The sequence below is a fragment of the Zalophus californianus genome, chromosome 7 (genome assembly GCF_009762305.2).
Source record: "Zalophus californianus isolate mZalCal1 chromosome 7, mZalCal1.pri.v2, whole genome shotgun sequence".
In the NCBI taxonomy this organism is placed as follows: Eukaryota; Metazoa; Chordata; class Mammalia; order Carnivora; family Otariidae; genus Zalophus; species Zalophus californianus.
Genome location: NC_045601.1, coordinates 14,090,715 through 14,379,072, shown reverse-complemented (window position 1 = coordinate 14,379,072; position 288,358 = coordinate 14,090,715). Strand labels below are relative to the sequence as shown.

Genomic DNA, 288,358 nt, shown 5'->3' with positions numbered 1-288,358 from the left:
ATAGGAATGTAGTGCCATTGTATTTCCTGTAAGGTGACTGTGACTGTATATTGTCTGTGTTCCTTTCTGATCTATGCTGCTTTTAGGCTCTCTCTTTGCTTAGAGGACCCCTTTCAATATTTCTTTTAGGGCTGGTTTTGTGTTTGCAAATTCCTTTAGTTTTTGTTTGTCCTGGAAGCTTTTTACCTCTCCTTCTATTTTCAATGACCGCCTAGCTGGATATAATATTCTTGGCTGCATATTTTTCTCATTTAGTGATCTGAAGATATCATGCCAGTCCTTTCTGGCCTGCCAGGTCTCTGTGGATAGGTCTGTTGCCAATCTAATGTTTCTACCATTGTAGGTTACATATCTCTTCTCCCGAGCTACTTTCAGGATTTTCTCTTTGTCTCTGAGACTCGTAAGTTTTACTATTAGATGTCAGGGTGTTGACCTATTTTTGTTGATTTTGAGAGGGGTTCTCTGTGCCTCCTGGATTTTGATGCCTGTTTCCTTCCCCACATGAGGGAAGTTCTCTGCTCTAATTTGCTCCAATATACCTGCTGCCCCTCTCTCTTTCTTCTTCTTCTGGGATCCCAATTATTCTAATGTTGTTTTGTCTTATCGTATCACTTATCTCTCGAATTCTGCCCTCGTGATCCTGTAGTTGTTTATCTCTCTTTTTCTCAGCCTCTTTATTTTCCATCATTTGGTCTTCTATATCACTGATTCTCTCTTCTGCCTCATTTATCCTAGCAGTTAGTGTCCCCATTTTTGATTGCACCTCATTAATGGCCTTTTTGATTTCAACTTGGTTAGATTTTCCTTCTTTTATTTCTCCAGAAAGCGTTTCTCTAATAACTTCCACGCTTTTTTCAAGCCCAGCTAGTATCTTTAAAGTCATGATTCTGAACTCTAGATCCGACATCGTACTAATGTCTGTATTGAGTAGGTCCCTGGCAGACGGTACTACCTCTTGTTCTTTTTGCTGAGGTGATTTCTTTCGTCTTGTCATTTTGTCCAGAGGAGAATAGATGAATGAGAGAACAAAATGCTAACAGGTTAACAACGTCCCCAGCAAATATGCTCTATACAAATCAGAAAAGACCTGAAAGCAGGGGAAAAGAAAGGGAAAGAAAGAAAAAAGAAAGAGAAAAAAAGATAAAGAAAAAGATAAAAACAAACAAAAACAGAACAAAACAAAAAAAAACAGAATATGATCAAATATGATCAGGCTAGTGCATAGATCAGTGCCACACACTAGATTTTGGGTGTATTTTGGTCTGTTAGAAGAAAGTGCCTCCTAAAATTTAAAGGAAGAAAGACTTATATATGTACAAAATTAGGGTTGATACAATGAAGGGATGGAAGATGACTGTAAAGATGAAAATTATAAAAGGTTTTATAAACGGAATTGATAAGATAAGAAGTTGTTTGAAAGAAGAAAGAAGAAGATTTAAAAAAAAAGAAAAGAAAAAAAATGGGAGAGAATGTGATCAGGCAGGAGACTAGAACAAAGCCATACACTAGTGATTTAGGGTATATTTTGATCTGTTAGAAGAAACTGTATATCAAAATTTTAAAGAGAGAAGAACTTATATATATATGCCAAAAATAAGGGTAACTACTATGAAGGGATAAAATATGACTCTAAAAATGAAAAATAAAAAATGTTTTTTTAAAAAAGGGATTGATAAGATGTTGGTTGAAAAAGGGAAAAGGAAAAATTAAAAAAAAAACACAAAAAACAGTTAAAAAATTAACTTTGAAAAACTAATGAATCATGGTAAAAAAGCCATCAATTCTATGTGCAGTATTCCCCTAGCGCTGGAGTTCTCCCGTTCTCCTTGATCGGTAAACTTGGTCTTGGCTTGCTGGCTGTTGGTGCTGATCTTCTGGGGGAGGGGCCTGTTGCCGTGGTTCCCAAATGTCTTTGCCGGAGGCAGAATTGCCGCGCCCTTGCCGGTGTGGGCTACACAATCTCTTGGGTTTGCTGTCAGGGGCTTTTGTTCCCCGCAAGCTCTCGGTACAGCTTTGGAGGACCAGGGTGAAAATGGTGGCCTCCCAATCTCCACCCGGAGGAGCTGAGAACTCGGGGCCCCGCTCCTCAGTGCGCCCCCAGAGAAAAGCAGTCAATCACTCCCGTGTCCCCAGTCTCCAGCCACACTCCGTGCTTACCCGGCCTGTGACCGAGCGTTTCTATCTCTGGCACCCGACTCGGTGTGGAGTCTCCCAACCCAGCAGATCCCTGAGATGCGCTCCCGCGCTGCTCCTCCCGGGGGAGGAAGGGGAGTCTCCCGGGATCTCTCACTTGTTGGGTCCCTGATGGAGGAGCAGTGGCCCGACTGTGTCGCCGATCACAGTTTATGGCAACCCCGAGCTGAGAGCCCGCGCCTCGGCTCCGTCTCTGCAGCCGGCTTCCCCGCTCCGATACCTGGGAGCTCTGCCACACTCAGGCACCCCCAGTCTTCCTGGGACCCCCAGGGTCCTGAGTCCACACTGTCCCGCGAGGTTTTCACCCCCCGCTTAGCCACTGGAGCAACGTAACCTCAGCGGAGCCGACTTCTAAAAGGTCCGATTTTGTGCTCCGCGGCTCTAGCACTTGCCAGAAGCGGCCGACGGAGGCCCCCTCCCCCGCCATCTATCCTCCCAAATATCACCTCGGATTCACTTCTCCGCACATCCTACCTTCTAATAAGTGGTCGCTTCTTTGTTCAGAGAGTTGTTGCTACTCTCTTCTTCGATCTCCTGTTGAGTTCGTAGATGTTCAGAATGGTTTGATCCCTATTCAGCTGACTTCCTGAGACCAGACGAAATCCAGGTCTCCTACTCCTCCACCATCTTGTTCCGCCCAGCAATTACCAAGGCTTCTTGATTTCCCAGTCCTGGCAGCTCTTCTCCTACTAAATTGAAAAATCTGAAAATCTCCAGAAGGAATTACAATCACACCACCTTAGAGGCATTGTGTCAAGACTAATGAAGTAATAGACTCCGAAGTGCTTTGAACTTTCATGAGAAAGATGCTATAATAATGCAAAATTGTAGTCACACACAAAAGTGGCATCATTTTACACTTTGTCAGAAGTAAAAATGTGGTATAAAATTTTCTCATGAAATCCAGCTGATTGCTTTGAAAAGAATAAGTAGTGAGTTCATTTCTTACGACTGGGATAGATCCACATACTGTGCAAGTTTTAACAACTGAAAATTTTCCTTTGGTCACAGAAGATACTAGCATGTGTCATAACAGAGACATTCTAGGTATATGTAATTAGATGGGGTATTATTCATTCAGAAACATATGCCCACGTCTAATGTTGGCTATTGGACAGACATTATCAATGACCTATGATGCCCATCTCTACAACCCATGGGAAGTTTAAGGAAGTACATTATGTAGATAAAGATTTAGAAGGTGGTCAGGCCCGTGGTGGCTCAGTCGTTAAGGGTCTGCCTTTGGCTCAGGTCATGATCCCAGGGTCCTCGGATCGATTCCCACATCGGGCTCCCTGCTCTGCAGGAAGCCTGCTTCTCCCTCTCCCACTCCCCCTGCTTGTGTTCCTGCTCTCGCTGTGTCTGTCTCTGTCAAATAAATAAATAAAATCTTTTAAAAAAAGATTTAGAAGGTGGTCATTTACCCCAACAGTCAACCTTGACCATTTAAGGATGCTCCTTGACAATGAAAAGTTCCAAGTTTCCTCTTGTGGCACAGAAACACCTGCAGAGAATTTTAAACAGTTTAATGATTCACTTATTCGTCTCAATACACCCAAGGTCAGCACTTTATCACTGCTTCTTGGTCTTGCAATGCCTTAAATAAAAAAAAAATATATACTTAAAAAGTGGTGGTTTCCCTCATTTATTTAGAAAGACAAATTCTCTGGATTAAGTTACCAAAAGCTCGATCTTCAAAGGGGAAATTTTACTGACCTATCTGGCAAAAACCAATTAGTGGAAGAATGGTGCATAATTGCAAAGTGTATTGCATAGATAATAGTCTTTTTTTTTTTTTTTTTTTTTTTAGTAACACCCAGGGCTTATTACAAGGATAATAGTCTTAAATGGCTGTTTTCAAATGACCACTTGAGGGCGCCAAAGCAGAAGCAAAGAGAGCCCTAAACCTAGCACTTCTAAGACAGGTTTTTTTCTCCACCTCTAAAGAGATGGTCCTTGCTTCAAACACCGCAGCAGGGTAAAGAATGTCTTTTTAAAAAGGCAGTTATAATGAGAGATTCATGCTTTCACATTTCTATATTTGGTTACTGCGAAATTCTACAACAAACCTAAGAGTCTCTGCATCACATCCTTCATTCTTAACGTGAACTTCATGTGAAACAAAGAATTCCCTCCAAGCCCGTTGGACATAACTTAATTCCTTTTCTTTCACAGTTCTTACTTCACCTTCCATTCTATATCAGTATTCTTTCCCACTAGCATTTTCCCCACTGTTCTGACTCCATTCTACACTCAAAAGTTTGAATTCCGTTTATGACATTAGTCTCAAATCCATTTAACTAAGGATTTTCTGTGCTTGCTGGAGCGCTGGAGTGGGTAGGTCAGTCATTCCCTCTGCTATAGAACAGAGGGTTCCTTTGTTTCTTTTTTTTATTTTTTTTTCCTGATTTTACTTATTTATTTAAGAGAGAGAGAGAGAGAGAGCACAGAAGCAGGAGGTTTAGCAGAGGCAGAGGGAGAAGCAGGTTCCCCGCTAAGCAGGGAGCCCATGAAGACCCTAGGATCATGACCTGAGCCAAAGGCAGATGCTTAACCGACTGAGCCACCCAGGCGCCCCCAGAGGGGTCCTTTGAACTCATATCTTTTACTCTTTTGTATCTGTATTTTGATTATTTGTTTATACATGTTTTCCCATACAACTGTAAGTTCCTTGTGCACAGGAACATGGATTAATTGTACCTTCTTTCCTCTGGGCAAGCTCTCAATAAAAGGTGCATAAATGAAAAGAGAAAAAAACCTCAATCCCTAATTTGAAGTAGAATGTAATTTGGTAGGGAACATGAATGAGGCACCTTAAAAAGCTAACTAGGGGCGCCTGGGTGGCTCAGTTGGTTAAGCGTCTGCCTTTGGCTCAGATCATGGTCCCAGGGTCCTGGGATGGAGTCCTGCATCAGGCACCCTGCTCAGTGGGGAGCCTGCTTCTCCCTCTGACTCTGCCCCTCGCCTGGGCTCTCTCTCTCTTATTCTCTCTCTCTCAAATAAATAAATAAAAAAGCTAACTAATACTAAGGAGTTAATAGTAATACAATGTCACAATATGAGTTGTCTATAGCAATACTGTCCAGTAGAAATTAGGTAATTTAAAATTCTTTTAGAAGCAGAAAACTAGTGGAAATTAATTTTAATAACATATTTACTTAACCCAATATAGCCAGAATGTTATCACTTCAACATGTGATATATATAAAATATTTATATATTTTATATATATAAAATTAACAGGAAACTAGTGGAATTAATTTTAATAACATATTTACTTAACCCAATATAGCCAGAATGTTATCACTTCAACATGTGATATATATAAAATATTTACTATGAGGTATTTTACATGCTCTTTTTGTCTTTGAAATCCAACATGTATTTTACATTTATAAGACATCTCAATACAGTTGCAAAATTTTCATCAGAAATACTTAATCTGCATTTAGATTTCATAACATTTACAGTTGAAAAGGTAGATTCACATACTCCAGTTATTCTAAACATATGCAAAAGTTTCCAATAATTAAATGGAGGACCAAAATTTATTTTCCTTTAATATTCATATCCTTGTTAACAAAACTGGTTCATCTTTTTTTAAAAAATTGGTTTGACTTTGAAGAAAAGCCTATTCGTTAAGTACATTCACTAACTTTTATGTCAACTCAGGATTGCTAACATTGAATGCAAGGACTGTTGCTTAAATTAAAAATCAACTCTAAGTTAATATCAACAAAGCATTCTTCAATTTTTCTTATGTTTCTGCAGTCAATTTATATAACATTGTCAGTTATAGCTAAAATGTTTTGACACTGGTTCATAAAGATGTGTAAAGTCTTTATTGTTGTTTTGTATTATGTACAGTTTTAATTTTGATGTAAGTTATCACATATGTCTACCTAGTCACAAATAAGCTTTCCCTCTCCTTGGAGCTTCAATTTTATATTATTCATTTATAGTGTAATGTCAGTGAAAGAATAAACCATACTGCCATTTTTGTCTTTATTTATTAAATATTTGGCAGGCATTTCTTAGTTTCAAAAAAATTTTTGAATTGGAAGTAACAGTACAATAAATCTTTTTAAAACTGCTCCACAGCTCAGCTCATCACCGTAGGCGAAGAACTCAAGATCATTAGATTTCCTCATCTTGCATTTCTTCAATAGTTCCCCAAACTGGCAGTAATTCATAGTCTACCCCCACATACTCGGAGCAGGTGTACTCATGAGACATTTTGAAGAATCATAGAATGGAATCAAAGAAGAAGGAAACAAAATCTCTTGTAAAATCCCAACATGCTAGAGAACTTTCATCATGGTAGAAATTAATTTTTTCAACTTTGCTTAAATTCTTCTTTGGAGATATAGAAGATTCAGAAGTATCTATCCCATGCAGCTGTGAACTGACATTTCTTTGTATCTTTGGAAGTCCTTAGACAAAAGATACCCACAGTGCTAATTGTACTGTATCTCCTTTATTGTAACACTCAACTAAAGGGAAAGAAAAGGACATCCAGTTTAGTTCCAACTGATCGCTGATGCTGTTAAAAAGCTCTTATATTATGGCTGTTTGCTGGCTTAATTGTGGATATTTCATTTTCCATAAAATATTTTTTCAGATGTTCTAACAAAAACCATCCATCTGAAATAATAACTCCTTTTACATATTTCCATTCAAAATAATTTTCTCTTTGCATACAAAAATCCAAGTCATTTAACAGCTTCTTTAATAGGCTACAGTTACAAGCTCAGATTCTGTTAAAGTTTTAATATTTTGTTGTGACTGGACTATTTTTTAAAGATATTTATTTATTTATTTGAGAGAGAAGAGAGAGCACAAGTGGGGGCAGAGGCAAAGGGAGAAGCAGACTCCCTGCTGAGCAGGGATCCTGATGCGGGACTTGATCCCAGGATCCTGGGATCATGACCTGAGCTGAAGGCAGATGCTTAACCTACTGAGCCACCTAGGAATCCTTAAACACGTGTTTGTAAATGCTACAAGTTCATAAAGAAGACTTCCCCCGAAATTGAAACTTTACCTAGTATGAAATATTTAAAGGTAAAAAGGGATGGAGAAAGGGCATCCCAAGCATAAGTAACGAGCCAAAACAAAGCGCAGACGGGAAATAGTGCGACAAAAAAAAAATGAATGAAAGAAAATTCCAGAAAATTAAATTGAAGCCAGGAGCAGAAGGCCTTCAGGGCCAGAAGTAGACATTATGTAATAAGTAATGTGGAACCTTTGAGGATTGTAAACAGGAAAGTTACTATGAAGGAAGTATTTTAGGAAAACTCACCTGGCAACAGAATAAACAGCACATGGGAGAAGAAGAAATTAGAAGACACTATAATTAACTAAGAGTCAGGTGATAAGGATCTGGATTGTGGCAGCTGGAACAGAAATGAAGGAGAAATGTGAGCAAAGCATGACAAAGGAAGTCTCCTTGGAGGTTGGTTGAATATAAACACAGGGAGTAAGTGAAATGCATTCTGAATTTTCAACACGGTATTAAGAAATTAGTGTACAGGGCACCTGGGTGGCTAAGTGGATCAAGCATCCGACTCCTGATTTTAGCTCAGGACACGATCTCTTGGGTTGTGGGATCCAGCCCTGTGGGGCTCTGTGCTCACTGGGGAGTCAGCTTGAAACATTCTCTCCCTCTGCCCCTCCCCCGCTCCTGGGAGCTCACGCGCACGCTCTCTCTCTCTCTCTCTCTCTCTTTCTTTCAAAAAAATAATAATTAATAAATATTGAAAAAAAGAGAGAGATTAGTTTACAATAGTCTTTGTAATTCCTGCTAAAGAAGTATCATAATTATTTTTCTTTTCCTTCCTACCAAGTTGAGAATTCTAATCTGAAGAACAATGATGGTTCTAAGCATATTTGGAGGAGACATCTGAACAGTAGTGCAACTACAAGGAGGTAAAAGATGAAGGAAAGTAAGAAAAGCAAAAGAACCAGAAAAATGCTGTGCCATGGCAGCCCAACCAGGAAAATAATTTTAAAAGCAATGAATTGTCAACAGTTTCAAAAGGGCTTTGGTAATACCAAATCGGAGTTTACAACTTCATTTCCTTTGACTCTAGTTCTGGTGTTTTCTCTTTTAGTGGCATTTGCTGATACTTTCTGCCCTGGCCAATCTTTCCAAATGTAATCTTGAGTACTTATCAATTTATCAATATACATTGTACTCTCTCTTAATGAGTAAAAAGTAATCTCTCTAATTCCAGTGATAAGTCCTTAAGTAAAATAAAAAATTTATATATGCTATGAAAAAAATTCTATATTTTTACTGTTTATTCTCCTAAGGTAAAAATACCTCAAGAATAGAAAATATTGATTTTCTTCTTAACACATCTTAGACTAGACCATATAATTACAAAGGAATTAGTAAGCATATAAACTAAACAAAAATGATTTGGATATGAGAGCCAATATTTAAATACATGCATTCTAGAAAAATAAACATTACCATTAACTACTGAAGAAGAATATGTAAATTGGCCAATAATTCAGGTCTACTTTTTTTATTCTTAATTATACCACATGAGATTAAGCACATAAAATATGGCAATTAGTTTTCTTAGTCAATTTATCCGCTATTTAAAATTTTAATTGTACTTTCCTCCCTTCTCTAGCTATTCCCACAAATATTTAAAGATTCAAATGAAAAGATTGCATTTAATTAAAAAGTGAATTCAATTTAAAATATTGAAAAAAAACAGAAATGTTATGTGTTATTTTACATCTGGTGAAATAAAATATATAGTATTATAAATGAATAAACATAAAGCAGGATACACATGTATAGAAAAATACATGTGTGAAAAATCTCTCATTACATATGGACTAATAGATAAGAAGCCCTACCAAAATGACAACACCCTCTGTGTTTAATTATGTTGGAACCAGGGGGATATTTTTCATCCTTTTCTTTTTTTCCAAAATGTCTATAATAACAGTGGTTATATTTTGGAATCAAATATAAAGATGTACATTTAAAAAGAAAGTTCTAAATAATTTTTCTAAGTTCACCTGATCTTCCAGGATTAGTTTTATTCAACTTTTCTACTCATGCTGATACTCTCACAGATCCAAGTATTTAACATGGAATTTAAAAATTTAGGCACAGGGTGCCTGGGTGCCTCAGATGGTTAAGCGTCTGCTTTTTCATCTCAGGTCATGATCTCCAGGTCCTGGGATCAGGCTCCCCGCTCAGCAAGGAATCTGCCTCTCCCCCTGCTTACGCTTTCTCTGTCTCTCTCTCTCTCTCTCTCTAATGAATAAATAAAATCTTTTAAAAAATTTAGGCACAAAGCTCTATTATATTAACTAAGTTTTTATGGCATTTTTTGTGTTTAGGTAATTAATTGGTAAATCAAAAGAGCACAGAAAGGAATTCACGAAATTACTTAGATGAAGCCATAACATACATTAAAAATTGTCAAGAGAATGACAGAGGAAAGGAAACTAGTTTCATTAAATCCATCTTTTGTGAAAAACCACTGTTCTGATGGCAATGAATATTGTCTTTATACCTGCATACTTGTAGGTACAAATATCCAATGCATTGCATAGTTTTTAAGGGCTCAACCATATTCCTAAAATATTTTTTAATAAAAAATAAATGACGTAGTAATGAAACACATTTGTGTTTGCTACAAAAAATTCAATGAAACAATTTAATAATCTTCACAAAATATTTATTTACTTGAGTGAATTAACTTAAGTAATCAATGGAAATTGCTTTAGATCTCTACGGCCATGTACTCACATGATGTGTTCTCTGCCCAGAATTCAAAAATACTCCTCTGAGGTGCAGACAGCATTCTAGACACATTGAATGAAAACTCTGTTATAGCAACTGAACTTTATAGATGAATATAAAAATAACAAGCAAGGAAAAATAAAAAACCAAAATGCCTTGATTGCATCTCTCTTTGGGTCACAGTTATATATTTTCCTTGGGGAGTAACTCTGGACAGAATTTGAGAGCCAAACTGAAGTTCAAGATACATGGCAATAGTAAATAAATAAATAGTACATAGCAAAACAAAAACAAAAATAGGAAAAGCAAAGTCAAGACAGATGACAAACTGCAAGAACCAATCTGTAAGTTACGATACAAATACTTAATACATAAATAACTTAAAATATGAGGAAAATGTATAAAAATCAGATAAAGAAAATGGACAAAGTATGTAAGTAGTTCTCTCTCTCACACAAACACACACACAAGGAGATATATAAATGGTCTGTAAACATATGAAAAGATGTTCAACCTCACTCTTAGTAAGAGAAATGCAAATTAAAAAATAAACAGGTACCATGTGTCATGGTATTATAGTCTCAAAATTAAAAAACTTTATTACGTACTGTTAGCAAAAGTATGGGAAACAGGTTCTATCATACATTATTGGTAGGTGTTCAAAATGGTAAAATCTATATAGAGCAGAATTTGGCAATAACTCATAAAACAGCAAATAATTTACCCTTTGCTTCAATAATCTTATTCCTAGGAATTTATGCTAAAGATGTATCTCAACAATACCCAAATATATGGACAAGTTTATTCACTGTGGCGTTATGTCTAATTGCAAAACAGTGGAAACAGTCTCACTGCTCATAAATAGAATAGTTTAATAAAGTAAATTATGTCCATATTATGGAGTACTTTGCAACTGAAAAAAAATTAGAAAGAGCTCTATGAAATGGAGTGACTTTTAAAAATACATGAAGTGAAAAAATCAAGATGGAAGATATATTTGGATATATATATTTTATCCAAAATATATTCTTCTGTATATATTTTGTATGCATTTACAATACATATATTTTGTATATCTTGTATGAAATCGCATAAAAAGGAGAGGAGGGAGATATGTATGATTTGCTTTTTGTATGAAAAGAAACCCAGGAAGGAAGGATTATATCCAAAATGAATTGTATCACTTAAGACAAAAGGGTAGTGGGATAAGAAAAGAGATCAGGGAGAGAGATTTCTCTGGTATATCTTTTTATATAATCTTTACTTTTCAATAATGTTAGTACTTTCGCAGTCAAAAAATAAAAGCAAATCCATAAGGACCAGAGAAAAAAGGAAAATAGAACACAATCAGAAAAAAATGAAACTATATCTATATCAAATTAATAGTATAACTATACAGAATAAAATTAAATCAAGTAACTTTTTAAAAAAGATTTTATTTATTTATTTATTTGAGAGAGAGCACAAGCAAGGGGAGGGGCAAAGGGAGAGGAAGAGAGAGAATCTCAAGCAGACTCCACCCTCCACCCTCCACCCCCCCCAGCCCCGCCCCACCCGCCCCTGGCGCTGAGAACGGAGTCTGTCGCAGGGCTCATCTTAGGACACTGAGATCATGACCTGAGCCAAAATCAAGAGTCAGTCACTTCATCAACTGAGCCAAGCAGGTGTCCCCCAAGTAACTTTTAAATACAGTATTTTGATGGTACCCTAAATAGAATATATTTTAAGGATAGAAATAACTGCCAAGAAATTGTGAAGTTTATTTGATCTGTTTGTTGCTAAAGCGGTATCACTGGAGCAATTCTGAAATTTTTTTGTATTATAAAATAGGGTCAGTGGATAAGTGTGTTGACATTGTTGAGCAAGATACAAATACGAAATTGAGGATGGAGAGGAAGAATCTTATATGTTGAGTTAGTGTGGACTCTTATTCTCTATTCTTTCTCTATAGATAGAGAGACATAGATATATACATATATACATATATACACACACATATATACACTTACATATATATTTGTCTGTCTGTGTATACACACACACACACACACACACACCCCACATATAGTCTAGAGGTAGTGAGGACTCCAGTAGCAATAAACATATCCTTGTAAATTGGAGCAAGGAAATTATGAGAAGAGGATAGAACATTTTGTTTCGCCACAAAATTAGAAAATTCATTAAAACTCATAGGCACAAGATCCAGGGGCTATTACAGTTAAAATATGGATGGATTTGAATTAAAAAAAATAATCAAAAGAATTTATTATAAGATTTTAAATTTTTAAAATAATGTAAGTTCCTAATTTTTTTTAAGTGGGGAAGGAAAGAAGGAATGGTCTTCTTTAGAGAAGAATACCAGCTAATAAATCTAGAAGGAATTATAGCATTAGGAAATCACTGTTTTGGAACTCTCAGTGTAATAATTCATTCAGGCAAGAATTACCAACTGATGCTAAAACCATTGGGTAAAATGTTTTTGTTTAACAAGATATTCTTGAAGTCTTAAGTTATTGCCCCAGACATTACCAACTGCAAAGTGTAGAAAGACACCTTTTCCTAAGAGAAAACCCAGAGATCAAATTTCACAGTAATAGGACAAACACACTATTTGCTTCCTAAGGTGATGCATTGGAAAGAACACCATTTCACCTATGGAGTATTTTTGCCAGGAAAAAAAAATACTTCAAACAGAATCTAATCATGAGGAAACAGTCATATAAATCCTAATTATGGGTACATACAAATTGTGGGACATCATGCAAAACAACTTGCCTGGATAATTCAAAAATATCAATGTCACAAAGGAAATATGAAGAATAATTATTCTAGCTTAAAAGAATCTAAAAAGACAGTCAGTCAGTGATAGAATTAACACATCTATGCAGAGAGTACATAACGAGGTTTGGGAGAAACATCTGATTGCTCATTTTTCTAATGCATCGCAAGGATGTTTAACTTTGAAGTAAAGAAACTGTCTCTACTGTGACCACACCTGTACTTAGCTAAATTTAGCATTTAAAGTTTATCCTTTTTAACACCAACACTAGAGAACAAATTGCTGTTAGTCAGAGAACTCTTTCTTGCAAAGGATGGGCAAAAAAGCTCAAAATGGCTCAAAGCTACTTGTTGGTTCACATGACTGGAAAGTCAAGGGTAGCTCTGGCTTGAATTCTGGAACTGAAATAAAATCATCAGCTCTGTCTTATCTCTGCTTCCCTCTGCAGTGATGTCTCATTCAATGGGGCCAAGCAAGATAGCCATCGACTCCTTAAGATTCACAATATCTCAGTTTAACAACAACCATAGAAACAGCTTCCTATCCAGGAGTGCAAATGCAAATACCAGTGCCACAGGACACTACCTGGTCATCAGTCAGGTACCTGGTCATCAGTCAGGTGCCTGATCATCAGATGGATCAGTGTTTTTCCGTATGTCTGGGTGTATGTGTATGCCGGTGGAAGGAGTTCTTTGGTCAAATAGAAGCTACTTTATATCCATCTCTATGATAAAGGGGAACTGTGATTGACAGCCCCACCAGCACCAGACAGAATTGGAAGGGGGTGGTTCCCCGAAAGAAGAGGTGTTAGGCAGTCAAAAACCTTGCAAATTTTCACTTCCTGATACTGAATTTTCAAGCACTACTCACATTATATAGGACTGGAAGTTTTTTGGTTTTGTTTCTAATTCTGACTCAAAAGACTGTTCAAGTTACTCCTTTTCTGAATTTCAGACTCCACTTTCCAATTATTTTTACATATGTCTTATTTCATGTTTCCTTTCCAACTCAAGTTTACTTCTGAAAACATTTGGGGTCAGAAACACCTGGCCTTGAATTTTGGCTCTCCCATGTACTAACTGGATATCTTCTAGTGATTTACTTAACCCCTCTAAACCTTAGTTTTTCTCATCTATAATAGGAATAACAATAGGATCTTACTTATAACCATGTTTAATGAAGTGAAGTTGATCATGTAAAGATCTTAGCACATTATTGGTCACATAGGAAAGACTCCAAAAGGTTTATTATTAAGTATTACTATTATTAATCATAAAATTGCTCTTGGGAAGATGAAAATAATTGCAAAAAGACCATAAATACTTTAAATATGACTATCTGTATAATTTATAACTTCTGGTGAGTCATCTCATTAAGTTTCACAAGTAATTTCCTTGCCATTTATTTATAGTTTTAAATATAAGAATGAGAAGTCCAGAGAGGTCCTATGTCTGAGACGTATTGTTGAGTAATATATCACAGTGGCATAAAGTGTCACATCCGTGTTTTAATTATAACATTATTCAATACATCAAACAAAACTTTGTAAGTGCTATGTCCTAGGCAATGTGCTTTATTTTACAAAAGGTCTGGATTAAGGATCCAGCTTTTGTTAAATGGTAGGAGCGCCATTGCACATTCTGCTAACAATGAAATATTATGCAATTAGTGTAAAGGACGATTTGAGTGGATTGAAGGGTGAGCTGCATAATGAGAAGCTAATTACAGGGATTGATCCTGGCTGCAGATATTTGCAGAATATTTCTTTGTTGACAAAATGCAGAGTATTTATGTAACATTTATGTGAATCATCTCATTTATAGAATGAAATGGTGAAGCAAAAGATTGTTACCTTAAATCAAGAGCAAGTATTCTCTGTGCCCATTATTTCATACTCAGATTTCATGTTCTTTCATAATCAACCAAAATACAAATGTTGATTTTGCCACCTGTGTACAAGTAGAGCTGAGAAAGGTTGATAGGAAATTATTTTCTCCCTATAAGTATATGTAATACGTGGACCCTTGATGTGTTTTCTGACTCTTAAAGTTTTTGTAATAAACCACTTCTTGCCCATGAGACAAAATATAGAATCACAAACAGTAAGACAGCTTACACTGTCTACTCTGTATTTGATGACTCAATCCTTGCTCAGTGTGCCTATAATATCTCAAAAGGTATGACAAAGCAACACTCTCCCTCCCCTCCCAACTCCTCCCGGTCCAACCTCCAAGAAGCTAATGTAGTCGCTAGAACCATCTGAACTCAACTCAGGAAAGCTAGACTAGAATAAACAGATCTTGAATACCAACAATGGAGGGACTATGAAACTTTGATGTTACTTTTGAAAAGTCTAGGTCCTCATCAGATAGACTTAGAAGTTGATTGCTATGTGTAGGATTATAGCAGATTATTGTATATTCCAAACCAAAAATCAAGTCCCACATTTAACAATGGGACAGAAGATATGTAATCCAGGTTGCCCCAGAATATCTGATTTGAATGATCATGATAAATATACATAGGAAATGTAATAACTATAATAGAAATTTACTTTTTTGCAGTACTTTGCAGTTTGCAAATTGCCTTCACATATATTATTACCTTCCCCATTACCTGGGGAACATCTCAAGAGCAGAGATTTTCATTCATTCGTGTTGTAACCTTCAGGCCTCACCGCACATTCCATGGGTGCCTTCTCGCAAGTTCTGAGGCTATAGGAAGAGAGCCCCCTTCCTCACAGGTCTGGGTCTTAACTCCACAATCCCTACTGTTAACTTCTAAATTTAATAATCCTAGTGTTTTCCCTTTTATTTCAGACATAGGGATGAACCTACTTCCTGCAGTTACCACCTCTGTGAATCACAAGTTCTACCTATTTAAATTTTCAGTTCCTTAACTGACAATTCTTTATATTAAACCCTGTTATATTAACTGGTGTGGTTTTTCTTTCTTGCCTGGATTCTGACTAGTAGAGGAAAGAGGATTGAAATAGTGCCTGCAAGACTGGGTAAGTGTACTGGCTGAGTTCATCATGTTGAAAGCTTACCTGGAGGGGGTGGCTGGGGGGTTCAGTCAGTTAAGCATCTTCCTTCGGCTCAGGTCATGACCTCAGGGTCCTGGGGTAGAGCCCCATGGCTTGTGCTCTCTCTCTCTCTCAAATAAATAAATAAAATCTTAAAAAAAAAGAAAAAAAAAGCTTACCTATATACTTTATATCCAGATCTTTTTACAAACAAATGCTTTTTTTTTTTTTTTTAAATAAACTCTTCTGGGGTCTTGCTAGCATCAGCTTCTGCTTCCACTCCTCCAGCTGGTGAATGCATGAGGGCTTCTTATAATCATAACTAGGAATTTTCCAATGCTGGCTTATTTTCTTAGAAATAGATGCCTTTGGCTTCAGTTTTTCCCATCTCATTTTATGAGTGACATGTCAAAGTGTTCTTGTTTTTGTGGTTGCTAGGAGAAAGAGAAATAAGTGAAAAACTAAGACAAACTTATATCCTTTAGTCCAGTCCCTTGATGGAAAGGAAAAGAAATACATAAAACCGAAAGTCCAAGTCTGGTTATCAGCTGCGTTGTAGGAGAAATGATCAGGTGAATTGGTTCTTAGCTTCTTAGTTTATTGGGCATTCTGAAGAAACTTAGGTCTCTTTGTGTTGAAATGGAACAATAATGTCCAACACTGGGGACTCTTTTAAAGAAAGTATTTCACAAATTCTGAAAAAAATCTTTCTGAGGAGTCTATTTCTAAAGCTAGCTGATTTCATTTGTTTTGACTTAAAAACAGGGAACTACTATAGAGACTAAGATAATGCACACCCTGTCTTTAAGAATCCAGTTTGGTTGCCATCTAAGTCATATTTACTGAATAATTCCCAAATCCCATCTATCGACAATCTCCTTGTCAAACCTGTGACCAGATGGAAAGATGGTGTAGTCATTTTTTATAGTCCTTCCTACAATATCCCTTCTTTCACCATTACAACCAATCGTTCTTTTCGGCAAGATTTTCCTTTTTACTGACATTTTCAAATAAAGTCTTAAAATTCTTTCAAATCACTACCTTCTAAAAAGAGAATAAACCTCTGGAAATCACGTAAATCCTTCATACCTCCATTTCCAAGTCTAGCACTCTCTTGCTTTCATCCAAAAAGTTTTTCAATCGCCTGCTAGGTGCCAGGCCCTGTGTCACTGTGCCAAGCACTGGAAAGAGAGACAACCCAGATCCAGAGGCTGTGCTGGAGGACATCACAGTTTCTTAAGATGGATAAAAATGTATAATACAAGATGGGATATGGTGACTAGCAAAAGAAGGAAACAAATAAAGAGCAATGAAAGTTCAGAAAAGGACAAGATTCATCTCCATTATGGAAGAGGTGACATTTGGATCTAATTCAATGCTGGTGTATTTCATCATACAGCCAGGTGGCTGGCATGTTACCAGCAGCAGGATGGATTAGACCTAAATGAGTTAAGACTTGAATAAGATTTACCTGCTAAATAGGAACCAAAACTTAGGAAATGAAACTAGCCATAGGTTCTTTTTTTTTCTTTAAAGATTTTATTTATTTATTTGTCAGAAAGGGAGAGAGAGAGAGAGAGAGAGAGATCACAAGCACAGGGAGCAGCAGAGGCAGAGGGAGAAGCAGACTCCCTGCTGAGCAAGGAGCCAGATGCAGGATTCCATCCCAGGACCCTGGAACCATGGCCTCAGCCGAAGGCAGATGCTTAACTGAGCCACCCAGGCATCCCTGGTTTTTTTTCTTAAAGTGTCGTTCAGCAGTAACTCCATCAGAATTATCTGGATACTTCTAAAAATCTAGATTCCTAAGATCAATTCCCAGGGTTTCTGAATTTATTAGCAGGTAAATGAGTGCAAAAATCTATTTAACATACGCCACAGATGATCCATATGAATGTCTAAATCTGAGAATCCTGATGCAGGAACTTGATGTCGGGCAACAGGCGTTAGTGTCGAGGAGTAGCTGAAGTTAGGATCATCCACTACGGCAGGAGGACAACAGAGCACAGCACAGTGTCAGGAAACCCGGGAGCAGACAAGACTGTAGATCCAGATAGGTCTGCAACAAGGCATTCTGTCCCCTTTTATATGGCCCCGGTTTTGGGGATGTAGGGTTTAGGACCCTGTTCTAGGTGAGAATATGGGGAGAAAGTCAACTGGAAAGAGCAAAGTAAAGCCCACAGTTTGTTCTAGGTAGTGTAGAAAAAACGGATTTGGGCATGGGAGCAGATACGCAGGATTTAGTTCCTGGAAATGGGGAACAAGTTAAGAAAGGCAAAAGCCGAGTTACTACAAATACAACCAGAAGCACATTTCCTTAAGTAAGTTTTAAATTCTGGGTTCATGAGCAGAATCACCTAAGGAATTTTATGATATGTGCTCCTAAGCCCCACCCTGAACCCTAGAAAATCAGAATCTCTTGGCATGGAGCCCAGAAATATGCCTTTTAATAGAAGCTCTTCTAGGTCATTCTGCTATTATTCGGGCTTGAGGAGCACTAAACAAAGACACCTCAAGCTTCTCTTTTTTTACCACAACCATCACAGCTACCACCACCAAGGTTCATGGCTGAGCTATCTTTGGACTCTAGCGGTCGATACTGAGAAGGAAAGAATCTGTGGACTCGTTGGCTGACATAGTGACTTCATGGTGGAGAAAATGTCAGCTTGCAAGTTCTGTGGGTTTTACAGCCAATAAGAGATTTCCAGCACAGAAAGTCATCAAAGCTTGTTGTTGTTGTTTCATTTTGTAACAACATTTAAGATAGTTCTTTGGCACATCAATACTTAAAACAGTAAAATAAAAAAAAAAATACTCTTTGGCCTGTTCTCCTGCTCCCTCTCAACAAAGATCATTTTCAGGTATTACTGAGCCTTCTCCCTGTTTGAGATTTTTTTTCATAGAGTGACAATTGACAAAACACAGTGTTGAGTATGATGTTAACTTAAACCAAATGGCATTGACATTAGAATATTTGTTTGTTCCAAGGCTTCACACCACATGCTATTTTTTAAATGAATTTTACCTTTAATTTTAGTTTTAATTTTATCTCTACCAGAGACACAAATGGCATTGATAAACCACCCAGAAGCAAAGTATGAACTAGGAAGGAGGTAACCACGCTATGCTTCCTAGCAGATGAAACCTCTCTTCGTAAGGAAAAGAACAGTAAAATCACAAGACAATCTGTTTCAAAAATCTGTAAATTTATGCTAAATAGTGTCCAATTCCATGAGGTGCCACCCAGTTGAAATGGAGCCAGGCCACCTGATTCCTTCTTCCACTGGTAAAGACCATGTTACAGAAACCAGCTGCCATGGATGTTGTTCAGAAAGCTGTCCCTGAAAAGAACTCTGGGCCATCTGTGCTTGCGGTTCTATTAATAGGATGTTCTCCAAACCATAGACCTTCATCCAGTAACCTCACATCAAGACCTTTTCCAACATGAGATTTGGAGAACATCACTGATGGGCATTTCTTGTGATCCACTGGGAGGGCATTTTTTGAAGCAATCCTTTGAAGGAAAGAGGTGCCTGGGGTGTGGTGAGAAGCAAACAAGACTATGAACTTGCCAAGTACAGAAGCCTATCTTTGCACCTTCATCTTGCTAGGGTCGGGCACCATGCCTGATAAAAAAGTGTGTGTCGAATTGTACCAAAGCACCTTGGAACTGCCAAGTACAGTGCAACAAATTTTACGGGGTTGTTTCATAATGGAAAAAAAATGTAATTTTTATTGTCCTAATGAAAGATGAGAAATCTTAGGCTCATCTGCTTAGTAACTTACTCAAGGTGATACAAATAGTGAGTGGCAAATCCAAGATATACACACAGCTACTGACTCCACACCTCTATTTGGCAGTTGTCAGCATTTTATGTTTTTTCTTTATCTTTTCTTTCTTCCCTGTTTTGTTTTTTGTTTTTGTTTTGGTTGTACTCTGGAACTTCAGCTGTCATTGTGATTTCTTTCTCCTAAGCAAAGCTTTGACACACGTTTTCCATGGCTCTTGAGAGAAAGGTGAAATGACTAACACAATGAGACTGAAGTAGCAATGAGATGACTTTCTAAATTTATTTTTAGGAAATAAAGAGACTTAAAACCTGTGGAAATAATAACAGAGGATATGAGGCATCAGAGACAGTCAAATCAGGCAAAAAAATATGTTTCACAAACTTAAGAGAAATTGTGGAATACACTAAAGGAAAGAATATTTATTATATTTAAATCTTTTTTTAAGACTTTTGCTATTGCCATTATTTTCTTTTCAAGACTCTAGTTAGTGGCTGCCAGAAACATTGAAAGGTTACCTAAAGACACTGATGTGAAAAGTGGGAGTAGCATCACCAGATGTAATGTGCTGGTGAGGAAAGAAGTGTAAGTAAGTGAAGGCACCCCCTGACCACTTGTCCCTTATGCTACTGGTCCGTTATGGCTCCACTCTTAAGAACATTTTCAGAGATGCCTGGGTGGCTCAGTCCATTGAGCTTCTGACTTTTGATTTCAGCTCAAGTCATGATCTCGTGGTTGTGGGATTGAGCCCCCTGTCAGGCTCCCTGCTCTGTGCAGAGTCTGCTTGAGATTCTCTGCCTCTCCCTCCGCCCCTCCCTCTAATCAGTTCTTTCTCTCTCTCAAATATGTAAATAAAATATTTAAAATAATAGAACAGCATCAAATATGAGACATGACTAATGGAGATAGAACTTGCGAAGATAGAATTAATGAAGATATATATATATATATATATATAATGGAAACCAGACTTGAAAATCTCCTAAGCAGACAAAAGCATTCAAGCCACATAAAATTAATCTAGCTTATTTCAAGAATGTAAGCTAAACTCAACTTAGATTATTTCTTGTGAATGCCTCTACTACTCATAAATGAAACAAGTCATCATCCTAAATTGGCATAAGATAATCACTCTTAACCAGTCCCCTGCCATCTGGAAACCAGCATTGTAATCACCATTCATTGTAAAGATTAAACAATGTCTCCATTTCCACTTCATAAGCCATCCCCTGACATCATGCCTCTGAACTTCACAACAGACTGGATGTGAAGTCTCCCTGTGTGAGTTTTTTTCTTTCTCACTCAGTAAAATATGCATATCAAGTAAAGTTTTCTGAATTTTCATTTGCCTATATATAATGTATATATATCTCATAACATAATACTTTAATACCATATATAACATAATATATATTATATTTATAATATTTTATATACAATTATATATTTATATGTAACATATAACAATACTGCTAAGAACAGGAGAAGTAGGAGAGGAGGTTATTAAAATATGTATAAAAAATCTGATACAGAAGCTGGGATACAAATCAAGTGAACAAATAGTCTAAAAACACAGTTTATTCAATCATGTATTCATCTGCCAGATAGTGATAAATGTTAGAGGCAAAATGAGGTTCAGTATCTTTTCAACCCTAGATATGCTTCTGGTTCAGTGAAGAAGATGTAAGTGTTCAACATGCCTTATATTGGGAGAAGAATCAGAAAAGACTCCTAACAATAGGTAAATGAATATGTAAAATTGGAACTTTGACAAATGAGAATCATTGATGTACATTTTGAAGAGTAAACACACACATATGCAAATACACAAAATACACAAAAAAGGAGAAATTAGGAAACATGGAGAAAATAAAGGATTTAAAATTTTATTTTAAAACACAGGATAAGAGTGGTCAAACTGGGGCCAAATTTCGGTTTAGTACCTACGCATTACCACCCCAACACAAGGAGCACTGTGGTCCACTGAGGAAAGCCATTCCATGGCCCTCTAGAGGCAATTTAGAACCTCGTTCCATGCTACTGTGGTCAGTACAAGATGAATTTGTGGTTTTGCTTTGTTTTATTTGTCAATATTAAAATTGAGAACAGCAATTGAGGTACATGCTTCTAATTCCTTTTTTTGTGTAGAAATATTGTGTAGAAGAGAAAAACTTTCCAAAAATGGCAAAGAGACCCTGCAAAGACAGCATTGCAAAGTAACAGCCAAGGGGAGAATAATGTCCTCAGATGTTAAAAGAATTAAGAAATAACAGAGGAAATTTTCACTTAACAACCACATCAAAAAAGGAGACATTGTATCAGTGACATGGAGGGTAGAGGAAAGAGGGAAAATGCCTCCAAATCATCTGGGTGGTTTTACAACACCACACACACACACACACACACACACACACACACACTCAGGCACAGAGAATCTGATGTGTTCACTAGAGTGACATCTCCCGGGATTGAGAATCAGGGCCCTAATGAGCCACTGTTGTAACTAACGGGAAGTGTGCAAAGGACTATATACAGACGTTAAAAAAATCATAAAAAGAGTGCAAGTAACAGAAAAATCAAGGCAAACAGACATGCTAGGATGGGGAGGTCAGGCTAGGATTGCCTTTTGCCCCAGCAAAGTGTCAACATCAAGGAAGTTGAGTCTCTAGAGGAATGTCATTCTGCCTGTTTCAAGGACTTGTCAATGGGCTGTAGGTAGTAAGGAAATTTAGTAATTTTTCTTCTGCCTTTGTTTCCCACATCAGGGGTTAATTTTTATTTACTGGTGGAAACCATAAACTAGAGGAACCTGTTTGTTTTAGCATGTTGTTAGGAAAAAGAAATTCAACCAAGTAAATTTGAAGATCTAATTGGCTTTATTAAGCAATTCATGGATCAGCACCATCCCATCTAGCAAGTAGAGAGATGCTCCAAGGCATCCTAGGAAATGGAAGGTTTTTATTGGAAGAAGGTTGGAGCAAGAAGTTATTAGCAAAACAAAAGAAAGGATGGCTTCAGGCCAGGACATCTTTTGTCTAGGAAGGAAAGGCAGAGTTTTTATCATGAAGATGACCTCACTAGTGCTGATCAGGAAATTCAGATTGACTTTTACAAGGTTACATTCCTGGAATAGGATGAAACAGTAATTAAGCCTGGGTTTGTTGTTGGGGAAAAATGATGCCAATTTGGGCTTGTTTGTTCTCTTTTAACAATGTCTACACTATGGGCTTATTTCTTTACCACCTGAAATATTCCAAATGTGTGTCTTTCATTAGGTCCTGTTCCTTCAAAGTAAAAACAAGTTGAGTGTTAATACTTCATAATAGGAAAAAAAGAACACCAAATTTTTAATGAACAGCATACTCATCTTTGGTCTCTGCTGAAATCACCTGCATGTATTCTTTTTAAACTGCCAACATTGCTTTAGGTTTTATTCTCCCAACTACTGTTCCCTCCTCCCCCCTTGAAGAAATCATTTAGGGAGAATGGATAGTTTCATGTTTAAGGCTTAGTGGATCCTTTGATAACTCATGAGGATGACAGAACCTTGCTTCCAGTTCACTTCTGACCTCCTGGCCTCCCCAAATTTGCACAAACACACCCTTCAGTGACCTTCGGAATTGGGAAAGTGCATGAATCATCACTGTAAGGAGATTGGACTAAGGCAGCTCTGCACACTAGTTTCAGAGGTTCCACTCCTCTTGGCTCACACTTAAGCACTAAAGGTATGTATAGATCGAGATAATTTATCAAGTCAAGTAAAACGTTCCTGTGATTTAGCAGCTAGAGTAAGCAATGATTTAAAACTCTATGCAGCTCACAAATATCAAGAGTATGACTTATTTGAAATTGCTTGTATAAAAAAAAATCAGTTTCCAAAATCTATTGTACCTTTGCCACTCAAAATGAAGATTTATATGATATATTGCACTCCTACACAGATGAATACTTCAAGATTGCCTTTCCATAATTACTTCTTTGGCCTCCATCATTAATTATAGATGTCTTTTCCTAGATGGCATCTGTCCATTACTTTAGCCTGCAAAGACAGGGATTACCTGACCCTCCATGGGAAATGACTTATGTAATTTGAATCAGTTGGGAAAATAGTTGGGCTTTAGGTTAATGAAGATGATGGTTCTGAAAAAAAATTGAGAAAAATGCCTCTGTTACTCAAGTATATTTTATCCCATATAAAGTAACAATATTATTTGTTCATAAATAAGAGAAGCAACCTAGAAGTTTTTCCAAATTACTGATATATTAACTGATATAAGAAATAAGATGAATACTGATGTGGAAATGTTGGGATTTGGAGCAAATGGTCATGAAAGAATTCTTGAGATGTCTTTGGTGCAAAAAGGTGGATTTATTAAAGCACAGGAACAGGACCTATGGGCAGAAAAAGCTGCACTGGGGTTGTGATGGGTGACTGATTATATACTTTCAAGTGGGGGGGGTTAGGGACAGCACAACCCTCCAGGGTATTTTAGAAACAAGGTTTTGAGGGGGTCAGCTATTTTTAGGAAAAGGTCCTTTATTACTGTTAAGTAAAACCTCAGTCATGAGACCCCTCAGATGTGTTATCAGTGGGCTCGGTGCTTGGGGGATGATTGCCCACATATATCTTGAGGAGGGATAGAGACAAAGCAAGTTTCCAAAGGAATTTCTGTATGTTTAAAGTAGACTCATAGGATCCTGGGGGGTTCGGCACAATGTTAAGATTGTCTTTTGCTCTTAGCAAAGTGTCAACGTTGAGATAGCTGAGTTCCCAGAGGAAGGTCACTCTGCCTGTTTCAAGGACTTGTCAATAGGCTGTAAGTAATAAGGAAATTTAATTTTTTCTATTGCCTTTTTTCCCCACATCAAATACCTTAAAATGTCAGTTCAGAAATTTTCTATAGTTTTCTCTGCATATAAATAGCATCCCTCAAGTAACTACTTCAGTATCACCTCTGTGAGGGCATTGTAAATGTCAGAGCATCCTCTGCACATGGATGTGGAGTCCCCTCTGCACAGGGGGCTCTCTCCTCTGAGCCTCACTGGACGCATATGTTAAAAGAAACAACAGGCCCTCAAATGGAGTCATTTGTGCTAAGCTCCATCAAGACTTAATGCCTAAACTAATTGCAGTTTCAGCTTCTCCTAGGAGTGCAGTTCTAAACCAATCAGTCTTGAATTTCTTGATCAGCCCTTAGTGAAGTAATCTTCATGATGAGACCTCCTGTCCTTCCCCCTAAGGGAAGGACTGAAACTATCCTTTCTTTTCTTTTTCTAATAACTTCCTTGTCCCATTTTCCATCTGTCTATAAAGACCTTTCATTTGTACGACTCCCCGGGAGCTCCCTCCTATTTGCTAGATGGGATGTTGTTGCCCAGTTCATGAATCATCGATAAAGCCAATTTGATCTTTAAATTTACTCAGCTGAATTTTGTTTTTTTTTAACACCTCTAAGCCAATCTTGTTGCATTTAGTTTGTAGAATGGCAAATTTAGGATCCATGTCAGTAGCAGAAACTGGACCCCTAAATCCTGGAGGATGACAGTTGTGCTGGACCTATCACTTCACAGGTCCTAGTATAGGAGCCAGATAGGGTAGGTGTAGAGGCTGCTTTTAGGCAACAGGCATGAGCAATGTAAACCTGGAAAGTAAAAAGGCCCACAGTGACCACCAGGGCTGAATGCAAACAGGCTCATTAGGCGACCCACCTCAAAATATCCATAAACCCTAGCTGACCAATGGGCTACTTACAAGCAGGCACAGGTACCAAAAAAGGAAAATTCCATATGTTCTCATACCTCCTCACCTTCCCCTCTTAACAACAGCGCCCCCACCCTGCCCACCCCACCACTGCCTCCTGGCAGACAGTCTCTCCTTTGCTGCCCTACCCACTGCTCCCTTGCAGTGTATTCAATAAATTTCTATCTCCCTTTGTTCTGTCTTGGGTGAATCCTTTCACTGCCCACGCTACTGGCCTCCACCCAATCAGGGATGGTAGGTAGGTGCACGGTAGGTGCTCAATATTTTCTTATAATAAATCAAGTGTACTAAATTTGTGACTTGCCATTAGATAAAAAGACTTGCTTTTTTTTCATACAAAACACCCATTAATGGTGAAGTTGAAGTCAAAAAGAAGTCCTAAATTTAGAAAATTATTCTAATGGATCATTTGCTGAATAAAGTATGAAGAATGTTATGAGTGTTTTTTGTCAATGTTCAAGTAGGGGAATGGTCCTATGCCTGAGGAAAATGCCATTGAGAAGTTTCTTAAAGGCTTTGGGTTCCTGAGTTGCCTCTCCCTTAGACTTCCCAGAATCCTCAGGACAAGAAGATGTACTCTCTGCTAGCATCATTAGAGTTAACAGAACATTGTGCTGGGATTGATGTGACAAGTGCATTCTAAACTGCCCTAAGTTTCAGTTATGTTAGTGGAAAAACTTCATAGAACATTGGAGACTATGGAGTAAAATTCAAAAGATTACTTCTCTCAGTAAAATGTAAATTATATTATTGTCCCTTTCCCTGAACTCATCCTTGCTTAAGACATGTTACACATTGTGATGTTAGTATTCACAAGACTGTCAGCTGGTAACTTCTGCATGAGTTGTTTGCATCAAGTACAATGACAAATGCAATGTCACTGTCTTTTTTGTTAAAAAGCTAATGCACAGGGGGCACCTGGGTGGCTCAGGTGGTTGGAATGCTGACACTTGACTTCAGCTCCAGGTCATGATTTCAGGGTCCTGAGACATAGTTATGTGGGGCTCCATATTCAGCAGTGCCTTAGGATTCTCTCTCCCTCTGCCCCTTCCCCCCTCTAAAATAAATAAATAAATCTTAAAAAAAAAAGCTGATGCCCAGGCAATCAGGCAATAAATCAAACAAATCACTGCATTATCAGCATCAGACCAAATTGTTCATATGTGGATGGAATAAATTCTTTCATTATTCCAAATATTTTACCATTATTTAATTCTGGATAGTAAAAAAAAATGAGTATGTTCAACTTATTCTTATTCTTTCATTCTTGATTCTGTCATTCGGACCAAGTTCAGAAAAGCAGAAAAGCAATTTTCTATCACATTTCAAATAGCCCACAGGATTCAGTTCTCCAACAAAAACTCCCAAATCATTGTTAAAACTATATCCAACAGAAACAGACAAAATTAGTTAGAGAAACAATAGTCAAACCTATAATCTAACAAACTTTTCTTTATTCTTAGATACCTCTTTATTAAGTGAATTGTTCTGTTTGTGACGTATCGGTCTACACTCTAAATCTGTTTAGAAGGAAGCTGGGATTTTACCTCCAAGAATGGACTAATTAGATGTTAGATAATACAATGGAAATTATTATCACCAGGGTCTCTGGAGACAGTAAATATACCTGTTTAAGGATTTCCAGCTTTGTAATGGAGGCAAGGATGCTGCAGTTGTGGGAAGAAGAAACTCCACTCTCTGTCCTTCCCCCATCCAAAAAAATATATGCAGTAAGAAATAATGGTGAATAAAAGGAAGGAAGAGTTAAGTAAAAGAAGGATTCCTTCACCTTAATGGATTTACATGGTCTTCATATGGGGTTAAATCTATTCAATATATTGCTTGTTAAGAAACTAATGTTTAGAGTGGATAAACTTGTTTTAGACTTTCCTATATATTATTTTAAGACATCTCAGAAAAGAAAACGACAAATCCTAATTCAGCCGAGTTAATAAACATCAAATTTACAAGTCACTCCTGTGGGGACCTTGAGTAGTCACAGTTCCAAAGTCTGTCCAAACGGAAGGACAGAATATATGCAAGACAGCATAGTCAAAAAAATTTCTCTCTAGGAAACAAAGCTGAAGAGGAGAAAATGGAATTTCCAGAGGGGCATCTGATTAAATGAAAGGAGCCAGGGCAGACAGAAGCACACAGAAGAACATAAAGGTTATTTTGATCCAGTGAGTATTGACCACAGAGAGAAAAGGTCTTTACATTGTTACGCTTACTCCTATGCAACAAAGTCTAAAGGTTTCTAGGTCACCATGTACCTAGTTTTATCAAAGTCACTTTCAGATGTCACATAACTATATAATTTGTCTTTTGGCTGAAGTTAATCAAATAAACTAGGAGGTCTTTGAGGACCAAGTTGACTGTGACCTGGATGTATTCATTCTCCAAAGCTTGTTCAATGAGGGAACTATTCAGTCTTGGGCAGTCTTAAAAATAACAGAAGGAACATTTTTGCCAGAACCTATACATTAGTTGGGGGTGGGAGGGAATAACCATTTTCAGATGGCTTTTCTTTCCAACACTCGATTACACTCATTATGTTTTGACGTTAGATTTTCAAGCTGGCCAACATTTATAGGGACGAGAAGAGAAAAGCTACAATGACTGGATACAAACCCCACTGATTGAGAGGGGAGAATAATGTATAAAAATATGGTGAAATTCACACATCTATATTAGGGTATTAGGGATATCCAACTCCGATCTGGAGGATCAAAGATAAATTGTCCTGGGTGTCAAGATTTATGGGGAAGCCCTCCCCATCAGACTACAACAAATGATGATATCTGGAAAAATCATTCCCTGCATAATTTGACCAAAAAAAATAGATGAATGACTTAAAAAACAAGCTCTTCCTTTTTTAGTGTCATCTGTGCATTATTAATGATTCACTCAAACCACTGAGTTTAAGATGAGTAACATTTAGATTAAGTCATATGAACCATAATATATTTGATTACAATTATCCACTCATTTATCTTGGTTTGTGCTTAATCTCCTAAGACTTCATTTGGACAGGATCAGAAATGTTTAATCATTCATGAATAAATTGTGTTTTTAATTTTTAAACTTTTCTCAAAGCTATACATGCACCTACTGAGTCAAACAGCCCTACAAAGTTATTCAAGCACATATTTTAAGCAGTCAAATAGTTCCACATGGCTTACCAATAAAACAGTTCCCTTACACTGCTCACCTCCATCTCACCCTCCAGGCAACAATTTTAATTCTTTTGGTTTTTACCTCTGTGTAATCTATTGAGACCAGTCATCCCTAAATTTTCCATCTTAGGCATAATCTATGAATTTGGCACTATGAAAGCTGAGGACTTACTTCTTTTTCTCTACCACTACCTGCAGGCATCTTCTTATTTCTCCATTCTCCCAATATTGTACATCAACATTGTGGCTGGTTAGCTATTTAGTACCAAGCCATGGAGTATACTATGGTGGCTTGTAATTTTTTTCTCCCTGGAATCTTCTACTATTTGGTTGCTTTGTTTTCTATGTACTTATAATTAATTCAACTCTCATATGTCCCCTATTTGTGTAATTCTTGTGTCATTAAGTTGAAACACTTAGATATATTCTATCAATCTCATTTTTTGGAGGAAATTTCCTGAAGTCTCTTGACCTAGTCCCATATGAACTGCTTTCCCTCTGGGTCCGCTGCCCAGGTCATCATCCTAAGAGCTTTTGGACCATAATCCTGGGGACTCCCTGAATGTCTCTTGTGTATTTCATGTCTCTTTTTCTTCCTCTCTGGATGTCTTCTCATTTTAGTGGAACCTATCTTCCAGTAGCTTCTATATAAAGGATGCGTGGACCTTGATTCATTGTTGCCTTGCTTCAAGTATTTCTATGAGAAATCAATTCCATTTCATCTCATCATTTTAAACTTTCTTTTTTCTTGTTAGTGACTAGAATTTCTTCTAAATGTTCTAAAATACCACAATGATATACTCCTGTGGTTTTGTTTCATTTATTTTATAGGGCATCTCTGTGAATATTTTGAATATGGAAACTTAGGTTATTCAGGTCTGGAAATTTTTCTTGAATTGTGTTTGACAATTTCTCCTTTTGTTTTCTTTATTCTCTCTTTCTAATTTCCTATTTTATGGAAGTTTGTCCTCCAGAGCTAATCCTCTAGTTTTTGCATCCTTTTGTTCCTATTTAACATATTTGCCTTTTTATCTATTTTGTGGGATATTACTTCATCTTTTAAAATATTTTACTGTTTATCATCTTTGCTATTATATATTTAATTCCCATGAAAGCGTCTTATTCTCTGACTGTTCTTTGTGTAGAACTCCATTTTTGCTCCATGGATACATTATCTTTCTTTTTGTTTTCCTCCTCTTTTCCATCATTTGTTTTTGTTTTTTTTTTCAAATTGTTTAGCTTATGTTCTACTTTTGTTGCTAATGTTGGTTTTGAGACAGTGGTTTCCTATTGTTTGTTTAGTTTTGTCTTTATCACACGGGGTTTCAAAGCTGTCTGGTGAGTCTGGGTTGTCAAGTCATACATAAATGTAGAACAAAAAGAGCTGCTTGGAAGTTTGCACAAGAATGGAGCTTTCCCTAGTGAATTTCACTTGGAGATCTGTGCTGTGGTGGAAGGAAGTCTTGAGGGGAATTAGAAGTCTGTGCAAGACACCTACCTCACAGGAGACCTGTACAGTCTCTACAGGTAAGGGTACACTAACTTTCTAAAACAGGAGAGAAGAGGATGCTCCTACTGGCAATGGTGGCTTGCCAGAATTTAGGGTTTGATTATCTCAGCTTCATCAGAATCTGCTCTCATTTTCGGAAATCCAGTCTTTCATAATCGATGCCCTAATATTAACCTAAAAGACTCAGTGAGAGTGGGGATTCATCTTGCATTATTATTTAATCAACTCCAGGATTAGATTTGGAGTTTGGTTTTCAGAAATCCTGATCCTGCATATAAACAGGTTTGGGGGAAGGAGAACTCAGGTTCCCTTTCAAGTGGTATAGTTTAGGGGATCGTAGAGAAAGTGAATAAATGGGTAATATAAGGACATAACAGCAAAGATTACAGGGTGTTTGCCTCATGGTTAGAATACATGTTACATTTGTTTCAGAAACTTTTAAGGACATTCATATTTATATGAATTTACACCTGGATCTTACAGTTTTTGTATAACTGATAAAGACGATGGCTTCAGTTAATATAGGAAGTGCATTTAAATTCTGAACAAATTTTGCCACATTTTGATGAACTGCTGTATAGTCTGTGTTTCCAAACAAAATTTAAATTTCTTCTTAGTAGTGATCCAGTAACTTCTTATTCTTCTGAAAATCTTCTTCCTGCTTGATTTAAACTCTGATCCTTTTCCATTTGCTTCATTATTTCATTTATTTTACCTGTCATAATCCCTGGATAGACACATTGGCCTCTACTACCCACCCTCCCACAGTGTCTCCTAAAAAGATTTTGAAGACAGTTAATTATTTAGGTAAATGCATCTGTAATAAAGTCCTTGAGATCTTTTAATGAGTTTGAATCAAATGTTGAAATTTTGGGGGGCGTCTGCGTGGCTCAGTCATTTAAGCATCTGACTCTTGATTTCAGCTCAGGTTATGACCTCAGGGTCATGAGGTCTGGCTCCAAGCTCAGCAGGGAGTCTGCTTGAGATTCTTTCCCTCTCTCTCTCTCTGTCCCTCTCCCTGCTCATTCTCTCTCTCTGTCTCTCTCTCTCCCTCTAAAATAAATAAATAAATCTTTAAAAACAAAAAACCCAAATACTGAAATTTTCTATTCTGGCCAAACAAATGTTTGGTGAGATGGGAGATAAGATCTGCATGTATAATTCTTAAATAGTTTAAAATTAAAATTTCTGATTTTTATTAGTTAATTAATTCTAATTAATGTTAATTTCTTCTTTGGGGAAATGAAATACAGAATTATCAGACACCAGAACCATAATAAAATTCATTCAGCATCTATTACTGTGCTCCTTAAGTTTCACTTGAAAGCTCATTTAAAAGTCATGATAGATTGCTTTTTTTCTTTTTTGATAAATTGCTTTCTAATGCATCTGTGAGAAAATTAAAATTCAATCAGTGTTTAAATTGTACGTGACCATTAAACTATGGGTTCAGCTCTAGAGAGATTTATCTGAGTTTATCATTATGCATGGCTTCTGTTGTGGTCGTTATCCTTGGAGCAAGGACTTTTCCTGCACTTGTCTGTTGTTGAACGCTAAGTGCCTGCCCCAGCTTCACCACTCCCTGAACACATATGAAAGGAAGGAAGGCAGGAAGGTATTTCCCTCTTACACAGATTTTTCTCAGAATATGGTGAGTTTTTGCCAACATAATAGTGAACATTCATAAAGTGCTTTGAAGTTTATCAGTGTATTCCCATGCACATTTTTAAATATAAATTTTATAACTTTTTTAACAAAATAGAACACTGATTTATTAATTTATTCTTAAAATATAACTATTACATGGGCCGAAATATTTAGATTCAGTCAGTGCATTCTCTTTACAGCACAGTTACCATGGGAATGGAGATTATAATCAGAAGGTGATTAAATAAACCTGGGGATAGAACAAGGGGCATGAACTGGATGGTTTCCTTCCTATTGCCAGCCAGCCGGGAAAGAGGTGCATCCACTTCCGCTGGAGGATGGAGCTACTGAGCCAACATCCAAGTTGGTCCACAGGCACATTTTCTCCTGGATTGTGCCTCTGTCATACCTCTTCCCAATATTCCGATTTCAAAATTGACCACCCCCCTTCTGTTATCAGAATCTTTAACTTTAGTGCGCTGTGAATTGTGTAAGACTGATGAATTACAGACCTGTACCCCTGAAACAAATAATACATTATATGTTAATAAAAAAAAATAATACTATTGATTAGGCTGCAGTCTAGTACTCTCTTCAAACTTTTACCCTGGAAGACACTTCTTCTCTTGTGATATCTGTCTATATCTGAGCTCATCCATTGTGTGTTGCTTTTATTAGTGTAACTCAGTTGTGAAGGGTCCTCTCTGCTACTTCTAAGAGCACTTGCATTATAGTATCTGTGGTGGTTTGTACCCAAGAATACCTGCATTTTAAATATATTAACACATATTTCAACAAGGACTTATTGTCTGGCACTGTGCTGAGCACTTCATGTGTATTTTCTTTCTTTCTTCTTTTTTTTTTTTTTTTTTTGGAGAGCGTGGGAGAGAGGGGGGGTGGGATGGGAAGAGGCAGAGGGAGAGGAAGAGAGAGAATCTTAAGCAGGCTCCATGCCCAATGCTGAGCCTGATGCAGGGCTTAATCCCATGACCCTGAGATCATGACCTGAGCCGAAGTCAAGAGTCAGATGCCCAAACGACTGAGCCACCCAGGCGCCCCTTCACATGCATTTTCTCATGACAACCTATGTGACAGGCAGTTATTTATTCTCATTATTATGGATGAGGAACCTGAAACACAGTGAGTTAAGAAACCTCCCTAATGTCACACAGCTGGTAAATTTAGGTGCTAACTCCTGCCTTTCTAATACCAGGCACTGCGGTGTCATTCCTCTTTCATTCTTACATATATGTATGTGTATACACACACACACACACACACACACACATACACACACATAACTTAACCCAATACATTACATACATTACAGCATTCAATTCAGGAATCTTTCTCTAGAAATTTATCTAAAGTAAATTATGCAGGATAAGTAGAAGGATTTACTTAGAAGGATATTCGCCACAGTATTGTTTTGATTTAAAAAAATGAAGATTAACTAAATGTACAAGAAGTTTGAATAAATTGTGGTACCTTCATACAATGAAGTACTATGTATCTTAAAAATAGTAATGAATCCTAAGTTTATTGAACTAGGAAGATGTTCAAAATTATGTATTAAGTGAAAAATTCAAGTTTAAATCAGTATATGGAAGGGTGCCTGGCTGGCTCAGTAAGTAGAGTGCGCAGCTCTTAATCTCAGAGTCATGAGTTTGAGCCCCATGTTGGGCGTAGAGATTGCTTAAAAAAAATTAAAACTAAATTAGTACATGGAGTTGGATCTTTTCTTCTTTAGTCTCTTCTGCAGCCAACTTTATTGAGATATAATTGCATCATAACATTGTATGAGTTTAAGGTGTGCAAAGTTATGATTTGATACACATATATATTATGAGAGGACTACCTCAATAAGCTTAGTTTTTACACCTCCATCACCTCACATAGTTACTTTGTGTGTGTGTGTTGAGAATATGTAAGGTCTACTCTCTTAGCCACTTTCAAGTGTATAATACAATCTTGCTCACTGTACTCACCATGTTGTACAGCAGATCCCCAGAACTTATTCATCTTATAACCCGGAAGTTTGTCCTCTTTAACATCTCTCCATGTCTTCCACCCCCTCCTTCAGCCCCTAGCAACCACCATTCTACCATCTACTTTTTGAATTCAACATTTTAAGATTCCACCTATAATTGAACAAATACAAGGAGTATTTGTCTTTCTCTGACTTGTTTCACTTAGCATAATGCGTTCAGGGTGAATCCAGTTCCTGCAAATTGCAGGATTCTCTTCTTTTTCACTGCCAAATAATATTCCATTGCATCCATATACCACATTTTATTTATCCATTCATCCATCAATGGACTCTTAGGTTATTTCCATGTCTCAGCTACTGTGAATAATGCTGCAATCAACAATGAATGTGGGAGTGCAGAAATCTCTTTGAGATAGTGATTTCATCTCCTTCAGATATATACCTCAGCAGTGAGATTGCTGGATAGTATGGTAGTTCTACTTTTAATTTGTTTGAATAATCTCCAAAATGTTTTCCACAGTGGCTGAGCCAATTTACAATCCCACCATCAGTGCACAGGGGTTCCCTTTTCTCCATATCCTCACTAACACTTGTTATTTCTTATCTTTTTGATAACCATGTTAATCCAAATGACCCCCTCTTCATTTCCAATCCTGAAGGGGCCCTGTTTGACTCCAAGTCCAGAGAATCTTTTTACAAAGGACTCTCCCTAATTATAGGGCAGTTCTATTACATTTCATCGGAACTGCCAAACCCATTCAAAAGTACTGGAGGGCATTGATATGGTTGCTAGATGTGGAAGAAATTCCCGCCTAAATACCCAGATACTCCACTTAGGCCCCTCTGCCTCTGTTGCCCCACGGGGGTTACCCTCACACAAACTTGCCCTAATAAAGGGGGTCCCCACTCCCTTTCTAACAAATCCCTGATCTACTTTTGCCCCTCGTGAGAATACATCGGCAAACCTCTGCTGAGAGTTAAGAGTTCCTGGGCACTTGATCTCTGGACAGCCCATCTCTAAACTGCAGGCCCTAGAACTAGCATTCTCCCAGCTACAGCCCCCTTCTACAGGCCATCCACTTCCCATGGAACTGCCCTCTAACTGCTCTGGCCCCAACTCAGTCCCTGATACTCCCTCTGCCCCCTTCCTGACCTGCCAGACCTGCCCTCCTCCCGTCCCCACCCACTTGGCCGCTCTGCTCCCTGGCGCGACTCGGCACTGAGAGTCCCGGAGACGGCTCTGCGGTCGGCACCTCCTGTGTTCAGGCTTGGGCCTTTCCGAAACTCTCCCCTTCCTCTCCTGAGTCTCCTCCTTCAGTTTTGAAGCCGGTGGCGTCGCGGCCGCCCTGCCGGGCTGAGAATGCTGGGAGTGAAGCCGGTCGGGAGCGACCCAGGTTTCCAGCCGGAGCTGAGCGGCGCGGGCTCCAGACTCGCCGTAGTCAAGCTCACCATGCGAGGGTGTGGACCGTCTTTAAGGATTGCCCCAGCATTCAGTTCTATGAGTAATAAGTATCCACAGGCAGTTTTCTTGGAAGTTGATGTACATCAGTGTGAGGGGACCGCTGCCACCAACAATATATCAGCAACACCTACATTTCTGTTTTTTCGAAACAAAGTGAGACTTGATCAATATCAAGGAGCAGATGCTGTTGGATTAGAAGAGAAAATCGAGCAGCACTTGGAAAATGACCCTGGAAGCAATGAGGACACAGATATTTCAAAAGGCTATATGGATTTAATGCCTTTTATTGAAAAAGCTGGTTGTGAATGTCTTAATGAAAGTGATGAGCATGGATTTGACAACTGTTTGGGAAAAGATATGACCTTGGAATCTGATTGTGATGAACAGCTGCTTATTACTGTGGCATTTAATCAACCTGTTACGCTTTATTCAATGAAATTTCAAGGACCAGATAATGGTCAGCGTCCTAAATATGTAAAAATTTTTATCAATCTGCCCTGATCTATGGATTTTGAAGAAGCAGAAAGAAGTGAACCAACTCAAGCTCTGGAACTAACAGAGGATGATATTAAAGAAGATGGCATTGTCCCACTTTGTTAAGTTTCAGAATGTTAACAGTGTAACTATATTTGTTCAGTCCAATCAAGGTGAAGAAGAAACAACAAGAATTTCGGATTTTACTTTTATTGGTACCCCAGTCCAGGCAACAAATATGAATGACTTCAAACGAGTAGTTGGCAAAAAGGGAGAAAGCCACTAAGGTACAAAAGACACTGGAAGACCATATCGCAATCCGACCTACAGCTCCTGGATAATTGCTTGATTCTCATCCCAGACCGTCAATGTTCCATTCATTGCCATTACCAATAAATCATTGCTTTTGTTCGGATGGTATCACTAGTGTTTTTGTTGTAATCTTGATACATGCAATTGTAAATAAAAGTCACTACTTTTGCCAAGCTTAAAAAAAAAAAAATGCGGTCCAGGACTGGCAGCCATCTCAGCCCCTACCCTAGGAAATTGGTGGCCCCCAGGGCTTATCCTACCTCCTGGTAATAGTCTCTCCTATACCACTCTGGTGGTCCACTGGGACAATAAAAATACACGGTCTCTTCGGCCCGATTAGATTTGGGGGTCCAAGTCACTGCCATTCCAGGCAGTCCCTCTAAATTCATTCCCAAAGAGGGAGCTCTTCGCCACACTGGGCATTGCCAGTAAAATAACCAGAAGTGTACAAATCCATTTTGATGCAAATATTGGTACCACTTGCCTCAAACAGCTCCCTCTGGTGGTGGCCCCCTTGACTCTTTCTTTCCTATTACAGGCATGGATGCATTGACATGGCACCGTATGGAACAAGCCCAAGTTCTTGGCCTTCCTGGTAGAACCCACCAAATGGACACTGATGCCTCTTTCTCCTCCAGTCAGGATGGTAAACACCCTCCAATACCAACTTAAACAGAGCACTGAGGACCTACACCCTGTTGTTCAAAATATGCTTGAGACAGAATCATTAAGCCCACAGTCTCCCCTTTCAACAGCCCCATTTAGCCTGTACTTAAGCCAGTACCACTGATTATGGAAACCTCAGTGCTGTGTCCTCCCTATTAACAATCCAGTTCCTCTTGCTATAGAATTCTGATGGAAGACCTGCAACCGACCCAGGGAGTGTCCGGTGCAGTCATTGTTCTAGCTAATGTGGTCGATTCTGTTTTCATCACAGAGAAATCCCAATCTGATTTCACTTTTGAAGGGGCTTAATACACATTTATGCAGCTCGCAATGAGATAAATAGCCCTGCCATAGCATGTCACTTCTGCTGCCAGGATTTCAATACCTTATGATTGGGAAATGGCCCTTTGGAGCATTATATAGATGACATTATGCTGAGTTGTCCCTCTGATGGAGTGGTATGGGCAGTGTGGCTGGGAAACCACGCCCCACAAGATCCAAGGCACAGACTCACCTGTCAAGTTTCTGAGCATCATTTGGTCGTCTAGGTGCTGAGGTTCCCCTGGTCATCAAACATCAATTGCTCACTACTGAACCACTCGCTACACTCAGATGACACAACACATACTAGGCCTTTTCATGTTCTTTCCTAATTCTTTGCCCTGTATATGAAATCATCCACAATTCTTCCAGCTTCCATGGGGGTGAGGCCCAACAGTGCACTTTAGAAGCTGCCTCGTGGGCATTCCAGCAAGCCTCAACTTTACTCCCACCTGGCTCTACATCCTGAGTTGAGTCCTTGGTCACACTTGACCATACCTCCTGGAGTCTCTGGACCAAACATGAGTCTATCTGACTTCCTATGGGGTTTTAGACTAAACGCCCACCTCAGTGGCAGCCCAGTATATCCTTCTTGAGTGCCAACTTTTGGCATCCTGTTGGGTTCTTTTGGAAACCAAGCTCCTACCCAGCCCCCACTCATTACTACTCTGTATTCAAGTTCCTACAATGCCCTGGGCTAGACATGCCTCCCAGCAGAAGCTCAGCAAAGCCTCTGATGCCTCCTTGGTAAAATGGAAATTTTACCTTCAGGACAGGGCTCAACCTGACAACAAAGGTCTTTCCAAATTACAGGAGGATGTGACTTCTACCATGCTCAGCCCCTTGCCTGAGAGCCTTGTGGAATTGGGAATGGTACCCCCACTTCTTCCTCTTCTGGCTACTTGGTGAGCCCCTCGGAACCAACTGTCTGAGATGGGAGTCAGTGTTCTTCACTGATGGCATCATAAGCAATGCAATTCACCTCAGGCACCTCTCTGGTAGAGCAGGGCACTCCCAGCTCAGTCCAACTGGTGGAATTTGTGGCTGTTCAACTAGCCCTTAAGAGGGTGGCCTTTTGTAGACCCACATTTTCACAGACTCCTGGGCTTTTGTTAATGGCTTTGAAGTTTGGTCTGGCCATTCCATCTGTTTTCAGAAATGCATAATTAACACACAGTCCAGACACAGATTCAGATGACATGTAAGCCATTCATCATTCTACTCTTCCAGGATATTTTTCAAAATGCTCTGCTGAATCTTACATCCTACTGGAGTTCCATCTAGCTGCATTATGAAAGAAAATTTGTAAATAGCTGAAAAAAGAACCCCAAAGACTTCTTGATTTGCATCACAGCTAAAATATGTAATTAGAACTCAATGATCTGATACTCTAATGCAGCTACAGGGGAAATGACAAAATCCAGATGTGTGCCTCCAAGTGCTATCTTGGGGGTGAATAAGACTATCTTCAAGATCTTGGCGGAAATCATGAAGAATAAGTACAACCCCGCTAATGACTATTTACTCTCTTCAGCAGCTGCTCTTTAGAACTGGATGTTTCATGTTGCCAAAAGACGACAGACATTGGAGTGGAGATAAACAATTCTATGTCTACTTATTTTTCCCAGCACATAGAATTAGGGAAAATGACCCAGAAAATCATGGAATTAGCAATTCTCATTGTTCAAATGTTAACAAAAGTATTGTTATAATTATTTTACATGTTATTGTAGAAAATTTAGAAAACAAGAACATTAAAAAAAATTGTCTATAATCCCACCATCTACTGATAACCACACTTTCTATACTTTCCTGCTACTCTCCTTTTATGCATAATTCAAATCATTTAAAAAAAATGTTTACTGTGTTTGCACAAGTATCCGGTTCCAGGAAAAAAAAATGTGTACCTTCACCTGCTTCTTGACATTCTTTGTTACTGTGACCAAAGCAGCATGGCCTTTGGAGAATGGAATGCTGGAGAAATTCGGAGCTTATCTGAGGCAGCAGTAGTTACATAGGTACTTTATCAATGTGATGATTTACCTACATAATTCCTTGTTTTCCTTCCTCTTGTTTTTACAGGAAAGAAGAGGTTAGTAATGCACATTTTAAATGAATTCTAATGACAAAGACCACAACTTCTTCTTTCCTTTTTTTATTTTGATCGTTTTTAGTAGTTCTCAAGTACAATACCATGGAGTAGTTTAAAAGGGCAAGGCAAGTAAACTGTTGCTATTAATGGTTAAATGATGAATGTATGTGAACGTCTCCCATTTTAATAAGTCAGAATGGATGAACTATACTTGCCATAACTAAAGTTCTGTTGTACTCTCTGAACAGGAGTGATGGGAGAACGGAGTTGAAATGACCACCGTGGATTTGAATGGACCGTGAGCATACCCGTGGATGGTGACATGTGTACAAATTTCCCACTTCATGAGTATCCCCTCAGAAAAGAAAAGGAAATGTCTGGTGTCCGATACCTCCCCTTTCTGTCTTTGTAAGGGCAAGTACAAGTTAAAAATAAAAGGTTTAATTCTACCTGTTGAACATAAGGGAAGAGACTCCCCCCTCCTCCCTTTTCTTTCAGCACTTACTTTAGAAATTTTACTGTCAATTCTTTTTTTGCCCCTTTGAGATGTACATAAATCTTTTTAAAAGGCTAAATAAGCCTCTGTCCAGTGTTACAGCACAGGGATGTTTTCTTATGGACCTGAAAGATGTCTCTTCAAAATAGAACCATCATGGAAGATGGAATGCTCCCATGTCTCAGTTGCTGTGGGAGGAGGAGCCTAACTTCCAATGGGTGCCTTATTCCAAGTTGCAAAACTACCTCCTGTTGTAAAGATTAGGGAAATGTATCTTTGCTTTAGAAAAAGCAGTTAGTAAACACAGATGGCCACCTCACCAAGGGGATTTAGGATGAACTCTGTTGCCAAATGGTGCGGCCACCCCTCCCAGCTGACGGCTAGTTATCATTCCTCTTAAGAACTTGTATGGGATGTGTTCTATCTGCTTGACCATTTAAAAGGGGGAAATTTCTTCTGTCTTTGCCATCGCTATAGTGGATTATGTGCGATGTGCATCACATTCTAATTTAACGTGTGTTCAGTAATAAAGCTGCTTTCTTTGTCTTTCTCTGCTAACTTCATGGAGGTAGACAGGTGTTATCAGCTGAATTATGTCCCCCTAAAATTCATATGTTGAAGTCCCAACCCTCAGTACTTCCCATTGTGACTGTTTTGGAGATAGGGTTTTTTTAAGTGGTAATTTAAGATGATGCCATTTAGCCACAATTGGGTGGCTGTAATCCAATTTGCCTGGTGTCCTTGTAAGGAGAGGATATCTGGACACAGACACACACAGAGGGAAGACCAAGTAAAGATACAGGGAGAAAATAGCTATCTACAAGCCAAGGAGAAAAGCCTCAGAAAATACCAACCCTGCTAGTAACTTGATCTCAGATTTCCAACCTCCAAGAACTGAGAGACGATAAATTTCTATTGCTTGAGTCACCCGGGCTGTGGTACTTTGTTACAGCAGCCCTAGCAAACTAATACAGCATGAGAGTTTGTTCTCAACTCTAGTTCCCCAACACCTTCCATTCTTACTTCCTGCCCTCATTAATTCTTGCCTTCCACAAATATTTACTGAACATGGAGTATTAATTACTACACAACATATTCTGAGCTAGGTTCTAGAGACATGATGTTTAATAAAACATAGCCTTTCTCTCATGGAACTAAAGATGACAGGAAGAGACAAGCAGCGAAATGAACAACTATTAAGTGTGACAAATGAAACTGCGAGCTTCATTCACCCCGTTTTCCACCACATCTTCAGTGCCTCGATCCTAGAATGATCCACAGTGGGCACTAAATTCCCTCGTAAATGTTCCTTTCTCCTAGAGGTGATTTTTGTTATCCTAGCCCTGAGCTTTTCAACCGGTAGCATGAACAGCCTAGTGGAGCTGAGGGAAGGAGGAGAAAAAAATTAACATTTTCCTGGAACTTGTGCTGCCTATTTCCTGGAACAGTGGGTTCCTTTTCCTCTTAGTGAAAGGTCAGTTGGCAAATGACAAGGCAACTAGCAAGGAAGAAGGGAGAAGTAAAAGAATTTTCGTATCTCAGTAATTGTATTAGGCATTTTTTCAGGTTCTCTAATTTAATTTATTTTTTTTAAAGATTTTATTTATTTATTTGCCAGAGAGAGACACAGTAAGAGAGAGAGAGAGAGAGAGGGAACACAAGCAGGGGGAGTGGGAGAGGGAGAAGCAGGCCTCCTGCAGAGCAGGGAGCCCGATGCAGGGCTCGATCCCAGGACCCTGGGATCATGACCTGAGCAGAAGGCAGATGCTTAAGGACAAGCCACCCAGGCGCCCCTCTCTAATTTAATTTAAATTGCTATCACAACAATTGAGGCAAATTATCTTCCTCAACCAACCTTCCTTGCTTAGGGACTCAATTATCTAAATTTAAAAAAAAAAAATGGGTCCTCACTTTTTTTTCTAAGATGTATCTAGTTCATTGTTCTAACCAGGGATAATTTTACACTTTGAGAAATTAATGTAAATGTCTCAAAGGTGTGCTGAGTTATTTTAGTCCATTTCTGTACTTTGGGTTTCATTCTCTAAACAAGTTTAAATAAACTTAAGAGAAAAATTGTATCTCCCTTCTCCTACGTATTCTTGAGGTCTTAAATTATTCTGGTTATGATTTTGCCCATCTTGAGGATAAAGTCATCTCCTCACCCTGAGACACACAGAGGGACTGAGAATGTTCCTCTCCCATGGCCTTGCCCCCACAGCCACTTCCCTCCAGCCCTCTAGCCCTAAACCTAACTGTCCCTCTCTACTCCTTCTGGCCAAATCCAAATTGTGCAAACAGTGGCTTTGAATTTGGAAGAAAAAAAATCTCTTACTCTACAAGAGAACCATCCTTGGCCGACTGCGGTGGTCCTCCCCGCCCCTGCTCCCTTACCGGGTTTTTGCTTTCCCTGGTTTCAGTTACTTGCCGTCAACCTCACTCTGGAAGCAGATGGTCCTCCCCCTGACATAGTGTCAGGTCAGTGGGAGCCTCACGTGATGTTCCAACGTCCTCATCTTTCCCTTCACTTCACCTCCCCCCCACAGGCATTTTGTCAGCCTCGTCATCACAAGAAGGCTGAGTCCGGTATGCCAAGGTATTTTGAGAGGGACCACATTCGCATAACTTTTATTGCGGCATATCATTATAATTGTTCTCTTTTATTATTAGTTATTGCTGTTGATCTCTTACTGTGCCTAATTTATAAACCAAGCTTTATCATAGGTATGTATGTATAGGAAAAAACAATCTATATAGGGTTCGGTAGTGTCTGGTGTTAGGGATTCCTGAAAACGCATCCACCCACAGATAAGGGGGCCTTCTGTATTCCCCAAACCAGCTGAACTTTGGCTGACCCCTTCGGGTAAGATCCTATTAAAAATTCTGCCATCCTTCCCCATGTTCGAGTGCTCCTTCGGAGCCTACTCATGTCCAACATTGTGTAATAAAGGCTTATGCTAATGATGAACTGGTTTCAAAACATCTTTTGTGTTCTGTTGTACAAGAGGTTGATATGTGCTGTATGGCAGTTTTTAAACCTTATGTTGTTGAATGGTTGATGATAGAAATTAGAACCAGTAAATTAAGAATGATGTTTTCAAAAATGTCTTCAGTTGGGGGCCCGGGAAGAAACAGCCAGTACACTTAAAAACTAAATGGAAAAAAATTTAGTAATGAAACGACTACAGAGATGTGGGCAGAGGAAGGTATTAAACTAGCAATAAGAGGAAGCCATTACTAACCAAAGGCCTGGAGCCACAGAAAAGAGGCTGACAAAATCTTGACCATGGAGGAACCCAGTTACTATCAGAACCATGAAGCAGTGAAGAGGATGGAGGTTAAGTACCCAGATCCCACTGTCCTTCTACCCTCTGATCTCCTGCCTTCATCTATTGATGGCTAAAGACAACAGGATCCTAGAAGGCAAGGTCACCCAATGAAGCAGGATTGAGAGGCAAGCCTCCCAGGGCAGAGACTGGCAGAGCAGAGCAAAGAGATTGGTTCCTGGGGAAGAGATTTCTACATAAAGATATGAGTGCAGGAAAAATAGGAAGGTACTCTTTGAGAACACCTGGATGAGGGAACCATGATTGGACGGAGCAAAAGGTAAACTGCGATCCAGTTGCAACAAATGCCTCAGTTGATTTCTGCAAGCGTCTGAGGCTGAGGTAGGTCTTCAGAGATATCCTGAATTGGGACAAGTGGCCTGGGCTGTTGTTCTCAGTTTAACCAGTCAGCGGATGCGGTCTGCCCCCCGGGGTGGGGGCGGGGAGGGAGGGCATCTCAGGTGAAGCAGTTCCTTTCAGCCAGGGGCAATTCTCAGGCAGAGATTTGGCTATGAGCACCCTCTCAGCCACCACACCTGGCCTCTGAGCGGTGAGGACCTGATCGTGAAGGGGGATCTGAGTGGTGATAACAGTGTCTACTAACACATCTACTGGAATAAAGGCAATCCAGAAAAACAGCTATTTGAGGCACTAGGGAATTAAATATTCTATTTTTTAAATGTTTTTAATAATTATATGTAAAAATAATTTTAATTGTTTTTAAATAATTTTAACTCTATGAAACACCTTGAGAAAAGATTATCCTTAGTCTCAGTTAAAGTGCATCAAGACTGACACGCGTTTCTGTGAAGTTGCGCTTCTGAGGATTCACCAATAACTTCCAAACAAAACCTGTCAGCCAACGAAAGACAAAGCCGCAAAATAAAATGTCTGCCTCTGTTTGGGGTCTTAGGGATTGCAGTCCAGGAGACGCAGGTTGACCAAAATTGAAAGTTTGCTCTGGAGAGATAAAAGGGGTTAGAATTTTTACAATTTTGATCAATATTTTGAACAAAATGGGATTGGGGCTCTATAGCTACAGTTACACGGATCTACATATGATTGGTTGCTAGGGCTATGTTGGGTGTAAAGTCCATTTATGTCCATTTTAACACAGAGTGGAAGCCTTAAGTTCTAGCTGAATTCAGCACAAATTTTGAGAATTTGAGATGGAAGATGGACATAAGCCCCGCTTACCCAGTGTCCTGCTGGCTTTTAAGTAATCCCGTTAGCAGGGCTTACCCCATTTTATTCTCTCCATTATCAAACCTAATCAGAAAATAGGCATCCAAACTCATGAGGATTCTTTCTCCAGGAGGGCAGAGCTATGCCCTCTCACTCTCCACCCCCATTTCTATCTTTATTTCTTATTTTTCAAAAATTATTTTAGGGGCACCTGGGTGCACAGTCAGTTAAGTGTCCAACTCTTGATTTTGGCTCAGGTCATGATCTCAGGGTCATGGAATTGAGCCCTGTGTCAGGCTCTGTGCTCAGTGTGGAGTCTGCTTGAGACTCCCCTTCCCTCTCCCTCCCCCTCTGCCCCTTCCGCTGCTCATGCTCTCTCTCTCTTTCTCTCTCTCTCTCTCAAATAAATAAATAAAATCCTTAAAAGAATTGTTTTAGACACTACAACTCCTAGTCCATGACCTGGGCAGAGTACAATGTGGCAGAAGTAATACCTTGCTTCTTGGAATGTATATGCAGACAAGTTATGTAGGTGAAAGCAGAGGTAACCACATAAGAAAATAAAAGAACCAAATGAATTACCCTTAAAGAAACCAGCCAGCCATGTAGCTGACATTCTCTAGAGCTGTACACTGACCCCCAAATAAAGGCATATAAGATATCAGTTAGCTAGATTAATTAATTTGCATACTCAACCTGCAATTCTGGGACAGATCTGAGTAAGAAGTCTGACCAGCAATCGGGGGGTAGTGAGAAAACCAAGGACATTTCTCACACATTATTTAAAAGCTGAGCAAAGCACTGGGCAGATCTTCGTGTTGTAGACAGAAAGGTCTTTCCTCATTACATTCCCTAAAAACACAGAGAAAAGTATCTCTAAATACACTTTTCAGTAAGAACCAGGGGAACATTTTAGGAAAGATTTCCTTGGCGAGCTCAAGAACAATGCGATGAAACAGAAGCAGAAAATCATAAAAAGAAGGCAGTGTGAGATCAAGTAAAAAATGAAGAGTGAGCTGACTGAAGAGCATTTCAGAAAATCCAAACTTATGTAAGAGAAGAAGTAAAGCCGTAATATTTACAACGACCCTGCAAAAGTGAAATCAGTGATCAGGGAAACAAAGAACTATGCTCTTTAAGAACATATAGAAAAAGGGGCAAAACTGATGAAAGACACAGTGATAGATACCTGAGAATGGAAATATTGGATGAAGAAAACACAAGAATACTAGAAATAGCAATAATGACCTAAATAATAAAAGCAAATTTGTCTAAATTTAAAAAAAAAATCCTCAGATGAAACCTATAGAATATAGATAGAGAAGCTCCTCTCAGAGGTAGCCTTGTATTTATTTAAGTTATTCTGGCTACAAGTAACAGAAGAGTACATTAGTTGGAAGAAATAGAAGGAAATTTTGACCATCCAGACCTCTCAATGAACTGGAAGATTTATTTATATACACACAATAGCTTAGTGTATAGATTCCGAGATTCTTCCTGATTTGGAAACCAGTTTAGTCAATTTTTAGCACTGTAACATTTTAAAAGTTTATTGCTGGAGACTTCTGGTTTCCATTCTGACATGTAAAGAGTTTGGAGGTCATCATTCTCTTTCAACAACAACAAAAAAACTTGGAATGAAAAAAATGTTTAAAAAAATTTTAAAAAAACCCTTTTCTTAGATCCATGAGAGAATTGAGGTCACCAGCAATGCCCTTGCCCTGAAAACTGGAGAGAGATGAACACAGAGAATCACAGGTTACCTAGAACAGCATGGAACACTAGACTGTGGTGGACGGATTGCCAGAAGGATAGTATAGCCTAGCTTGAGAGCTAAAGACTCCCAGTGGCCTGTCTTAAGAAAGTCTCCATCCTTTCATGAGTTTTGGCTCTAGGAGCACTACCAGATTCTCCTTGTGAAAATTGGAAGAAAAATCCCCTGTGTTTCCAGCAGGTGGAGAAGTAAAGTGACCATTTTGAAATATGCCCAGAGCATTCTCTCCTCCTTAACAAAAGACTGCCCTCCAGGGAAACTATTTTACTGGAGCCTAACCAATGTGGGAGAAGGAAAGTGTCCAAGTCTGGTCCCTTCCAGCCTTCCTGTCTCACTTGAGGGATAGGAAGAGGGGAAAGCTGAGAAGCATTTGTGAAGGTCCAAATCACTAAAGTCACAATTTCACTGAAGAACTGAGACCTAATCATCGGCCTATGGATAGCTTCCCCAACCCCACCCTATGTTATCACCAAATCAATAGGGCACCTGCATAATAATGGGATGACAACTGAAAGAACTTCAAAGCTCAGAGCCTATGTAAGAAAAAGTCTCTAGGGAAACCTAAAGGCAACAGAGGAAGCAAACACAAGAACGCCAGAGGAAATTTTAGCTTCCAATAGCCGCAACAAACAGTAAACACAAGCTAAGTTCTAACCAGATAAATGTAAAAACTCACACTAAAGACCTACTTATCTCAGTTCCTTTGGCCTACTATGTCACGTCTAGCTTTCAACAAAAAGTTACAAGGCATGATAAAAAGGCAAAGAACGCAGTCTGGAGAAAGAGACCAAGAGTCAGAACCAGTTTCAAATGTGGCAGAGATTTTAGAATTATTTAGACAGGGAATTTAAAGTAACTACGATTAGGGGGACCTGAGTGGCTCCGTCAGTTAAGCAAGCAACTGACTTTTGATTTCAGCTCAGATCTTTATCTCACCGTCATGAGTTCAGGCCCTGTGTTGGGTTCCAAGCTGGGTGTGGAGCCTACTTAAAAAATAATGATAAAATAAAATAAAATAAATAAAGTAACTATGATTAATATGCTAAGGACTCTAAAGGAAAAAATAACAACATTTAAGAAAAGATGAGCAGTGATATACAGAGATAGAAACTCTAAGAAAGTTTATTGCCTTTTTTCCCTTTAGTTTTTTAAGTAAAGGGAGAACTGAAAGTGTTTATTTCAAAGGGATAGTACTTCTAGAGCTCTGATACTTCATGCCTTATACTTATGATTATTAGTCAAAACATAACAGCTATTATTACTATTACAAAATTTATAGCTCTTCTAGATAGCACCAATATGTCATGTACAATGTTCCATTTATTATAACAGTAAGAATATATAAAATTACGGATATAATCTCACAAGATATAAAGGGCTGCTAAATGAAAAAAAGTACAAAATTGTATTAAGAGATATTTTCTTTAGCCACTTTACTGAGTAGAAGGAGATCTCCTATGATCATAAATTGGAAGACCTAGATGTGATTTTCTTTCATCTGTTTAATTTATATAATTATTGAAATTTTAATATTTTAATGATTAATATGAAATTGACAAAATGATTATAAAAATTCATCTGGAATAAGTAGAGGAATAGCTTTAAAATGTTGGAATTGAAAAATAAGAGCTCTAAAAGAATGCTTTAAAGTTATAATAATTAAATTCTAAATGCATAAATGGATATATCAGTGGCACTGAATAGATAATCCTAGATAATAAAATAATTTGTAACATACCCTCTGTTTCAGCAATGATTTTGTTGCTTCTTTTATCAAATACTATACATTCACATTAAATGTTACAAACCTTGGGGCACCTGGGTGGCTTAGTCGGTTACCCATCTGACTCTTGATTTAGGCTTGGGTGGTGGTCTCAGGTGGTGAGATCCATCCCTGTGCTGGGCTCCATGCTGAGCATGGAGCCTGCTTGGGATTCTCTCTCTCTCCCTCTCCCTCTTCCCCTCCCCTCCCGACTTGCATGTGTGTTCTCTCTCAAAAAAAAAAAAAAGTTACAAATTAAAGAAGAAAATTCCACTGGGATTTGAACTATAATTACATTCTATCTGTATATTAACTGGATTTAATCGATGTTTTAAAATATGGTGTGGGTTTCTCCAGATATTTAAGGGTTCTTTAGTGACCCTCAGAAGAGTTTTATAGTTTTTTGTCAAATAGGTTTTATAATTAAACAGAAAATTCTCAAATAAAATTTAAAAATATTATTTCATTCTATAAATTATATATAATTATAGGTATATAGATATAGATAAATTACTATACATTATAGGTATATAGATATATCTACATGTATATCTGGATATATATGAAGAGAATCATACTATTTGCATGTGTTTATAATTTAATTATACTGATTAGATTTGTCTCCCTTGCTTAAATTTTTGAAAATTTGACTCATATCTCTATTTACAAATTCTATTTTGATATTTCTGAATTCATGATATCTTGGGTTTTTTTGTTTGTGTTAGTTTTATTTTATATATTTTATTTTGTGTCTTCCTTTTCCTTTTTTAGTCACCATCTATTATGTCCTGTCTTACACCTCTCCCTTCTTCGGAAAACACATTGCTCCTTCACATATCTTATGGAAAATTCTTCTTCCTTCACTCTAATTTCTTCATTCAAAGGGGAGATGTTACATTGCCTCAGACCCACACCATAGGTGATAGTTGACTGACCCGGGGTTACTGAAGAGGTGTCTGCAAAAATTTTCATTCCTGGCTTGCTTTTCCTTTGACAATAGTGTCGATGAATTGTGCAACATTTCTCCAGAATTCTGTGCATATTAAATAAAAGTTATTTTTCCTGGGGTGCCTGGCTCAGTCGGTTAAGCTTCTGACTCTTGATTTTGGCTCAGGTCATGATCTCAGGGTCTTGAGTTCAAGCCCCACATCGGGCATGGAGCCTGCTTGGGATTCTCTCTCTCTCCCTCTCCCTCTGCCCCTTTACACCCCCATCCCAACTCTCGCTCTCTCTAAAAAAAAAAAAAAAGTTATTGTTCATGAATAACATCACAGCATGTACAGGGTATTTCTATGGCTATATGCAGCCTGCAATAGGTAGTAAATAGGCTCAACTTGGAATTTATTTGAAAGATAAAAAGTATTCACTAATCTTCAAAGCTGCTTCCCTGAAGATCCAAAAAAAAGTTATGGCAACAAATTTTTCAACCAATGAAAAACTTTGGATCTCTGAAAACTTCTGTGGAGAAGGAAGTTTTCACATCCACACACAATGATTATGTTCTTTGCTAAAGTAATAATATATCATAAGATTTAAAATCATACAATGGCTTCTCAGACAATAAAGAGTCATCAATTTATAACAAAAGGAGATTCAATATTCCTCCCTACCTTCCGGCATTATTCCTTTCAACAAGAATCAGTTTACAATAGACTTGTAGTTTTTGTAGTGGGCAGGTTTTATGTGAATAACAAATTCTAATTATGTGCATGGAATTACCAGAAGAGCTTATACAGAGAAATCATAGTTCTGTATTTTTTTAATATGGAAATAACAACTATGATGGGACCAGCTATCCTAACAGTGTGGGAAGCTTTTCAAAAGCAATAAATATTCAGAATTTCAGAATAAGGGATTTTTAACTCTATTAGACTAAGAACTCAAGAACTGTTATTTGAAAGTTTAAATATTCAGACTGTGGAATACTTCTATTTCCAATCATAATGCAGTCGTAAAGTTTGGATTTACCCTTACACACTAAACAAATAGAAGACTGGACAAAATATATTACACAAGTGCTTCTGAACATTGGCCAACAGGGAACAAAGGACGCTGATCCATAAGGGATGCAGAACATTGAGAACAGAGCTGTACCACTGACGATTTTTGTCTAGGAGCTGATTATTGACCACAGAACCCTCACACACTCACTGGTTTTGCTGAGCTGAGGAGACAGAAATATTTTGCTAATTTTTTGACAAAATTTTTTTGAGGTGGTCATTTAACTCACTATGTTTCAGCTTTCCTTCTTTTCTAGTAGAAACAGTGAAGGCAAAATACTTCCTCTTGAATATTGCATTAGCTGATATGTGGTGTCTTTGTTACCATTCAGAGCAAAATCACGTCTAATTCTCCATGGACTATTTACAAATATGTTTTCAAATTTTGAAACAAATAGATTTTTGTAATTATCATTTTAGTGTTGATGTCTAAATTAGTTGCACTCTGGTGAGTTAGAACATAATCTATGTAATTTCAGACTTTTAAAATTTGTTGAAATTTGCCTTATGGACCAATAGTTTCATAAATATGCCACATGTACTTAAAAATAATGTATATATTCTGAAGTTTTTAGGTGCAGTGTCCATTGTGTTAACTTTGTTAACCATGTTCAAATCTTCTTTATCTTTTTTTCTAGGCTTGTTCGATCACTGACTGAAAAATACATTAAATTTCCTATTATAAATATGGATTTTGCCAATCTTCCTTCCAATTTTGTCAATGTTTGCTATGTAAAGTTTGAGATTGTTACTAGATGCATTTGATTTCATTTTTTATTTTTTATTTTTTAAAAGATTTTATTTATTTATTTGAGGCAGGCAGTGAGAGAGAGAAAGCACACAAACCAGGGAAGGGGCAGAGGGAGGGGGAAGGAGCAGACTCCCCACCGAACAGGGACCCCCATGTGGGACTCGATGTGGGACTCGATCCCAGGACCCTGGGATCATGATTCGGGCCGAATGTAGACCCCCCAACTGACTGAGCCACCCAGGTGTCCCTAGATGCATTTGATTTTAAAACAACTGTGTCTTCCTTGCAAACTGAATCTTCTAATGTTAGGCTAGATTATGTTATAACTTTCATCTCAAATGATTTTTTGCTTTAAAATTTATTTTGGCTGATTTTAATAAACCTCTATTAGGTTTTTGTTTTAGAATAGAATATGCCTTAGATTTTTTCATTTATTTTGGAAACCTGAAGTTTTGTATACACAATCCTGGACATGTATTTCAGTAAATTTGGTTTAGATTATTTCTAATACAGACATCTTTTCTTCCCAACCAGATTATACCTGCTTTCAATGGCTTTTCAAAAAAAAATATGACATACTTTCCTTGTTAAATTATTATTATATTTTGAATTTGAATGCTTTCAAATATCAAAAGGAATAATTTGCACTTTCTAAATGAAAAAATGATATGATATTGCCAGATTCATCACAATTCTCAACATTTGAAAAGATAAATAATTCATCATAGCATTAAAAAAATCAGGTTAGAACTAGGAGACAGAATTTTTAAAGGATAGTAGTGTGCTTAATATTAAGTCAAGAACTAAAAATAAGCTATTAAAAATATACAAATTAAGAGCATTGAAAAGAAATTATCTAGACTTGCTTACTATGAAAGTGTACTTGATAAACGCTTATTATCATAATAAAACATTCAAAATTTATGGAAAATTATTCCTTGAAGTTTTGTAAAATTTGTATGAACTATTTTGTTCAACTACTTACTAAATAATATATACAACCAAATCTTGTTTGAATATAAACATGGAAACATACATGCAAATTCTTTTAAAACAGCAAAGGAAAGTTTAGTTATTACTGCTGCTTAACCAGACCAGACAGGATCAAGTTACAAGTCAGAATTGTTTATCCAGGACACCTGGGTGGCTCAGAAGGTTAAGCGTCTGCCTTCAGCTCAGGTCATGATCTTCAGGTCCTGGGATAGAGCTCCACATCAGGCTCCCAGCTCACCGGGGAGTCTGCTTCTCCCTCTCCCTCTGCCTCTCCCTCTCCCTCTGTCTTTCCTCCTGCTTGTACTCTCTCTGTCTCTGTCTCTCTCTCTCAAATAAATAAATCTTTAAAAAAATAAAAAAAAAGAATTGTTTATCCAATGGCTCTACAGGTATGGGGGGAAAGTAAAGAATCCTGAGAGGAGGTTAAATCAGAAGACAAGAAACCACTTTGTTGTGTATTTCCATAGTCACAAATAGATCTGGTGGGTCTCCTAACTCTTCACATACTTAATTTAATTAATTGAGCTTAAGTGACTCATAAGATGCATCAAACTGTATTTCATCCAACTTCTGCATCATGAGATCTGTATTAGTTATTAAAAAGCCCTGGAGAATATATCTTCCTCTAGTCCATTTCAAATTCTTAACCTTAGATAATAACTAAAGTATTTTCCATAACTTTCATAAACTTCTGTTTATTGCTACTTCTTAAGCAATGGAAAAATCTCTGAGGTTGGTTCTTTGTAAAAAAAAAAAAAAAAAAGAGGGGTGCGTGCCTGGGTGGCTCAGTTGGTTAAGGGTCAAACTCTGGTCATGATCTCAGGGTGGTGAGATCAAGCCCCGATTCGGGCTCCTCACTGGGCATGGAGCCTGCTTAAGATTCTTTCTCTCCCTCTCCCTCTGCCTCTGCCCTCCTTAAAAAAATTCATTGTTTCGGGTGCCTGGGCCGCTCAGTTGTTAAGCGTTTGCCTTCGGCTCAGATCATGATCCCAGGGTCCTGGGATCGAGCCCCGCATCGGGCTCCCTGCTCAGCAGGGAACCTGCTTCTCCCTCCCCCACTCCCCCTGCTTGTGTGCCCTCTCTCGCTGTCTCTCTGTCAAATAAATAGAATCTTAAAAAAAAAAAAATTCATTGTTTCGTAAATGAGCCAAAAGTGGCCTCTGTGTATCGGCCCCAAATTTTGTCTTTACTGCAGGCTGCAACCTGTCCAAAAGTTCACAAAGCACCAAATGCAAACTTTTACACATTCAATTATTTTTAAAATGGCAGGAACAAAAGCAGATTTTGAGCCATTTAGAACCTTCCTACTTCATAATGCTGCAAAACTTCCCTGGGCATCTGCTGGCCATTAAGATCTAGCCTTGTGGTTATAAGACCTCAACATCGCTATAGCTCTTCTGACGCTCGGGCTCCCCATGGTGCTGCTGAGTGATATCACCTAAAAGCACCAAGTCCTTTCTCTCACCCCTAGGAGTTCCCTTACCCCCTCTCTCCTTGATGGTGGCCCCCTCCGTGAGCTTCTGGACAGCCTCCTATGGTGAGGTGCTTTCCCCTCTCATGCTACCTTGTCCAAGCACTGCTCAATTTTGTTGTGTAGGAAAATCTTTTTCTTTGGATTAGTCCACAGGTCCCTGACACTCATTATCAATCTAGTGCTGTCCAAATCTTACTTGCAAGAAACCTAATTTCTGCTTTACAGACCTGTCTTTTAGTTGGGTGGAGAGTTTAAGGAGCCAGCCTCTGAAGAAGAAATTGCTGACGTTGCTGGAAAGTGATTCGGCATTTATCAGGAAGACAGTATAAATGTTCTGTGCTACACCTGGAGGAGGAAGTACCTGGTGTGTGACAAAAGCGGGTACAGTAGTCGGTCCACCTGGGATATGGAATACACTCTTGTCTATAACTTTTAGGTTAAACTCTCATATCAAACCAGATAACCAAAATACTCTCAGCCTGACTATACTTCTTTATTTCCTTCAGGAATATCCTCATGGAGGTACGATACAATCCATGATTGCATTATCAGCTATTGTCAAGTATTGATTTTAGAAAAATATACTCTTTTTAAAATTCTCTGTATTTGTATAACTGCAGAAGTAGTGTCAACCTTGTTTTGCATTGCACTCTGAAAAAGACAAGCATGATAAATTTAGTGCCATAAAAGTAATTCTAAGAAAGTCTTATGATTCCCCTTACTAGAGGACAACTCATTTATACCAGGGTTTTATTAGCCCAGGTTTTTTTTTTTTGTTTTTTTTTTTTTATATATATATCTGCCGCCACCCAGTGCAGGACTCTTGTTCCTTCGTCAGAATGGTAATGATTTTTATGGTCTTACTGCATTTGTCTTTTCTTATTGCATTAGAGTACTTTGCTAGGGTTACCTCTGCAGTCTTGAGTGCTTGAGTTCTAGTTAATTGCTAGCCTCTAGAAGGCAGTGAACTTCTTGGGTGCAGAGAACACACCACATCCATTCTCGTATCCCCGTCACATCCTGATGTGCCAGGCACAGAGAAAATACCAATACATTTTGACTGATTTGCTTCATTGAATTATTGTCAAGCTTCCTCAAGTCCTTTTTGGTAGTAAGTTACGTAAAACATAAAGTCATTTTAAGTCAGATATTACAAAGAATGTCAGTGCCTCTCAACATTGAAATAGAATAAATATTTTCTTGTCATGCCTCTGGTAGAAAATAAGAGCCTATACTAATTTTATGACTAAGAATTTCATAAAGAATCCTAAATGTCAGCACATATTCATTTCCTCAACAAAATGTGCTGAAAATCTACTATGTATAAGTGACTATTGTAAGCACTGTGGGGAAATGGTGGCTTGGACAAAAGCTTAAAGAATAGTGAGAAAGAAATAATTTATCATACCAGGCGTCTGTTAATTGGCCCCGACTTTCCTGTACTTACTTCCACAGAGTATGAGAACTTAGAAGAACAGTATTGAATGTGGTCACATTCTTTGTCCTTTAACTGAATCTCTTCAAGCACCCAAAGGAGGCTTTAAATTAGTGTTATTTAGATAAATGGAGGTGAAGGTGGGGGCAGAGGCACAAATCTAGTTCCCATAATTTTTTAAAGATTTATTTATTTATTCTAGATAGAGAGCACGCATGTGTGTGTGAGGGGAGGGGCAGAGGGAGAGAGGGTCTCAAGCAGACTCCCTGCTGAGCTTGGAGCCAAAGGTGGACTCGATTCCCCTGAGATCATGACCTGAGCTGAAATCAGGAGTTGGTCACTCAACCGACTGAGCCACCCAGGCGCCCCTATTTCCTATAATTAAAGAAAACCAAAAAACCAAGACTCATTTTGATAATAAGAGTCTTATGGAACTAAAAGCCAACGTTATCATGGAATTTTAAAGGCTGGCATATGTAGAAAGTCTTTATTCAGACACTAGGTTTGACTTTCTCTAGAAAGTTGTAGAAGGTAACAGGGAATTCAGGATTCCAGTCCATAGTCCATCTGTGACCTCAGGACAGTCACTCTTTCTGGGTATTTAGTGGTAGGTAGTGTGCAAGTGATAGAAGTAGTAATACTTCCTAAGCCCCTTCTTCTTTCTCCAGCTGACTAAACATTAAATGATTATTTCGTATCTATACTTGCCTACATAGGAAGTATGGATTCAATACCATGAAGCTAGGAAACAAAATAAAACAAATGCAGTAGTTTTATCTAATTTAATGGTGAATATTATTCATAAGGGCAAATTTCATGTCCAAGATCCAAATCGTATCCTTTCTTATCTTAAAGCAATGGGAAATACAGTGAGAATGTTGTCTTGGCACGGTAGTTAGAAAGGATGAGATCTCAATAGGCTCACAAGAGGACCAGATTCCTGTAGTCTTTTCAGACACATTTCTTCGATAGACTGAGACATTATTTTGAGGATATTGAAGTTAGTTGGAAAACTAAATGCTTTTATGTCTAAATTTAGAACAAACTCTTTTCTATGGAAGCAATCAAAAAAAAAAAAAAAATACCAGCATTTGGCGTGCTATTGTCAAATCCCAGTGGTGAAGCAAACTGAGAAATCTACTTATCCTATCTCTCTGCCCCACTGGCAGCCACTCCGTAGCTTCCCACTGGACTCGGAATAGCCCACAGAGCTTGCAGAATCAGCATCAACCATCTGATCTTTCGCTCCTTTCCTCTTCCTTACCTGTTCTCTGCACACGCAGGCCTTCCGCCTCCCAGGAGTCTCTGGGGTTCAGACCCACTCTAGGGCCTTTGCATTTGCCATTCACCCTGCCTACAGTGCTTTTCTCCTAGATTTTCCATGGCTGTTTCCCTGTTTCATCAAGTTCCAGTGCCAGTGTTGCCACCTCCAAAGAGACATCCCTAACTCACCAGTCTGAAGTATAAACTCCCAACTTGGCCACTTTCTTTCCCATTGCTTTATTTTGTTCTCTTCATAACACTTCTTAATATCTGAAACTCTTAACATATTGGTTTCTTTACTGTCCATTCCTCCTCCTATAATATTAGATCTAAGAAACCAGGGATCTTGTATATTTTGTACATTAGTTGCTGCTCAGGAAATACTTGTTGAATGAGTGAATGAATGAATGAATGAATGAACATGATTCTCTCCTAAAAGGATAATATTTTAACTGTCTAGTTGAATTAATTGTAAGGAAGGTTTTGTTTTGTTTTGTTTTCTTCTAATACCTATTTCAAAATCTTCATCTTTTAGCTAGTGTTTTGGGTTTTTTTCTTACTCTGTTCTTAGAGAAGATATCACATATTTGAATTTGTTTTCCTAGATTAAGTAACTTTAGTTTCTTTAGTCTCTTCTCTTGGGATTTATGCATTAATATTCTAACAGTGTGGATGTCTGGTTCTCCCCTGAATCCTATTCAAGTTTTCTACTTTGCTTTAAAATTTAGAGGCTTAGAAAAGTAGCCATTATATGAATAATGTTCTGACCAGTGTTGAATGCATATGAATCATCATTTAGTATACAAAAGGGGTAGACTGATGGCCTATAGCAATTTATTTCCTTCATCTTTTTCTAGTAAAAATTAGAATTTTATTACTACAGTACACATGCATGTCAAAATATTAAATTAAAGTTATATTCCTTATAGTTGTAATTTCCTATTTCCAGCATTTTTGAAAAGAAATAAGGGGGACTTAATGTTTCCAGACTTTTAAAATGTAGCTAAATAACCTTTAAAAATGTGAGTAACCATAAACAAATGTTCTCCTCAGATCCTAATTGACAATTAATCCCCTTTTGTCCTTCCTTCTTTGTCATCAGTTTCAACAATATTACATTCAATTTGTTGAGTGGTGTCTGATATCTGGGCTGCACAAATCCAATCAATGGCATTTAACATTATAGAATTGCTCATGGCATGCCAGATTCCACATCACCTTTGAAGCACAGTCTCTTAAAGAATCCAAAAGAGATTAAGGTCTTATTTCATGAATATGGTTAGAAGGTTGTTTACTCCGTAAGTAGAAAGAATATCATGTAGTAATAAGACCTCTGACATTAGCCATATTCTTTCTAATACTAAATAGATTGCCTAGAAAAGAGTGAAGGGTTTTCTGAGAATGATATTTCATTTGTCCCACTTTTTTTGCCAAAAATAAACATCTGTCCTGCCTTTTGTCTTTTTACTGGAGTCTTTACTATGTAACACTTTTTAAGTGACCAGAATCTGGAGATTTATGGATATAAGATGCATAAGGCAGAGAGAGAAATCTTTCCATTATGCAAATATATGATAGTCATTGATACACCTGATTATTATTTGATGATATCTTACTGGTGTTTTTGCTCTTTTTCTTTGTTTACATGGAGGGTGTGGGTACATAGGATTTCTAAGCAGATTCAAGTGAGAAAAGAGAATGGTTTCCAAACCCAGTCTTCCTGGTTCTATTTATTTGGAACACCTGCATGATCCACCTTGTTTGAACACAGCCATCAACATCAATCTGCCTCACTCCCTCTGTGTCTACCTAAACTATTTGCTTGGTTTTTCAGAGTCTTTCATAATTTGGCTTTAAAGTATCCAATGTAATTTTCCAATAACTCACAATACATACTCTCCAGTAATGTGCTACACTCTAAGGTTGTAATTCCTGTGAACATACTTCTTACTCCTTTCTCCCCTGCTCTCATCCATACTCTTCCCTCTCTTGCCCAAAGAATGTCCCCTTCCCACCACAGTGCCCATCCTTCAGATTCCAGACCATGTTACATCTCTTCCCTGATCTGCATCCTTCTCACTCCCAGTAACCCAACATCCTCCACCCAGATCAAGTCTCTGTTAGGTTTCCTCTTCCTGGAATCTCAAATATAGTTGAGAATAGTTCAAAATTCAGCATTTAAATACATGTGTACTATTTGTTATTTCATACATATTACTCATATCCCTCAAATTTTTCCATAAGTCTATAAGAAAATCAAAATACCATGTCTTCAACTTTTTCTCTCCCCACACAACACAGGGTGGCTCTTGGCTTGGAATGTGTAGAAGGGGGATTCCAAGCATCTCTCAAGTCCATTAGCACCATTCATAGAGTTGGTGGTAAATCAGTGCATCTGTTGGTTATAAGTAAATTTTAAATTACTATCTTTTAAGTGGTGAAAAGAAGTGACAAACAATGGTGTGGACAGAAAGGAAACAGTACCTTGGACAAAGACATGGCAAAAGTACAGAAGTCCAAAGTCGCAGTTTTGGGGGCTTAATAATTTTTGAAAGCATTTTCAAGTATAATGCACTCTGTTATTATCTGTTTAGAAAAGATTTAGTGAATGGTATAAATCACCTCCACAAGCCGTTTATAAACCTTCAAGCCAATGGTGCATGGTTTATCTGGTCATCACAAGTGAAATGTTGGATGTTAGTCCTCACCAGAGGGACTAGCATCTCCTGAACACAGCCCAGTCAGTGCCCATCACACAGTAATTGTCCAGTAAGTAGTTATTGACTGAATTAATCAACTAATGAGTTTCTAAATATCTAAACTAGGAGCATTGATACTGAATTGGTGCTAGCTACTTAGTCTTTTTTTTTTTTAGATTTTATTTATTTATTTGAGAGAGAGAATGAGAGAGAGAGAGAGAGAGGACATCAGAGGGGATAGGGTCACAGGGAGAAGCAGACTCCCCGCCGAGCAGGGAGCCCGATGCGGGACCTGATCCTGGGACTCCAGGATCATGACCTGAGCCGAAGGCAGCCGCTCAACCAACTGAGCCACCCAGGCGCCCTAGCTACTTAGTCTTAATTTTCTTACTAAAATGTGCTGAAATTTTAAAACCTTAGCAACTGTGAAATTACAAAAATAACTATTTCCAATTCCACTAATAAAAATTTTTAAATGTTCACATTTTAGAAATGCTTGAAACTAAGCCAAAACAAACTTTCCATCAGAAGAAAAAATAACTGAAGCTATTATTTAACACCAGTCAATAACTAGAGCTTATGGTACTATTACTTCAGGATGGACACGTCAATCCATAAACCTGGAAGGCAGAACAAATATTAAGAGATGTGTTCAAGGATAAAATGTTAAACTGAAAGTTATATGGGCCAAGTGATATGAATGAAGGTAATAGCAGCTGATAAGTATAAGCTTGTATTATAATTGCTATTGCAGGGGAACCTGGGTGGTACAGTTGGCTAAGCCTCCAACTCTTGGTTTCAGCTCAGGTCATGATCTCAGGGCGGTGAAACTGAGCCCCGAGATGAGCCCTGCATCAGGCTCCGTGCTCAGCATGGAGTCTGCTTGAGACTCTCTCTCCCTCTCTGTCTGCCCCTCACCCCTAAGATAAATAAATAAATCTTTAAAAGAAATCGTTGCTATTGCAGCCACCACCATCATTGATACCATCATCACCATTGTTATCATCCACAGTGTCTGTCTAAGTGGTGGGGGACAGACCACTGACAGAGAGTCAAGGCATTGGGAAGTTTTGGCAGGATAGGTGAGGTTCAGGGTCCAATCCTTCAAGTATAAACCAGGAAATCACTTCAAGGGGACTCATGGTACCAAGGACAGAGCAAGAGCCACAGCAAGGCATACTTGAGCCAGCGTCCCCGGGATCCTCGATGCCCAGTCACTCCTATAACACATGACAAGATTGGCCCTGTAGGAAGAAGAGAATGCGGGCATAGAGTTGGAGGTTAAATGGGCTCAGTGGCTAAAGATTTTAGGACTGTGAAGAATGGCAGGCTGGGCAGGCCATGGCAATAAGCGAAGTTATACAGCTTAAGTTTAAGATTTTTAAATTGTAAGCCTCTAGATTCAGAATATATAGTCTACAGATTCCATGAAGGCAGATACCACATTTTGTTCACTGTGTCTCCCATGTCTAGAACAATGCTAGGTACAGAGAAGATATTAAATAAATATTTGCTGGGGCGCCTGAGTGGCTCAGTCATTAAGCGTCTGCCTTCGGCTCGAGTCATGATCCCAGGGTCCTGGAATCAAGACCTGCACTGGGCTCCCTGCTCAGCAGGAAGCCTGCTTCTCCCTCTCCCACTCCCCCTGCTTGTGTTCCTGCTCTCGCTACCTCTCTCTCTCTGTCAAATAAATAAATAAAATCTTTAAAAATAAATAAATAAATATTTGTTAAAGAAGTAAAAAATCATCAGCTGTCAATAATCACTGATTAATCCAACTCTAGTTTTCTTTGTTCTCATTGTGCATTGGGTGTCAAAAAAGGTTTAAGTGTAGTATATGGTTACTGGTTACATACAATATCTACTTGTTTCTCTAAGGTGAGGCCTATTCTAACATCTCAAGTGAAAAAAATCTAACTCCAACTTTTTAAAAAACGATTTATTTATTTATTTGAGAGAGAGAGAGAGAGAGCAGGAGCAGGGGGAGGGGCAGATGGACAGGGAGAGAATCCTCAAGCAGAATCCCCACTGAGCCAAAATTAAGAGTTGGATGCTTAACCAACTGAGCCACCCAGGCGCACCTGCTAAATCCAACTTCTAATTATCCTAGAGACATATGTTCTTGGCATCTTTTCTTCTTGGAAGAGAAAAAAAAAAATTGGGGGGTGTGTTCTTTTGGTTTCTTTTTATTCTCATTTTTACAAAATAAAAAAATCTAATCTACTCTACATAAAGCAGTCAGTGCAATGTACCAAAAGAAAAATCTGACCTCACCATTTTTCTGTTTAAACCCTTCTTGTTAAAAGTCACCATCAGCATTTGAATGTACTCCTTTATGGCAGCTTACCAGAACTGCCAGGAACTTGAGAATGAAAACCCAGGCTTACCCCCCACCACTCTTTTAGTTCCTCTTACGATCATGCTCTTTCTTTCCTCTGACCTTTGAACATACTCTGACTGTCCAGAAAATCTTTCCTTTCTTTTCCATCTACTTAGCTCCAGTACACTCTTCAATCTCAACCGAAGGGAAGGCCTTTGCTGACTCTTCCCCTACGCTAGGTTAGGTCTCCGTCTTAGTCCGTTATGACTGCTGTAACAAAAATACCATAGACTGGGTGGCTTATAAACAAGAGAAATTTATTTCTCACATTTCCTGTGATTGGAAGGTCCAAGATCAAGGAGGTGGCGGATTTGGAGTCTTGTGAGAGCCTGCTTCCTGGTCCACAGATGCCCCCTTCTCACTGTTCTGTGTCTCACGTGGTGGAAGGGCAAGGGAGCGCCCTGGGGCCTCTTTTATAAGGGCACTAAACCTGTTCACAAGGGCTCTGCTCTCCTGGTCTAATCATTTGCAAAGGCCCCATGTCCAAATATCATCACATTGAGGATTGGATTCCAATATATGAGTTAGGAGACACAAATATTCAGTCAATGGTCGTCTCCATGATGTATCTACTCATGGTCAGGTATGGTGGGGATAAAGATCTATAAAATGCATCACACTTGATTATTATTGTTTAATTTTGTTTTCCCCACCAGACTTGGTGCTGTAGGTGCCAAAAGAGCAAAGCTCCTTTCTGACATCTTCTTAGATGAGTCCTCTGTGCCTAACAGAATCTGGCACCCTGTATAAAAATAAACCCCAGTGTGAATGAATGATTGATGTGTGTATCACTGGGGCTGCCTTTTTTCAACCTCTATTCTGCCCCCTTTTCCCACAGCCCTCTGTATTTTGAAACCAAATATTTTTGTAAAGGTCAATTTACATCAAATTTATAATCTTTCTGGTAACCATCTAACCAGCACACTCTGGTGCTTATAAATGAAAGCTTTTTATGGCCTTTATCTTTCAAACTCATTTTAATATTCTAAGAACATTTTAAAACAGAAATATGTAGTCACTTTTAACAATTAGAAACGTGTACTTATTATTTTCCAATTCTGACTTTAGTGATTAATTATATGATCTTAGTGAACATTTAAAAATAATAAATGGAAGTATTTAATTAATGCATTTTGATATTACATTATGATAAGAGAAAGGCTCATTAAGAGTATTCTAGGATTTTAAAATAATTTTATTTTTCTTTTGACTTTAATGATAACTAAGGTCTGAATTATTGAAAGTTATATTATCTCATAGTAATATGCACAGATCTCATTCATGCTTGCATTATTCAATCTGCCTGAATAAACCTGTCACTTTTAATAATATGCTTAATATTTCAGCATCATCAATTATTTCCACCTGGTAGTCTTTTGCCCTGTAAAAGTTATTAAATCAATGATGTCTCACAGCAAAAGATTATGCTAAACCCATTTCAAATGAATTTAAAGAACAACTGGTAAAGCACTTAAAAATATAATATAGACTTGTTATAAAATGGAAACTACAGAAAAAATGAAAAATAGATGTAATCATCATCTCCTAAATTGACACATAGTGCTTATGTGTAAATATGCGAAAGAGAATTATCAGTATGGAAACCAATTACATGATGCTAAATCACATTTTAAAACATCATTTTATCTGTCTGACATGTCTATTTCTCTTAAAATCTTGTTAAAAACTATTGTAAAAAATTTTTGAAGTACGTTATAAAGTATTTTGCAAAAGGAATAAAAAAATAACTCTGTCTGCTCCCTGTCTTTGATGAAAGGTTGATTATCCTAAATATAATTGTTGTCTGGGAATAGATACTTTATCATTTTCTTCCTATGACTCACTTCTACATCATATATAGCCTGAGGTTTTTTTTTTTTTTTCTTTCTCTTTTTACATCTGAGATGGCACTCATAGCCCCAGGAGAGGAGAGCAAAGAAACCAGTAGTCTCTGAAAGGTCAGGCTTAGTCATAGATAAAGGAGATAGACGTCTGTGGGGTATGATTTCAGAGGCATCTAGCAAGGTTCATTTTCCCAAAATATCTTCCCATCAATACCAAAATTTATTCCACAAGATATATTACTTTACTTCACTTAGGGATAAGGCCAAAAATAGGGGTTCTTTCAAGACATGACACTTTGACTTAAATTTAGAGTGATGTTTACTGTCAAAGTAAACCCCTCTAGATAGACGCAGATTGTTTTGTATAGGGAAAGGCAGAGAGGAGAGCGAGCAAAATACAAAGATCCTGAATACCCAAAATGGATGGAGTTGGTGGGAGGGTATCAAACCTAAGGCTCCTGTGACGGGAGACAGATACACCTGGGCTTAGGTTACCTAGCCTCTGTGAGTCTCGTGAGAAACGTTTTTAAAATGAGAGTCAAAAAAGTGCCAGTTTGGGGGGAGGGCTTCTTGGAGAAGAAAAGGGGTTACATCGTTCAAATTAGTCCACACCATGTAAAAGCTTAGCTTAGTGCCTAACACATAGAAGGCACTCAATTATGTTAGTTGCCATAATTATTCTCATTTCTGAAAGTAAAATAGAAAAATTCTCGTGGCAAATACATCAAGTATACATGGCTGTATACCTGGAAAAATCATGAAGGAAGGTTAATCAGATTAGAGTCCATTAATGATTGCATCCGCTGGTCCTACGATGATTGTTCGAGTTGTGCACTTACTCCTGCCAGTGTTCACAGATCCACTCCACATCTAGTCTGTGGAGAAGGCAAAAAACATTTTGCTCTGACTTTTTATATAAACCTGAAGAAAGTTTTATTCTCAGAGCAATTCAATTCACTGAAAGTTATGTTTGACACCTGCTAGAGACTGCCAGGCAGAATATGCTAGATTTAAATAAGTGGTGCTTTTATTAATGAGTCCACAGGAATAAAGCTTTTAATTAAATAAATCATAAATTATGGTTAGGATTGGGGGATAAATCCTCACATAACATACGTAAACAGGATACTGAAAGACAGAAAAATAATCTACTCTTAGAGATGCTAGTACATGTGTAACTAATGTGACAGAAGCCCCCTCAGAGAGCCAAAGGAAGGGAATTACCATGAGGCAAACTGTGATATATAATGCCACTTAGCTCAGGAAGAAGCCTGCATGAATTACAGGAAAATGTCCAAACAATAAGAATTAGACCATTAGGTATTTTGAGCCATGTCCATGGAAAAGGCACCCTACTTTGCAACAGTGGAGAAGCATGAATCATGCCCTCACAGCTGAATACCAAACTTAGAATAACCATAAGCCCCTCTGCCTTCTTTTAACCAAGCTCTATGCTCAACAAGGGGCTTAAACTCACAACCCTAGGATCAAGAGAAACACACTCTACCAACTGAGCCAGCCAGATGCTCCCACCAGCACACTTTTGATAATAAATTTGGTTTCTCTATAAGGTTTTCCCACCTAGGAGAAATGTACTGGTTAAGGAAAAAGAGTATTTAATTCAGTTGACAGTTTATTTTTTAAGTGAAGTGAAAATATTCATACCCAACTCATCTCAAGGAAACAGTATGTGAAAGGAAAGCAAACCACAATTTGTCTTTAGTTGAATTTTGATTCCCCAAAACCAGACATCTATTAAGTTAACAAGACCACATGGAAAGTACATGATTGCTATGTCAGGAAGCCCACATACTTGAAACTGAAACAGAAGAGTCTGTTCTCTCACTCCCTTCTCCAGCCTAAATTCCAAACCCAAGTCTTGAAATTACCACTTTCCTACACTAAATAAACAAACAGGAGGAAAAGAATAAGAGGAAGTTACTGCTGAGAAAGAATTGTAATTTATATAGAATTTTTGGTTAACTTTAAGGTAAACTAGATTATGGTATTCACTTGGATAATCAATTTTTTGTTCTCTTCCTCTTGGGTACAATTTAATTGAATCATATGATACAGTGGATTATGGTAATATCTGAAGTATTGCTTTTTTGCTTCTTGGATATCCGACTCCCCAGGCAGACATTTCACAGTTTTCCTCATCCTTAGCCCTTCCTGACTTGCCTACAGGGCAGGCTCCCTCTTCTTGTGTCCTCCTGTACTTACTCAAAATTAAGGGGAGACATCTTTAGGAATAGTATCCCAGGGACTTACTTAGAGGAGGAGTCTTTCTAAAAACTTGTCATTAGAACTATGTATTTTAACTATCTTGGAACTATATATTAGAACTAGTATTAGTAATATACATATGCACAAGATTTCTGTTTACACATCTCATACTTATTAGTAGCACTTCCCACCTTTTCTTGAGGTGACATATATTTTTAAAACTATTCTATAAGCCTTATTTAAATATCAAAAGATTCTCAACTATGGAGGTTTTCTTTTTTACCCCAAGGAATGTAGTAAACAAAGAACTGGTCCATTTGTGAGGATTGAAGAAATGCACTTTTAAAATCACAATATCTGGATACTATCCCTGCACATACAGAATTTTCCAATGTTTGAATATAATTCAATATCAAGATAAGGCAACTTTCATATTGGGAACAAACACATTTTAACCTTTGAGATTTTCAAAGGGCTTCAGGGCATCATGAATACCTGGACGTTCATGATTTGATTCCAATATTATTTACTGGTTCCAGAAGAGGCTACTGAGAGGTTGAAGGCTCACCAGAGACTTGGGCAAACTTAAAGAGGTAAGGGTCTGTAGCTGGTGTTCAGGGTCTGCCAAAGAAGTTTGGGACTCGTAGAGTCAAGAGACCTATATCCTAGGCATAAAAATAAACAAAAAATAGACTGGAATTAGGAGAAACTAACACCCTGCTTCTAATCCTGTCAATCACTACGTGATAAAAATAGAAACAATTGAAAATAAAAGAGACTCACAAGGAATATAGATGAGTTATACAATTGGATTACATACTAGTCCCCAAAGCAAATCTCAAAAAATCAATCTCATGTATGGACCTTCTCACTGTATTTTCTATGTAAAATAAAGTTAAAAGTCAAGAGCAAAAGGGTAGACTCAAAATTCTATTCATTTAGAAATGTTAATGTATTTACTTGTAAATAATTTGTGGGATCGAAAAATAAATAGTATTGGGAATAATAAAACATTGAGAATGAAACAAGAGTGAAAATAATACATATTAAAACTTTTGGCCTACTGCAGATATGGTATCGAGAAGGAAATATATTGCCCTCATTGTATATGTTAATAAAAGCACGATTGAAATTTATTTATTTATTTCACTCAAGAATATAGAATCAGAACAGTGGCAGAGATGCAAAAACATAAAAGGAAGGAAACTGCCAAGGACAGGAGCAAAAATAAGATAGAAATCAAAGGAAAATCACTCCAAAAGTTAAAAGCTGATTATTTGAAATTGGTGATTAAAATTTATTTTTTCAACAGGATTCATAAAGACAAAGGGAATTCTCAAATAAATTATATCAGGACTGAAAAAGAAAAAAAGAACTGTAGATAAAGCTTAAAAGAATTAGAAGAGCACATCATTACTCCCTTTATGACAATGAATTTTAAACCAAATGAAATACATGTTAATAAAAATTGGTTCAAAAAAAGTAAATTAGAACAAATAAATAAGCACTACTGAAACCAAATGTGAGCTCAAATATCTATCCGGCAGGACTCTGATGGCAGGGAATGGCAAACTAGTAATTCAAATATTCTTGCCCACTGAAAACAACTAAAAAAGTTGCGGAAGATATTTTTTAACCCGTTTAAGGAAATAACAAGGCAGGGTTGTCCCATTAGACTTCATTTACAAAAAAGTAAGTTCAAAGGCAAAATTATTAAGGATTTCAAGAGACTGAAAACAGAGCATTAAGACATTCTGGACCTCCTGAGTGTTGAGCCCTACATGCAGGTCAACACCCATGAAGATGGCCTCCACTACAGAGTCCCTCCCAAGACCATCCTTGAGGATGGGACCACTTTTATCCTAAGGTTTTTGGTTCCTTGGGAGAATATAGCACATAATCTGATTTGCTTTTTATAAATACCACTTTTATACTTGGTAGAAATTTGATGGAAGTGGAAGTAGGGAGACCAATTAAGAAGCTCTTGAAATGGTCTTACCATTAGTGAAAATTTTCTCTGCCATTGATTCCAATATCACGAAAAATTTGTCACTAGAAATCCCTTGAGAATGCTTTGATTGTCAGTCCTCAGAGATCAAATTCCCATGGAACATACTTCACTGGCAAAAATAACATCAAAGTATGCCTTTCGTTTTATTCCATATTCCTTTTTCTTATGGCTATTGAATAGTAACATCAGGCCCCTGACTATGAATTCCATAATACACTGAAACCATTTTCAACTAAAATAAAACAGGAATAGGTTAAAAATTTCTATAACAGAGATTTTACTTCATAAATATTTTCCATTGCTATTGAGGCAATTCTTCAAATCGACTACATCTCCAAACAGCTTCGATAGTCACTACAACACTGCCAAAGATCCGTTTTAGTTTCTATGGACTCAGCATCTATAATAGTATACAAGAGGGAGAGAGAAAGAGCAAGAGGGCACAGCTGTCTTCATAAACGAGTACAGAACTACTTTCTGCAGAATAAAGCCCCAGCTATACGGAAGTAAATATGAAATAGAAAGTTAAAGCCAGTATTTTTCAGGTGAATACACTGCAGTAGATGTCACTCTGTTTCTTTCCCTTTTCTTTTGGTAGAAAGGAAAGAGTCCTCAAGCAAACAACGAGCTAACTAATGCTGGTGTTTTATTCAAGTGGATTTTGAAGGGAGGACAGAACACTAGAGATGTAAAATCTATGATTTTACAAAATTTATGATTCTGTGCAGGTTCACAGAGATTGAAAGGGAAAGAAACACTACCATTTCGGTTTTGAATTCATGGTAATTTCAGAGATAATCTAATCAAAACATTCTATATTACAGATGAGTTCAAGTCACAGAGGCACAAGTGACTTATCCAAGGATAGTAATCAAGTCCATTTCTTAAAAAGAAAGACTTCAGGGCGCCTGGGTGGCTCAGTTGGTTAGGCGGCTGCCTTCGGCTCAGGTCATGATCCCAGGGTCCTGGGATCGAGTCCCACATCGGGCTCCCAGCTCAGTGGGGAGCCTGCTTCTCCCTCTGACTCTCTCCCCTCTCATGCTGTTTCTCTCTCGCTCGCTCTCAAATAAATAAAATCTTTAAAAAAAAAAGAGAAAGACTTCAATTTTGCATATGCGAAATACAGGTGTAGACGATTTAATGAAAGAATTTTTTTTAACATTTATTTATTTCTATTTTAGAGAGAGAGAGAGAGAGAGCAAGTAGGGGGAGGGACAGAAAGAGAGGGAGAGAGAAAAATCTCAAGCAGACTCTGCACTGAGTGTGGAGCCTGACACAGGGCTCAATCCCAGGACCCGGAGATCATGACCTAAGCTGAAATGAAGAGTCAGGTGCTTAACTGACTGAGCCACCCAGGCGCCCCTAATGAAAGAATTTGTTAACCAGGCTTTATTCTTATTCCTAGTTTATTATCAATTCTTAATAGTACTGGACTATACAGATGGTTAAATACTAAAAAGGAAAAAAAAATCTACTAAAGTATTTCAGGGCTGTTACTGTGTTATAATTTTTTTAAGGATTTACAAAGACAAAAATCTCTGTTTTTACTATAACAATTATTGTGCCTACAAACTTTTGAAAAGATCTAAGATGATATTACAAATTTTATAAAAACTGTCCACATTTAGTGGTGCTACATATAAAATACATTATATATATTAAATATCACTGAAGTGATATCTATAGATGTATACATGTATAATATATATAATATGTGCATAGGTGTATTATATAGTATACTAGGCAGAGATGATTTTATATGTTTACATATAGCTGAAATCTATATATATCACTGCAGATTTGCCTTTTCATAGGCAGAGAAGTTTTATAATTTACCATGAGATATCTATTACAAAGAATGACAGTTCCATGAATTTAAGCTTGGCTATCCAACTCTACCTTGGATTTAAGAAACACATTTTGGTGATTCATCCATATAGTGAAGAGTAATATTGACAATAAAGTGACTTCAGGCTACATAAACCCATAAATAAGGGGAAATCAAACCTTTCATACAAGTAATCCACATAAGAAATCATTTTATAAAATTGGAGAAACCTATCCTAAATTGGTATGAAGGGTACAAGTTCTAAAAAAAGGAAAAATAAATGTTTGTAGTTTCCATTTTTTGACACATTCACACGGAGTTCTCCCTCCTTGCCTCAAAAAATATTTTGGAGTTTTATAGTGCCTGGCATAAATTTTCTTCCAGTTCCTTGTTTTTTGAAACATACTCAGTAAAATGTGATTAATTGATTAGGTTAATGGGAATCAAGCAATTGTTTTCCACAATTAACCATACTAGCAAGAGCAGCACTTCTCAAAACTTAATGTGCATATAAATCACCTGGGGATCTTATTAAACTATTGATTCTGATTCAGTAGGTCTGAGCGAAGACTTCACATTTCTAACCAGTTTCTGGGTCCTGCCGGCCAGCAGACCACACATGTTGTACAGAGGGACTAGAATACTTACCCATAGTTATTGGTTTCTGTTTCCTCTCTCACACAGGCACTCAACAAACACAGACTGAGCATGAACTGTGAACCAGTCACTGTGTCCTCCAACAAGTACATTTAAGTGTAAATTCAGCATTTGCAAATTTATCGCAGCGTTGTTAACAATAGCCAAGGCATGGAAGCAACCAAAGTGTTCATCAATGAATATATTTCTTTATAAAGAAATATAAAGAATATAAAGAGAAATATAAAGAAATTATATATATACATAATGCGATATATATAAAAAACAGAATGTTATTCAGCCATAAAAAGAAAAAAGTCTTGCCATTTGCCACACGACATGGGTGAAACTTGAGGGCATTGTGCTAAGCCAGGGAGAGAAAGATGAATATTGCGTGATCTCACTATGTGGAATCTAAACAAAACAAAACAAAATAAAACAAAAAACAAAAACAAGAAACAAGCTCATAGATACGGAGAATAGATTGGTGTCGCCAGACATGGAGGGTAGGGAGTGGGCAAAATAAGTGAAATGGGTCAAAAAAGTACAAACTTCCAGTTATAAAAAAATAAGTCATGGGGATTTAATGCACAGCATGGTAGCTATAGTTAACAATACCGTGTTGTATATTTAAAAGTTGCTAAGAAGAAAAGCAAACTCAAGGGTATATTAAAAAGATAATTACTATAATAAAAAATAAAAGTTGCTAAGAGGGTAAATCTTAAAAGTTCTCATACAAGAAAAAAAAAATTGTAACCGTGTGGTGATGGATGTTACTGAGGTGATCATTTTGCAATACACACAAATATCGAATCATGTTGTATACCTGAAACTAATATAATGTCATATGTCACTTATATCTCAATAAAAATAAATTAAAACTTTTTAAATAAATTTAAGTGTAAGTGGGCTTTTGAAGTTCTTCTTCCTCTATGTTGTACTTATTTCATTTCAGTTATGGAAACTCGGTTGCAAAATGCCTTAGGGAAAATGTGAGTTAGGAGTATTTGCTAGACTTGCTTGAGAATAAGTAATTCATCATTAAGTTGACTAAGCACCATTTAAATTCTGGAGGAAACAATCCTCATAAAGTATTACTAAAAGGAACGTCTTCCATTCTCCCTGCGAACAGTATAAAAACACAGCCCAGCCTGGCAGTTCAGTCAACCAAAGTTCATTTTCTTCAACCCTTTGAACCCTCCCAACTTTTCTTAAAGTAAGAAAACCCTATGGAAAGAAGATAGGCTTTGGAGAGAATTTGGGTTTATATACAACATATTCCACTTACTTGTGTGATCCTAGGAGATGTACATCAACTCCCTGAACCTTGTTTATCTGTGAACGTGGGTTAATAAAAATAGTTTACATTCATTTAAAACATACCTGTTGAACAATTCCAATGTGCAGGCACTGTTCTGGCCCTTGGGATGGATCTGTGAACACATAAGCATGGACTTCACCCTCATATGTCTGTTGCGTGGTAATAATGCATATCACTAGGGCCTGGCACATACCCAACACTCAAAAATGGCAGTAATTAGCTTTATTTAGTAGTTATCAACTCTTCAATGCTCTCCAGGTAATTCCTAGATAAGTAGAAGTGCCATTTTCATACACTTTCAGAGAGCTCTCACCTACACAGTACTTAACCATGAGCCAGGCAGGGTTCTAAGTGCTCTAGGCAGGGGTCTATACTCCTGTAATCCTCACCAAAGTCTGAGGCAGGCTATTATTCTCCGTTTACAAGGATGAGAACCCTGGTGTTTAGAGAGGAAATGGAGGCATTTCCCAGGCCTTGGAACTGCTAAATAGAGCTGGGATCTGAACTCAGAGAGTTTGGCTCCAGAGACCCTACTTTTCACCACAACACCTTAGGGTAATGAAATTAGAACCATTTTAAACAAATTCAAAAAGTTTGGCTTCGTGATTGGAAGCATCCATGCCAAACAGTGTATTAGATAGGTTTATTATGCCCTCTGGTGGAAAACCAAAGAAAAGGAGCATTACGTGAAGCAGGAAGAGAAAGCTGCAGGTTGACTGACGTTCTTGGCTCTTGGAGAGTTTATAGGCTTATGAAAGTGGCAGGAAATCTTCCAGGAACAAGACATAAGAAAGCTGAGTAAGACTCTAAACAGTGAACGTGATGCAGAGCCCTCGCATACTGGCTACACACAGCAAAGTCTCCAGAGGGACAACTGTACCAAAAAAATTGTAAATCAAAATTTCAAGTGATAAAGAGCAGCATCAGAAGTTTTACTAGAAATAATTTCAGTTAAACAAGTATTTGTCAACATGTCACAAAGCATGAGCATGATGCTATGACAACATCTTGTCAGGAATGACTTGCTAATGAGCATTGTGGCATTTCTTTCTTCGTTGTGCTAGAATTTTCAGGATTCATGAATTCTTGGGTCATGCTCTCCTAAGGTACAGGCTTCCTCTGCACCCCGTACCCTGCATCCCCCCCAGCAAATGCAGGTGCAGAATAAGACAATATTTGTTTATCAGGCTATACTCTCAAGTGGTTAAAGCCTATAGGCCTTAAATGTAAGCCAACTGGTACAATATGACCACCGCATGGCATTTTATAGGAAGTTAGATACTGATGCTTTTCCTGTGCTCAAGTAGCAGAGGAGGGTGGCAAGTGTTACCCTTTTAATCTTCTCTTCTCTCTTTCCCTCAGTTCCAGCAGTGATAAGCACCTTGTTCCCTGGAGGCCGGGAGGTGTCTAGAAAGACTATTAATTCCTAGTGTTCCCTGGAATGGTAAGAAATTACTGCCCCCAACCATGCTCTCTGCTCCTTTTGGGGTCTCTCAGAAAGAAGGTGATGGCATTAAATGAGTAATTGGGCATGTATTTTTTTTTTCTTTGAGAGAGAGATATGCAGGGCTCGATTTCATGACCCTGAGATCATGACCCGAGCTGAAATCAGGAGTTGGGCGCCCAACCGAGCCACCCAGGCACGCCTAGTGCATCCACATTCTGAGAATCTGGGACTTCATGTGAAAATAATTTATCTACAGAGAAAGAACATGATCTAATATGCTCTAAAGCTAGAAAATTGATCCTTCAGTAGGCTGACCCAGGGACGTTACTGTTATCTACACTTTTATCTACGCATAACCCATTAACCTTTTAGAGTGTTTTTAACTCCTCCTCTGGAAAGAAAAAATTCGTCCTTAAAAATACTCAAATTTTTTTTAAAAAGTAAGTTTACTTTTTAAAAACTTAGTGGTAGTCCTTAAAAATAAATGTATCCTGAAGTTAGGTCAACAATGCACGTTCTTCTTCGGGTTGTCACAGTCTCTAATACCACTTCGTACTCTCCTCTTCTGCCACCTTGTTCTGAAGACTTTAAAAACAACTTCCAGTGGATTTTTCCTAAGTCTTGGCATGAAATAGATACCACTTTTTCCTACTGTGCAAAGAAAGTGGGTAACGAGAATTTCTTTTCTTCACAGTAGTGAAGGGACTTCTGAGGCTGTCTGCATTCTCACCTGGAATTCACACAGTGATTGGCTAGTGTTAACTCTCCTACAGAGCTTACCATTGCTTCAGAAACCATACAAGCTCCTTGACCAGTTCTTTTCTGAATTAATCACAGGGCATAGTAAAATATTTGCACATTTGGAAAAAAACAAGGGAAGGGGAGGGAACAAGAAAAAAGGTGATTCTTATCATTGCCCAAGATTTTTTCCGTATTTCCTTTGTTCTCATTCTCTCATTAGAATTTTCCTTCCATTCTCTTACTATATTTTGCTTACTCTGTGTTTTATTTTGTTGCAATTATAGCGAATTTAGTATTTTTTTCCTCTTTCTCCTTACCCCCTAGACTTTTTCAACTGGACTTCATATCAGATCCACAGAATATGAATTATTTGAGTGATTATTTTCTTAATTACTACAAGGAAGATTCATAACTAGTGCCAGTCTAAATGCCTAAGAGAAATGTTAATTTATTACATATAATAGATGCCTTATGTCATTAAAGCTCAATTCTCTCCTGGAACCCTGGTTGAGAAAGACTGCACTTGACATCACCCAGCATACTGCCTTGCACAGAGAAGGCACTCAATAAATGCTTTTTAATAAACAGATAAATAAATAATAGTAAAATTCTGTAAGCTTTGAAGTCATACAAACGTTTATTCAATCTATGCTTTAACAAAATTATTTTCTAGTAATAAGGTGACTTTCTCTACTTACATACTGAGGACAAAAACAGCTAAATTCTTAAGAGTAAAAACTATAGGTGATGGAAAACTTAACATGAGATTATTCTCACCTTATCAAAATTATAGACTTATTTAGGAAGCACCTTCTTTATTTAGACTATCAAAAACATCCAGATATTTGTGAGCATTAATATTTTGGCCAAAATAAAAAAAAATACAACAGCTGCATTTATTTATTATGTACCGGATATTGCATTAAGTCTTCACCTATATTCCCTAATGTAATCATTGTTACTATCAGGTAGTCATTATTACCTTCTCTATAAATATGAAAACTAAAGCTCATAGACATTAAGAACTTGCCCAATGTTAATAGTACGTGGAAAGTCAGAATTCCAAAACAAAAATGTCTGTTACTGTTCTTTCCATTTTGGGACACAGATATTCTCCAGGTGCTTTGGACAAATAAAAGTTCAGGTTTATCTAATATATGACAATGTGGCCTCTTCTGTTTATGGGTGCAGTTCTCGTCTGCATATTGGCAACATACAAGAACTACATTAACAAAATGCAATGGATGTTTAACCATCAGTGCTTAAAAGAAAGAAGGGGATGGTTCCTTCCTCTTCCCTTTTACCTGAATGACAGTAACTTCTTTTCACTGTCTATTCTATAATCCTTTTGAATCCAAATGACAAGTTACAGCTGGACTCTTGTACTCTTCATTCTCATCTATGTCCAATATATAAAAGGATGTTGGACCAAAAAATAAACCTTCGTAACAAAAACAAAAAGGGTATTGGCAAAATAGTATTTTACAAACCTCCAACTGTAGGTTCTCTCAAAGCTTAGGAAGAAAGGAAAATCTTCTTGAGGAAAGTGAGCAGAGAAGCTTTTTGAAAAGGGTCACAGCAGGTTCTACTGGGGATGTGGAGGCAAAGCCCAAGTTCACTGGCACTTCATTGACTTCCCAGAGAAGTCACCTTGAATCCATATAGTTGTTCCTGCCTTCATCCATGCCACAAATATGTATTAAGCATTTCCTGAGTGATGGGAACACAAAGACCTGATAACAGCAGTTACCTGTCAATTTGGGAGTAAGCATGGGGCAAAGGTCAGATGAAGAGCAACTTACTGCAAAACCATAAGTAGTAGGAGTTCCGAAAAAAATTATCCAAGTTGATTTAGACCTCTATTCTTTCAAATTCTAGCAATGCCCTCTCATCTCCATACCTAGAACTTGACTTATTTTTAGAATGTATGGTAGATCTCAGTATTCAGGTACTATACTGTGACCTGTTTAGGTTATGGGGCCCGAAAAGACTCCTCTGATACTTATTTGTTATGTGATCATAGACGAACACTGTCCAATCGAAATGTAATGAGAGCCACATATGTAATTTAAAATTTTCTAGATGCCACACTAGAGATTAATTTTCATAAGACTTTTATTTAATCCAGTATATCCAATATATCATTATTTCAACAAGTAGTCAAAATAAAAATTATTAGAGATTTTGCTTCTCCTCATACCAAGTCTTCACTATCTGGTGCCTATTTTACATTTACAGTAAGTCTCCATTTGGATTTAGATAAGCCACATTTCAAATGTTCAGTAGCCACATGTTGCTACTGCATTGAACAGTACAGATCTAGACTTTAATATCAACAATGGATAAGAATGTTGAAGATAAGCAAGACCCGTTCTTGATACTTGAGACCAAAAAGTAAATAGTTTACATCTACCTATCCTAGCTTAACACTATGTTGCGGACTTTATTTTATAATCTGACAACACAAATTTCATAGAACAGTAATACTGTTTCATCCATTCTTAGATTAAACTTCACATGAATGAACAAACTCAAAAGTATGGTGTTATAAGAGCACCATCTTGTGGTGGTGTGTTGTTTACATTGCCGAAGCCGAATTTGGGGAAAAGGGAACATGCCTAATGATCTGGATAAGATTATGAGTTTAAGAAACTACTTAATGATAGTAAAGGAACTATCATTGTTTTTTTGTGTGTGTGCAGTCTTCTTGTCAGGTCCTCAAGATGTATTATTAACTGCGCATGACAAACTTCCCAGTTAGAAGACTTGGAAATGCTAAACTTCGGGTGCCAAATCAGTCCAGCATGAACCCTGGCTAAAGGCAAGCTAAGATTCAGTGCTAATATGCTAACAGTATTTGCTTCAGTGAAATGTATGGCTGACACTGAGAATATCCACAAGAGACGAATGTATACAAACATATTGAGATTTTAACAGAAACGCTGAAATAAAAGCTTCCTTAAGGGACCACAGAACAGCTGCTACAGGACTGCCAAACCTGAACTTTCTTCATTAGAATAAAGGCCTCTGGGAGACAGCATTGGCCACTAAATGGTGGCTCCCACTGATCAGATATACTCAGTCAGACCACATTTGACCAAGGTCAGCTGATTAAGGGCCCTTCTGAATGTAGTCATGTATTCTTGTCACAATATGAACTGTGTGAGGAATCTACTTCATTTATATTCAATCCATAAAACACAGAGTGTCTCTTTGGATGCCAGAATACAAAGATATTCCAGTAGGCTTTAAGCCAGTACTGCGAATTTCTGTAAAAAAAATGAGTAATTTTTAAAGATACCATATATATCACAGTAACCACAAAAATACTAACATCTTAAAATTTATTCACTCTCCCTTATGTAGCAGACTTAAAATTAAAATCGTCCATTTTTTGTGATCATACCAGTCCCAAACCTATTTTGGTCTGAGAGCATGACTTTTTTCCTTAGAGAACATTCTACATAGCTGCAAGATGGCTTATCATCCTATACGTATGCCAGTATTGATTCCAGACCAAGTGATTACATGTCTCAAGAGTCCTGGGGAAGACATAATCTTCTTCTTTTTTTTTAAATTTTTTATTGTTATGTTAATCACCATATATTATATCATTTGTTTTGGTGTAGTGTTCCATGATTCATTGTTTGTTCATAACACCGAGTGCTCCATGCAGAACGTGCCCTCTTTAATACCCATCACCAGGCTAACCCATCCCCCTACCCCCTTCCCCTCTAGAACCCTCAGTTTGTTTTTCAGAGTCCATCGTCTCTCATGGTTCGTCTCCCCCTTCGATTTACTCCCCTTCATTCTTCCCCTCCTGCTATCTTCTTCTTCTTTTTTTTTTCTTAACATATATTGCATTATTTGTTTCAGAGGTACAGATCTGTGATTCAACAGTCTTGCACAATTCACAGCACTCACCATAGCACACACCCTCCCCAATGTCTATCACCCAGCCACCCCATCCCTCCCACCCCCCACCACTCCAGCAACCCTCAGTTTGTTCCTGAGATTAAGAATTCCTCATATCAGTGAGGTCATATGATACAAGGACATAATCTTCTTAATATTAATATAGCTAATCAAAGGGTGTGAGGAAAGACTTCTTTTTATCTTTCTCTTGCCCAGTGCTCCTAGAAGGGTTTGGCCACTTTGTATTAGTTATCTATGACTCTGTAACAAACCACCCCCAAATGTACAGGCTTAAAACACCAAACATTTATTACCTCACAGTTTCAAGAATTTGGGAGTTTAGCTGCATGATTCAGGTTGCACTCAGCATGTTGGCAGGGACTATAGTTGTCTGAAGGCTTGATTGGAACTGGAGGACTTGCTTTCAAGAAGACTCAGCCTTAGCAATTGGCAGGAAGCCTCAATTCTTCACTTGGCACTTTTCAAAGACCTAAGTGACCTGCGATGTGGGCCTTTACAGAAGCTGCTCACAATTGACCTTCCCTTAGTGAGTGACATGAGAGAGAAAGAGAGGTAAAACTCACGTCTTTTATAACCTAGTCTCAGAAGTGACATGCCATCTCTTCTGCTGTTTTCTATTAGTTACATAGATCAAACCTGAGTAAAATTTACAGTACAGTAAAGCAAAGATGCAAATATATTAGTTACATAGACCAAACCTGAGTAAAGTTTACAGTACAGTAAAGCAAAGATGCAAATATCAAAAAGCTAGAATCACTGTGGGGGCATTTTAGAGGCTGACTAAAATGGTCTGCCTTCTGGTCCCCAATAATTCACATCCTTCTTACATGAAAATTACATTTACCCTCCCCTCAAACTCTCAAAAAAGTCTATTATAGCTTCAGCTGAAAATCCATCATCACCTAAATCTGATCTTGGTGTAGATGAGGCTCCTTAGACATATTCCTGAAATACAATTCCTCAAGTACAGTTTTTTTTTTTTTCAATCTAAGGATCTGTGAGCTAAAGGGATAATTTATCTGTCTCCCAAACACCCAAATACAGAATGATGGCACAGGCAGAGGAATGTCTTAAGTTCAAGAAAAAGTCCAAGAGGTCCACTCTTGTTATTTCTATTCAACCCTGTACTGGAGGTTCTAGCCATGGCAATTAGACAAGAAAAATAAATAGGAATCATCCAGATTATAAAGGAATTATATATTGCAATCATACATTGCTGGTGAGAATTTATAACAAAGGAGCTGCTGTGAAAAATAGTTTGGCAGTTCCTTAAAAAAATTAGACACATAATTACCACATGATTCAGCAATTCCACTCCCAGGTAAACCCAAGGTAATCAAAAACATACGTTCAGACAAAATCTTGTATATAAAATGTTCATAGAAGCACTATTCATAATAGCCAAAAAGTAGAAACAACTCAAACGTCTATCAAGTGGTGAATAAACAAAATGTGGTATATCCTTATAGTGGAATATCAAACAAAATAGAATTATAGCTAGTTAAATAACAAGTTGGAATGAAATCATAAAAATAATCCAAAAGAAAGCAGAAAAAGAGAAAAATGTAAAGAGAACAGATGAGAGAAATGGAAAACAAATATCAAGATGGTAAAATCTAATCATATTAATAATCATATTAAATGAAAATGGCCTAATTATCGCAATTAAAAGGTAGAGATTATTGAGTTATTAAAAAGTAATACTCAACTATATGATGTCTACAAGAAACACACTTCAAATACAAGATAAAAAATAAGTTAACAGTGGATGAAAGGGATATATACACAGTGCCAACATTAATTAAAACAACAACAAAAAGCTGGAGTGCTTATTTTAATATTAGACAATGTAGATTCCATAGCAAAGATATTACCAAGAATTTAAAAATTCATTTTAAAATGACAAAGGGAGTATTTTACTAAGAAGGCATAACCATCTTAAATGTTTATGTACCTAATAACAAAGCTACAAAATACATAAAGCAAAAACTGATAATTTGCAATAGACAAATCCATAATTACAGTTGGACATTTCAATACCCATCTCTCAATAATAGTAGACAGAAATCAGAAAATATAAAATATGAAAACACTCTTAGCCAAGTTGACCTAATTGGTTGACATTTATAAGGCATTACACCAAAGAACAGCAAAATTTATCATCTTTTCAAGTAGACATGAGACATTTACCTAAATAGGTCATATTCTAGGCCATAAAATATTTGTCAATAAACTAAGGATTCAAGTCACATAAAGTATCTTCTTTGACAACAATGAAATTAGAAATCAATAAAAGAAAGGTACCTGGGAAATTCTAAAATATTGAGAAACTAAATAGCACACTTTTAAATAACCTGTGGATCAAAAAATAAATCAGAAAGAAAATTATTAAGCATTTGTAAATTAATAAAATTAAAATATCAGAATTTGTGATATTTTACTGCTCAGACAAAACTTGGAGGGAAATTTATAGCACTAAACACCTATAGAAGAAACGATCATATCACTGACCTCAGCGGCCATCTTAAGAATCTAGCAAAAGAAGAGCAAATTAAACTCCAAGTAAACAGAAGAAAGTAAACAAAAACAAAAAAAAAATGATATGGAAAAGAGAGAAAACTTATGAAATCAAAAACTGATTATTTGAAAAGATCAATCTAAGTGATAAACTTCTCATCAGTAAAAGGAATAAGACACAATCAACCAATATCATCAATGAGAGAAATGGACATCACTACAGATTTTACAAATAGTAGAAGGATAATATGGTAATATTGTGACCAATTCATTCCAATAAATTAAGTAAATTAGATTAATAGAAACATTCCTTGAAAGACGTAAACTACTAAAGCTCATCCAAGAAGAAACAGATAACTGAATAATGCTATATTTACTGAAAAGAGTATATTTTAAACACCTTCCTACAAAAAAACAAAAATACCTCCAGACTCAGATGGTTTTCTTGGAGAATTCTAACAAACAGTAAAAGAAGAAATAATATCAATTTGACACAAATATTCAGAAAACTGAAAAGCAGAAAATATGTCCCAAAGACATTGTAAGAAAACTACAGCTTAATATCCCTCATGAATATAATGAAAAAATTGTTAGTATGAAGCAAATTGATTCCAACAATACCTATAAAGGACAATACATCATGAACAAGTGGAGTTAATCGCAGGAATGCAGGGTTGCTTTAACATTTGAAAATCAATCAATTAAATTCATATTAAAAAACTCAAAAAGATTAACTATATGAGCATATAGATCAATGGAGGAAAAACATGACAAAACCCAACATCTAATCTTTATAAAAACTTTCAACAAACTAGGAATAGAAACTTTCTCAACTTGATAAGGAAGATCTATAAAAAACTAACAACTATCGTCATTCTGAATGTTTTTCCCCTAACATCTGGAACAAGACAAAGATGTCTTTTTATTTCTATTGAACATTTTCCTGGAGGTCTTAGCCAGTATAATGTGGCAAGAAAAAGAAATAAAAGACACATAGACTACAATGGAAGAAATAAAACTGTCTTTATATCCAGAAGACAAAAATCATCTACATTGAAAATCTGATGGGCTTCTCAATTATAAGTGAGTTTAGCAAGATTGTAGGATACAAAATCAACCAATTGCATTTCAATATACTAATAAGAAAAAATTGAAATTAAAAATGCCACTTAAAATATAAACTACTTAGGGTTAAATCTGACACAAGATGTAAAAGCCATGTACAACTAAAAGATAAAATATTGTTAAGAGAAACTTTGTAAAGATGTAAATAATAGAACTATGTTCAAGGGTTGAAAAACTCAAGATGTCAATTCTCTAATATAATCTAATAGATTAATGGATTCATTACAATCCCAATCAAAATTCCATCATGTATTGTAAAGACTAGCAAGATAATTAAAAAATATATGTAGAAATGCGAAGGACCGAGGATAAGCAACTCAAAAAAATTTTTTTGAAAGAAAAGAATTATGTCGCTACCTGATTTCAAGACTTATTTTAAAGATAGTTATCAAGGTAGTGTGGATTGGAGCTTGAGAGACAAATGGATCAATTAAACAGAATAGAGTCGTGAAATATTTCATATTTATGTAAAACTGATTTTTACCAAGATGCAAAGTCATTTCAATAAAGAAAGGGTAGTCTTGTCAACAAATGGTGCTGGAACAAGCAGATACTTATTTTGGCCCATACCTCTTATACTATATTCAAAATTTAACAAGTGGATCACAGACCTAAATGTGAAATTGAGAACTATAAAACTTCTAGAAGTATGAAGATCTGTATGCTTTAGATTAGGCACATTTTAGATATAACACCAAAACCATGATCCATAAAAGAAAAATAGATAATTTGGACTTCATCAAAAATAAAAACTCTAAGGCACAGCTAAAAAAATGAGATAAGCCACACCTTGATAACCACTCTTATCTAAAATATGTATCTTCAAATACCACTAATAAAACAAATCATTTGACTATACACTTTACCAAAGAAAATTTATGGATAGCAAGCACAAAAAGATGTTAAACATGTTACTAGGGAGATGTAAATTAAAACAATGATATACTACTACACACCTCTTAGAATGATTAAAATTACAAAAACTGACTATGCCAAGTGTTGTTGAGAACATGAAGTAAATGCAACTCCCTTCACTGCTGGTAAATGTAAAATGTGTAACTACTTTGGAAAGCATTTTGGTATTTTCTTAAAAAGTTAAATATACATTTACCTATATAATCCAAACATTCCACTACTATTTTTAAGAGAAAGGAAAGCACACCGCTTATCTTACAAAGACTTGTACACGGTTTACAGCATTTTCATTTCTAATAGCAAAAAATGGGGTGGCGGGTGGGAGGCAAATGTTCATTAAGAGGTGAATGTATGAACAAACTGGTATATCCAACAGGATACTGCTTAGTAAGAAAGAGGAATTATAAATACTGGCACACACAAAATGGATGAATCTCAAAATAATAAAGTATGTACTCTGACTAATCTATTTATATAAAATTCTAGAAAAGGCAAACTAATCAACAGTGACAGATCAGTGATTACACCTGGGAACTGAGGTGGGATTACAAATGGACAGGAAGAAATTTCGGGGATACTTACATTCATTACCTTAATTGCAGCGATGGCTTCATGTATGTATATACATCAAAACGCCAAATTATACTTTTGAATGTTGTCCATTTTGTCAATCTTACCTCAAGTTGCTTACATCACCGATGATAATTTCATGGGCAGTTTTACTGGATGACACACCCATTAATCCATTTAAGATAAATCCTCTACCTCAAGCGTCCACTGAGATGAGAGGCAAAGGCCTTGAGAGTCTTTGAAGCTCTATTGAGAGGATCTGAGGCCCACCCTTAAACCTTTAGGACTTTTGAGTTCAAACTCTTAGAATTTCTCCATATTCATACACAATCAACTCTAGAATTAAAGAATAAAAAAGTATGTACCCTTGTCTTGGGCTCTTATTAACACAGATGTTCTGAATGCAGTCAAAGATAACATTCTATTTTACATATTTTTAATCTTTCTAGTATTTTTATGTAGCTATTTAACCAATAGTTTTAATTAGTTTAGTAATAGATGAATTAATACATTAGTATTTCTCAAAGTGTTCCTTGGTCTCGCATTGCATCATCTTGGGATGCCTCTTTCAAGACCCAACTCCACAACTACTAAATACTGGGAGTGGGAGAATACTGGGATCAGAATGGAACCTGGGAACGTCACAAGATTCCCAGATGAACAGGCACAAATGGAACCAACCCAACACCTTCACACATACAAATGCAGTCTCTTAGTTTTGTAATTTAGTTGTTTCTAAGATTAAGATGTTTATCAAAGTAAAAAGTTCACATTACTTATTAAGCTTGTAACAATTTTATTCATAAGAGGTACAAAATTTACATGTATATATATACACACAAGAGATCTTTATTTTACTTTGACATAAAAAAATACAGAAATATTTACATATGTACAAAAATATTAAAACATACAGACTTTACAAATAGGAAAAAGATTTCACAAAGAGTACTTTTTGGGAAATATACACACTGAAAAAGAGGTTAAAGAAAGATGACAAAACATTTAAATTAAGAGACTCCAGAAGATTATTTCGATAGGTATTAATTTGGTAAGGCAAATAAAATGTCTCAAATGTTAATAGATGGTAAACAAGATATATATTTAAGATTATCTAGGTAAAATTGCATGGCTTTCCTTTAGCATAAAAATTGAATCAGTTTTATTCTATCCCTGAATCACAAATATCAGAGTTTTCCTTTTTCCTTAAAATATTTTAATTTTCTGATTTATACCAAATTTTAAACTTTTTCACATTAAATTGTAAAATATTTAAGAGGCTGTATACTCTCTTTATTCACCAGGGCAAAAAATCCCATGTACTACATTGATTTCAACACAAAATTGGAAATGAAAATACATTTACGTTTTTTAAATTAAAACCTAACATTTTCTAACCTTCATGATCAGGTACAATTGATTTCAAGACATCACAATCGTCGTAAATTCTTCTTGCTCTTTTTAGTACCAGGTAGAGGACCTATTTTATAACTGGCTTTTAGGGGTTTGCTATTCGAACATTCTTTGGTGGTATGATAATTACACAAACACCTTGTACAATAATCAAACCCACAGCCTTCTCTTTTACAGATCGCCCGCTGTAAATAGCAATCATATTTTGCTGGTGAATTACAGCGAATACAGGCTTTAAGGCTTTCATTCCCTTTCAAAGTCTTGGCAACCTAGAAAGAAGAAAATCCATAAACAAATTTTAGTGAGGACTGAATGTAATTTAGGTAGAAAAAAACAAGGAAGGTACCTCTGAACCTTCCCCAATATATGAATAAAGGACCCATGCCACACATAAGACAACTCCTGCCCTTAAGGAGCTCACTGTTCAGTGAGATAATTATCACTTGTCAACTGATCTAGTGGCTATTTCCTAATGCTTTTAAATATGTTCTCTTTTATTCCATGAATGCTACTTACACATCAATGCCCTAACTTAAATGTCACCTTTACTGTGAAGCCTTCCTAGTGTCACTTGGGAGTTGGTTGCTCTTTAACCTCTAGTTCTTTTTTTTAGAAGCACCTATCACATTATATGGCATTTAATTTTATGTAGCCATTGTCCATTCTAGATTGCAAGGCTATGAAGGGTGCCATGTTTTCTTATCCATGAATTACCTGACAGCAGATGCTCAATATGTTTTCTGAATAAAGTTACATGTTGTATTAGTAATTACATCATCAACACTTAAGACAGAAAATTAAACTTCACTATATATAATTCATACTTAACTGACCAACATGAAGGTAGTCAGCAGTCAACATTTTATTTCAAATATGCACTCTTAGGTAAGATTATGGTTTCTTAAATTAAGCTTGCCAAATTATCCATGTGCTGAGTAGAACTTATAATACACATTATCCAATGATTTGAAAGTACAATAGGAAGGCTTCAATTTCTGAAAGCTGGCCCTTTTTCTGTTTAGTTCTGTTCCTCAGATATCAAAGGCAGCAACTGTAAAAATGTATATCGAACAGTTTGGTAAGAAATTTTAAAATCAAGGTTCTCTTAGTATTTCTGAATTAGATCTTAACATCACTGAACCGTCAAAAGCAATGTCAAATGGTATCTATTTTCTACATAGAAAGACATCTTTGTGTACTTTCCTAATTTGATTACTTGAATTAGGAAATCAATTACTTGAAATGGTTTCTTGGTGGCCAACATTTCTGAGAGTAGAATGAAGGGGCTATAAGATAAAATCCCCATTAACAATTCCCTAGTAGTTCTAATTATGCTACAATTAAATTTAAAGTTCTCTGTTTCTTACTCTAAATCCTTTTAACAATAAGTGTCCCGTAAGTTTCTAATTTATTGACAAACAAAAAATTACCTCAGAGAATTCATTGTGTCGGCTGTAAGTAGAACCTTTCTGATCACCTGGATCGGATAACTTGGTTTGAGCACCTTTTTGGGTGTAAGTCTGGGCTGCTGATTTTTGAACAGAAGCTAATGCGGTTCTGAACATAACATATTCTCTTGTTGAAGCATGTGGTGAAAGCTTAATGTTCTTTTCCTAATTAAAAGAAATGTTTTAACAGGACTTAAAAATATTCTGTTTTATTCTCAACAATCAGGCATTTTTATTGTTTGTACATGTAAAAAAGGGCAAATGAGAATGTAAAAATTTATCTGTACATCCAATTTATCTGCATATGCTTTAAATACAGCCACACACTATACACAGACAATACAGAAATTGCAAACCAGAAATTGAGAAAGCACTTTAAATACTTAGCCTATATAGCATTAAGTACATCATTTATAAAGTACTAATGCCAAAACAAAGTCATCCTTTTCACCACCAGTAAATGGCAAGTCATGTTTAAGTGTCACATCAGTGTGATGAATGGATTCCAAACCTTTTAGATTAGAAAATTTTCCGTTAATACCACCTTATCAATAAAGACTCTGAACTCGGATAACTTAAGCAATACTTGACTTTAAAGTTATACAGCATATAAGTAGCAGCACCAAAATTTAGACCCAAGTCTGCCAACCCTAGGCCTGAAATTTCAAACATGTATTGATACCCTCAGAAACATCTCCAAATTTACCAAGTTCATTTTGGAAGGCAAATGAATTCCCTTCTGCACTAAAAATCTTCAATATGTTGAAAATTTAACTGAAAAAATACAAATGGCAGTGAAGATTAGCTATATGGTCAACTCCTATTATATTATTGGAGAACTGAGCAATTTTCCCTTTTGGACATTCCATTTCTAGGAAGAACTCAAGAAATAAATGACTTAGGTGGGATTCCTTTATCTTTGAATTTTGTTTAAGGAGTTCTAGTGAAAAGCAAAAATGCTTTGTGAATGTAAAGGATTTCCAGATTACCTGTTATCTGTCCCAGTTTTCACTATTTGTAAAGGTAAAGAGCACTAGCTGTTATATTTTAAAATGAAAACATCAACTGCAAAGACTTACAGTAACTCTCTGTATTGCCTTATTGTACAACTGAAATGCCCCTTTATCATCTTCTAGAATCTTCTTCCAAGTTGTGCTCACTTTAGACATACTGGAAAAGTAAAAGATTATAAAGGAAACAGTTAAAGCATCACAAAGAGCTAAAAGGAATAAATATACTACAAAACATTAACAGGGCAAAAAAGAAATTTCTATTAGTAGTGCTTCTCAAACCTGTTTATTACATCAGAATTGCCTGAGGTACTTAAGATTTTAGAATGCCCCAGGCCTAGTCATCTGGGTTTATGGGTTTAAAAAGAGGACCAGGGTTATTGTTAAAAGCTCCCTATCAAGTCATTCTAAGAGCATTCAGGCTTAAGAACCATTGCTTTGTACTTCATTTTTTCACAACATCTGCAAACACCAAATAAGTAGCCCCCATTGTACATACGACACCATGTTAGCTGTTCAATATCAATAAAAGTTGTAGCCAAATTTCAAAGTACTGTAGGACACACTGCTATCAGTAGACATCAATTTCAAAAACGCATTGTTAACAAAAGAAGTACAACCTAGATGTCAATCATCCCCCAAGAAGCTAGCCAACAATAAAAATCCATACTCACTTTTGTTTTGCTTTAGCTATATTTCGTAAAGACCAGTGTAAAGTAACACTCGCAGAGTACCTCTAAATTTTTTTTCAAAAAGCTAAAAAATGAATCTGATTGATCAGGCTCTAATCCAGTGGTCTGTATAATTAACTTAATTCTGTTACTTCATCCTAACTGATCTTTGGTGGAATGAGGAATGATAAGGTTTCTAAGAAATAGTCAAAATCAGATCATTTGTGGGTTTCCATATTTTCAGTCAAACCAAGGAGAGCCTACATTAAAAATGGCCTACAAACATCAGCAACTATTTCTTACTTTCAGTCATAAACCCTACTGGTCCTATATACCAGAACTAGGATGTTGTTTCATAGTTAAGCATGTATGATATAGCTGAAAATTTCTTATATTTTAGAAATTTTCAGAAAAGGAACAAAAATCCCAATTTAACAAAAACAGTTTCCTAATATTGCATAAATATGAAATGTGAAATAACTGGATTAAATGTTTACTTAAAAAATTATCTTTCTTTCATCTTAGTGGCATATAAATGGTCAGATACCAGCCATCAGGCAGTCATTACCTCAATTAAACAATGCAAAAAGACTACCCTATTTTGTGTCTTTGTATGAGTTGGTAGTCCCAAGTCATCCAACAAAAATGTTCAATGGATTATACTAACACTCAAAAGTAATCATACTTACTTGATTAAGTCCATATCATTGAGCTGTGTTAAAATATTTGCTAAGAGATGTCTGAGTCCCCTTCGAAAGAGTTCACTGAGAATATCTACACATTCTAGGCCCATCTTCCTGCCAATTATATTCTGTAGTTTAAAATTTTCACTGGATATAAATTCCTTTAGTTTCTCCCCATCTATTTTAGGATTTTGCTTGGCATTCTTTTTTAATGTTGAACAAACCATTTTTGCAAAATGAAGAGCCGGCAGCAAGTTTTTGCTGGGATATTGGTCTGGGCTTTGCATCTGTAGGCAGGATTGTGGACTGTCACTGAAATTTTCCAAGGGAAGGCTACCCTCTTCATGTTCATTGAAGCCACTTTGCTGAGAAAATGAAGAATAGCCACTGTCTTCATAAGGTCTACTGGTCTCTAGTTCTTCTATTTCATTTGAACTATTAAGTATTTGTTGCACATGTTGATTTTCTTTGTTATGGAAGGGCTTGTTTTCATTTTCAGTTTCAAGTTCTACAATCCTGGGGCTCACAATTGGTGACCCAATATCTGATAACCTTACATAGTCCTTAATACAGTCTTCATAAGAACTTTCCAAATATGCAGGACAGGAACCTAGTCTTCCAGTGTCATCAGGCTTTACCAATTTAAGTCCAGAATGAATATGGTCATAGTTAAAATCACATTTCATTTTGACAGAAAGAGTAGAATTTTCTTCTTTACAACCTACAAAACAACAAAAAACCATTTACTTAATGACAAAATTTTCATACATCTCTACTTCTTAAATTGGGATATACAGAGATAAAATTACTTTCCATTCTCTCAGTATTATGTATTACCTATGTAGCTATGAAATTATTCAAGTTTATTTACTGAGATGTGACAATGAGGAAATAGTACTTAAATCTTAGTTAAGTACATACATCTTATTCTTTTAAGATTTTATTTATTTATTTGACAGAGAGCGAGCGGAGAGGGAACACAAGCGGGGGAGAGGGAGAGGGAGAAGCAGGCCTCCCACAGAGCAGGGAGCCTGATGTGGGGCTCGATCCCAGGACCCTGGGATCATGACCTGAGCAGAAGGCAGATGCTTAACAACTGAGCCACCCAGGCACCCCAGTACCTCTTATTCTTTTTTTTTTTTTAAGATTTTATTTATTTGAGAGAGAGAGTGAGAGAGAGAGAGCACACGAGGGGGGGAGGGTCAGAGGGAGAAGCAGACTCCCTGCTGAGCAGGGAGCCCGATGTGGGACTTGATGCCGGGACTCCAGGATCATGACCTGAGCCGAAGGCAGTCCTTAACCAACTGAGCCACCCAGGCGCCCAGTACATCTTATTCTTAACAAAAGATTGCTTTTAGTGCATAATTGTAACATTTGACTTTTAGAGTCTCCAGATGATTGAGTAAAAAATATTGGAAAAAGGTACTATTTAACACCTATCTGTACTTATGGAACAAATAAGGAAATGTGATGCATTCAGTGGGGTCTGGAGTCAGAGAAATCCTTAAAGTAATAAATGTTTAAGATTTAGACATTAGCCGTTTATTATAAGCCTTACAATAATTAATCAAGAAATCTGTAAGTAAGCTTAGAGAAAGAACTCAAAGTCAGTAAATTTAAACACCGATCAGTTAAAATCTACCTGAACCCCCACAACTTTCTAAGTTTTATCTGGATCAGTGGTATGGGTGAGTCTGATATAACTAAGGTGTTTGTCTACTCTGCTGGATAGTGAACTCAAGCAGAGGGACATCTCCCTTTATCTCCTCTATTACGTGCTAGAAATAGAAACTCTGAGATCTTCAATTACTGAACGAAGATTTCTCATGACTAATTAACCAAAGAGCCAGAGGAATTAATAGTTCAGGTACCAATCAGAAGATTTCGTAAATAAGAACAATACTATAATCAGTATAAGATACAAGAATGTGAGGGTGGTTGGGCAGCAAGTGTGCATTACTGTTCAGTTGTTTTAAATAACTAGAGAAGATAATGTACTTGCTATTTATGATAAGTAGCATAAAAGGGAAGAACCAATAATAATGATACTATTAGCAAACCATGCAGTTATTTCTGGTTATTATTCATTAGAATTCACACTTCACAGAATTCAAATTTAAGCTTAAAAAAGCCAAAGACTTGTTTATTAGGATTGTATCACCACCCCCATGGCCTAAAGAAATCAGTCAAGCTACAATTAACAGGCAGCACTTAAAAATATATTACAGCCATGTTTCTCAATCTCTGCATTACTAACATTTTAGACTGGACAATTCTTTGTTGTTGGGGGCTGTTCTGGGCATTTTAGGATGTTCAGCAGGCTTTACCCATTTGATGTCATTAGCAACCCCTACCGCCTGAAGCACAATAAAAAATGTCTCCAGTCACCAGTCATTGACAAATGATGGGTTGGGGAGGCAGTGGTGTCAAAATCTCTGCCATTCCTCAGTTGAGAACCACTGCTTTAAAGGATGACTAGGATTTTGTCAGGAAGTAGAGGTTGGAAAAAGCATTCACTGAAGGTTAACTTGAGCAAAAGCACAATTCTGAGAAGGAATATAGTAGATGGGTTCAGGAAAATTACTTAGTATTACTGAAGGCAGAGTATATGAACTGCAGATGCTTCAAATGTCTTCCATACCTACTATTCCCCCTGCAAGCCAATCATAGGTAGTTAACAATTTATCCTGTCAGTGTATGTACCAGTCAGTGTGGTTAGTCTGTACTAAGTATTGGTAATCTGTGTCCATGTTAATTTTACAGTTTTTATTTAGAGCAAAACCTTTAAGTACTAAAAGGACTTCTGTAGGTAGGTAGTCTCTTTAAATTCCCAATGTTTAACACAGCAAAAGACAGAGTATATGCTCCAGGACTCCATTAAACCTTGGAGTAGTCCTAAAAACTAGTTTCAAACTAAGTTCAAGGACATAAAAAGCAAATAAGGAATATACATTTTCTAACACCAACATTAACCATAATTCTAGAACAAATTATTCTGAGTGGTTCTCTTCCACCCAGGAGATTAAAAAATTCCAAGAGATTGTTTTAATTTTTGCCTCAAGAATTAAGTACAACTTACATACAGCCACATTCTATTTGAGGATAAAAAAGTAGAAGCTACCTACAAAGACATATTTTACTGTTTAGTTGCCTAAAGGGAAGAGGCCTGAAACTGTACTTCAGAAACTTAATTCTTTTCAAAGGCCTTCTTCCTCTGCTCCTTTTTTTTTTTTTTTTTTTAAAGATTTTACTTCTTTATTTGAGAGAGAGAGAGGGAGAGAACACAAGTGGGAGGAGCGGCAGGCAGCAGTAGGAGAAGGAGGCTCCCAGCTGAGCAGGGAGCCCAAGGTGGGGCTTGATCCAGGACCCTGTGATCATGACCTGAGCCGCAGGCAGGCGCTTTAACTGACTGAGCCACCTAGTCGCCCCTCTTCTGCTCATTTTTAGAACCCAGTTACTGGGAAACTATGTTTGTTGTAGAACCCTTTCATTCAACACCACACTTTGAATATGAACAGCTCTTTAAAACTTAGACTTAATGATGATTCAAACATCTTATAATTGTTTAGAAGTTTACAATTCCAATTTGTTTTCAAACACTTGCTCACAACCTTCTGATGTAGGATGAAGAGGTATTATTACCTTCTTTTTACAAATGAGGACACTGAAGCTCAGTTAAGTAGCTTGCCCACATTTTGACACGTAGTTAAGAGAGACAGATTACCCTTATTGACTATAAATTCAGTGTTCATTCCACTACCTCACTTGGAAAGTGAGATAAAAGTATATAAAAAAGTAGACAAGTATAGATTCACAGACTTTGGGTTATAATCCAATATTGCCTTATTAATGTTGCTGATCAAATTGTTTCAGCTTTCACCACTGTTAAGTTCATGTCCACTTGAAATACTTCCATTATTTTGTTTTTGGAGCATTTCTTACTTTCTGGCATGAAAAGATGCTCTAGGCTCATCTTGTATTTTTCCTGTTCCAGCCCTAGAATTACTTATTTCTCCAAGAACTCTGGTTCCTTTTATTGGTTCCAAAATCTGGATCCTGGTTGTAGGTTTAGTTTTAAAATGTGAAATTATGTAACATACTTTATTATTATTTTTTAATTATGTAATATACTTTAAAATTGGAGAGGTAGAATGGTCTGTAGAATTTCAGGGTATGATGGATTTATTCACTGTGTAATAAAGAGCCTTGAGGGGTTGAGTTGAGATATCCGGTTTACATTTTCAAAAGATCATTGGCAACTGTAGAGAATGGACTGTAGGAAGGTACAAGTGGAAAGAGGAAGACTAGTTAGTAGTGTGTATCACAGGCGTCCAGAGACTGGGTAACTGATACCAGGATGACTGCAGTGGAAATGGAAGATAATTGGGTGGATCTGAGATCTACTTAGGAGAGTCAACAGAACCTGCTGATGCTCTGGATGCTGAATGAGAGAAAGTGAAATGAAAAAAATACCCTGGGGTTTAAGTCTTCAGCATCTAAGGTATAAAGTGTTATTTGCTGAGTCAGGAAAAACTGAGGCAGTTAACTTTTAAAGTCTGTTTTCTCATCTCCAAAATGGGGTTAAGAACATAAAACTGGACTAAATGTACGGCAGAGTCCCATCACATATGGTATTTTTATCACATTTTTAAACCAAATCCTTTCATAATGCTTTTATTGCAAATCACAAACATCTTAAAAGTAGCAAAATACATCCCACACTGTATTCCAGATTATACACTTTTTCTAGGAATCAGATCCAACTTCAAGTAAAAATATTTGCTTAGTCGTTTGACTAGCTTTGTGACATAAAATATTCAGTTAGTTCATTTTTTCTTTAAAATGGAGATACTAATATCTACCTCATGTTGTAGGGTGAAGATTCAACATGCTGCATTTTAAAAATCTCATTTACCAACACACTGTCCAATCATGAAAAGGTGGTATTAGAGTTAACTGTACCAAGTTGGACTTCCATTTAACTTTCCAAGTCAGAGCAAACACTCCATATTAAAATACCCGTAGTTAAATAGGTTACAAGGCTTAAAAATGTTTATAACTATCCCAATGTTAAATGACTAAGTTCTACAATCTGCAATACCTACTATAAGATTATCACCATGTGCCCAATGTTAGGCATGGCTATTCCTTAAAAGTCTGAGACCCCCAAGGCTTGCAGCCATAAACTGCAAATCAGCCATCTCTAAGAGAAATTTTAGGAAAGCCCGCCTTCAAAAATACTTGGAGGCAATAAACTTTTAATCTCATTTTCTCAAATTTGTAAAATGGGAACAAAATTCATTGAGATAGCAAATATTCTGAGGAGCAAGGTGGTAATACCAGACGACTGGATTAAATAATCAAAATACTACTTCTTAAAACCATCAACCTTCAGAACTTCATGGGGAGGCTTCTGACTGAGGATCATCTAGAAATAGATTTAACCTGTTAAAATTATTTTTTCCTCGAGTTTTCTAGACTCCTTTTCTAATGAAAGGAGCATCTTTCAGTGACTGCCAAATATCACAAAATCGAATCGCTAATTAAAAAAAAAAATTTTTGGTGCTTTCCGAGGCAAAATAAATGCATTTGGATCTCTTTTCAGATAGCAACAAAGAGGATAAAAATATCCATTTGAGTGCCTTCCACGCTAACCGAGTTTGGGAATAAAGGACTACCTAGTTCTTCAGGAGCGCAGGAAAAAAAATAATTCTTCAATTCTCAGAAAATCAGCTTACATAAGGGCAAGTTCATCGTTTTGTATTAAAAAGTGCTTCCACCCGCCCCCCGCCCCCAGCCTTCCTCCTTTTGACCCCAGGCCTTGAAAACGAGTTACTGGGCAAAGGGAAAAATGGAGAGGGGGGGTTTAAAAAAAAGAATGTTTTTGTTTGGACCTCCTTGTACAGCTTGGCCCGATGAGGGGGTCCCTCCACTTGGCGGGAGTGGGTAGGGGTAAGACCATGGAAATCCTAAGGGGTCGAAGAGGTGGCCCCTTAGGGCGCGGGCCGGGTGGAGGAGGCGGGAGATAAGCCAGCAGGATCTCCCGCGCCCGCCAGCAAGAGTGAGGCGGCGAAAACCCGGGGAAATTGCCGGCGGACCTGCGGGTGCGGGGTAAATACGGCAAAGGGGCGCAGGGAGTGGGGCTCAGGCACCTGGCCAGACCCCGGGGGCCGGCGGCTCGCGAGCCCTGTCAGAGCCCAGGCCCCAAGGTGGGGGAGGGGAGGGGGCATTTGGCGCCTCTTCAAGCGGGGTGGCGACAAGGAGAGGTAGATCCTGAAAGGGGAGAAGGGCGCCCTGAAAGGCCGACACCGTCACCTCCTTCGGAGCTGGCGTCCAGGTTCCGCGTGGAGGGAGGGACCCGGGCCCGCCACTCGCCTCGCACCCATGGCCTCCCCTCCCTGAGCCCCAGCCTTCTTTCCCCCCCTACCCCAGGAACCGCCGCCGACGCCCGCTCGGCCCGGCCCGGCGTGGGGCGCACGCCCGGACTCGGGAGGGGGTCGGGCTCGGTCGTAGCTGCTCCCCAACCCCGCACCCCTTCCTGGAACGCGTGCTCCCCGCACCCTCTCCTCCTCACTCACCGTCTGAGGGGCGAGGGCGCCCGGCGGCTGTCAGGGCGCTGCAGCGGCAGGAGCTGGAGGGGGGCCGTGGGGAGCAGAGGCAAGCGCGCTGGCTCATGCCGGTGGAAGTGGGGGTCCGCCTCAGGTGAGGAAACAGCCACCACAGCAGAGGACCCGGTCGTCCGATTCACAGACCTGTATCTCCCAAAAGGCGCCAGCTGGTACTTTTAAAATCTTTGAATTTGGTGCCCAAATCCGTACGACCCAATGGGGTGCGTGGCTCGCACGCGCGCCCCAATAGGAAGGCGGCGGGAGGGGGGCGTCCTCACCCACGCCCAATTGGAGGCTGCCGGGGCGGGGCCGAGCTGTGAGGCCCAACCTCCCTCCTTCTCCCCGGCCCCGCGCGTCCGGAAAGATGCAGAGAGAGGGGGCGGGCCTAGGGGCGAGGCCTCCCAGCGCGGGGAGGCCGCGGCCAGGCCGCACGTGGAGGTAGCCTACCACGCATGCGTGAACCCGCCAAGCTTCCTTCCGTCTTGGGAAGAGGTGTCCTGCAAGTCCTAATTTCATCCTGAAGGCAGCTCCGGCTTCTGTCTGAAGATCTCCAGTGGGTACAAAGGGTAGCCGACTTTCTTCGATCAGCACACAAGCGGGTGTTTGGTGAGCGGCGACTCCGATCGTCCGGGAATCCAAACTTTCCGGAAGACGAGCCCACCCCCCAGCCCTTCTTAGCCCGCCTCTCTAGGATTTAGGCGCGCTCCTCTCTCCCTCTCCGTTTCGCCCCTCCTTCTGCCCTCTGCGTTTGCGCAGGCGTCTGTGGCGGGCCGTGGCTTCAGAGTTGGCGGGGTGGCGCTTGCGCGCTGGGGACCCCTGCGTTTCTCTCGGGCAAAGGAGCGGGTTGCGGTGGGTGGATGAGCGTGGCTTCCTGCGCGTATGGCGGGTCTAGCGGCTGGTACGGCTGCAGACCTGGGGCTGCGTTTCCCAAGGGCCTTCCCGCGGGGGTGATGGCGGGAGTCACTTCTTGTAAGCATATTTATTTGTATTTTCAACCACAGTTCTCCAGTCACCACTGCTTTATACGGACGTTAAGTTTATTAAATTTGTATCTACGCTTTTCTGGGTTTTTATTTACTTCAAGGTCCAAGCGCAAGAGACAGTAGTCCTGCAACAAAATAAATTTATAAAACGTCCTGCCGTAAGAGTTCCGGTTCCCACACCCTAGGGCTGGAGGCCTCAAGGCAAGGGAATGATTTTTTTAGTGATGGCAGGGGAATGGGTCGAAGTATTTATTAAGTCTTCGATGACAACTGGCACCATATTATTAGTCATGCTGAACTTTTCAGAGTATGCACTTAAGTGGTGAGAGTACATTCCTTGCATTCAGCTTTTTGGCCACAGCCCAGTGCAGCCACGGGGTGTAAGCTCCAAAAAGCCCAATCTCCGTCTTTGCGGCTCTCCCTCTTGCTTTTCTGCAGCCTTAGGGACAGTTAATACTTGACTTACGGCTAAGTGTTGAGTTAAATTGGTGGCAAGTCCCGGTGAGGCAGGGCTGAGATGGGGTGAGTTCTGCAAGCGCTGGGTGGATCCGCTTTGTGCAGAATTGTGATAATGAATTCATCATGGTGTTCTGCATTACTTTTCATCTTTTAGAATGTTGCTTTAAATTAGTATCTTTCTGGATTACTGAAATTTGGGCATCCCCTAAAGTTTTGCGCCTCAGTGATGGTGTCCCACTCGCCTGCCTTAGCCTGGCCTTGGAGCTAGGTCTGGGAGATAGAGGGTTGAAAAGACAAAAGTCCTATCCTTCAAGTTTACATACTAAGGGAAAAGAAATTGAAGTTACCAATTTCAGTGCAGGAAAAAGCAATATAAAACAAGATAATGGGGTAGAAAGTGGGCAGTAAGGGCATTGAGTAATGACTTCGGGTGGTCAAGAGGGCTTGGGAGCTTTGAACCAAGATCTGACTATTGAGTGGGCAGTGCAGAGATCTGTATAATAAGCAGAGGGCAGAGATGGAAAGTGCTTGGCTTGTTTCGGGGCTACAAGGATGTCTAGAGCGCATTGAGCAAGTTCAAGAGTGGGAGATTAGGTCAGAGAGAGAGAGAAGCCAGATCCTGAAGGATTTTGTATGTTTACATGTGGAGTTTTGAGTTCTTCTGATTACTGTGGTAGTTGGAGGGATTTCAGCCAGGGAGTGATTTGTTGAATGAATGTTAAAACTATAGTAGCTTTTTGTCTTCTAGGCATTTTTTTTTTTAAAGATTTTTTTTTTATTTATTTGACAGAGAGAGACAGCGAGAGAGGGAACACAAGCAGGGGGAGTGGGAGAGGGAGAAGCAGGCTTCCCGCGGAGCAAGGAGCCCGATGTGGGGCTCCATCCCAGGACCCTGGGACCATGACCTGAGCCGAAGGCAGGCACTTAATGACTGAGCCACCCAGGCGCCCCTTCTAGGTATTTAGTAGATGTTAGCCTTTAAGTCTCACAATAACCTTGGCATTATTTTCATTTTTGATTGTGCTTAGAAGTGTAAGTTAATTCTCACAGAACTACACAGCTACTAAGCAGAAATTCCAATCCCATTCTGCTTGTTAAGTCTATGTACTTCCCTTTGTGTTATACTGAGGAATGGTGGTATTTGCTGGAGGCCTAATCGTTTATAGTACATTTTCACATTACTTCCCCATTTGGCCTTAGAGATCATCTTTATTTCTCTTTTATTTTCAGATGTAGACAAATGTATGAAATTTGAGGGGAGGAAGGGTTTTCATTAAATTAATTGAGCACCTGGACTATATTGGCTCTTACCCACTGTTTAAAAGATATTCTCCAGCAGTTATTTATTTTTTCAGGAAAAGGCTAAGATATATTATTGGAAAAACTAAAATTATTGTACCAATATAAGGTAATATACATAGCTAAGCATATTTTATGGCATACTAGAATAGTTTATGAAAGTCTTTTTCAGGCTATTAAGTTATTTAATGTTGATTTTAATTGTTAGAGGTTTAATTGATTATTATGAAAAAAAATTTTTTTAAAGATTTTATTTATTTACTTGACAGAGACACAGTGAGAGAGGGAACACAAGCAGGGGGCGTGGGGGAGGGAGAAGCAGGCTTCCCGCCAGGCAGGGAGCCCAATGCAGGGCTCAGTCCTAGGACTCTGGGATCATGACCTGAGCTGAAGGCAGATGCTTAACGACTGAGGCACCCAGGTGCCCCTATTATGAAATATTTTTAACTGACAACTTGTTAAGTGGGTTCATGACTCCCTGTTAATTCATTTTTATTTTTTATTTTTTTAATTTATTTTCTTTTTTTAAAGATTTTATTTATTCATTTGACAGAGAGGGAACGCAAGCGGGGGAGTGGCAGAGGGAGAAGCAGGCTTCCCGCCAAGCAGGGAGCCAGATGCTGGGCTCGATCCCAGGACCCTGGGATCATGACCCGAGCCGAAGGCAGACGCTTAACGACTGAGCCACCCAGGTGCCCCTCTCTTAATTTCATTTTTAGTGAGAAACGTAGAAATGGCCATTTTGAATTTTAGTAGATGTCAATAGATGTATGTAACCTCTTTCTTCCTGTACATTAATATCATTCCTGTACAACAATATCATTGTTGAGTTTTTAGGTACAAAATGAAGCACAGAGAGAGTTGCCCTCTTTCAGCAAATTCTTATTGCAGACCTTCGGCATGCAAGACATCATAGGGTATCTGGAAATAATTGGGATATGGTACCTGTGCTTGTGCTTACCATCTGGGACTGCCATCTAATAGACATAACAGATGCTCAGTAAATAATCTTTGAATAAAAGCATCATGAGCATAGAGGGGAGGAGAATAAGGGGTGTAAGATTTAGCAATAATGCAACGCTGGATAAATACATCACGTTACATTGGGAATTTTTAGAGAACAGAGACATTACTTTTATATGCCAGGATAAGGGAATAATCTGCTGGGCAGGGTTTCTTAACTTCAGCACTGTTGACATTTTTAGTCAGATAATTTTTTGTTGTGGGGGGCTGTCCTGTGCATTGTAGGGAGTTTAACAGCATCCTTAGCCTCCAACTCCTGCTGTCTCCAAACATTGCCAAATGTCCCCTCCAAACATTGCCAAATGCCCCTAGGGGCAAACCCCTAGATGAAAACCAGTGCTGTTGGGGATGTCTTTTAAGGGACCAGGGAGGAGGGTAGCATGGCATAAGGAACATAATGGGGGAAAGCTTAAATGCAAGTGCAGTTATCAGAAAAAATGAATTTGATGTGACAACGGGGGTGGTGAGTAAAATGGGCCGATAATGGAATGATGCAGGATATGGATATGGATGTATTGTATGCACACTTAGGAGTTGGAGCTTTATTTGGAACACAGTAGGAACCTATTAAGTTGTGGAGTAAAAGAGTGACAAGATCAGAGCCTTGGTTTTTAGGAAAATGAAACTGGCGGCTATGCATGTGTAACCTGAATTAGCAGATAGAGAGGATGCCTGGAGAGGTCAGGGGCCCATAAAAGTAGTCCAAGAGAGAAGTAATTCTGGACAAGAGTAGTGGTAATAGAATCAGTGAGGATTATTAGTGTTTGGGAGAGTAGGATTTAGCAAAAAACTGCATGTGAGGAAGAGGAATCAAATATGACTTTTTTTTTTTTTTTTAAGATGACTACATTTCAAATTTGAAAGAGAGGGAAAATGGTAGTGCCATTAAGGAAACGGAGATTACACAGTGAGAAATGGGTTATGGAGGAATATGACAAGTCAAATTTTAAACATAGTGACTGTTTATGCCCCTTCAAAATTGCCATTCCAGCTGAGTTTTGATTAACTGCTTTTGTAGGCCACTTTGAAATTCAGTTCTGTTGTTTTTTTCTGAACAATATATCAGATTTGTAGACAAATACTTTAGATATAATTGCCTTTTAGGCGTCTGTTTAGTGCCTATTGTAACATAATGTTAGGTCCTGAGGAAACAAGAACGAGGAAAACACATTTTTGTCCATTAATGAGACAATGTGAGAGGTCTGGCAGTACATGCTTATTCTGCTCCCTGACCTAGGAATAACTTATTTAGTGAAGTGGAAGCCAATGTCACTTCACAGACCAGAATCTGCCAGTTAACTCTGCATGTGTTCATAAAACACCTACTGATACATGTCTTATATTGTTAGAATTATCTAGGTACTATGATGATTTCTAACCAGCTGTGATGTTCTAACGGACAGGAAGTTTAAAAATTGATCAAAAGCTCTTTTTCACCTTCATTAGTATAGCTCTCACACCTTTTCCCATGGGACCGGGAAAGCGGGCGTCGAGACGGATAAGGGGGGAAATAACTTTTAATAGCTTCTGTTGTTTACAGAACGAAATCCAACATTCGAGACTCTTCATAATCTCAATCCAACTTTTCTAATTATTACCTATGAGAGGAGGTCAAGAGAAATTAAGTAATAGTATGTGGTAATATTAGTAACATGTAGATACGTCCTTTTCATTCAAAAAGGAAGCCAAAAGAAACTGGAAGATGCAGGCTTGCATGGGCCTTTTGCAGGACGGAATATGGTCTAATGAACAGGTCTTGCTGTATTCTTGAGTTGTGTAGGTCACTGAAAGCCATTTTCATCAAATGTTCTGGTGAAGGTCGAGTGCCTTTCATGAGCAGAGTGTTACAAGGGAGGGATTTTTCTTAAAATTCTGACGTATTTGATAATCTTTGGCCAGCTTTAAAATTCTAAGAATAAATTAGCAAGATAAAATTACTCTGAAAGTTAGCACAAAGCTCTAAAGGAAATTTGGCTAATTTATACAGGTTGACTTATGAAAAGAAACACATTAGCCCACAATAATAGTCTTAAATTTATGTAGTATATATGCTAACAAGGATTCATATTACTGTAGATTCCAACAAATAGAGAAAGGCATGCAGTTTGGGGGGTTAACTAAATGTCTTGTAGTTCTTTAACACTTGAGTCATATAGCCTTAATAATTAAATCACTTTTTTTCCTCTGGAAAGCCTACCTTGTTGTAACTACTATAAATTTAACATATATTCATTTTCTACCAGGTAGAGCTCATCTCATAATTGTAGTCCTTCGTGTATCTCATATTTTCAAAAACTTGAGTCAGCATTTCCAACTTTTCTTACTTCTTTATGGGATAACGGACTTTTCCTACAGTTTTCTTTCTTCTTTTCCTATCCCCTTTCCTTCCCCCCCCTTCCCTTCCCTAGTTAAACTAGTTGAATTTACTACTCTTCCTTGTAATGAAGCACACACACCCAGGGAGAACAATGGGGTGTCTCCTGTTTATCAAGTACAGTAAGTACTTAAGTACTCAGTGTTCCTGTCAACACCAAGAGGTCTTTTACAGCTGTGCAGCCTCAAGCAGACATTCCCATGCTTCCTTCCTCTTTAGGCCCTAATTCTCTGGAGTCTGTCTTCTCACAGAAATGCTAATCATAACCAGGAATCCCATGGTAAATAAGAGCCACTAAACTTCTTTTAAATCTTCTGATGAAAAAATACTGAAGATCATGCCGATTCAGCTCTAAGCACACTTTAAACAATAATTCTTCTCCTTTCACAAAGGTGAAGTCATTTCTTTCATCTGTCAGTGTATTTTAGAGAACCTAGTACATCTCAGCACATCAGCATTCAAACCTGACTTACTTTATATATATTTTAATGAGGAAAGGGAGTATGCAAAACTAGCTGAGTCTTAAGCTCTAACTTCCAGTTTGTAGGAAATACTGTGACTTGAGGAACAAGTTAAATGACACCATAGTAGCCTGATTTGAAATGAAAATTCAGTGCAAGGTCATGAAAAAAAGGGGTAGCAGTTGGCAGAGCTGTTCTAGACTTAAACAATGTAACCACCAGATGCCATGTGTGATCCTTAGTTGGATCCTGGTCTGAAGAAGCCAGTTAAGGCAGCTGGGGGGAATTGAAGACATCTGAATTGGGTACTTGAAGATATTAGGGAAATACTGTGAATTTTGTTATGTGTGATAGTGAATGATTAAGGAGGAGAATGTCCTTATTTTTAACAATGCAAATGGAAATATTTAATATTTGTAACTTCTAACACCAAGAAAATATGAAAACATACCAGTTTTTTAAATTAGGTAACATATATGGGTGTTTGTGCCAGTTACCAAATTGTTGCCTCTTGGCAACAGATTTACCCATCGTTGCCCTACTTTGTGCTACCCCAGCTGGACCTGTGTCCTTTGGTACCATGTTGCTTTGTCAGTAGGGGGTGGTGGAAGGACATGTAGGAGGAAGGGGCTTCTCTTCTTGTTTCTGATCTGGGGCACAGCTGCCCAGGGTGCTCTTGGACCACGTGTTAACAGGGTGCCAAGATATTTAGTCCACATTACTCTGGATGTTTCTGTAAGGGGTTTTTGGATAAAATTAACATTTAGGTCAATGAACTTTGAGTAAAGCAGAATGCCCTTCGTAATGTGGATGGCTTCATCCAAACAGCTGAAGGCCTGAAAAAAGACCGGCCTCCCCTGAGCAAGAGAGAATTCTCCAAGCAGACTGCTTTTGGACTGGAACTGCAGCCTCAGTTCCCTGGGCTCTCTCCAGCCTGCTCGCTCACATTGCAGATTTTGAACTTGTCAGCCTCCGTACGTCATACCTGCCAATTCCTCCTAGTAAGTCTCACACATCTTATTGGTTCTGTTCCTCTGGAGAATCCTCACTAATGCAGATACAAACTGATGCTTAACCCAATAGCAAGTTTTGCTGACATCCTGGGTGGGAGGCTGCTTGCTTACCATTCCAGAGGGTTTTCTGTTTGCAAGACCTGATCCACCACCACCTGCAGACCAGCTCTGGCCCAGGGCAGCCCAGGAAACCTTTCTGTTAAGTGGGCCAAAGCCACGCTCTCTCCAGTAGGCTTGATTCCACCTTTGGGGGAAGGGAAGCCCCTTCCAAAGGTGTTCTTCCCTTGGGTACTCTTTTCAATCTTAGTGTATGAGTTCACTCTTATCCCCTAATAGCTTATCCTATTATCAGTTAAAAATTCTTTGTTATCAAAATTAGCCCTGTTCAAATTCATGGTATGGTTTCTGTCTCTTAATTGGACTTTGACTAATACAGTATTTATTATCATATTACTGTTATTTTATGTTTGAGGTTTTTCATTAGTTAAACCAAATTTGTGATCAGTTATTAAACATTTTACATAAAACAAAGTACTGTTTTTGTTTGTGTACTTCTCATAGGAAGAGTCCAAAATATATAACCAGAGTCATGATTGTATTGTGTATTTTTTTACTAATACCCTAAGAGAAGATTTATATAAATTATCTGTCTTAAAAATACACACATTACTTCCAGCTGAGTTAACTCACTTTTTTTAAGAGAATACTAGTATTTACACACCATATAATTTGCTGTGAATTTTCATAAGCTATAAAAGTCTTTAATAATAAATCAATTTAAGCTTTTTTGGAAATAATTTCTACTAAAGATTCATAATCAGCATAATCCTTCAAGGATTGTACAAGTTCATCCAGCAGAAACTCCCCTTGCATAAAACTTTCAAGATCATGAAGTGATTTGTTTATTCTGTGATCTGTGACCCGGTTCTGTGGAAAATTATATGTTCTTATTTTCTCTGACCTTCCTTTAGTTCCAACCTATATAAAAAGATATGAGATACAGTTAGATTCAGGGCAACTAAACCTATAAATTTAACTTATCTGGAGATTAAGCTCTTGACTTATAATTTGAAACACAATGTAAGAACCAAGTTTTAAACATTTTGAATCCTCAAATAACATAGAAACATAATAGAAAAAAAAGGAATACTGGCTTTAAAGGCCGACAAATTTGTAGCATTTGATCTTCTCTCTGCCATTTCAGTGCTCTATGACTTCAGGCATTTATTTCAACTTTAAACTTAGTTTCCCTATCCATAAAATACAAACAAATAATACCTACTACACCATGATGATGTATACATATAGCCTAGCACAGAGATGGTATTCAAATGGTAGCTAAATATATATCTATATCTATATTTAAAATCTGTGAATTAATCTGATCATTTTCAGTGATGACACAGTGATAAATTCCCATAAATTAATAAAGGGCTCTGTAATTATAAAAGTAAATACCAAATAGGAAGAAAGTAGTTCAGTTTGCTTTCCAACTTTCTTCCATAATTTTCAAAGGATTCAAAAATGGGAATTCCATATATCCTTTTTTAGTAACTTTGATTAAAAGTCTGAGAAAAGGGGGCGCCTGGGTGGCTCAGTCGTTAAGCGTCTGCCTCTGGCTCAGGTCATGATCGAGCCCTGCATTGGGTTCCCTGCTCGACGGGAAGCCTGTTTCTCCCTCTCCCACTCCCCCTGCTTGTGTTCCCTCTCTCGCTGTGTCTCTCTCTCTCTCAAATAAATAAATAAAATCTTTAAAAAAAAAAAATAAAAGTCTGAGAAAAGCCCTTGAATATAGAAACCAGGGTAGGGATTTAAAATTACTATGAAACAAAGATAACCCTAGGTTGAGCTACTTGAATTGTTTCCTTATTTTAACAAATAAATTGAAATAACTTTAACATGTATAAAAACTGAGTTATCTAAAAATACTTTTATCCTTCAGAGCATCTTTTTTATTTTTTATTTTTTAAAGATTGTATTTATTTATTTGACAGAGAGAGACACAGCAAGAGAAGGATCACAAGCAGGGGGAGTGGGAGAGGGAGAAGCAGGCTTCCCGCCGAGCAGGGAGCCCGATGCGGGGCTCGATCCCGGAACCCCGGGATCACAACCCGAGCTGAAGGCAGACGCCTAACGCCTGAGCCACCCAGGCTCCCCCAGAGCGTCTTTTAAATACAGTTCTACCTGAATCTTTCTAGCGCTGTATCTTTTACTTGTCTCCTCTTCCAGATGCATGCTGTACAGTTTCGCACGCAGCTTCTTCATAGCCATCTCTCTGTTTTTCAGTTGAGATCTCTCTTGTTGGCATTCAGAAACAACACCTGAATAGTGTTATGAGAATTATTAAAGAGTTTTAATAGGAAAATCTTCATTTATTTTCAAGGAATACTCTTTTTCCTTCTTTTTTTTCTACCTTTATAAGGAGAAAAAACAGAACTCTAATAAAAAAGGAAGACTATTAACAAATGACTTTTATAGAGGTCTTAGAAAACTGAAAATATATTCATCTTGGAGGCAGACATACTGAACAATAAGCACTAATCATTTAATATGGATTGTTTTCCCATGCCCTTAGCTAGCCACCATAATTTTTTTAAAATAATAATTACTCATCACTGAACAAAAATAAAGTTAATCCTACTACTAGAGGGTCACTATTCATATTTTTATGAGGATTTTCATCCATTTTTTTCCTATTCCTGTTTACATACTATGTATTACATAGACATCATAAAGTTTAACTCAAGGATATCCTCATATTTTAAAAAACAAAAACCTATCAGTCTGCTCCTATAAACCAGGGCTGATCCATGGGAATTATGCCTATTTGAGACTGGTCACGGTAAGAGATTCCTGTATTCTTTCTAGGTAACTGAGGTTTGCTATCCATATGCTTTATCTCATGTAAATCACTGCAGTAATGACTGTAAAGCACATTTAGTGCTCCCTGATAGTAGACGGAAGACTTAAGAAATACTTAGATATTGCTCCACTGCCTATCTACAGTCAGAACTGCTGGAGGTTTGTGGGCGGACTTCATGGAGAAGCAGGCCTGGAAGTTAAGTGCAGCACTTTGCAGGTGAGCATGTTTCTAGGTGGCGAGTCCAAGCTTTCATTTTCTCAAAGGAGTCTATGTCTCCTCCCTTCAAAGAAGGCTAAGAAATAGTGATTTAGAGCACTTTCTGATAAAGAAGAACCTATGATAATGACTTCATTCTGAGGATTTTCTTTTATTTATTTTATTAAATTTTTTAAATTATTTTTTAAAGATTTTATTTATTTGCCAGAGAGAGAGAGAGGGAGAGTACAAGCCACCTAGGTGCTCCTCTATTTTTTTTTTTTTTTTTTATTTTAAATAGGCTCCACACCAACGTGGGGCTTGAACTCACAACTCTGAGATCAAAAGTCACATGTTGTACCGGACTGAGCCAGCCAGGTGCCCCGGATTTTCTTTTAATAGTGATATTTACTAAGTATAAGCTTCAGGAAGCTACCTGGAAGCACTATCCACACCTTTTCTTCATGGTCACCAGTATGGAAATTCTCTGGGCTTAGATCCCTCCGTCTTCCTGGCTTTGCAATTATCCTGCAGAGTTTCATCTAAGGATTCTAAATAAAGTATTTAATAATAATATATTATATACTTTAATAATAGTATATATTCTGGTAATTAAGGATCTATTACAGTGGAGAATTAGTCAAGTTATTCAGAATTTGATTTCTTTCTTCAAAGTTTTATGCTGAAGGGATAAGTACATACCTGTTGGAAGATGAACTATCCGGACAGCACTGTCCGTGGTATTTACATGCTGTCCTCCAGCTCCACTGGCTCGCTTAGTATCAATTCGCAAATCTTTCGGGTTAATCACCAGATTAATCTATACACAAGAGGAAATACTGGGACTTAAAAATATCACATGTATACGAACTGTTCAAAGGCAAGAACTATCCATTTATAAATATAAATACATGTCATGTATAAAATAGAAGATTAAGAAGGTTTTCATTTTAAGAATATAAAGTAGTTGGAATAATACCATTTTTAAAACATCTATTTTTTAGAAGAGTGGTGGATCAAAATATAATACAAAACAAAAACAAGGCCTCCAAATCCTCAAAAACTAGACTTCTCTGTAAAATTACCCTCTCCTTACCACATGAACAGAAGAACTTAGTTAATATTAGAAATGGGAATGCAGGAACTAATGTGAGCTTTTGTGGATTATTTCTGAGTTTAAAAAGACAACACGGGAAAAAAACAATGCCAGTTTAAGAACAGTGGGAAGGCTTATTTTGTTTAATTTTAAATAAAGGAGGACTTAAACATATTTGGAGGCAGGGGAGAGGCACATGGGAACAGCACAGGGCAAAGCCAAGAAGTCATACATACACTGGGATCCAGCATCAGCCTAATGCTCATGTTGGGAGTCACCATCTAGAGCACTAGCTTTAAAAAGCTCTGTTTCATTAACAGCTGTGGACCCTCTGCGACATGTCCACAACTCTGGCAGCAGGTCTCCTACCATTCATAGGCCCTCAGTGTCTCCCTACGTGGCTTTGTACGGTTGCTAGAAGCATTAAATACGGACTTCAGCCCATCTTCTCCTGTAAACTACTTCCATCTCCAACATGCTTAAACCAAACTGACTAGGATCTAGATGTGGCTCCTGCCATTTATTCTACTGCATGCTCTTCCTTAACTGTTCTGTGCCACATCTAGGATTTACACAAAAAATAGATCTAAAGAAAGGAACTTAGAGTCAAATAGCACCTTTCCCCCAAATTACTAGAAACCCTCAATTAAACTCCTTTTCCACCAGTCATTCATACTTCATCCTGGAAAAACAAGTCATATATTTCTTATCACTTTCAGCAGAAGGGATGGAAGCAAAACAACTTTTTTTTTACAAATACACAGACTGAGAATTTGCTTGTAAGAATGAAGTGTATTCATTATGAGCACTGTAACAATATATTTCCATTTTAGTGTGATTGGGTTATGATGCAGCAATTCTGTTAAGTAGTTACCCTTGTTAAAACATGACTCTTACTATTAACACTCTGGGAAAGTCAGACAAAGCAAAAATCGTTATGAAAAGTAATCAGTAAACCCTATTTAAAGTAGATTAATAATGTTTCTTCTATAGAGATGATCTCAGAATAACTAATTTAAGCTTAGTGGTGGAGAAAAATTAATAAATAGTGCAACATTAGGTCCTTTATACATCTTTATAAATTGTTACCATCTGTTATGAAATCATACTTTTTGGACCGAGGTAAAAGAGTCTCCAGAAAACCCAAAATATGTGATGAAGGCCAAATGAAAAGAAAAGGAATTTAGTACTGAATATCAGTTTCGTAAAATGAGTTGTTACTATGGGGGCAGTGCTGGGCCCAGGACTCCAAGGAGAGACTGTGATGCCTTACCTCAGTTGGCTGGGGTAATATTGCTACAGTCATGGTGCTAGTATGGATGCGGCCTTGCTTCTCTGTCTTTGGCACTCTTTGTACTCTGTGCACACCTCCTTCAAATTTCATGTGCTTATAGGCTTCTAAACCCCCAATGCTGGCAGATGCATGTCTAAGGCCGCCTTGAAAATATTGGGAAAACAGAATTATTATTCTTGTGATTTATAAACAAGTGACCATCACTTCCACCATCTTGAAATACATTGAAAAGAGCTACGAAACAAAAGAAGCATACAGAATGTAAAACACATTGAAAAACCTTAGCAAATCCATGATATTCAGTGTTTTAATATTTAATACCTTTATTGCTAATAACCAGTAAACATAAAGCATTTATGGTATTAATGAACTGATTGAATAACATGTCTAAAAGGCCCCTTTTAAAAGACCATTAATCATTCAATGGCAAGTAGTGAATGACTAACATTTTATAGACCACTTCAAAACTGACATATCTGTACTCAAAATTATTAAGTAAATGATGAGCATAAAATCAGGTAAGCTTCCTTATCAATAAATTCTAAAGCTTATTCATGGTCTTTCCAACCCTTATCCTAGTACACATGTAGATAAACTAAATCCGTACTCTTCCCAAAACGACTTAAACAGTTTACTGACCTATTTCACTTGGAAAGTATTCCAGGGTTTCAAAATGCCATCTTTTAAATGCAGCATATTGCTGATACATATCAAACATCTCTGAAGTAAACAACATTGCCTCCTGACCCCCAACTCCTGCAGTTACCTCCAAGATCAAATCATTTTCATCTGTTTCTTCTGAGGGAACCAAAAGTAAAATAATCTGTAAATACAAAAATATCACCCCTCCTATAATTAGGAATTATTTAAAACTTAACAAAAAATAAAGCTAAATGATTAGATGCAAGATTTTAAATATTAAAGTTTCTCTAAGCAAACAGTATTGCTGATTGCTCAACTTTCTTGCCAATAAGAACCATCTAGTAATGCATAACTTCTATAAAATATTAGTGTAACAACTATATTATAAATGCTATAAGGTCCAGCTGAAACTTATGTTGCATTGCATTGTTTTGTTTCTTTTTGATGTTCATGTATAATTTTATGTCAGTTCTCTATTCAGTTAATTAACCCAGAACTGTACATTTAAATATGTAGTCACTACTAATAGTTTTCAGACTTAGAGCATACATAGTCCTTTTATGTTTCTGTCATTGTATTTTATAAGATACTCTGTAATGTTACATTTCTACTTATAGTTTAAGAATTTTATTTCCCACACAACTTTTTGTAAAGTGTCCTGCTCCTGTTTTAAATCTTTTGAAACATGCTAAATATTCTTTCCTAATTATTTTATCAATTATATTGCCTTTTTATAGCTTCAATTAAATAATTGGTTTATGACTAAAAAAAAAAGAGTTTGTTGTGACTAGGACACTATATTGTGTAGAATGCAAAAGAAGATTCTAACTCTGTCCTGAAATCTATAGCTTACTACAGCAGAAAAGAAAAAAAAAAACCCTCACATTGTATCTTTTAAAGCTTCTTTAATTTGGAAGAGAACGTATGTCCTTTTATTTCACAAAATTAGAAAATGGGTAGAAGACAAGTTACATGAGACTTTTCAAAGTGGAACTTTCCCTCTGGAATGGGTGGTAAGGACATTAACTTTTGATGAGTCCATTATGTGATTAAAGACAGAATTTTTAAATTCAGCTCCCCCTTTTCTGGGCTCCTTCCTCACCGTGCCACGTCCTTTTACTTATATGCTCAGAGATAACTATTGTAAATCTTTAAGCTCTGGTTTCCAGAATGAGCAAAGAGTGGTTCTTATTTAATATAATGATTACTATTCATCTAATGCCTATAGATTCTCCTAGATATAAAACCAAAGCACTACAATTCAGTTCTAAAAGCCCAAGGGCCCACTCTAGGCCTGGCACACTAACAGTGCCAGAGACACAAACGGAAAGAAATATTCCTGCTGCCAAGGAGCTCACTCTCTACCACTGCTCCATAACCTCTTCTACCCATGGTCTACCCTCCCCCACCTCCCTTAAATAACCTAAAGAGGGGGCAAATATAATACTGATATTTATTTCATTGCTTTTCCAAAAAATCCTATCAACGTGACAGTCACCTTTTTTCCCATGGCTCTCCAATCTTTGGGGTATGATAAAAATAGGACCACATGGAGTATGCTTCTTCCTGCTTTAAAAAAGTTTATAATTCTAAATATTAACAAGCTACTTGGTTCTTGAGTTGTTTTTATAAACTTCTAATAAAATTCATTAGAAGTAATAGCACAAATGCTCTATTCTTTGCACAGATACCATACCTGATGCTTCAACTGAGTTACTTCCTTTTGACATGAGCTTATTTCATTCTCTGCAAGTTTCCTTAAGTCTTCATTTTCATCTGCGAAAATAAAGCAGTATCTTAAGTTTTCCTTAATGTCAAACTGCCAACAGAATTCAAAGTCATTATTTTATTATTACTGTAGCTGAAGGGAAAAATAAAATGTCTTTCTTGTCCTTTAATAACTGCCATTAATTACAAGTGGCATTTTATGCATTAGTTTTTATTTTATTTTATTAAAACAAAAAACATTTTTCCTGATGATAGAAGTATAAGTAAAATAAAAAATAAGAATCTACAGAAAAATAAAGAAGCTATTAAACTATTCTATAATTCTACCTCCATGAAATATTCATATTAAAAAATGCTTTTAGTTTTCCAACTTAGACTACTAACAAATACATCGAGTAGTTAAACCAGAAGGGGACTAGAAGGTTCCATCAGTTAAACCACAATGGAATTAAAAAATAGAAATTTATTGTCTCTTTAACAAACATTTCATGAATATAAAATAAATATCCACCCAAGTATTTAGATCCTGCCTCATGGTCACAGAATGTTTACATGAAGTACTTCCCCCCTCAACTCGCTTTACTCTTATTGCATCTTTTGAATTTTCATTTTTATCTTACAAAATATACCTTCTCATCCCTCTATCCTATGGACAACATGCAACCTTCAGAAAGGAGAGAAGAGAAATTTTTTTAGCTCTTACACATAGCTCTCTTTGAGCACCTCACTCTGGTGAAAGATCGGACTGTTCCAAAGTATCAGTTTGTGTGTTTGTTCATTTATGAAGATCCAACTATGCTGGGAATTAGAGATAATAATATGTAAGACCTGCTCTCAAGGCAGGGTCTTAGATAATTTTAGTTTCTTTATAATTTTCTAGGGGAGAAAAACTCACAAAGAATAACAACCTAAAACACCAGCTGATTAAATATTAAAATGGTAGCACACTAAAAGACTGTTTTTGTGTTTATTTGGGGGATGGGCAGAAAATGGAAAGAAGCATTAACTCAAGGAGAGGTAACAACAACACAAACCCTGGGATAAGCGATGATGGGAAGTGTTGGTGGAAAGGCAGGAAATTATTCTGGCAAGAATCTGGCATGGAAGAAATTTGGTGAAATGGCAAATGGGTTGAAATAGAAAAAGGAAAAAGGAATTCTAGTCCTAGTTCAACCACTAAGGTTCTCTTAGGCCAGCATTTACAATTTCTCTGAGTCTCTATTATCGTGAGAAAAATGAAGGAGCTGGGCTGGGTGACCTCTAAGGTGCCTTTCAGTTCTGAAGTGCAGTTCTTCTGTAAGGCTAAGCAGATTGGAATTAAAGTCTAGAAGTAATTTAATACTACATTTTATTTATTAACCCAGTATACCCAAACCATTATCATTTCAACATGTACTTTAAAAATATTAAAAATTATTTTTTATATGAGGTCTTTGAAATCTGTTGTGTTATTTTATCCTTACAGTACATCTCAATTCAGACTATAGGTGCTCATCAGCCATATATGGTTATTGGCTCTAGAGGGTTTAAACTGAGTAGTTATTTCTAGGCAATGGAAATACACTAGTTCTTTCTCATTCAGTATTATTAATCAACATGTTTACTGGGCACCTATCACAGGTAAAAGGGTCTTTTTCTCTTCAACCTTCCAAGTACCCACTTGTTGTCACCCCCTCTTTTCCTATCCAAACTTCAGGAGATTAAATGCCATGTTTATTATTTCTCTTGTTAATTGTCATTTACTTCTCAAGTTCTTACACTGGATTTCATACTCATATCAATATACCATTTTTATTAAAATCACCCATGACAAAATTGCCAAATCTAAAGGCTTATTTCAATGTGAGCTGAAAAGATGAGCCCTTTTTAAGTCAGGTATCAACAATCCCTAATTTGAAATTTTAGCTGGTTTTCATACCTTCATTTATCTTGTTCAAGGTCCCAAAGGTCTGCTTGTTCTTTCTTGATCTTTTATAACTTCCTCCTCTGCCTGCTCCTCAAATACTATGTATTTCTGTCTTTGTTAGCATCTTATTTGTATCTCTACAAATTCTTCCTGAGTACTCTCATCTGCTTCCAAGCTTTACCTTATCAAGTATATGCTGAGAGTTCTCATATGATTATTCAGGCTCAGTTTTTCTCCTGTGCCAGTAGTTTTTTCTCCTAGACCATGATCTTTATCTGAATGTCCTTACAGGTACTCCTAGTTAAATATGGCTGCCTGTTCAGGGCAAAACATCTTTCTCCTAAAATTTACCCAACTTTTATATTCTCATCTTAATTAACAGTATCACTCATGTTCTGAACCCAGAAGCTTAAGATTTTTCTTAGAATTCTGGCTCTTCACCCTTCCCAGGACATAAGCCTCCAAATGCAGACTATTGTTAGAATGTCTTGTTGGTGAGGTTCCTGCTTACCACCACCTCTTCCTTGGACCGTTTTAACAGCCTCCTCACTGGCCTGTCAGCCACTGGGGTCCCTGGCAAATACTCCCAATCCATCTTCAGCACTGAGGCCAATATTAATCCTTCTTTAAAAAGATGTCACTTCTCTGCTTAAAAACATGTGCTAACTTCCCACAGTCTGTAAGAACAAATCCAGTTTCTTTGTCGGGAAGCCAGATTTTGCTTTTTATAACATTGCTCTTTATTGCAGAAATTAAAACAAGCACTTATCCACTTATATTTTTACTTCTTAAACATTGCTCTTCTTCACTAGGCTGTAAGCTAAAAAGTAGTTCCCTATTTTTTTGGTAATTAGAGGTGTCTGACATAAAGTAACTCAGGAGTTGCTCAGTGATGTTTTCTATCGTTATATAAAGGTGAGTTGTGTTCTGCCAGTAACAATTTTCTAACATTGTTTCTCTATAGCTTGATTTTTAAAATATTTAAACCTTAAATCCACTTGATTTTTAAGCTTGGTTTAAGCTATGAAACCAATTTAATTTTCCCCCAAAAGTATTTTTCCCAATATGGTTAATTTTTTTCCACTTTGGGGCATCTACTTTTTATCTTAAATCACTTAATTTAGATGCTCCTTACCTCTCACCTAGACTATTGCATTAGTCTTCTGTTTTCCATGGCATCTGCAATCTCATTCCAGGTTGACTTTGAAACTACCTCAAATCAAGCTTTCTAAGCAAGAAAGCCATTTCTAACATTCACTCCCTCAATCTAAAAGCTTCCGCTGGCTCCCTTCTGCCAACAGGATAAAATCAACCTTTTTAGATTAGTATTTCACACCCTCACCCTTACAAAATGTTTCAACCTGCCTGTTCCTTGGTTAACAAAGAGTACAGTGATTGAAAGCATAAGATTTGGAGTCTGTCCAATCCAAACTCCATTCCTTAAAAGCTGTTTCGCCTGAGCTGTTATTTTACATCTATGCCTCATGTTCCTCTTCTCGTGCGCGAGCTAATAGTACCTAGTTCATAGTTTGGTATGTGAACTGGATGAGTTAATACATAAAAATAGTTAAGCAAAACTGAGCCTGAATAATAGAGTATGGTAAAAGATCAGTAAAGGTTAAACTATTCTTAGTATTCTCTAAGGGTGGACCTTTATCCCTGCACAAGGCCTCTTCCCAACAAGTTCTCCTTGCTTTCCCTAGGTGTCTTTTCAGGTATCTGTTCTCACGTTTCAGCTGTGGTATTAATTTTCTCTCCCTGAATACACTGTGACCCTCTCTAGAGCCATGCTAGCCAAGAGGAGGTGTAGAAATGCAGAAACTTAGGACCCATCCATGTTTGAATGCACACCAGATCACTGAGGAAACTTGCTAAAAACGCCAATTTCTAGGTCTCGGATTCTGAGTCCAAAGTCTGGCTATGCACCTCTCTTGGCACTATCGCAGGTGGTCTCTTTACTACTCTTTGAGAAACACTGCTCTCAAGCCCATAACAGAGACAGTCCCTCACTTGTCCTTGGTGAGCTAAAGATCCGCCAGACAGCAGGCAATCAGTAAACTTAAATTCTGTAAAAGGGGGCGGAGCATTGTGTCAAGGGACTATAAGGGCTCAAACAGGAAAGGATGGGATGAGAACGCACACAACGATGCCTTGACCTCTGATCCAAACCAGAAAGGGCTGCAACTGAGTAAAGAACTTCTAACGCGGGGAGGTGTGAACACCTGACCAACGGCATAGTGGGAAAAGCAAACGAAGAGTCAAGAATCGGCTTTGAATCCCGTTCCCCTGGGCCCGGCCCTCACCGTGTAGCAAGTGCTCGGTCTCCTGCAGCTCCTGCTCCTTTTCGCTCAGCAGTTTGGCCGCCGCCAGCAGCTCAGACCCCCTGACCTGCAACTGGGCTTCAGATCCCGCCTGACGCTCCAGGAAGGCCCGCAAGGGCCCGCCGCGAGCGAACAGCTCCTCCAGCGGCAGGCTTCCGCAGTTTAGGTGCCGGCGGGCCGGGCTGACAACCTTGCCAGCCCACAGACACCGAGCAGCACTCCGAAGAAGCTGAGACCTCATAGCTGAATTGCAACCCCCGAGCTCGACCAGAGCCGGAAGTTTCGGATAGTGAATCTCGCGACACCGCGCGGAGTTTGGAATCCGGCGAGAACTGACCGTGCCCAGCCCGGCGCACGCGCCAGTTTTAAAGGGCCTCCCGAAAGCCTCGGTGGGAAATTAGTGGCGAACATTTAAACGCCTTATTATTCGCGGAGGCCGGAAGGGGGCGGGGCGGGAAGTGATCCGAGTGGGTCCCGGAGATCCCCGGCTCGTTCAGAAGCTGAGTCGGAAACGCCTCCTTGAATGTACCAGGGCCGTGTGTTGGGCAGGAAGGGGGATGCTGAAGTTGGCCACTCGGTTTTCCGATCTCGAGCATTTATTTCCCAAGCACTGAATGAGGATCTCGAGTACCGCAGTGGAGAGTAGTGTAGTCCGCTAGCGGGGCTGAGGACACAGCCACGAAAGTCCTTTCCAGTACCAGCCTGGCTTTTCGTCTCCAAGAGTGATTTGTAGGATGGGCATCGCTGTGTGTATGTGTGTTTACTCCTCTTCCTCTTTTTCTGCTTATGTCTCTTCGACCGTGGGTAAGGACGGGACTAGTCTACTCGAAGGCAACAAGGAGGGTGATTTCCCCAAATCTGCTTTCCTGCCTTTATGTGCCACGAAATTTACTTGCTTTCAAACGACTTCCGTCCTCACCGAGTCTCTTGCCCTTCCAGTCTCACTCCGAGTTATCGTTAGCTACTTTTAAAAGTGACTGAGTGATTCCGTGTTCTAGTAAACCACAGCGCAGCAAAACCTTCAGAGTCCCGCCTTCGGTAGCCCAACCTCCACCTGCCTCCAAAAACCTTGAGATAGCGGATTGGTGCCAGGGATACTGAGGTTTATTGGTATAACGCTTTGAATTTTTCAAAAGAGCTTTTCACAACCCACCAGAGGGATGGATAGGAGGGTGTAAATATAACCAAGACAGTCCTGGGGATCCAAGGGCTGACTCAATCTGGGAATTCCCATCACCTGACTGGTTTGCGCAGTGTACTAAATGTTTTCACTGTTGGGAGAGCTGAAATACTGAACACTCTTGCAGTTTGTTTTTTTAAAAAATCAAATGGTAAATACGGGAGCCCTTGGCAAGGTTAAGTCATCCTGAAGTCGTCTAATCAAAACTACTGAGGTTAGGTATAAAATTCTTGTAAGATGAGCTTGCATTCTCTCTATTCACTCCTTAGCTCTACATACAAATGCAAAGTGAAGTGGAGGAATGAGATGACTCTCCAAATTATATAAAGCAAAAATAGATTTTGCTACTTAAAAGCTCCAACTGATTACCTCAACTATTCGTTTCACTTTATGAATTAAAGCCACACTGCTTTATAAAATTGTTTTTCTTTAAGATAGTGGTTGAAACCCATTTTAATTCTGATCCAAGTATAGAACAGGACTGATCAGGTCGTTTTTTATCTTTATTAGAATCAGCTATTTCCCAAGTCTAAACTCTGAATTTTTTTTAAACCATAGAACTGGTGGGAGTCATTTGAACGCAGTAAATTTCTCAGCTGAATTCTCAAGTCATTTCAAGAATATTATTTATAAAAGGGAAAAAACCTGATGGAACGCTGTGAAGAATCCAGCCAGAAATTATATTCCCTAAGATGTATAAGCAATTTAAGTAATATAAATAAGTGTACCTTTTACTCCTATAGTGTTACACCAATGAGGAAACAGTAACTTGTCTAAGGATACATTGGTGAATTCTTTATTAATTCAAAACATTTTTAAAAAGTGTAATGCATGTGCATTTTACAGTAATATCCATAGGTTTCCACAATATAGTTAAATGAAAACAACTGTAGTTTGATTTACTTTGAAAACTCAAAAAAAAAAAATAGTTGGAGACTTCTGAATTTCCTTACATTATTGTCATGCTCAAATTCTATTATTACATATTGAAGATTCTAGCATTTTCAGGAAGTCTATTATCTCTACATAGGTAAAATAATAAAATAGATTCAAGGATGGGGAAATAAAAACCCAAAACAACTTAAATTGGAAGAAAAGTAATCTAGATTATCTATTCAATTTATAAGCACCTACAGTTATTCTGACACTGCAAAATAACCAAGCATGTGTCTCAAGTTGCATTCATGCATTCAAAATTCCTTTATGGTCCACTATTATGAGTGGACTACAAAATATGGATATAGATTATTAAGTACAATGAACATGGTAGCAAAAAACTGCACACATTCAATATGATAAATTTTACAGAACCAACACATTGAAATTATTTTTCTGTATTTAGCAAACACCCTAAAATCATATACAAGAAGCTGTATTTATGACAAATAGGTTAAAGCAAGGGGGAAAAATCAAGTCTTTTACATTATTTCAATAATCAGTACTCATTGTTCTGTTGAGGGCAATATGGAAAAGCACTCAGCAAAATGATTACTGATTTAAATTACCTCTTATGACAATTAAACTAAAGTCTTTACTATCCAAGGAATGTAAAGGATAAAGTAAAGATAGTTCAAGGGAAAAATTTCACTTTCACCTCCATTAAGTGAATATTCAAGCTAACATAGTGTTGGAGCTTTATTTTCCCATTGCACTTTCCAGCTTATTGTATTTTCTCCATGGTATTTGTTAGCAGTCATTTAATGGAACCTAATAGCAGTACTGAGGAATCTGCTCAGAATTTCTTTAGCTCAGCTTTAATGTCCAGTACATTTACCTCTAATATGATCTAATAATGTATTGCTTTACAGTGGTGAAACCTAATAAACACTACCTCAACCAGATTGACCAAGGTCAATATTAACAGTGATAAGTCATGATGGTGGTATGTACCTCTGATATCATGTGATATAAGTGGCACTTCACTTCTGTGGTCTTCCAAAAACTGGTAATACCTTTCTAGTCATGGGGAAAACATCAGACAAATTCCAATTAAGGGACATTTTACAAACTAGACCAGTCCTCTTCAATACTGTCAAGGTCCTCAAAATCAAAAAAAGTTTGAGAAACTGTTGCAACTAAGAGGAACTTAAGAAGACAGGATGACTAAATATTATGTGTATCTTGGATGAAATCCTGTAATAGAAAAAAGACACTAGGTAAAAGCTAAGGAAATCTGAATAAAGTGTGAACTTAATGCATCAATATTGGTTCATTAGTTGTGACAAATGTCACAATGGGTGTACGGTATATGGAACCTTTCTGCGGTATCTTCACAATTTTTCTGTGAATCTAAAACTATTCTAAACTAAAAGGTTTAATGAAAAATTTTATGAACACACAACCACCTTTTATTCTTTTATTTTCATATTTTCATGGTAAAATTAAAAAAAAAAACACACCAGAATGTTTCTATTCCATGCCAATTTCAGTGTTTTCTCATGGGCAGTCTCTCATAACTTAGTTTTAGCTTTATTTCCCATATTTATTTGGCAAATTATTTGACGTTTATATTCTTCCTGTCCTTGGGAATGTTGTTTTATTTCCTTTGGAAATAAAATTTTTCAATGACTTATTTATCTTATTTAAACATTTATTTTAAACCTACAATATTATACACACATGCATACACGCATCTATATACATATATCTGTGTATGTGTGTCATGGAAAGAAACATACTTCCCGGTTGTAGGTTCAGTGTGATGTTCATGAACTGAAAACTGAATTTGAATCATATTGAGCAAAGCAGTAACAGATTCACATAGTCCTCCATCTTAAAATAACCGTGGATGAATAATTAAATCAGATTTTTAAAGTATGCTTTTCTAAAGAATTGGGGAAAAGTGCATTAAAGTGGCATTTAACTCATACATTCTTGAAAAGGGAATAATTATTGAGCTGGAAAAGTTTGATAAAGTAGTAATAATATATGTAACACTTTATTCTTTCCATGTTGACTTTTAATTCTCACGCCCACCGTGTAAATAAGGGTATTCTATTCCCCATTTGAAGATGAGGAAACAGGCTCAGAGAGGTTCAATATAATATTTGCCCAAAGTCCCATGAGATAGAAATGTAACTTGAATTCAAATTTGTAAGTAAAGCCTGGTATTGGGGAACAACTGTATCAACCTACGCACTACCATGTGTTGCAAGGATACTATGAAGAACGTTGCAGGGAAGATCAGAAGCCAAGTTTTTGGTATCAGTTTTATTGATAAATATTTGCAGTTGTAACAAGTGAGGAATAACTAAAACTTTTACAGATTTAATACTGTTTTCTCAGGAGAACAAGCATTTTATATTGGTCAGAAATTTAAAAAGAACTCAAAAAAGCATGCAAATATAAATGTTTGCATAATATATTTTGAAAAATAGGGTCAGCAGCTGTCAATATAAATACACAGGCAAGAAAGTTTTGTGGAACTGTCTTTACCACCTTTCAAAATAATATGCCATTGTATCCAGAGCAACGTTTTTAAAATTCATGTTTGATAGGGTTCTATCTATAGGCATTTTAGACCTAAGAAGTTTTAGGTGGCTTTTGAAAGAGTTCTTATTTTCCTATTTTCTGATTGTATTTAAATTTTCTTTCTTCTGTATTTATTCCTCAAAGCATCTGACATGTTGTATTTTTTGCAAATGTAACTTGTCACAATTACGATATGACATTTTTTCAGTATGTTAAAAGTGTATAGAAAAAATGGATACGTTCAAAGTTAAGAATCAGGTATTATTTTAAGTCAGCTTAATGGGGTGAAAATGTATTTTTGCCCCTAATATAGAAACATTATTTACCTATTTCTATAGTCCTTTTGCAAAACTGAACTATCAGGTAAATATATGATATGCATTTCATTCTGTAAGTAAGAACCTAGGCAGCATTAAAGGATACTAATAAACACCCCATGCACCATGACCAAATATCAGAACTGGTCATCCTATGTACATATTTTAAGACTTTTTTTTTTTTAAAAGACCACATTATGGTCTTGATTTTTGCACTCCATAACATTGATATCAAAATTGTGTTTTGCTATTTTTGTTCATATGCCAGTGCACCCATTGTGCTTACAGCTGCCCTATAACACTGTTGGAACATCTGTATTACCTTTGGGTAACATAACAACAATTATCCAGAGTAAAGAAGAAGAAGCATCATCCATCCATTATTAGTGTGATCTATGTACAAGATCCATCTCTGAAGAAATCTGGCTCTCCAATTTAGTTGTATACATTTATATATAATCTATACCCTTCACTTTTCTTTCCATGATAGACACATCTGAATTTAGGCACTATAGAAAGAGCATTAATCTCTTCCTGTGTGCATTAGCAGATTCTAACAGTACACAAAGATATCCTGACAATCTAAAACACAAAGTGTACCTTCTAAAGTGCTAATTTGTCCCCAGGGAGGAATATATTCACTAGGAAAAATCAGATTCTATCATAACAAATATTGTGCTCTTGGAATGGTAGCATAGACACCAGTTGAGGGCTTTTTGTTTATTATAGCTCTGTAATTAAAACAGAAGGAGTTATACCATACTTTAAAAATTGGTAGAGTTGCAAATATATACACATACTCGTAGATAGAAACTTCAAACATTTTGAAATTAAATGAGAAACCTCCCCCTCCCCCCAATAGGAATTTAACACAGAAATGCTCACATAACATGGCTGCCAACGTCTGATGTGTAAATCTGCTCTAGAATCATTCTCAACCCAACTTCCTAATCATGTCTCAAAAGGATATACTAACTTCAAAGTCTGTATTCTACAAATGCCCAGGTTAGAGATTAGGACTCTTTATAAGGGCCCTTATCTTTTACATTTGGTAAAATATTAAAGGTATTGTCAAACAGACAATTCATCTAATAGTCCAAAGTATCTTATAAAGATAACTTATGGCTAGCAGGTCACCATCATATATAGTAACAACAAGAATATAAAGTCTACATGTAAAAAGATTGATGCATGCGGTGTATCATAGTATATTACATATTTTCTGGTCATGTGCACCAATTTATTGTGCCTCAAACATAGCAACAAGTATGATATTACAACATATATGTGAATACATCATAGGAGCATAATAAACTCAATTCTACTCAAGAAAAAATTAAATAATTTAGGAACAATAGAACTTCACAATAGAAGTGATGATTCTTGTAGGTTTTTCTTCACTCTTTCGGAAAAAAATAGGACTTTTTGTAAACATCTTCATACTATTTTTTTTTTCAACATATTACTGAAAGCTATTATTCAAATAGGAAATATCTAATCGACATGGATAAAGTATGTCTTAACACACTAACACTTTCAGACAAAAACAGGCATTTATTAAAAGAAAGGATATAAATATTTTCTATCTTGTATTCTAACTACATTTTCATAAATAATGTATTTAAAAGTGCTGAATATGGTAGGATAGTCAGCAACGCCAGTGTAAACAGAACATTTTGTTTTCTAACTCGGCAAACTTTTTTTAAATCCCATTTTGTCAAACACTGCAACAGCTAAAATATTTGCATAGGGAATAGATAATAGCCCTTTTAACCATATCTCCTGAATTCTATATAAATTAGAAAATCAAATTCACTTAAAAAAACAATCCTTGAAATGTCTTAAGTTTTATGGAAAAAGAAACTTATGATGCCAACCTTTCAAGTAAAATAAATTTTAAAAAGAAAACCCCAAACTCGTTTATTTTAAAAATGTTTAATAAATTAAAAAATGAGAGGTAGTTAAAAAATGACAAAACCCATAATTTTAATATCATCCTTAATATAAGGCCAGTATTCTCAGTGGATATAAATATTTTTAAAACTTTCCCTTTAGGTGACTCAATACTATATTTATTAAGTTAAAAAAATAGCCTCCAGGGGATATTAATATTCAAATGTAACACCTTGATATAAATATGACACTGACTTTTCTGTGTGTGCACATGATAGGATACTGTTTTCTTGAATGTCAAAAGAACATGCCAATACCAGGCAAGTATTCTGTCTTAAAGATTTAGTGGTACTTATAAAAAATAATATGGCAGCTAGAAGATTTGAGCACTGTACTGCCTTTCAATTATGGATGAGTAGTAATAGTTTAGTTTTAACATTTTTAAAATAAGTCATTCTGAAGATACTATGAAAACAGTTAAGGTCTGAAGTAGAGAATTATCTTCTTCATAACCCTTACAAAACTTCTCTTGGCTAAAAACTTAGCTTTTCATTGGATTTTGCTTTCAAGGAAAATATGCCACAGGACAGATGCTATTCATCAAAATGTTTTATGATGCTACATTTAGGCATTCCTTTATTAAATCCTTTTTTTTTTATATTCCAAAACTAAGTTATTGAGCTTCGTATATTTTTCTTGCTAAAGTACATACTTTACACAACCGTTTTAGAACTGGAGAGCCAGTCTTTAATAAATTAATTACAGTATTGGACATCTGATATATACATAGATTTTCTTCTATTACAATTAAAAACAGTTATCACTCTTTGATTTGTCATTGAGATAGAATATTTTCAAATTGTTTTGTGCTTTTTTCTCTTTTCTTCTTCTTATTATTTGTTGTTTATTTTGTTTTTTTACATAGCAAACTATTCTGTAAAGAAAATGCCACAGTTTTGGCAGTGAACAACCAGAGGAATCCCCCGTTAGGATTTTCCAACAAACAGAGATAAAGAGCTCTTTTTCCATGTACAGAAATATTGGCTTCAAAATGAGTGTACTGAACACAGTATATAGCATGTTGAATACCATTGTTACAACTTAAAAATTGGCTTTTTCTGTCTCAGATTATATTTAAAAATGCAAACCACAGCCAATTTTTTTGGCAATTATTTCTATAAGACCATATTGCACAAAAGTCCTTAAATACAGATATAAGTTATGCCATTGGATTAAATATTACAACAGCTATGTGGCAAATGAAGCAGTTTTACTTTGCACATGCAGTCTCTGGGGATACACTAGGAGACTGTTCATAGGACTACAAATACAGTTTGCTTGCAAGTAGAATGAGTGTTGAATAAAACAAACTTAATTTGGCAATTCATTGTTATTCTGTGGTGTTTTCTCCAAACTTAACCAGGATAACCTTGATAAAAATGGAGACAAAAACCATATGGTTGTATTTTCACAGTAGCCTGAGGAATGCTAAACTGTAGTTCTCCAGGAACTCAGTTTCTGGTGTTATTTAATTACCTTTATTTCCCATCCCAGCCCTCCAAAATGATTTTTTTTTTAATGAAAATTAAGATTCAGAAGCAGAGTTGGCAGTACTTTCAACAAAGGACTTATAAATTTGAGAGTTCAAAAACCTTGGAAAAGAATCTCTGTGCATTAAGGTATATATCTGAAGTTGGGCATCTTCATACATGTGAGGATTAGGATCCAACAGATTTCTATTGATCACCTCTCTAACTCGAGAATCGAGACTGACCTAAAAAGAAATAAGAGCAGATACATTAAATAAATTTTTTTTCAAAAGCTTTCAATTAAGTAATTAAGGTTTGTGACATTTCAGAGAAACTTCAAAGAGTTAAATCCAACTACCTAAAATCTTGACATTACCTTTTTTTTTTTTTGAGGTTACCTTTTCCGAGACTACCTAACCTTGCATACTTTTCTTCCTCAAAAGTTGAACTAAAACAAACAAAAAAACAACTTGTTTTTTAAACCAGAAATTTAGTTCAGATATCCTGGCTTCCTTGGATTTATCTTTTCTATGCATTCACTTGGGTTTTTGACCATTTCTATTCATAGTTGAGGCACTGGAGAATTCCGTAGCCAGAAGACAAATTTATCTCCTCCTATTAGGTAACTGCTGGGGTGATTCTCTTGATGGGACAAGGTAAAAATCTGTCAGAGAGTAGTTCTCTGGCAAAAATTAGCATGATATCAAGTGCTGATTCCTGATAGTTTTAATATCCCAACAAATCCTATAGCGTCAAAGTAAGAAACCAGGAACATGGAAGGGTGTAGTAGAGCAAAACCAGAGCAGGCATTTTCCATGTCTTGGGGGTACCTGGCAAGGCACAGAGAACTTTATGGTCCTTATCCAGAGATACATCTAAAATCTCTGTTCTAAAGATTAAGTAGAACAATTGCTTGAAGTGGAGTCTTTGAAAAGAGAAATGTAAGTAGGAATTCAGAATACCCGTGCAAGTAATCAGTACAGTGTTATTTAAAAAGCCAAAATAAATTAAATTCTGCAAATGATAGTTCTTGTTTTGTTTTGTTTTCCGTCACTAAATGCTCATCCTGTTGGAGCTGGTAGGACTCCTGGAAAGGGAACTGGGGAAAAATAAATAGCAATAAGGGCAGGCTTGGGGAACGGAAGTAAGTTCTGCCCTGAAGTGACATGTTAGCAAAACCTAAGAGGCCAGCCATCACAAACTTGTCCTGATTGGCTTCCTCAGTCCTCACTGTTGAACATGGACTAGAGCACTGCGATCTATATTATCTGTCTCATGATGTACTCATGTCTATACAAACCTTTCATATTTATAGCTGAACATTTTGTCGTAAGCATTTTGCAAAAGGCTTTTTGGTTCTGGCTTCTTTTCTCCCCTACTGTATGGATTGAGCCTGGGGTCTGAGAGAGTCCTAATGACTTAAGTGGCTCATATTCTGTCTGGGTGTGCCCAGATTCCTGAGCTCTATGGACCATGTGGAATTGGGTTGATTGCTACATCCCAGAGACCGGTGCTATGAGAGGGAAATGGTGATCCAGACTAAATTTCTGTGGCTTAGCTAGACCAATGTTACAGAAAAAATTAAAGGTTTCTTTGCTGAACTATATATTGTCTTAAGGAATTCTTTAAAAAAAAGTTCTGGAAATGGATCATTTAGGTTTTATTCTCTGTGTTATCTGAGCCATCTGAGGTCATCATCAGTACAAAGAAATAAAAAATACAGAATTTTTCCCTAAGATTTTTATTTAAAAATATTGTTTATCTTTCTACCCAGTAGGAATATGTTGACACTGGAGTTCAAGCTGATCTCATACTGAAAAGTGGTGTTATGGTAAGGTGAAATCTTACCAAATACACTCAACTGTTTTTGTAAATGTTTTTGCTCTTACTTTCAAACTTGATAACTTTTTGTTTCAATGGAGGAGGGAAATGTTAGATTAGTGATAAAGAAAGAAGATCACTTATTTCTTAAATAACAGCATAATTAAATACAGTATAATTGTTTGTGGCTGTAACCATATCCATTATCTTAAGACAGAGAAATAAAAATACCTTGAATGATTAAATGTCTTGAGTTCTCACTGTATAATTTTATTTTATTTTTTTTGCAAATTAAAAACCATAGTGAAAGATCACAGAGAAAGTCATCCAACATTTAGTAACCTCTAACAAAAACTCATTTGCTATTTCTATTTAAAAAATAAAATATTTACCTTAATGTCTGCTTGTTTGGAAAAGTTGTCAGTCAAAAGAAGTGTAGAGAGGTCAAATAACAAGGATAAACCCCATGGATATAACAATAAGAGTTTCATCTGGTGGCATCTTTGTGCTTCAGATTGTGGAACATCTATAATACAAGTTAGTGGGGGTGGATCCCAGCCTGGGCCTGAGCCATAGTCACCATAGGAATCAGGCACACCTGGACGGCTCATAATCTCATCTAATCTGGGGTCCAATGACTAACGGACTGAGGAGTTTCCCATAAAGAACTCATCCCAAGGGAAGAGAAAGTTGAGAAGCACAAGACAAGAGGTACCGTTGGGCAATGGGAATTCTGGTAGTACTCAGTCCTCACAGACTCATATCTAGGTGGGGGAAGGGAGGGTACAATGCAGCAGTCACAGCATTAACAGAAAAAGAAGTATTCCTGTGGGCCGGGGCGCCGCACAGCTCCTATGGATTTGGCAGCATTCACCCAGCAGCTGTGGCGGTGCTGGGAACAATGGCGGTGTTGAGAGGTGGCAAGTGAAGTTTACAAGGCTTACATGACTTTGTGAAAGGCCTCAGGGAACTGGGAAGCATTCACTTGCACCAGGAGCAGGAGACAGAGGAAGGAGGAAAGCAAGTGGCTTGCAAACATACAAATATCCACCTGCAACTCCACAAGCTAGTTAGGAAAAAAATGTCATGCGAGCTGAAGGTTCAACAAGAGTGTGGTGGTAAAGTGCAGGGAATGAAGACACAAGTCTAGCTAGTGTGGCTTGGGAAAACCTGGCTCAAACTGAGTGATAACACCTGCTTAATCTTGCTACATTTCCTACCCAGTGGAGGAGAACACCGAGATAGGTGAATATTGCCAGAAGGTTGTATGCCAAGTGTTGACCCTGCCTTTCTGTTCTAGCCATCAAGAAGCAACGGAAGTTTTGACTTCATGGACATTTGGGGCAGAATTATGCTGAAAAGGATGAATTTTCACTGAAAGTCTTTTGTGGAGACTTGTGGAGACTCTTGTGGAGTCTCTCCTTAAATTAATTAGGCTAATTCCTTAAACAACTTTTTAGATATCATGATTAAGTTTTTTCCTTCATTTTTTTTCCATTTTATTTTTAATTTTACCAAAGTTGCTTTATTTAGGATTCTTGTGGAAGTAAAATTCTGATATATTTCTTTTTTCCTTTATAAGTTCATATTAAATTTTACCAGTGATATCTTCTGCCACTGGAGATATTCTTTTTAATTTTAACTAAATTTGGTTTTCTCATGTTAAATTTTATAAAGAATACTGGATTCTCCTATTAGTTTTAATAAATTTATACCATGTGTACTTTTAGTCATATTATTTTGTGTTGATTATTTCTACTGAAAATAATTATAAATAAAACTATTGGAATTTATTTCTTGGAACAAAGATGATTAAGTGCAGCACAATCATAAAGTGCAGTAGCCATATTCCTGATATGGTCCAAATGATGGGAAAGTTTATTTTGCTTGTCTGAGGGAGAGTTCAGGCATGTGGTTATGACTGCTGTTTCTCATGGTGTCTTAAGTTCTAAGGCTGGGTTTATAGAAGTCTATAGAAGTGTCATGAAGAAAATACTAGGCAATGGGATTACTAGCCAGCATATTACAGTTGAAAGGGCACCACATTTGGAATTAGAAGACCTTGGGCTTGTGTCCTACAATAGTTGGTTTACCTCTTTGAGAATCCATTTATTTCCTCTGTTGTAAAATGGTGCCCTCTGTCCTAGTGGCTAAAGGATTCTTGTGAGACCTATATTGTGATTATATATGTGAGACCATTTTGTCAATAACAAAGTTTAAGCCCAATGTAAAGTGATATTAATAATAATAATAATTGACCTTCAGTATCATGACACATTTTTGATCAAGCACAGTGTCTTCAGCCTTTCTATCAACTTGAATTTTACCTTCTCAGAGTGACCCTACCTGACTACCCCTCTTCTAAACAATACCATTGACCTCCACCTCCATCATAATGTTTCTCACAATTTTTAGTTATTTGCTTTTGAGATGATTTGTCTGTCCTGAAATGTAAGCTTTGTAAAAGATAGGCCAATGTTTTTCTTGTTCACCAACATATTCCCAACATCTAACCCAGTATCTGGCTCATAGGAAACAAATATTTTTTGATTGATAATATGCATGCACAAAGAAATTAATCTGGGAAAATACAGTCAAATGAGTCCTGTTTAGAAAAGCCAATTTAAATAATCAAAAGTACTAATTCACATAATTTTGCTTAAAGAGGCACGTACTTCCAAACACAGAATCCACATGTCTATCACATATGCATTATTTTTAGATAGTTCTGGATTTTAAATAGGTTTACTGCTTTTTTTCTCCCAGATAACAACTGGAAATTCAGGATGAAATCATAAGAAGCAAACAACCCCTACTACTATTCAAATCACCATGGGGGAGAAAGCTGTAAAGTTAGAGATTTAGTGAGTTTTTGAGCTTTTTCTATGCCATTACTCTACCCCATGAGGAAGCTAAGGTCAGGGACCCCTGAAATGAGCTGCTCAGTGTCATAAGGATGTTAAGTAGTAACAGGACTGGATTACAGCCCAGATTAAGGATAATGCCATCACTAAAAAGATTTGTAGAAAACTGAACAGTTTTCTTCATTATAGATATGTCTTTTTATAATTACTTATTCATTCAAGAGCTCAATGCTGTTTATAGTAGATAATAGCTTTTAAATAGACTTTTTTTTTTTGAGATTTTATTTTTTAAGTAATCTTTACACCCAGCGTAGGGTTCAAACTTACAGGAGTTCAAGAGTTGCATGGGCCAGCCCAGGAAACCCAAATAGAATTTTTACTAAAGTTCTTAATTTTGCTGGGTTTGTCTTTTCAATATTTAATAAATATAAACTGCCATTAGCATCTGCTATCTGCAGCAAGATTATTATCAATCTTAAATTCCTCTTTACTACCCCCATTTATTTTCTCCTTGAGAACATCACATAGAAAATTTACTTTTGAAAAATGCTCTTCTTTATGTGTTTTTAGTTTTTTTTAATTAAAATTTGTCCTTTCCCTCTTGAAATATACGCTATACCAAAAAATGAAAGTTATACTGTCTCCTGACTGCAAACGTCTATTTTAAAACATACTGCTCAAGTTATTAAAAGGACATAAAACATGCCCTTCGAGTAATGAAATGTAATTTCAAGGATACTGGCTTCATGAAGAAAATGAGTTATCTAGATATAAATAATTTCGAGAATGTAGACTTCCTCTACATTTAACCAAGAGGAACATGATAACTCAATCAAATTAAGATAAAATGAGAGTCTAGTGAAGAAAAATGAGGTTCTAGTTAAGAATGCAATCCTGACAATTTTTAGTTGTTCAGTCATTATTTTATAAATGATTCAAATATTCATGTTCTTTAAAAATATTCAGAATAGGGGCGCCTGGGTGGCTCAGTTGGTTAAGTGACTGCCTTCGGCTCAGGTCATGATCCCGGAGTCCTGGGATCGAGTCCCGCATAGGGCTCCCTGCTCAGCAGGGAGTCTGCTTCTCCCTCTGACCCTACCCCCTCTTGGGCTCTCTCTGTCTCACTCTCTCTCTCTCTCTCTCAAATAAATAAATAAAATCTTTAAAAAAATAAAAGAAATAAAAATATTCAGAATAAGTAGAAACAGTCATAGAATTTCAGAGGTAGAAAGGCCAGATTATCTAGCCCCAAAATGGGAAATGGATCCCAACTCCAGTTAGTTTGTAGCAGCTGCTTTGAATATTGTGTTGAGAGAAATTCTCTGGTTGGATCTGGGTATAGCAGTAAGAACCATGATTGATTAGCCACATCACTTGGTGAAGAGAATGGAGTAGTAGCAAAGAGCCTTACAGTTGTCATTCTGGATTTGGTTTACTATTCTCTGTGTCCCTTTTTAGCTTTATTTTGGTAAACAAAACAACTGAATAACAAATCAGAGAAGTGAACTAATTTATCCCAGGCCACACAATCAGGTTGAAGCAGATCCAGAACCAGAATCTTGTGCCCCTGAATGATTAGTTCAGTGCTCTCACCACTATATAGTCAGGGCTGTTTTGATGTGACATGTGTTCTCTCCACTGTTGGAAAACAGAATTGGAAGGTGACAACTCGGTATCATCAGACAGTTATTATTGTATTGTGGCTGATTAGAGATTGAGAAGTTTTTGCACAGAAAGGTCAGTGAGGTATAATAGTTTAGAAAGGGCTCTGGGGTGGCCAGAAAGCGCATGCCATATTCTGAGTGTATCATTGAGTCAGGTCATGGTTCAAGAGTAAATATATCTATACCTTGGCTTAAAATATAACTTGTAAACAATTTTCTTTTATAATTGCAAATACCTACTTTTGGTTTATTTGTTTTTGCTACTAAACAATGACCAAATGACCAAATGTAATTACTATGTTGACAGGAGAACAATCCTTTGACTAACCAAAGGCACTTCATACAGTCCAATCATTTAGATTCTATGTCAAGAGTTATTTACAAGTCAGCACACAAGTAGCAAAATGATAAAAATTTGAATTTTGCTTCCATCTCTCTCTCTCTCTCTGTGGTATTTTGAGGATATTAAATGGCCCAAATATAGATACACAAAGGAGAAAAGATATATGTCTGTTACACTAAATATTAGTCCATTTAATCTAGAAGAGGTAGTGCTCTTGATCAGGAAATAATATTTTAATGACTTTTTGGTGAAACTCATATTCAAAATAAAGAAATTAGGCTAAAACAAAACTGCAGTACTTTTGCAAAAACAATGAAATTCCAAGAGTTTATATTTCAGTAATCAATAACTAAGATAGCTTGAAACTATGGCCCAAAGAAGTAATTTTATAAAAATTGTCTATTTTACAATTTAGCTCCATTAATCAGTGACATCTGAAAATCAGAAGTGTGAAGACAATGGGAAAGTGTTTCCCATAAAAACTAAAAACTAGTAAATGGAGACTGTAAAATAAAGGAATTCTAGGTACTTCATATGGAGAATACCTTTTCTACCAACATTCTTTTAAATTGAACACCAATCATAGGTAGTACAAAGAATGGACTAGGTAATTGAGACAATTATCATTTTCACATGATAAATATTATATATTTTGGGGAGAGAAATGGGCTAGATAATCTTCCCAAGCACCAATTATGGGCAAGAGAAGCATATCATTGGGCACATTTGGATCCATTGATATCTTTGCCATGTAATGCAAAATGAAAATAAAAAAGAGAATGAAATGCATATGCTAATAAAATCCAAGTAGAACTGGCTAGATGCTGAGGTTCCAGACAGACCACAAACCTGAAGAATGTATTTCTGATGTTAGAACCACAAAGTGGCATCAGTAATAAATGCATTGAGGCTACAGAAAAAATTCTCCCCACCTTGTTTCTATGAATACTTTTCTATATTAATGAGGGAAATAAAAAATAAAACAATCTTTGTGTATCCAATTCCAGGTTTCTCATTTTATAGAGACAATACTATTGGAGTCCTCTGGAATACCAATGGCAATTATAACCTAACAAATTTTTTAAACTTACTAAGGTATACCTTATTAGGAGTTAAATCCTTTATACAGCCTTCCAAACATAGATTGATAAAGTAGACATGGATTTGTTTTATAGATTTCAGGGTGAGGGGATGTGGCCCGAACCTTACGGCAGGTTGGGGCCACATCCCAGATTGGATGAAGCACCAATGAGCAGAGCCTATTTCTAGGGAACTTTACAAATGGGCACACAGGAGAGGAGCGTGGAGCAGAAGGTACCAGGTCAGGACATTTAAATGCACAGAGATGGGAAAGACAAAAAGAGAGTGTTGTGGAGAACAGAAGGCATTCAGGAACCTCTAAATTCAAACACTTAAAGGACCCTGGAACTCTGTCACGCAGCACTCCAGAGGCCTGGCTACACTACTCATTCCTCCCTCAGCAAGTGCTTTTAACCCTGGCAGCTGGAGCATTACTTAGGATCAAATTAATTCTTAAAAAGTTAATGGAAAATTGTTAATTTGTTTGCTTGAAATGTTCCTTGTTTATTAGGTATGTTTCGGCAATGGCAAAAATAGCTTGCACTTTGAATAACAGGATAACTGCAATAAATAAAAGAATTGCTATCACCCATCTCTCCCCTAAAAATATGAATGAGTCATAAAGGCCCATTCTTCAATCCTATAAAAATTCTATGATAAGCATCAACATGATAGCTTTTTCTTTTTCTTTTTAAAGCTCCTATTACAGGGGTTTTCAAACTAGTATGTACATGGAAAGCTTGTTAAAAGTCCAGATTCCTGGGCTCTATTTCTAAAAATTCAGATTTAGAAGTCTTGGGTAGGCCTCAAGAATTTGCTTTTCAAACAAATGCTCCAGGTGATTCTCAGACAGGAGATCTGGGGACCACACTTTGAGAAACACTGCCCCACAGTAAATTCTTCTTTTCCTCTTTAGCGTAAGTCACCGTATTAAGCAAATTGTATTTAATAGGCTTCGTAATGTTAGTTCTGAAAAGCAAGTAGCCTACCCCACGATTCAGCGAGAGATAAATGATCAAAGCATAGTGGGGAAACCTAGCCTTCAAACCTGTGTTCAAGTAGACTGTCAGAGTGAAATCTAAATTATCTGCCCAGGGAAGCCTTCAAGCCTGTCCATACCCCATGCATTACCCAATGTGGACAGAGGTCCCTTTGCGTTTATCCTTGGTCTTAGGAAGCCCACATTAATATTTTCCAGATTTTTACCTCTTTTGGTGATAGTATAGAAATGTAATCTTCATAGATCATTCTGGCCTTTTCTTCAATGACTTTTTTGTTCTGCTCTTTCTTTAAGTCTTCACAGGCAAGCCAGAAAAGTAGGTTCTCTTCACTGTATTCTGTTCGGAGAAACTCTCTGAAAAGGTTTCTTCCTGCTGGGGCCTTCATCATCTTGTCAAAATTTTGAGACCAGGACAAGACTTCATCTGAAGTGGGGTTTTGGCTGCAAAGACAGAATTGGGCCATTATCAAAGGCAACTCTGACCTCAGAATACTTAGTCCAGGTAGGGGAGAAAAGATAGAAATTGCTATTCACTTGCTGCCATCTAGTGGTCACTGATAATTTGTTTAGCCTGATCTGGTAAGTATCTGCCAGGACTACTAGCCTAGTTATTTCTGGATATTAAGAAAAATTTGTTTAGGCACAGGTGTGTGTTAGGGAGCAAAGCATTCAAATAGCAAGGGGTTATACACACTATGCACATGGTCATCATAAATTCATAATGAAGCCCAGACATGTTCAAACCTTAACACTGTATTGCAAATTGAAAAAGACACCCTATGCATTAATTTGAAGGGCAAACTGAAATTTTTGTTTGCTTCTGGTGTAGATTTTAATTTCTTTGTTTATATTTTTTGATGTAGAGTTTAACTTTAAAGCCATAAGGTGCAGTTTCTCTTTTCCTCTCTGTTAGCTACTTTTTCATTTGTCACTGGGTCTAAAATAAGAATACATTGTACACACTTGTCACATATTTTCCTAAGCTCTAGTATTACTCTATTAAATACTATGAATGAAGTATTACCCATGAATGGAATTATTAGAGCTAAAAATCTCGGGGCCTTTATAATGACACTGAGGACTTTCTACATATTTATATTCAAGTTTTCAGTGACTATGTTCATTCAGAAACCGCCAGTTATTACTCCCTTTGGTTATACTTCAAAGAAATGGAAAAGAGAAGCTTGGAGATTCTTATGGTTAAATTGATCCAGATCTTGCTTTCCTATCCATTGGTTTATTTAAGAATTTTCCAACTTCCTCAAAAAGTTAACAATAGAACTACCCTACGATCCAGCAATTGCACTACTAGGTATTTACACAAAGAATACAAAAACACTAATTCAAAGGGATACATGCACCCCAATGTTTATAGCAGCATTATCTATAATAGCCAAATTATGGAAAAAACCCAAGTGTCCGTCGCTTGATGAATGGATAAGGAAGATGTGGTGTGTGTGTGTGTATATATATATATATATATATATATATATATATATATATATACAATGGAATATTACTCAGCAATGACATGGATGGAACTAGAGAGTATTATGCAAATTGAAATAAGTTAGAGAAAGAAACACCATATGATTTCACTTATATAGGGAATTTAAGAAACAAAACAAATGAGCAAAGGGAAAAAAAAGAAAGAGAGGGGTAAACCAAGAAACAGACTCTTAACTATAGAAAGCAAACTGATGGTTACCAGAAGGGAGGTGGGTGGGGGGAGGGGTGAAACAGGTGATGGGGATGAAGGAGTGCACTTGTCGTGATGAGCACAGGGTGTTGTATGGAAGTGTTGAATCAGTATATTATACACCTAAAACTAATATTATACTGTATGTTAACTGGAATTTAAATAAAAACTTTTAAAAAAAGGGAAAGGAAAAAAAAAGAATTTTCCAACCCAAAATACATTTGGTCCAAGAAGTACTTGTATTTTATCTTTTCTTATTTTTTTGACCAAGCATTTTAAATAGATTTGTTACTAATCCAAAATGTCTGAACTTCCTCGTTCATTTAAAAAAATTTTAAAGGTGGAAAAATTACTATGAGGCACCAACATTAAAATCTTTTCATAGGAAGCAGAAAAAGAAAGCACCTTTAATTATACAAGTAATCTACTTGTATTTTAATTTTATTTTGTAGATACTGCAATGAGAACTTGATGTTCATTTTGGAGAAAATACCTGGTTAGAGTCTGTTCTGATGGAAATGGGACCAGGGACCATCTGGGTGCCCTTTCTGACCAACCAACTTAGGTAATTATGTAATCTTTTTTGTTTGTTTGTTTTTTATGTGTTTTAGACTCTTCCCTGATAAAGAGAAAAGCTTAGAAAAAACATTCACAGGAAAGAGAAGAATTAGGGCAATCAGGGGCTAATTCACCTTAACAGTCATTACTTTTTGAAAGAGAGAAACTCAGGCAGCGTTTTACCTGATAGCTTAACATAGGTAATAGAAAAATTGATGAAAAGCAATTGCCATCACAAATAAGATCTCCCAGACTGAGAATGCATTCATTTCACAAAACCATTTTGAGCAGTACCAGGACACAAGAGCTAATACTCCAGCACTGAGTAGATGTAAACGGTATACAAACACAAGACACGATTACAAGGTGAAGCACACTTACCATTCCTCTAGGACTTGGATGCTCTCCATTTTTGTGGTATGTGTGGGTCTTCCCGCATTTTCCCCTCTTTCTTCATTCCTAACAGTGAGGCTGCAAGGTAGTATAACACTTTATTTTGTCTCGGGAAAACCAATTACTTAAAGAAAAGAAAAAGAATTGCAGGAAACTATTTCACAGAAGAATTTTATTCTCAACTATGTGAGAATATATATATATATATATATATATATATATATATGTGCACAAAGAGTGACACCATTTAAAAATGATGGGGAAGCCTATGTTCACTAAAGAAATGAAAATGATTACTTAATAAAATAATGAATAATCTCAAAAATGGATACTGTTATACATTCTGACTTCATCCTTAATAATTTGAATTACTTAAAATCTCCCAGATACTTCACATGATTATGTGCTTTAGTATTTGATATGCATCAGTATGTTACTCTTTGGAGTAATGTCATTTTGACTTTTGGTTAGTTCTATTCATAGCTTGTTTTCCATTTATTTTCTCCCATTGATAGCTAAAAAGATAAGATGTTTCAGATTCTGAAACAAAATTTGCTAAATTCACATCATCATTTTCTGCATCCTGGGTGTTCTGTCCCTGATACCATCACTCCTCCATCCACTCAAGTTTGAACTACGGGATTTATATTTTTGTCTTTGACCTTTCCTCCCGCTTAGTCAGTCTTCAATGTCTTGGGAGGGACAGGCCAGCCACTGTGAGGATTTGGGGAGGACCACTGGATCGGAGGCGTCTCTGTGTCTCTAGGATGTAAATTTGAAAATTCTGCAGGATTGCAAGAATCCTGCAAGAGCTAGGATAATCCCATGGGCTTTAGTAACCCAGAACAAGAATTGTCTGATTCAGGGAGACTTCTGCTGAGCAGCACGAGAGGGTGGAACACCCAAGGTTCTAGGTGTAAACGAGGTGTAATGAGGGAGGTTATGGGTGATACTAAGAAGCAGGGTGGTTGGGATGGCTCAATGGCCTTGAAAAGTCAAGCTACTGAATTAGCAAACTGATCCCTTGGTCTAGAAACCAAGAAGCTTCACTGGAGCCTGTCAGAGAGCAAAAGTCCGGATAACATGTCTTTCATTTGTCATTCATTTGTTCAACAAGGGGAAATGGAAACTATTATTTCCCAGTACCTATTATGTGTCAGGTACCGTCCTTTCCTAATTTTATTATCTCCGTTTTATAGATGAGCAAACTGAGCCACAGAGCTGTCTAGTAGGTTCGCCCGACGTCGGACACGGAGTATGTTGTATGATTGGAATGTGAATCCAATTCTCTCGTGCACATCTGTAATCTTTATTGAGTACCTATTAAAAACCATGCTCTCTCATAGGCATTAAGGCAACATACTACTTGTGTGAATGCAGAAAAGGGGCACCAAAGAAGGTTGTGGCAAATGGAAGGGGGTTTAGTATGACAAGGATTCCAACAAGCCACTGTTCTTAAATCTGAGAAGCTTGGTAATGGAAGTGGAGACATTGGCTCATTAATTCATTTTTTTTAAAGATTTATTTATTTGAGAGAGAGAGAATGAACGGCGGGGGGGTGCTGGTGGTGGAGGAGGAGCAGAGGGAGAGAATCCTCAAGCAGACTCCGTGCTGAGTGCAGAGCCCGGCATGGGGCTCAATCTCACAACCCATGAGATCATGACCTGAGCCAAAAGCAAGAGTCGGACACTTAACCGACTGAGCCACCCAGGCGCCCAAACATTAATTCATTCTTTGATTCTCATGGGCAAGGGTAAGGATAGAGAGAATGCTGGAAAGGGAAGAGTCTAAGGAAGAGGAGCCAATCTGCAACTGAAAGAGATCAGGTAGGAAAATCTACTTGGGAAAGTGGACTACGGGAGAAAAGAGAACTCAGTGGGAATTGCAAAAGTGGTGTGGCTCAAAAGATTCTGGGAAGCAGAAACGCTGATTGTTAAACACCTAGCAAACTGACTAGTGCTCTGCAGAAAGGCAGCAGTTCCAGGGTTAGAACCCTCCATGCCTTCAGTGTGGGGTAGCCACGGGGAAAACAGTGAGGTGGGATTCAGAGAGAGCAGCGTGGTTGTTTATGTCTCTGCATGTGGATTCTGTGAATATGTCTGCAGCTCAAGGCAGTCCAGAACCCTCAGCCCTCCATGTAGCAACACACTTCTGTCAGGCATGTGTTTGAGAGGAGATCCATTACTCTCTCAAAGTATCTTTGAGTAGGAGTGCTTTTCTGGAATTTGATATCTTTCCAGTAATTATGGGAAAGTGGGTGGGAGGAGGCAGGAATACATATTGACAATATCCTGTGAAATTTCCTGGGAGAAATTCATGATGCCAAATATATAAAATGTGCAAAATTTTTGTAAATTCTGAAGAGATCGTATTTAAATAGGATATTAATACTCATTCTGCCAACCTTTACTGAGCTTGTATGTGTATGTGCACACACATGGTAAGGTACCATAAAAAGGCCAGATAATGAGCTTGCTTTCACTGATTAAATAATTAACTCCTTGAGAATTTATTTCTGTTCCATTTCCACAGCCACACAAATGTAGCTATACTTCACTTTAGGCAATATCTTAGAAAAAAAAATTTTGTTCTCCATTGTGTCTTTGCTGTAGAGTAACAAATCTGGAATCCACATGCGTGATTCACAAGTTTCTGAACATGAATTCTGGCTCTTATATCTGTTTCTGTGATATTTGCAAACATCCCAAATGCCACCATATTAGAGTGATCACCATGAAATATTGGGTTGTGTTTATATCTTTCATTTCTACAGATGGTAAAATATGGACACACATTTGTACTAAAACTGCTTATAACAGATATTCAATAACTGCTTAGCTGTTCAGTGTTTACTCTGTTTCTTGATCTAATATTGGATTAAATATTGCCCTGTAGAAAGAAATGGACTTTCAGCAATTGTCAAGGGTCCTTTTAATTAACTTTCCTTTACTACCATCCTTAAAAAATTGGTTTCAAAGTTCCAGTTATGAAGAACTGCTAATAATGCCACTTGAAGATGAAGAGATATGGATAAAATGATAACAGAGTTGGTACTAGACTGCTTGCCATCTATGTCTTAGGAATGACTAAGTTTCAGCTGGTCTTGATCTAAGTAACATAGTGGAGTTTTTTTTTTTTTAAGGTAATAAATGACAGGAAATATTTGCTCTAAATCAACATATACATAGTTCATGTGCTTGAGAAAAGCTCTAAAAGTAAACCAAGTTTAACAGTCAGGAGTAGTCGTGTGGAGACATGTTTTTTTCACTTTTACAATGTTTGTAACATTCTTAACTAACATTTCTGCTTTTTAAGCAACTAAAGCCATAAAGAGAGCAGAATGCATGTATAATGCTCACTGTGGGAGTCTTGATCAAAGCTTAAGTATTTTATAGAAGACAGTGCCAATAATCTAGGCTAAGTATATGAAAATAAGCATTTAAAACCCCATTAGACATTTTATAGATTGGTGACTTTGAGAAGGGAGAAATACATTTGATACATTTCAAAAAATAAGGAAATATGCTTTCCTTGTGTGTGGGTGAATTTTTTGAGCTGGATGAGTAGGGTGGGGAAAACATTACCTGCTGCCCGTTACAGAGCTTACCTACTGATTCATCACCATGGATGTGTGTGGGGCCTATTTTGGGAAGACAGTCTACTTTTATAGGAAAAACAACTGGTTCTTAGGGAGAGCCCTTGAAATGGCTGCAAATAAGATGAAAACTTTGCAGTAGCCATGGTAACTCTAGGATGGAGGCCGATCACAAAACCACATAAATTTACACAAAATCTCAGCTGTGGAATCAATAGGATGCTTGCATTTAATTCACTATGACATCAAGGCTCAAGAAAGATCCACTGTCATTGGTAAAGACAGATACTATTCAGTATTTTAAAATTCTCACAGTATATCAGTTTTTCTTTTTTTATTTAACAGCTTCTACCTCAAATTTTCCAGTGCAAAAATGGAATCAACATCCTTCAGGCTCTGAAAAAGAATTGGTAGTTTATTCTTTAAATGTTTCATTTTTTCCCCCCAGTAAAAATACCATGGTAAAATAATACCACAGCTTTATTTAGAAGTCAACAACAATTTATAAATATGTATGAGACACCTGGTTCATTCAATGTTGCCTGGGTTGGAAATTCAAGATGAATATGACAGAGCCTCTGAAACTGAACAGCTCTGACTGGTAAATAAGCATCACACAGCACTGCAATGAGAGCTAAAATAGTGGTATGCATATAATGTTTCTTAGGTAGTTACAGTGTCTACACTTTTGCATGAGAGAATTGAGAGAGGCTTTGCAGAGGAGGTAATGATTAAACTGAACAATGAAGGCAGGTGTTTCAGATAAGACTGGGACAAAGGGAATTCCAAGCAGAGGGGGGAAAATCACATATAAGAGGCTGGGAGTCGTAAAAAGGCATGATATAAATGTAGGTCAAAATGGGCCGATCAGATGTTTCAGGGTGGGAGTGATACATTAGAATAGACAGTGAGGTGTGCTTATGTAACAGGCCAAGAAGACAATGAGGTGCTCTCCAAAAGTACAATATACCTCCTTTATGATGACTTTTGCTTTTATTGCTTTATTTTCCTCCTCTCATACAGGGGATAATGTTAAGACCCACTACACAAGGTTGCAAAGCAAAGACTAAAAACTTGAGACAAAAAGGCAAATTATTACACATGCTTAATTAAATGTAAGGGCAAATTAGTCACATATTGAAATGACAATCCCAAGTTTACCAAAGACCTTTTAATTTCAACTTGAGGAAATAAAGCCTTACACTCTGCCATTATTGTAAAACCCTTCCTCATACATTACCTTACTACTTCTTCCTCACCACAGTCCTGTGAGGTAAGCAGGGGATTTGTTATTCATCATTCCCATTTTATTTTAGAGGACACAGTCCCCGAGGTTGATCTACACCATTCCCACAATTAAACCATTATCGGGGCTGGCCTTGAACTCCCATCTTCTGACTTCCGGTCTCATGTTCATCTTCACTACTCAATGCCACTTCTCTTTATATAAAAGAATTAATTGTGATCTTTTTTTTAGCTTTTTAGTTATTTACAAAGATTGATTGCTCTTCAATGTTGGGAGAGGGAAACCTCTTAGGACAAACCAGTTGACTGCGTGCAAATGCCTTCTCTCTTGGCATTGTCCCATGACTATCGGGCTATAGGAGTTACTGCCCAGAGGGCTGAATATACAGTAGATACTGGCAAGGAGCAATTTCTCAATTCCCTGGAATTTGAGATGACCAGGAAGGAGTGGTACAGAGGATTTTGACGGCAAAGCCTAAATGAGGAAGAGAAGAGAGGACGCTACTCATGACTGGATCAGGTGTTGCTACTGCCGAGAGCCTCCTGGGAAGTACAACTTGCTCCCATCAGCAGAGTAACTTTGAGAAGGGAATGCAGAAAGGAGAATGGCACTGATACATTGCTTAGAAAAAACGACAAATGGAAGAGAAAAGGCACCAGAAGGTGGGGCAGTAACCATAGGCCATCCATAATTTCTCACAAATCAGTTATCGTCAAGCCTCTGACTTCGACCTCGTCAGTTTTTTTGTATACATTTTGGAAAAACAGCTCGGTTTTGAATGGGGTATGTGGGGATGGGAATGGTGGCTAGAAATTTGTGTCTGGAAATGTGATACAATGCTTGTCTAAAAAAACAAAACAAAACAAAACATTGTCCCCCAAAATATTCCCCCTGCTTTTGGTAATCATGTGTGATAATCATATGACATATGAGAAATAGAATCATGTGTCATAAAACAAGTATTTTATTTGGCTTATGTTTTTATTTCATAAACTTAAACCTCTCCAAAATAAAATAATCCACTGTTAAAAATCTGTCCACTAGATGGCTGTGTTGCCTTTATAAATATCCTTTTAAATCAAATCTGAATAAAAGAAAACTGAAAAAGTTTCTGGGAGTAATTACCCTTATTTGGAAAAATATCTATTTTTATGTGTGTGGAGGTTTAATAATTATATCTTTCTAAGGAATTGGAGAAGACTCATTCAGTTTTTCTGTGAGTGAAATAATCAAACTCGAAGGGGATACTTTTAATCTCAGGAGGTGCGCATAATTGCACCCATTTTTCCTTTTTGGTATTTAGAAAATGTTCTGGATAGTCCCCAGCCCTAAGTCATTTGACTTAGGAATAATTTAGTCTTTAAAAAAAGGCAAGCCTAATCCTATTAACATTATAGTTATCCTTTCCAGTAATAAGTTGTTCGAACTCTGATGTCTCTTGCTGGGGTAATATGGAACTTAAGTCATATGTTCTTTTTTTTTTTTAAGATTTTATTTATTTGACAGAGAGAGAGAGAGTGCAAGCAGGGGGAGCAGCAGAGGGAGAGAGAGAAGCAGGCTTTTTGCCCCACGTGGGATTTGATCCCAGGACCCTGGGATCGTGACTTGAGCTGAAAGCAGACGCTTAACCGACTGAGCCACCCAGGCACCCCATAAGTCATATGTTCTTAAAACAAATTAATCTGACAAGGTTTCTATCTAGCAGATAAGAATTTTTTTTTTTTTTTTTATTGAGAACTCTTTAAAAGAGCCATTTTGAGAATAGATTCTCCAAACGATTTTCATTCCAGTTTGGGTTATATGTAAGCAATCATTTCTTCTTTTGATGCATGGAAACTGAAGACAAATCTCTTTAATCTACTCATCCTTTCTTTGCTACCAATTTCTCTCTACACATGCTTCTGTTTGAAAAGACGGGTTTCAAAGGTTCCCCTTTTCCATGGGTATAACATTTTTATTTCAAACTCCAAGCTATGTATTTTAGTTCATCGACACATTTGATTTAGAAGGCCAACTGCTAACAAGTTATTACATAGTTAAAATCTGGATCCATTATGTAAAGCTTATTTTTAGTTAAATAACCAAAGTTTTTTATTTGGCATAAACAAGGTTTCTTTTTTTCTCCCCCTTAAAATTAAGAGAAGTACAGGATTGAATATTTAGATGTACTTTATGTAATACACGCCAATCATCAGAATCTTCTATTTCAGTTCTCAGGTTGACTGAAATCCTATTTTAAGTTCTTCCTTCAACCCACTGTAATTTTTCCTGTAAGCCATAATTAAGTAAGTTGATGCTTTTGTGGGAAAGCAAATATCTTGGATCTGAAAAGGCCAAATGGACTTCTATTTAGTTAGTAGACACTGTTATTAAAATGGCAAGCAGTCATCTAAGTCTTTAAATGCATCAGTTAAGCTGGAGCTCAGGCTTCTGGTTTTGGTTAACTCATGTGCCTATCATCCAAAGCAGAGCGAAAGAGTTAGGACTCTAGCAGTTGATACTCAGAAAGACATCTGATAGCTGGTCACTATCTGTCCCCCCATGCACCCCTCGCCTTCTATGTTCTAGTTCCTGTGTGTGTGAACATGTATGGGAGGAGGCGGGAAGCATCCCTGAGAACAATTAGGATTGAAAGCAATAATCCTGATCTGTGGAGAAACTGAGTCCCTGAATAGAATGAACATACAGCTGTCTCGGACTCCTATGGCAGTGTGGTGCGTGCTCCAGGAATGCTGAGTTGTACCTGTGCAGGTGAATGTGACAGTTCGGGAGAAAGGGCCAGGGATAGAAAATGCAGGAAAGGGTTCTGTTACATTCACTGACAACATGTGAGCATAGAGTGGTCAAATCCTACAAAATCTGGTAATTTCCTTGCAGACCGAAACTCGTGGGGGGTTGGGGGGCAGAAGAAATAGCTATCAATAAGGGATATTCAGGACGTAGAACGTACTGAAATGTAAACTCACTGACTTATGAATGCTATTAGTAACATCTTACAGATGAAGATACAGAGGCTCAGAAAGATTGAGTCACTTGCCGAACATTTCACAGTTATAGGTCATGGAACAAGGACACATTCAGGCCTAATGCCAGTGTTGCTGTTTCTTCCCTACCCCATGCTGTCTCTTGTAAGTAGGCTATTTATATGAGGAAGATGTGTTAGAATTTGTATATAGTCTTTAAATATGGCAAGACGACATCTGTTTAGAATAAAACACATGGAATTATTATTCTGCCATTACTTATGGAATTAGGTGATTAAAATGGTCCTGTACTTTTAAATAAGCTATGGTGCTTTATAGAAAAATTAGCAATGGTAGAAATTTGCTTTCTACTTAGGAACCCATGCTCCCAGGTGTACACTGATATATAGTATTTTTGACATCTGATACAAAGATACAAATTTTATAGCATTGGAAGTTACAATATTTCTACAACCCAATTACGCAGATTTATCATACTTAATAATATCATAATAAACTTCATATTCAGAAGAAGTGGATTTTATTGTTGTATCTGACAAGGAACAAGTAATTCCTGAATGATGTCCTAAAATAGCAGGCATATTTTCATAGGTCTATTGCGCCTAAACCTTGAAAAAGTAAGCCAGGCCTAAAAGAAATAATAGTTTTAATGAGAAGAAAAAAAAATAAAGAGTTAATACTTATTTCAATCAGATGTATCAACGACTACATTTTCTAGATAGGGTAGGGGTAGCAAAAATGTCCTAACTGTATGCTTGATATTATTATTGACTTGGGGATGCTGGAGGGGAAGTTCTTATATTGTTAATGAATTTGGCCTGGAATTTAAAGGGCTGAATTTCTCAATGCTTTAGAAGTTGAATAATTTTGCTTTGATTAAATCAAGAAGGGAACTCCACCTTTCCTCAGATTGAACCTTCACCCGAGATCGGGGTGCCTCACAGTGTTTGAGGAGGGGTGCACTTATTTTCACCATGGGCAGCTTTTCTCTCTAAATTCTTCCTCCTTGTGCGCTTTATTTATTTATTTATTTAAGATTTGTTTACTTACTTGGGGGGTGGGGCAGAAGCAGAGGGAGAGACAGAATCCTAAGCAGACTCTGCACTGAGAGTGGAGCCCAATGCGGGGCTCGATCTCACAACCCTGAGATCATGAACCTGAGACCATGACCTGAACCGAAACCAAGAGTTGGAAGATGCTCAACCGACTATGCCACCCAGGCGCCCCCTCGTTGGGCACTTTAAAGAGAAGCTTGATTCTCCCAGAGCTCACCGAGAAGCTTCCAGCTGGGCAGATGACAAGATGTCCTACGATTCTTACCTCACTGGGACCTCCCTGGTGGGCTGGGTCCTGGCAACGTCGGTCATTCCCTTCTTTGTGAAGCCCTTCTCATGGCTTCTGTGCCAGGACTGTGTTTCGTGTTACCCCTCAGGCTGTCTCTTCTCTGCATTCCATGTATGAGGCACTGGCACTGCTTTCTCTCTCAACGTTGGAATTTCCTGAGGTGTCCGTCCTTAGCTCACAGCTTCATTCCGCAGCTAACTCTTGGGTGCCTTCAACAGAGCAAGTCCAGCTCACCACCTGTCCTGCCCTAAACAACCTCCTACGGCCGTGTCCTCTCATTTCATGGGGCCGCCATCAACCTGGCCACGGGAGCAAGCAACATGGCGGTATCCTCCCCTCCTCTTCCTCATCTATTGCAAATTCTTGACTGTACATCCAGGGTCTCTTGAATCGGTAATCTCTCCATTCCTTTTATCATTGTTTTATTTGGGGCCCCCAACATCTCTTGCTGAGGCTATTACAAAACCTCCTAAAATTCTCCTTGTTTTTTGTCTTGTCCTCCCACATACTTCCCACTGCCTCCAGAAGGACAGACTTAAAACATACAATGGGCTTTGTCTCATTTAATAATCTTCAGTCCCTTCTTACATCCAAAGCAGTAGGAAGTCCTTATTCCTTAATACAGCACTAAAGGCATTTTATTGCTTGTCACTGCCTACCTCTTCAGTCTTCTATTTTGTCCTTCTTGACTTTATACCCCAGAAACACTAAGGAGATTTTAGTGCTCTCCCCCAGAACCTTCGGCCCTCTCTACTACTAATTACTGCTAGTGCTACTATATATTACTATTATTGCTAACACCACACACACACACACACACACACACACACACACGCGTGCGCGCATACACACAAGGGAGAATGAAGGAAGATGGTGCATGAGAAGAAATCTGGTGCCTAATAAGCATCATTTGCCACACAATTATACAAAGGCCAGACAGAATATGCCTGTTATTTTTTAAACTAATTTTTGAGACACAAATTTTCATATTTCATATTTTTATAAAGTTGGACTCAAATAGAAAATCCAAATTCAGTCATCCATTTAACACCTTAGTATTAATTAAACACCTACTATGTGTCAATATGTTAATAGCTAACTTATTTTTGACTATTTTATTTTATTTATTTATTTTTTTAAAGATTTTATTTATTTATTTGAGACAGAGAGAATGAGAGAGAGAGAGCACATGAGAGGGGGAAGGGTCAGAGGGAGAAGCAGACTCCCCGCTGAGCGGGGAGCCTGATGCGAGACTCGATCCAGGGACTCCAGGACCATGACCTGAGCCGAAGGCAGTCGCTCAACCAACTGAGCCACCCAGGTGCCCCATTTTTGACTATTTTAAAGTATGAAACTTTAGTTTATGTTTACAGGAACGTCCAGTGCCAACTGACCGATATGAACTTTTATGAATTCAACTATAAGATCCACATAATAAATTTTAAAGGTATTAACCCCCAAAACAGAAATACATGTTAAACAGAAGGAGAATCACTAATATGAAAACCAGTAGAGTGAGTTGGGGAGTCAAACTGGCCCTCCCTGTGTTGAGCTTTGTTCAGGGTAGAGGGAGGCATGGTCATGGGTATGAAGAGCACCAGCTCAATGCCAAGGTCATCTTAGACATCTGCCACACCCTGGCCCATCCAGACCCAGGTGGCCCTCACCACATCACCACAGATAGTGAGTCAGCAGAGATTCGAGAGAGGCTCTCTGAGTCTGACCCTGAAATGATCTGAAGTCAACTGGGATCTCCAGGCCAGTGTACCCCGCTCATGTGCCCATGCAGGGCCCTGTCCCAGAACACACTCTCAACCCCTATGCCTACAGTATCTTTCCTCCTATCAGCCTCTGGGCTTCTTTGCTAGAGTGAGGCTCCTCTCTCTCTTCCACTCTGAGGATACTCCTTGTTTCTTTGGAACTCCCTTTCCATGGCAAGCACACTTCCTGTGTTCTCAGCCTCCTATAGTCCATGTTCCTGCTCTGACCCTACCTGGCACCCAGCTCTCTGAAGGTGTCTCTCAGGCAGCTCCTCCCACACTGCCCACAGGGCAAGGTGGGGGCTGGCACTCCTCTTCCACATTCTGTGAGGCTTATGCCATCTGACTTTCCCCTTCTCTGCCTCTCCGGATCCTCCTATAGCTCAGATTCCTTACCAGGCTCCTCACACCACACACTCTCCTTCTTATACTCCACACCTCAGGGCTATCATGCCATAGTTGACTCCAGCATGCAGCAGGACAATTCCTGGTTCCGCACTGAATCAGCTGGCTGTGAGCTGCCTTTCCTTCTAAGCTGCCCCTTGCCTCCTTCTGACTTGAATTAGTTTTAACTTTCTTTCTCCAGCCCTTCTCTGGCTCATTCTTTCTATTCTTCTGAGACTGGGCATAACATTTTCATCTGTTACTTTGTTTTAGGCACATCCATCTTTCCATCCATTGATGATCTAAATACCACCATGGGATACTCAAAAAACTGTATAGTAAATACAGAGTCAGAAAGAGTACCAATGGTATGCCTTCGATGGAAAAGGATCAAGGCATTCTAATTCTGGCAGTTTCCGATAGATGGCCCTCTGGTCATACATGTATAACACAGACTTGGCAGAGACAGCTTGAATACCAAGCTTTCTAGAGGGTGACCTCTCTGGATTCAACTTTTTCTGTCGATGCAGAGGCAGGGAGAATCTGGTGAAAGCCAATGAAGTACAACTGTATCAGGCAATAGGAGACATAAATGTTAATGAACTGTAAATGAGAGAATTAACAAATGTGTGGCAGTACAGAAGGTTCATGGTCCTCACGTCCACTTTTTGATTTTGTGGATGTGGCCTGGAAAACTGGGGTTCATTTTAGTCGATGGCTTTTGATTGTCTGAGTTTTATGTTTATATAAGTCACAGAAACTACTGAGGAAATTCACCCATACCACGGTGAGATGAGTTTCAAAACCGTAGAGCTGCTTGTAAGTGATACCTGTGATGATCTGGTTACAAGTACTTCGGAAGTCCTTGGCACATAACTTACGCTCCCATGTGAGATGAATCAAGCCTCTGAGCGTGACAGGTGAAGTGTTTATCACTGGTGCCGCAGATGAAATGATGCACCTTGCGTAGTGTCAGCAGATTTATTTCCAGGGGTGGTTCCTTCACCAAGGAGCAGATGTGGATTTTGTTTTCCCTTTTGAAAAATAACCTTAGGCGTTTAAAGCATGTGTCGTAGTATTTTCACTGGCAGATAGCTAAAGTGTGACAGCATCAGAGGATAAAATAGGACATGATTTTTGCACTGTTTTAAATTACAGAAACTGGGGGGGGGGGTACTTCTTAAGAATGGAGGCGGGGGCAGCCGAAAGCACGTTGATGAAGTGCTGAACCTTTACTTAGTCGGATCTGTCCCATGGTCTGGGAACTCTGGGAAGTCATGTGTCCAAAAGGGAGAGAATTTTAGCTTTCACAGGGCTAGCTAATTTCAGTCTGTGGGACAATTTCTCCTGAGGAGAATGAAGAATATCCAATGCAGTGGGCCAAATCTCATAGGCAGTACACAGCAGTGCATGAGGACTGTGAATTCAATTTGAAAACTAAGACGTTTTGAAATGGTTCATATCAAACCAAGAAATGAAAAGTCTGGAAGTGTCATCTTCAAGTGGACAAAACAACGGACTGGATATTAAGAGAGGTGTATTTTAGCCTCACTTCTGACACCAACGAGCTTCATGAGAGCAGGGAAGCCTTCAGTTTCCTTCTCTGGAACATTAGACACAGCATTTTCTAGACATTAGTTTTTTTAACAAAGCCAATTTTTCTTTCAGCCAAAAGCTTGGGGCGCCTGGGTGGCGCAGTTAAGTGTCCGACTCTTGGTTTCTGCTCAGGTAGTGATCTCAGGGTCGTGAGATTGAACCCCGCATTGGGCTCCATGTGGAGTCTGCTTAAGATTCTGTCTTGCTCTTCCTTTGCCCCTCCCCCACCACTCTCTCTCAAATAAATGAATCTTTTTTTTTTTTTTTTTTAAAGCGTATGCCTAAGTCTAATATGTAAAATAGCTAAAGACAGAGCCATTCCCCGGGGCTGTGGCCCCCAGCCCCGGACTCCCCGGGAGCCATCCCCTCATGCCCACCACGTGGCATGAGAAGTCAATAGGAACATTTGGAGAGATTGAGAGATGAGAGCTGAAGTCTCTTGAGTTCTAATTTGTTATGGTTGAACATGGAAATCTGTCTTGCTCGATAGGACACCACCAGGAACAACAAGGAATTAAAACAGGGATGGATTAGCACCTAAAGACTTCTTTGGGGAAAAAAAAAAAATCTGGGTTATTTTAACATAACCTCTGATGTTGGAAGAGGGCTCGTGGGACAATCTGGAAATTAGCTTTGAGCTTGACATAAATTTTGAAATCTCTATTTTTCCATCTCCTTCTTGGGGACCCTTGCTTTTGGGAGCCCACAGCAGTTTCTACTTTGCGATGCCTCGTCACACGTGTCATCTCAAGTGCACGTGTGTGAATGTCCTCACTGCTCCCTACTGTCCTGGAGATGGCAATTTGGTGGGGAGCCCACATCGTTCAAAGATTTCATTCTCACCAAGAAAAGGGAAGAGAGTTAACTACCTCTGTTTGAGTCTTGATGTCAGAGGAACATTAACCTTGAACCTTTAGACAAGTGGTCTTCACAAAACTCTCTGTCCTCCTGGTCAGGAACAGCTTAGCCCCACGTATAGAAGGACTTGCAAATTTATACATGGTTCAATTTATGGCCCAAACTCAGACCTCCATGATTCATTTCTGTTACACAGCTCACATGCTCTAAACCACATTCCCTTGTTTTCTCCTCTTGAAATGGAAGGCTGTGGGGAGAGAAGGGAAAGAGACTGATTTGGGGACAGAAGTGGTTCCTTGAAAGGGACAGAGAACAGATGGGCTTAACAAGTCATTATGGATTAAGTCCCAACTTTTTAGATGTTGGAAGGAAACTATGGAAATATTCAGCAGTTTTGTACTTAATCTCTGTATCATCCCCCCTCCCTCCAAAGCACAGTGGTAATTTTATTAAGATAGGAATAAGTTTCAATATGGGATAGGAGCTGATACTGAAATATGAAAGAGAAATGCAAATCTGAGGGAAATACTATGTTGTTGAAAAAACCTATAATGTGTAAGGCTAGGGTGAGGCATTTGTATTTATTACTAGATATAGAAATTTACTTTCCTAGCATTCTATTTCCTTAAAAGGAGGAGAAAGCAGCTACAGGACAAATGTTCCTTTTTACAACTGACAGTTACTTCATATTTTGATTTCTAACTTTATTTTGGTCCCCAAATTAACATTTTTTAGTGTTTCTTTCTGTTCTGCTCCTCTGACCTACCCTGGAAAATTTGAAGAACATTTATTTCTTTTGTTTTTCCACTCTATTAAGGTTTTAAATTTTTTTTCTTAAACTCAAAATATAAAAATAATGATATTTTCAAAATGCGTGTATTGAGATTCTCATTCTCAGTGAGATAACACAATTAGAATTCATAGTTAAGGCGATTTAACTTTCATTTTTTTCAAGTTGTTTACATTATAAATTACCTATGATTTATCATTTATAAATTTACAAAATGTGTGTTTTATGGCTTAGACTCAGGCATCCATGACTCATTGCTAACAAACATAGTTCTTGACAATGACACTTGAGTCTAGAACTCAGAGCCCTTATCCAATGCACCAAGTGTTTGAGCTCAAATCGGCGTCACTTTAGAGGTGTGGAGAGTTAATGCAGCTCCCAAAACCTGTTTTGTTCTCCATCCATAGTCTGTGTTCTTTGACAGTTTGATGCTCACAAGCTCATGCTGAATGTTTTGTTATTCAGTGCGCACTTTATAAAAGCAAGTCTCACTAAACATACGTAGGAGAGGAAAAAAAACAAATCTCACCAAATAGCTGTTTGACAGCAAACGAATATAGTACAACAAAACTTCAGTACTCTTATCTGTTTTGGTGGTGTTATAATCCTGAAGCAATTCAGAAATAAATTTCAGCAGGTAAATAAAATCATATACTGATTTCTGGAACATAGCAGAGTGCAAATGAGAAAAAGAAATATAATCTTCAACACTTTGTAACAATATATTTGCGATGTCTTACACAGAATCTAAAATAAAATAGCTTTCCTTTCTAAGATTAGTTTTTATATTATATCCATAAGCAGATCTTTACAAATATATATATATATACACATTATTCCAAGCCAGGTACTCTTTATAAAGGAGATTTTATTTTTGCCAATATGAAGTGTTCTATAACCCAGTGAGCTACTGCGAGAGAGAGAGAGAGTGCAAAGCGTGCAAAGGCAGGGGTGTGGGGGTGCAGAGGGAAAGGGAGAGAGAATCCCAAGTGGACTCTGTGCTGAGTGCAGAGCCTGATGCAGGACTCAATTTCACGACCCTGAGATCACGACCTGAGCTGAAACCAAAAGTAGGACGCTTAACTGACTGTGCCACCCAGGTGCCCCCCACTGAGCTAATTCTTAAATGCATACTATGTGTCAGGCACTGTTTTCAGCTTGTATGTGTTTTATTTCATTTAATGTTTACAACAACCTTATGAAGTAGGGATTCTTATTACTATAATTTGAGTACATTAAGTAACTTGTTAAAAGTCAGACAGTGATGATGACAAGATTTGAACTCAGGCAGTCTGACTTCCAAACCACCATATTAAGTCACTACACTTTACTCCATGGATTCAAACCAGAGACAGATGATCTCTTTAGGAGTGATCAATGAAAAAAAAAAAAATACATAAAATTTTGTGAAGTATTTCCTCCATCTGAAATAGTTAAGGCTTAAAAATGAAAGAAAAGGAGTCACTTATGATTTTCCTTAACAAAGAATCATCGTCTGGGAGGCAATTTTGATATTTATAAAACCTCAAACTTCCGAATTACTAAAATGTCTGACGGTTTTCTGGAAATGAAGTTTCCTAAAAGGGACAGAGCTTGTTTAACACCAAGGCTACCACTAGAGCATAACAAGTTTCATCTATTTCGGCCACAATGATAGAATATCATGCCACCATATCATACCAGTAACCTCAAAGGATGTCAGGAAACTGTGGAGATCATATACAAGAAGATCATTCAAGTATTTGGGCCTTTCTTCAGAGCTCTGACGTAAATCGGGGAGATCCAGAGGACCACTACTAATCCAGAAGATCCACTTGTGAATTGGATCTTAAAGGACCCCGAAACTTACGGTTCTATGGAAAGTTCTATTAAATCTAGCATCCCCCTGGGGAATCTCATCCACATAAATCTTAGGACTCTAGGTCTTGCTGATCTTCTTACTGGAAGGCACTTGGGGAATTTGGAACTGGAGCAGGTTTCCTGAGGTGCCTGAATCACGGACATTTAGTATTGGACAGAACCTTGGGGATCAGCTTGTCCAACTTTATCATTTTGCCAATGAGGAAACCAAAAAGCAGAGTTTAAAACTTTGGATGCTGTCACAGAACCTGTCAGTGATAAAGTCACCAAGGAAAGCAGGCTCTCTGGCTCTTAGTTTGGAGATTTTAGTTGACTGACTTGGCTTTCATACCCATCATAGCCCCTGGCCTTTTAGACCTGTGGACATGGATCTGGGGCACTTCTTTCTCTGTCCTTTATAAGGCATCTGTGGCTGAGAGGGCCACCCCTAGTTTTGTGGCTCCACGACGGAATGATCAACATCCTGTGAAACAGCATATAACTAAAACACAACGTCGACTATGATGTACAGTACTGCTCGATACTATCTTCATGTTCTTGTACCTTCCGGAACATTGGAGAATATTGTTTATGCTTAAACAAACTATAACCCTAATCTTCATTTTACCTGTCTCTTTAAGAAGGGTGGATGGAGAAAAACAGGATAAAAAAGTAAGTTTTCAACTGTTTACCTTAATCTCAATTTAAATGTAGATTCTGGGGAAATATTCTATTCCCAGGGATGGTCTCCAATAATTGCTACTCGTAAGGGATGAAAAGGAGACAGGTTGAGAGGTTTCCAGGATCCTAAGAAGGAAGCTGCAAATTCATTCTAGTTAGTCCCCAGCTAGCGTGGGGGTGGGGGTGGGGGGGGGACGTCCTACTGAGAGAGCCACGTACCAGGAGCAGCTGCAGCAACAACACCAGCAGAAGCAACACGTGTTGTTGGGTCTCTGGTTTCCAGGCCCTTGAGACACAGCAGGTGTTCCTTCATTTTGTGATTGCTGTCTCTTTCGCATTTCAGCTACTTTCGCACCCAACTGGCTGAAAGAAGAGAGAAAACAGAAGGTCTGAAAAAATTAAAAGAAAGATCCATTGCCTCTGCTGAAGGGAACATAGTTTAATTGGGATGGGAGATAAATGAAGGTAAAAAAAAAATGAATAAGCTTTAGCAGTCAAATTAAAAATTTTCAGCAAAAATTTTTCAGGAGACTATCTTAAAAACCTGAGGGACAAACTTCCACCCTTATCTGCTACATAAAATGATCATAACGACGTCACGTAATCAAAATCAAGTTGGTAAAGTAAAGGAGACAAGGCTGGAAAATCTACGTTTAACTTCTTTCTTTACTCAAGAAGGATTTCATCCGCTTTCCCTGGTGAACAGGTCTAAATGACTGTAGCGGGGGTACATAACTTGTTTCTCCCCTGGTGTTCACTTACAGTCAGGTTCACTGAGTTTTACAAATCAGCTTGCAAGGTTTCTAACTATGTAAAATTGTGAGGAAGATCAAGTTTGTTTCTGGTGTTCTTTCAGCTTCTTTTAAGACATTGCATCTCCATCCGACTCACCCTTCAGGGGCCGAATCTTGATCATATATATTGGCAAAGTGCGTTTTTCGCCGTTAGGAGTCCCTGTTGCAAAGGTAACACTTCCCTTCCCTCCACCACCCCAGATGCGTTTTCATTCAGTAGAGAATTGTGGAAAAATAAAAAGTCATCCAATCCAGGGAAATTACTTTGGTGGAATGTCGGTATCATGGTAAATGAGAAAAATGCTGGGACACAGGATGAACTACCTGTGACCTTATGAAGCAGGCCAAATGAGTTGTCACCTATGTATAGGTGACCTAGGACTTTGTTGAGGATAAAAAAAAAAAAACTTTGAGTAGAATAATATCAATATAGCATGACCTCATGGAAAAGGAATGAATTCTACTGCATGATTTTTTCATAAATATGCAACGTATGTAAATCATATACATACAATGTCATGTGTGACTGTGAGCAATACTTATTAAAACCATCATGTACTTTGGGTTATTTTGGTATTGTGAGCTCATGCTTTAAAAATTATGTTTTTCAAGCACTGACTTTTTTTAAATTGGAGAATAAGGTATGTATTAAAAAAATTTTTCTGTGTTTACATAAGGGAAGTAGTTAAATAATTTTCATGGGCAAATACTTATATATTCTTGTAGCATTTCTAGTTAAAAGGTTATCAGGTATATAATCTACTTCGTTCAGAAGAAAACAGTCAGAGGAAGGAGTGAAATATAAGAAGCAATTAGGTACTGAAATTGATAAAAATAATGATGTTGGACTTAATTAATGACTGGCTAAAGTAAAATCCCATGATTCTCTGTTTAGAACAGTCTAGAAATAAATTTAAGACTACATAAATTAGGGAAATGGAAGGGTTTCCTTCCCACCACTAACAGTTTTTATATGTATGACAGTGTCCCCAGATTGTTCAGTTTAAGAGTCCTTTTATAAACATCTCCAGGCCAATCAGCACCTGTGACACAGTGATCACTCCATCCTCTTTGAAATGCTTTCCTCTCCTGCCTTTCTGGGCACCATACTCACCTATTCGCTCCCTAGCTCACGAGGCACTTCTCAGTCTATTTTGTTCTTTCCTTTTCTCGTCTCTCACCTCCAAACTTTGGTTGGCCACAATACTCTGTCCCTAGAATGCTTCTCTGTCATTTTTTGGATGAACTCATTGAGACTTTTACTGGACCTACCTGCTTCCTGTTCAGAATTCTCAAATTTACAAGTCCAGTAAAGATGATTTTCCCGAATTCAGGACTCATCTATCCAACTACCTACCTGACGTCTCCCCTGGGCTTTCTCAACTTGGCATCTCAGGCACATGTTCCAATCCGATGCTCTTTCCTCCTCCACCGACCCGTTCCTCCCACAATTCTTCCACTTTCCGTAAATGAAAAGCCTTATCTAATTATTCAGACCAAGGGGGGAGAAAACCAAAAACCTGTGGAATCATCCTAGACTCCCCTCTTTCATTCAGACCTCACATCAGCAGACCAGCGAATGTGAGGCCTCGTTACTGTCCCCTCGCGCTCCATTCTGTTCTCGCTACTCCTCATCTCTTCTCTTCTCTTCCTATTCCATTCCCGTCTAGTCTCAACACAGCAGCCACAGTGAGTCTTCTAGAACATAAGTAGGTGATTTCAGCAAAGATTCTTCCACCCAAATCCACTCTAAATCTTCCAGTGGCTTCCCATTTTACTCAGAGTCAAAGCCAATGTTTTTGCACTCTGGTCCTTTATCGCTTCTCTGAATGCATCTCCTTTTCTCTCCTCCTCGCTCACTCTGTTTAACCAAAATGGCCTCCTTGCTGTTCCTCAACCATGCCTGGTACAGTCACATGTCGGGGCCCTTGCACTGGCTCTTCCCTCAGTGCTTGACTTCATCCTTACTCCTATGTTACATTCTCAGGGGAACCTTCCCTGCTACTTTATTTAAAATCACCCCTCCCTTACTCTACCCCAAGCATAACCTATCCACCCTTGTTTGTCTAACCAACTAGAAAATAAGTTCCATGAAGGTAGAGATTTTTGTCTATTCTATTCATTGTAACAATGCCTGGTACATAGTAGATAACATAAAAATGCTTACTGAGTGCTGAATTTTATAAGCAACTTCATTGATGACAAGAAAAGGACAATAAACTCTATCACATCCAACACTGAAAATTATTAATTTCCTAGCCAATGCAATAAAATAAGAAAAAGTAAATAAGGGTTGAAGGAAAACACACATTTTAATATTTACAAGTGATATGGTTGTCTACAAAGAAATTCCAAGAGATTACATGAAGTTATCAGAGACAGTTCATGGAGGATACCAGGTTAAGCTTCAAAAATCAATGCCTTTCTAAAATACTACCAATAACTAATTAGAATATATCAAAGAAAGAAAGGCATCATGCAAATGAATTATATAAATGAAAACAACTGGCACTATTTCTAACAAAAGTTGTGCAAGAACTTTCTGAAAATATTACAAAACTTTATCAAAAAATACAAAATAAACCTGGATAGAGATAGGTTATTTTCTCAAGTGGGGAAATGGGGTATCTTCAAAGTGTTAGTTGTCCCAAATTATTCTATAAATTCAGTATGACTGTAATAAAAATTCTAATTTAATCATTCATGGAACTCAACAAAGGGATTCTAAAATTTATGTGGAAGAATAAAAGGGCAGAAATAAACCAAGATATCTCTGAGAACAAGAACAAGTGGTGATGTCATGTCAATAATACGAAACAATAACAATTATGACAGTATGTCATTGGTAGGGGAATACATAAGTAGATCAGTAGAAGGAATCTATATAGAGCTGAGACACACACTCAGGCATATATGCAATCATGGCTTAAATTAGAGGACATTTCCATTATCATTCAGAAGAAGTTCAATACCCGGTGTTGATACAATTTGATTTAAACATGAAAAAAACTACATCTTTAAGCTATAACACACACACACAAACTTCAAATGAATTGGGATAGGTGTTACAAACAATTATAAAACTCTGATAAAAAATATAGAGAAATGCTTTTATAGTTTCAGGGCAGGAAAAGGATTTCTTATGAGACTAAGGTAAAAAGGAAAATATTATTTTTGATATAGTCTAATTTATCAAAAACCTTTGAACAAATAAGGATAACATAAATAAAGTGAAAAATGAAAACCGGACTAGAAGATACAAAGGATTATTATCTGTAATACAGAAGTAACACATCACAGTTGAAAAATACAAATAACCTAATAGAAAAATGGGCAAAGGAGATGTGTGGGCAGTTTACAGAAGAGGAAAACATAAATGCCCCAAATTAGATTAATAAATGCTCAAAACCAGTAATCAGAGAAATTCAAATAAACAATTATTCCATAACCAATTTCCCCACAGTTAAAAAGTCACAGGGCACCAAATTTTGAGAGAGGATGTGGGTAAACAAAAAGCTCTCATACAATCATTTTGAAGAATAATATTGGCTACATAACAATGTAGCTAACAAATTCCACTCTCCTATTTATACATTGGAGAAACTTTCACATATGCATAGGAAGACATTAATGACGGTATTTTTAATAACTCCAATGGGAAACAATCTATATTTTCATCTTTTCAGGAATAAATAAAGATGGGGATCTTGTTATATGATGATACATAAAACAACACTTAAAACGGATAACTTAGACCTATAGGATTCAACGGGGAGATCGTAAAATAACACTGAATGGAAAAAACAGCTGTAAAATATTAAATATAGCCTGTATTATTAACTTAATTTTCATAAATACACAAAACAATACCTTTTATTTCCAGATAATATATATAGTAAAGTAATAAAAGCATGAACTAGAGCCATGACTTTGGATGCTTCTGGGGGATAATGATGGGCATGTGATTGGAAAAAGAGGGATTTATAACTTTATCTGATCATTTCTTTTACAAAGACCTGAAGCAATAACAAAATATTAGTATTTGTTTAATTGGAGTATTGCATGCAGGAGTATTTATTATCTTTTGTACTTATTTATATTTTTTTCTTCAGAACCCCCCGCTCCCCCCACATACACATATACATAAATACAACACAGCTTTATACCAGACAGAGGTCCTTATCTATATCTTATCCCGGAAGTTTGCAGAAAGATTCAATCACCTTCTTGAGAATTGAATACCTTCATTTTCTCACTGTTAAATATCCAATTTTGAAAAATTCATAGAGAAATGTCATGTTGGGTGCAACCGTGTAGTTTAAAAGCATGGAAAAGGAGTTCAAATAATATGGTAGATTTGCAGGACTTTTCACTGTTTTCTAAGTCCTTTGGCTCATTAGAAAAAAAAAAAATCACAGGGGCGCCTGGGGGGCTCAGTCAGTTAAGCGTCTGCCTTCAGCTCAAGTCATGATCCCAGGGTCCTGGGATGGAGCCCTGGTCGTGCTCCCTGCTCAGAGGGGAGCCTGCTTCTCCCTCTGCCCTTCGCCCTGCTTGTGCTCTCTCTCTCTTTTTGTGTCAAATAAATAAATAAAATCTTTTAAAAAATTAAAAAGAAATTACAGGCGAATGCCTTCTCTGTGCTTTTCTGAGGTAATTGTGTGTGTTGTGTCATCAATATTTTCCTTCTGACAAAAAAAAAGAGAAACTACTACTCACTGATTTCTCTTGTGTAAATACCCATACCATTTGGAGCAGGTTGCTCCTATTTTTCTGACTGATCTGTATGTGTCCCTGAACACCAGCAGTTCGGTATTTATACTCTGTATTGTATCAACTGGGTTTGGAGTCTACACTTCTCCTGGGCTGTCTGGCATACAACTATATATAAGAAAAACAGTCTGTTGTCATATTTTGCTACATAGCTGCACTGTCCAAAGAATTACACACACAGAGGGGGAGGAAAAACTACTGAGAAAGCTACTTAGTGACAGGACTTTCTCTGGTTGAAGAGCCGAGGCGAATAGCGGCTATTCACAGCCTGGAATCCTTACTTGCATCTACTTCCTGTGTGTCCTTCTAAACAGTGGTACTTAACGATAATTCACGGGATTTAGCTGTAAATACAGAAGGGAAAATCTGTATAACTGTTATAGTTTTCTTTTCTAGAGGTAACTGATTCTAGTTTCAAGCAAAACAAATTTTCTTAATGTCATAAAGGAAAAAAGAAGAAAAAATGTTTTGCAAAAGGGTGCATAACCAAGGACTAAAACTCAAACAATTTTGAGTATGGGGAGGCCAATTCTTTTTTCCTCCACTCAAACTCCCTAGGGAGATAGACTGTCAAGAAACTAATTAATTTCGCAGGCTAGAGGAGAATGAGGCAGGGGAAATTGGTTTCTCCTTTGCAGAGAAGTACATACTTGTGCACAAAATTAGGACTTCAGACTCTGAGCTGTGTGGCTCTGGAAGGGCCCATGACCCAGGGGCACAGCAGGGCTGGGAGCATGGATAGTGGCATCCCAGACTGCTCCTCTCACACTGGCCACCTTGGAAAACACTTCATTTAGTTCTTATAGTGAGGTACTGGGAAAGCTGTTACAGAATAAAGATTAATCCTTGAGCATCATCATTTCCCCCTCAAAGCTTCGGTAAACTTATTAGCAAGGTAAACCAATAAATCCGAGGTAGTGATGAGGGAGGGCTTTTTGTTGTTTGGGGGCATTACTTGTATCTTTCAAGAAGTAAGGAGGACATTTGATCTCATTTCCACCTGACCACAGTTTTACTCCATGTTGCTTTTTCCCCTTTTCCAGGATCACGTGCAATGATCAAAAACCATCTTTACACAACAAAAGTAAAAATCAACAAGTGGGACTACATCCAACCATGAAAGCTTCTGCACAGCAACAGAAATAATCACCAAAATGAAAAGGCATCTTACAGAATGGGAGAAAATACTTGCAACCATGTATCTGGCAAAGGGCTTAATTTCCAAAATATATAAAGATCTCATGCAACTCAATAACAAAAAATAACAACCCAGCAAAAAAAAAAAAAAAAAAATGGGCAGAGGAACTGAATAGGCTTTTTTCCAAAGAAGACACTCAAATGGCCCGCACATTCATGAAAAGATACTCAACATTACTAATTATCAGGGAAATGCAAATCTAAACCACAAGGAGATATCACCTCACACCTGCTAGATTGTCTATTAACAAAAAGTCAAGAAATAACAAGTATTGTTGAGGATGTAGAGAAATGGGAATAGTGATGCACTGTTGGTAGGAATATAAATTGATTTAGCCACATGAAAAACATGAAAGTTTTGAAGTATGGTGGTTCTTCAAAAAATTAAAAATAGAATTACCATCTGATCCAGCAATTCCATTTCTGGGTACATGTCCAAAGCAAATAAAAACAGGATTTAGAAAAGATACCTGAACTCCCATGTTCATTGTAGTTGCATTATTCACACTACCCAAGATATGGAAACCAACCTTAGTGTTTGTCAATGGATGATGGATAAAGATGTGGTGTGTTTGTGTGTATGTATGTGTGTACACACACACACACACACGTATATGTATGTACACATATGATATATGTATATACATATGTAAAATTGAATATAATGATATTCCACTCATATATATTCCATACATATATATGTATATATGTATGTAAAATGGAATATTATTCAGCCATGAGAAAGAAGGAAATCTTGCCATTTGTAACAACATGGGTGGACCTTGAGGGCAACATGCTAAGTGAGATAAGGCAGACAGAGAAAGACAAATATTGTTTGTTGCCCCTTTTATGTGGAATCTAAAAAAGCTGAACTTGTAGAAACAGAGTAGAATGGTGGTTCAGGGGCTGGTGGTGGAGGAACTGGGGAGATGCTGGTCAAAGGATACAAACTTGCAGTTAGAACATGAGGAAGTTCTAGAGATCATAACGGCATTGTGCTTATAGTTAACAATACCGTATTACATACTTCAAAGTTGCTAGGAGACTAGACCTTAAATATTCTCACCACATAGAAGAAATGATAATTATGGGACATGATGGAGGTGTTAGCTAATGCTACAATCGTATTGCAATATATAAATGTATCAAACCAACACTTGTACACTTTACACTTACACAATGTTATATGTCACTTATATTTCAACTGGAAAAATATCTTCACAGTTTGAGCAATGAACAAGATGAAATTTAAAAAGATAAATATAAGGATATGAGCTTGGATCTAAAAAAAACTTTGTAAGACAAGTATGGGAGAAACATGGAGTACAAGGAGCATATGAAAAATTTTAGGTGATTTACTGGACAATAAATTCAGTATTAATAGTACAATGTAAACAAAATAGTTAATGAAAACTTAGAATGCATTAATAGAAGCATGTTTTCTAAAACAAGTTTTCTAAGCTGGTGATGGGTCTTCTCTGGGCTGGATAAATGGTTGTGTTTAATCCCAGTCACCACAAGTTAAGAAAGAAACTGAAATATGTTCAGAAGACTAGAAGGAGGAGAACTAAAACAAAACAAAACAAAACAAAAAACCAAAAAGTCTCATAAGAATACTATTTTTAGAACAAAGGTGTTTGCTCTAATGAAGAAAAAGAAAATCTGAATCATACTTCTCTAATATTTGAAGTGATATCATGTAGGAGAAAATACAGATCTGCTTTGTAGGATCCCAAATGTTAGAAGATGGATTGGCGAATAGAAACAATTAAGACTCTTGCTTCCTTACTTTCCATATAAGGATCTGATACTCAGATGAGATCTTCATTTACCTTTGAGGTTGGTATCAAGCCATGTATTCTTGAGCATTCAAATGGAGGCTTGACAACCCTTTGAAAGAGGCTGATGTACAGAGGCCTCAATTTTACATGGATGGTTAGCGTGGAGCCCAACATGGGCCTTGAACTCATGACCTTGAGATCAAGACCTGGGCTGAGATCAAGAGTCAGACACTTAACCGAATGAGCCACCCAGCCTCCTGAGACAGAAAATATCTTAGTTCTGAAGTTACTATTCTGGAAATGGCCTGCCCAAGCTAACTACTCTCTTCAAAATACAGTTGGGAGGGAGAGGACAACCCCTGTTTTTATCAGTTTCTACACTCTTGTAGATCATATTGTCAGTTCTTGAGCGTTGACTAATATTATTCTTCATCTCTTTTGTTTTTATATTGTTTCCCAATAGAATTGTAAAACTCTTAAGAGAAAGGAGAGAAAGAAAAAATATATCTCATATATATTGGTTTTCCTGGAATCTAGCAGTAATTTCTGTCAATAGTAGATGCATAATAAATATTGAATATTGTGACAGTGAATATGGTAGATTTCTCAGATTATTAAAAAAAAAATCTACTTTCCCAAGGCAGAGATTTCAAATTTTTACATACAATTCTTATAGCTCTAAGACATACTGTCAAGTTTGAACAGTGTTCTTTATCCTTTCCCAAAGTGTCCCTTTGGGATTGATAATAATAGAACACCTCAGTACATCATTATTACTGTAAAGGTCAAATGGGTTGAATATGTAAAATGCTTGGAACAAATCTTTATACATATCGTAAGCACTCAATAAGTGACAGTCCTCTCAAGATAGCACTGGAAAGAACTGTTCCTAATGTTGCCAGAAAGTTGGTGTGGTACAATGTTTTCAAGCTACAGATGTTGAAGATTTCCATCACTATCTTCTTGCTGAGAGATCATTTCTTATAGGGTGGGTTGTCAAATTTTTGTACCCATTGGGTAGAATCTCCCTATCTCAGGGATCTACACAAAGGCTTACTCAGTGAAGAAAGAATACTAATAGTTTGGTTTTTCATTTCACCACTAACACTGTAATTTTTATCACATGTAAATGAACGGAGTCTCAAGTGACTCATAGTACCCACAATCAACTCCTTATCCAACAATCAAACTTCATTATAATTGCCACCATCTTCTCATGTTTAGTGAAAGCATTTAGTTTTGCCATATAGTCATTGATTCCATGTTTAGCCCCAAAAAGGTACTTGCTAAATAAGCCAAATTCGTGAGGCCTTCTTTAGCACCGGGGTGGACAAGGAAGCAATTCACTATGTACAGATATCTATTCCTGGTTGTGATGTATTTTCCCTGTGAAGGAAAACAACTCCGCCCTCAATTTAACATTTCTGATAACTACTCTGCTTCACCCAAGCCAGCATTTATCTATGTGACAGAGCAAGCTTTCAATGTCATTTCCAGTCTCAAGATATGTTTATCTAAAAAGAGTTGTATCCAAACTAGTTTTTGCTTTTTGCAGGGGTGGGGGGTCAAAGGGGCTACTTTTTGTGTTTTCAAAAACACCATTTTTATGATTACATTAAAACTACGAGGAATTTGAGAAGTAATCTCTGTGCACTCAGAGGGAATACTCCTGAGAATGTGATTCTGGTCAATACTTTGGGTTGTTAGGTCTGACTCCATCAGTAAATATATCCATGTATTTCGTTTCTTAGGTGATATATAAAGCTCACTAAAATGTCACATTATGTTGAGTCTGCAATTCTCTCTTCATGTTGATAATATTTTCATATGTATTTATAAGTATGTAAATATATGTAAGATTAAATATAGTCACTGCTGTGTCTTCCTTTACCTTTAAAGTAGAGAATCAGATCAGTGTCAGTCCCTCTCCTTGTTCTGGCTCCTGTGCATCTACAGGACACATTTAAAAGCATTATTTGACAGGGTTATTTTATAAGGGCACTCGGACAGCATGGATGCTAGTTTTTGTCCTCAGAAGATTCACCCATTTTGATTCCACAGGACATCACAATTTCTTATCCTATGATTCTGGCCTTCTATCAACTTTCCATTTTTTTCTTTTGACTATGCTTTTTAAAGTGTAGTGGCTTGGAGGAGGAGAGATCTGGACTAGAGTCATAGGGGTCTGGCTTGTCCTGGCCAGGCGGCAGTGGGTAAGTTACTTAACCTCTGCCGTTGTCTGTAAAATGGGGAAATGGTATTCACTTCACTCAGTAGTTGTAAGGAAGGGAAAGCAAAGCATATTTATTGCTATTATGACTAGTAACCTTAGCAGTGTGCCAAGTGAACAGCATTCACTAATCTGTAATCACAATCACAATACTTGTTCTTATTAGTCCCAGACAACTTCTGTCTTCATGTTTACATGAAGATTTTTCTTCAAAATTTTAAGATGGGTTTTTAAATATAACTGCCAGGGTGATTGATGGACTTGGTAATTGCCAAGGTTCTCATACAAAGAGTTAAAAACCAGGTCTCTGGGCACCTGGGTGGCTCAGATGGTTAAGCGTCTGCCTTCAGCTCAGGTCATGATCCCAGGGTCCTGGGAACGGGTCCCGCATCGGGCTCCCTGCTCAGCGGGGAGTCTGCTTCTCCCTCTGCCTGTCTCTCTCTGTCTCTCATGAATAAATAAATAAAATCTTAAACAAAACAAAAAAAAAAACAGGCCTTTGCCATTCATAGTGTGGTCCATGGATCAGCACCATTGCACCCCCTGGGAGGTTGTTAGAAATGAGGATCTCACACCCCACCTCAGACTTAGTGGATTTGATTTTACATTTTAACAAGATTCCCTGATGATCCATATAACCAGTAAGGCCTGAGAAGCACTGATTCAGGCCACACTAAGTTGTGAACTTGGGGCACTGTGATCAGTGTGTAGAGATATATCCAGGAGTCAGAAAGACACGGTATGTTCGACCTAAACACAAAGTGGGAGGAAAAATCAGTCACAAAGAGCTTGTTGAAATACTACCCCTTCGATGCTCATCTCACTTACCATCCCCTCTGTCTTCTACCCATTGGGGCAGAAGTAAGCGCTTCCCTCTCAGTGTTGACCCAGTATTGTGCACCTACCATTCTGCGTTGTAATTCGTGGGCAAGCCTGTTACATTACTGGACTCTGACATCCTAAAGACTCTCACTCTTTTTTCTCCTGGCAGTCTCTGCCAGACCAGCCTATGGGAAGGTACTTAGCAATGCTTGACCTTCTTTGATCTGCAATTTCATACCGTTTTATAGTTTTGCCTTTTGTGAGTTCTTCCTACAGGAGCATGAGCTCTTTGAGGGCAGAGGCTGGGCCATTCATCTTGGTAATTTTGATACACATAAAGGAGTAATTATGTGTCTCAATTAAGCTCCCACTGAGAACTGAAATTTTGTGAGATAGATCAAGTGTTCCACTCCACATAGAACCATCTCTCTATTTTGGTCAGAAGAAAAAAGTTAATTTAAGGAGGAGAAATGTCTCTCATAAAGTTTATCCCATTTTTTTCTTCTTAAAATGTTGGTATCTACTACTGTTTGCATACTTTGGAATATAATAAAAGCCAGTATTTAATTTTACACATAAATTTAAAAATCAGTGATTTCAATATTAACATCATCAACATGATAGTGGTGAAAAGCACCATATTTTCCAGGAACTTCATCACATATAAGCTTGAGAACCAGTGAGCTCAGTCAATGTGTGTTAAAGAAGTGAGATAAGACAAAGAGAAGGTGTCTTTCTAGCATAGGTGCGTAGACAGGTTCCCCAACAGAAGTCAGATTTGCTCAGTTAATATGAAGAGGAAGGTCACTCAATTACTTAGCAACAGCAGAAAGTCTAAAATACCAATACAGACGAAGTAGAACTTTAAAAAAAAAAATCCACTCTTTACCTGACTTATTCAGGCTTGGCTTTAGTTTAGAATAGCAGCATTAGCTTAGGGTGAACATTATAGAAATGGGACTAAACCTTTGCCATAAACACTGCATGTTGACAATGAGAATCCTCAGCACGGCCCTGTTACTTTCATTGTGCCATTCTAGAAAACACCATTGATTAATATGGAATCATCATGTGTTGACTTAGAGAAGCAGTAACAGCACTTTCGTCTATGTGACATATTCATTTTGGGAATCACTGAATTGCTTTTCAGAGAGCAGACACACTTATTACCGCAATTCACATAAAAAAGATAATAAGCAAAGTTAAGGGGCGCCTGGGTGACTCAGTCGGTTGAGCATTTGCCTTGGGCTCAGGTCCTGATCTCAGGGTCCTGGGATGGAGCCCCATGTGTTGGGCTCCCTGCTCAGCGGGAAGTCTGCTTCTCCCTCTCCCTCTGCCCCTCCCCCACTCACTCTCTCTCAAATAAATAAAATCTTTTAAAAAAAGATAAGCAAGTTAACAGAAGGAAAAAAAAGGCAAACTGTAAACAGAAAAAAAAATCAGTAGAGAAAACAAAATCACATTTGAAAAGGGTATGCCAGAGACTGTTTCTCCCAATAGTAATTATTCATATAATTATTTAAGATAGTTACACAAACAGGGATAATTGCTATGGAAATTCAATACAGAGCAATGTCTAAATAAACACATTAAATTGGAATAAAGGGATAATACTACGTGGAAGCATCACCAGAAGAGACAAAACACAAACTATACCCCACTTATGTTTGTGTTTATCATAATATCCCTATATGCAATCCAAACCTTTCTCTACAACCCAAGCCAATGTAGGTTACCTCGGATTCTCTCTTGTACTTCCTAATACTTTCTATATCGAAGAACAGCTTAACTCTACCACCTCCTCAGATATATTCAGCATATCTATTCTTTCCAAAGCTACATTCCGTATATATTGTCTCACACTAACAGACATCTATAGAAGAAGGAACATTTAAAGACACAATCCAGTAACCAGAAAATTTTTTCAAAAGCTGGCCTGTGTTCTACTCAAGGTAAAAATTCATTGAAGAGGATTTATGGTCACCTTTCCCTATAGCACATTATTAGGTCTGTTTAATCAAGACAGTTACTTCCCTTCACTCTGCCTTCAACATACTCATGTTCAGCAACATGGTCCTGTCAGAAAATTCATACCACCTCATCTCAATTTCCTTGTTTTGTTTTTTTAACGAATTCACCAAACTCCAGGAAGTACACAAGTGATGGAATCAATTCAGCCAGCACTCTTCACTCACACAGCAAAACATTTTTACTCATTCCAGGAAGAGCGGGCAGCAGTTACTAGAAAAGCTAAGCATGATGAGGGAATAAAGGCTTTCCCGAAGCCCTTGACACAGATATTCCCAACCTCCCACTAAGTACCCTCTGAAATACAGAAAAGAGAGAAGAAGTAGAGTGACAGGTTTTATTTTTTTTTTTTTGAGGGGGGAAGCATAATTATTCTCCATCCTCATATATTCACCAAAGAGCACTGGTAATGAGAGGAACTCCATTGGTTTGTTTTTTAGCAAAGAATAACTCTGGGGGAAGAAGTAGATATTAGCAGTGATATCCAGAAAATAATCAGGTAAAATGGACATGGTAGGTATCTAATTGACAATTTTAGGGTTGTTGTATAGATATTAAATGATAACTCTATACAAAGAAATATGTGTATACACATATATATGGTACTGTATGTATATATTTATACATGTATGTACATATATACATGTGTATGGTATACATGTGGTTTATATGGTATGTGTGTATGTATGTGTGGAGAGAGAGAGAGAAACTAAGCACAGTCTTGAGCACATAGTTAAGTACTCAGCATTAGCTATTCACGCTATGATAACACTGTCATAATTCCTACTTCACCTCTGACCCTTTGCCATCCCACTAATCCTCTGGATTAGAAGAGTGACTCGCACACTATTGGTAGTGAAGGACTAGGGTGTTTTTTTGTTTTGTGTTGTTCTTTTTAATGTTAACAGAGGTTACTTCTCCTTCCCTCCCTCCCTTCCTTCTTTCTTCCCTCTTTCCTTCCTTCCTATTAAGTAAGCTCTAGGCTCCATGTGGGGCTTGAGCCGACAACCCCAAGATCAAGAGTTGCATGCTCTACCAACTGAGCCAGTCAGGTGCCCCTCTTTTGTTTTTTGTTTTTAAATTTCCAATCAGCCATGGAGCAATACTTTGGTCAAACACAACAAAAACAAATAATAAAATGGGGAAAAATGCAATATAAAGCAACAATTTGTTTTTATTATTAGATTTAATAGACATAAAATTACTCTGTCAAATTTGCTCTAAACATTTCTAAAAGCTTACTCTCGATTGCATTATTTACTTTGTTATGGACCAATAACAAATGTTTTGCAAACCAGCGCAGGAATCACATGTGATCACACATTGAGTAGCAATGTTCTAACACTTAATTGTCTGTACCCGATGTCAGAACTAGCATTGTTAGGGAGAATATACTCTATTGCAGGAGTTGAAAATTCAGATTAAAGCTCTATCTCTTACTCTGTGAGCAAGTTACCTAACTATTTTGAGCTCTAGGTCATGCAATTATGAGATCAGGATAATAACATTACCTAATAATTCACCAAAATGTATGAGATTAAATGAAAAGATCCCTATAATAAGCACAGCGCTGGGCACACGGTGAGCTCTCAGTTTTTGGTAATTACACTGATTTGTATGCTTTTGTCCTTTCTCTATGAATGTTTTGAAGAGAAGGGTACTGTCGAATTACTATATGTATCTTCAGTATCTAAGGCAGTGCCCCACTGTCATTAGCTGCTCAGTTAATGCTGAGGGTAATGATTTGTCGTGTAGGAACAGAAATATTAGTATACTTCGGAGAGTGAGAATGTATCAAAAATTCACATGCTGTTGGAAAAAATGCTACTACATTGCTCTATTCCACATAATTCATAAACCATTAAAATACTAAAATATAAAACACACTGCAGTTATTATAGGTTGCAGCAAAAGTCAGCCTCATGAAGTAGGGCTTCTGACATTGTGTTACTGCGTTAGAGAGAAATGGATTATATAATTAAATAGAAGTGGGATGCAGATAATTATTTTAAAAAATTTTAAGACTATTTTTTTGAGAGCAGTTTTAGGTTTACAACAGAATTGCAAGGGAGGTACAGAGATATCTCATATACCCCCCACACATGCATATCTTCCCCATTATCATCATTCACCAGAATGATGAGCTTACACTGACACATCATAATCACCTCAAGTCCACTGTTTACCTTAGGGTTCACTCTTAGTGTTTAATATTTCATGGATTTGGACAAATGGGTAATGACATATATCCATCATTGTAATATCGTAAGAGAATTTTCATTACCCTAAAAATCCCCTGTGCTTTGCCTATTCATCCCTCCCCTTGCTCTCCACCCCTGGCAACCACTCATCTTTTCACTGTCCCCATAGTTTTGCCTCTTGCAGAATGTTTTACAGTGCAAACCGTACAGTATGTAGCCATTTCAGATTGGCTTCTTTCACTTAGTGATACGCATTTGAGGTTCCTCCATGTCTTTTCATGGCTTGATAGCTCATTTCTTTTTAGAGCTGAATAATATTCCATTGTCTGGATGTATCACAGTTTATTTATACATTCATCTACTGAAGGACATCTCAGTTGCTTCCAAGTTTTGACAACTAGGAATAAAGCTATTATAAACATCGTGTGCACGTTTTTATGTCAATATAAGTTTTCAGCTCCTTTGGGTAGATACCAAGGAGTGTGATTGCTGAATCATACGGTAAGAATATGTTTAGTTTTGTCAGAAGCTGCCAAAATGTCTTCCAACGGGGCTGTGCCATTACACTCAACCAGATTTTTTTTTTCTTTGAGCAGTTTTTACATAGGTTCTCATGCAGCCTTCAAAACAAACCTGTGAGGTAGATATTGCCGCTTTATATCTAGGGAAACTGAAACCAGAGAGATTAGTCCCTGGTATCCAGCTGGTACCTGGTATAGGTTTAAACTTAAGCCTGCCTATCTCCAAAGTCTGTGATCCTTCTTTCTTTATTAGTAATTCCTAGGCAATGCGCTCTAGCACAGATTTGTAGGGCAAACCTCCGATAGGATCCAAGAAGTGACCAGAACCTGATAACAGCCCTCTTGTAAATCTCTCTGCCAGGCAATGGGCGTATCCCAGATGCTCCAGAAAGGCTGGATAGTTCAGTCCATCCATGATGCATGATTTTGTCAATCTCTTGTGATTGTCTACACTTCTGTTTTTTTCCACAGTAGAGTTACATTATTTTATTCAGTGAAGAAGCCTATAAAAGCCTTTATTTAAATACCTGTTGGAAATACTTGTTCCTTATAGAAATAAATTTATAATACTTGGTTTTGATTTCATATGAACTGTGAAATATCTGATACAAAATTAAAAATATAAAGATCGTGATTTGCAATTGAAGGTTTACAAATCTAGAAAATCAATGAACATGCATACATTAAATTCCTATATGTACAGCTCATATCAGTCTAAAGATGGTGTCATGTTTTTCATCTTGATGGCCCATCAGTTTTCATTAAGTTGGTTACAGTGGAAGTTTTTAGGTTGGTTTGCAGTAAAAGGGCATCCCCTTCACTGTAAATACATCTCCCGAGGGGCTTCTAAAATATTTCAGAGGGCAGCTGGGTGGCTCAGTTGGTTAAGCGTCTGCCTTCAGCTCAGGTCATGATCCTGGAGTCCCCGGATGGAGGCCCAGCATCTAGCTCCCTGCTCAGCAGGGGAGCCTGCTTCTCCCTCTGGCTCTGCCCCTCCCCCTGCTTGAGCTCTTTCTCTCTCTCTCGCTCTCTCTCTCTCTCTCAAGTAAATAAAATCTTAAAAATAAATAAAAATAAATAAAATGAAACATTCCAGAAAACAAGATAAATGTTGTTTCACTACAATTACCGTAAGGAGAGGTATCACTCATCTTCTGTGCAGCCATCGATTCTGCTCTACTCTCTCTTCTTGTTCTCTTCCTCTTCAAGCCCTGCCCAGAAGAGGCAGTTCCTGGCTTTTTATCCAAACAGGCTTGTTCCACTTGAGAAAGTGTTATTAGCATCTGCTACTTCTCTAGTCTTATCTTGAGGTGCCACAGGCATGCCTGTGACAGCTGGAGGCTATTCTGTGAAATTTTCAGAGGGGTTAGCAGTCAGGATCCCAGGAGGTAACGGATGGCACAGTCAGGTTTAAAGAGTGTTTAATAATGGGTTGCTTAAAAAGGGTGTGTGGGGGGGAAAGGAGGGAGATCCCAAAGGACAAGGCAGTATTCTGGAGAACAGGTGACAGGTATAGGTAATATAAGTGATGTTATGGTTCCTAGTCATGCAGGTACAAGGAGAGTAAAATGGTTAAGAGACTGGGACAGGCCTTCTGACCAAAGCTGTAATCCGAGGTAAATCAAGAGAAGCAGGCAGCTCAGGTGACTGTGCAGGAAGTAATATCCCAAGCATCCCTTCTGCCTTCCTTTGACCTCCTGCCATGCTCCATATTGGCCAAGCTCTTCAATTGAGGCCATACTGATCAGTCTCCTGGGACACAGGAGGCTAGAGAAGAGAGAATATTCTAGAGGGACAAACGGTGGCTATCCACCATCGATGGCGGCTCTGTTGGCCCATGTTCATGTGTGTTCTGTGTTCTCACTGACTGATGACAAAATGTACTGAAAGGGGTTCAGTTCAACGATCCTTACTGAATGTTGCTAAGTATGTCATCCAGACCTAAAATAAGGAAGAAATGAAACTCAGACCTATCTCAGTAGGTGAGTTAGAATTCAGATATATTTTAAGACTATTAAGATGAGAGTTTCTTGTCACTCTTGAAATATAAGAAGGAATTGTTTTCCCAACATTTAAAAAAAATCTTTTTTTTTAAAGATTTTATTTCTTTGACAGAGAGAGACACAACGAGAGAGGGAACACAAGCAGGGGGAGTGGGAGAGGGAGAAGCAGGCTTCCCGAAGAGCAGGGAGCCTGATGCGGGGCTCGATCCCAGGACCCTGGGATCATGACCTGAGCCAAAGGCAGACGCTTAACGACTGAGCCACGCAGGTGCCCCATTTAAAAAAATTCTTGAGGAGGAAATGAACCTTACTATCCCGAAGAGAAGAGCTATCCCTATTTGTAACACAAATTTATGCAATCTTCCGTTTCCAAAGTTAATAGTGTTTTCTATGGCTTGTTGCATAACAATTGGCTGTTGGCTGTTCATTTACACAGGAGTCTGCACAACCCGAAGTCAGCAATGGTCTGTTGATCCCAAGTCAGTGTTTCTGAGTTTTGTTTTTTTTTTTAAGATTTTTTATTTATTTATTTGACAGAGAGGGACACAGCGAGAGAAGTAACACAAGCAGGGGCGGAGGGAGAGGGAGAAGCAGGCTTCCTGCCGAGCAGCGAGCCCAATGTGGGGCTCGATCCCAGGACCCTGGGACCATGACCTGAGCAGAAGGCAGACGCTCAACGACTGAGCCACCCAGGTGCCCCAGTGTTTCTGAGTTTTAACAGGCAGACAAAATCGATTCCACCTGAGTAATATTCCTCCTAACAATCCATGCCCTTCATTTTGTTTGGCTCTGCATCCCTTGTTTTAACCAGTCACATAAGATAGGTTATATAGAACGTTATTCATTCTCAACAGCTTCCTCACTACCGAAGTCCCTGTCAAAGCATGTCAGAAATATTTGGAACTCTCTAGTTAACATATTGAAATGACTATGGAGTAAAATGGAAAAAAAAAGTGTTTCCTTAATTCTGTAATTGGCAGGAAAAGGCTGCCTTCCCAGTTACCAGGTATACAGATGTTACAAACAGGATACAGTTTATTAGAAATTCCTCCTTAGCCTTAGTAAATTGGTTGTTGTCGGCAATCAAGAGTCTCACCATTAATTGGGTTGGTGATATTTTGAAAAGGATTTTTGTATGTACAGCAGTCCATGGTTGGTATCCAAAATAGACTATCTATTGGTTGATTGATTGTTTGACTTTCATATGGAAACCTCAGTTTGGGAAAGGAACTAAAATCTATTCTTTGAGTTTTCCTTTTGAAGTACACCATTAGGAGGGAAGAAGCTTGAGGAGGCAGGGGCCATCACCCATTCTTGTGTTAGTGCAATTCAGCATGAAACTATGAGCTGTTCTGCCCTGGATGCTGATCAGAATAGAGAGCAAAATTGGTCGGATTACGTCAACAACATGAATTTACAAAATGGTGAATAAGTAACAATATAAATAAATTAATTCACACATTTTATTATGTGCTGTATTTAAAAATTATTTGCATAGTTCAAGAAAACAAAAAAAATTTACATAGTTCAAGTTAGGTAACCTAGCTTTAAATAAACCAAAAATAATTTGATTTCTTGTTTTGCAATATTCCATTCTTCATTGTCATTCATAGGTAAACCTAGTTCAATATTCATACTACTATTTAGAGTCCAAAAAAATGGAAATTTAGTACAGAATAAAAGTGAAAAGGGTTCTTTTAAGTGGTGCTATAAGAAATGAATAGTTATTTAGAAAGAGATAATGTTCATTGAATCTTCAAACTATATACCAGAATATACTCTAAATATATCCCAGACATAGATGCAAACATTGAAAATATACAAATATTACAAGACAATATGGGTGAATTCCTTTATAATCTGGGAGAAGGGAAAATCTTGCAAACCATGATCAAATTAAAAAAAAAATAAAAGACTTTGCATGACAAGAAACAAAACAAAAGTAACACTACCATAAGCATAATCAGTAGACAAATGCTAAACTGGAAGAATTAAAAAAAAAAATTTAGAGCTTAGAGGGTTAATTTTCATCGGAAGAAGCAACTACAACAATGGGATATGTAGAGTACAAATACCGAGAGGTGTGAAGACTATCAGAGAGCATTTGTTTGGTCTGGGCATGGTTACCATTTGCCAATCTAAAGAGCTCTTTTAAACAAAAGAAAAGACCAAAAACCTAATAAAAAGTGGACAAAAGATGTATATAGATGGTTCACTAGAAACAAGTATATAATTGTACTTTAATGTAAGAAAACATAAATAAATGCAAATTATATTACATTGATATACCACTATTCAAATATCACGTTTATGAATCAAAAGCTTGACAACATATCCTGTCAGAAAAGCTGTAAAGAGTGAATTTCCATATGCTGTTAGAGGGAAAACAAAATGGTTCAACCATTATGGAGGGAAATTTGGCAATGTCTAACAAAAGTACATACGTATTTGCCCTTTGATCTAGCCAAACTCACTTCCAAGAATCTACCATGAAGATACATCTCTAAATATGAAATCGCACATGCACATTGTTATACATTAAAACATAATTTACAGTAATAAAAGATTGGAAATGACCAAAATGTCCCTGAATGTGGGGGTTAGCTAACTGAAATAAATTCAAGTCAACGAAGAAAGAGAGAAGACAAATTGCCAATATCAAGAATGAAAAAAGGGATATCATGACAGATCCTATAGATATTAAAAGAATAAGGGAATTCTATCAACAACTTTATGCCAATGATGGACGGCTTAGATAAAATGGACTAATTCCTTGAAAGACATAAGAAAAGAAACAGAAAATCTAAATGTTCCTGTAATTATGAAAGCAGAGAATTCATAACTTTAAAACTTCCCCCCAGTTTGTTTCTCAGAGTCCATAGTCTCTGAGGGTTCTAGGTGGGAGGGGGGTGGGGGGATGGGTTAGCCTGGTGATGGGTATTAAAGAGGGCAGGTACTGCATGGAGCACTGGGTGTTATATGCAAACAATGAATCATGGAACACTACATCAAAAACTAATGATGTAATGTATGGTGATTAACATAATAAAATTTAAAAAATTAAAAAATAAAATTTTCCCCCCAAATAAGGTCCAAATAGTTGCTTAATCCACTCACATATTTGAAGAAGAAATTTTGTTTTCTTCTCTTAATGGTAGTTGGACTTTGTTCTGGCAGGCTAGTAAGCTACTTGCAGATAGGCATGATCCACTGAAGGCCCCTTTGCAAGGTTTGCTAGTGGGTCTAGAATAACCATGACCCCAAACGCAATTCAGATCTCCTACTAAGGCTTGACCCTACCAGGGTCCCCACTAGATGCGCCAGCTGATTACTATGGACTATCCATCTACTCTGGCTGGTTGGAGTTTGAGTGGCCTCCTGCCTAACTGTAAGCCCTGGGAGTTGTTTCTTGCTATTCTCGCCTCTTTCTTTGCTTGATTTTGTGGAATTTTACTTGATGCATTCATGGCCTAGTACCAGCAAGTCAAGAAGACCCTAAGCAGATTTCTGTAGTTTTTTATCTGAAAACTTCCCTCCTCTCTAGACTCCTCCCTACAAATTCCAGTCTCCACCTCCTCCAAGGTAAGGCTGTATCTCTAATTAAATGTTTTATCTGAATTCCGATGGTGAGGAAACATTTTGTCTTATTTCCAATGAATCAGTGAATACCTCATGAAGCCAAGAAAGCTAGTTTTCTTCATCAGTTTTTAGGGCAGATTAAAGAGTAGTTATTATAGCTTTCATCACAGATTTTTAAAAAATATCTCTTTTTTAAAATGCTGAAACAGGGTAAGGCCAGTGGCATAGTCAGATTTATGGGCGACAAACATCTTCTAGTTTCTTTTAATTTTTAATTAATGGATCATTCCTACAGGCAAGCTTGCAGAAGAAAAAGCTGGTAGAGTGGTGAGTCTGTTTTTATGGAAATTTGGTCATTAGTACTAATCTTTGATGGACACAACTCATTAATTCTTGGACAATACTGATGAGGGAGGGCAGAAGGAGAAACAAACAAGAAACAAAACCAGTAAATATTACTCCAGGGCGAGATCTTGGAATTGAAATGTAAGAACTGCTACAACATAAATTAAATTTAAACCCAAAGAGCGACATTTTAACAAAGAAAAACGTAAATATTTTTAAGCTAAAATTGTCAGGTCAGAAGTTAAAACTGCCTGAATTTGTTAATGCTGCAAACTACCAAATGGCATGTTTTTCTCAGGGAGACAATGTTAGTTTTACCATATCAAAAACTGTAATACAGCTTTCAGATTAAGCGGTTATTTTTATTTTATTTTTTTAAAGATTTTATTTATTTGACAGAGAGAGACACAGTGACAGAGGGAACACAAGCAGGGGGAGTGGGAGAGGGAGAAACAGGCTTCCCGCGGAGCAGGGAGCCCGATGTGGGACTTGATCCCAGGACCCCGGGACCATGACCTGAGCCGAAGGCAGACGCTTCACCCACTGAAGCACCCAGGCGCCCTAAGAGGTTATTTTTAAAGACACATGCACACACATGCAAATACTGAAAATATCACTGAAAACCTCATTGTCATAAAATAGGAACGTTGATAGTATTGATGTGGAACATTCAGGCATGATGTATGATCTTGGGTTGTGAGAATGTAGTGATGAATAACTCATTGGAATTTAGATGAATGATTGCTTTGTTTATTTATAAGGGGGGTAGAGATGGCCACATTGCAGAGAATTGGTCTTCTGGCATGTAAGGTGGTAGAAGGGTTTGGCTATTCAAGGATGGGAGTAGCAGAGGTTGTCATCCAGCCTGGAGCTTTATCAATGCTGAACAGAAGTAGCAATGCCATTTTCTCTACAAATGTCCCAGCTGGGCCTTGCTCCTGGACATTTAGCTATAGAGCTTCCCACTGGCCCTCTTAGAAATCTGTGAGCTACTAAAAAGCCCTTAGCAAATTTGTTTTCTGTTTTATTGTAGTGTGGATTCTGTATCTGATAGACACTGAAATCAAGATAACTGATTGGATTTAAGTACACGGGGGTCAGTGACAATCAGAAAATGGTTACATATATGGTCTAGGGCATCAGAATGATTAGAAGGGGTGAGGTACAAAGGTGAGGCAAGGCAAGGGAGGCAAGTAGCTTCAACATCTCTTTCGAAGTTTGGTTGTGAAGGGGAGAGGGATGGTAGAGAATAGCTCAAAAAGGATGTAGAGTCAAGGGAGTAAATTTTTGTATTTTTAAAGGTGGAAGTGATTTAAGGTTTCTGGGAAGACTAGAAGGTAATATAAAGGACAGGTGGAGCCTGCCTTAGCTTAGCTGGAAGCTGTGCCTCTTTTAATGTAATAGAAGGTAACACAGGTACTGTCCACGGAACAGCTTCTTTGAATCCAGAGTGACTGGAAATATACAAGTATTTGCTCTGGAAGAGCCTTACTTGGTACAGGAAGAAGGAACAGAGAGATGCCACAGGATATTCCAAATAGTGAAAACAGAGCAGTTACATTCATTAAGGAATATAGAAAAAGAGTCAAAATCGTAGGTGTATTACATTTAACTGAATACCTTTGTATGCCACTTCTTCACTTATATTGGTGAAGAATATAACCATGTTATAAAAATTTAGGTAACAGAGAAAAAAAGTCAATGCATAGCCTTCAGAGTTTCACAATGCTTTTAAAATTGTGGTTTTTGAAAGGTATGCTCAGTCGTCTTTGTGGATGTATTTTTATAGTTGAAATACAGTGTCTCTGCAGATGGTATAGGGCATACTATTTGTTTCACTTATCATAATCATGTTTCCACCTCACACAGGATTCACAGGCATCTGTTAATAGTATAATTTTTTAATTGCCATAATTTACGTAGCCTTTTCTCTACACCTAAACTCAATCACGGCATCAATTTGAATTACAGCTCTGCAAAGGAGCTCAGGGATCATCAGTGCCACGTCCTTCGTACAGAGGAGAAAACTAAGATGCAAAACAGCTGAGTAAATCTCATCAGGGTCATATAGCAGATGAGCAGCAAGGTCAAGACCAGACCCTGAGGCCATAACATGGACAGCAGGCTAGCAGAACTGATTGGAACTATAATCCTCTAGCTCAGTGCTTCTCAAATTTCTAGTCTAAAATGAGTATTACTGGTCCACACTGAGATCAGGGGTTTGCAAAAGAATAAGGAAAACAGTGCACTGCTTTATATTCTGTGACTGATCAGTAGCGATCAGCTCACATACCAGCATCGGTCCACAGAATATGCTTTGAGTAGTACGGCCCTAATTGAAAGAAAAATCACTCACAAAATGTCTGGTTGTCTCTGTAGCTATCAGTGGCATTAGTAAATAATATTTTGGATTTCATAGCCACATTTACTCATTATTCTTACATTTTCTTCCTTAACAAAATCAAGTAAGTGCCCAAGACATTGACCTTTTGGAAAAAAAAGCACACACACCCGGTCTGCAAGTATAATACGTTTACTGTGCAGGTTTACATGATTTTATTCAGAGGGATTCACATATGAAGATGGAGTGGAAAGCAGATGGGATGTCCTTTTAGCCTGATCAATTGTACTGTTTGATAATTCAGCAGAGTTCCTGAAATCCATGTTCTCCTGTCTTGGTCTAAGAGAAACAACCTTCAACCCCTGAAGGATAATTACATCCCTGCTAACTCACAGCCTTTAGTCATTCCTGACCACTACACTAAAATAAGTGTTTCAAGAATTCTTTTATGCCATAATTGAACCACAAAATGCACCTTTATAAATATATTCTATAACTCACAAGCTATCTGAAAGTTAATTCTAAGCATGAGAAAAATTACCATTGGATCATCAGGGTAAAACAGAACACCAGGGGTCATTGATTTCATTTCTCACTTTATAAAATCAGCCAGCACATCAATTATACTGAAATTATGAATCCCGTTTTTAAAGATCTCTGGAGGAAGAAGCGATGCCACATTCACTGTGATGGGTAACATATTTATAGCTGCCCTGAAGGAAATGCAAACTCCTACAATGTCCCTTCCAGGATAGTTTAAAATGCTTAAGCATTCTTATTACCACGGTTAATGCCAGCAGGCAATATTCTAAACACACTAAATATATTACATCATTTAACTGAGAAGTAGGCACTATTATTTAGGTGGTAAGTAGGTTTCTAGAGGAGGAAAAGTCTACCAATGTCAAAGACACTGAATCTTTAAAAAGTAATTTAGGAAGCGCAACCAAAATATTCTCAGTACATGAAAGTAACAAAGAAGTAACAGAACTCTGAGAGTAAAATTAGTGAGAATTCAAATATAAAGGTGTTTGTCATTTGCAAGAATCATCCCCCGATATTTTTGTAACTGCTGGGATAAAGTGGTTTAGGAGACACGATACAAATGCAATTGTATTTTAAGACTGAAATCTAAGCTACTGAATTGTATTCTGTGAGGAAAACGGTGATAACAGAAGAGAGATGATCTCTTCACACAGCAGACACAGATTGGGAAGGCAAAACCAGCTCAGCTCAAGGCCATGTATCACTGGACAGACTGACTCATTTTAACCATTTGTACCACAGTGAAAACACTGATCAACCTACGTTGTGAAGATACAGGTTACTCGTTCTATCTCTTGCTTGGATTCGGTGTTCAAGCAATCGTCTCATTTTGACTTAGTTTTCACATAACTAATGCTATAGGGAAAGAATGCTGGCAGTAATATTTCTTAATATGAATTAATAAACTGACAATGTGATTTATACATTTTGTGTCTTGTGATCTGGTAATAAAAGGTAGTGCATTAGATTACTTTTGGATATTGAATTAAGTGTATTTTCCTCCATTCTTAAAAAAAAAAAAAGTTTTGTGTGTGTCTTTTACAAAAGTTGAAGATGTTTATTGCAGAAAATTTAGGAAACACAGATATTCACAATGATGAAAAATATTCTATAACCTAGAAACTCTTAACTGTGTGTGTGTGTGTGTGTGTGTGTGTGTGTGTGTGTGTCTCCACACATACACATAGCCTCTAGTTTTTCACAATGCAAACATTTGCACATACTATTCGGCTGCAAACACATGCCACCTTTCAAAGAAAAGGAAAGATATCTCAGACACAGAGCTGAGAGGCATGGGGAATTAATCCTAGCCCTTGAGATCTAATCAAGAACTTCCACCATTTTCCCAGCTTCCCCAACATTTTCCAGAGTTTCTATGGAACAGCAATTTTTTTGAGTTTCCCATCCCCCCTCCCCACATTTGAAGAGAAATGTCTATAGTGGTTCTCCTTTGCCTGTCCCACCATTGGGTGTTGGATGTCTCTTCATCTTACAGATGGAGTGCTCAGTGAGCTCTTATTAAGGAACTATGCCTAAGCAGACCTGGATCTGATTTAGAGGAGAGTCTGAGCTTTGAGCTAATGATGTAATGGGAGGGCACTTTTGAGAACCTGAAATGGCTCCCAATGATCTCTGCCTCCCTGTAGTCACACAAATGTGTGATCCTCTCTTCTGGACTATGGGTTGGACTTATTGACTCACCATTAAGGAATAAGGCAAAAGTGATGAGATGTCACTTCTGAGATTAGGTTATAAAAAGACTGTGGCTTGTCTTGGCCCCTCTCTCTCTTCCCTCACTCTGACATTTTGTGGCAGAGCCCATGTGGTAAGGAACTGATGTGTCCAGCCAACAACCAGAGAGGACTAGAAGACTTCTGCCAACACCCATATGACTGAGTTTGGAAGATTTGTCCCCAGTTGAGCCTTGAGATGACTGAAGCCCCAGGTGACACTCTCTTTGCAGCCTCGTGAGACAAATTATGTCAGAAGCACTCAAATAAACTGTGCCCAGATTCCTGACCCACAGAAACTGTGAGATAATATTTGTTGGTTTCACTACTTATCAAGTTTTGGGGTGACAAGTTTTATATAACAGTGAATAACTCGTACAGATGCCAAGTACAATATAAAACTGAACCCATGTTTTATTATTTTCATTAAACATCTCATATGCATTAAACCTGACCTATTATCCTTGTTACGTTTACAAATAAATGTATTTTTATTTCCGATGTCTGTTTCCTTTTTAGAACTTTATTTTTATTTTGAGGTATTTTATGTTTTATATGAACTCTGAGGACATCATTATTCTTATTTTAAAGTTTTTTTTTTGTTTTCCCAGATGTTAGGCCCTCAATTTGTTGGCATTATTGCATTTCTTTCATGATATTTGCCTGTCTTGGTCTTCCTTGGCGGTCTACTCATCTTGGTACATGAGACTCCCATCTGTTTGCCCATCTGCAGGTACTTCTGTTGACTGTGGGGTGCAGAGTGTGCCATGCTGGGGGTAAGGTGCATGCAGGTAGCTTATCTTTGGAGTATGTGGTTTACCCATTTATATTTCGGATTACAAGCCATCTGGGATAGTACCATGTCTTTTTAAGCCATATTTGCTGCATTAGCCTAGGGTAAACACTGCAGCTGCCCAGATTATTATAAGGGGAAAAAGAATGAGTAACAATTCAGCTGGTCCACATGCAGTTCCAATTGCTCATCTAATGATTTTCCCAGAAACACATCCTACCCTATGTATTTTGACTATGTGTTTGCAGAAGCTCTAAAACTGTTCCCACCTATAAGAGAGTTTTGTCAAACATTTTTTGGACTATGGTTTCCTTTTGTCTTGTTTCTTTCAGGAATGCCTCAAAATCAAAGATTCAGCCAATGGTACTCTCTTTTTTTCCTCCATTATTATTAAGGAGGTATCATAAAACACTTATTTATATTTATATATACATATATTTCTTTCTTAAGGGATTTGGGCAGGCAGGATTACATTTATGTGCTCATCTTGCCAACTGAATCCAATTAGTAAAAACATTTATATTCTTGAAATTAGAATTCTAAAAAATGTTTCAACTAGAAACAAAGTCCAATTTTAATAAAACTGAAAACAATGGTTCTAAACTAACTGTAATGTTGGTGATTAAGTGGTTGAAAGGAACAGTTTGGAAGTGGTCCAGTCATTTGGTGAATGCTGCTTCTGCCATCAACACATTAAAGAGGCATGGTACTTTTGTGTAAAAAAACGTGATATTAAGAAAATTTGGGTAGATGTATACAAAAAAGTGTGATTCTAAAATTGATACAGAAGATTACACAATCTTTTTTTCAAGGCAATTACCCACACTGATGATCTGTTTAAACTTGTTTTTTCTTTCACTATCTACTCATTTTTACAGTCTGCTAAAGAAAAAAAATCTCCTAGTATTTTATACATGTAATATAAATATATATATATATAATTTATAATTACATAATTTTATAATTTTTGTATCATTCTGGTTAAAATATCTAGGCCTAGTCTATTAAATGTGTAATGAAACCTTTTGTCCAGGTAAAAGATAAGGTGTTAATAAATCTTTTCCAGACATCAACATATAGTCCACATAATCGTTAACAGAGGATTCTCTTGGCAGTACCATCTACTGTTGACCTACTTTTCTTTGATTAACTTAAGGACTGAACAGTATATGAAGCTTTCAGAATAATCAAATTTTCCTTTTCACAAATGTTATTTGTTCTACAGTGTTAGAGAAATCAATTTAGATAAAAGAAATATTATCAATTTATGAAAAAGGAAATATTGGGATGCAGATAACTTCATTATTAAGGGTATTCTACAATAGACTGAGGTAAAAATATACATTTCACCCCCTAGTTGCTAATGCCTACAATAACACCACTTAACAACAATCGATACAATAATAAATACAAGATTTAGGCAAGGATAAACATATTTAGGAAGACTAAATTTAAACATTTTTAAATATTTTAAAGAAATTTTCGTATTTATAGTTACTTAATTTTAGAGGTCAGAAAGTTACATGGAAAAATAAGTTTGGTTTATAAAAATCATGAATCTAGAATAGATTCCTACTAATTAAGGTCATTAGAAAATGATATTCACATGTTGAGGCTGCCTAGAAATACAATTGTCTAAAAGCACAACTGATTGTAAAAATGTCTTCCGTTGGTGTATTGAGATACTGGATTTCACTCTTGAAAAATGTGGTTATTTTGGAGAACTGTCTCATAATTTTGTCAAGTGTAATAAACCCTTGAGTATTTTTAAGGAAATACCATCATTAATGGCTGTTGAACTAATGTTCCCAGAGGTATGGGTATGTTTTATGCAAAGATACAACACTTAAAATCCATAATTTAAGCATAAAGATCCTAGTACAAATACTTGAGTTGAAAATACTGTTTTCATTGAATAATATTCTGTAAATTTGGGGGAATTAAAAAAATGAATATCAATTTTCAATCAGTATTTGACAAAACACATATTTAGATCAAACCATGAGCTTCTTACACGAAAAAGAAAGAGTGCATTAGGGAAACTGATGGAAATGTGATGCCCAGATTCAGCTGGAAATATCCACAGACAGATGTTTACTACTACAAGAAAACTTAATGTGAGCCAGTTATTTAAGAAAATCATTAAAAAATTTTCAAAACATTACTGTTTTGTATTCTTTTCTTCTAAAAAACTTTAGACATAATTCATCTTTTAACCCATCTAGAGAAGCGCTATGTTAGAATCTTACAAAGTATATGACTGTCCACTTTGGATAAGTCTTCTTTGCCCGAAGAAAATGCTATTTTGTTGATCTATTTAAAAACTGAGGTGCATGGGGCGCCTGGGTGGCTCAGTTGGTTAAGTGTCCGTCTCTTGATTTTGGCTCAGGTTACGATCTCAAGGATCATGAGATCAGCCCTGTTATGGACTCTGTGCTGAGCCTGGAGCCCGCTTAAGAGTCTCTCTCTTCCTCTGCCCCTCCCCCACCACGTGTGCGCGCGTGCGCGCGCTCTTTCTCTCCCCTCTCTAAAAAATAAATACTGAGGTGCAACTTTAACTTCATGATTTTCATAGCAGCAGTTGAAGACTTAGGTCTTCACTTCTTTAAGACAGTCAAAAGTGTTCTTGCTGTTTGGTTTTTAATGCTAAAACTTTTATCAGTATGTTTTTTTTATTATTATGTTAATCACCACACATCATTAGTTTTTGGTGTAGTGTTCCATGATTCATTGTTTGCATATAACACCCAGTGCTCCACGCAGAACGTGCCCTCTTTAATACCCACCACCAAGCTAACCCATCCCCCCACCCCCCTCCCCTCTAGAACCCTCAGTTTCTTTCTCAGAGACCATAGTCTCTCATGGTTTGTCTCCCCCTTCGATTCCCCCCCCTTCATTTTTCCCTTCCTGCTATCAATATGTTTTATTAAGATCTCTCTAAGAACCCACAGTATTTTGGTATCAGTATTCTAAAAATTAATATCCATTAACTTGGTTGTTTTGTCATAGAGTGTTTCTTGTCTTCACCCACCTCCAACTCCATCCTTATTCACCCTGCCTTTTGAATAAAGAATGTATGTACAATTATACATGGCTTGGAGCTGAATGGGCTTGGGAATCACAAAACTAAAGTGACACAGTCCACTTTAAAAAAATACCTCTAAGCTACAAAGTCAAGTGAGACTTGGAAATGCTAGAGGTCAGAACATAGCTCACAAATTATCCCAGTACAATTTAGCTTATGAATGTTTTGGAATTATACAAACAGCATCTGATGACTCATATAACTTGTACCTTAAATGTGTTTTGCTGTTGTGCATTCCTTTTAGTCCAAGTACCCCCTGAGGAACAAAGTGTTACAGAAGCAGTTATGGTTTCAATTTCCTTCTATGATTTGCTTTCATTTGGAAACCAGTAAAAGGGGGGACATGGACTGACTAACTCCTGACATTATCAGGAGCTTCAGAATACTAAATTTTCACTCTCCTATAGGAGAAAGAGAGTCCTACCAAAGACTATGGATAACTTGAGGAAACCAAGAAATATGAAGATGTTACTTAGGAAATGTTATTATCAACAGTAATTAATTAGTCTTACAACCAGGTACTATGCACTTGAAACATTTTTTTAATTAAAAAAATACTGCACATGGGGTGTCTCCTTTGATTCCAGATTTTAGGTTGGTATTGTTCTGGGTTTTTGTTTTGTTTTTTTTTAAGATCCCATTTATTCATTTGACAGAGTGAGACACAGTGAGAAAAGGAACACAAGCAGGGGGAGTGGGAGAGGGAGAAGCAGGCTTCCCGCCGAGCAGGAAGCCCGACGCGGGGCTGGATCCCAGGGCCCTGGGAACATGACCTTGAGCCAAAGGCAGACGCTTAACGACTGAGCCACCCAGGCGCCCCTAGGTTGGTGGTGTTCAACACGGATATTTTTCATGGTCCATTCCTGCTATCTGGAGGCAGATGAACTCCATTTTAGACTATTAGGGTAATCTGACCTGATCCTTGCTGTATCCCTGAAACTCACTCTTTTCCAGGGATGTCTTTTCACTGGTAACTAATATGGTGACCATTTTTTAAGGCAATGATGCACATGTGATTTTAGCATTGGTTTGCTTCATCTTTCTTTGTTCCACAAGGAGAAAGTTCACTTTATCTTCCATAAACCCCTTAACTACCATGCAAGGGACCCAACTCCTGATTATGACCATTCCTTGCCTTTCTTCAAGGATGAGGAGTAAACAGGGGGCAAGTGGTGGGGATACTGCAACACATCTGGGGAAGATAATTAAAGGGTAGGATAAACGGTACATATACTTTACAGAGTGCACAGAGATAGGGAGAACAGAGAGAGGCCCAAAGGGCACTACTCAACACAACCTTGGTTTAGTAGATAAGGGGATAAATATACAATAAATTTCCATTTAGCTTCCTGGAGAGAAACTCAAAGTGATCTAGCAAAAGGATCACTGGTCTTGTAGCCAGAAGACTTGGGCTTCAGCCCTGGGTAACCTTTAACAAGTCAGTTAAATTCACTGAGCCTCTGTTTCTCTATCTGTGAAATAGGGATAAAGTCCTCTAATACCTACAGGGTTGTCCTCAAGCCCAAATACTGGAGTGTGTATGAAGTGTAGTATATACATATGATTATGCTCCTTCTAGTACCATCAAGGGATGAGTTTTTCTGTACGTAGTCTTCTACACTCTGTTACGCACCCATGATTCAAGGTAGGGTGACTATAATATTCAAGTGATATGCATTTACAATTGGTGACTAGAGGAAAAAAATCCCCTTTATTTGAGAACAAGTGCTTGTCCTCTGCTTTTCTCCATCTAATTTCTACGTTTTCATCATGACACTTACTCTGAACATTAAATACAGAAAATTCAGAGCACTGAACAACTTTAGGAAGTCTGGTTCTGTGTCACTAGGAAATAGATGAGATTCCACTGAGTAATTTGAATTCTTTTTTTTTTTTTTAAGATTTCATTTATTTATTTGAGAGAGAGAGCGTGCACAGAGGGAGAGTAAGAGGGAGAAGCAGGCTTCCTGCTGAGCAGAGAGCCTGATGTGGGGCTCGATCCCAGGATCCTGAAATCATGACCTGAGCCCAAGGCAGGTGCTTAAGTGATTGAGCCACCCAGGCGCCCCAGTAATTTTAATTCTTTATCAGTGCTGTTTCTCTTGTAGTTCTTTGAGATGTTTTCAATGTATCAATAAATTGAAAATTGCATAAGCAATCAATGGGAGAAGGGCAAAAGTCTCAAAATAATTTTCCAGCCCCCTTTCTTTCTTATCCCCTGCTCATCCATCCCCAGGCATATATTTTCAGTGCAGGGGGTTTTATACCTTCTTCCAAATAGAATATCCATTTTGTTGTCAGTTAAATCTCCATAAAACATTTTTGAGTCAGGATGTTTAATTTAAAAAAGTTTTTAATCTTTTTTATAATTACCACATTCAGGGGCACATGGGTAGCTCAGTTGGTTAAACATGTGATTCTTGGTTTCAGCTCAGGTCATGATCTCAGAGTCATGAGATCTAGCCCCACACTGGACTCTGCACTCTGTGAGGAGTCTGCTTGTCCCTCTTCCTTTCCCTCTATTCCTCCCCACCCCCCACCCCCCACCATGGCACATGCACGTTCTCTCTCTCTCAAATACATAAATCTTTTTAAAAAATTACCACAGGGGTGCCTGGGTGCCTCAGTCATTAGGCGTCTGCCTTTGGCTCAGGTCTTGATCCCAGGGTTCTGGGATCAAGCCCCACGTCAGGCTCCCTGCTCAGCGGGGAGCCTGCTTCTCCCTTCTCCCACTCCCCCTGCTTGTGTTCCCTCTCTCACTGTGTCTCTCTCTGTTAAATAAATAAATAAAATCTTTAAAAATATTACCACATTCAACAGGTAGTTTTTATAGTTACCACATTCAAATATAATGTTGTGGCTAACATAATCTTCACAAATTAAATAAGATAAACATTTATCTCCAAAAAACAATTTTTATAATAATGCAAAATCTCAGGCATGTCCATTAAGAGTTTAGTATTTGTTTTATATGTTTTTGTGGGAATTTCTGAAAGAGTAATTATATATTTCTAGAATATACATATCATTTTTATTAATCCATCACGGATATGCTATTTATTTTTGTGTATGGATTCCTGTGTTTGCATTAATATGCCTGTCATGGAGTGTGAAAATAATCAGATTAATAGCCTGATTTTTGATTAAACTATCACTGAAGATCAAGCAGAAAGCTGGGATCAATTATTCAATAAATACATTGAGTTAATGATGCCAGTGTTGAAATCAGAGCACCATGCTCTTACATTCTTTTCAATGGAGTTCTGACAAAAGTTTGGTAAAATATCACTGACCAACTCCTATTTCTCATTAGCACTTTTTTCCAGCGTAAAAAGATTTTGAAGGGACTATCATGACTTTTTTTTTCTAAAATTTTATTGTGGTAAAATATACAAACATAAAATTTGCCATCTAAACCATTTTTAGGTGTACAGTTTAGTGGCGTTTAATACATTCAGAATGTGCTACCCTCACCACCATCCACTGTAGAACTATTTCTGCCTTGTAAACCCATTATATAGTAACTCCCCATTCTCCCCTCCCCCCACCCCCCCCAGCCTGTGACAAGCACTATCCTATTTTCCGTCTCGGTGATTCTGGCTACTAGAAATCTTATTTTTTTTTTTGAGGAAAAAATTCATATAATTTGGGGAAAATACAAATTTACGTGACTTATTCTCTGAGGGCACATACACAATATTTTTGAAATTCAGTTTTGTTCAGCTGCTGGCAAATAATTCAAAGATTCTGAGTAGCAGAGAGAAAATCACTATGTTCCATAATGAGTACTTTGATATTAAAGAGAGTCTATTAAAAGTGATTTAAGGGTATACATCTTGGCCACCATGTGATAGATATCTTAAAAAAAAAAAAACAAAACAGAAGCAGCAATAAGAATACAACATGAATAAAACAGGAGAAACATTTTTGAAGTGGTATTGTTATGTTCACAATTTTAAATATTTCTACTCTGTGTTCTGGTAAAATGCCGCAATTTGATAAATTATTTTGAAATTGAATACCGGATGTATTTACTCTAGGAAAATCTATCCATTTAATAATTGAATGTGTAGTACAGCGGGGTTTTGAATTATACATGCTATTCTAGAGAGATACAGAATTCAAAATTTCTAAAACTACTCCAAATGATTCTCAAATAAGTATTTTAAGAGGAAGGATCTCAAATTGGTTACAGAATGCCATTTCTCCAATTTTTGGCAGATTATGAAAAAATGATCTAATTATATATTATTCATATTGGCTGAATCGTAAAAGGGATGCATAACTCTCCATATGGGAAGGCACTTAATTTATTTAGAGTCTGTAAGAAATATTTGTAGCTTGATTCGCAAATAACTACAAATAATACTTAGGATTCAAACTGTTTTCAGCTCTGAAAATCTGAATATATCAGCTTTCCAGTTCTTGAAAACACAGTTTGTCTTATAATATAATCATCGAACTAACACTTGTTAGGCATCTTCTACGTCCTGGAGTAAGGCTAAGTCCAAGAAATGTAAGGGAAAAGTAAGACAGAGTCTTCAGGTGGGCAACAGTGTTGTGGGCAGAAAGACATGAGTAGAGGATTCATAATGCCACAATGTATGGGCTCTGACAGAGGTATGAACAAAGTGTTACCGGAACCCAGAGGAGAGGGCTGGAGTGGCTTCCCAAAGTAGTGACATTTCAGTTGGGTGTTAAGAATGAGGGAAGTGGGGGGGCACCTGGGTGGCTCAGTTGATTAAGCATCTGACTCTTGGTTTGGGCTCAGGTCATGATCTCAGGGTCCTGGGATTGAACCCAGTGTTGGCTCGGCACTCAGCACAGAGTCTGCTTGCCCCTCTCCCTCTGCTCCTCTCCCTGCCCCCTCTCTCTCTCTGTTTCATAAGTAAATACAATTAAAAAAAGAAAAGAATGAGAAAAGAGGGCTAACAGGACTGCCAGGTAGGAGAGACATCATATGCAAAAGCATAGGGTAGGAAAGGACATAAAGGGTTGGGGGAAAATGCATTCAGTGAGTCTGAAGACAGGCTCTGACACTTACTTGCTGTGTAATATAGAAATGTTACTTAGCCTCTCTGGGCTGTTTCCTCATTTGAAAAAAAAAGAAAAAAGGAATGATAAGACTTAACCTCACTACCTTATTGTGAGGATTTTGTGATGCACGTAAAAAGGCCTGGCAAAGTGTTTGCTCTGCACTTAAACACTCAGTAAGCAAGAGCAACTGCAAAACTGAGATCATGGGTGTCAAGCTGGGTTCACTTCCTTATCACAGTAAGCCAACTACTTCTTCTCACTGGGTTTCTCCTGCCTTTTCCCCAACAGGAGGAGGATCAAACTAGATGACAATCTCGTCTCTTTCAGCTTACAGATGATTCTATTACAACTCTATGGCCATTGTGGCCATTACCACGTAAATAATAGTTTCCATTAACCTCTATAATATAGGATATTTTGGGGCGCCTGGATGGCTCAGATGGTTAAGCGTCTCCTTCGGCTCAGGTCATGATCCCAGGGTCCTGGGATCGAGTCCCGCATCGGGCTCCCTGCTCCTTGGGAGCCTGTTTCTCCCTCTGCTTCTTTCTCTCTCTCTCTCCCTCTGTCTCTCATGAATAAATAAATAAAATCTTTAAATAAATAAATAAATAAATAAATAAAATATAGGATATTTTGTTTGTCTAGAGGGATATAGGATATTTTGTTTGTCTAGAGGGAAAATGTCCCATTACAAAATTTGAGCTGTCGAACTTGATGGACAAAAGGGTCACAGCACTGGCCTTCATGTCTTTAGGTTGAATGCTTCATTTAAAACTGAAAATCTCTGACTTTCATGTTTATCTCAGATAAATGAACTTTTCTTACAAGGTTTTAGGAAGATGGTAGAAAGCATGTGAAAAACATGACCAAAGGTAGAGACTGGCCTTCTTTATCACAGGGCCTCTTCCTCTAAAAATAACATTGGTGATAGCAGAAACATCCAGAAGCTCTGTTTTGTGGCTGTTTCAACTCAGTGTCTTGTTGGATTGTAACTTAAGAATGAAGTGTAATAGCTTAATGGGCACTTTGACTTATTTGTTCCTTGACAAATAATGGAAAAAGCAGTGAACTAGTCAGCTATTATCTGTAGCTCTTGATAAAATATGTGTTGTTACTGCATGAGAAAATGGTCAAATATTTCTTAAGAACGAAAAGCAAAGAAAAATAACCTGTGGGTTTAAACGTTCATTACCTTCATTTCTTCTTCTTTTAATCCAACGCTTATTGAACAACTATTATGTGCCCAATAGCGTTTAGACAATAGCAATCTGGAGACAAACTTTTACAAAAGTTTTCGCATCCAGGAGTGAGAGGACATCACGGGGATGAAGGACAGTTCATTAATGGAGTTTAGGTCCCTGTGTGGTCAAAGGATTGCTGAAGTCTGGGAATAAAAGTTTAAGTACTAAGAGATACTAGACATGATTGCTAGATGTTTTAATTTACCTAATTTATTCTTTATAATTCTGAAGGGTAAATACTCTCCACTTTACAAGCACTTGAATTAAGATTTGAACCTAGTCTCATAGACTTCAAAGTTCCCACCCACTCTACTGCTACATATTCTATTCGTGACCATATTATATGCAATTGATTTAAAAGTGATGGCAGACATCTTTTCTACCTACAGCAGAATCCCTTCATAAAAGGAGAATGGAGGCTGGTGGGAGTGGCCTTAGCACCCCCTGGGTGACTTTGTTAGGTGGTTATGAAGTGGTACCGACCAGCAAGATACTAGATCCAATGCCTGACATCCCACCAGACGCAGTGACCTGTCTTTGTACTTCAAAGGCATTTTGCTCCTTCACAGCCTTCTATTAAGGGAAGCTGATAAGCCTTATCACCTCGCTCCTTCCGTAAGTCCTAACAGCAGATACCAGATGATGCTGGGAGAGTCAGATGGGGCACCAGTAGGGAGGAGACGAAACGTAGCCTGCCAGAGACATAGTCTGTCGCTGATTTTTTCCCTAGGGGTCAACCTGGCAAAACTCACACATCTTTCGAGTTAAGTAAAACCATGAATATAATATGTGTATATGTATACAAACATATGCGAACATGCAGAAAGACTAGTTCTAGAATTGTTATGTTCCCAAAAATGTGATCTGGGACTAAGAAGGAGTAGAATAATGCACTGTACTAGAACCTTCTTTTTGGATATGAATTTCTAGTCTTTCCCAAAGAAAAACAGTGTTTCTAAGTTCCATACTGAAGTCATAGCCGCATCACTCTGTAACCTCTTTCCATTTTTGTTTTGGATCGAAGCATACCCAAATGGAAGCTAACATTATTTTTTAATGTTCAGATCAAAGGGAAAAAAGAATCAAAGAATTAGCAGAGGCTCACTAGTTTGAGGAATTTCTTCCACGTCCATCTGGTTAATCAGTTCTTCAGAGAAGGGAAAACAGGCCTCGCAACTGGATGAACGGAATCACGTGTTCCTTAGTCTAAGAAACGCAGCTACAGAATGTAATAGGTGTATACTGCAGTCCGACTTTGTCCAGAACCCATCAAGCAGATAATGAAAACAGGTAGGACCGATGACTATCTGAGTGTTCTTAAAATTCTCCAGGGATTGTTCATCGACTTTTGTGGGCCTATCTCACTCCCTCACAGACAATGTCATAGGTGGTTACTCAGGGTCCCCTCAGGACCCCCCCCCCCCGCCGTGCATGGGGAGGAATCTAATCACAGTTGCCAAATGAGGGCTAGCCTATGTGGATGGATCCAAAAATGTTTATTTGTCTGAATATTGCTTTCTTTCAAATGCTAATAAGGGCTAGGCCCAAAACATTTTGGTGCCCTTATCAACTAAAGGAACAGTACAATGCAAACATTAGGCATTCTATTTTCATTGTGTATGGGTCTTGCTTTATGCATTCTATCTTAAAATATTTCTTTTTGGCCATGGCCCTGATACTCCATGGCTGGCACTTGGTGGAACCTCAGCCATAATTGTGCAATGAATAAAATGAACTATGCAATGAGCCTTCTCCCTGCAAATCATTATGGAAGTATACATCCATCTCCGAATGGTTATAGTCCAGTGAGCAAAGAGCATGGCTAATGTGTATAGAATTTCTTGCAGTCATGCACATAGTCCTTGTCGTTTACTCTTCTCCAATTCTGTTAACTAAAAACCAGGGCACTACAACAAACCACAAAACATACAGGGGGATGCGGCATTTGAGTAATGGCCTACTGTTGATTACAACACTGCATCGGTAGTTTCTGTGTAACAGGAGAGGGTTTTAGGACTAATGGGCTGAAATATGCCATTTCTTTACGATGACATCTTTAGTAGTAATCACGTTTTTATTCCCTCTGTGTGTATATTTTATTTAAAATAGGCCAGAAAATATTACCACCAGTTGACAGAGGGCACAGCAGGAGAGTTCTATTTCCATGCCTTCCTGCAGAAGGCAGGGTGGAGAAGGGCTGCCCTGGCTGGTGGTTTCTGCCACAGCCCACTGGCTCCTCCAGGCCAGCAGAACCACGTGTCCTCTCAAGTGCGGCTACTACCCTCTTCTCCTAGCAACCATGTTCTGTTAAAGTACGGTTGCTGAGGTTGCCAGGATATTCTTCTATTCTTGTTCTCCATGACCGAACCAAAGGGAAGAGAAAGCGTAAACCAAACTCGAGGTGAAGATACGGGAGAGGGACCCAGAAAAACAAAGGGCCCTCCTCTTATTACGAGGAACTAAGCTGAGCAAATTACCTTCTGGTTAATACGTTCGATAAATATACGGTTTCTCTTCTTTTGTGTAAAATAAGAAGAAGAAATTACAAATTTTAAAGACAACCTGCAAAATAATGGCTATTAAACATTTTAAGATAAAAATTCACTTCTTTGTCATTATTCACTGAAAGCCACTTTTTCCCAATAAGGGAGAAAGACAAATGTTTTAAAATTGTCAGAGTGACCTCAAAGAGTCTAAACTGTAATTACCATCCTGTTTAACATATAAAAGTTTTGAAGCAGATGCCGTTTCACTGAACATAAGACATCACTGATTGTAAAGTCCCAAGTACATACTGAGTTCTGAAAATGTTAAAATATGAAAAAAAAAAACCCCACCTGTACACAGAATTGTTGAAACATGGTATATTACCTCACTTGGTATTTCAATCAATTCTGAGATAAAATATCTTCTTTATTTAAGGAAAGGAGGTCAAGTTCCTCAAAATCATACAGCTAATAAGCAGTAGAGACTGACATCAAATCTACATCCGTTTGACTCTTCATTTTGCCATGTTGCCTCTTGGGTTCTTCGTACAGATAATAAATAAAAATAGTTATCAACCAACATGTTTGCTTGTTGAAGTATTTGTCATACCCCTGGTAATTCACTAGGTATCATTAGCCCTGTTTTATAAATGAGAAAAACCAGACCCAGAAAGTTGGAATGTCTCGCTCAAGGTCACATAATTAGTAAGTGGCAGAGCCAAGAGTGAAACCCAAGATAAATGACTCTTAAGCCAGAACATGTTTGACTAAGATCAGACATTAACCAACTACTGGACCTGAAATTAGTTCATGGACATAAAGATTCTTCGAAGAGAAATACCCAAGAAGAGCTGTTGCACATGTCAGATGGATTCACTCAATTTATTCAACAAATATTCATTGAATGGCTACTTTGAGCTAGGCTCTATTTTAGTACCTGGAATACAGAAATGAGTAAAAGACATAAAAATCACACAGGACCTCTAAGTGCTATAGAGAGAAGCAAGGTGGAAGGTAGCAAGGGAGAGGGAACTTGCAATTTTAAATAACGGTCAAGGAAGTTGTCCCTGAAAAGGTGACATCTGAACAAAGAGAAAGGAGACAAGGAAGTGAGCCACGTGGGTATCTGTGGGAAGACCATTCCAGGCAGGAGGAACAAAGGGCTTGAGTTAGGAATGTTCTGGCCCATTGCATGAACAGCTAAGCAGCGGTGTGGCTGGGGCATCATAGAAATGGGGGAGTGGAGGTGATGACTTCAGAGGGATATGGGGGGCAGGGGACAGAGAGGAGCCCATGGACATATCAAATAGCGCCTGAAGAGCATTTGAAGGACTCTGGGTTCTACTCAGCGCCAAATGATAACCTTAGGCAGAGTAGCCTCAAGGAATTTGAAATCTCGTCAACGTCAATCAACCTGTCTGAGGCATCCCAAGTATGTCTACTTCATCAGTCCAATTTAATCTTGGGTTACTTGGCCAACAGACGTCACTCTATATCTACCTTATATTATAAAGCATTGCCTATTCTAGAGAGTGTTGACACGTAAGATTCCAGCTCTATGGACAGCTAATAAATAGATATTTACTAGACACCTATTATCTATGCTGGGCATTTTAAAAAATAGCTCTCCTCACCTCTGCCACCCCAACCCCAACAAAAATTAGTCCCCACTTTCTTTTTTTTTTTTAAAGATTTATTTATTTGACAGAGAGAGAGATACGGAGAGCAGGAACACAAGCAGGGGGAGTGGGAGAGGGAGAAGCAGGCTTCCCGCCGAGCAGGGAGGCCAATGCGGGGGCTCCATCCCAGGACCCTGGGTCCATGACCTGAGCCGAAGGCAGACGCTTCACGACTGAGCCCCACCCAGGCACCCCTAGTCCCCACTTTCAATAAGCTTATAACTTAGCTGTGAGTTCATAAAAATCTGTACCAAGTGTTCACTTGTGGAAGAGCAAGCATGGAATTAGGCCAGGGGTAGCCAGAGATAGTTTTATTGAAAGCAATATGTAAGGTGAGGTTTCCTAAGTGGATAAAGGCAGGTAAAACATTTCATCTAGAGGCAACAGCATGAGCAAAAACAAGGAGGCTTATAATAGCATGGCCTATTTTTTAAGGATCCATTCATTCATCTAATCCATCCACCCATTCATTCATTCAGTGTGACTGGGGCATAAGGTGCCTGAGAAGTAACAGCAACTGGAGAAAATCAGGCTGGGAAGAATCATGGAGAGGGCCATGCAGAATATTTAGATTTTTATCCATAGGGGATGGGGAGGCACAGCATGCTTTCTGAGTGTAAAGCAGCAACAGAAGTCATACGTTGGCCATTCTAGCACCCGTGGCGAAACAGGCGGAATGACGTGAGAACGCAGGCAGGAGGCTACTGCAGGCAAGACAATGATGGTGAATGGGGAGAACAGAAATGGAGAAACGGCACAGATGTAAGAAGTACTCAGGAGGTAAATTAAGCCCAGGTTAGGGATAGATTAGTTGGGAGCAGGGTGTGGGTGAGAGGGGGTTCAAGGTCAACTCCCGGGGGTCCAGCATGAGTGACTGTGTAGATGCCACCCTCTCCTGAGAATACAGGAATGAAAAGGGTTTGCTCCTGGTGGAGACAAGAATAGAAGGGTCACTGTTGTGACGCAGGCAGTTTCAGTGGAGGGACAGGTCCCTCTAAGGTGGCCAGAGAAGGATTCGTGAAGAAGGTCTCAGGAAGTTAGCTTAGATCTTTAAAGACGGTCAGGGTTTAGAAAAGGGAAGGGAAACGTGTAGAGCAGTCCAGACAGAAAAACGTCCGAGGAAAGGCATGGAAGTGGCAGCAGAGAAAGTATTTTCTGCAGATTAAGTATATTGGTCTTTGGAAGTAGGAAGAGCGGGAGAAGAAAAGGGAAGAACAGGTTGGTCCTCAAATGGCATGGAGTCTGCACTAAAATCTTCCTTTTGGGAGAGAGGATTTACTACTGAGTGAGGCATCGTGGTCCACTGTGGATCAGCAATCCTAGATGATGCATGGAAGCCCCCAGAAACATCCTGGTGATACTGATGGTGATCCCACTTAAATATCACAATTCTTTGTCATGCTAGGATTCACAAGATCCTACTGAGCCCCTCTGCAGCTAGAGCTAGAACCTTGCCCTCCTGAATCCCATGTCAAGATTAAACGGACATTCTGGCTGTTCAATATGCATAGCCACGGATGCCCTGTTTTCTCCCAACATCTAATTTGTCAAAAACAAATTTAACACTTCATTTGAGCTGATTTCATTTCACCATGAAGCCTTTAATTGTTCTTGGAAGTTAAACTAAATAAATTCTATGATGACTTTTTCATACTATTTGTATAAAACAATTACAAAATAAGCCTCTTAAAGTCTATACTATCTTTTCTATCATCAGGCACAGGGATAATCAAATTTTAATTCCACCCAAACAACACATCACTTTAAAAAATATTTTAAAGTCCCAGCTGTAAAAATATCACTTGCTCGGTTTAGCCTTAAATTATTGCAAGTGGTGGCAGAATACTCGTAATGTCTTCTCAAGTCCATTATTGAGACACAAATAAAATAGCAACCACAGCGTAGCTACCCTTACTTATTTTTTTTCCAGGAACACATTCAGACGTCTTTCCTTCATTTCCCCTTGGCAACAATCAAATCCGTAACAGCTCTTGATAATTCATCATTCCTTGCTTCAGTGCCATCCTTGAAAACAAAGCCATCCTGTGATTCTGCATGTGTCATTACAAACCGAGACAAATCACAGGTAAAAGGGGCGCTCGGATTGCCCCAAACCAGTTCTTCCAGGAAATATTGCTTCTCTTATAATATAATTGGAAACTGTGAGTACATGTCAGTCACAGGGCAATTTCCTAAACACATGTCCAAAGGGGGGAAAAAAAAAGTACCACATCCTTCCTTGCAATTTTAAGCTGCCTCTGCCTCTTCTCTTTTACAACTTCACTCATTTTTATTCATTTCACTCCCATGCTGGCTCTGCGTATTATACAACTTCCATACATAATTTTTTCAAGAGCTTAGACACAATAAAACTGCATTCCTATCTTACTGTCTAAATATGCATTTCAGGGACTTATTCCTTTTGGTTTTCTACCTCTGTTAAATGGGATCTACATTTTCTGATGTACTTCAGAAATCTTCTACTTTAGTTAATTATGCTCTAAATTCTCTGAAATGTACCTCAGAGCATAGCATACTAGGAAGCAAGTTTGGCAGGCCACTGCAAGAAACAACTAAGGGATGAACATAAAACAGGCAGCTTCTTCCTGGGAAAAACCTGGAAGGAAGTCAGATTTGTAGCCTAAGAAAAATGAGCTCACTTCTCCCTCTTGTGCCCAAAACTTTGAACGCTATCAGCCATATATTTCCCTGAATGAGAGAAGGCAGGAGAATGCAGTCTCCTTCCTCTGTTAGGAGGAATACTTGTTCCAGTATTTTCTGACTTGCAATTAATACATTTGTAGTAGTACAACATATTGGTTTGAAATGAACTGATATCAAGTCATGTCAATTTTCAAAAGAATTAAAGTCTAGAAAATTCCCATTACATTCCAGTCTGATATAGCTACCATGTTTTTGGTACACCCCCGTTTAGCATCACTTATTTGCACCTAATATAGGAGTGAAAGAACATATATATAAAGAACATATACATATATAAGGAATATGTGTGTATGTGTGTGTGTGTGTGTGTGTGTGTGTGTGTGTGTATAGAATATACATATACAGTTTTTTTGATAGTCCTGCTTTGTAAGGATCCCAAGTGCTTTACATATGATTCCCTCTAGGAGTCTATTAAAAAAAAAAAATCAAAGATCAAACATGTATGGCTCATGGAGGCAGGCATTTTTGTGTGCTTTGTTCTCTAATAAATTTGAATCAGTGTCTGAACATAGTAAATGCTCAATAAGTATTGAATGGAGCACTGGGTGTTATACGCAAACAATGAATCATGGAACACTACATCAAAAACTAATGATGTAATGTATGGTGATTAACATAACAAAATAAAAAAATGTTAAAAAAAAAGAGAAACTTTACTGCATGAGCGATGCACAAAAATTCTGCCTCCCAATCATTCATGATCTATTTTACTTACAACTTTTTCCCCAAATCACTTATTCTTCATTCCCAGATTATTCCTATAAAAGCCAAATGCAGTGCAGTATTAAAAACAAACAACAAAATATCACAGATTATGAATATAGCTTCTGCTTTGTAGTTTGAGAGGTTTGCAGTTAAATACTGATTTCTTCCTTTCATTGTTATTATCTGGGCTTCAGTTTCCTGTTTATTCCCCTACTTTTGAATGACAGGTCACTGTTCTGTCTTCAAACAGGAGAATGAGCATGTATGAAAATCTACCTTATTTCATTTTGCATTCAAAAGACTGCCTTCCCAACGAGTTTGTGAGGTATTTTTCTTTTGAACGCTAATTTCTATTTTTTAAACTTGCATTCTTACTCATTTGACACCATGATAATTTACTTTTGCTCATTACGAAAGGCAACACTGTCTAGCTCGGACATCCCCATGTGGAATGATTTAACAAATTATCATTAGGAAAGTCTCTGCTTACTTGTTTGTTTTAACAACCAAACATTTCATCAATTGACTAATACAGTTAATACTTTGATTAAAACTTCTCATTAAAGCATACAAGGAAAACCAGATTGAGAATGTTTTATTCTGTCTTCTAAGCTGCAGATGCTTCTTGTCATTTCGGATGCCTCCAGTAAAGCCATTAGAGAAAACCCAATTTGTAATAGTTGCCCCACAACATCTTTCTTCCGGCTATGAGTTAAAATTTAGTGATTAGGAGATGAGGGAAAAAAGAACCCATTATTTCTGTGGACTCAGATAGTTTCAAGGTGCCTTTTGAGCTTATTATGCTCCATGGTTCTAAAATCCTTTGCCTGCCCATAACCTTGGGGAAATTCCACTACCTTGGCACTGCTAACTACCCTGGAGTCTGGAGGCAAAGCTCAAAATAGGGCTAAATAATCAAAATTTCTTCCAAGTACCAGGCCTGACCTTGAATGAATGAATGAATGAATGAATGAGTAATATTATATATTTGTTTTTATTTTGATACAGAAACATTTTAAATTTTTCAAGAATGAATAAAACGAGTGCTCCGGATAAGTCTATGGCATTTTCCCCAAAACTTCTCCATTGATAATTCTGCCTCTCACTGCCAACAAACTTCGTCCTCTCCACACCCAAAATAAATGTTTAAGAGAGGTCTTCCTTGGCTCTGCTCCCCACCTGAGGCTGCTGTTAGCCCTCCTCCACTTAATCCTCTCCTTAGTTCTTTCAAAAAGTTCATCTCTATTGCTCCCCTCCCTTTCCGGTTCCAGTCTCTCAAGAGCTGCGACCTAGTTCCTCCTCATTACTAAGGGTCTTCCCTCACCTGGCACCTCTTCCCTCACCTGGCTTTTCTCTTTGTATGTCAGTGACTTGATTTACATTTTAGGCAACTTTGATGCATTCTTTTCTGCTACACCCACCATGCATTCCTTACCCACATGTGCTCACACACACATTTAACACAATAGGGGTTTTATTGTTAGCTGTCAGGAGGGATTCTAAAAGGAATTGTACCTCATAGCTAATTACTCTTAGAAAGAGTCCTGCCACATTACTTATGCTAAAATAGCATAAGATACGTTTGAAAGATACTCTTCAAAATGTAAATGGGCAATATTAAATAATCTTATGCAAAGAGAGAGAAAAGGGAATTTGCCACAATGTAGGGCCCTTTGTGCTCTTCCCACTTAGGCTCCGCCCCTTAGAAACCTGATCAACGAATATTCATGAACTTACCGGTCCTGTTAGTGCCATGGCTCCTTGTGAGTAGAAAGGAAAATGTAAAAAAAGAAAAAAAAAGAAAGAAAGAAAGGAAAATGTACAGAGAATCTGTGCTCTTCTTTTAAACCTCAGTGTTCTTAAAATTCCCAGTAAAAAATATGTCATTATTATAATCATCATTCTCTTCTCAGCTACCATTTTAGGGAGAACTTAACCATTCCCAGCACTACCTCCGTTTAGAGACCGCATCAATGCTAAACTGAGCTCTTCCCCATCCACAAAACATTCATCCCTTCCCCGTACCGCGCACCTATTCTGTTCTTGGCATTGCTCAGTGTAACTAGTGTACATTCAGCCATATGGGCTGAAGGAGACTGATCATAATTTAAGAGAGCAGTAAACACTACAAATTCATCAAAGCAGATTACTGTTAGGGAAAAACAACATGAGGCAGACAGTCCAGAAAAGGTCTCTTTGAAGAAATGACACCTGAACTGAAACTTGAATGAGGAGAAGGATCAGCGGAGAGTTTTTTAGGCAGAGGGAGTGGCAAATGCAGAGGACAGGGAGGTCTGTAAGGCGCTCGGTGCCCTCCCTCCCTCATGTTCCCGTTCCCGGAACTACTCTGCTTTCTCCCTTCTAGGATGTCCTCCTCTTTAATGCTGTCCTAAATAATGATGTTTCAGACTCAGGAGTATTCACATGCCCAGCTAGTCTTTCACAGACTTAATGCCACATACTTGACCTTCAAGGGTTTAAAAAAGAAACAGCAATTCAAATCAAGTCTGCATCTTCAGGCAGAAACATTGTCTAATATGTCACTTTTCCTTATTTAAGAATCAGTGGGATATACTCTTCATGGCATTTACTGCCAGGAAATGAAACTTCTTCTGGAAAACTGTTTTCTTTCATTGCACAATGAGTTACAGGTAACCTGTCCTGCAACCCTTTCATTTTGGCTGCTGGAGCTTCCGAGGTAAAACCTAGCGCTCCTGTTACAATAACAGCGCTGTCCGTGTTTTATGGTATGTCCACCCTCTCCCCCCATTTCTCTTTGTGGCCTCTTATCTCTATTTTGTTTCACTTTCATTGCCCTGTGTGAAAGTGCTTTTATTTAAGCTGCCTCAGACCTTTTGGAAATAGATGATGTATAAATCATTAATCACAAGTGCCTTCTGGACAATCACAAGCAACTTCCTCATTGCAAAATCCCACGTGCTGCCTCGGTGCCTAGTCTTAGCCTCTGCCACAGGACATAACTCAGCTGCTCTTCCTTCATAAACCTGTCTCCCTTTTCCAATCTTTTGGGGAAGATTACTATAAATATAAATAAAGTTGATTAACAGCAACTCCACTTCCTTGGTTTCACGGCATACTACAGTGTCTTCATTCTCCTTTTAACACATCTTTTTTTCCATTCTGACCATCTTCTGTATGAGTGTGTGTGTGTGCGCATGCACGTGTGTGTATGTTTGTGTGCACGCGTGTATTTTAGTTTCCTTCTTTTCCCTCATGCCCATTCAACGCAGATATACTTTAGGATTCTATTCCAAGCTTTCTCTGCTCTCTACACTTTTATTCTTGGCAATCACCTACTACTGTCACTTTTAAGTGAAAGATTTTCGAACTGTACTTCTAGCCCCAGCGTCTCTCCTGAGTTCACATTCCAAATTCCTGGGAACCATCTGAACCTCAGAGTCAGAATGAAGTCCTGCAGTTCTTTTACCCGCCCAGTCCTTAAATCTCCTCTATAACATCTTTGCCAAATGTGTGTCCACCAGGCATTTGAGAGCAAACTTACTGCCTTTCAAAGCAGCCCATCTACCTAGCCAGTTTTGACCATTAAAAAGTTATTTCCAATAGGATGGCAAAATCCATTTCTGTGACACATGCCCCCCAGTTCTAACACTATTTTTTAAAAACATCTATTTATTTATTTGAGGGCAGGAGGTGGAGGGCAGAGGGACAGAATCTCAAGCAGACTCCCCGCTGAGCATGGAGCCCAAAGCAGGTCTCAGTCTCAGGTTCCTGAGATCATGACCTGAGCTGAAATCAAGAGTCAGATGCTTAACCGACTGAGCCACCCAGGTGCCCCTAATGCTATTCTTAAGAGTAACATTAAGAGCTAGGATGCACTGAATACCAAACGTGTGCCAGGGCCTCTGCACGCATTATCTCCTTACAATTCTGGCATGTGGTTTTATTATTCCCATTATATCACTGGGGCAATTTTTAATTAATCTAATTATTCACACGACTCTTCTCCAAATGGTGAAATATACATATTCTCTAAGGGGAACCACTCTATTCCAGGTTCAGAAAGTACAAATTCGTCCAATCACTTCTTACATGAACTACTGGATTTTGTTAATTTCACCATCTGTATTGCAAACCTTCTACCACGGTGTCCGGAAGGAAAGAAATTCAAAATAATAACGTTCCAGCTGTGGTTTGAATATGCAGAACAGAACTGTCACCAGCTTCTCTCTAGACACTGTGTGCCTCTGCGGACATAGCCCAAGAGCAGACCTGTCGCTTCCTACACAATCAACTAGGCTCTTAACTCTGATGGGTACATCAAACTACTTCTTCAAGTAAACTCAACTTATTTCCTCCCTACCCTCTTCATCGGGTTGTTTTCACATCTCAGTGGCACCTGTATTACCCAGACACACGGGCTCAAATCCTCCAGCTTGGCTTCGAGGTGCCTTTCACAACTTTTAATCTCATTGGTGACCAAGTCCTGAGGCTCAGAGTTGAACATGTTCTCACAATGTCATCTTCCCACTGCCGTGGATTGGGTCTTTTTCCGTTTCCCAGTCCAGGCTTGGCTTCTCTCACCTGGACAGCTAAAATCCTGTTGCTGCTTCCCTCCAGCTCCCCACCATGGCCCAGACCTGATGAAGACAGTTCTTAACCCACACCCCCTCCTTGAACAGTACTGTGGTGCTCTGAGCCTGGCTGGCTTCCCACAAGCACCTCAATGCCCACCAGTACCTGCCTCCTTTCTGGCCTTATCATCTTATGATTCACTGCATGTATTATATACTTCTGGAAAACCGTGCCACAGAGTATTTTTCGAATGTTCCTAGCTCTGCACCTTTATTTACATTGTCTTTAAGCCTGGAAGGCCTTTGTTTGCCTGTTTGCCTGTCAAAATTCTCTTTCAATAACTTGAGAAAAATGTCACAACCTCTGTGAAACTTTTGCCAGGTCCTGGGTCTGGCCATCAAAAATTAATCTAAAGTACCTGAGTTCTCACAGCACTTTGTTTCTCTCCTAGAATGGAAGAGCAATAGCAATTTACATACATATTTCTTTCTTCAACTGGTCTTTAGGCCCTTACATCTTAGCTACGGCTTATTTAATTTTACTATTTCCAGCTACAGAGCAGGGCTCTAATTAGTTGCATTAATTACAAGAAAGGAGCCAGGAAGCAAAAAAGGTGACAAGCTAAACCTGAAGAAAACTTGGCAATCTAATGCAAATACTTGGAAAATCAGACCCACACAGGCCATATTTATAGGCGCACCAAAAGATCACTTTCTGTTATTTCTGCTTGCCTCTGATTTCATTTTGCACATTGTGAGCTCTACCCTCAAACACATGAACTCTTTCTTCTTCCCTGAGATCTAACCAGGCTAGAACTCCCAGGGCTAGGTGTCAGAGGTCAGCACGCTAAATGCCAAAGTTGATTTTGGTTGTAACCAGCAGCATCACTGAGTAACTACATTCGGTGATGCTACTAAGCCATAAATCCACATTCCCTTAAAAATAATCTCAATGACAATGAGCAGATAATATTCTCCAAGCACACCTCTCACTCCTCCCCACCCCGAACTGAAATCTTTATTAATAAATAGTGTCCCCATTAAGCCACTGCACTGCCCACTGCTCAATAAAACAAATCTTAGCATGTGCATTTATTCATTGCTGGTATTTTAAATCAAAATGTAGAAGTCTCTATCATGAAAATAAAATGGATTTTATATAAGATGGACTTTGGAGTAGTTACATTTAAAAAAGAAAAAGTTGGAGCAGATTTTTAATAGATGTGAGTGAATTCTGGTATTACCTACAAGTATTTTTAACTATTCCACATGACCTATGTCAGGTCAAGAAAAGTGCTTCACATTTTTTGCTTCCTGGAATTAACATTTATTTAATGAAATTCTACATCATAAAACACCACTTGCATTACTCAGATGTTCAGTCAATGAAATTACCGAATTAATGAAAAAAAATTACCTTCTTAAGATTAGGTCACATAAATTCACGAAATTGGAAGTGGTTACATAATATAGCAGAATTATGTAATAACGTATTGAATGATATACTTGAAGATATAATGAGTTTTTAGCTAACGGTCTTGTTTGCTGAGCCCAGTCTTCCTTCTACTTGACTTTCCTTCTCATCTCATTGGTTCTTCTCCTTGTACTCTAACTTATGCATTTTTTCCTCCTAAACACTTGGCACCAGGTCTGTTTCTCGCTATCAACCAATGAACAAAGAAGGGGAAATGCACACATACACTCAGACACTGACACATAAAATTACCTTTTCAAAATATTAAACTTTGAAGACTATACCAGTAAATAAGGATTCTCTATCTCTTGGTTTTTAGCATTAAAAATGATAAATAAATATATCCTTCCACTAAATCCACCACTTATATAAATATGGGTGGGTCATTAGGCATTGGCTTTACTAAAGATAATTTAGTCTAAAATATTTCTTCAACAGCAAAAACAGATCACTGGACATGAGCAGGTTAAGAAAACACAGGCTCTGATAGCATGAATCAAAGTGGCCAGTATTATTTACTCATAAACTAACAGAGATATGAAAATCAAGCCAATTTATTCCTGACTACCAAAAGAGAATAAAACAGCTGGGTTGTTTTGTTTTATTTTCTTTTCCTGATAGATTTGATATTTGAGTTCTTGATGTGTTTTAAATTTCAGGCAAAAATTATGTAACTATCCTAACAATTATATAAAATAACAAACACCTATTTTCTGTAAAATCTTAGATATACAAAAAGAATTGCTACTCCTTTCTTTTCAATTTATCTGTTTAGAAATAATACTTATATTACCAATCCCATACTGCTACTAATAAAAAGAGATAAAAGGTAAGTCAAATGTCAAGTTTCACCCACACAGTAGGTGAAGATACTACTCCAATTCACAATGGAATATTTAAAGTATTTAATACCCCAAAATACAGCATTCAGTTAGTCGTAAGTAAGTTATCTAGGTCACTGTATTGCTTTATAGCATATCTATGCCTTAGTGCACCCATAAAAGATACTGGTTTTTCCTTTGTTTTTACGTAAGTCTTGATCATACTAAACTCACAGGGCACCGGAAAATGCTGCATAGTATGGTAGTGCTGAGTAGAAATAAACTGAGACAGAAAATAGGTTCAAACCTCAAATTATCACATATGGTTACTTATTAACAGCCCAGTTAAAGGCTTAATGACAAGCAAGTTAAATTTAGTGGCTGAAATGAGGGTGTAGCTTAACTTCAAGTTAATTCATTCATAATGTCAATGTCTTTCATTACTACATATAGGTAAATTTACATCTATTCATGTTTTTCTAGGAAGGATTTGAAGTCTTTACCCTGATTTTATAAGTGATATCAAATCTTCCTAGATCAGGATACATTTAGTTGCTAGGTTAAGAGATTTACCCTAATGATTTCAACAAGTAGGTACTGAAGATGGTTTTCTTTCTCCAAAATCAAATGTAATTTTATTTTTTTTAAATCTGAAAAGAGTATTCTGGATTTCTGGTCAATTTACTACATTACAAAAAGATTATTATCAAAGAAGGAACTACAACAGTGTCAGGAGAAAATTATATATTTTTATTACACAGGAAATGTGAATCCTAAGGAAGATGGGGGTATCACTCCCTCTGATTCCCTTTGCTCACCACTCCCCCAACATTTTAATATACCTTAAATTCTATTTTAATGATCATCCAGGGTAATTTTTAAGTGAGGGGGGAAAAGGGCACAGTACAGATGTATACAGACATGTTCTTTACTTTAATGAGGGTAAAACTGGAGTTGGGGTGGATTCACAAAGAGCATTAAGCCTCCAGTCTTTCGTTGTCTGGATGTGGAGGTGGTTGTTAAATCATCCACCAGTGAGAGCCACTTCCTGCTTTCCCTTCCCCTTATCTGAATCTCTGCTTCTTTGCTTTCATTTGGGGGAGAGAAGTCTACACTCTGAGGTCAATCAGCCTAAAACTGCTGAATCCTAAGGAGATCCTTACTCATTAAGGACTACTCATTATGATTTGTAAACAGAATGATCAGTGCTCATTAGATAGAAGCAAAATAATAAATTGAAGAATTTATTGTGAAGTCCTTGCAGAAAGGGGCCATGTTTAATCAATTTTTGCATTCAAAAATCTTATCATAGAGCCCAGCGCGTAGTAGGTGCTTAAGAGTGTTTATGAATGAATGGATGTTCATTTCACTGGTTGGTTAAACAAGCTGGTCAGGAAAGGATAAGACAGCAAACACACAGAGAACACCTTCAACATTAATAAAGACCCCTTAGTGAAGACAAATACTGGCAAGAAATTAAAATCCCTTCAAGCACTTACCATCGACATGAGGTTTCTTGGATTAATTTAAATTATTTAACTCTAGCACAGTATCTAACACTCACATAGTGATTGCCAGTATTTGAAACCTTTTTGCAGACATAATTTCATTTAATCCTTGGCCATTTTTTGAGATATACACTATCAGGTCTTCAATTTTATAGATGATGATACCAAGGCTCCACAAGGTTAAGGCTAAATTTCTGGTTATTTGAATCCCAAATCTGGGCTCATTCTGCAGAATTACATTCTCTGCCTTAAAAAAGTGCCTTTCTTTCAAGGGTGATTTTCCACATGCTTTTTCACATCTTCTAAATTAAATCACATGGATTGCCACTTTTCATATAGCAGACTTTCAAATATTTGTTGATTTTGATTAACTGAAGCCTGAATAAGTGGAAGAGGTGAGAGAAACAGGGTGGAGACATGGGTTTGTCTTCCTAGAACCAAAACTGACTCATAAAATCTCTAGATTAGATAGCCTTTCATAACACACCCAAAACAAGCCCCTGCCTTTCACTGAGACTAGACTAGAGACGGTGTTGTCAACTTTAACCAAAGAGTTTTCACTGGATTTAACTCACTATGCCATTGGGAAGACCTGAGATAATTGAAGAAATGAAATAAACACTTACCTGCTCATTTCATTTATGTCATAATTTCCCTTGGGTTGTGTCTGTTTTATTGTAATGTCATGGCTCTTGAATTATAACCTTTGTATTTCAATAGACAATCAGCAGTACTACGAAAAGCCTGTAACCTAATACAAGGAAGTAAATATTTGCTTTGTGAACCACATTCATTGTCTATAATAAAATTATATTTATTGACACAGATTTTTTAAAAAATCTCAAACACAAAGTTTAAGAAATTCAGAGAGCTTTTAGATACTTACTACTCATGCTAGAATTTCAAGTGTGAAGCATTTATATAATTTAATGAAAAAGCCTGCACATCTAGTAAAGAGTAGAGCAAGAAAGAATTCAAATCCAGTTCTCTTTGAAACAAGATCTCTTGTTCTACCACAACTTACTGCTTTTCCTGTTGGGGCCTCCCATTCATTATAAATTCCAAGTTCACTCATGCTGAATTACTGAGGTTTTACTACATTTGATAAACCAGAACCAACAGTCATATAACTGTTTACCCTTTCTAGGTAGTTTCTAATCTAAGGGACTTTGCAGATTTTTCCAGCTAAATACTCAAGCTTTTGAAACCAAATTTGTCAAAAGTTATGGAATTTAGAAAGTCAAAACCAGGAGCTTATAAGATGCTGAATCATGTGAAACACCATAGATACAGAATTCATTAACAGACTAGATTAGATTTTCACCTTTTAAATATTTAAATTTTACCTCCAGCTGAAAATCTGAGATAAGATACAATTCCAATCTGATGAGGTTTTATACTTCAACTTAATTGATTGCATTCTGATGAGAAACTTCAATGAATGCCCGGCAAGTCCTCCAGCTACTCCTATATTTCCTTTTAAATCTCAGGAAAACCCACAAGTTCTCCTAGCATTGGCAATGACAGAAACAATCCATGAAAATCTGGGAACTGATCACGTAGTAAGGTGTGAGTGTGTGTGAGCACAGTGCCCAAACAGAAAAACAGCAGACCCTATTAAGTGACCCTGGGCTTCTGAAAGGGAAAGCCCAGGTACAGTGACAGGTGGCACTATGGTACGGACAGCACAGCAGCCCTAATCCTGTGGCTGATCCATCTCCAGACTTTGGTGATGTTTGCTCCACTCCAGCTGAGCTGGAGTCTGGTTCAGCCACAAAGATCTCTGGAGTTTCTGCCACATGACCTCTTTGTCACTAAGCATTTCCTTTCTTTGTTTGCTTATGCCATTTTTAAAAATTCACATTAGCACTTAAATAAATAAGAACAATACACCAGAACACCAGTAGAAAAATGGGCAAAAGACTTGAACAAGCCATCCTTAAACATCAAAAAGAAAAAAAAAATGGACATGTCAAAAAAGTTATTAGCATTATTAGTAACAAAAGAAAGAAAAGTTTGAAAAATACCATTTTCACCTATCAAGTTAGCAAGGATTTTTCAAAAGATGATATCATGTTGGTGAGAACTGCAGGTTCTGGCTAAGCATCAAGCCTACACACACACACACACACACACACACACACACACACACACACACACACACACACAAAATGATAAGCAGACAAAAGCCAGGCAGGATGTACATCAGTTACAACAGTAAAATATGGGAAATAACATAAAAATCTAAAAATAAAACAATGGCTAAGTAAATTAAGACATCCATACATTGAATTATTTTCCAGTTTACTAATTGTATTAAAAATACCAAAACTGGCTTTAAATACCAGTTTTAATTTATTGGGAAACACCAACAAAGTAATGCTAATTTTTTTAAAAAGTATGAAATTTTACAATATGATTCTAATTATTTAAAAAAATAGTACACATTATGTGTAATGGTAAACTACCTTGTAACTTCAACAGCAATTCTTTGGGCATTGGGATAATTATAAGTTCTTAGTACATGCCAGGCATATGTTCAGCACCTTATATACACTGCATTACCTTTATGCTTACAAACATCTTAGGAGGTGGGTCTTTATCCCTGTTGAATATCCGAAGAAACTGAGACTCAGAACAGGTAAGTAACATGACCACCTGAGAAAGCTCTTACGTGGAGAAGCCAGGACACAAGCTAAGGTCAGCTTGACCCAAAGTTCCTATTCATCATATCCGTGTAATCTTAATTTTCTGTTTCATATATTTTTATGTGCTCCAGGGGATCTAAAATAAGCATTTAGTGCCTTTATAATTTGTAAACAAATCAAGAATACAAATGTTATATTGATAGTATGCATATTCACAGAGTGACAATTCTAAAAATTGCTTCCTTCAAAGATGTTGGACCATGAATAGGATCTTTAGGATCTCGAACTAGTGTACTTAGTAATGAGCATAAGCACTCCTTTTAATAAATGTAATCCCAAAGGCTTTCATGAGCCACATCAATTCTGAAACATTTATTCATTTAAGAAATATTTATTTAACACCTGTCTTTTGCCAGATATTGTGCTAGCTGTTGGCACAATAGCAGAAGAACCAGTCTAAATGACTTCCTTTGGATAGTAGGAAAGTCTTTGGGAGATAAGTGGAGACGGAAAGAGACAGGGAAGACTGTCAGTCTAACACTGAAAAGTCCTGGCTACACACATCTAAGGAACGTTTTTTTTAAACTTTCCATGAAAACTTGTATTTCTGAGGCTCCAGGACCCCCCCCCCCGTAAATGTCATACAATGTGAAACCTCTACAATGCATTCATACTTTTACTCTAATTATACTAGTCAGATGAACTAAAATGCTTTTACACATCACATAGTATTATTCTCCTGCACAGGCTACACATTTGCTTTTCTGAGTACGATATTTTCATTGTTAAGGAAGCAGAACTGGACTATCAGAAAAACGATTCTTAGCAGAAATGCAGTTGGACGGATTTCCATTCCTCTTGGCTCCATACCTCTTTGTCCATGCCCACATTCCACTTTTCCAGAAAAGCTCATGTCTTTCAGCAAATGACTTCTAGCGCGAAGGCCACTGTCTCTACGACTGTAGATTAACAGGTAAATACTTTCTTACTTTTTAGCTTATGAGTCAACCAAAATTTTTATCAATTTAGATTTAGATCATTTACTTTTACTTGGCTCTTATAATAAGATCAAATAAGTTAGAATACACATATTATAAATAAATACATATTTCTCCTTGTCTACAAAGTCCCAGGCCCTAGTGGTAGAAAATGTTGAGGAATATTATTATTAAGAAAAAGTATAAGAAGTCCATATGGATGACAATGACCTAGACTTTCAATACTGAGTTCAAATAAATTTGGACCTTGCAGGGCGATCCCTAAAAGCAGAGAGATATCTATTTGAGAAGGAAAACCTGGGATTCCTTAGAATTGAACGCGGACAGCAAATTAACTCTCCTTGTTAATTCCCTTCCATAGGGACTAAACACCAAGGAATCACTGAAAACCAGAGCAAAAAAACATCTAAGTTGGTATAACAGATACCTTACGTTGTTTGTAAACTAGGTGTTTTTCATCTTTCAGACCACAAATTTAGGAGGAAGGATGAGTGCCCATAGCTCTGAGATCAGATGTCACTGCCATGGAGATTCATCTTATTTAATAAATGATACCATCCAATCTTTTCATAATAATAAACACTTGTTTTATCATCTTGGAAAATCATAAACTACCCTCCCATGGTTTCTCTAAATATAGTTTTTTTAAGATTATAAAAATACCCAGTAAATCTACTCTCCCATGAGTGTGCTAATTACTGTTTTAGTTCATGCTAACAGAAGAAATGGCTTAATAACAGTAACTTAACTGGAGGAGATCAAACTGCTCATTCATTTAATGAGTACAAATCACCTTTGCATTTGATATTAGTGCTATAACGTATATTTCATGGGTACTTGCTACTATTACTACGAAAGGCTTTAGAAACAAATACAATTTAAAGTGTTTCAGTTTTCAAAATTATTTAATACACATAGTGTCTAGGAGCTATGCGACCAGGAGGAAAACATTTTCTACTACAACGGTAAAAACTGTTTCTCATATTTCCAATTAAATGATTTCAGAAGGATTCATTACCCGGAAAACCGGTATGTATGAACGCCGGAAATGCAGATGACATCCAGTCTCAGAAGTGTTTATTCTAAATGGGAACCAAACTATAAGATTTCTATTATTTATGATAGCCTTCCCATGATGGAAATAATCTCCCTGTAAAATAATCTAACAAGAAAAGAAAGAAAGAAGAAAGAAAGAAAGAAAGAAAGAAAGAAAGAAAGAAAGAAAGAAAGAAAGAAAGAAAGAAAGAAAGAAAAAGAAAGAAAGAAGAAAAAAGAAAAGAAAGAAAGAAGAAAGAAAAAGAAAGAAAGAAAGAAAGAAAGAAAGAAAGAAAGAAAGAAAGAAAGAAAGAAAGAAAGAAAGAAAGAAAGAAAGAAAGAAAGAAAGAAGAAAGAAAGAAAGAAAGAAAGAAAGACAGACAACTATGGGAAGCTTTCAAAGTTCTCCAGACAAACCTTTCAGAGACTCTTTTAAGGAGGAGCCGTTTATCGAAGGGTCAGGGAGGTTAGGAAAACTATGCCAGGAGCCAGGGTCAGTCTTCCTGGAGCGACTAAGATTGTCCCAGGTGAGCAGTGTCCCGGGCTCCGGATGGAGGCGGAGGACGCAGGGCGGGTCCCCGCACGGCGGGCATCTTTTTGGCCAGGCGACCCCTTCTCAGTCTCCAGGAGCCCAGTGACACCCGAGGCTGGCGCGGGCTGCCCGGGACGCGCTGCCAACAGCCTCCCGTTCGCGAGGAGCATCTCCCCATCCGCGGCTTCCGAGGCCAGCTCCGTCCCTCCGCCATCCTCAAGTCCTCCGACATTTTTCACGGAGACAGGAGGTAGGGAGAAGAGGAAACGGCCGAGTGTCTGCATCCAGACTCTGCCGCAACCCAAGAGGAGAGGAGGAAGGAGGCTGGCGAAGAGGCAGCTATTAAACTGTGATTCCATCGATAATAAAAAGAATCATCATCACCCCCAACACGGGAGTCCCAGATACACCCACCAGGACAGCGGCTAAGGGGTTTGGTGGGCGTTCCTCCTCCTGGTCCCCCGAGTGGCTGTGAAACCTACCCTAAACCGAGCACACAAGAACTCCCTTTCCTACGACTAACGGGAGGGGAGGAACAAAAGAGACCCCCACGCCCTACACACACACACACACACACACACACACTCAGCTCACCGATGCTCTAGGTATGCATTTTGCATTTCGACTTACACAGTCCCCACCGGGTTAGCGCATTTAACTAAAGGTAATGAAAGAAAAAAAAAAATACCACCCCGAGGTGGTCGGTGGATTGGGCACCGTTAATTTCACATTCGGTTTTCTAGCAAACAACCACGAAAATCCCTCAGGACCTCGCGCCCCCGCGGGGTCCCTGCCGCCCCCGGCCCTCTCTGCGGGTTCCCCAAAGGCGCCCAGCTCGCCGCTGCAGACCCGACCGAGGGCTCCCCGGGCGGGCAGGACACTCGCCCAGCCTCTCCGCAGCAGCTGGAGGGCGGCGAGCGGACCGCGCGGTGGCAGCAACGCGGGATTCAACTTCCCAAACCTGCGGCGCTGCCCCCGCTCCCTCCCGCGGCGCCGCGGTCGGCGCCAAGACCCCCGCGCCCGCAGCCACCTCCGCCTGGGCTCCGGCAGTTGCACTCTCCGCCCCCTCTTTCCTTCACCTCCCCCAGTCACCACCTTTTAAAAATTCATCCATCGGTGCAAAGCAGACATTTTGATGTCATTTACTTAGCACCGCTCGGTTTCAGAGGCAACATCTTACCCAGTCGCCTGGAGGTGTGGGCAGCGCACCGATGGGTCCGGGGGCGCGAGGCTGGGCTGCTCGGTCCTCTAGCGGAGCGGGTTTGCTGCCATCCGCCCAACTTCAGCACCCAGCGGGCGAGGAGAGAGGGAGAGAGGCTAGGATGGAGGGGAGAGGGGAAGGGGAGGAGGGAGGGTGGGCGGGGAGGGAGCGGGAGCCGCTCGGCAGCGCGCATGCGCCCCGCGGGCGGGCGCAGCCCCTCGCCCGGCTCGGCCCAAGGTGCCGCTTCTTCCCCAGGCGCGCGGCCGCGTGAGTCACGGCCCCGCCCCTCCCGGCGGCCCGGCCCCCGCGCTCGCCTGGGCTCCGCGCCCACGGTGCGGGGGTCTCCGCGGAGCTTCGCGGGGAGCCTCGGGGACCTGGGAGCCTTCCTTGATTGGAGAGGCTCTGGCGGCTGGGCTCATTCAACTTCACGTTCGCCCGCTAGCCCGCGTTATTTTCTCGTGCGCTCTAGGAGACTGCTGGAAACCAGAAGCTTGTCTTTAAAGGGGGGTGGTAGGGCTAGGGAGGAGCTGCAGCAGCGCGGTCCCAGGGGAAGCAGTTCCTGCGTGCGGCTTCAAGAAACTGTGGAGTTAAGCAAGTTTTGCTCGCCAAAGGACTCGACCGTATAGAGTTCTTTACTTTATTGACGTCCTCACCCAGAAATCTGACCCTTTTCCCTTAAGAATTATTTCAGATCTGGTCTGGGGGCATATATTCTGTCCCAGGAGTCTAGGACACTGGAACCAGAGTTTTGAGCGAGAAAAGCCCATGACAAGGCAAGAGTCGTGAATTACTAACAGAGGTGTTGATGCTAGGGGCCTGGAGCATCCTTTGGGGACAGCTTGGTAGCTATCAGGTCTGATAATTGTTCCATTCGCTAGCGGAGCCCAGCTTGGTAGGGAAGAAGCTTTGGGTGCTTAATGCATCATGAGCGCTAGATTGCATCTCCGATGATTAAATTGAAGTGTTTGTGAGGGCGAATTAGGGAAGCGGGTGTCTCTCTTCAGATGTGACATCTGTGGGAAGAGGAGTGAGTTCCTGGCTGGAATGATTAGGCTTTTTTCTTATACCTCCTTAAAACAGTTTACTTGTAAATATATGTGATTTCCCATTGCTTTGTGTGCGTCCCTACATTCAAACAGTGCTATTCTTATTTCAGGCTCCCTTACCAAACACCCTCCTGGCTTTCCCCCATCCCCTTCTCTATCTACTTGAGTTAAATATCTGTTTCAAGGTTTGCTCCAGGGCCTTCTTTCTCTAGCCACAACATGGCTTTGAGTACGAGTGTTCTTCAAAGTGTATCCCCTGGACTGGTGCTGGTCTGTAAATTGTTCCTTACTGGTCTGTAATGAGAGATAAGTACAGAAACTGAGAGTAACATTTAGACACTTTCATAGCATGCCTTGGTATCCAAGCACATTAGTCAGTTGTAGTTTGTATGTCTTATTTTATTTGTAATTCATTTTTGTTGGATTTCAGAAGTATTGGTCCGTTATGCAGAAATATAAATTAAAATAAAGTTTTTTCAAAACAAAAGTTGAAAAAATTAAGTTTTATAGTTTGGGCAGCCCCAAACTCTGTATCACTCCCAGATTTATATCTTCAGTCCTGATCTCATGGAACACTTTTATGTTCTCAACTACCTTTATGGCTCCATTTGAAGAATATTTATACTGGTTAATATTTATTGAGACATTACTGTGTGTTAAGTTCTGATCTAAATGTTTTACATATGTTTCTTATTTTCTCTACAAGGTAGATGCTATTATTATGTTTAACAGACATCTCAGAAGCAGAACTGCGGATATCCACCCCCTCCAAACCTGTTCCTCTTCAAATTGTTCCACTCAGTTACTCTAGTCAAAATTTAGAAGTTATCTTTGTTTTGTCTCTTTTTTTTTACCCCTCTTCTAATTAATTAGCAAGTCACCTTGTCTCAACCTCCAAAATGTATCCCCAGTTCATCCACATCTCTCCCTCTCCATTGGCTATAACCATAGTCCAAGCTTCTATCATCTCTCACAGGAACTACCACAAAAGCCACCAATTAGTCTCTCTCCTACAACCCCAAAACAATACATTCTCTAAATGACAGCCGAGTGATCTTTTAAAAACATAATCACAGGGGCGCCTGGGTGGCTCAGTCATTAAGCGTCTGCCTTTGGCTCAGGTCGTGATCCCAGGGTCCTGGGATCAAGCCCTGCATGGGGCTCCCTGCCCCGCGGGAGGCCTGCTTTCCCTCTTCCACTCCTCCCCTGTTTGTGTTCCCTCTCTTGCTGTCTCTCTCTGTCAAATAAATAAATAAAATCTTAAAAAAAAATAATCACATTAGGGCGCCTGGGTGGCTCAGTCATTGGGTGTCAGACTCTTGATTTCAGCTCAGGTGTCCATTTCAGGGTTGTAAGATCAAGTCCTGTGTTGGGCTCCACACTGGGTGTGGAACATACTTAAAAAAGAAATTTAAAAACAAAATCACATCATGTCATGCTGCTACTTAAAGCTCTCCAATGAGTTTTCATTGTACTTTAAATACAACCTCTAATCCTTACCACTGCCGAGAAGGTTCTACGTAATCTTGTCCCAACCTACTTTTCTTATACCATGTTCCCATAGACCATAGCTAAGTGCAGTGTAGCCACATCAGCCTATTTCTTTTACTTTCTTGAATAAATCTAGCTTACGGTACCAGAGTCCTCCACCTGGAGGCCTCTGCCCCCAGATCTTTAGAGTAGGCTCCTTAATATCCTACCAGTCTCTGTTTGGGTATCACCTACTCAGGCTTTACCTAACAATTCAGTGTAATCTTCCTAGAGTTCTCTCTTGCATCCCCTTGCTTGATTTTCTTCCAAATACTTTTCACTGAGTCAGCTTGCATTTGTTTACTTGTTTATTATCTCCTACTCCCCTTCTAGAATAAAGTATCTCAAGAGCTTTGCCTGAGCTTTTCACTGTTTTATCTCTAGGGCTCAAAACAAGATTCGGCACACTGTATATACTCAGGATTTAGTGGATGAATTCATGATTGAATGAATAAATAACATACTTAGGAAAGGCATTCTTTATTTTTTTAAGCATTCTTTATTTTTTCTGATGCTTCTTCTTCTTGGATTCTCATTGCTGCATATCAGAATCTGTTGTTTCCCAGAAGAGTGCAAATTGACTACATTGTTTCCTCTGCCCACTCTATCAAAGATGGCTCCTTGCAATGTCACACATTTATTTTGTTTGTTTGTTTGTTTGTTTTTTAAAGATTTTATTTATTTGAGAGAGAAAGAGAGACAGTGAGAGAGAGATCAGGAGCAGGGGGGAAGCGTAGAGGGAGAAGCAGACTCCCTGCTGAACAGGGAGCCTGATACAGAACTCCATCCCAAGACCCTGGGATCATGACCTGAGCCAAAGGCAGACACTTAACTGACTGAGCCACCTAGGCGCCCAGCAATGTCACACATTTAAACTAGATGCCAGAGTCGTGTTCTTAGAACCAACTTTATGACAAGCATCATCAACAAAAAAAGATATCTTTTACTTCCATGGACTTCTCTAAACTGTAATAATGGCTGTTTGGGCAGTGTTTTGCACCTATGACGGTTGGCTATTCTGTCCATAATTTACTTGCTGAAATCAAATGCAACTTCTTGGTGACTTTCTTTCACAGTTATAATTTGTTGTGAAATGCTTTATGCATTAACTAGAATCTTCAATGACAGTGTTGTAAGAACTGGATATGTTACCTACACTGAGTGTTGAGATGGGTGGAAGTGACCACAGCTTTAATGACCTTCACCTCATAGAGTTTGATCATTTGCAATCTATGTGTACATCTGGGTCGTAGGAAATATTTGCAACAGCAATGCATCAAATAATGATTTGGTGAATAAGTCAATTCAATAAACTTTATTAATGTCTACCATATGCCTGGTATTATGTCTTTAAGTTTTTTTGCAAAAAATGTAAATGTTACATAAAATTATTATATATGAGTCAGCAATGGATTTCAGTTCATTTTAGCCATGGAGATGCTTTCTCTTTGTACAGAATTTCGGAGCAACTTGGGCTTATCGTTATCAAGCAGCTGTGTGGTGACTATGAAGAGCAGTGTTTGATCATGATCATTTCCATACCATTACGAATGCATTTTTCAAGTAGAATCTGGATACAGCAGCAGATTTTGGTATAATGACTTCATAGTAAGGCAGACAGGAGATTTGTAGGCAAGATATTTGCAGACAGAAAATATTGGAAAAGGACAGAGCATCAAAATTTTTACAGTACATTTATGCATAATTAGGGGTCTTTTTCATCATTAGGAGACCTGAAATCTACCTCAGTAGAGTTTGGTAACATTGGAAGGTTATTTCAGGAAGAAATTATGTAACATCTTTACATTTCATTTTCTCTTTTCCAACATGTTCATTTTTTTAAAAAGCAACGATTTTACCTTTGAAAAGCAGAGGGAAAAGGAAGAAATTTGCTTCAATCTAGGAAAGACTGACTGCTCCGTCTAGGCAAACTTCTCCAGAGGGGAGCCAGAAAGATAGTTAAAATATGACTGCTTAAACACAATTTTTTCTTTACTTTTGGTAAACAGAACTTCCATGTTTCTTCAATTGGTTTTAATCAAACCTTAGAGACAGATTCTTCTCAGGGAATTGATTTAGATGGGAACAGTCTGATTCCCAGACAAAATGAGATATAATTAGAGTTTCACATTTTATATGTACATTTTTATAAATCATGAGTTATTAATGTTTCTTTAATTGTTTACTTACCAGTATGAAAAGGCTCAGTATTATTCTGTTAGAATGGCATTAGTGTATTTATACCTCAACATAATTGCATGAGTCCATGGAATCAGATATAAAGACCTTCATGTGATTTTTATCAGTTATGCTCAATTTTGTACATCATAAATTCCTGCAGTGGCTCCGCAATATCGACCTGAGTCTCAGTCACCCCAAGTACTTTATAAAAGTGCTCATTTGATGGCTATGCATATTCACGTTCTGTTTGGTGAATAACGTTGGACAACAATACTCTGCTCCTCCATGGAAAAATAGCAAAATGTTTATCTCAACTAGAGAACATGATGATGTTCAATTATTACAGTCAGATTCTTTGTGGATGGAGAAAGATTCCAGAGTTTAGCGGTCTATGTTTGTTATACTATCTTGAGATTTTTGAAGGTTTCTAGATGATAGTAGCTGGATTGCGGAACAGGCATTTGCTTTGTAAGAGCTACCTCCAGGGTTTGATGGAAGGAAGGTGGAGAAGGGCAGTGGTTTGATTTCACAGTAGTTTCTCACATCTTTACTATGCTTTGGTTTATGGCAGAGCAAGTTCAGAAATGCATAAATTTAATGAATATCTTCATGTATATGTGTACTGTGTATATGATCTAGAAGGGCCCGGTGATGAGTTTTTGAGTTCCATGTTGCAAAATACTTAAGTTACAAATCAGAAAATCTATTATTCACATTGTCAAAGTTTTGGTAAAGGTTCTGTGGTTTCTTGATTTCCTGTGAACTAGTTTCACTGTGTGACTATGTTAAAGTAATATACGCAAGTCTTTCACAGTCTCATCTAAGTCTTCACATTTGAATTTTAGTAGAATTTACCTAATATTGTGCATGATTGCCCATCCAGTCTCATCTGTCCATTAATTCATTCACCCACTCACTCAAAGAGCTCTTAGGAAGCATCTGTCCTGGCATTGTGGGAAATAGAAATACCGTGGAAAATAATGTTCCTATCCTTGACATGAATTTATAATCGAACTGAGATGGGCTCTACATACATGAAGTAACCAGAAGAAATCAATGAGAACACTTGAGATAATGTGGTATTATTTTTTCTTTCCAGGAGGTAGGGCAGAGAATGATGAAAAAGGAAATTGCATGTTTTATAATCAGAACTCTCAACTGCACAGCATAGAAATTGCAAATGATCAAAGTGGCCCATTGAAGTACACAGTGGGAACTTTCTTTGTATTCCATGGAACTAGTTTTGAATGGCTTTGCAGATTTGTAATAGGAATTCAAGGAAGGAGGGATTTAAAATATAATACTCAAATAGGAAGTTACTTGTTGAACTTTAAGTTGACAACCACTTAGAAAATACTAAGCATCTTCAATATGCAAGGCATTGTGCAGGGCTCTGGGAAGATTGACAAATGAATCATAACATAAGGAATACAGTAGTGAGTAGTGTAGAGTCTAGAGAGATCACACTCAGCTCATAGGTTATAGCTGACTCTGGCCCTTGGGATGACCTGCAAAGAATGGGAGCCATTTGCATATGCTGAGATGTGTGGAAGGGCATTTAGGTTGGAAATCACAATAGGTATCATGACGGTGTGTTGGTTCAGAATAACAGGATATCTATGGGAAAACTTGATTAGTATGGTTTAGTTCTATAAAGTTATTAAGTTTTAAATGTAGACTGAGGCAACATTGTGGTGTGTGTGGCGGGGGAAAGTCTTGGGTATGTCTATTGGTTTCATCTCCATCCCAAGTCTAATCACCTGCTACTACTGTGTTGCCCAGGATCCTGAGGCCAAATCTGAGATTAAGCAAGAAAGATGATTGTGATTATTAACAATGTCTGATATACTGTTGGTACATTTGTCTAGTATTTGAAATCTCTATTCTAGTCAATGGGCAGTCAAATGATTTTGAAAAAGGGGAGTTGTATATATTCAGGATGATAGTTCTTGAGGAACTCTCAAACTGCTATTTTTTTCTCCAAAATTGGTATTCTGAGAACAATGAATTCACTTGGTAAATAAGCTGGGATAATGGAAATTGATCTGTAAATTTCTTGGGGTTTGATAAATACACTGGCATATTTAAGGCTCTGAAGAGCTCCTTGATTACAAAAAGCCAAAATGGCTACTAAACACATGAGAAGATTCTCTTTCTTTTTCACACACACACACACACACACACATTATTTACACATATGCACACATATCTGTGGTATCAAGAATCTCAATTTTATTGATTCTGTGATCTAAAATTTAAATAAAGTTAACTTTAGTTTTAGTTCTAGTTAGTCATAAAGTCATAAACAGGATCTTCTTCACACATAAATGTACCTAGTTTCTTTTTTTTTAAATTCATTTGGGCAATGTATCCTGGGCATCTATTATGTGGCTATGTGGCAGGTACTGTTCCAGGTACTGGAGATTCAGCAAGAAACAAAATGAACAAAAATCCCTACCCATTTGGGGCCTATATTCTAGTGATGGAGACAAAAATCAGGGTAAGTAAATAAAGTATATAGTAAATTAGATAATTATAAGAGCAAAGGGGAAAAACTAAGTCAGGGAAAGGGGATAGTACGTGTGCTTGTGAGTTGGAAGGGGTTCTGAAATTATGCATATGGTAGGAAAGAAGGCCTCACTGAGAAGGTATGAGTCAAGATGTGGGGATTGAGCTCCGCGTTGGGCTGCCAGCTCAACGGGGAGTCGGCTTGTCACTCTCCCTCTTCTCCTTCCCCTGCTCTTGCTCTCGCTCTCTCAAATAAATAAATAAATAAAATCTTAAAAAAAAAGATGTGAAGGAAGCAAGAGATTAAGTTAGTGGCTATCTGGAAAAAGAACATTCCAGCAGAGGAAACAACTAGTGCAAAGGCCCTTAGGTGAGAGTAGGTCAATCATAGTCCCAGGACAACAGTGAACAAAGGGAGGGAGTTGTAAGAGATGACGTTAGAGAGAGAAGAGAAGGTAATCATGCACTGCCTTGTAGCTCAGGATGTGGCATATACTCGGGGTGAATTGGAGAGCCACTGGAAGGTTTCGAATGGAGTGCCATGGAAGACAAGCCACAGCCTTTGAGAAGATTATTTGCAATGTGTATATAGCACAACCTTAAAAAGAACTGCTAAAGATCAATAGGAAAAAGACAACAACCAAATAGGAAATGGGGCAAAATGAGAATAGGCTCACTACTAGGAGCTGAGGATACACTGAGGAGGATGGACCAGAAGCCACGAGTGCACTTGGGTGGCTATTGCAGTTGACCAGGGGGCAGGATGGTGGAGGTATGGATCAGAGTCACAGCACTAAGAATATTAAGGAGGAGACAAATGCCTGATACATTTTCAAAGTAGAGTTTACAGGATTTGCTGACTGTTTGGATGTGCGGTATAAAAGAATTTGAGAAATCAAGGATGACTCCACTGGTTTTGGCCTGATCACAGAAACTTTTCTTTAATAATGATGTGCTTGACTTCCTGTTTCCAGAGCCCTCCTATCCCCACAGCTGAGACCAATAAATTACTGTAAACAGACTTAACCAACAGTTTTGGCAGGGCTTCTTGGTCCAAAAAGCAAGAGGGATTTCAGAAAGAGGCAGTGCAGAGGGCTCTATCAGCCTCTTATGCTGGTACAACTCTGACTTTGAATCCTGAATCTGTGCTTCCGAACTTATCCTTTTGTTTTGATCTCTTTGCCTCTGATTGCCCACTTTCATTGTCTGGGGTAGAAGCATAACTCTGTTACTCTCAAGTGCTTGAGTGCAATGAGGTTCTGCTTGAGCGCCACGCCACCTGATACCTGCTTCCCAAATCCTCGATGCCAACCGCCTGCCTGTCTGGTTTTCCATCTATTTCCTGTTGCCAAATCCACTGCCACAGAGATCTGCCTGGTTGCCAGGATATCTGCTTGTTGCCTTGGGTTGGATCTCTTGAATGCTAACAACTTGACATCCTGGCCTGGACCTTTGCCCATTACCTGCTGTCATCATCCCCTAGAGCTCTGTGGCTTTTCCCATGTGTTCAGTTCTTTCCAGTTCTTAAGAGAATTCATTCATTTAAGGATTCATTCATTCATGTCTGCATTAATGCATTCAAAGGAACATTTACTGAGTGCTAATTTTGAGTCATTTGTCTGAGACTGTAGATAAAAGGTGAATAATATGTAGGCTCTATTCTCTATGTCCTAGAGAAGCACCTGGAATCTAGAAGGATATGGGCTGATGAGGGAGACAGACACATAAACAATATTGACAGTGAATTGTGATAATTGCTCTCAATCTCTAATCATGTTTTTAGAATGGAGACATTTTATGGCTATACAGAAAGCCTGGTACAGTGCTTTACAGCCTGGAATTGGAATTAATCTGTTCAAGGCTGGAGTTTTGGCTCTCCCACTCACTAGCTGAGTGACACTGGCAAGTTAATTCACCTCTGTTACTTCAGTTTCTTCGTCTTTGAAATGGGAATAATAACTAGATGTCTTATAGGGTTGTTGTGAGGATTACATAAGATATTCATCTAAAGTGCTTTATCATTGCTGCTGACACATACCAAAGCATAATGTTTTAGCACATCTTCATTTTCTTCTCTTTCTCCTCCTTCCTCCCTGGCAGTCTAAGTGGGTGTGACAGGAACACAGGAGGAGAATCCTTGGCATGAGGGGAAACTTCTCTGATCCCCGGGGCCTGGGGGGTCAGGAGTCCAGGGCTCTCAGAGCGCCCTGTAAGGATTTGAGTCATAACATTCTTCAGGAATTGCCTAAGCATTGGATCATCTCCTTCCTAAGACTTGCCTCTTGCGGGCAGGGACGTTGCTTGCTCACACTGCAGCCCCAGCATCTTACAGAGTGCCATATAGGAAAAAGTGCCCAATAAATATGAAAAAAAAAAAAAAAAGAATGACAGGGCTTCCCAGTGGTGGTGCTTATTAAATTAAATTTGAAAGGAGGAATTCATCCCATGAAGGTGGACTAAGAGTGTTTCCAACGTTCAGGAGAGTGTGAGCAGTGTGCTGAGACGTGAGACATTTAATGTATTCAGGAAACTTCAGGTCACATTGGAGTCATCTATCTCCCTGTCTATGCACCGCATGAGATTTGAATTTTGAAAGGTGGGCAGGAGCTAGATCAAAAAGGACCCTGTATGTATAACAACGAAATAATGAAAGAGTTCAGACCTTTCTCTGGGATGCAGAGCACAGAATGCTATGAGGTAGGGCACTCAAGGTTTTTCATGATCTGGTCCTTACCTTCCTTTTTCAGACTTCTCTCCTTGACTAATATTGTCTGCTCCAGCAACCCCAAAATGTTTGCACCTCACCCCTCTCACCCCTCCAACATCACAGCGCTTTTGTTTTCTTACTTTGTTTCTTTGCTTATGCTGTTTCACTGCCTGGAATGTCCCCATCCCTCCTTATTACCAACACCCCTCAACGGGCCCCTGTCTCCTAATGATTATTCATTCCACAGCCCAAGTGACCAGCTCCAAAAAATCTCCTGAGTTTTGGGACTCTCACCCAGTCATTAAAGTTAACATCCAATGAGCGGTCACTATGGATCAAGCACCCTGTTCACTTTGTGCCTATAATTTGAATTAATCCTTACCACAATTCTATAAAACTGGTACTATTAGCCTTTTTTTAAATTGAGCAAACTGATTTCCTTTCTTTTTTTTTTTTTAAAGATTTTATTTATTTGTTTGACAGAGAGACACAGTGAGAGAGGGAATATAAAGCGGGGGGAGTGGGAGAGAGAGAAGCAGGTTTCCTGCTGAGCAGGGAGCCCGATGCAAGGCTCGATCCCAGGACCCTGGGATCATGACCTGAGCCGAAGGCAGATGCTTAAGGACTGAGCCACCCAGGTGCCCCCTGATTTCCTTTTTTTTCGATTTATTTTACATTTTGTAGATGAACAAACCAAAGCTTAAATTTTCTCAGGTTAAAGACTGGCTGAGCTATAACCCTTGATGTAGGGGCTACAATCCCCAGTATCTTTGAGCTTGAACATTACACTTCACTGCTTAGACAGGGTCATGTGACCTTTCCATGTCTCTGTAACTTTTTTTTACCGGTATCAATTTGATAGAATATTAAGTTACATAGTTTCCTGGGGCGCCTGGGTGGCCCAGTTGGTTAAGCAGCTGCCTTCGGCTCAGGTCATTGTTCTGGGGTCCTGAGATCGAGCCCCACATTGGGCTCCCTGCTTGGCGGGAAGCCTGCTTGCTTCTCCCTCTCCAACTCCCCCTGCTTGTGTTCCCTCTCTAGCTGTATCTTTATGTCAATTAAATAAATAAATAAAATCTTTTAAAAAGTTACATAGTGTCCATTTTACAGTTACAGTTTTAAACCTTTCTGTGTCAAATGCCTTTATTCCCATTCCTTGATGATATCTTGGGCAGATTCCATAATTATCTGGTCACTTTCCATTATTAAGCTCACTCTAGCCCAGCTTAAAATTTTAATTTTTTTTTTCAAAACTCTTTTTCTTCCCATTGCAGGACAGGCTCTTGGCACAAGGGAGTTGGAATGAAGATTGGGCACACTCTGCTCTATTACTCCCTCCCCCACCTCCTCTAGCCAGGCCCCAGCTCCACTGGGTCAGAGGGAGTCAGGGAGAAGAGATCTAGAGAAAAGGGCAAACATGTCTTTATTTAAATGGTTTTGGCCACAGATCTCTTCCTGTTGGCTGTGTGTGCTTTGGAAGCAAACACTAATGGATGACTGATGTTTTCATTTGTATGTCACGTGTCCAGATGCTGGCCGTCTGTGAGCACGTGCGTGGGTTCTTGGGAAGGCCGTCCTGGGGCTCCAGCTCTACAGCCCCTTATACCTGGAATCCAGCTGCTGCCCCAGCACTGTGGCCATACTGTTCCCATCACTGGTGGTCTTCCCACAGACTCTTGTTGCTAAAGTCTTCTCACCAAGTGGGCAGCCCTCTTGGCTGGGACTCCAGCAAGTTGGCTCAAAAACAGGTTAGATTTCATGATGTCCATACAGTCATGAGAAATTCATACAACTTTGCTATCCCAGAGGGTAGAAATGCAAGAGACTATCCTGCCACCCATACTTCACTGCCCTGCCATCCATCCATCCATCCAGTCATGGCGCTGATGAGCAAACTCACAACCCAAGCAGATGCCTATTCAGCGTACTGAAGGAAATGTGCCTTTTGTGGCAAGCACACCTAGTCTATTGCTTTTGTCTTAAAAATATTTTATAAATAAAATATTTCATTCATAATAAAGCTTAATGAACACTAAGAACTAACAACCGTGTATCTATTCTTTTGAGAATTAAAACATTTCCCAGTACCTCAGAATTCCCTGAGTATACTCTTACTCTGGATTTTGTGTTAATTCATTCATATACATTAAAAAACCGTAATTTTAGTACATGTATATTGTATTCATTTTCAATTACTAACATAATAAATTGCCACAATCTTGTGGCTTAAAACTATACAAACGAATTATCTTATAATTTATATATCTGTTTTACTATTAATAGACATTTCAGTAGTTTCAAGTTTTGGGCTATTAAGAACATTGCTGATAAGAATATTCTTATAAATATTTCCCCTGATTTTTGTAAGCACATATTTCTTTAGGGTTATATTTAGATGTGAAATTGAAGGTATTTCATATATTTCACCTTCCATATTTGCTCCTGAGAAGTCAATTGTCACTCTATTAATCATTTTTCTTTATGTTACCTATCTTTTCTGAGTTCTTTTTTAAAATATTTTATTTATTTATTTATTTGAGAGAGAGAATGAGATAGAGAGAGCATGAGAGGGGGGAAGGTCAGAGGGATAAGCAGACTCCCTGCTCAGCAGGGAGCCCAATGCGGGACTCGATCCTGAGACTCCAGGATCATGACCTGAGCCAAAGGCAGTCACTTAACCAACTGAGCCACCCAGGCACCCTCTCTGAGTTCTTTTAAGCCCTTCTTTTTGTTTTTATTCTCCTGCAGTTTCACTACAATGTTGGTGATTTCTTTTATTTACATGCTTGGAATTTGTTGGATTCTTGAAGCTGAGAAAGACTAAAAACAATTATGTTAATTATGTCCTCCAAAAAGTTAGGAAAAAAAACAACAACAAGGTAATCTGAAGACAAGCAGGAAAAGAAATTACTAAAGATATATTATAATATTATAATATTCCCTAAAAGAAAAAAACTCTTCCCAGGTGGCTCATTGGTGAATTTTATAAACATTTAAAGAAGAAATTATTCCAAACTTGTATGAATGCTATCAGAAAATAGAGGAAGACAGAACACTTTTCAGTTAATTTTATGAGGCTAGAATAATACTACTTTTGACCCAAAAGGAAAATTATATTTAAAAAGACAAGTATAGACCAATAGTACTCATTTAAATAGAAATAAAATTCTTAACAATGTAATTGATATATCTAATCCATCAATACATAAAAGGATTGTGCACATCATAAATACTGGGTTTATTTCAGAAATGCAAGTTTGGTTTAGCATTAGAAAAATAAACATAATTCATCATACTATCAGAATAAAGAAGAATAAAACAAATAATCATCTAAATAAGTTGGGAAAAAGTATTTTGCAAAATATAACACCTGTTCATGATAAAAGCTCTTAGCAAACAGGAAAAAGGAAAGTACTTCCTCAATGTGATAAGGAGAGTCTATGACAAACACTGTGAATATTATACATAATGATGAAATATTAAATACTTTCTCTTAAGATTAGGAACAAAGCAAAGAAATTCACTCCTGCCAGTTTTACTCAATATTACACTAGAGGTTTTATTTAGCGTAAAAAGTGATTAAAAAAATTAAAGGCATGAGGATTGGAAATGTTTATTTGCTGATGGTATGATTGTGTACATAGTAAATTTAGAGGAAAAAAATTTAAAAACCAACTAGAATTAATAAGTGTATTTGGCAAGGTCTGAGGATGCAAAGTCATTTTTGGAAAAGTAATTGTATTTTGAATGCAATTTTTATAAACCTCATATGAAAATACAAAAGTCCTAGAATAGACAAACCAATTTTGAAAAAGAAGAGTTACAAGATTTACAATGCCTGATTTAAAACTCACTCTAAAAATACGATAATCAAGACATTGTGCTAATTGCTTAAGAATCATCAGTCAGTGACACAGGATGAAGAATCCAGAGACAGATACACACTTTTACAATCAAATAAATTTCAACAGATTGCCAATGCAATTCAGTGGGGCAGAGGAATATTTTTTTTAACTTTATTTATTTGAGAGAGAGAGAGTGAGAAAGAGAGAGCACAAGAGGGGGTAGGGTCAGAGGGAGAAGCAGACTCCCCGCTGAGCTGGGAACCTGATGCGGGACTGGATCCCGGGATTCTGGGATCATGACCTGAGCCAAAGGCACTCACTTAACCAACTGAGCCACCCAGGCACTCCAGAGGAATATTTTTAAATGTAGAGTGCCAGGTATTCATATTGAGAAAAAAAAAAGAATCTTGACCACCACTTCAGTCCATATTTTTAAAAAATTATTTGAAATAAATTATAATCTTAAAAGCTAAAATTACACAATTGCTAGCATTTTATAAATCTACAAAACTTAGTAATCTTTTGTCCAAAAAGAGAAATGATAAATTGGACATTATCAAAACCTCTTTTTATCCAAAGTCATAGTTTAAAAAATGAAAATTCAAGCCATAGTTGGGAAGAAAATATTCACAATGCATATCTGACATAGATTTCTATCTAGAATCTATCAAAAACTCCTAAAAATCTATAATAATAAGAATAACCTGATTAAAATGGACAAATTATTTGAACAGTATCTTTATAAAGAAATATTATAAATAGTCAAAAAGCACATGAAAATGTACTCAGTGTCAGTACTCATCTGGGAAATGCAAATTGAAACCACAATGAGATGGTTTACAATTGCAAACCACAATGTAAATTACCATACAACCACTAGAAAAGGTAAAATTAAAAATTCTGAAATTATCCAGTTTTGAAGAGGATTTTGAGTAATAGGGACTTGTATACATTGCTGGTGTATAAAATGGTATCATCAGTTTGGAAAACTGTCAGTTCTTTATAAAGTTAAACATACTTCTCCCCTGTGACCCAACAATTCCATATTGGATATTTACCCAGGGGAAATGAAAACATATTCATGGGAGGGTTCATGAATGCCATAGCAGGATTATGCGTAATAATCACAAATTGGAAAAAATATTTCCTCAATAGAAGAGTGGATAAATGGTATATTCATAGACTAAAACACTAATAAAATAAGTAATAAAATAAGTACAAGATATCAAGACATACAACATGCATAACTCTAAAAACATATCAAGTGAAAGAAGCCAGACTCAAGTAATTCTATTTTTATGAATTTCAAGAATAGTGGTTGCCTCTGTTACAAATTGGAAAATTTTGACTATTGTGTTTTATTGGTAGGTAGATATTAGTGTTATGCCCTTTTCTGAGTGTAGCTTTTAGCATTATAAAATGGCCTTTATTTGACTTGTTAATATTTTCTTTACTTCATTCTACCTTGAGATATTGTTCATAGCATTATTTTGTATTGCCTTGCATATCTTTGCTTAATCTTAAATTTTTAACTTTATCAAAACCCTTTGTTTTAGGTACAACAAAGAATTGGGTTTTTCTGTGTAAGTAATCTAAATTTTTTAGTAAGTGATTTAAGCTCATTTACATTTACTTAGTAATTGATATTTTTGGTTTCAGTTTGTTATCTTGTTTTATAATATATTTTCTATATGGTTTAACATTTCAACTAAAATGATTTCAATTAAGTGTCTTTTTAAAATCTTTTCTGTTGATAAATCTTTCAGTATTTAGGAAGCTGTGATGTTTAAATTTTGTAGTTTTATTTATACTATTTTTTATATTACTTTTAATCATCTCCCTCTTTGGATGCTGTTTGTTGGTTTACTACCATAAGACTAAAGTTAGTCTCTCTGCTTTGTTTCACCTTCCAAATTTAATCTCTAGCATTATTTTAGTGTTAATCTCTACTTCCTAAATTACTTAAGCTTCTTCTACCTTATTTATTATCCTAAAATATACTGTTAAGTCTTAGATATATATCAGGTCTTAAATATACTTCAGCTTCTACCAAATTACTTTCCCTCTAATTAAGTCATTTGTGGTAATCCATAGGTTTATTTCATTACCCACGATTTCTACCTTGTAATTTTTGTTAATGTTAATGTCTAAGTATGTAAAAACTCTGTATTATTTTTTCACCCTTATTGCTATCTTTCAACCTTAGTTCCACTAAGTTAAATATTTGCTAAACCTTCTACAAATATTTTATGTTTGAAGCTCATTCTTTTGTAGACTTGTCATGAAGTGATTATGGGAATGATATTTCTTGAAGTCTTCCATATTTATAGCTGCTTGCATGTGGCTTTTATGTTGAAGACAAGTTTGGCTGTACATAAAATTTTTGTCTCACATTTTCTCTCCTTTAAAATCTTTTTTAAAAGTTGCTACATTCTTTTTCTAACATAATGTTGCTTTGGAAAATTCTTGTATTAATTTGAGACTTATTCCCTTATAAGTGATTTTGACTTATTGTCTGGAAACTAAAGGGATTGTTCCTCCTCATTATTAAAAAAAAATAGTTAAAAAAATAAAAAAATAAAAAAATAGTTATTTTGGCTTACATTATGGCCTGAGGATGATCATTTCTGGTCAGTTTTCTCAGGTACACAGTGTGCTTTGCTCTTTACTATTCCATTTCAGGAAATACTTTCCAATCATGGTTTTAAATATTTCTTTTTCCATTAGTTTGGTTTTTTTCTTTGAAGACTTCAATTATAAGTATGTGGTTTTCTTATTTTCTGTCTTCAATGTCTATCACATTTCCTATATCCATTTCCTATGGTAGCTACAACAAATTACCACAAATTTTGTGAGTTAAAACTACACATATTTATTATCTTAGAGTTCTAGAGGTCAGAAGTTGAGGTTGGCTGGTTTGTGTTCCATCTGGAAGTTATAAAGGAGAATCTCTTTTCATCTTTTCCAGCCAATAGAAGCTGCCCACATTCTTTTTAATTTATTTTTTATTATGTTATGTTAATCACCATACATTACATCATCAGTTTTTGATGTAGTGTTCCATGATTCATTGTTTGCTTATAACACCTAGCTCCATGCAGAACCTGCCCTCTTTAATACCCATCACCAGGCCAACCCATCCACCCACACCCCTCCCCTCTAGAACCCTCAGTTTGTTTTTCAGAGTCCATAGTCTCTCATGGTTCATCTCCCCCTCTGATTCCCCCCCCTTCATTCTTCCCCTCTTGCTATTTTCTTCTTCTTCTTCTTCTTCTTCTTCCTTTTTTTTAACATATAATGTATTACTTGTTTCAGAGTTATAGGTCTGTGATTCAACAGTCTTACACAATTCACAGCACTCACCATAGCACATACCCTCCGCAATGTCTATCACCCAGCTACCCCATCCCTCCCACCCCCCACCATTCTAGCAACCCTCAGTTTATTTCCTGAGATTAAGAATTCCTCATATCAGTGAGGTCATATGATACATGTCTTTCTCTGATTGACTTATTTCACTCAGCGTAATACCCTCCAGTTCCATCCATGTCATTGCAAATGGCAAGATTTCATTCCTTTTGATGGCTGCATAATATTCTATTGTATATATATACCACATCTTCTTTATCCATTCATCTGTCAATGGACATCTTGGCTCTTTCCACAGTTTGAAGCTGCCCACATTCTATGGCTCACTGCCCTGCATTCAAAAGAATTACTTCCAGTAATTTCTGGACCACTGCAGTAACCCAAGTGATAGATGAAGGCATTATTCTGCCTACTACACACACATTTTTCAAATCCTGTTTCTTTTTTCAAATCATTTTCTTTATGTCTGTTTGATTTCCCCTCAGTTTTCTTCTTTCTTATTCCTATTTCCCTTACTCTGCCTTTTATAGTGTCTCTTTACTCTTGTGTTTTTCTAATTTCGTGTTCTTTTATGAAATATTATTTTCTTATTCTTAACTCTTTACTGGTACCTATTAATTTCTTTGAGTTTTTCTATTTCTTGTTTGTGCTGTTTTTATCAAAGCTTTAATTGTTGTCTAATACTGAAATATTATATTGCAGTTTTCATCTGCTCTGTGAGGTCATTTTTCTGATGAGTTCTTACTGTTTGTCTTAATTCATTAAAGTCTCATTTATCTTTTCATTGTAATGATTTTGTATGACATTAGAGTTTTTTCTTGTTGTCCCTCTTATTTGAATGAGGAACAAAATAAGATGATATTTCCTGGGATATTAGGAGAAATGCAGACTTGGGAGGCTTTCTCTGAATCACACTGTAAGAATTTCTTTTTCTCTTTTTACCAGTAAAGATTAAATATATACCCTCTCTGTGTAGCCATTTCTTTGGTTCTCGAAGCTATGTCTGGCTTAGAAAGATTTTCTGCTTCTTGTCCCTGGGGTTCACAAGCCTTCTCTTCCAAAGTACTTTCATATTTCTTGGGGGTTCCTTTCTGTGAGCCCCTCAAAAATCCCTCCTGCCACTGCCCACCTGTCTCTCTCTCTCTTTTTAAGATTTTATTTATTTGAGAAAGGAAGAGAGAGAGTATGCATCCATGGGAGGATGAGCCAGGGGAGGGGCAAAGGGAGAGTGAGGGTGAGAGGCACACTCCCCGCTGAGCTCAGAGCTCAATGTGGGGCTCATTTTGGGGCTCGATTCCAGGATCCCAAGATCATGACCTGAACCAAAATCGAGAGTCGGCCTCCCAACCAACTGATCCACCCAGACGCCCCTGTACTGGTTTTTCTATCTGGTTTTCTGGAGATATTTGAGATGTTTAAAGCAACTGCACTGCTAGCACAATGTTACAGAAATGCTGACATGGATTTCAAGAGAATCATAGTTACTGTGTTGGACTATAGGAGAATGATAAAGAAGCAGGAAGAGTAATTTCTGGACCACTGCAGTAACCCAAGTGATAGATGAAGATCGCTTGGATGATGATTATCAAAGTTCAATTCTGGCCGTTTCCTGAAGGCAGAACTGTAAGATTCACTGATGGATTGGATGTTGGATGTTAAAGAAAAAAAGGGGGTGGAATATTTCAAGGGACATAGTTGTCATTAACTGGGTTGTAGAAACTGTGGCTACACCAGACTGAGTGACTGTCATATTAGTCAGGTTAGGGTTAGGCTATGCTGCAGTAATAAGCTATGAATTCTCAATTTCTTGCATAAGGAATAATATGGCAGCAAGCGGTCTTCCTTCATCCTGTAGCCCTGCCATCAGGAGCATTTTACCTTCACTTTTGTCAGAGTAGTGGGGAGGGAGCTGGAGGACCACGCAGGTGGTGACAGGTGCTATTTCTTCTCCTTCTTTTCTTTCTCTCTCTCTCTGCTATTCCTCTTCTTCCACCTCTTCTTCCTCCTCTTTCTCCATTTCAGGGTCTTTTCCCCCCCACAATCGAAAGTGTCATTCATCACTTCTGTTCGAATCCTGTTTGCCAAAATTCGGTTACATGGACACAACCTAAATGCAAATGAGCTGGAAAATTCATTTGCTGCTTACGTGATTTTTCCATTCAGTGAATTCCTGCTTGAAAACTTTACTATTTACTCACTGTTTTATATGTAGAAATTCTTGACACACTCTGATAAATAATTTTTGTATGTTATATATGTTTCAAATATCTCCATTGTCCAAAGCCTGTTTTTTAACTTATAGTTACTTTTGTCATTTAGGATATGTTAATTATGCAGTGTAATTTTCTTTATGATTTGAGCATCCTATATCTTGTTTAAGAAATTTCTTCTTGTCTTGACATCCTAAAGATATTCTATATTTCTTTCAAAGAGTTTTAAACTAATTACCTTGTTTTTTATACTTGCTTATTTAAATTCATCTAGGATCATATTTCATTTTATTTTTCTCTCTGGCCTAATTTGTGATGCCACTTCTGTCATATAGTAAGTTTTCCTTTCAGTGCAGGTTTAATTTTTGTTTGTTTGTTTGTTTTCATTGTTTCCAAAGTTATTTCCACTGATATATTTCTCTATTCCTGTGCAATAAAATAATTAGTTGCCATAGTTTCAAAATAACCCCTAATTCCTCATTTCATTGTTTATCCTTTAATTTCTTATTTTCATATATTTATTTTAAATATGCATTTTAAAATTAACATCAATTTTTAGCAGAAATCTTATTGTTACATCGAGTTGGAATTACACTGACTTATAGATAAATTTGGAGAGACATGAAATATATACCATACTGAATCCTCTGTTTTATGACATTTGCATATCTGTTTGTATTTTTATGTCTTTTAATAATATTTTCAAATTTTCTCCCTATATATGTTATTCATTATTAATTTGGTTATTCCTAGGCTACTTGTACATTTATTTCTATTGGGACTAGATTTTATTTTTAAAGATTTTATTTATTTATTTGAGAGCAGGAGAATGAAAGATAGAGAGCACGAGAGGGAAGAGGGTCAGAGGGAGAAGCAGACTCCCTGCTGAGCAGGAAGCCTGATGTGGGACTCGATCTCGGGACTCCAGGATCATGACCTGAGCCGAAGGCAATCACTTAACCAACTGAGCCACCCAGGCGCCTGGGACTAGGCTTTTTAATTTCATATTTTCTTTTTAGATTTCTAATATTTATAGGACCATTATTTTATTGTGTATGTTGTGTATGCATGTATCTAACTACTTGCTAGACTGTTAAAAATTATAATATTTTATCCAAAGTATTTATTTTTTGGTAGAGAATATAATTTTTGCTAATAATTTCTTTGTAAGTTACTTTTGTAAAGAAACAGTTTAGAAAAATGCCTGATAAGGTAAGGACTTAATGAATGTTAGTGTTATAATTGATTTCATTACTACTTTTTTATTTTTTGGTACACAAATGCATTACCTGAAAACAATGACACATTTTCCTGTTTTGTTTAATATTCATATTTCATTCTTTTTCCTGTTTTATTGTGTTAGTCTGGAGTATCATAAGTGAGTAGAAATGTGCATATATTTCAATATGAGGTGACTTTTGCTACCACGGCTGGCAAATTCTTTTATCAGGTTAAGGTAGTCATCTTCTACTACTTGTTGGTTAAGAGCTTTGAAATAATCATGAATCCAAGTCAAATTTTATAGAAAGTTACTTTATTTTTAACCGTGAGAGAGGATGGACTCTGAAAAACAAACTGAGGGTTCTAGAGGGGAGGGGATGGGGGGATGGGTTAGCCTGGTGATGGGTATTAAAGAGGGCACGCTCTGCATGGAGCACTGGGTGTTATGCACAAACAATGAATCATGGAACACTACATCAAAAACTAATGATGTAATGTATGGTGATTAACATAACAATAAAAAAATTTAAAGAAAAAAATAAAAAAATAAAAGATTTTTAAAATTTTATTTTAGAGAGAGAGAGCACAGGGAGGAGCAGAGGGAGAGAGAGAGAGAGGGAGAGAATCCTCAAGCAGAAACAGACGACCCTTGAGAATCCTCAAGCAGACTCCTTTGAACATGGAGCCTGACTCTGGGCTTGATCCCAGGACCCTGAGATCATGACCTGAGCTGAAACAAGAGTCAGCTGCTTAACTGACTGAGCCACCCAGCCACCCCATGGAATGTTACTTTTGCATCTATTTTTTTTAAATATTTCATTTTACTTATTTTATAGAGAGAGTGTGTGCGAGCAGTAGGAGAGAATAGGACGAGGGGGAAACAGATTCCCCACAGAGTGCAGAGCCCAGTGCGATGTGATGGGGGGCTACATCTCCAGACCCTGAGATCATGACCTGAGCCTAAACCAAGAGCTGGACACTTAACGGACTGAGCCACCCAGGTGCCCCTACTTTTGCAGCTATTGAAATAATGTTTCTTTTCCTTTGGGATGTTAATATACAAATATCATTTCCAGACACTGTAGTACAGGAAAATAAGCTCGAGCAGGTGGGGAGGGGCTGGAATTGGTTTTTAGTGAGCTGATGTACATTCTCTACCTGGTTTGCCCCTTTGGCTTTTCAACATTCACCTCTCCCCATCTTCCGATATTTAAAGCTCCAAAAACCTCATAGTAACTTCAAAATGCTACTGCCTAACATAATGGATTCATTCCTGCGCAAACAAAAACAACCTTCTCTCTGAAAGCAATAGCACAAAGTCTCATCAGATTCTGCATTAATTTCTGGTTTCTGTTCATTCTTCTATTAGTTCATAACTCAGCAGCCTCTTGATATCCTGTAATCTCTGCACTAAGATATCATTACCATCATTACCCACACATCCTGTATAATATCACTGGTAAGAGTAGAGAGTGGAAAAAAAAACAGAATCATATAAAAATAAGAATATAAGAGCACGATGCAAAAATGTAGGTGATCATTATAATCCTCATTTATAAAGCTGTTCACAAAGTCATATATGATATATAATAATTTCTTTCTTAACTACTCATTTCACATTTCCTTTGCTTTTAACCAATACCTTCACTGGACAGTTTCTTTAGCTGACAAGTGACTTCAAATATATTCCTGGGAGGTCTGAACTCTTGATGATCCTGCCTATACTAAGTTGCTGAATTATGTCTTTCTCTTGTACAACCACATGTGGGGGCACTAGGAGGGATCCAGCAGGGTTTCCTAAATAATGTGCATTCTCCTCCTTGTCTCCAACCTCACATCAGCACTCCTATCTCCCCTTGATAGTAAGAATCACATACCTGAGACAACATAATAATGAATATATTGTTTGATATTCTTCCTACTTGGAGGAGTTTCTATTCCCATTGTCATTCAAGACCATCTTAAATGGAAAATGTAGAGCCATGATAATCCAATTTTGTGTGATGTCAGGATATCATGAAGAAGCAACTGTAAACCAGGCTTAAGGCTTTTCCTTTTCAGTCATCAAGTCAGAGGGAATTCTGAAGGAGGCTCAGGTGTTTGCTGAGGGCTAAGTGAAGTGCAGCAGGAACGGGCATCCTGGAATGTGAAGACCCCACCATGTTACTAACTGTGTAGTTAGGACCTGCCTAAGCCCAAGAATGTATGTACCTCTTCCACTTGGCAGAGGTACAGACCTGCCAGGCTGTGGGGAAGCTCGAGCTACATGGAATGACCATAGAAAGAGGCCACGTGGAGAGACTATCTGGCTAGTCCTCAGCTGTTCTATCCTCCAGTGATTTTAGTTATCTTGGCTTAGCCCTGGACATTGCAGAAAAGAGATGCATTATATCTACCGAGTCCTGATTTTTATGTGTATGAGCTAAATAAACGATCATTGTGATTTTAACAAATCTGACTTGGGTGGTTGGTTATGCTATAACGGATGAATGGACAATGGCTCATAAAGACCAGTTAGAAGCCTGATCAGAAGCCTGACCCAGCTGAATCCAGTTCTGTGGTTTTCATCTGCACTGACCCCACTCAAAACTGTCAGCCTTACAGGTTACTTGGTAAACCTATCAGGGAAGGTGACCAAATTGCAGTATATGTTGCTTCCAAAGTCCAAAGAGGCCACCAACGGTTGTGACTCTCTTAATGGTAGGAGATATATAAGAAAAAGCAGGATGTGTTGCATGTGTTCCTTTAGACTTGAAAGGAATATTGCAAACATTGGATGCCTAGAAACTTGCAGTGGTGGGTCCCTAAATTTTCTTGGATTTTATCATCCGCCGTCTGACATGCATATTTCTTTCCATGGTATTGAGGGTACATGCTACTTATTCTTCACTGGGTCCCATCAGCATGATGTCATAACTAGAGTGAACCATGGTGATTTTCTCAGCCATGATGTTGTTACTGTTTAATGTTAATTCAGCCTTCAATAAGGACAGAGGTCTGGGACAATTCCCTTTTCTGACCTAAATCCAGAGGGAAGCCTGAGGATGCACAACTTTTAATTCAATCTTTTTAAGCCCAGGCACCTGAATACACAGTCTCTTTGTTTTAAAATTTTTAAATCCAGTATAGTTAACATACAGTGTTATATTATTTTCAGGTGTACAGTATTAATTCAATTTTTAATGATTAATAGGCATTTGTTTAGTGTTCCCTGGGCCATTTTTCTGAGTTTTGAGATCACTGACTTTGCTAGAGAATCAGACTAATAAGGTTTCATTAAAACCTCAGCCTTATTTTAACTCTGCGTTGAAGAATTAAGAGAGCTGTTCATGCTCAATTGAGAAGCAAGAGTCAGAAAAAGTTATGTTGAGACAGTGGGAAGAGCTCAGAAACCTGCCACTGTGAACAAGCCACCATCTCAGGTGGGAACCGACCACGAAGACAAATGTGAGATTTTTCTTTTGGGTCCCAAGAAGTCTGGATTCCTAGTGGAAGTATCAAATTTCCTGCCCTAATGTGAAAGAGGAGCCTACACATTTTTTATTTACATATTTAAAGGGGAGTTCTTTCCTAGAAGCTGGAGAAGATGGATGAAAATAAATCCTTGAATATCAGGTCCAGGGGTATTTGTATGAAATATTAAATAGGAAATAGTAAAAGATACAGTTTAGCACATTCATTACCATACATGTTGTAACCAAAAAAACAAAAAACAAAAACGAAACCAACAATACAGTTAGATACATTCCTGTTCATGATATCTATGCCCACTTATCAAGAATAAGATAGAAGTATTTGTGTATGATGGATGCTTCCAAATGGCATTACTTTGATTTTCTTTATTTATGGCCAATGAGAATTCCAGGAGATGTACTATGATTGATCAAAAAATCCAAGCACTTCTCTTTGCAGAGAATATTTTGGATATTTAGCAGTCAGTAGACTTCTTATCACAGCCACTTGCTCTCAGATATGCTTTTGAAGGGTGTGTGTGTGTGTGTGTGTGTGTGTGTGTGTGTGTGTGTGTGTGTGTTTGTGTGTGTATACCCCATATTCCTTAGGATTTCTCAGATACTTACCACACTCAGCTGAGGAGCAGAATCCCTTTATCACTTAAATTTTGCTTTCTTCTTTGCAACTGAAAGGCAGTAAATTATGAAGAGCTCTTTCTTGAGAGGTTCTTGCTTTTGCTCTGCTGGACTTGTGGTCACATGTAACAGAAAGAATTGAGATGGAGCTTCCTGACTGATAACACCCTTTCCTGAGTATCAATTAGGGGTCAATTAGATGTTATAGTCTTCCCCGGCACAGTTAGGTGCACTCTACTCTGTACTTCATGCACTCAGACTTTAAAAGAACCCAGGAGATTGTTGTAGATTGTGCTCCATCATCCCGTTTTGTGGATTAAGTCCCTCAGATTCAGACACGACTTAACTACTTTTTTTTAGGCAAACATTACTTGAAGTTGATGTTTTTTTGTGGTTGTTTATTTTCACCATTGTTAATAAGACCATACATATTATCCAGGGACTCAAATGTTTACAGAGTGTCAGTACATCTTTTCTCCTCATTTGTAGAAATAAGTCCAGTTGACACCAGACTATGATGATTGCCCTTATTTTAATTTTTAGGTAAGCGATTTCTGCTTATTTTCTTACCTTTTTGGTGACTATTCTGTCAATTACTTCCCACTATTACTCGACAAATTGTTAGCAAAAGACATTATTAGTGTCTCCTGGACAATGAATTCTTCCAACCTACTGATAATTGATTAGGTTTTAAACTATTCTGTTAGCAATTAAGACCCAGTCTCCCCCTTTTCAAAGTTAGAGTTGTTCAAGCATTCCTCCCCTTCATTACTCAAATGACTTGTGTGTGAGTGTGTGTTTTGGAAAAGGAGATTTTCTCTGTGTATTTTGCAGGATTAGTATCAGTTTAATCCTCCAGAAGGAGACAGAAATGAAACAACCCACTCCTGTTTCCATATCACAGACATACATCCTTTTCACATCTTCGGCCTATTTCAATACTTCTGAGTGGGAGAGGTTTGTTGGTGAGCATGGCTGCTGGGAACAGATAAGAGAAGAAACCTAAAGTGGCAATCCTTTGTCTAAGTGACTCTCATTTTAAGAAGAGAAAAAGGAAAAGCTTCCGTTACTCCTTATTTTAGGACAGTTTTTAAGCTGAAGTATGGCTGACACAAAATGTTGCATTAGTTATGCAGTGATTCCACAACTCCCTACATTATTTTTAAGACATTTAATGGAGTGATGTTAAGAAATGAGAAATAGTTGTTTAATAGTCATGGAACTATGGAATATAATTGGGTCACAGTATATTTACACATGAGTTATTCTTCTCTCTATACTGGTACAAGTTATGAAATTAAGGAATACCAAATTAATATATACTTTTATGGAGTATTTGAAATTATGAAAATTAAAAATTCTTTGGAAGAAGCTTTATCTTAATATTAGGGACAGATAAACAGTGTACAGAATTTAATGATTTAAAACCACTGGATGTCTAAATTATAGATTAATTACCAAGTAACATACATATCATATTTTTAGAACAATTCGCTTATGTTTAAAGTATGATAATTAATTATTGTGTTGTCATGTCCAACAGCTCTTAAAAAATAAATCCCAATTTTTATACTTTGAGAAAAATAAAATATGAATATGAAAATGGGCTTGACTTTGAAAGAGGACTAAGTATTAAAATAGAGAAATTCTTTTATTTGTATCTTACAAACTCATGTGGATTAGGTGACATTCTTAAGGTATTTTATTTTATTTTTTTTAAAGATTTTATTTATTTATTTGAGAGAGAGCGATTGAGAGATAGAGAGCACGAGAGGGAAGAGGGTCAGAGGGAGAAGCAGACTCCCTGCTGAGCAGGGGGCCCGATGTGGGACTCGATCCTGGGACTCCAGGATCATGACCTGAGCCGAAGGCAGTCGCTTAACCAACTGAGCCACCCAGGCGCCCACTTAAGGTATTTTAAAACAACACTACATTTTTAATAAGCAGACATGTACTTTGATCAAGAACATAATACAAAGAAAAAGCCCTTTATCTAATCTTTAAAGAGGCTCTCATAGAATTAGAAGAGTGTTATATATAATTTAAGTCAGGTGAATAAGAAGTTTAGCAATACCAGGGCACTGAGTATATTCTCGGCTGCTATCAGTTGGTTTGAAATGTTCCAAGAATATTTGCACACCTAAAAAATTAAAACCATGTATTTTCATCCAAACGTTGCTGAATTTGGCTCTAGAATATATTACAAATGAAAAAATGGAAATACATTTATTCTTTTCTATAAAACACATTTTAAAATATTGATTTAAGGATACAAAGTTTTAAAGACCACCTTAGACAATAAAAGACCAGAAATAAGCATTTAGAAACATAAATATTAACTATTTTAATTAATGTGGTTTTTACAAATAAATTGGAGTTAGTTAGGGAAATGCAAATCAAAATCATAACGAAACCTCACACCAACTAGAATGGCCAAATAATAATAATAAAAAAGAAAATAGTAAACATTGGTAAGGATATAAAGAAATTGGAACCCACATACACTGTTAGTGCGAATGTAAAATGATGCAGCCACTGTGGAAACATTTTATGGTTCGTCAAAAAGTTAAATATAGAATCATCAAATGGGGGCGCCTGGGTGGCTCAGTTGGTTAAGTGTCTGACTCTTGATTTCGGCTCAGGTCATGTTCTCAGGGTCCTGGGATCAAGCCCTGCATTGGGCTTGTGCTTAGCGTGAATCCACTGGCCCCTCTCCCTCTGCTCCCCTCTTCCCACGCTCGCTCCCCTTCAAATAAATAAATAAATAAATAAATAAATAAATAAATAAATAAATAAATGAATAAATGAATAAATGAATAAATAGAATGATCAGATGACCCAGAAATTCCACTTGTATGTATACGGCACAAAGAATTGAAAACAGGGGCTCAGATATTTGTATGACAATATTCTTTGCAGCATTATTCGCAAAAGCCAAAAGGTGGAAACAAGCCAAGTGTCTGTCAATGGATGAATGGATAGACAAAAGACATAAAGTGGAATATTATTCAGTCATAAAAATGAATGAAATATGGATACGTTCTACAACATGGATGAACTTTGGAAACATTATACTAAGTGAAATAAACCAGACACAAAATGACAAAATAGTGTATGATTCCACTCCTATGAATTATCTAGATTAGGCAACTTCATAGAGACAGAAAGTAGATTAGAGGTTACCAGGGGCTGGAGGAGGGAGGAGTTGGAATTACTGTTTAATGAGTACTATTTGGAGTGACAGAAAAGTTTTGGAAACAGGGATGATAGTTACACAACATTGTGAATATAACTAATGCCACTGAATTGCACATTTAAAAATGGTTACAAAGACAAATATTATGCTACCTTTTACTACAATAAAATACTTAAAAATAAATTGACTATTTTTATGTTAGAATGTTTCTGTAAATGTTAATTTTTAAAGAAGGAAACGACATGAGAATGTAGGGCGGAAAACAAAGGGTTGAGATTTCATTTCTATAAAGATGTTATTCTTCTTTATATGTGATAATGCTTTCCTGTGCTATTCTCACAGATAGCACTAAAGTTCCTTTGAGATGTTTAACCGGTTTCTAGCTGAATATAGTCTATGCATGAAACTAAAGTATGTGCCTCTAAAGCTGTGCTCATGGTGTTCTTAATTCCTGCCACCGCTTCCAAATTAGTCTCACAATATAGAAAATAAACCATAGTGAGCACTTAACACCAGTAAAGACAAGTTTTAGCAACTTTAAAAATTAGAATATTTATGTTGCAATGAAATCCTCATATCCAATGCTTTGCGAGTACTTGAAAATTAATGAAATATAAAAACAGGTAAGAGTTGAAAGAAAATTTCTTCCAAATTATCTGCATAATCAGAGTAGGTAATAAAACAGACAATTTTAAATGGATGATAATACAGAAATCAATTATCTTTAATATTAGTCATGGTTTTGAATTTCCCTTTGAACACAAGTGGGTTTGGTGGTCTGGGGATATTCAACCTTTCAAATAAAGTAATGGAACCAAGTGGAGGAATGTCACCCAGCCTTCCCATCCCACACCTGTGTGCAGAACCATCTTTTGCTTAGCTTTGCCATGAACAGTACATCAGTTACTCCAATTTGCAGTGACTTGCAATGAGTCTTTCAGCCTACATCACTTTCTATTCTTTTATTGCTTTCTATCTTCTAGTCTTTCCAGTCTTCCTTTCTCGAGTGCCTCACCACCAACAGCTGAAGTTGCGATTCTCATGGCCCTGATAAAAAATGCTCACTGCAATGGTCCAGACCTTCAGTTCTTTGGCCTTTTTTTTCTACAATATTGCTTTGGGCTGGTCTTCCCTCTCCTCGCCACCTTATCTAGTTCAGAAGATTTGACTCTAACCACTCACTTGGAGTGATTACATCAGCTCCATTGATTATTTGTTTGAATTTCATTTCAATTTTTACCAAGAGTGCTGGAAAAGTGAGGACTGGTGGTCGGTTGAGGCACAAATGAAACAGCTGGACCTCCAGTCTTAGCTCCTAATTAACTGCACTCATGTATAGCTTTCTTTTTTTTTTTAATTTTTTATTGTTATGTTAATCACCATATATTACATAATTTGTTTTGGTGTACTGTTCCATGATTCATTGTTTGTTCATAACACCCAGTGCTCCATGCAGAATGTGCCCTCCTCAATACCCATCACCAGGCTAACCCATCCCCCCACCCTCCTCCCCTCCAGAAACCTCAGTTTGTTTTTCAGAGTCCATCATCTCTCCTGGTTCGTCTCCCCCTCTGACTTACTCCCCTTCATTCTTCCTCTCCTGCTATCTTCTTCTTTTTCTTTTTTCTTAAAATATGTTGCGTTATTTGTTTCAGAAGTACAGATCTGTGATTCAACAGTCTTACACAATTCACAGTGCTCACCGTAGCACATATCTTCCCCAATGTCCATCACCCAGCCACCCCATCCCTCCCACCCCCGACCACTCCAGCAACCCTCAGTTTGTTCCTGAGATTAAGAATTCCTCAAGTGAGGTCATATGATACATGTATTTCTCTGATTGACTTATTTCACTCAGCATAACACCCTCCAGTTCCATCCACGTCGTTGCAAATGGCAAGATCTCATTCCTTTTGATGGCTGCATAATATTCCATTGTGTATATATACCACTTCTTCTTTATCCATTCATCTGTCGATGGACATCTTGGCTCTTTCCACAGTTTGGCTATTGTGGACATTGCTGCTATAAACATTGGGGTGCACGTACCCCTTCGGGTCCCTACATTTGTATCTTTGGGGTAAATACCCAGAAGTGCAATTGCTGGATCGAATGGTAGCTCTAATTTCAACTGTTTGAGGAACCTCCATACTGTTTTCCAGAGGGGTTGCACCAGCTTGCATTCCCACCAACAGTGTAGGAGGGTTCCCCTTTCTCCACATCCCCGCCAACATCTGTCGTTCCCTGACTTGTTAATTTTAGCCATCCTGACGGGTGTGAGGTGGTATCTCATTGAGGTTTTGATTTGGATTTCCCTGATGCCGAGCGATGTTGAGCACGTTTTCATGTGCCTGTTGGCCATTTGGATGTCTTCTTTGGAAAAATGTCTGTTAATGTCTTCTGCCCATTTCTTGATTGGATTATTTGTTCTTTGGGTGTTGAGTTTGATAAGTTCTTTATAGATTTTGGATACTAGCCCTTTATCTGATATGTCATTTGCAAATATTTTCTCCCATTCTGTCGGTTGTCTTTTGGTTTTGTGGACTGTTTCTTTTGCTGTGCAAAAGCTTTTTATCTTGATGAAATCCCAATAGTTCATTTTTGCCCTGGCTTCCTGTGCCTTTGGTGATGTTTCTAGGAAGAAGTTGCTGCGGCTGAGGTCAAAGAAGTTGCTACCTGTGTTCTCCTTTAGGATTTTGATGGACTCCTGTCTCACGTTTAGGTCTTTCAACCATTTGGAGTCTATTTTTGTGTGTGGTGTAAGGAAATGGTCCAGTTTCATTCTTCTGCATGTGGCTGTCCAATTTTCCCAACACCATTTGTTGAAGAGACTGTCATTTTTCCACTGGACATTCTTTCCTGCTTTGTCAAAGATTAGTTGACCATAGAGTTGAGGGTCCAATTCTGGGCTCTCTATTCTGTTCCATTGATCTATGTGTCTGTTTTTGTGCCAGTACCATACTGTCTTGATGATGACAGCTTTGTAATAGAGCTGGAAGTCCGGAATTGTGATGCCGCCAGCTTTGCTTTTCTTTTTCAATATTCCTCTGGCTATTCGGGGTCTCTTCTGGTTCCATACAAATTTTAGGATTATTTGTTTCATTTCTTTTAAAAAAGTGGATGGTATTTTGATGGGGATTGCATTGAATGTGTAGATTGCTCTAGGTAGCATTGACATCTTCACAATGTTGGTTCTTCCAGTCCATGAGCATGGAACGTTTTTCCATTTCTTTGTGTCTTCTTCAATTTCTTTCCTGAGTATTTTATAGTTTTCTGAGTACAGATCCTTTGCCTCTTTGGTTAAATTTATTCCTAGGTATCTTATGGTTTTGGGTGCAATTGTGAATGGGATTGACTCCTTGATTTGTCTCTCTTCTGTCTTGTTGTTGGTGTATAGGAATGCCACTGATTTCTGTGCATTGATTTTATAGCCTGCTACTTGACTGAATTCCTGTATGAGTTCTAGCAGTTTTGGGGTGGAGTCTTTTGGGTTTTCCACATAAAGTATCATATCATCTGCAAAGAGTGAGAGTTTGACTTCCTCTTTGCCGATTTGGATGCCTTTGATTTCTTTTTGTTGTCTGATTGCTGTGGCTAGGACTTCTAATACTATGTTGAATAGCAGTGGTGAGAGTGGACATCCCTGCCGTGTTCCTGACCTTAGGGGAAAAGCTCTCAGCTTTTCCCCATTGAGAATGATATTCGCTGTAGGTTTTTTGTAGATGGCTTTTATGATATTGAGGTATGTACCCTCTATCCCTATACTCTGAAGAGTTTTGATCAAGAAAAGATGCTGTACTTTGTCAAATGCTTTTTCTGCATCTATTGAGAGGATCATAGGATTCTTGTTCTTTCTTTTGTTAATGTATTGTATCACGTTGATTGATTTGTGGATGTTGAACCAGCCTTGCAGCCCAGGGATAAATCCCACTTGGTCGTGGTGAATAATCCTTTTAATGTACTGTTGGATCCTATTGGCTAGTATTTTCGTGAGAATTTTTGCATCCATGTTCATCAAGGATATTGGTCTGTAATTCTCCTTTTTGATGGGATCTTTGTCTGGTTTTGGGATCAAGGTAATGGTGGCCTCATAAAATGAATTTGGAAGCTTTCCTTCCATTTCTATTTTTTGGAACAGTTTCAGGAGAATAGGTATTAAGTCTTTAAATGTCTGATAGAATTCCCCTGGGAAGCCATCTGGCCCTGGGTTTTGTTTGTTGGGAGATTTTTGATGACTGCTTCAATTTCCTTAGTGGTTATAGGTCTGTTCAGGTTTTCTATTTCTTCCTGGTTCAGTTTTGGTAGTTGATACATCTCTAGGAATGCACCCATTTCTTCCAGGTTATCTAATTTGCTGGCATAGAGTTGCTCATAATGTGTTCTTATAATTGTTTGTATTTCTTTGGTGTTGGTTGTGATCTCTCCTTTTTCATTCATGATTTTGTTGATTTGGGTCATTTCTCTTTTCTTTTTGATCAGTCTGGCCAGGGGTTTATCAATCTTGTTAATTCTTTCAAAGAACCAGCTCCTAGTTTCGTTGATCTGTTCTACTGTTCTTTTGGTTTCTATTTCATTGATTTCTGCTCTGATCTTTATTATTTCTCTTCTCCTGCTGGGTTTAGGCTTTATTTGCTGTTCTTTCTCCAGCTCCTTTAGGTGTAGGGTTAGATTGTGTATTTGAGACCTTTCTTGTTTCTTGAGAAAGGCTTGTATTGCTATATACTTTCCTCTCAGGACTGCCTTTGCTGTATCCCAAAGATTTTGGACAGTTGTGTTTTCATTTTCATTGGTTTCCATGAATTTTTTTAATTCTTCTTTAATTTCCTGGTTGACCCATTCATTCTTTAGTAGGATGCTCTTTAGCCTCCATGCATTTGAGTTCTTTCCGACTTTCCTCTTGTGATTGAGTTCTAGTTTCAAAGCATTGTGGTCTGAAAATATGCAGGGAATGATCCCAATCTTTTGGTACCGGTTGAGACCTGATTGGTGACCTAGGATGTGATCAATTCTGGAGAATGTTCCATGGGCACTAGAGAAGAATGTGTATTCCGTTGCTTTGGGATGGAATGTTCTGAATATGTCTGTGAAGTCCATTTGGTCCAGTGTGTCATTTAAAGTCTTTATATCCTTGTTGATCTTTTGCTTAGATGATCTGTCCATTTCAGTGAGGGGGGTGTTAAAGTCCCCCACTATTATTGTATTGTTGTCAATGTGTTTCTTTGCTTTTGTTATTATTTGCCTTATATAATTGGCTGCTCCCATGTTTGGGGCATAGATATTTACAATTGTTAGATCTTCTTGTTGGATAGACCCTTTAAGTAGGATATAGTGTCCTTCCTCATCTCTTATTACAGTCTTTGGTTTAAAATCTAGTTTGTCTGATATAAGGATTGCCACCCCAGCTTTCTTTTGGTGTCCATTAACATGGTAAATGGTTTTCCACCCCCTCACTTTCAATCTGGGGGTGTCTTTGGGTCTAAAATGAGTCTCTTGCAGACAGCATATGGATGGGTCTTGTTTTTTAATCCAATCTGATAGCCTGTGTCTTTTGATTGGGGCATTGAGCCCATTTACATTCAGGGTAACTATTGAAAGGTATGAATTTAGTGCCATTGTATTGCCTGTAAGGTGACTGTTACTGTATGTTGTCTGTGTTCCTTTCTGATCTTTGCTGCTTTTAGGCTCTCTCTTTGCTTAGAGGACCCCTTTCAATATTTCTTGGAGGGCTGGTTTCGCTGGTTTCATGTTTGCAAATTCCTTTAGTTTTTGTTTGTTCTGGAAGCTTTTTATCTCTCCTTCTATTTTCAATGACAGCCTAGCTGGATATAGTATTCTTGGCTGCATATTTTTCTCGTTTAGTGCTCTGAAGATATCTTGCCAGTCCTTTCTGGCCTGCCAGGTCTCTGTGGATAGGTCTCTTGCCAATCTAATATTTTTACCATTGTAGGTTACATATCTCTTCTCCCGAGCTGCTTTCAGGATTTTCTCTTTGTCTCTGAGACTCGTAAGTTTTACTATTAGATGTCGGGGTGTTGACCTATTTTTATTGATTTTGAGAGGGGTTCTCTGTGCCTCCTGGATTTTGATGGCTGTTTCCTTCCTCACATTAGGGAAGTTCTCTGCTATTATTTGCTCCAATATACCTTCTGCCCCTCTCTCTCTTTCTTCTTCTTCTGGGATCCCAATTATTCTAATGTTGTTTTGTCTTATCGAATCACTTATCTCTCGAATTCTGCCCTCATGATCCTGTAGTTGTTTCTCCCTCTTTTTCTCAGCCTCTTTACTTTCCATCATTTGGTCTTCTATATCGCTGATTCTCTCTTCTGTCTCATTTATCCTAGCAGTTAGTGCCCCCATTTTTGATTGCACCTCATCAATAGCCTTTTTGATTTCGACTTGGTTAGATTTTAGTTCTTTTATTTCTCCAGAAAGGGTTTCTCTAATAACTTCCACGCTTTTTTCAAGCCCAGCTAGTATCTTTAAAGTCATGATTCTGAACTCTAGGTCCGACATCGTACTAATGTCCGTATTGAGTAGGTCCCTGGCTGACGGTACTACCTCTTGTTCTTTTTGCTGAGGTGATTTTTTTCATCTTGTCATTTTATCCAGAGGAGAATAGATGAATGAGAGAACAAAATGCTAACAGGTTTACAACGTCCCCAGCAAATATACTGTATACAAATCTGAAAAGACCTGAAACCAGGGGAAAAGAAAGGGAAAGAAAGAAAAAAGAAAGAGAAAAAAGAAAAAAAAAAGAAAAAAAAGAAAGAAAAAAAAAAGGTAAAAACAAAAACAGAACAATACAAAAAAAGCAGAATGTGATCAAATATGATCAGGCTAATGCATAGATCAGTGCCACACACTAGATTTTGGGCGTATTTTGGTCTGTTAGAAAAAAGTGCCTCCTAAAATTTTAAAGGAAGAAAGACATATATGTACAAAATAAGGGTTGATACAATGAAGGGATAGAAGATGATTGTAAAGATGAAAATTATAATAGATTTTATAAAAGGACTTGATAAGATAAGAAGTTGTTTGAAAAAAGAAAGAAGATTTAAAAAAAAAAGAAAGAAAAAAGGGAGAGAATGTGATCAGGCAGGAGACTAGAACAGAGCCATACACTAGTGATTTAGGGTATATTTTTATCTGTTAGAAGAAACTGTATCTCAAAATTTTAAAGAGAGAACAACTTATATATATATATGCCAAAAATAAGGCTAACTACTATGAAGGGATAAAATATGACTCTAAAAATGAAAAATAAAAAATGTTTTTTTTTTATAGAGATTGATAAGATGTTGGTTGAAAAAGGGAAAAAGAAAAAGAAAAAAAAAACAGTTAACAAAAATTAACTTTGATGAACTAATGAATCATGGTAAAAAAAAGCCATGAAGTCTATGTGCAGTATTCCCCTAGCGCTGGAGTTCTCCCGTTCTCCTTGATTGGTAAACTTGGTCTTGGCTTGCTGGCTGTTCGTGCTGATCTTCTGGGGGAGGGGCCTGTTGCTGTGGTTTCCAAATGTCTTTGCCGGAGGCTGAATTGCCCCGCCCATGTCGGTCCAGGCTAAGCAAGCTGCTCGGGTTTGATCTCAGGAGCTTTTGTTCCCTGCAAGCTCTCCGTACAGCCTTGGAGGACCAGGGCAAAAATGGTGGCCTCCCAATCTCCACCCGGAGGAGCTGAGAACTTGGGGACCCGCTCCTCAGTGCGCCCCTAGAGAAAAGCAGTCACTCCCTTGTCCCTGGTCTCCGGCAGCACTCCGTGCTCACCCGGCCTGTGACCGAGCGTTTGTATCTGCGGCACCAGACCCCCTGTGGAGTCCCCAAACCCAGCAGATCCTTGCAGTGCGTTCCCGCGCCGCTCCTTCCCAGGAAGGAAGGGGAGTCTCCCCGGATCTGCCGCCTGTTGGGTCCCTGCTGCAGGAGCAGTGGCCCGACTGGGCCGCGGATCACAGTTTATGGCAACCGCAAGCTGAGAGCCCGCGCCTCAGCTCTGTCTCTGCAGCTGGCTTCCCCGCTCCAATCCCTGGGAGCTCTGCCGCACTCAGGCTCCCCCGGTCTTTCTGTGACCCCAAGGGTCCTGAGACCCCACTGTCCCGCGAGGGTTCCACCCCCGCTTAGCCCCTGGAGCGACGTCCCTCTGCGGAGCCGACTTCTAAAAGGTCCGATTTTGTGCTCCGCGGCTCTAGCACTTGCCAGAAGTGGCCGACGGAGGCCCCCTCCCCCGCCGTCTATCCTCCCGAATATCACCTCGGATTCACTTCTCCGCACGTCCTACCTTCCAGAAAGTGGTCGCTTCTCTGTTCAGATAGTTGTTGCTACTCTCCTCTTCGATCTCCTGTTGAGTTCGTAGGTGTTCAGAATGGTTTGATCCCTATTCAGCTGAATTCCTGAGACCAGACGAAATCTAGGTCTCCTACTCCTCCGCCATCTTGCTCCGCCTCCTCATGTATAGCTTTCAATTAACTTTGTGCTCTTCCCACTTGAAACCACACTCAATATTGTCCCCACAAAGGATTGCTCGAAATGCAGATGTAATAATGCCCTCTGTTTAATTATAGCAGCAATGTCCACAATAGCCAAACTATGAAAGGGCCAAAATGTCCATCAACAGATGAATGGATAAAGAAGATGTGGTATACACACACACACACACACACACACACACACACACACACACACACACACACACACACACAATGGAATATTATGCAGCCATCAAAAGGAATGAAATCTTGCCATTTGCAAGATTCACTCTCCCCCTCTGATTTCCCCACCTTCAATTTTTCCTTCCTACTATCTTCTTTTTTTTTTTAACATATAATGTATTATTTGTTTCAGAGGTACATGTCTGTGATTCAACAGTCTTACACAATTCACAGCACTCACCATAGCACATACCCTCCCCGATGTCCATCACCCAGCCACCCCATCCCTCCCACGCCCCACCACTCTAGCAACCCTCAGTTTGTTTCCTGAGATTAAGAATTCCTCACATCAGTGAGATCATATGATACATGTCTTTCTCTGATTGACTTATTTCACTCAGCATAAAACCCTCCAGTTCCATCTATGTCGTTGCAAATGGTAATAGAAAATCAAATATAAAGAATAGGGACAGCTTGGGAGCATTAATTTTTCAGTTTTTACTCGCCGGCTGATTGAAGGGCATAGTATGCCATTTGGACTTGGTCCTCTGTCAACTTTTTAAGGGCATAATTTACCAAGTTTGACATTTCCTGTAAAAATATTAAAACGAGTTCTCTGTTAACAACAACAACAACAAAACCCCCCCAAAACACTAATGATGTAATGTATGGTGATTAACATAACATAATAAAATTAAAAAATAAAAAAAATATTTTTATAAATCTCTATACGGGCATATTTTCTTTATGTATTTTACTCAATGTAATAGGAAAAGAATGGAGGAATAGGAATTACCTAGCTATGATGTGCCTACCATTCTAAACAGAACCACTTTCCTTCCACAATTAAACTTCCTGATTCTAGGGTATTATTACTGAAAAATCAGGTAGACATGCAGGTTACTATAAATTCACAACTAGTATTAACTGTGCTAAATTTATTTTGATTTCTATCTTATATGATCTCTACTTACTGAACAATAGATGTAAATAGAGCAGGACGAGACGAAAGTCTTGAATTTTAGGAGGATTTCATGTTATAACTCCAGAGACTCAATTTTACTAAAAATCACTCAACTTTCACATCACTGTATGCCTTCTAGAATGTAGAAGTCTTAAATAAGGCTACTAAAATGTATACAAGTCTTTTTGTGACATAAAGATTTCCAAAATGATTCACTTGGTTTTCAACATCTGTTGCCATTTTAAATTTTTTCCTTCTAGAGTTTCCATAGATCTCTTCTACTAATTATGAAATCTGTAGAGAGATTGAAGGCTGCTAGGGTTTCCCTAGTGTACTTTTTAGAAAAGAAGCAGCCTCTTTTGGTTGTAACAAAAAATATGTGGCCTAATACAGTTGATCCTTGAACAACATTGGTTTGATCATAGCAGGTCCACTTATGCGTAGGTTTTTTTTTCAATAAATACAGTGGAACACTGTAAATGTACTTCTCTTCTTTATGATTTTCCTTTTTAAAAAAAGATTTTATTTATTTATTTGAGAGAGAGACAGAGAGAGCACAAGCAGGGGGAGGGGCGGAGGCAGAGGGAGAGGGACGAGCAGACTCCCTGCTTAGTGGGGAGCCTGATGTGGGGCTTGATGCCAGGATCCTGAGATCATGACCTGAGCAGAATCAGACACTTAACTGACTGACCCAAGCAGATGCCCCTGTGATTTTCCTAATAACATTTTTTTCTCTACCTTATTGTAAGAATACAGTATATAATACATATAATATACACAATATGTGTTAACCAAGTGTTTATATCATAGATAAGGCTTTCTGTCAATAGTAGGCTATTAGTGGTTAAGTTTTGGGGAAATCTAGTTATACACAGGTTTTTGACCTCTAACTCCCACATTATTCAAGGGTCAGAATCCCATTATAATATGGTACTGATTGTGTTCTCTGTTCTTAAGCCTCAGTTCCCGCAAAAGGGCTCTGGTCCTTCACTTTATATTCTTTTGCATGCCACCTTAAGGAAACAGGATTGGTCTTTGTTCTCAAGTAGTATTTTATCTATTATATTTGTATTTATGACTTATGTAGATAAGTATTGTAATTTTTGGATAACTTAAAAAATTAATCCATGGTCTCTTGGCCTTGCTGGTTTAGAACATACTGCTAACTAGTGAAAAGGTACTCATGATCACGACCCACTCCTAGAAAAGATTGCCTTTGACAGGAAACCAGCAACCTAATGTGAAAAAAAACTGTATATGTCCATTCTCTCTCTAAGTGCACAGCAGAGTTGAAAAATCCTTTTTGCTTCCTACCTTGTGGAATGAAGGGGAAAAAAACCTGTAGGTCCCTGAATAGATTGGGAATAGCAATAAAATGACCCCAGTGACTGGTAATATGAAATTGTCTTTTAAGGCTGCTGGTGACTTAGTGTCCCTGCTAAGTGGCTGAAGAGTCTTCAGTGACTAGTGCTGAAAAATACTGATGGCCTCAATAATTTTGTGCAGCAAATCTGTGCATATTTATAGGAGGTGGTTTAGAAATTATAGCAATTTAATATGTTGTTGGTTTTTATAAACATAAATTAATATAAATATCTTGTGTTATATGTTTGTTTTGCTGGTATGCACTTGTTGAAAATTAAGCACTTAGTCACAGAAACATCTGGGCAAGAGCATGGATGACTCAGGACAAACTCATCACCATTATTGAAATTTAAAGAGCTTGGTTTCCTGACAATGAGTCATGAGCATCATATTCTTACACAAAGGGCAAGGGTCTCAACCATGTCTCTACTCCTTCGCCCACCCTCTGAGTCCCAGCCCATATTATTTGGATTAATTCACAGGTTTCGCTTGTAAAAAAAAAAAAAGCCATTTTATCATGTTTTTTTTCACTTACATTAATGTTTAATGACTTTATACAGTAGTAACCACAGAACATATTTTTCTTTTTACAAATGATACTGATAAAGTCATGAGATAAGAAAATCATGAATAAGAACATGGAATCGTCCTTTTGGATTATTTCTTACCCCAGAAATTCAAGAAAAAAACTGAGAAGCAATCAGGCATCTTCATTTAAACTAAATCCTAATCATTAACCTTGTTCGTCTCAACAAAAATCAGGGAAAAACTATCGCTACCATATCTAGGCCATAGTTTTCATAATGATGATTAATATTTAAAATAAGATTACATGCATTCTTTTTGGATCAAGTAAAATAAAAGACTGTATAAATATATCTTTTAGAAACTCTGGCCTTAAATATGTTTTTAATTCTGTGGCACTCCTGGGCTTACAGTGCTCAGACCACATGTTTAAATCAAAGAGTTTCTAGTAAAGGATTACAGCACTTATTTTACAAAGAATGCTGGATTTTTTTTTTTCATTTCTTGTTAAGGCTTGTCACTATTTGGCACAGACTGAACCTTTGATGCACATATAAGGTTTCGTGTTCACTTTAATGTTTTAGTTTATGATCCATTTTGTAGATTGAAGATGACATTCTGGGGTTGAAAATGGTGGAGTTTTTTTCCAGAAAGAAAAAAAATTCTCCAGCCTGGAGCAGCCATTTGGAAATTATTTAATCACTCTAAGAATAGCCTTAAAAACATAAGGTTATTTTTCAAATGATATTCCCAGAAGTAAGCAGCCAATTTCACACTAAGAATAACCATTCTAGGATTAACATTGCCTCAGTATCAGAAACACAAAGTACTACTGAGCCATGACAGTTTCTATTAACCAATGATTTTGGACTAATCTAAGTAGTTTTCCATGTGTTGTCAGATGCCAGAAAGGTTGCCTGCTGTATGTCTGTAAAATTTGACTGTGTCCAGATTGAAATGTTAATGTATTATGCTGACTTAATACTCTCTGAATTCTAATAAAATGGTGTACTATTAATTCCTTAAAAATATAAGAAAAAGAGAACTAAAAATGTGAGAAAATTTGGACCTTTGACAAGTTTGTTATTAAAAGTATAAAAACATTAGCTTGGTCAGAAGTTTGAAAGTTGTAATATATTAAAAAAATTAAACATGAAAGAACTTGCAGCTGAATTTTGCACCTGATCATACTTTACTGGTAAATAAAAATATTATGCATATATAATTATTACAGTAATTTTCTAACATTATGGGTACTTATTACTCACTGCTATAGTGCTTTTGCTGGTGTAATTTTCCTTTTAATTAGTTTCAGAAGGTAGGTTCTGTCAGTGGGTCTGTGTAGTTTTTATCTTCTGTTCTTTATTTTTTGTTCCCTAGTAGATTTATCCAAGTGTTTCCTGGTTCTAACCTGAGGATCCTCAGGAAGCAGCATCTCCATTTCCTGGGACACGTGGGACACATGGATAATAGGCTTAACACCTGAGATCTTATTTCCATTTTGGGTTTCGGTGTCAACTTTTCAAATTGTTATGGCTTTTGACCAACTGACCAAAATAATGGTGGCCACTGGCATATTAAAAACATCAGTCTGGATTAACTAAGAAAAAAGTTACTGCTGAACGGCAGGATTTTAAACTTAGTAGCTATTATTTTATGACTGTAATACATAAATTCTATAATTCATCAAACATTGACTTATTTTATACTACAGTGTCCAACACTGTGTGAGACAAAAATAGGCATTAACAGACATGGTCTCTGCCATTACACAACCTAATATTGTGGATTGGGGAGGATGATGAGCACAGAAAGAGACATAATTGAAATAACCACACTTATTAATATAAAAGTGCACCTCTGAGAAATACCAGAAGGAGTTATCCACAGTACTAGGAGAATTTTAATCATGGGATGTAACCTAGTTTGCAGGGATGCTTTGAGGAGATAATGTTTGAGCTGAGATCTACAGGAAGATTATGAGTTAACTGGGCAAAATATGGGACAGATTCAAAGAGATGAACATGTGCAAAGATCCTGTGGCATGAAGGAGCATGGCAAGTAGGAGGAATTGAAAGAAAGCTGGAGTAAATAGCTATGAAGAGAGTCTGGAACAACATGATAATAGGATTTTAGGTGGGATCCACATATTGCAAGTCTTCCTAGTTCAAGTTAAAGTATTTTTGTCCTGGTCTTTAAAATAATAGATACTAAACGGAAGGGTTTTAATTAGATATGGGAGAGTGACATGGTTAGATACAATTTTTTTTTTTCTTTTTACAAGATCCCATTTGAGAGAGATCAGAGTGGATGCTGGCAGACCCATCAGCGATTTAATATATTGGTCTAGTTGAAAGATATTGGTAGCTTTTACATCTAGTTGATGGAAGGTCTATGCTTCCTTAAGCACAGATACGAACTATAGCAGTTTTCGTTTTCCCCTCTTACTCCCTTCAAGTACCCCCTGTCAGATTTTGTTTTTCCACCTTTTGGTGACATCTGAACAGACCTGTATCTGTTGGACACTTCAGTCAGCTGGTCCAGTTCACGATGGGCCCGTTTAAAACCTCCATTTTATGTCACTTTCAGACTCGCCCCACTTCCTCCCAGCATCGTCCAGGCTTTGGCATGAAGAACATTCAGTAATGACAGGGTGTGGCCTGTGCTTTCACTCTTTCTGTCCTTTCTGCTAACCCCTCTTCCTTTGATCTGAGATCTGGGGAGGAGATAAGAGAAAAGGGATTGAAGGCCTTTTCTTTTAGCTGATGGCTGTGACCTTCTCTCTTGACCATGATTGTTTCTCTGGTGAATTGCAGTGGGCTGAAGACATTGCTTGTATGGCGGGCTTCTAACTGCCACTGTCAATGGAGGAACACACATGGGTTCTTTACATGGCATTTGGGGGGGCGTCCTCAGGCCCCACTGCTTCACTGCCATTACTCCGCCTCCCATATCCCACCCATACCTTCTTGCTGCTGGCTCTTCCTCGCCCTGCTGCCAGTGCCCCCTGTATCAGGTGCTGGCTGGATGACTCACGCCCAGGTAACTTCCATAGTGTTTCCTGGACCCATGGGGCACTTACTCATCCTTACTCAAACAAATGTGGGAACTCAAAACAAATGTGGTCGCATCTCTGAAGTGACATCTCTTTCCTCGTCCATCTTTTTTCCTCGTCACTCAAATAGTCATAAGCAACAGATAAACAAGTCTACAGAAAAAAAAAAAAAAGAAGAAGCCATTGAGAAGCCATCCTTTGGTCTCTTCACCTGACTATCTGGGGGTAGTGATTATGTCAGGGGCTGGTGATCTGTGGTTCCCCGAACTACAGGACTCTCCTCTAATCATAACTTCTACTATTCTCCTGAATCTTCTTCCTTCATGGCCATCTAACAGCTTTTATAGACTGGAGGAGGACAGAAGGATCATGGCTGGAGACTCTGGTAGGTTTGAATGCTTCATAATAAGCCCCGAGGAGGTATCCGGACCCCACATGTTTTCTGGTGCCTTTGGGATGTAAGGTAGACTTGACTTTATGTTCCTAACGCAGCTCCTGCTTTGATCTATTGCAAAGGGAAACATCATCCTTGGACTCCTCTTTGGCTTGGATGATTGTGTGAAAGGAGCTGGGCCAGAAAAATACAGGATAAAATGCACAGGACTTGGTGATAGATTAGACATTCAGGATGAAGAAGGAAGGGAAAGCAGTGCCTCAGATTTCTGCTTTATGCTGCTCAGTGCATGGTGGTGAGAGGAAAAACACACAAAAAGGACAAAGGCTCTCCTTCACCCCACCTTGCTTCACGAAAGGAGGAAGCGAGATGATAAAATGATGTGTATTCAGTTTGAGGAGATATCAAATAGAAAGGAGCAGAGCTCAGAGGAGATGTCTGGGCTGGAGACACACACCTGTGAGGCACCTTTTGTAGGTGATAATGGAAACCATGGGTATGGAGGGAATTGCTAGGGAATTGACAATGAGGAAAGGAGAGTCCACATATATACACATATATGTATCTCTGCCCGTATACACACATGCAGAAGAGGCATGTGAACATAAACATCTATAGAAACACACAGAGGGGGAGGCCGAGGCTGTGGCTGCAGCAGGGTAGATGTTGAACAAGATTGGGGACCCTAATGGTGAAGTTGGGGCAGAGGAATTAGGGATTTTGATAGAGATAGTCCAGAATGGAGAATGTTCTAACAACTGAGAATTTTGACCATTGCTAGTACACCTTTCTCCCTTAAATTAATGATTTTTTTTATCAGACTTGAATCACCAAAAGGACCGATTAAAAGTGTAAGAAAAGGTGTAACAATGAATGATAATGACAGGAACACACAAAATCAATACTGTTTATTCACATCTTCTCTCATACCAAGTGCAAGTTTCCCTCTCAGCACTTACGGGTGGAGGATGAGCTTCTCTCCCAGATGCCTCCCAGATGGCTGACTCCCAGTCACTGACTCTGGACCACCTCGGTGGAGTAGCAGCACCTGTGATCTATCAGGAGGCCCAAGCTTGCTCATGTGCTAAAATGTAAATCCAAAGTGCTCCAAGCACAGCCGAGTACAGGAACTTTATCTTGAAAACCTGGACTGTCCAGAGGATGTTGCTTAATGCATTATGAATAATCTTCTCTTACTTTGGTAAAGAAACATCTCACTGTAATTTCATCAGTATTGTGTTTGAATCATTTGAGGCTCTAGTAAAGCAGGGCATTTTGCTTCGGAGCACACTGCACTTTAACCTGCATGTTTAAGTGATTTTAGGACTCCTCAGACATGGCTGACTTCATATTCTACATCTATCCTCTCTCTCCCTTAGTGTTGAAAAGCACTCAAGTTTAGATAATAGTTATTTACCCCAGTGGTTTTCAGTTTTTCATGAAAAGAAGCTGCTGAAAGAGGTCAATTAAATGTTTTGCTCAAAATATCCAAACTAATGGCAGATATTTATTTTTGAAGCCATCAGGCTTGTTTTTGTTTTTGCAATATTTTGCAAAACATATTGTTATTTTGTATGTTCATATTGTTATGAAATGATTTGATTTTGGCATGCAATAGTCTCATTAAGAGCAGTTTATCTTCTTAAAATTTATGGCTTAATTCTCCTGGCCTCCACTTACTTTATTCAGTCATGGGAGTGCACTACCATTATAAAGAGCCCTAAAATGTCCAGCAGGGAGATGTGGGCAGGAACGTGCCAGAGTCTCAGTGGGGTTAGGTTCTCAGGTGTGAGTTTTTTAGGCGGTTTTTGTTACCCAGGTGACAAAGAAAGACAGAAATTGTCAACAATCGTCCATTACTGTCCTTGCTGTTCACATCATGGAACCTAACATAAAAGTGAAGTTCTTCTGGCTCTCTACCTTCAACATTGTTGTTGGGTCACAAAACATTAAAAATTCTTCTAGAGAGTACATTTTCCCAATTCACACAAAATAAGTGGGGACAAATTATTCTGTTCCCAAGTGGTTAAGAATAAGCTTCTAAATAGAAACCACCACCAAGGGGGGCCTGGGTGGCTCAGTCGTTAAGCTGCTGCCTTCGACTCAAGTCATGATCCCAGGGTCCTGGGATCAAGCCCCAAGTCGGGCTCCCTGCCCAGCGGGAAGCCTGCTTCTCCCTCTCCCGCTCCCCCTGCTTGTGTTCCCTCTCTGGCTGTCTCTCTCTGTGTCAAATAAATAAAATCTTAAAAAAAAGAAAAAGAAAAAGAAACCACCACCATCAAGATGTTTCTTCTCATTCACTCCACCCCGCAAAATAATAGCGATAACACTCATTGCAATAGCTCCCACTTAGTGAACACTTATTGTATACCAGGCTCTGTGCTAGATCCCTGACCTGCATTATCTCTACTCTGTACAACAGCCTTGGAAAATAGGTATTACCATTATTATTGTTACTGTTACCATTATTCCATTTCACATAAGAGAGATCTGAGACTCAAGCGGGTTGGGCGATTTTTCTAAAAATTGCACAATGGCTGTGTGTAAAACTGGGATTCAAAACCAGTCCCATATAGAATGTAACACACACCTTTTATATATGGAAAGACAGCACACTCTGGTACAGTTTTTCTTTCTTTCTTTCTTTCTTTCCTTCTTTCTTTCTTTCTTTCTTTCTTTCTTTCTTTCTTTCTTTCTTTCTTTCTTTCTTTCTTTTGCTCTTTCGCTCTTTCGCTCTTTCGCTCTTTCGCTCTTTCGCTCTTTCTTTCTTTCAGAAAGAGAGGGAGAGAGAGAGAACATACACACACGTGGCAGGGGAGGAGCGGGGAGAGGGCAGAGGGGGAGGGACAGGGACAAGCAGACTCTGAGCTCAGAGTGCAGTCCAATGCTGAGCCCCATATGGGGCTCAATCTCATGACCCTGAGATTATAACCTGAGCCGAAATCAAGAGTCAGATGCTTAACCGACTGAACAACCCAGGCACCCCTGGTGTGGTTTTGTTTGTTTGTTTCTTTCTTTTAAGATTTTATTTATTCATTTGAGAGAGAGGGAGAGCATGAGCAGGGAGGAGGGGCAGAGGGAGACGGAGAAGCAGACTCCCTGCTGAGCAGGGAACCAGACTGGGGGCTCTCCATTTTAGGACCCAGAGATCATGACCTTAGCAGATATTCAATCGACTGAGTTTATCCACCCAGGTGCCCCTGGTGCAGTGTTTCTTAAACAAGGTTGTGCAGAAATGAACAGATGAGATGATGATGGATGGAATAATGAATCTCACCCTAAGATGACTCATGAAATCTGTTGGATGCCCATGGAAATAAGCTGTGTTCAATTTATTTTGTTATAATTTTGGTGGAGAAATTAGGAAATGCTTAAGGAGGTGGGGGGATCATAGAAAAAAATAAGTAAGCAACATTATTTCCAAGAGGTCTGGATTTATGTTAGGACAGCTACATTCACCAAGTGACCTTAGAACAATTAACTACATTGTCTGTAATGTCTCATTTGCTGACTATGGGGAACTAATTGTAGTGCCTACTTTCCTGCTATGCTCATGGCAGTAAAATAATAATAAGAAACAAAACAACACAAATACAAAAAACAATTCCGCGTGACTTGGAAGTCCATATTTTCTTTGGTGTTATGCTGTACAGATTCTGTTCATCCCACAGAAATCCAGGAATATGCTCATTACAGTTGCCAGCTGTATGCTCAAATCAATAATATAGAGCTGATCTTACAGTTCTGCTTGCTCAGCTCTTGTATAGTCCACAAATATTTACGGAGCATATCTATGGGCCAGGCATTGCTCTAAGATCTGGGACACAGCAATGTATAAAACAGACAAAAATTACTGCCCTTGTGGGATTTGTATTCCAGTGGTCATAAATGGATAATAAACACGTGAATAAACAAGACATATGGTGTTTCAGGCAGTAGTAAGTACCATGGAAAAAAATAAGTAAGGGATGTTCTTGTGGAAGGTGTAATTTTAAGTATGCTATTTATAGAAGGTCTCACTGGGAAGGTGACCTTTGAGTAAAAATGTGAGGGAAGAATAAGTCATGCAGTGTTACTGCACTCCCTTATTCCCTATTGGTGATATTAATATAAAAGGAAATTATTCATTACAAAAAGTGAAAATAGCTAATTCCTCGAATACAGGGTGACATAGATTGATATGAAATTAACAATGAACCACTTAGGAAGGAAGAAAAAGCATCCGCATTTGGTGCTAAATATTCAGCTTGGTGCTAGGGATATAGGGAGCTGAGAACAGGACCCTTACCCTACTTTTTCTTACAGGGTGGCCACCAAGAAAATAGTCCATTATGATATGGAATGGGGAGTGCTGTGATGGGGGTGATGACAGGAGTTGACAAAGAAAGATCTCTGGCAGTCCCAGGAAGTCTTGCTGAAGGTGATTGCTAACTAGATAAAGGGACGGAGGAAAAGGAGGGAAGGCATTTTAGGTTATGTGAATATCACATACAAAGGCCAGAGGTGAAGAAATAGGCACATTTGGGGGAAGAGAAATACGTTAGAATGTGTGGGATGTACAGGTAAGGAAAAGAAGAGAGAGGACTACTTTATGTAAATCAGCATTTGCCACGCTGCCTTCTGTGAAATACTGTGCCCCTTCACATGTGTAAAGATGTTTCCCAGGAGGCAGAGGTAGACACCTGACCACAGAGATCAACACCCCAATGCATCAGCAGTAACTGAGCAGTCCCCCCTAACCCCCACCCCAGTGCAGTTTTTTTTTTTAACTCTGTTAGTAGTTTTGGCTTATTCCTACTTGCATAAACTTGAAAGTCTGTGCAAATAAAGTAAGTAGAGGACTTAAGTTTGGTTAGTAATTTTTTGGTGATTTTTTTTAAAAAGGGAAATATTTTATTAAAACATAATCTCAAATATTCATTATTGATACCCAAGACCCAAGAACATTCTCTGGAAGACAGGCAGTGCTCATCACTCATACTGATGTGCTGTGAATGGATTATTGGTGTCCTGAGATACCCACTTCTATTCCCAGGAGACACCCGGTGGGATGTGGGGCAGCTCCAACTGCAAACATCCTGGTCTGTAGTGCACACACAGTGTTGCACTATACAAATTCTATCATTGTCTCTGAATGTCATGATGGGAAATGAATGGGAAGCCCTATGCTAAGGTGCTTATCTTGACTTTATTGTCAGTGGTTCTCCCCATTATCTGTGCAATTTTGATCTTCAGATACCAAAATGTCTTCTACTCAAGAGGACTATACCCACTCAATCTAGAAAGCCAGCCTGTACTTCTAAAGCATATGTACTTTAGCAAACCATTATAAAATACCTCATTCTTAGTGATTCCTGTTTCAGGAAGACTTGAGAAGAATTATCACACAATCACACAATTACATAATTATCACATAATTACTGAACATACATTATGTTTTAGGCTCCTGATGATCTGTGGGGTTGACATATTAATCACCACAGAGGACACACAAATTAGCATAAAGAGATTTAAATTCTAGTATTACTAGAATTTAATAGTTTTAGAATTACTAGAATTACTAGTATTACTCACCAGGTATGTGATCTTGACACGTTTTTAACATCTCTGTGCCTCAGTTTCCTAATCTGTGAAATAAGGAATAATTATCATATGTACCTCATTTGTTGGTTGACAAAATGAACAACCTTATTAGTTAATCGATAAAAAGAAACCCACAAAACAACCCCATGTGTTATTATGTCTGTGGGGTTCAGAATAGTACCAGTCATTAAATAAGTGCTATAAAAATATTAGTTCTTATTTTTATATTCAGGGACTCCCAAGGTAGGTGGAGAGGCTGGGTGGATCAGATATTTCTGCCTGGGGAGGGATTCAGTGATGCAGGAGATTTGTCTGAAATGATTCCCTGCATCTGGAATGTTTGTGATGCTGTTTCCAGTGGTGTCTTGAGCGGAATGTTCCTGCACATTATTTCACCTCTCCTAATTTTTGATCATTTTATGAGCCTGTAGTGGGCTACTCTTCGGGGTTTGAGCAATCCCATACCCTTTGAATACATTCTCTTTCTGTGTAATTTGGTCTGAGTTTGTCTTTGTTGTTTGTAGACCAAAACTCTGGCTAGCATGTCCCCACTTGGATGTTTAGGGAAAAGATTCAGAAGGATTATGAATCTTGCTCAAGTTCTGGAAGCTAGTGAATAGTAGAGAAGGAATTCTAGAGCATCCTTGCTCTATGGCTTCGTTAAATCTTCTATTAAATGATCAATACATTTTTTTAATAAATGGTTATATGGGTTTTTTGGTATCTAAGAGGAAGATTTAAATTTTTTTGAATATAGGCAATTACCAGTTGAATACTGAAATATTTAATGACACTTTATTTTGGGGGATTCTCATTGGTAAATGCTCTGCCTAATATGATCCCAATGTCTGTCATTGTTCATCTGGAGTACTTGCTTTTGTGCAAAGCTTAATGTAAAACAAATAAGTTTTGAACTACTTTATAATGTGTGCAATTAGGATTAATTGGTGAAGTATAAATGATGGTACTTTATGGTATTGATTTAGCTAAGTGACAAAAATAAGCTATGATTTAAATAACAGGAAGCTCTAAGAGAACATTGTTATAGAATACAGCAGAAACAGAGGCAAACTATTGAAACACCCTTCAGAGAATGATGAATGCTATGAATTTAGTTCCCCAGGTTCCTGACTCTGCGATATTTCTTTAATCTGAACTACCAAAGTTATTGTGTCAATTCATGAACCTCAGAGAGTGCCATTATAATTTCTTCAGAATTGTATAGTATCTTGTAGAAATGATTTGGTCTGTAGGCTTGGATGATGATGATGGGGTTATCAAAGCAGTTTGGGACCCAAAATGCCAAACCAAACCATAAATTCAGGGAGTAAGTAGGAATTAAAATTGAATTATTAAGCCAGAGACGCCAGCCACAGTTGATGTAAAGTCAGGAATGAAGGAGGCCACAGTCTTATGTCAAGAAAAAAAAAATGAGAAATGTGGAAGATGAAAGGCAGGAGGATTTGGGGAGAGGAGTGGATAGAGACAAGAGCAGAGGCAGGGAGGTGTGTATCTGGGCTTCTTCAGTGCCTGGATGCCAAAGACGGTGATTCTCCACCTTGGATCTCACATTACTCTGTGACAACACCTGTGAGATTCTGACCAGGAGTTTCTGGGTAGATGACTCCAACTTTTTTGTGTGCTTAAAGACCACTTAGCCAATCCAATGACATCTGCGCTAACTGAGGAACTAATTCAGTAAGTTATGACCTCTAAACCTTGGAAATCAGAGAAAAGAATTCTCTTTTGCACTCATCTCCAGCTTTGATTTTAAAATTAATTTATGTACAAGGTAAAAAATGAAACAAAACAGAAAGGCTTATAATGAAAAACAATAGTTCCCTGTACACTGTCAACATGCCCAGTTTCATTTGCTGGAGGAAATGAATATAAATGGTTTCTGTATTTATGTGTTCCGTGATTATTTATATCACTTGATTTACTGATATATCTACTTACTTAGAGATTTAAAAGAATAGGATTTAGTTGGCACTATACACTCTTTTCCTATCTTTATATCGTAATTTTTGATATCGTTCTTCTTTATGCCTTTAAGGAATATGTTCTTTCTTATTCCATCCAGTGTAAGCACTTTCTTCTGACAGCCTCTTCCACCTTGACAGATGCTGCTCTTGGTATCTTGACCTTAGTCTTCATCTCTATTTTTCACCCCTCCCACCTCGTGTCTGCTCCACCTTCATTTTCTTATTAGTAAGGTCCTAACATTTATATTGTGTGCTGCGACCACAAGAGTTCATATGTGTACGTAGGTCGATTCAAAAATGTTTAAAACGTACCAGCAAGTCTGTTCTGTTTGTTCCTTTAGAGGTTTTCTTTAATCTGTTGTTTTTCTACACATCTGGTGATCTTGAGCTGTTTGTTCGTGTTTATGAATTGAGGACATGGTTGAATTTGAAGGAAACCTGTCTGTGTTTCTCTCCTGTTGTTGTGTAAGGCATTTTCCCACTCAGTCTTTTCACTTGGTAAGAAATATTACTCTGTAATGGAAAGAGCTTACCAACTGCTCTTACCAACTTGAGGATAAGAAGGAGAGAAGCTAGTTTTTAGAATGGTGTCCCCAACATGACAGAATGGAGTTCCAGGGGTCACCCTGTCAACGCTATATTTCCTTACTAGTTTGGTAAATTTATTTAAAGTTGTCAGGTGTTTGTCAGCATAAAACCCATGCTTCCTGGGAATAGAGAAGGAAGGAAATTGCTCAAGACCTTCCTCTTTTATAAAAACAGAAAGTAGAAAAGTGGTTGCTGGGGGAGGGTGGCAGGGGAAATAGGAAGAGGTTGGAAAAGGGGTAAAAATTTTCAGTTACAAAATGAGTAAGGTCTGAGGAGCAAATGTAGCATAGTGACTATAGGTTGTCTAATTAAAATTTGCTAAGATGGTAGAACTTAAATGTTCTCACCAACACACACACACACACACACACACACACACACACACACACACACACGGAAGGATCATTTCAAAATGTATATATGTGTATCAGATCATCACACTGAACACTTTAAATATCTTATAATTTTGTCAATTTTACCTCAATATAACTGAAAGGGAAAAAAGACATCAATTCTGAAGATATTTCCATATCCTGCTTCTTTCTCTGTCTTGTCCTGGCCAATCTTGAGTCTGGAAGCTCTCTGAAGTCTGGCCGGAAAGATAAATTCCCTCCTTTGCTATCATCCTCCTCTGCATATTTTGCAGTGCTGTTTTTAATCTGTCAACAAGCTTCCATTCTGTTTCTGTCTTTTGGAAATTTGTTAGAAATCTCTTATCATTGGATGGACCATTTTCTCTGATGTAATGGGTTTATTTATGTATTATCATGTCACTGGGGATATTGAAGGGGTGGAGATAAACACTGGAGTTAGGTCTGCATTCTTGAATCAGGAAACCAACAATGACTTTTTTGGCACCTCTTTGGAAAGATCTCACAAACTCTCCTCAAACTAAAAAGAAATGAAATTAGGTTGCTATATTTGTAGTGTTTTGAAATATGCATGAAGCTACTTACATTTTTAATATTATTCATCAAGGATATAGAGCAAGATCCTAACCTGATGTAAGCGAGGCATCAGTTTTCTCCGTCAAGTGAATCCCTGCAAGTTTCTGGAAGACCAGACTAAGGGGGACATGTAGATCCTATAGTAAATTCTGATATTTCCCATGGGCAAATCCGAGGTTGTGTTTGTTTGCTTGATAGTTTTTGTCTGTGCGGGAAAGAGAATAATTGAGAAAACTCAAAAAAATTCAAAACCTTAAAGTAAGCCTTAAAGAAAATATTTTACTGGAAATCTTTAAAACTCAGTTTCTTCTGTTTCCTTACTGGCTGATTTTGAGATGTGGATATGTCTCAGAGAGGAGTCATGTGACTTATGAGTTGAGAATAGAGCCCAGGCTACCACCTCAGTTTATGTGGTAAGGAGGAGAAAGCAGGGAGCAAGGTTTCAGCAGCACAAGGTTTAAAATAAGCATGAGATCAAATATTTCTAAAAAAAAAAAAAAAGAAATTAGGGAAGGACTCTTAGGTGCAAAACAGATGGAGGGTCAGGAATGTAGTCATTATTGAATAAACTAACAGCAGATTTCATGTTTCCACAAATTGTGGAGGTTTGGGTCAAAAACTGAAAATCAGGGGCACCTGGGTGGCTCAGTTGGTTAAGCGACCGCCTTCGACTCAGGTCATGATCCTGGAGTCCCGGGATCGAGTCCCGCATCGGGCTCCCTGCTCGGCGGGGAGTCTGCTTCTCCCTCTGATCCTCCCCCCTCTCATGCTCTCTATCTCTCTCTCTCTCTCAAATAAATAAATAAAATCTTTAAAAAAAAACCTGAAAATCATTCCTTGAGAGTCGACTTGTTAATTTACTTAATAATCCATTTATTAATTCCACAAGTATTTATTGAGTAACTGTTAGGCTGCTTACACTGAAAATTCAGGGGATCTAGGGGGGGGGGAAATTCAGACGTAGGTTCTGTTCATAGAGATATTAAGATCTAATGTAGATCTCAGCAACTAAAAAGGCAATAGGTTTTCAAAAGTTTAGTTAAAGCCCAAGCCAATCAAGGTGGGTTAACAGTTTTATCATCACTAACATTCTCATCCATGCCAATTAGAGTTAAGTAATTTATGAGATTTTTAAAACACAAATATTGGCATTAATGAAATAAATACATTAGAGTATGGTCAGTGTTAAGCATCAATTAAAAATTAATTCACAGGCACCTACATGGCTCAGCAGGTTAAGCGTCTGACTCTTAATTTTGCTCAGGTCATGATCTCATCTAGCTCTGCACTCAGTGGGGAGTCTGCTTGAGATTCTCTCTCTGCCCCTCCCCACTGTGCACATGCACTGTCTCTCTCTAAAATAAATTAAAATCTTTAAAAAAATTAATTTAGTAATATACTATTCTCAGCAATATTCAGGTACAAATAATGTAGGTTCTCCAAATTTTGTAAAGAGAAGCTGCGGTTAATTTTTGAAGCCTTAATGGTACCAAGGAGTTTTCGTGGGGCACATAAACTTCATTTTGTTTCCAACTGAGAAAATAGAAATGTGGTCATTGTTCACTCTGGCCAGATTCCAGAATCAATGTGTTGGATTTTGATCAACACTTGCAGGCCCCTTTCCCTCCTGATCCCTCCTGATTACCTGAATGTCTGCTTATAATTATGGGATTTGATAAGGCAAGTAAAAGAGCTGGTGTAGAACCTAAAAATACTCTCTACCTTTAGAAATCAACTTGAAAAAAAGTTTGATGAAAAAGAATGAACTGAGCACCCATTTAACAAGTTAAAGTGACATCAAAGGGACAGAAAGAAATCACCTGATAATAAAAATGTTGCTTTGGTTGAAACTGGGCAAAAAGCCAAAGGTACTGGGAGGATACTCTCAAACAATCTAAATTGTTCCTGGATCAAACACTCATAAGTCTAGGGTAAAAAGTGAATTTTTTCTAGTAAATTGCAGGGCTACATCAAAATGGGTCTCCTGCTGAGCTCCAGAGTTGAGCCATTGTTTCTAAAGTTGCTTTCTTTCTAATTAAGGAATAGATATAGATAAACATGTGTTCATGTAAAATGGACTGATCTAATGCCAACCATGTACAAGAATTTCTCATCAGAAATTCTGAAGAAAAGTTACAGGTTTGTTCTTCACACAATTTTCTTTGATTACAAAGAAGTCATTTAACAGATTACACTGAAGTGCTTGTTAAAACAGCTGAGCATTCTTAGGATGTAACAGTATCTATACTTAAACTTAATTTGGACATAGGGAAACTAATCGCCTCCTGTGTTGTATCTCAGGCCATTGCATACGTTGCTTTGTCAGCATTGGGGGTTGATTATTTAAGATCTGTTTCCTTATTATTCTGTAGGATGCTGACGTGAGAAATAAGATAGTTTTGTTCAGGACTGACACATAATAGGGGGGTCAGTAAAGTTTTAACAAATGAAGCTGTCAAATGTTAAGATATATTGAGAAAACTAGTTTGTACGACAATATCAATCCTATATATAACCATGATTTGTGCCTAGGTGACAGAGAATTTATACAATTCAGGGAATTTTTGTATGATGCTAAAAGCTCACAAGCGTTTATATTGGAAATAAAATGATGAAAATCCAATAAGTCAAAGATGAGTGCAGATTCAGATTGTTGGTGTCCTAAAGAGATGAGAGCCTATAGGACCGGAAAACTTTCTCCTGGGGAGGCTGAGGTCCAGGTAGACAGGCACTTTATCACGGGAGGACCATGATAACCCTGATTCCATAGCTGTGTAGCATATTAGGAGTTCCAAAGAACAGGGAGCAAGGAGATTCAGTGGAGAGCAAGGCTAGATAAAAATTAGTTTTACCTACAAACACGTCTGCATTCTGCAGCTCAAGTGATGATATCTAAGGAAATAGAGAAAATAAAATTCTAGTGTGGGAATTAAAGGGAATAGAGTGAAACATTGCTTCTGCAAGAATTTCTAAAAAAATTCATCCTAGGTATCAGATAGATGGTTGCCAGGGCCAGTTAACAACAACAGCAACAACAATAGATAACATGTTTTGATTGCGTACTCTTTGAAAATATGCTATTACATAGTTTGCATGCATTAGCTATTTCAGTCCTCACAGATTCTTTCAGATACGCACTGTCATTTTATCCATTTTACAGATGAGGAAGCTATGGGTAAGACAAGCCATGTACACAAGTAAGTAAAGTGAGGACTCAGACTCAGGCTACTTGGCTCCAAATCTCATACCCTTGACCTCTGAGTAACAGTGCCTCATATCTGAGAAGTCTGAGCAGTTTTAAGGGAGCTGCAACAGAATCACACCAGGGGTAATTTAGCAGAGTGGGGAGATTTGTGGGAAAAACCAGTAAACCAGTGAAAGTTCATTAAGAATAGGAATTTACATAGGGAGACTCTAGCTTGATACTCTTGTGGATACCCTTGATACTCTGCTTTCTCCTAGGCATAAGGCAGCACACAAGGGTACTTCTGCTGGGTAAGGAAGGTAGTACCATTGTAAGTACCAGATCCATTATTTATTGTCCCAGGACACTGGTAATCAACTGGTGTACCCAGAAAGAACACTGGTGTACCTGTGACTCTTCAGTATATGCCATAGGCTACCGTATCAAATCTCTTTTTTTTCAATTTTATAAGTATGCCACAAAAAACACAGAAAAGATGAGTTGAGGACAGTTATAATTGTTTGAAGGTATTCAGCTTATTAAATAATTTAATAAATATTTATTCGGTGCCTACTGTGTCCAGACACTGATCTAGGTGCTTGAGACAGATTAGAAACAAAAGACATATATTCCTATATACTTGGAGCTTGTCTTCTGATAGGGACAGACAATAAATTACGTGTAATAAATTCATAAATCGTATAGACCATTAGTAGGTGCTGTGAAAAGAATTAATCAGAGTAAGGATGAGTTTAGGATTGGGAAGTGCATTGTAATTTCAAATAGTTTGGTCAGGCTAGAACTCATAGAAAAATCACATTAGCTGAGCAATCATTTGAAAGAGGAGAGTAAGTTAGCCATGCTGACATCTTGGGGAAGGCCATTTCAGCAGTAGGAATACCCAATGCAAAGGTCTCAAATGTTTTATATTTGTTCCCTGCATGTGCCATATATACCTGTGGGTTGGAATGGTAAGGAGTGTCTGTGAATGTTCTTTCCTGATTGCTTATATTTTCTCAATGAAATAAGAAACAGGGTCGTCAGCTGAAAGTGAGAACATGGGAGGGGATAAGGAGGCTTGAAAAACAAAGAGAGTGGGTAAGGCAGTCATCTATTGGTGTGGGAAAATAAAGGAGGTGTTAGTTGGGTAGGGCTGTCATAACAAAGTGTCATAGACTAGGGGGTTTAAAACACAGACATGGATTACCTCCCAGCCCTGGAGTCTAGAAGTTTGACCTCTAAGTGTCGATGGGGTTGGTTTCTTCTGAGGTGTCTCTCCTTGGCTTGTAGGTGGCCGTCTTCTCCCTGGTCTTCCCTGTGTGCCATCTGTATCCAAATTTCCTCGTCTGATATGGACTCCATTCATATTGGATTAAGGCCCACCCTAGTGACCCCATTTTATCTTGGTTACCTCTTTAAAGACCCTATCTCCAAATATAGAAACATCCTGGGTACTGGGGGTTAGGACTTCAATGTACCAACTTTAGGGGGACACAATTCAGTCCAGAGCAATGGACTAGAGAAATATAGTATGATATGCTGTCGGAAAAGTCAGGGGTTAAGAGCTTGAGGGTTTATATTTAAGCTTTAAATGACCTCTACTCTGCAGCTCCAAATATAGCATCTTTCAATTTCTTAGCAATATCTGAGGAGACACAGACAAATGTGAAAACTGAAACAGCTACATAAAAAACTAACCTAACAATCAATAAGACAAAGAGGAGAAAAGAAGACACAGGAGGCACCTTGGAAGAACCCTAGCAACAATGGGTTCTGGGTGTGGACTTTTTCAACTCAGAGAAACTAGACAATGGGTGGAAGAAATGAACTAATCCCAGTGAAGAAAAATTGCATCAGATAAATTATCACAGGTGAGCAGATATTGGGATTCTGCACAGTCATCTACTCTCCAGGTATAAACTGGTAAAATAATTGAACCATCACCCACATCAGACTAGCAACATCACAGACAAATTACACAAAGGGTCTGTTGGAGAACACCCCATCCCTATATGTTTTGTCTCATTCAAGGATGAGAACAGGAATACAATCATATGGACAAACAGTGCAGGGCAAGGGGAAGGAACAGAGAGGGAGAAGATAAATCTGGAAGTTAGCATTAAATCACGTGGAGAATGAAAATAAAATCTCATTAAAACCCAAGAAGACATCATTCCAACCAAATAGGATCAGAAAGTCCTAAAGAGAGACTGGGCAGTCATTACAGTTCCATAGGATATGATGAAAGAGATATTTGAGACAAAGACGGATAGCAAGGAGATTCAAAGTAAAATTATTGAATAATAATTCAAAATTAAATAAAATGGGCAACTCCTTCCAGTACCACGAGTCCTTTAGAAACATCTGTTCCGAAAAAAAAAGAGATCATCTACCAAAATGTCTGATGCAATACTAAGTGCCAAAGATGTGGAAAGTATTTTGCACAATTTTAATTTGATGTAATAATCATGTAATCAGCCAATTTGTCCTTGGCTTGTAAAGGGAGATCAAAACATATTCAAATACAGAAATGATTCTTTAAAAATGACACCTCTATAATGTTCTTGAAAAAAAAAATCAGTCGATAACACACCAGTTGACAGACATGAAATAAAATCAGAAGCTGAATGACAGGCCGAGGAGATAAAAAAGAATAAAAATAAATATATTGTAATATTAAAGTGGAATGAGGAGGAATATGGAAATGGAATAAAGTAAAAATATTTTCTATGCAAAAATAAAAATGAAGGCATTTAAAATATGTAATATTAAAAATCACATAATAATTGCTGTATAACACCTCAGACATTTAAAAAGACCAGTATATTAAATGAGAAAAACTTGAGAACTTTAAAGGTTAGCACTAGTAGGATGGAATATAAAACACTGCAGATTATATAAGTAAAATAAAACTTTTGAAAAAGTCCACATAGTAAAGAAAACAAAGGAAAGAGCAAGAACATAAAATAGTATCATAGAAGCCAGACCAAACCCAGGAACTCTAATTGAGCTGAGAACAAAGATTTGTGTGTGCTCTTTGAGACACATCAGTTTTTATAAACAGCATCATTAAATGACACCCCTCCAGATATTTTGTGGCAATTTTTTTTAGTTATTTAAATTGAATTAACCAACATATAGTACATCATTAGTTTCAGATGTAGAGTCCAGTAATTCCTCAGTTGCATATAACACCCAGTGCTCATCACATCACGTGCCCTCCTTAATGCTGTCACCCAGGTAACCCATCCCCCCATCCACTGCCCTTCCAACAACACTCAGTTTCTTTGCCATAGTTAAGAGTCTCTCGTGGTTTGTCTCCTTCTCTGATTTCTTCTCATTCCATTTTCCCTCCCTTCCCCTATGATCCTCTTTGCTGTTTCTTATATTTCATATATGAGTGAAATCATATGATAATTGTCTTTCTCTCCTTGACTTATTTCACTCAACTTATATAATATCCTCTAGTTCCACCCACATCAATGTAAATGGTAAGATATCATCCTTTCTGATGGCTGAGTAATATTCCACTGTATATATATACCACATCTTCTTTATCCATTCATCTGCTGATGGACATCTAGGCTCTTTCCATAGTTTGGCTATTGTGGACATTGCTGCTATAAACACTAGGGTGTAGATGCCCCTTTGGATCACTACATTTGTATCTTTGGGGTAAATACCTAGTAGTGCAATTGCTGGGTCATCAGGTAGCTCAATTTTTAACTTTTTTTTTTTAAAGATTTTATTTATTTATTAGAGAGAGCACAGTCTGGGGGGAGAGGCAGAGGGAGAGGGAGAAGCAGACTCCCCACTGAGCAGGAAGCACAACAGACGGACATGGGGCTCCATCCCAGCACCCTGGGATCATGACCTGAGCCGAAGGCAGATGCTTAACCAACTGAGCCACCCAAGCCCCCATCCCCCCGTTTTTAAAAAAGATTTTATTTATTTGAGAAAGAGAGAGAGTGAGCAATTTTTAACTCCTTGAGGAACCTCCATACTGTTTTCCAGAGTGGCTGTACCAGTTTGCATTTTTTATGGCAATTTTTAAAGTCACAAATATAGAGAAAAAAAATCTGAAAAGCACATAAAATTCAGAAGGGAAGCTTTAATTTAAAAATGGAGCTCTTGGGGGGCACCAGGGTGGCTTAGTCATTAAGTGTCCGCCTTCGGCTCAGGTCATGATCCCAGGGTCCTGGGATGGAGCCCCGCATTGGGCTCCCTACTCAGTGGGAAGGCTGCTTCTCCCTCTCCCACTCCCCCTGCTTGTGTTTCTTCTCTTGCTTTGTCTCTGTCAAATAAATAAATAAAATCTTTTAAAAAAATTAAAAAATGGAGCTCTTGGGTGAGGTAAAACAAAAACCAAATTTATTAAAAGAGTGTCATATAAAAAGATGTAAAGCAATTCAAATAAAAGAACAGGCAGTTTTATTAGGCAGGTGGAGGATTTATAATATTGGAATCATATATGTAGAATTCCAGGTAAAAAGCATTAAATGGCTGGAAAGCATTAAGTGGAGCAAAGAAAAATTAAAGACTTTAATGTACAAATAGAAGTTTAAAGGACTAAAATAAAATTTTAGTCAATGATTATGTAATCTTGCAGGGGGCAATGCCTCTCAGCTTTTCACAAAGACAAAAACCTTAAAGGGAAAGCCATATTGATCTTTAAGCCTCAAAATTTCAACCCTCTGCATGTCTACAGAAATAGACAAATCAACAATACAATTAAAAGGTAATAGCAAATCTGGGGAAATATTTGCAATGTTTATGACAGAAAAATGATGGAGGTTTTTAATATTAAACTCTTAAAAACAATAAAAATAATTGTACAACTCAAGAGGAAAATGAGTTAATCATAAAATAAGGCAAAGAGTAAGAGAAATGGAAGAAGCAAATAAATATGAAAAAGTTTAACACAATTAGAAATCAAAGAAATGCAAAATAAAATAACCATGTTTTTCACTTACTAAATTGACAAGTGGTCTCTTTTTTTAGTCATTTTCTTTTAAAAATAATGACATCTTTGAGTTCACAGGTAATTGAAAATTCTCGTACTTTGTTGACTGGCATATAAATTAGCAATCTTTCTGGCATGTAAATTAGCAATCTTTCTTGAAGGCAATTTGTTAACTTGTATCAAAAGCCTTAAAATATTCATTTCCTTTGATTCAGTAATTTCACTTCTGGGAATTTATTCTAGGGGAAAAAAGTATTTATTCGCACAACAATGTGTTATGAGGGTTAGGCACAGATGTATTTATGCGAGAAAAAAAGTTTTTTTCCTATTTTATTTTACTAAAGACAAATCTTAGAGTGGAATACTTTGCAGCCATTACAGTTAATATTTCTGAAATACATGTAATGAAAGAAAATTTCCATAATATTCTATTAAATAAAAAAAGAGCAGGTTAATAAATTTTCTTTACTCAAATTCTATTTTTAAAGTATTTTTAAATTATATTTATGAAAAAAAGGGAATAAGAGGAAAAAATAGCAATGATATTCTGAGATGGTTTACTTATCAGTGATTTTCATTTTATTGTGATTTTTTAAATGATTTTATTTATTTATTTGAGAGAGAGAGAGAGCATGAATGGGGTGGAGGGGCAAGAGGGAGAGGGAGAAGCAGACTTCCCACCAAGCAGGGAGCCCGATGCGGGGCTCGATTCCAGGACCCTGAGATCATGACCTGAGCCAAAGGCAGATGCTTAACCAGCTGAGCCACCCAAGGGCCCCTCATTTTATTGTTTTATATATTTTCATTGTAAATTAATTTTATAATAAGATACGATTTTAAAATATCCACTGTTGAAAGGAAAATAATTTGGGAATTTTTTCCCTTGAGCTTGAATTATGTGAGTATTTTTCTAATCCAAAGTTTTCATTCTGATTCCCCAGCTAGAATTATCTATCTTATTGTGACACCCATACAAGAAATATGTTAAAAATTTCAACATTTTTTTCTTCTTTTTTAATGTCTTGGACTATAAGTCTCTCAATTATAGGTATCCTATTTTATTAATATTAAAAACACAAAATGCTTAGCTAGTAAGGTATTTTTAACATATTGATAATGCTTATTAAATATTTGTTTAATTCTATAGATTTATTTCAGTTTGATTATAGAGATGGAAACTTACAGAAAGAGTAGTAAGTGGTTTACAAAATTATCCAATAATAAAAAACACTTCGAATGTGTTTTATTTATTTATTTACCTATTTAGTTATTTATTTTTAAAACATTTATTTATTTGTCAGAGAGAGGGAGAGAGCAAGAGTACAAGCAGGGGGGAGCGGCAGGCAGTAGGAAAAGCAGGCTTCCTGCTGAGCAAGGAGCCTGATATGGGACTTGATCCCAGGACCCGGGGATCATGACACGAGTCCAAGGAGGAAGCTTAACAGACTAAGCCACCCAGGCATCTCTTGTGTTTTAATTTTGTTATCTTTTTAACTTGACAACTTGAATATTCATGTGCTCAAGAAATTTGGTCTGATCTTATTTTATCTTCTTTTATGTTTCATAGCCATTGATATATTTCTAAATAACCTACAGAAGACCCTTTATATATACCTTTTTAATAAATACAAGATTTGGAATAAATTTATAACACTTTAAAAATGCTATGGGTATGGGCACCTGAGTGGATTAGTCAGTTAAGCGTTGGCCTTCTGCTGAAGTCATGATCCCAGGGTCCTGTGATTGAGCTCTGAGTCTGGCTCCCTGCTCAGCAAAGTGTCTGCTTCTCCCTCTGCCACCCACCCCATCCCCCCTCCCCCATTGCTCTCTCTCTCTCTCTCAAGCATGCTCTCTCTCTCTCAAATAAATAGATAAAATCTTTAAAAAAAATACCACAGATACAGATTTAAAATCCCAGCATGCTTGAGTTGAGGACTGTTCTGATAGAAACTGTAACAACAAGGAAGAGCAAGATGGTGGAGGAGTAGGAGACCTAAATTTCGTCTGGTCGCAGGAATTCAGCTAGATAGCTATCAAACCATTCTGAACACCTATGAACTCAACAGGAGATTAAAGAAAAGAGTAGCAGCAACTCTCTGAACAGAAAAGTGACCACTTTCTGGAAGGTAGGACGTGTGGAGAAGTGAATCCGAGGCGATATTCGGGAGGATAGACGGCGGGGGAGGGGGCCTCCGTCGGCCGCTTCTGGCAAGTGCTAGAGCCGCGGAGCACAAAATCGGACCTTTTAGAAGTCGGCTCCGCAGAGGGACGTCGCTCCAGTGGCTAAGTGGGGGGTGGAACCCTGGCAGGACAGTGTGGTCTCAAGACCCTCAGGTCACAGAAAAACCGGGGGTGCCTGAGTGCAGCAGAGCTCCCAGGTATCGGAGCGGGGAAGCCGGCTGCAGAGACGGAGCCGAGGCGCGGGCTCTCAGCTCGGGCTTGTCATAAACTGTGATCGGTGACAGTCGGGCCACTGCTCCTCCAGCAGGGACCCAACAAGCGGCAGATCCGGGGAGACTCCCCTTCCTCCCCCGGGAGGAGCGGCGCGGGAGCGCACCACAGGAATCTGCTGGGTTTGGAGACTCCACACGGAGTCAGGTGCCAGAGATGGAAATGCTCAGTCACAGGCCGGGTGAGCACGGAGTGCGGCCAGAGACCGGGGAAACGGGAGTGATTGACTGCTTTTCTCTGGGGGCGCACTGATGAGCGGGGCCCCGAATTCTCAGCTCCTCCGGGCGGAAATTGGGAGGCCACCATTTTCACTTTCTTCCTCCAAAGCTGTAGGGAAAGCTTGCAGGGAACAAAAGCTCCGGAGAGCAAACCCGAGCAGATTGCTTAGCCCAGACCGGCAAGGGTGGGGCAATTCCGCCTCCGGCAAACACATCTGAGAACCACGGCAACAGGCCCCTCCCGCAGACCAGCAAGAACAGCCAGCCAAGACCAAGTTTACCCATCAATGAGAACAGCAGAACTCCAGGACTACGGGAATACAGCACATAGAATTCATGGCTTCCCCCCCCCCCCGATTCTTTAGTCGTTCAAAGTTAATTTTGTTTAATTTTCTTTTTTGAATTCCTCTTTTTCCCTTTTTTTAACCAACATCTTATCAATCCCTTGTTCAAAAATCTTTTTTATTTTTCATTTTTAGAGTCATATTCTATCCCTTCATTGTAGTTAACCTTATTTTTGGTATATATATATAAGTTGTTCTCTCTTTAAAATTTTGGGATACAGTTTCTTCTAACAGACCAAAGTATACCCTAAATCTCTAGTGTACGGCTTTGTTCTAGTCTCCTGCCTGATTACATTCTTTCCCTTTTAAAAATTTGTTTTTAAATTTCTCTTCTTTCTTTTTTCAACCAACTTCTTATCAATTCCTTTTATAAAATCTTTTATAATTTTCATCTTTGCAGTTGTATTCCATCCCTTCATTGTATTTACCCTTATTTTTGTACATACATAAGTTTTTCTTCCTTTAAAATTTTGGGAGGCAGTTTCTTCTTTTTTTTAAATGTTTTTTTTAAATTTATTTCTTCATTAGAGTCAGAGAGAGAGAGAGAGAGGCAGAGGCAGAGAGAGAAGCAGGCTCCCCGCCTAGCAGGGAGCCTGATGCGGGACTTGATCCCAGGAATCTGGGATCATGACCTGAGCAGAAGGCAGATGCTTAACCATCTGAGCCACCCAGGCGCCCCTGGGAGGCAGTTTCTTCTAACAGACCAAAATACACCCAAAATCTATTGTGTGGCACTGATCTATTCACCAGCCTGATCATATTTGATCATATTCTTTTTTTTTTCTTTTTCTTTTTTCTTTCTTTCCCTTTCTTTTCCCCTGGTTTCAGGTCTCTTCTGATTTGCTTAGTGTATATTTTTCTGGGGTCGTTGTTACCCTGTTTGCATTTTGTTCTCTCATTCACCTATTCTCCTGTAGATAAAATGACAAGATGGAAAAGCTCACGTCAGAAAAAAGAACAAGAGGCAGTACTGACTGCCAGGGACCTAATCAATATGGACATTAGTAAGATGTCGGAACTAGAGTTCAGAATAATGATTATAAAGATCCTATCTGGGCTTGAAAAAAGCATGGACGATACTAGAGAAACCCTTTCTGGAGAAAAAAAAGAACTAAAATCTAACCAAGTTGAAATAAAAAAGGCTATTAATGAGGTGCAATCAAAAATGGAAGCCCTAACTGCTAGGATAAATGAGGCAGAAGAGAGAATTAGTGATATAGAAGACCAAATGATGAAGAATAAAGAAGCTGAGAAAAAGAGAGAAACAACTACTGGATCATGAGGGCAGAATTTGAGAGATAAGTGATACCATAAGATGAAACAAAATTAGAATAATTGGCATCCCAGAAGAAGAAGAAAGACAGAAAGGGGCAGAAGGTATCTTGGAGCAAATTATAGCAGAGAACTTCCCTAATTTGGGGAAGGAAACAGGCATCAAAATCCAGGAGGCACAGAGAACCCCTCTCAAAATCAATAAAAATAGGTCAACACCCTGACATCTAATAGTAAAACTCACAAGTCTCAGAGACAAAGAGAAAATCCTGAAAGCAGCTTGGGAGAAGAGATATGTAACCTACAATGGTAGAAATATTAAATTGGCAACAGACCTATCCACAGAGACCTGGCAGGCCAGAAAGGATTGGCATGATAAATTCAGACACTAAATGAGAAAATTATGCAGCCAAGAATACTATATCCAGCTAGGCTGTCATTGAAAATAGGAGAGATAAAAAGCTTCCAGGACAAACAAAAACTAAAGGAATTTACAAACACGAAACCAGCCCTCCAAGAAATATTGAAAGGGGTCCTCTAAGCAAAGAGAGAGCCTAAAAGCAGCATGGACCAGAAAGGAACACAGACAGTATACAGTAAGAGTCACCTTACAGAAAATACAATGGCACTAAATTCATATCTTCAATAGTTACCCTGAATGTAAATGGGCTAAATGCCCCAATCAAAAGCCACAGGCTATCAGATTGGATAAAAAAACAAGACCCATCCATATGCTGTCTGCAAGAGACTCATTTTAGACCCAAAGTCACCTCCAGATTTAAAGTGAGGGTGTGGAAAACCATTTACCATGCTAATGGACATCTAAAGAAAGCTGGGGTGGCCATCCTTATATCAGACAAATTAGACTGTAAACCAGAGACTATAATAAGAGATGAGGAAGGACACTATATCATACTGAAAGGGTCTATCCAACAAGAAGATCTAACAATTGTAAATATCTATGCCAACATGGGAGCAGCCAATTATATAAGCCAATAATAACAAAAACAAAGACACATATCAACAACAATACAGTAATAGTAGGGGACTTACACCCCCCCTCACTGAAATGGACAGATCATCTAAGCAAAAGATCAGCAAGGAAATAGACTTTAAACGACACACTGGAACAAATGGACTTCACAGATACATTCAGAACATTCCATCTCAAAGCAACAGAATACACATTCTTCTCTAGTGCCCGTAGAACATTCTCCAGAATAGATCACATCCTAGGTTACAAATCAGGTTTCAACCGGTACCAAAAGATTGGGATCATTCCCTGCATATTTTTGGACCACAGTGTTTTGAAACTAGAACTCAATCACAAGAGGAAAGTTGGAAAGAACTCTAATACATGGAGGCTAAAGAGCATCCTACTAAAGAATGAATGGGTCAACCAGGAAATTAAAGAAGAATTAAAAAAACTCATGGAAACCAATGAAAATGAAAACACAACTGTTCAAAATCTTTGGGCTACAGCAAAGGCAGTTCTAAGAGGAAAGTATATAGCAATACAAGCCTTTCTCAAGAAACAAGAAAGGTCTGAAATACACAATCTATCCTTACACCTAAAGGAGCTGGAGAAAGAACAGCAAATAAAGCCTAAACCCAGCAGGAGAAGAGAAATAATAAAGATCAGACAGAAATCAATGAGATGGAAACCAAAAGAAGAGTAGAACAGATCAACAAACTAGGAGTTGATTCTTTGAAAGGATTAATAAGATTGATAAACCCCTGGCCAGACTTATCAAAAAGAAAAGAGAAACGACCCAAATAAATGAAATCATGAATGTAAGAGAAGCGATCACAACCAACACCAAATACAAACAATTATAAGAACATATTATGAGCAACTCTGTGCCAGCAAATTAGATAATCTGGAAGAAATGGATGCATTCCTAGAGATAACAACTACCAAAACTGAACCAGGAAGAAAGAGAAAACCTGAACAGCCCTATAACCACTAAGGAAATTGAAGCAGTCATCAAAAATCTCCCAACAAACAAGAGCCCAGGACCAAATGGCTTCCCAGGGGAATTCTACCAAACATTTAAAGAAGAATTAATGCCTATTCTTCTGAAACTGTTCCAAAAAATAAAAATGGAAGGAAAACTTCCAAACTCATTTTATGAGGCCAGCATTATCTTGATCCCAAAATCAGACAAAGACCCCATCAAAAAGGGAATTATGGACCAATATCCCTGATGAAAATGGATGCAAAAATTCTCACCAAAATACTAGCCAATAGGATCCAACAATACATTAAAAGGATTATTCACCACGACCAAGTGGGATTTATTCCTGGGCTGCAAGTTTGGTTCAACACCCGCAAATCAATCAATGTGATACAATACATTAATAAAAGAAAGAACAGGAACCCTATGATCCTCTCAATAGATGCAGAAAAAGCATTTGACAAAGTACAGCACACTTTCTTGATTAAAACTCTTCACACGGTAGGGAGAGAGGGTACATACCTCAATATCATAAAAGCCATCTATGAAAAACCCACAGTGAATATCATTCTAAATGGGGAAAGACTGAGAGCTTTCCCCCTAAGGTCAGGAACATGGCAGGGATGTCCACTCTCACCACTGCTATTCAACATAGTATTAGAAGTCCTAGCCACAGCAATCAGACAACAAAAAGAAATCAAAGGCATCCCGAATTAGCAAAGAAGTCAAACTCTCACTGTTTGCAGATGATATGATACTGTATGTGGAAAACCCAAAAGATTGCACCCCAAAGCTGCTAGAACTCATACCGGAATTCAGTAAAGTGGCAGGATATAAAATCAATGCACAGAAATCAGTTGCATTTCTATACAGCAACAACAAGACAGAAAAAAGAGAAATTAAGGAGTCAATCCCATTTACAATTGCACCCCAAACCATAAGATACCTAGGAATAAATCTAACCAAAGAGGCAAAGAATCTGTACTCAGAAAACTATAAAATACCCATGATAGAAATTGAAGAAGACAAAAAGAAATGGGAAAACATCCCATGCTCATGGATTGGAAGAAAAAATATTGTGAAGATGTCAATGCTACCTAGAGCAATCTACACATTCAATGCAATCCCTATCAAAATACCATCCACTTTTTTCAAAGAAATGGAACAAATAATCTTAAGATTTGTATGGAACCAGAAAAGACCCTGAATAGCCAGAGGAATGTTGAAAAAGAAAAACAAAGCTGGCGGCATCATAATTCCGGACTTTAGGCTCTATTACAAAGCTGTCATCATCAAGACAGTATGGTACTGGCACAAACACAGACACATAGATCAGTGGAACAGAATAGAGAGCCCAGAAATGGACCCTCAACGCTATGGTCCACTAATCTTCGACAAAGCAGGAAAGAATGTCCAGTGGAAAAAAGACAGTCTCTTCAACAAATGGTGTTGGGAAAATTGGACAGCCACATGGAGAAGAATGAAACTGGACCATTTCCTTACACCACCCACAAAAATAGACTCAAGATGGATGAAAGACCTAAATGTGAGACAGGAATCCGTCAAAATCCTAGAGGAGAACACAGGCAGCAACCTCTTTGATCCGCCACAGCAACTTCTTCCTAGAAACATCACCAAAGGCTAGGGAAGCAAGGGCAAAAATGAACTATTGGGACTTCATCAAGATAAAAAGCTTTTGCACGGCAAAGGAAACAGTCAACAAAACCAGAAGACAACCGACAGAATGGGAGGAGATATGTGCAAATGACATATCAGATAAAGGGCTAGTATCCAAAATCTATAAAGAACTTATCAAACTCAACACCTAAAGAACAAATGATCCAATCAAGAAATGGGCAGAAGACATGAACAGACATTTTTCCAAAGAAGACATCCAAATGGCCAACAGAGACATGAAAAAGTGCTTAACATTGCTCGGTATCAGGGAAATCCAAATCAAAACCTCAATGAGATACCACCTCACACCAGTCAGAAAGGCTAAAATTAACAAGTCAGGAAATGACAGATGTTGGCAAGGATGTGGAAAAAGGGGAACCCTCCTACACTGTTGGTGGGAATGCAAGCTGGTGCAGCCACTCTGGAAAGCAGTATGGCAGTTCCTCAAAAAGTTGAAAATAGAGCTACCATATGACCCAGCAATTGCACTACTGGGGTATTTACTCCAAAGATACAAATGTAGTGATCTGAAGGGGTCCATGCACCCCAATGTTTATAGCAGCAATGTCCACAATAGCCAAACTATGGAAGGAGCCAAGATGTCCATCAACAGATGGATGGATAAAGAAGAAGTGGTATATATATACAATGGAATATTATGCAGCCATCAAAAGAAATGAAATCTTGCCCTTTGCAACGACGTGTTTGGAACTAGATGGTATTATGCTAAGCGAAATAAGTCAATCAGAGAAAGACATGTATCATATGATTTCACTGATAAGAGGAATTCTTGATCTCAGGAAACAAACTGAGGGTTTTTCAAGTGGTAGGGGACTGGAGGGATGGGGTGGCTGGGTGATAGACATTGGGGAGGGTATGTGCCATGGTGAGTGCTGTGAACTGTGTAAGAGTGCTGAATTACAGACCCGTACCTCTGAAACAAATAATACATTATATGTTTTTAAACAAAAAAGATAGTAGGAAGGGAAAAATGAAGGGGGGAATCGGAGGGGAAGAAGAATTATGAGAGACTATGGACTCTGAGAAACCACTTGAGGGTTCTAGAGGGGAGGGGGATGGGGGATGGGTTAGTCTGGTGATGGGTATTAAGGAGGGCACCTACTGCATGGAGCACTGGGTGTTATATGCAAACAATGATTCATGGAACACTACAACAAAAGCTAGTGCTGTAATGTATGGTGATTAACATAATAAAATAAAATTTAAAAAAAGAAACTGTAATGAATTTCCACAAATAAAAATGTGTATAGTCAGTATATTTTACTAGTTTTCATATGTATAAAATGCAATTTCTCCTTTACATAAAGAAATGATATTATTTTTTTCTCCTTTTGGAATGCCAAAAGTGGGACAATAATAGGATAGTGTGTATTATAGAAGCTGGTTGAGTAACACTGTGGTACCCTTGCAGCGTAGGGCAAACCTGGCAGTGATGCCTAGGGTAGAGTGTAATAAGCATGAACTAGATTAAAACAACCTGAAGGGACTTTGCAGCTATAGATAGTGAACCCTCTACATGAGGATTCTTGTATTTATTATTTGACTACAATTGAGCACAACAGATCCTTAAATACAGAGACCAAACGGATGGTTGCCAAAGGGGAGGGAGTGGGGGATGGGCAGAAAGAGTAAAGTGGAGTGGGAGGTACAGGCTTCCAATTATGGAACGAATAAGTCATGGGGATGACAGCATAGGGAATACAGTCAGTGATTTTGTAATAGCAGTGTGTGGTGACAGATGGCAGCTACCACCGAGGTAAGCGAAACAGAATGTACAGACTTGTCAAATCACTATGTTGTACACCTGAAACTAATGTTACGTTTTGTGTCAACCAGACTTCAATTAGAAAAAAAAAAAAAGGAAAGTAAGTCTCATTGAGCAGAATAAATAAAAAATGGTGAAAATGACTGAATGTATGATGACCATATGGCTCATTCCCATTTTCTTGGAGTAATTATTAGCATTTCTTCTAATTCTCTAGTGTTAAAGATAGTTTTTATCATTGCCCTAACTATAAGGTACATTGAAAATGTCAAGTGAGTGATAAATGCATGAGGGAAACGGAAAGTCTTAAAACTGGGGGTAAGGGTGTGGGGGTGGGGGGGTGTGTGTGGCTTCATGTGCACTTATTATTGCACATTATTAGGCATTTCCTGTGCCAGTACCATTTAAAAGTTACCTACTTAATGGGTACCTGGCAGCTGTTCCACCCACTCTTGCACATGACCTAGTCCCAAACTCTTCCTCTTCATCCTTTAGATAAAATCCAGGCTGTTCAAACAATGGCTGCTAATCCATGTGAAAAATCCTTCTCTTCCCATTTCCGGAACCAGCTGAACTTTGACAAACCTCCTTCCTCTTGTTAAAGACTCATAAAACATTCCACCCCTTCTCCAATTTAGAATGCTCCTTAACTCCTTCAGAGCCTTCTCATGCTGGACATTTTCAAATAGTCTTGTCCGGATAGTGCTCTGGTTGACTTTCTTCCTCAAGTAGGAAATAAACTCTAGGAATTCAGAGGTAAGGTAAGAGAGATCATTTTTCTACCTTCTGGGGTCAGTGGAGATGAATGGAGTGGGGAAATATTTGAACTGAGTTTAAATGAGTGAATTGTTTGTGGATTGAAGAATAAATTTTACATACTTAAAACTTACCAGATAGCAGTTTTCACCCAGGTATTCCTACATATATCAAGGCTAAAAATATTCTAAGACAAAACTAGAAGCTGGATAACTCCTTGTGAGGATAGACATATGAGTAAATGTCCAATTAAAGTCTAAATAAAGCCAGCAAGTGTGGAAAGTCTCATTCTAGGAGGGACTTTAGTTTGCTCCAAAGCTTTTTTGAGTATTAGAATAGATTCCTAAAACCTGCATCCATTCTAATCCACATAGTCACAAAATTTTACTTCAGAAAGAATCTTTAAACTAAAAATCATTTTCTTTGTATAGTGAAAGCCAAAAACATCAAAGAAATATTTCAAGAACACTTTGACTTATTATAATGTCACAAGGACATTCTCACAAATAACAAATATAAATATTCTCTTTAAGGTGTAGATACAAAAACAATATCATCATCAAACTATTTATGTTGAGTTCTAAGCTGCTCTTAGACTGCTTTTAGCAATCAGGTTGAATAAATGTTCATCATTGCAAATTTCATTTGACCTCAAAAATCCTTTTGCTCTCTTCAGAGTCAGTATTGTTTTAGTACTAAGAATATAATTATTTTCAGATATGAAAGAAGTAAAGTGGTATATCTATTTCTCTCTCTTTCAAGTCTGGGATTTGAGTGCAGTTATAGAGCATTGAATCTACCCAGTCTATGCTTTGGGTGATATCTTAGATAAAGGGACAAAAACCTCATAATGAACAAATGGTGCGCTGGCAATGTTTAACAACGAGGTCTTTTGAAAAGAAAAAAAGAAGGGTGGGTGGGTGGGGGGATTTTTCTGTAATGTTTGCAAATTCCCATGTTATAAATATTACCACCGTGGACATTTCAAGGGACCGATGCAATGTTACTGAAAGCAGCACTGGAAAGAGATGTGCAGTCAGACACCATTTATAGATTTTTCATTTTATAGTCATAATAGATATGAATAACCTCAAGAGCACGGATAAAAATAAAATATAGGAAACTAACGAGGAAGTGGTGAATTTTAGATACCTATTTCTTTTGTTTTAGTATGATTTATTTAATTGAAAGTTCACACAACTTAATAATGGCTATGTTAATAACTGGCTTGCAAAATTCCTCAAAATGTAACAGTAGGATCCCATGAGCTGGTGAGAGCAGGCTCCAGTACAATTGTTTTTGTGTATTTATTCCTTTGTTTTAAAAACATGGTCTCATGGATTAGCACTCTATCCACATCACCTTGGAACTTGTTAGAAATGCAATCTCCAGTCCCATCCCAGACCTACCAAGTCAGATTCTTCATTTTAACAAGATCTTTGGGTAATTTCTACTCAAATTAAACTTCGGGAAGTACTAGAAATGTTACTGTCACTCCAGGCCAGCCTCAGGATGGGAAAGTGTTTGATTAACAGAGGAGTGTATTACTGGCACAATTTAAAGTTAGGAGAATATCATTTTAAAACATGTGACTGGAAAACTCAATTAGATCATAAATCTTGAAAGCTAGGGAGAAAGCGGAATTGGGCTAAAGATGAAAATAGTGGTGTGTGTGTATATATATTCCACATAACTTTAGATCTAACACAATTTAAAAGTTACCTACTTAATGGGTACCAGCACAGGAAATGCCTAATAATGTAACAAAGAACATGTCATGCATGTATGTTTTTTTCCCCACACGAAGAAATAGAATTTTAAGTTGGACATCAACAATAAAATTATTCATCATACAAATAGCTACTCTCCTCTATTCACACAGAGCAAAGAGGTCTGCACTTGGAAAGTAGAAACACTTGAAATGATAGAAGTGCACAAAGATGGTCCAGAGGTACTACTAGAATGTGGCATTCTAGAATTGAGGTAAAGTAGGAATCCTGAATTTTACAGAGAAGTTTGGAGGAAGCTATCCATAATAATTCAAATAATCAGGTGGATCAAAGGACAATTAGGTAGATCTAGTCAGCTTCTTCCCCACCCTCCTCAGTGCTTGTTCAGTGGCTCTGGAACAGAGTGACCATGATGGCAGGGACTGAGGTTCTCTAAGAACTCTACACTTGAGTTGCCCCTGATAAAAAGATAATTTAGTACTGCTTACTGCTTAGTACCCGACCTCCCAAAACAGAGAGCAACACTGAGTCCCCAGTGTAGCACTAATGCTTGGGGGGACCAGCCAGCGACGTGGTGGCTGATTGATTACGTCAAACTATTTCCATTATGATGAGGCAAAGAGTCATCTTCACCGAATAAGACATGTTTTCTCAATATGAATTTGCCTTACCTGCCTGTGAGGCTACTGCTAGCATCATTCTCTGTAGACTCACAAAATGCCTTATCTATAGTTATGATATCCCACACAGCATTACTTCTGATCAAAGAACTCATTTAGTAGCAAAGGAAGCAAAGTAGTTACTGGCTCACACAAAAGGAATTAACTGATTTGATGACATACCCTATCACCTATAAGTGGCTGGCCTACTTCAAAAATGGAATGGCTAATTGAGGTCTCAGTTACAGATTATTTAGAAGAACACACCTTGAAAGAAGAAACTTGTATCTTACAGGATAAAGAGTGTTGTTTGAATCAGAGAACATATGATGTTTTCTCCCACAGTCAGAATACAGAGCTCTGGGAATCAAGATATAAAAGTAGAGTAGCTATGTAACATATATTACATTGACCAGTACATAAATATACATATCACATTGAACAATATATGGATTACATATTATCTTAGTCTGTTCAGGCTAAGGTAAAACTACCATATACTGTGTAGCTTAAACAACAAACACTTATATCTCACAGTTCTGGAAGTTTTAGTTGAGGGGAGTGGGGAAGAAGCTGACTGGATCTACCTAATTGTCCTTTTGATCCATCGGATTATTGAAATTATTATTATGATTATCATGACTTGATTACCTCCCCAAACCTCCACCTCTTACTATTATTACGTTGGGAATTAGGTTTTAACGTATGAACAAGGGGGACACAAATGAATATGGCATATGTATTGAATATATATAATCTGATGTATTTTATAATTTATATAGCTTATATTTTATATATTTTATAAAAATATAGCAAAGTTCCAGTAGGTGACACAATAATGGTTCAGCTGAATTGGAAGATGAGATTGCCATCATCATAGGTTCCTCGGGTCAGTGAAGCAATGGGCAAAATGAGGGGAGTGGGTACTCTAAAGTCCGAAGTGATTATTCCAATTGCCAAGGGGAAATTAGGTTATTGCCATATAGTAGAGGCAAAGAGGATGGTATCTAGAAATCAGTGAAGGGCGCCTGGGTGGCTCAGTTGGTTAAGCGACTGCCTTCGGCTCAGGTCATGATCCTGGAGTCCCGGGATCGAGTCCCACATTGGGCTCCCTGCTCAGCAGGGAGTCTGCTTCTCCCTCTGACCCTCTTCCCTCTCGTGCTCTCTATCTCTCATTCTCTCTCTCTCAAATAAATAAATAAAATCTTTAGAAAAAAATAGAAATCAGTGAAGTTTCTGGGGTTCTTCTTCATCCCATCCATTAATAAAGTTAATGGAAAGCAACAACAACCAAAACAAGAAAGGATGATTGGGACTCAGATCCTCTAGGAATGAAATTTTTGGTTACTCCTCCAGGTAAGGAGCTTAGAGAAGCTTAGGACTGACTTAGAACAAAATAAAGATGGAATAGGGAATGAAATAAGGCTCTCATAGCTATCAAATACTGCCTTGGACCCATTACAGGAAGAAAGACTGCCTATCCTTCCATGTTCTGAGAGGATCACAAAGCTCTCCACCAAGGAATGGGTCTGCCTGTTTTTGCATTTTGTCCACATGGCCTTTGTGGACCATATGCAAGATTTTTGGGACCCTGACATAGAGAAGTTGCCCTACAGAATTGGGGCTCAAGAAACTTGTGCAGAAATGTTGATACTTGGCTACTGCTATTGCTATAGTAATAAACTTTTCCTTTTTGGAAAAAGAGAGAAAAAGACTGTGTGACATTGCATATTTTCTCCTTGCTTGTTATGTGTCTATATTTACACATAGTGTCTATTTTTTACTTTTCTGTCTCCTTTTTATTTTTTATTTTATTATTTTAAAGAATTATTTTAAAGAATTTTATGAGAAGTTAACTTTACAATTTAGTCTTTAGGTAACAGAATATTTAATGGAACTATAAATGAATATGGGGAATGATTAATATAGCCAGTGATGGACACAGCAGCTGTTGAGACTGTGTCTTTCCATTTTGGGGAGAGAATGAGAGCTTCCTTACCACTATGAAAGAAATTTCCATCTTGTTAGGTAGAAATGGAGTTGTGTGTTTGTTATATGGAGGCTCAAAGGTGTGTTGAAGTGTGTGTATGGTTACTGAATGGCCAAAGTGGTGGACTGAGCCAGTTATTAATTCATTGCTTCTCAGCTCCATACTCACCCTTGTTTGCCCTGCTTTGTGATGATGGAATTAGGCTCTGCAAATTATATGTACCCTTTACCAGGTGGCTTGATAGTAGGCTCCCCTGAGAAGATACTGGAGGGACACTATCAGGCAGGAAGAAAAGGAAGAGACTCTCGGGTTCCATGTTATGTTTTCCATGGGACACTGAGAAGATTGATGTGAAGTGGGCACAGATATACCACAGCTGAATGCCCTTTGCCTTTTTCTGAAGACGCCTCCTGGCAAGCTTGTTTATTACCACGAACTGCGTTTGCAGTTCAGTGGCAGCATCGTCTGGCAAGTTTCTTGGTCACCACAATGACAAGATATTTTGGTGGTTTCACTGTTTCACCATGAGTGCTTTCATCAAAATTTTCCATCACAGTGGCAGGCCACATGTAGCCACCATGGCATTACTCTACAGGTCTGAATCTCAGCTTTGCAGCCCCCTTAAGTTCCTGAGTTCCTTCCTCATTCCCCTCTCTCTCAACCCTAGGGGAGCAACCATCCCGTAGTGCTACCCTTGTACACCTTAGCAACCACCTTTGGACTAGTTAGAAAATCTATTTCCCCTACTCAAATTCCTAATGAGATTGCTGTCTCCTGAATGGATCCTCATTGATCCATAACTTTATTATTTTTTAAAAAATTTTTCCTTGTACAAGAACTTCACACAATAGCCTTTGTCATTTGTTCTAATATTTATTAAGTTAAAGTTTAGGACTAAATGAAGCTCTCATGCTACTCTGTGGGTTTACACATTTTCAGCAAATCCTTTTGATGAGTTGGAGAACTATGGTGTATAGAGTTACATACGCACATCTATTTTTTGACACTATTATGATCATTACCATTTTAAGCTTTTCCCTATAGTAACTACTTTCTAGGATTGCTGTGACAGTTTGTACCTAGGTGGCTTAAAACAACAGGAGTTTATGCTCTCACAGTTCCAGAGGCTAAAAGTCTAAAATCAAGGTGTTGGCAGGTCTGTGCTCTCTGACAAACCAGTAGGGGAAATCCTTCCTTACCGTTTCCTAGCTTCTGGTGGTTTGTCAGAAATCACTAGTGTTCCTTGACTTGTGACAGTATCGCCCTATTCTCTGCCTTCATCATCACATGATGTTCTCCCCGTGTCTCTGTCTTCACACGGCCATCCCCTTATAAGGACACCCGTCACATCAGCTTAAGGGTCTGCCATACTCCAATATGCCTTCATCTTAATCAGTTACATCTACAAGAACTCTATTTCCACATAATGTCACATTTGGAGGAACTGGGGGTTAGAACTTCAACATTTGGGGAGGGGGTGGAGAACTCAGTTCAACTCCTAACACATCTATATCCTGAAATATTAACCATTAGATTTTTTGACATGTATGTTCCTGATATACTACTAACTAAGAAATTAGTTCCAATATGTGCATAAGGCTATTTTTCTAAATGAAAATACGTGTATTTTTATAAATAGAGAAATATCTATCAGGATATGCCTTAAAATGATAATAGTAGTTGTCTCCAGGTGGAAGAATAGTAGGATTTTAAAAAAACTTGGCTATCTAAAAAAAAATTGCCTATCTATATTTTCTACAGTGAGTTGAGATTACTTCTGTGATGAAATATTTTTATTTAAAATAATTAAAACTGTTACAATAAATAATGCATTAGTAGAAAAGCCTGTTTTATAGCTTTTAAAAACATTTTGCATTTTTTAATTAAACCAATGTTTTGGAAAATATACTAGTAGCAATAAGTAGTTGTAGAATGGGAAAGGAAATATAGGCTTGGTTGTAGATCTGTGTGTTCAGTTCAGTCTATGGAATAAATTACTGGGTTGTGGGGAGGAACAATAGTCCAGGTTCTTGGTGGTAGTGGGGGTCAGGGTGGGATTGGTGATCTGTTTTCTTGTGCCACATGGCTCAAATATATAAATGTGGGTGTGGCAAAATTGCTATCAAAAGTGCCAACATGATGCTTCATGGTGACTGAATCAGACCTAAACAATTAGATATGAAGGGATATCTGCAATCCAAGTTTCTTGTAAGTGATTTTTAAAAAAATATTTTATTTATTTATTAGAGAGAGAGAGAATGAGCATAAGCAGGGCTAGGCGCAGAGGGAGAGAGACAAGCACTCCCCACTGAGCAGGGAGTCCTACATGGGGCTCCATCTCAGGACCCTGAGACCATGACCTGAGCCAAAGTCAGATGCTTAACCGACTGAGCCACCCCGGCGCCCCTCAGTAAGTGATTTTTAACCATAAAAAAGTTCATGAATTTGTGTCTCTTTCTTGCTGTATTCCAAGAAAAAAAAATTACCTATGGAGCTGTTCCAAAGTGTTGTAAGAGTCATGGTCAATGAAGGTATTTACTTTTCATTTTCTGGATTCTATATTTACAGGGTTTCTGATTTGTGTAGATCACTGGAATTCAGTAAACCTGGTTCATCTATACTAAGACACTGTATTTTATTAAATCCTTGTGTAGAAAGAATTTCTGTCCTTCTAAATGATTCCTTCTGAATAAGGGAAGGGTTGGCAAAAAGTTTTTTGACTGTAAAGTTGGGGAGAATACTACAGCTCTTAGCATGAAATTCAATGGGAATGATATTAATCCCTATATCTGGAGTATTTGGCAAGAGTTCACTAAGAGTTAACATAAGTAGTTTTTAGGCATTAAACAAAGGACCCTTACACAGACCCTTCAGCACTTCAGCATAAGGAATTTGGTTATAGAATTTAGCTAAAGAAGGCGAAGATAAATTGGACAAGTGAATATTTGGATCACATCTCCCTATGATGATTAGTTTGGCAGAGTCCATAACACTTATTGATGCTCTCTAGGGAAACATCAGGGAATGTCGATTAATTGCTTTTGATATTCTTCCGTGAAGAGTCAGAGCTTAATATTGTGAGAAGACATCATCAAAAGGATGTGACCACTGGTTGACCTGTGAGCTGGACCCAGGCAATTGGAAAATCCTCACCCCCTCCCCTGTCCCTGGAATGTACATCCTGCCCACTGTTCCCACACTAGAATTTGTTTCAAGGATGCAGCCTTGAGAGTGTAATGTGTTGTTGAGACTATCTGGACTGTGTAAGTGACTGAACCTTGATAAGGCCTCTATATACATTTTAAGATTCTGGTGGGCAAGTATGAAGATCTACTCATCTCATGGCTAACCAAGACAAGCCTCATAATGTAAGTTCTCTTGCTTGTTAAAACTGCCACCTACTAATCTGAAGTGGCCCACCTCTTTCTTTGTCTATTTTTGCCCTCAATGTATGGGGGCCAGTTTCTAATTTCACCCAGGAACTCCTGAGGTTGCAGTTTAACGAATATGTAAGAAAATAAAGTAGTAAATTAAAGTTGGTACATTGGATGATATCTACCCAGTTCATTTCTCTCTGGGGACGCACCTCTTTCACCCATCCACAAAGTCAAAAGTTTATTACTTAGAAGCCCAGTATGATGATATATCAATCTACTCCCTTGACCATGATAGCTTGAACTAAGTTTGAATACTTGACCAAATTGGACAGAGTCTATTCAGAAGAAATTTGGATTGCTCAATAAGTGACTCTAGTCTTTGCTGGTCTCTAGCTACAAGGCCTTGAGGTCATTTCAATTATCAGAAACAAATGATGAGGAAATGTTTTCTTCTATCTAACAGTTTGTAGGGACCAAAATTCCACAAAATCAATTCAAATAGAATCAAATTACTTTTTTAAAAAAAGGATTTTATTTTAATTTTATTATGTTATGTTAATCACCATACATTACATCATTAGTTTTTGATGTAGTGTTCCATGATTCATTGTTTGCGTATAACACCCAGTGCTCCA

General features: G+C 38.0%; 3 protein-coding genes and 1 pseudogene across 9 annotated transcripts; 1 reads left to right on the top strand and 3 right to left on the bottom strand.

The window, feature by feature from the left end:
• The first annotated feature begins 34,889 nt into the window (after nt 1-34,889).
• Nucleotides 34,890-35,924, top strand: LOC113927377 (annotated as a pseudogene).
• A 46,513-nt stretch (nt 35,925-82,437) lies between these two features.
• FBXO5 (F-box protein 5) lies at nt 82,438-94,412 on the bottom strand. Its single transcript, XM_027601558.1, has 5 exons — nt 93,424-94,412; nt 86,852-87,566; nt 85,561-85,651; nt 84,464-84,646; nt 82,438-83,302 (listed from the first exon to the last, which is right to left on the bottom strand). Exons 1-5 carry the CDS (start codon nt 93,518-93,520, stop codon nt 83,051-83,053), a joined length of 1,338 nt encoding a protein of 445 aa, XP_027457359.1. The 5' UTR covers nt 93,521-94,412; the 3' UTR covers nt 82,438-83,050.
• Nucleotides 94,413-98,749: 4,337 nt separating this feature from the next.
• On the bottom strand, nt 98,750-113,897 carry MTRF1L (mitochondrial translational release factor 1 like). 3 transcript variants are annotated; one of them, XM_027601561.2, is made up of 7 exons: nt 113,093-113,227; nt 108,852-108,931; nt 107,153-107,311; nt 106,493-106,656; nt 104,826-104,943; nt 103,250-103,386; nt 98,750-102,043 (listed from the first exon to the last, which is right to left on the bottom strand). In XM_027601561.2, exons 2-7 carry the CDS (start codon nt 108,883-108,885, stop codon nt 101,843-101,845), a joined length of 813 nt encoding a protein of 270 aa, XP_027457362.1. In that variant the 5' UTR covers nt 108,886-108,931; nt 113,093-113,227; the 3' UTR covers nt 98,750-101,842. The 3 variants fall into 3 exon arrangements, with proteins under 3 accessions (XP_027457362.1, XP_027457360.1, XP_027457361.1); XM_027601559.2 differs by having other exon boundaries at nt 98,756-102,043; nt 107,153-107,336; nt 113,093-113,507; XM_027601560.1 differs by lacking the exon at nt 98,750-102,043 and adding an exon at nt 104,560-104,674 and having other exon boundaries at nt 103,251-103,386; nt 107,153-107,336; nt 113,093-113,897.
• A 4,165-nt stretch (nt 113,898-118,062) lies between these two features.
• On the bottom strand, nt 118,063-209,569 carry RGS17 (regulator of G protein signaling 17). 5 transcript variants are annotated; one of them, XM_027601564.2, is made up of 6 exons: nt 167,473-167,533; nt 160,433-160,491; nt 150,219-150,362; nt 132,911-133,000; nt 130,479-130,713; nt 118,063-121,745 (listed from the first exon to the last, which is right to left on the bottom strand). In XM_027601564.2, the coding sequence occupies exons 3-6, from the start codon at nt 150,335-150,337 to the stop codon at nt 121,557-121,559; spliced, it is 633 nt and encodes a 210-aa protein (XP_027457365.1). In that variant the 5' UTR covers nt 150,338-150,362; nt 160,433-160,491; nt 167,473-167,533; the 3' UTR covers nt 118,063-121,556. The 5 variants fall into 5 exon arrangements, with proteins under 5 accessions (XP_027457365.1, XP_027457364.1, XP_027457363.1 ...); XM_027601563.2 differs by lacking the exons at nt 160,433-160,491; nt 167,473-167,533 and adding an exon at nt 209,387-209,569; XM_027601562.2 differs by lacking the exon at nt 160,433-160,491 and having other exon boundaries at nt 167,473-167,582.
• Nucleotides 209,570-288,358: the final 78,789 nt, after the last annotated feature.

Coding starts and splice junctions, on each gene's coding strand:
- FBXO5 (XM_027601558.1), bottom strand. CDS start 93,520: ATGAGCCAGCGCGCTTGCCTCTGCTCCCCACGGCCCCCCTCCAGCTCC. Junction 85,652..86,851: donor AATGATATGGACTTAATCAA/GTAAGTATGATT, acceptor TTACTTTTCCAG/TATGTCTAAAGTGAGCACAA. Junction 83,303..84,463: donor GACACAATGAATTCTCTGAG/GTAATTTTTTGT, acceptor TCTTCTTTCTAG/GTTGCCAAGACTTTGAAAGG.
- MTRF1L (XM_027601559.2), bottom strand. CDS start 113,351: ATGAGGTCTCAGCTTCTTCGGAGTGCTGCTCGGTGTCTGTGGGCTGGC. Junction 106,657..107,152: donor ATACTTTCCAAGTGAAATAG/GTCAGTAAACTG, acceptor AATATTTTCAAG/GCGGCCTTAGACATGCATCT. Junction 104,944..106,492: donor TATTACCCCAGCCAACTGAG/GTAAGGCATCAC, acceptor TCTTGTGTATAG/ATTAATCTGGTGATTAACCC.
- RGS17 (XM_027601563.2), bottom strand. CDS start 150,337: ATGCGAAAGAGACAGCAATCACAAAATGAAGGAACACCTGCTGTGTCT. Junction 133,001..150,218: donor TGTTGCTGCAGCTGCTCCTG/GTACGTGGCTCT, acceptor ACTACCTTGCAG/CCTCACTGTTAGGAATGAAG. Junction 130,714..132,910: donor ATCCAAGTCCTAGAGGAATG/GTAAGTGTGCTT, acceptor CTGTCTTTGCAG/CCAAAACCCCACTTCAGATG.